This window comes from Diadema antillarum, unplaced genomic scaffold (assembly GCF_040938485.1).
Source record: "Diadema antillarum isolate AM-2024a unplaced genomic scaffold, OU_Dant_1.0 scf00000069, whole genome shotgun sequence".
NCBI classification, from domain to species: Eukaryota; Metazoa; Echinodermata; class Echinoidea; order Diadematoida; family Diadematidae; genus Diadema; species Diadema antillarum.
The window spans coordinates 1405430-1668746 of record NW_027270958.1 but is presented as its reverse complement, the minus strand read 5'-3'; the positions used below and the strand labels follow the sequence as shown (position 1 = coordinate 1668746).

Below are 263317 nucleotides of genomic sequence, written 5' to 3'. Positions count from 1 at the left end.
TTTTGTGAATATATCATTGCATCATAGGTATGAATTATATAGTACTAAAATTGATCGTTGTAGTGTTGATTGATGTAATCCCAATACTCTAAAGGGTGATATGGAATTATGATAAAATGTCTGTTTGTCGAACTGTTTGTCGTCTGCTGTACAATACAACCGTTTGTAGGTCTATTAAAAATCATCAGAATGGAAGAAGAAAAACAAGGGTCACTGCAACGGGAGATACCTCAGATAAAATGCTCGATTGCTTCATGGCGTGAGGATGCCATATTTCAGGAGGCAGCAACCGTGTCTACTCAACAATTAATCTGTGTGTATAAGGGCCCTCCTGTCCATGAAAATGGCTGAATCGGTGTACACCTGGAGCCCCAGCCATATATCAAGAAGAGAATAAAGTCGCTATCACAAAACGGAAGAGTGGACGGAGGAGGAAGACATGCATGTTCTAAGTGCTATGGGGGGGGGGGGGGACAAACTGTCAATCTCCCCTTTGGTTCTGTCTTGGAAAGCTCCGCCTCTGCCTCAGTGACGAGAAACAATGAAGCTGTATGGAAAGAGACCAGAGCAATCGTCGGTCTGCTGTCAGACAACGCTAGCCTTCTTCTTCAGTTGCGCAAGCGCATCAATGATCCTAACTACAAGAACTTAACGAGAATTCGGTATAACTTGAGGGTTCAATAGAACAACAAAAAAGTTCTAAGAAGAGTACTGAATCATTTTTGGTACGTCTTTCCTTCTGAAATAATGTTTACAAGCGTTGATGTTATTTGTGTGGTCATAAGCTCTTATCTTTTTTTTTTTTTTTAAAGCACCAGAGTGTGCCGTTCTGAATGATGGAACATCTATCGAGAGAGAGAGAGATTTTTACTGGGGGGAGTACAACGGAAAATCGATGATGTATCCTGTTGTGAAGAGTTATTTAGTTTGGAAGAAGATTGCACCCAGGAAAGACATTTAAAATGACCGGCATGACTGTGATCTTGATGGCTTGGTCATTCGACAAAAAACTCCATAAGTCTCCTCAACAGAGGGCGGGCAGCGGGCATTTTACCTCTTTCTCAGAGCCGTAATAAAGGGCTCTGCTCTTTCTCTGGTATACCCACTCAACTGGCTTTTCTATTCTCCTTTTGCTCGCGGAGGTGTGCATTACTATTCGAAATATCTTCATTCTTTCTTTCGTTAAACGATTTATACGTCTGGTGCATAACAACCCTCTGGCAACATTCAATTACAAGTATGACTTATAAAATTTCAATATTACACTCAATTGTTATTTCCATGACTATAGGTATACTTATTTTTGACACATCAATAACGATACTATTATATCGTTTGTTTCTAAGTGATTCTTTTTTTAAACTTAGGTCTAATGATTCACAAGCAATATGTGCTTATTAACGAATCGAATTGATACCAGGGCTTGACATTAGCGGTGGCCCGCTTTTCGTCTTCGTCCTTTATCTTGGGCAGGGATCGAGCTTCCCGCAACTGAAAACATCTTGACGGAGCACCGGACAGGTGGTTCTGTACGGCTTACAGCAGTTATAGACGCAATGGGTACATAGCGAGCTCCTCTACTCGTGGATCTTAAATGGTAAATCCAGTCCAAATTCAAGTTCAACTATAGTCTGATAAGAAAGAGTACAATATTACGAGTTCAACGGTAAGATTTTGATCGAAATCGGGTGAAAAATAAGAAAGTTATGACATTTTGAAGTTTCGCTAATTTTTCAGGAAACGGTTCTTGAATGGTCCATATGAATATGCAAATGGCAAAGCGAGCATGTCATACCCTCACAACCTGCCACTATAGTTTGTACATCACAGTAAAATTTTGGAATTCCCCGTTTTCATTCAAACGCAATTATGCCCGAGGCTCAAATCCTGATATATCTAACTGATCACTATTCTGAAGTTATTCAACCAGGAATAACATCATGTTTTGGACTTAAATGACAGAAACATTGAATTTTCGTCATTTTTTTTACACGATCAATGGAAAATAAATTTTGAGGTTATGACAATAGCCATGGTCAGCCCACTCATTTGCATATTCATATCCACTGTACAAGAACTATTTTTGCAGAAATAAGCAAAACTTCAAAATTTGATAACTTCCTTAAATTTCATCCGATTTCAGTAAAATTGTTACTGTTGAATTCGTAAGAGTTTACTCTTTTGTTATCAGACTAACTTATTTTTGGGCTGGATTTCCCCTTTAAATCATTTCCATCCCTAATTCTTGTGAAGTCTGGGAACTAACGTTCCGGTGCTCCTCCTGGTCGACGGCCACGCAAGCCATGACGTTGTTGATAACCATGTCGGCGAATTCTGTGCGGAGAACAACACAATTTTGTATATACACCGATTACTGGCACATGACTTTGTCACACAGCCGCTAACATTGCAGTGTCCGACCCTCAGAAGAAGTCCTATGCTATATACAAGGCACAAACTGCATAGAAAGACGAACACCCAGGCCAGTTTCCCCGCAAAAGCTGTTTTCGCAGACATCTTCTCAAAGGCCTGGGCAGAGATGAAGCCCGAGTATTCTCTCGCAGGTATACCTTTCACAGGAGAGTACACTAGAGATAAAGGTTGCAGCGTCTGTTCAAGGACGCACCTTCGGTTTAGCTCCTCGTCGACTTCAACCTCTTCTCGACCTGCTGTGACAAATTCCGCAACTTCTCCGTCAACTTCAGCTGACATTCAACTTCAAAAGAATCGTTCTTTGTGCGACTAATCGTTTATTGCTCGAATGCTCTCTACTGGTGTATGTTTTATATATACAATTTTGTATATATATATATATATATATATATATATATATATATGTTGTCCTGTTCATTTCCGCACTTGTAAAAATCAATTTCAAAAAAGGTTCACTCATATTCATCTTGAGAAGCCCACAGAATGCAAATCCTAACTTAAATTTAGTCAATAATATTGTCATTGTAATTCTTTGCCCGCACACTCGACGGGATGTTTACGACCATAAAACTATAGCGGAAGACGTACCCGGAGGCAGAAATGAGCAGAGGACCCTGGATCGCCGAACCGAGAACGCACAGTGATTCCACCAGGATGGTGTTCTCGGGTATTGCATTTACATAACCAGTAGATGAATGTGGTTTAATGTCTGGACACGACAAAGCTATATACGGTAGGGCACTGAGAGGAAAAGTTCGAAGGATGGTGAACAACCAGCGCGGTGTATGGCAACTGTAACGTCACATTCGCAATTTCTAACAAAGTCGGACTGGTCCACCATTCCGTTCAGCTGACGACGACAACGCTGGATAGTTTCCAGCGATGCCTTGATGAGACGTGCGCTATATGGCTCGCGAGATGATACCAGATGGGGAAAGGATCTGCCTCATCTATGGCAACGCCCGCCCTCACGTCAACGCCCAATTTAGTGCCAGTTGCTTTCGAAGACATTGTCATTCGCCGCACCCCTTATAACTCACCTTTCCTCAACCCGGTTAAAATGGCTCATTCCGCTTTCAAGGCTGCCGTGAAGCGTACCCCGAGTCTTCCAGAGTGGCATGCTAGAGTAGGTGATCGTGCTGCTGCCAGAGAAGCCGGCGTCAACCTTCAGGGATGGCGAGTGGGGTGTCTTCAGCAGGTTGCCGAGGCCAACGTCAATGTCATCACTCCAGACAAGACAATAGTGCGCACAGTGGTACAATCATGCTCAGACAGACTTAGCACAATACCTTGCACGACAGGAGATTGAAGGATAAAAACGGTAGTCAGAGAACACTTCTTAAAACAGTCAAGACAATCTTAAATCATGTCGTGACATTTGGAATTGAACTCTTTTTCTTGCATGATGCAAACTATATTCAACATAGAAAAGTCAAATATAGGCCTTTAGGCCTATACTTACATAATGCAAACTATATTCAACATAGAAAAGTCAAATATAGGCCTTTAGGCCTATACTTACATAATGTCTTAGGGCCTATATTTTTTTTTTCACATTAAAACAGGTTTAAACACTACACATGTAAAATTGTCTGGAAATCATGGATCACTGTTTTCGTTTGTTTGACAGTACATAATGTTTGTCTTCGTGTGTACTCTGAGTTGGGTGTGTTTGTATGTGTGTGTGTGTGTGTGTGTGTGTGTGTGTGTGTGTGTGTGTGTATTTATTTATTTATGTATTTATTCAGTCTTCTTTCAACAGGGTGGCCCCATCAGTAGGCAGGTACTGTTCTTCCAGGGGTCCCTGAACATACAAACATAACAGATGACAAAACATAAGTACGACATACTGTACGTGGACAAGTACAGTTCTTCCACTGAGTCCCATACAAACAATCACACAATAACTATACACTGACAATTATACACATACTAATCAAACAAACGATAATACCATGGTGGGCCTACGTATCTATTATAACCAAAAAATAAACCATAAATTTCATCAAAGACTAAAACTGTCACTGAACGTGATTGATACCCCCACCCAAAACGGAAAAAAAAAATCAACTCAACCAGCAACCATCTTATATATTCTTACTGATAACACAATTGTTACCATAGCAATATAATACTCAACATATATATACTGCCCACTGACAATCACATGTATATCGTATCTCAAGTCAAATGCTCAAAACCTGAGTAAAATAAATAAATCAGCAATTTCTATGATTGTCAATAGAAAATGCTGTTACCATGGCAACACAATGTTTGACAAAAGAAAAAATGAAGTCTATACACAACTATATGATATCATAGACATCACATATCCCAAATTTCAAATCAAATACTCAAAATCTGAAAAAAATAACTGAATTCACAATATAATTATATAATTTTCATTCAAGTTATATTGTTACGATGGCAACACACTTTTCAACAATAACAAAAAAATATGTATAAGTCGTATAATGGTCACATATGCCAAATTCCAAATTCCAAACCAAATGCTAAAAACTCATGCTGTGAGTTAACTAATTCCATAATTTTTGTTTATGATTTTTCATTCAAAATATGCTGTTACCCTGGCAACACATTGTTCAACAAATTGTGTGTGTGTGTGTGCGTGCATGTGTGTATGTGTTTTGTGTGCGGGATGCGGTATATAGGCCTATACGTGTGTGTATATGTTGCTCCTAAATGTGGAAAACGTGAACGGTTGCAAGAAAAATGAAATAACCAAGAAATTACAACAGGATCTGAAAGATATATGAAAGGAATTTGAAGGAAAATTTGACAAAAACGATCAATAAAAGATCAAACTGCTTTTGCTGTGGTGTGTGCAGTGAATGTGACGGACGAATTTCAATTGTTAATGACGAGAATGAGTGACAAATTACTATTAGAGTATATAGACTTTGTTCGAAAATGATCGACATATTTTAAGACGAATTTGAAACTATAAGATTGGCATATTCCAGATTTTTCGGGACGAAATAGAACCACAAATCTCTTAAATCGAATGGAAGAAAAAATAGAAATGAACGGGAAACCTAGGCCTATATGCGAGTAGAATCATAACTTTGATTTGAAACCGTCTGGGTGCATGTTTATTTGCGAATTTTTCATTGTGCCCGACAGAGAGAGGGAGTTATGAAAGTTTAGTATAAGCAAATGCACCTCATATAGTTACACGATCGCTAACAAATAAAAACTGTTTTCAAATCAATTCAGCGCAAGTTTGGGGAAAATTACAAACAGAACAATATGACCCTGCATCACACAACCAACAAAAAGTCGCCAGGTACAGTTAAGGGCAGATTCTGAAAGAACAGACTCTTAAGCTTTAAAATACTATAACTCAATTCAAATGGACTCTCTTTACCTATCTAACTATTGAAAACACACACACACACACACTGCAAAAGTGTGAACTGAGAGAAGAGGCTCTGAAGTACAGGGTCTATTCAAGCCCTTAATCTTTACCGAAACGCGCAAGCTGCTCGATGAGTGGAACAAAAGACAAGATGCAAACCATCGCAGCAACAACAATGAACTGATTATCAGATATAGCTAAAATTGAGCATGCTCTATTAACACGTTCAGTCCATGATTAATGCCAACTCTCAAAGCAGTAGCGTTATCTTTTCAAAAGCTATCACGATAGTGTTGAAAGTGAAGAGTGTGTAAAGGATTTTCAAGAAATAAAATGGGTCTTTAAGACATACCTTGTCACATCACTACTCTACAAAACAAAAGTCGCAGAAAAACTGCTGAAAACACACTTTCCCCATTCATTTTGAAGAAGAATAGGTCTTTAGAAAATATGAAAAACTCAAGATTGACCTAATTGGCCCGTTTCACTTTTTTGAGTCCTCACGTAAAATCAAGGGGTGCGAATTTTTGTTGGGTTTTGTGATGCACGGTCACAATAATACAAGAATATGTCTATTCAACGAATAAAAATGTACAATCCAAGTGACAATTTTCATAACAGCCGACATCAAATTCACAAAATTGAGCAATGAACATTCAAATACTGTATTCAAGTTAATTTTTAGAATACGGCATACATTTAGCATTCAACTGTAGGAAGCAGCTAGCCCACCTGACTTAGAAACGACGTACACTGCCCTACTACCGTGAGGCCGGCGCCAGGTTTTCAAAAGTGGGGGGGGGGGGGGGGGGGGGGGGGGGGGGGCACTTCCGGGTTTCATGAGCTAATAAGCAATCTGGGGGCATTTCATAGAACATTTTGTCCGACAAGGTTGTCGGACAAATTTGCTCTTAGCCAATGAGATGCAAGGATTTCAGTAGCTTGTAACAGTTTGTCAGAAAAATATCTGACCAAACTGCTTGATGAATGAAATGCCCTCCTGGTGCCACTTTCGGGTTTCTCCAGCGAACAAGCAAAAAAAAACAACAAACAAACAAAAAAAAAAACTGAAAAAAAGGGTCCTAAGCTCACAAAGGCCTTACTGCGCTTTCATTCCTTTTGCTAGTGCCACTTCCGGGGTAAAAAAAAAAAGGGGGGGGGGGCAATTAGGTGACACCCATGTATTCTTATGTAAGTGTACGGGTGCAAAAAATCTGGGGACCCGATTCCGCCGGCCCTGATTACATAGGGCCTATATATTATTATTATCATTATGCCGTATTATTATTATTATTATTATTATTATCATTATTATTATTATTATTATTATTATTATTATTATTATTATTATTATTATTATTATTATTATTATTATTATTATTATTATTGCTGTTCTCACCCTATCACGGTCGTTGAGCGCCTCGCGCCTCAACCAGAACACCCCTGCCGCAAATTCCAAGCCGGTATTTTTCCTACTTTGCAGCATTGGCTGCACGGGCTTTCAACCGGTACCGCAGGCCCAGAACGAAATACTATTACAAGTACATGTACTAGTTTTTAAACCCAGCTTGGCCTTCATCAGCTTAGATCTAATTGTTCGTGTTCAGATGGCCTTCCATACTTTTGTGACTGTCGTCGATCGACCGCCGACCTTTCCAGCTACAGCTCTGTACAAGCCGTACCCAACAACAGCACCGAACCGACCGCACCGACCGTACACGTACGCCGCTAACATAATGATCAATGTGCAACTACTGAATAACACTGAAATTTACATCGGAAACGAAGACTGTGGTTTATATGACTTGATGGGATGAGCAGCTGAACGAAACAATGTCTCTTCTGGATGCAAACTTGTCAAACCTCGGTAGATATTGACATCTATTTATTGAATTTGCCTTATCATAAAAATTCTGCTTCTGTTCTAGCTAAATCTATTGATTCTTGGTTTTCTGTGCATGTCAATGACAATGTAACAAGTTAGATAGTGCAGAGTCATACTCATAGTAAAACTTTAAAGGTTGCCAGTTGGACATATTCTGCCTTGTCTGAGTGATACTAGCAATCATTTGTATTTGGTACACGTAGCTACAACAGTAAATTTACACCATCCGATTGCAAGTCCTCCACTCCAGGCAGACTCCACTAGAATAGTAAGTAAACAATAGACAATTCTAAGTAAAGTAAATTTAGGTCTAGGTACCGTGGGGCGTAAACCCTCCACGGCTCCAGCAAGATTTACAGTAAAAAGTTTAGGGTCCTAGAAACCAATCTACCCCTTAAATTTACCAAGTGAAACCAACACCCCTCTAATTATGGCATTATTTATATTGATTATAGACTAGGGTCTCTAATTTACTACTGGAGTTGTCTATAGTATTGCATGTAAAGAACAAACTTTCAGGCATGCGACTACGCGCAGTGGTTTTGCATTCTTCACTGGGGATTTGAAGATGTCCAAATATTTTTACAGAAAAACCCGATAATAAACAAGATCAATGGCAAAACGATTAGATCTAGAAAATCTGTACCATAGATTAGGCCAAGTAAAAAAAGAAACCAGTTTCTCGTCCTCGCGCGCATCGATTTTGGCCGCCGCATCGATTTTTTTTACTATTTACTATTTTCAAAATGGCGCTCAAAATACCAAGAAATTCATAATTCTCGTCCCAGCCCGCTCCCCGCCCGCATCGATTTTCAGTTGCCGCATCGACTTTTTTTGATATTTTACTATTTTGTCGGCCGCCGAAAAAAAAAATCGACAATTCACCTACCAATCGTGATGTCTCATTTCTAATTACGCCTTGCGTCCTCTACTTAGCTGTAGTACAGCTGTAGCTTCTGTAGTGCGTATGTAATAACGCATGCATTTCACACTGCGAGCTCGACAAGAAGGAATGACCCACAAAGCAGTTGAACTGTAGTTGGATGGGCGCGGGCGGGCGCGGCCTGGGCTGTGATGTACAGCGCACTCGGTACGTCGTGATGTAGACAGGACGTTGAGCACCTTTTGTACGGTTTTCTTGTGCTGTTGCTCGCTCCGCGCTGCCCGCATCATGTGCTGCTACAACCGTTGCGCAATGTAACCACATAATAGAGGAGACCAGCCAGCCAGCATAGCATGCGCGCGTTCTGGAGCTGGAAAAAAAAAAATCGTGGAGTGCAGTGATGGAGAGAACCGATCTCAAGAGCACGTGTGCACAGCGAACGGCTTTAAATACCAGAGCTGCCAACCTTTGGAAGCACAAATTAGTACTCAGCAGCTCCAAAATTCGTATTTTTCGACCAGAATTCTTATTTTTCAATCCCCCTCTTTTTGCTATTTTGAATTAAACTCGTCGACTTATGAGGCCTACAGGCTCTAAACATAAGGTTATGACACATGCCGAAGCATCGAGCTTGTCACCAGCACGATAAAGATGCCAAACTACGCAATGTTCAGCGTTGATTGATTGCTTTCTCGCAATAAATGTGTACAAGTGCAAGTACACATGTTGTATGTACCTCCAAAAACTTGCTGGGCTGATTATGGAAGCTTCCACTATCTAGCAGTGGACGTGGAATGCTTTCATCTTCTCAAGAGAGCTTCTTTGTGAGCGGATGCAATGCTCTGTTCCGTGTTTCCAATTATCGTTTACTATGAAAACATAATCATGCGTTGTTTTCAGGCTGTTTTCATTTTATTGGATTTTAAACATCAGTATTTTCCGAAGTATTCCAATTCCTTTTCCCCTGACTGGAATCGGAAAGTCTGCTATAACGATGATTGCAAAATGCCGCGCTGTGTGTGGAAGCGCCGATGTGCAAACACGTGGCTTCACTTTCAAGTTTAAAGGAATGCGCCATGTGCTCCTGCCTATAAGAGGTTACTGCAAGTTCGATGAATCGAATGCGCCATAGCAGAGCTGAGCTGAATGGCTTGTTTACGGTAAACATGCAGTTTACGTTCGATACAAAGAAATCATTACGTCTTTCACGAGGGAAAAACACACAAAACAAACGAACAAACAAAATACACCCACGAACGAATGTTGATAGCCAAAACTTTGAAAAGTAATACACAGTAAGCAGTTTTGATGAGCGTGAACTGAAATTGTCATTACACGTTGTATTTTGCTGTTTATATCACTGCTGCTTCTTGGTAGCACTGTAATGATGGCCATGGGAGAAATGAAGGGAGAATGTGACTTACCAGCACAGGTACATGTTTTACTACAATTATGTAGTTTTGGTATACAATCATTCATCATCCAAATGATGAGTTATTATCAAATGTCTTTTTAGAACATGAAGAAACATCTTTAAATGTTTAATGTTATAATGCCATATCAGTATCATTTTGACATCCATCTGCAATTGTACAAGCCAGTTTCCAGTTGAATGTGCTACAATTGTACTCCATTATTATGAAGAAATGCAGATACATACCAGCTGTGTGGAGTCAAAAAGTCACAAACACAAATTATAAATAAAGCAGTGTTTTGAATATCGTGGAATTAATTTCAGTCGTACTCTCTAAAAAAAAATCGAGTGAAAATTTTCGCTCTAAAAAGAGTGAATACAAAAAAGAGTGCATTTCGAGTGAAATTGGAGTGAATTCTGAGTGAAAATGCTCATTTTCACTCATTTTGGAGTGACGTCAGGGATCACTCGAAGATTTTGGAGTGATCCCTGACGTCACTCCAAAATGAGTGAAAATGAACATTTTCACTCAAAATTCACTCCAATTTCACTCGAAATTCACTCTTTTAAGAGTGAATATTTTCACTCGATTTTTTTTTTAGAGAGTACATTTGTTGAAAGACATGCACGTTTTATACCTGTTTCAATTAATAGCACAATACATCAGAATTGCAAGTACACTGGTATCAGAAATGCCATTACAACACTAAACACCAGTATTAAGATGGTCATTTTCCCTTGACATCTGTGGTGGAAAGAAAAAGCAAATGTATTTCTGCATGCATGAAGTTTCGTTTCAAGTATGGTACATATCTATTTGTTTGAAAATGCACAGAGTGCAGACAAGACATACACTTGGGACCTGGTCTCTCATAACACAGCTACCAGAGTGATATTTCATTTCATTAATTGGATATTGAAAAAAATAGTAAAGCCCTCTCTCGTTACCTTTCTCAGAATTACCGGACGAGAAACACATATTACTTTCATTTTGACAATCCTCGAAAAAATAGTAAGATATCAAATAGTAAGGACCTCCCTCATCGCCTTGCTCAAAAAACCCGGACGAGAAACTACTTTCTTTTTTTACTTGGCCTTATATGCACATAACGTTAGATAGGAAAAACATTAACGTTAAAGTTTTTATACGTGCATTTCACACATATTGTCAATAGTTATGCACTTGTCAATGTAATGACGCACCCCACTACCCCCGGACATGGGTGCGTCATGGTCATTTTTTGACTGACCACACGGGGTTTTTGACGGACACCACAGTCACTTTTTTGACGGACAAAACGCTGCAAGTGACGACACCACAGTCACTTTTTTGACGGACAACACGTTGAAAGTGACGCACACCTCGGTCACTTTTTTGACGGACATCCCGGTACATTTGACGCACCCCCGTAAATACTGAAATGATTTTTGCATACGTTTTATTCACGCAATTTCATTTTCTTTTGGTTCGTAAACATAATTTGTAAAAGTTTCGGCAAGTTTCCCTTACCATGGCCCTGTAAGCACCGTACCGTCATTCACCGTACATCACACTGCTGCTACGATATTCCGTACAGTAGTATGTATTCTGTGCATATGCAATCCATACATGACAATCACATGTGTGCAGCTAGATGCGCTGTGTGTGCGCGGCCATTGCTAGTGCGGTGGATGCATACTGCTGCAGCGCAGGTACACACCACGCCACGGCATTCCCGCGAGTAACTACATACAGCCTAGTCGCTGTACGTAGAGATTCGCACAGCTAACAGCGTCGCGCGTCTGGTCGGGCTATCCCGCGAGCAGAAAATGGCATGCTGCAGGCAGTTTCTTCTGCTGCAGCTTCTTTTACTGTCAAGAATTCGCCTTTGTCACCACAGATTTCATGGGTTTGATGGAGGGAAAATGTAAGGAGAAAGGGTGGCTTTTAAATTATGTGCTTGCCAGATTCTGGCAAGCATTTTTCCCTCTTATTCCAAAACACTTCCCGAATTTGATTTTCACTTGCCGCGGGACAGCGCTCACTGTAATTTCACTCGCGGTACGTGTATCCGGTACTGGTAGCGTGCAAAAATGCGTGCAGTTTTCCATAGCCAAGTGACGTACCAGGACGCACCCCTCGGTTTGAAATAATGCATGTTATTTTCCATAGCCAAGTGACGTACCATGACGCACCCCTCGGTCAAAAATTTGACCGACAATGATGGGATTTTGACGCACCCCTCGGTCAAAAATTTGACGGACAAAGCTGGTAAAATGACGAACACCTGGGTCACAAATTTGACGGACTAAACGAGGAAATGACGCACCCATGTCCGGGGGTAGTGGGGTGAGTCATTACATTGACAAGTGCATTAGAGGGTAGTACTAGTAGGGGTGTTGGTTTCAAGATACGGCGGAACCGAGTGCGTCAAAATAACAACCCACGCGTTCGAATCAGATATTGTACCATAGTTATGGGTAAACTCGGCCTAGCGGGTAAACTCGGCCACTTGTGATGCGCACGATGGGGTCCAGCCGGGTTCACCCATAACTACGGTACCGCATGTGAGTTCAGAGTATTTTCTTTACGTGAGAGTTAAAATTTCAGGCAAATTGTGAGATATATAAAGTGGACCATCAATCTAGAAAAACATCAGGGTGTTGATGTGTTGGACACCCAACTAGACCCCTAAAAACGCTATACTACAATATAGTTAGGGGCCGGCTAGTGTAGACACCAACAGAGTTTAGCTATTAATTAGTGCTACATTCTACATTGTCGTTGAGCGACTTCAGGTTTCTCAGTCAAATTTTAGACTTCTACAAACATAGGTCTAGTAAAATGTAAATTTAGTAGGGCCTATCTAGTAGTAGAACCTCTTTTAGGAGATCTAGAGCCTCTACACTAGTTCTAACTAGTTAGTCTAAAGCAGTAAATTTTACATTAGAGGAGAGTGTGTAGAGTCTAGTGTCTAGGCCTAAAAGTTAATAGTGTACTAGCCCTAACAAGAACCAGTAAAATTAAAAGTTTATCCTTTCTAGAGACTTTGTTGAATTGAGTCCTGCATGACTACAAATACAGGCAACATGGTGCAGAGTATTCCTGTAGATTCTATAATGAAAAACAAAAATCATTAAAAAAAAAAACTTTGCTGTATCTTTAAGCTCTACATCTGTGCAATATGCGGAAAATGGGTCAGCTGTGATGAGTAAGTCGCAGTACAATGATTTGTGTCTCTTTTCACGTACTGCTCCTGAACAATGGACAAATGTAGGAGTTTTTCTGCGGTGGGTTTTTTGTTTTGTTTTGTTTAGTCATTATTATTACCTCATGTTCTTTTTTAGAAGATTACTGACCCGGGGAATTCCTGCACTGGTCACTCCAATAGCATACCCTGGCAACTCGCTATCAATGCCAATGTCTGATTTCTAGCAGAACATGCATTTATAAACAGTATATTGTAGTGTACAATACACAAACCTGTTGAGGACAGGCTGATTTTGTCACAAGACGCATTTATAGACACTTGCAAGCCCGAGTATACTCCAGACTCATCCTCAACGGGTTAACGAGATGAATGAGTTAGCAGTGAGCAATGTATGATTAAGTATGGGCATTATATCCAGTGTTCCTAAACAGTGTAGCAAAAGTAGAAATGTACAATTGTACTTGTAAATGATATCTGTGATTTCAAGCTGAAACAAGTAAGTGTCTTGTTGGAAACCTGCAAGATCAATCAGTATATGCTAGTAGTATTCCAGTTTAAAGTAAAAGGCAAAATTACTGTAAAATTAGGAATGTTGGCATGCATTTTAATTTCGCAATTTCGCGAGAGCCAAGACTTGTGAAATTAAAATGCATGTGAAAGTTCTTGTCTACACTATACGCATTGAATGTTAGAGGCAACTAGCAAAAATTTAATGCCGCGAAAAAGACCGTGGGCTCCCAATTCGCGAAAATTTAATGCCGCGAAAATATTGGGTTTTACAGTACAATAATATACCAGTATGGCCTTTGGATTATTGTCAAAGAAATGTAGAGGTCTACAGTACATTTTGTAGTTAGCACAAAGTTTTTCAGGCACAAAGGAAACTAAAGGGTCTTGCATACCTTCCATTGCTTGTTTCCTGATTTTTTTTGATGATAGGTGCTAATGGAAAGAATTGTTTTAACAGTACTCGGAAGCACACAATACATTTGTATGTAACTGTGCATCACAAACCCAACAAAAAGATGGACACCCTGATGCTGCATGAGGCCTCAAAATAGGTCAAATGGATGAACCTAGACGATCTTCAGTTGTTTTTTTTTTAATTTTCTGAAAGAGCAATTCTTCCTCTACATTATTCTGAAGTTTGGGACCATACAAGGAACGGGAAGTTGTGTTTTTTGGCAGTTTTTCTAGATCACTTGTGTAAAATAGTGTGATTAGGTATGTCTTAGAGGCCCCTTAAAACCCTTGACACACTCTTCACTTTCAACTCTGAAAACTTTTGAAAAGATGATGCTACTGTGCACTCTGAAAGTTGACATTAGTCATGGATAGAAGGGCGAATAGAGACGTGCTCAATTTGAGCTTAATCTGATAATCCCTTTATCGTTGTTGCTATGGAGGTGTACATCATGTTTCTGTCCCATTCATTGCACAGAGAATGGCTTGGTAAGAAAAGCCCTTGAATAGACCCTTTACATGTACTTTAGAGTCTCTTTTCTCATATACACTTTTCCAGTGTGCGTTCTTTCTTTCCAATATTTGTATTAAGTTTCAATAGGTGATCAATGAGTCCATTTGTATTGAGTTAAACCACCTTTTAAAGCTGAGAGTCTGCTCTTTCCAGAATCTGCCCTTAACAAAAATCTATGTCTGGCCACTATCTGTTGGTTTTGTGATGCAGGGTCACACGTACATGTATGATTCATTGCAAAAAATTGGATGGTTTAAATGTGAGTTTGCAGCTACACATGTTTATAAAACTACTGTTCAATTTGACACAAATGTATGCCAGTGAGACGATTTTACTCATCCGCAAGTGGGGCTTAGTACAATGTACATCGTATGTGGCAACAGTCTACTCAGGGACTATATCAGTATGAATTTACGATGTATGTAGCAACCTTCACAATTATGTGGATGTCCTCGTCCCGAATATCTCATTGTAGCAGGGATTGCATGTACTTTGTCACATACATTAGCACGGCATGAGTGCAACCTTCCTTTAATTTCTGATATTGCTTTCTGGAGCCAAATTTGATGGCTCTTCCATGCTTAGGTTTTGAAATCCCTCAAAATTCACAAGCCCCGAATGCATTCAATGCAGATGTCCAATAGAGACAGGGTGTGGCAGATGAACATGCCAAAAGTTTTCATCACGAAAAAAGAAGTTTCATAAGTACGTCATTCAAGTTCTTATGGAAATGAGTTTTTGATAATCTGATGAAGCCCCATTAAATTGCAAATCAACAATATCATAACTCAAAATTTTTACATTCTAAGGACACAAACCTATGCAATGATATTAAATTTAACCTTCTTTATTTCAGGAAATCTACATGTACTACAGTGTAGAGAAATAGAAAGTTGGCAACTACATTGTAGATAAAATGCATTACATCAGCACTGAAATTCAACACAGTCAAACATGGCGCATGCAGGAAGGAGGTGAGGCATGTTTACACAATGGGTTATTTCAAAACCACCTGGATCCAACACTTTACATTTACACTTGTACATCCAAAAGGTTTCAGTTCTCAAAACATTCATAGACCTTGAAGTTTGGATAGGAAATAGAGAAGTATTCTGAACAAATGAGATTGCAGGGAGGGAAATTTTCTGGTGCTAAATGTCTGCAACTTCATTTTTTTTTTCCAGAGCATCATGTGACAGCTTCAAAATAACATTATGTTAAAAAGAGCTACATTGTACAAGAGTTTATTTTCAAGGGATAGATTTTTGGATCTAGCCAAATATAACCAATGACTCAATCAAGAACTCAAGGAGACAATGTCTTGCTTGGCTCTTAACTTTCACATTTCATGTCCTAAAACTAGCAATTACTTGAGTGTCCCTATCCTAATTGTGGGCCATTGATAATGGAGAATGCAATTGTACAAATCATACAATGTAGAAACTGCAGATGAATTGGATGGGCACTCACAGTGCTGTGTGCCAATTTTGATACTGGTGGAAACCTTAAAGTTATCATTTTCATGGGCACTATAAAAGTTTTTGAAATGGCATATACACGCGTACGTGTCTATTTCATTTTTGTACTGGTATCACATAATTATAGTACAATTGCATATTTATGTGGAAATTTCCACATGAATGATGAAATATTCCACCTTTACAATGACTTCAAATACAGGAAGGGATGCAAACATGATTAGTAGGCCAAGACAACCCCAATCCCAGTAAACAAATTTCTTTTATTAGCAATAACATAAAACTAATGTAAAGTCTTCAAGAAACAGAAATAATAAAAACAAGCATATGATACAAACTTTTGTGTATTATTATACTCATCAATTTTATTTTTACATAATAATTTCATGTCACATGATTTTCTGCAAGTGGTGAAATCGCATTTTCATGTATTGTAACACCATTCTCAGACCAAGTGTGAGATATATTTTGAAACTTGCAAGGTGCAGTCAGCATTGAAGCTTAGCTGATACAAGGAGGTAGGGCCTACTACATATGTAGGCTCGCCTAGTATCTCCTGGGCTGATACCAGCATGAACTGTGAAATGTTTCATTCACTTGATAATAGTCTTTATTACATTGTATATAAACTGTTGATAATATCAACATCTGCCCTGACAGTCTTCAGAATTCAGTGTATATTGTAGTTTGCACACAACAGTCCCATCCTTGCAAACTGTAGCAGAGATCCAGGGTGGTCCATGAGGGGTTTCGGCATGTCGCTGCAACATGCTCCAATTCTTGTGCAACATCCTCAACTCTTGTGCAACATTCTCAAAAGCCAGCACCATGCCATGCAACATCCTCAAGAATTTGCAACAAGCTCAAAATAAAATGTACAGGGCTGTATTCAAACATGTGAAAAACATGTGCAAAACAAAAGAAATCTCGAAATACCTGGTACTTTGATATTTGTGTGCAAAACATGAGAGAGAACATTGAATGTAAGCAGCACAAAGAGAGATCAGCTGTAAAATATTGCATAATTAAGTACTACAATGTACGTGTACATACTTGTGCTGTGCACTCTGCGCACATACAATTTCTGCAATATTCTCAGATTCTGAGCTTGCAACATGCTCAAATTTCATGTTGTGGACCACCCTGAGATCCCTGGAATACAACGTAGCATTCAAGTTCAATGTGATGAGCAGCTAGAGCGCCACTTGATGAGTTGTTATCCTAGGATTATGAACTATTCTGTCTCAATTCGATGGCCCTGAATCCCAAGTCTGACAGAGCTACACGTACATGCTCTGTCAGAATTTAGAAGTCAAAATTAGCTGTGACTCATATGGCATTGATCAGCTGAAGCAGGGAATGACGGAAACACATGACAGAGATTGGGGGGGGGGGGATCAGGAAAAAGAAAGGAGCAAGACAGGTAATGATTGAATCAGTGCAAGTTTGAATATATTTCATTTCCATCAATAAAATACATACTGTAAGACACGATATTTTCGCGGCATGAAATTTTCGCGAATTGGAGCGGACGGCTTTTTCCGCAGCATTAAATTTTCGCGAGTTGCCTCTAACATTCCACGCATATAGTGTAGACAAGAACTTTCATGTGCATTTTAATTTCGCGAATCTTGGCTCTCGCGAAATTCGCGAAATTAAAATGTACGCGAACATTCCTCGTTTTACAGTAGTCTATTTTACTGGCATATAGCAAAATGATATGGATATGCAAAAGACAAACAAAATACAGTATACAGAAATATCAGTGTGAACTAAGTACAGGTTGATAATCATAATCTATGGAATTTGAGGGATCCACTTCAAAAGCTTGGCTTGTGAGGCATGGCCCCCTCAGTCATCTAACTGCTGGGCTCCATTTTGTCCAGAGTTAGATTCGATTGCACATTTAGTTGTACTGCATAGACTGCCATAGACTTTTGAGTATAAAAATCAATTGTACGCTGACTCAATTTTAACTCTTGATAAAACACGCCCCTGATGATGGGCTATCTTTTTGCTGTGCAGCATGCATCAAGTCTCTGATTAAAATGCTTATTGATACTTGTGTAAGCCATTTAAAACCTGAAACATTGCACCCAGTCCTTGCAATTGTCGATACTAAAAGTTTCAGAACAAGAAAGAAATGCAAGGCTTTCTGAAAGTGGCTGCCTCATGCTGCATTTTTATTCATTCTCACATGATTTATTAGTGTATTAGTATTAGTGTTGATGATGTAGGTAGCTGTTGCAATAGATACAGGTCTTGAATCTAGTTTGTTGCAGGAAGACTGTCTAAAGTTACTCATCCCTAGGTCTCCATAAGTTTCTGTCCAAGGGCAAGGCAGAAAAAAACAACCTTTAAAACCAAACAAAAGTTACAGTGTAATCTCAGATAATCTAGATAAGATGTGGGGGGGGGGGGAAGAGGAGGGAAGGGATGTTTTGAATAGGGTGCTGTAGATATTACACTAAATGCCCATCCACACACAAGAATTTTTATTTTTATATATAGGGTTGGTTGCAAACCAAAAATGAATTTTATTTCTTGCTGTTCACACATTGGAGAGAAAACACACTTGGCTGCCAGTGAAGCATGTAAATCTTTTCCCTGAACATGCCTGAATATGAATGAAGCATGACTCCAGACATCCTCCAGGCTCAGTGTATTGCAAATTTTATCTTTGGATTTTGAGAAAATGAATTTAATGATTTTTTGTTTGCCTGCTATGCACACACACACACATTACACAGGGCAAATTGTCTCAGAGTTTTCCTATAAACTCAGGATAGACTGATTTTCACATTGTGATGTTGTACATTGTTGAATACTGTAAAACCAGAAACTTTTGGGGGTATGAAACTTTTGGGAATCGGAGCCGACAGTCTTTTTCACGGCATGAAACTTCCCGAAGTGCCACCAGTTGGCATTCAATGCATTGTGAAGACAAACACTTTCGCAAAACATCCTTGCAAAATTCATGAAACTTTCATGCACAAAAAAAATTTTGGTTCTTCAGTAATTTGTGTGTGTGTGTGTGTGGCTACACGCTGTAAAGCTAGCGGTATATGTTTTCACATCACATTTCAAAAATTAATTTAAAAAGACTTTTTTTTTCGGGGGGGTACATGGCGAAATTTGACATTTGTGTAAATAACATGAGCAGTGTGAGGGACGGAGGAATGAAGGGCTCGTTAACTTATTCTAGGGTTCAGCATACTGACTTCCTCCTATTTCCTGTTAAAAGAGCAAGGTTCTAGACTAAAGAGGACGTGTGCAGAGTAGCACAATTGACACGAACAGGTGTCTTTATTTTTTTTCTTTCTTCTGTTTTTCGTGTTGAGTGGCAAGAGAGTGCTATAATGTATCCTATGCCATCTGACTTTTGAATGCCTGTGTAATCACAATTACATGGACTGTGGCTGGGATTCACAGTGGGTATTTGACTCCATTGTGAATCAGCATTGTATTCTGGAAGACTGTGTCCTTTTTCAGCAAGGATTTCTGTGGGTGACGAGTACTTTGATTCGTTTTGGTGCTTCACCGGTGCTCTTGTGGAGGGGCTGTGAAGGCGCCCATTTGGTCAGTATTCCTCTGTTTAGATGGCAACATCGGTGTCAATTTTAATAGCCCTTTGAATTCCCTAGATCACACAAGTTACCGATATGCCGTGTCTATTCTATAAAAGCCTTTACACTGTAAATATTAAAAATGGATGGTCTCATCACACTCTCCGAGGAGATTCAGCTGCATGCACTGGTACAATCTTGTAGGCGAGGAGCATGCAGTTCAGACTCTTCTGCAACTGTACTGTAACACGTCATATTCTCTATTGTTATCTCAACAGAGTATCATCCGGTGGACTCTGGTTGTGGGATTCCTCCTCTTCTCTCTTTTTCTCACGCTTCACGAAAGTCTCTATGCCGCTCGGTATATGAATCATGCTCCGGAAAAATTTCCACTTTCGTGATTTCACTTTTTTGACTGGATGGCCCCCACAAACATTCAATTCAATCTTTTGGGACAGCACAGCCCTACTCCTTCCTGTTGCCGGAGTTTCAGCAGTATCATATCACAAGCAGATTATTAGGCGGTGCTGTGCATATCAAGTGCCTGTTTTGTTGATGCTTGTTTTAAACGTTTGAAAGAAACTGAGGAGCAGTTGTAATGCGTGTGCATCTTCTTTGCTCATAGAAACCAATAGGAAAACCTACATGGTGTATCATCTGGACAAAGAAGGATTTCTAAGGAGTTGTGCCATATTGATGGTGTTACTTGAGACTGAACAGTTAGTGCATTGCAGACTTTTATCGGATGATGTCAATCATTGTTGAACCAGTGACTGATAATCTTTGATTGCTGTACGTACTTGTGGCCTTCTTCACGGAACTTTAATAGCTGACTGGATGTGCTCTTCCTAATTTCATTGTCTGAAAAGGGGCATCAGTTACCATGGCGACAACCAAGAAAGTTCACTTAGCTGGACTGAACATGCTTTCCTGCATGTCAAGGGATATATCAAGTGAGTACCACGTGTGTCAGTAGTGTGCAATACCTAAATGTCATCATGTCATATGATCGTGAAATGACACAAACATCTTAGAAGGATCTTGGCAAATGAAATCAAGGCACACATTTTTCTTTGAAAGTTACTCTTTGTTATTAATATCCTGGACATGTTCTCGTAACATACCCATTGTGAGAGGAAGTAAATTAGGGGTCATCCCACAAGACCGACACCCATGAGTCATACAGCCCACGAGTTCGACACTATACAAATAAAGCCCATGAGACCGACATTAGGTGAAAACAGCCCACGAGTTTGACAGATACAACACAGGGTTTGATATGTGGGTCTCGTGGGCCTTGTTGGCTTAGTGTCGAACTCATGAGCTGTATGACTCATGGGCTGTATAACTCGTAGGCTACAAGTATATAGACTCATGGGTGTTGGTCTTGTGACATGCGCTCGTAAATTATACCAATAATACAGAATGTGATGAGAAAGCTTCCAGCTCTAGGTTATATATGTTTCCTGAACCTGTCATTGCAAAGTTATGAATGTCTTGATTAGCCTGAAATATACAATTAACTCCCTTGCACACTCAAAAGCCGAATGGATATTAGATGATTTTTTTTTCCCCAAAAAATTAAACTTTTTGTTTACAGTTACGTTCTGGAGTCATTTAGTGGCAGAACACACACACTCCAAAAATGACAACAAAACTCAGGATGTGGTAAGCTTGTGTGCATATTGTGTATTTAGAAACTGCAAAAAAAAAAAAAAAAAAAAAATGTGTAGTACTTCCTTTGCATGTTTTTTTTTTTCTTTAATGAAATAGGAAGGCAACACATTTTTTTCTTCACGTCTTCATCTAGGTGAATTATTTTCTTTCTTTTTTTCTGTCATCATATTTCGTAAGGTTATGTAGAGAAAGTACACATTAAAGGACAAGTTCACCTTCATAAACATAAGGATTGAGAGATTGTAACAATATTAGTAGAACACATCATTGAAAGTTTGAGGAAAATCGGACAATCCGTTCAAAAGTTATGAATTTTTGAAGTTTTTGTGCAGTAACCGCTGGATGAGAAGACTACTGCAGTGTATGAATAACTCAGATGTCACATGCGTACAACAATATAAGGAAAATATAAAGAGAATTTCACAAAATTTCATCTTTTGAAAAAAAGTACACATTCCCTTGACTCGTTACCGACATATGCTATGGGTAATATTATTCCCCCTGCCTCTAGAAAGAGACAAGTCAAGTGGTCTTTTATTATGCGAAAAAAGTGAAAATATGTTGAATTTTCTTTACATTTTCTTTATACTGTTGTACGCATATGACTCACAAGCTGCAGTAGTCTCCTCATCCAGCGGTTCCAACACAAAAATTTTAAAAATTCATAACTTTTGCATCGATTGTCCAATTTTCCTCAAACTTTCACTGATGTGTTCTACTTATATTGCTGCATTTTCTCAATCCTTATGTTTATGAAGGTGAACCTGTCCTTTAACACACATGGTTTTATTTGCAGTATCACTGTGCTGTGTGTATATTGAATGTACACTTAATAATGATGATGATGATAATAATAATAATGATTGATAATAATAGTAATATGATTGTTATTGATACTGATGGTGATTTAACTAATCCCACACTTTTTTTTTGGGGGGGGAGGGGGGGGGGGGAAGGGATAGTAGCTAATGAATTCCACATTGTGGCATTGTAGGAGACCCTAAAAAAACAAAAACAAACAAACAAGGAAGAAACAGCAAAATCAGCCCATCCACATTGGCTTAATATGCCTTTTTTTGTATGTATAAATTATGAGTAATACATGTATTAATGTAAATTTCTCAGAGGGCTACATGCTTTAAGGCCATGTCACACCGTTCCGGGCAAGCTACGCGGGCTTGTGGCGAGGAGGTAGTTTCCCGTCGTAGAAGATTTTCAGCGGGCGAACAAGAATGTTTGCAATTTTCATTCATGCCTTGTCATACCATACGGGGGAAGTTTGCGGCTTGACTTGCGGGGAAACAAATTTACTCCCCAGAGCTCTCCGCAGTTGGTCCGCACCTGACAGTATCTAGCGCGTAGTTGCCCGGAGGTGCTCACGCAAGTCCGATTTAACCCCAGCCAAGTTTTGAGCATGACCACAACTTTTTCCGGGTGAGTCGCAGAAATGCCCGTAGAGGTCCACGCAGAGCGCCAGTAGGAGGCCCTTAGCGGCAGCACTTCCCAGGCAACTCCCACGCAGGTACTTCGCAGTCCCGTATGCAGCCAAGATAATGAAATTCTGTGGGCTTTCAGCCATTCCATTAGAGGAATTCCTTCACTGAGTTGTCAGCCCCCACGCGACTGGTACAAAGGTCACACAGTATACTCGCGAGTATAATTTAAGAACGCGTCCAGCAAGTAAGACACAAATTGCGCTGACTCGCTCAAATCCTTTTCCGCCCTCAGGAATGTCCAGTATGCTAGAAAATCCCTACACGTAACAAGCCCGAGTAGCTTGCCCGGAAAGGTGTGACAGGGCCTAAACACGGTTGCGGGTAAAAAAATATGCGTGCGCACCTCCGGGCGACTACGGTTGAGATACATGCTAGGTACTGTCATGTGCGGATCATCTACGGGGACCTCCGAGTAGTCAAAATTGTTCTTTGCAAGTTGCACGCAAGGCTTGCCCGGAAAGGTGTGACACTGCCTTTAAGTTTGAACACTTGATGATAGTGTAGTGCTCTTTATCAGCAGAGTACACCATGTATTGCTTGGGAGTGGGCTTTTATATATCAAGTGTAACTTTGGGCGAGCTAAATATAGATATGAGCACATCTTACATTAAGGGACTTCCCCTTTTGTGAGGTCATTGCCAAGTAAAGCAGGTATTGTATCATTCCCATTGATCATACTTCAGCTATGCAAAGTACATACTTATTGTGGCATTAGTGGATGAAGTTGTTGATTTGGTTTTCAATGTTTATGTCATTGTGATGATAGGTGCTTAACCCCTTTTCAAAACGTTTTAACTGGTAGTTTATGACAAGAGCGAGAGCAAAACTAATGGGGGGGGGATGTGTGCTTGCACTGCCATGGGCATCTTGCCTGGAGGTGTCAGTTTCATCTTTTGTAAACGCCTCTCGAAACTACAGAGATTTGAGGAAGTGAGCATACATAGAACTTGCTTTAAGGCAGCAGAGCGCGTGTTCAGAAAGTCTGAGGTTTTGCATGTAACAGCAGTATTAGTATGTGATGCAGACTGTGAGTGTTCGGCGTGTAGACATGATGCTCACTGTCGTGTGGGGGTCAAATTTTGGAAATTCTGTAGTGAATATTCAAAATTACTGACGGGCAAGGAAGTGGACCACGTCTCCCTTCTTCGTGGCAATGACAGCGCATCGAAGACGCAGGATACCGGTCGAAGACGATGACCGCTTCTTGGGTATGAAGTTAGGCTTGCCTTTTACTTTACTCACAGCCAGGCATTGCGTAATGAGTGCGTGTTTTCAAAACTACCAGAGCACCGATTGCTCAATCAGGTTTTGATACATGCGAGCTAAGGATGGGATATGGGCAAATATCTGTTCTTTTATGCGTATTTAGTAGTCCACAGGAATGCAAGACGTCGGTGATTATGACAAAGCGTGATCTGTGCCGTGTGCAGTCTTTCTTTATGGCCCCACAGAATCATTTCTGTATATATCGCTTTGTTGATTTAGTAACTTCCATAAAGCTGCCGAGCAGAGGGTACATGGCGTGACATGATGTCATACGTTGTTACATATGATATTTCATGATTGGTGGATAGTAGTTACCACATATTGTGCCGACTGTTAGATGGCCTGCTGGAGTCTCCTCATTGGTTAAATGTGCCCACTCGCAAAAACGGACCAGTGTCTCATCGTACACAGGACTGTCAGGGTCACAAAGCTACGAGACGCGCTCGTCGTTCTTTTTTTTAATTACTGTATTTATTTTGAACCCACACTGTAGAACAGATAGTCGCTGGCCAGCTTGAGTTTAACGAAGTTCTCGAACAAGCACATGGTGCGATACCTTACGTGTGTCAGATGAAGATGACCAAGGGTATGAGGAGACGCCATAAAGGTGGTATGTGCTTGCTACGTACCTTTGGGTTTACGCTAGGTACAGGTAAATTCTGAGACTAAATCTGTATTTGTGAAGTTAGAAACTGTGTTGAGATTAAGAAAAAAAAAAAGGAGTACGGTGTACTTAGTAATGTGCATGTCGCAAAGCCATGTGAAATACGGAATGAGGCAGACTTATCGCATGCATACGCGTACATTCATCATATCGACATGCTCATCGTCATTGCTGAAATGTATTGATACTTGATGCATTGTGGCATATCACCTGGAAATATGTTGTAGTATTGTACCAGTGTCTGTATCATATGAGATTCAATATTCTTTTTTTTTTTGTATGCTAGTTCCAAGATTGCTAGGTGTGCCGTAAAATGCTTGTAATCTTTAGAAAAAAGACGAAGAAGAAGAAAATTGTCATTGATGAATATAATACCATTCATGAGTAGTTTATTGCTGTCTGATCTCTTACTAATAATATCAACCTCATTTTCTCAGTTCATCAGACACATATGACCCTGCTCCACAAATTTTCTTCAAACTGATCAAATCAAATATCTATGCTAGAAAGAGATCCAGAGATCTATCGAGAAAGAATAGCATGTGAACTATAACAATATGAATAATGTATAGCTTGCATATAAGACACTCAAACATCCATCAAAAGTACAGTTTCTTTAATATAGAAGCTTTTCCTAGGAGGGGAGAGAGAAAGAATAGGTCTTTAAAAAACTTATTGTATCTACAGTATTCGAACATACACTTGTATGGCCATTGTGCAGCATGCTGGGGGAGGATTGGAGTCAACCTCCATTATAAACTCCCAAAGGGCTTATGTCTATTAATAAAAGAAACTAAACAGGTATATAATACGTTGTATCTGCAGATTTTATACAGTAGCAGTGAAGCAGATTCTCACCTGTCTTGTAGAAGGCCCTCATTCATGTTGCTTTTGGATGAAATCAAGCATTACAAGTTTTGGTGTGACAGTCATGCCAGATACAGAATGCCAGGGACCCATTTCATAAAAAGTTGATATGATAACAACTCTTGCTGGAATGTCAATTGTCATGGCAACAACAAGAATCCAGCTTCCTGATTGGTTGTTGGTATTGGAAGTTGCCATTCCAGCAATAGTTGCTATCCTAACATCTTTTATGAAATGGGGCCCAGGACTTTCTGCAGCTCACTTGCTGTTTGAAACTAGTTCACCTACAATTGTACAATTATGTATGTCACGATATGTTCTGTGTAAGTCACCCAATTTCCTCATCCGTTACCCACATCAGCATTGACTGTATGGAACTGAAATTTGATGTAGTTTGTACAGGGCTAATTCTTAAAAGTTTTGTTTCTACAGACTAAATCTGTTAAACTGGTCCACTATTGCATCATGCCAAAGCTGGCTATCACATGCTTGTAGATCCTTCGCCAGTGCTCTCTGTAGGCATGTCTTTTGTTTATAGAAACATGAAAATGTCCTTATTATCCGCCTTGTACAAATGGCACATATTGTTTGAACAGCTAACATTTCACATGGACTGCTCCCTGCAATACACATTCTAACCCGTTGAGGACGAGTCCCGAGTATACTCGGGCAGGGGTCTGTGGGAAATGCGTGTTGTAGCAAAATTAGCCCGTCTTCAACGGGTTATTAGATGACACATCATGGACTTTCATAATTATAGACCTGATTCTGTCTAACTTTGATTGTTGGGTCTATCTTTCTGTAACTTCACTGCTCCATACTTAAAGTGTGTGAATACCTTTTATAACTCTTTCCAACATGATGACCACTCCTTCAAATATTTGGTCTTTACCCTGCACCCTCTACATGCAATGTGTGTGTGTTTGTTTCTTTTTCTTTGCCTTTCTGGTAGTGTTTGTGTACCCTTTGTCATTTTGTTCTCAACATCTGCCTTGGTATCATTTCTGTGTTTGACTCAATGTGGAAGCATCATAGTATTACAGTTATAGTACAGTTGTATATTACTGAGATAGCAAAATGTCACTTAACTTGAAGCTGTCTGAAATATTTGCAGATCATTTACTACAATTGGAAATTCTTTAAAGAGGAATTCTAGACCAGTTAAAAGTTATTTTGAAAAGAAATAGAGTAACATTTGACAGTCACAACAGTGAAAATTTGATCAAAGTCGGATTAGAAGTCCACATGTCATCTCAATTGTTACATGGGGAAATTGTTTCTTTGTTTTAAGACTTTGCCTTTAAAGCTACAGTTTACCATTGAGAGCAGTGATTTTTAAAAAAAATTGAGATATTACATTTCAATGCATATGTGTAGATCACTTGTATCACAAAACATCCTAACATGTAAAATTTTGCAATAAAGCCTAAACTATAAGGAGATACAATATGTATCATTATTTTTCTCAATAAACCATATTAAACTGTAGATTGTTTAGTCTAGAAACATTTTTATTATAACTTTTGTTCACATTTTGTATATTTAACGATACTTCACATTAATTATGCTGATTCAATTTTTTACATTGGTTGTTTCTATCCCTAACTCACATTTTAGAACTATTTGAAGTAGTAAAGCTGGGTTTTTGTTTCATCTGCAAATGGTAAATTATAATGCCTTTAAATGTGCCTGAAAATCATGATACTCTGATGTGATGTGATGTGACTGTTCTTGTACTGTAGAGTACATTTTACCTCTCAGAAAAAAATACAAGTGCTTACATTTGTATGACTGAGACTAGACATGACATACACATGTAGACATAGACAATAGATCTAACAAAGGCCAACAATGGCTATGCACATACAGTACAGATGTACATTTGTAACTAGTAGTTGACAGAGTTTGTAGAATTAAATGCTTTTTAGCATGATTTGACCCGTCAAGCTCCTCGCATTGTATTTGCACTGCTGTTGTCAGCGCAGTTCTCATGATTTGTGCAGGATGTAATAGACACCACAAATTCTGGGACAGTCCAGATTTCGCTATTTATGAGTCACTCCTTCCCCCCCCCCCACCCCACCTTACAGCTGGCAGTGTTTACATGTTTCTGATCAGATTACTTCACAAGCTTTTTATCCTAATCACCAGCTGAAGCATTTATATGAAGTGCACTTTGACCAGGAATCAAGGTGGGAATCAAGGTGGGTTTTCATTTCGTACTCCCAAGGTGGTATTGGGGCATTGTTACCTAGCAGCATGTGACAGGATATTGAGATATTATTACTACAAGTACTTCCATCGAGCTCTCTCACTCCCCTGTTAGCCAGTTCTATACGGGGAACCTGGTGATATACGTATTAACCCTATGGGGATTTCAGAAAACAGTATGGAACGGGTTAATACCGGTAGTCAAACCCATTTTAGTCTCCTATTGTTGAGTTGCCTTCTTGTCATATCCACCACCGCCCACCCCCCCCCCCCCACCACCACCACCACCACACCACCTGTTGACTTTTCTAATGAATTCTTTCTGTGAGGAGATACACTATCAACACAAGATATCCTACTGTTATGGGGCTTGAGCCCCCGCGCTCACATGATCACATTTTGGAATGTTATTGTTTTCATAAAGGTCACGGAGCCTTGTCCTTACAGAGTGATGCGTGAGTCAGAGTATGATCACTCATTGGAATGGGAATGAATACGTCTGTGCCAGATGCATGCTGTAGATTCAACACTATACTCGCTGTTGGGGGAAAGGCACTCACCATGCATTCTCAGTGTTACAGGATATCTGTGTGCAAATTACAGGCATTTTGAGTCCAGTTCTAAGTCATTGTGCAGCTGATTATATGGCGGTTGATGCTTATTCTGCCCTGCTTTATGGCAATGGAGGTATGAGAGTCTGTTGAATTGTGCTGGTGAATTATGTGGTACGTTATGTTTACATGGAAGTATTTTACAATGTACATGTAGCATACGTTGCTTAGATCTGCAGTCTGTAGATCATTCCTGGCAAATAATGATTATTGCAGCAAACATTTAACAAGTGTGTGGGTTTCACATGTTATTTATATTGTTTGATAATTGGTTGTTATTTCTTTTCCATTTTTATTCCATTTCTTTCAAATTTATGGGCTTTACAGTGTCAACTCTGGATTTTCCCCCATTATTATTAGTTCATATCTGTATTAAACTAATAGAGAATATCACAGTATATTTTGAAGCAGAATCTGAGTAAAATGTAGTCAACATGTGAGATCTATGACTACACAATTATATCTACACTGTATAATGGTATTAAGTTAAGCCACGACACATATATGCTTGTCTCTATTATTCATATTACCGGTATGTTCTAAACCCATCATTGGGCACTGACTCAGTGCACGAAAAGATTTTCTATAATCCATGAAGGAACTCAAACTCACACACCAATAGTTGGCACATACATGTACAATAACAAGGAAATTGTGCATAAAGGTACCGGTACACTGTAAAACATAAATTCCATATGACTGTCACAGACACTATTGATTTTTGCTTTGAAACGGAGATGAATGCATTTTAAGAAGTGTGTGAAATAATTCTCTGAAAACATAATGGGTAATGACAAAAATGTGAAATAAACACTGTATAAACACAAAAAGGTATACTGAAAGTAATGCAATATCAGAGCGTACCTGATCATGGTTGCTACACACTGCACATGATGCTTCATCTTCAATTACATCAATAACAATACTTGATGTATTTTATGAATAGCAATATATAGCCATAACAATATCCATTGCACCCAAGATCATATGTGGCTTGTTAGCTGCATGCTATTCGATACTACTGCTAAGGCACGATTCAATCATCACATACTAGTACTTGTAGCGTTCCGCATGCCTACTAGAAAACAGGGAAGGCGCTTCAGGCATACCGGTGTATACCCGACTTATTTTTTCACATGTTTGAGTTCAAAATACTCCAAAACATCTCTCTCATTATCTCAGCAGATTGTGTCAGCCAGAAAAGTTTCTTGCTAGAGCTTTTCAGTACAATGTATATTGCGAGGAAATTCCAAATGATGGGACATGAATTTTGAGCTTTTTTATTACAAAGCTTTAAAGGTTTCCTTATAGACTCGCTTACAGGCCATAACTCCATGATTTGTTTGTTTCCTCTTTCTCTGTGTTAATTTTTTACCAGTGCCATGTTCTGGGATCATTCAAATGGTTCCTTTTAGCCACCAGAGATTCACTAATACTTTTAAAAGCCAACAAACCAGTGATTTTTTTTTTTTAAATATGATATGATGTGCATTGTAAGATATGGAGGGAGTGACAGCTTGTCCCTGTTAATCATACAGAATGCACTTCAACCTACATTGCTCTAATGCCAATTTTATGTTCAGACAGTAATGCAGTTATACAGAGAGACAAAACATAAACCAAAATATTGTGGTTGTTGTTGGCAAAAGTCAGTTTGCAACAATTATTATTGTATCTGTATGATGCTATACATTTTGTACCTGAAATGAAATTTAGCTTTAGCTTCAGTTCCATATCTTTGATGAATAGTAAAGGGTAGTTTGAACAGTCATTGCACAGTGATGAATGAAGAAGCCTGCCTTTGAATCTGTGTTCTTTCTCTTGAGTCTGAGATATATTCATTTGATGCAAATTACAAAATGACTTCTTTGTAAGTATGAGATTCAATGCAATATTTGATGTACAAATTGTCTGTAATACCTTCAGGCCTCAAACTTTAAACAAAAAGAGATTTTACTGTATGTAAAGTGATTCATTTTTAAATATGAAGGTGTGACTCAGATTTATGATTACTGTGATGTGTACATGTACACACATTTCTTGTTCTCCTTCTCAAGTGTAGCAACTGTTTCCAAATTATCACTTTTATTCTTAATTCCTACCAAAACTACTTGCAACACCTGTTTCACTTGAATATCAAGGTATACTAATGAAAGCACACTAAAAGTGTACATAAAAACAAAACAAAAGCATTAAACTAGAGGAAACATATTGCTCTTAAAAGAATTGAAAAGGAATATGAAATGACAAAAGAGTTGTAATGAGAAGATGTGTGACCACATATTATCCATTCTTTTTCAACATGTTCTCTGTTTTCTGTCTCTCTCTGCAGCCTGTGCCACCTACGAAAGTGGCATCGTAGCGTTTGAAGACTTCCCAACAGACCTGGGCCCAATCTGGATCCTGGGACGACAGTATGACCTAAGCCACCAGCAGCGGGAGGCGCGGGACGATGTCACATCACGCCTCTGGTTTACTTACCGAAAGGGCTTCTCTCCCATTGGTAAGAAAATTCCTGTGTACAGAGAGGCATGTCAAATTTAAAGGGATGATACAGTTTCAGTTGAGATGGAGCTTCAGGTTTCCAACGTTTCTTGAAGATGAATTTTGAGATAATGAAAAATGTACGAAATATGAAAGAGCGTAAAATTCTAAGAGAAATTCAAAGTGTATTTAAAGGGACGCAGTCCTCACGAAATTTAAAAAAATATGTTGTTGTTGGTACCTCCAATGAACTACTTTCATCAAAAACAAACTTTCAAATCACCAAATAAGCTCGTACATTTCGGTTAAAAAAGTGTGACTCTGCAAATGAGCAAGTCTTGGCGGAGAGTCATACGTCATCGATGCACAACTCTTTCCAGCGGTGTTCTGCTCGTCATCCCTAGTTATTTATAAATACATGTTTACTATTCATTTTTATATAAATTGTATATATAAATAAGCTTGAAATATTTTGTTTGAAATAATAAAACCACATATTGTCACATTTTATGAAAAAATCAGATATGATCATTTTGAACACTTAAATTGGTTTTCTGAGGCACGGCTGTCAACTTGAGAGTAGGGCATCAGTGACGTTGCACCTTATGGCAGGCTCTTACACGATCGCTTGCAGGAATTATTTTTTTTAAATCGCGTACGGAGACAATTTTTGATGTCCACGCGTATAAATTGGTGAAATGTTATATTTTTTACTCTTCTTAATTATCAATACAGTGAAAATCTCGGGACTGCTTCCCTTTAATGAAAATGGATTTTGAAATAGCTGAGATATCCAAAACAAAGCGATCCTGAGGTGGGACACACAGAATTTGGATAATAATTTATAACATACTACTTGGCAGTGAACCAGTGGAAATTTTAGGAAGATTTAAAGTTCAGAGCCCCATGTTGATTATTAAAAAGCCAGTTTTTTGTGGAAACTTGTTCAGATGTTGTGAGAGAATTGCTTGTGGGCAGAAGTGTTCCTCTCCAAGAAGACTTTGGTGTTTCTGTAGCGCTTTGTCCAAATTATCATGAGCACATTGGCTTTGACATAAAGGTGAATCCTGTTTATTTATCGTGTCAGTCCTTGTCCTTGACATGCTGTGATCTTTGTTGACATTTTGTTGGGGACAAATGTTTGTCAGAACTACAGATTGTACATGTTATGTCATCAAGCCTCACAAGGCTTGATTGCAAATAATGCAAACATTACTGTAAGTAAGTCCTTCATAGACCTGTTGGATGTCACAGATAAAATGTTTTAGTCTGCCAGCTTTTACAGTTGATTAACATGGCATGTGCATGCATTGACGACACATGTGCACACACACATTATGTGCACACACACACATTGATGACACTGCCAATATGTTAATTCATTTGTTTATTCTTCATGTTGTCAACTCTCCAGGTGGAACCGGACCAACCACAGATCAAGGCTGGGGCTGCATGTTGAGATGCGGTCAGATGATGCTGGCTCAGGCTCTCATATGCAAGCACCTAGGAAGAGGTTTGTGATTGTGTTGAAATATAGATCTTATAGTGAGCATACTGGTTTACCGATGCATATACTGTATACGCCGAATATTTTGCGAGGTTTTTATTTTCGTGAATTTCGCGAGTCAGCTGCTATTCGCGAAATTAAGAATACGCGAAGATATTGACTCTAATACCGATATGAATGTGATGTACGTGTATACACTTCTCCATTCAGTACAAGACTCGACGATCGCGAAATTAACCACTCGCGAAATTGTCGGGAAGTCCCGATTCGCAAAAATTGAGACTCGCGAAATATATGGCGTATACAGTATATGACAAATAATCCTTTGCGGATGCTTCTGGACATACAGTAATTATAGTCGGTAGCTATTTACTTTGAATGCTTGTTTAGGTCTGTATGTGTTGAAGACTTCGTTCTGTGTAGTTGCCAAATAAAGGCAATCCTCATGTAACTCTTCAGAATGTCAGAATGTATGGGTTGTTGTTTGTTTGTGTTTTAAATACTTGCAATAGCTAACCTCTGTTAAGAAATTATACATACTGTATATTATACTCTGATAAGTTTTTAAGAGAAACACATTTGTTGCAGTGCTGATGGCAAAAGAGCTAGGTAAAGGGTTGGTGAGAATTTTACAGGCTCACCTATTATGAAGTGGCCTTTTAAGCCAAGTTACGAGGAAGTAGGAAGTTCCGAGTGGAATAGCTCTCCATGTATGTTTATCAAGGAATTATGAACTCCAGATGTTTGTTTGTTCAGGGTTTTTATGGTCAGGGGTGTCTCTTTTGAATGTTTAGATTAGATTTTTTTTTCTTTTAAAATACGGATAGTCAATCTGTTGCCTATGGAAACCTGGCAAGGATGGTACAAAGTCTGCCGATCATGTAGAGATCTCATAGGGTGAAGGTTACTTCCCATATCGCCTGGCAGTGACGTTTGCTCCACTGTTTACATATATACCCTGTACTGGTTTTCCCACGTTCTACACTTCTGAAGATTACTGTATACACTATAATTTTCGCGTACATAAATTTTCGCGAATTGCCGCTGTCACACATTTTCGCGAGTGGTTAAATTCGCGATTGGGGGACCAGAGAAAATATGAAGTGGCAAAGAAAGTGTGAATTTTCAACTTACTAGCAAATAAGAATGATACTAGTTATACACTGCATGAAAAAGACTTGCCAAACTCTGCGAACTAGTAAGTTAGAATTCAACATTTTTGAAGTGGTTAAGTCCATCGCGCTAGATTTCTGACGAGTGGTCCCCTTGCGATAATGGATTGGCTCTCTACAGTATTCGTAAGTAGACGTGGACGTGCGTAAACAAGCTTAGCCAGTATGGTCTGTTCGGTAAGCCGTGACATAGTATACTAGTACTGAAATGTTCGTATCATCAAGGCGAGGGATTCATTTTGGAAGGTAATATTTTTGTGTGTTGTTAATTTCGCGAATAGCTCCCGACTCGCGAAATTCGCGAAAATAAACCCCCCGCGAAATATATAGCGTATACAGTATTGTACATACAAATTACTGTATATCTCTGGTGAGATGACAAAACCTTGCATCGCAAAAATTTTCAAATTTCCAGGAGAGCGAACAAAACATTGTAGCCAAAACACTATTACAGGCGGGATCACCTTTTCTTTTTTTGTGCCTTGGTGGTTTCATTTTGGGGGGGGCAAGACAGCTAGGATTTGGACAGGACATTTATTAACTGATTATCTGACAATTAATCCAAAAAAGGTGATTTTAACCCAAATTTGAGAAACATGTGTTTATCACCCGGCAACTATATATGTATTTCTGTAGATGTTTGTTGATATTTGTGTCTTCTGTTTCTTTTATTGTTTTCATTGTTTTGTTTGTTTGTTTATTTGTTTGTTTATTTGTTTGTTTGTTTGTTTGTTTACTTGTTTACTTGTTTACTTGTTTGCTGTCATGAATCAATTGTACAGAATGGAGATGGAAACACACCGAGGATCAGGGAGACCCTTACAAGAAGATCCTGAGTTTATTTCTAGACAGGAGAGACAGCTGCTATTCAATACACCAAATAGGTGAGGAAGGGGGAAAAATGCATGCTGTTGAGGCAACACAAACTGTCACTGTATATAAATGCCATATGCAATGTATCTAGGGAGTCTTAATTCTTTGCAAATCTGGACTTCCCAACAATTTCGCAAGTGATTAGATTTGTGATTGTGGAGCGCAGTAATGAATGGAGAAAAGTATGCTTTTATGGCGCTCTCTTGTCAAGATCAGCGTTGATAGCTTCGCATTTTGTTAAATTGGCGAATAGCACCCAACTCAGAAAAGTTGTGAAAGTAAAAACCTCACAAAATCTAAAGCATACAGTTCTTTGTTTCTGCTGCCATCAATTTTCAGTGAATTGGTAGGAATTTCTCATATATTATATCTATATATTTGTCACAACTAGACAAATAGGAAATTAATCATAGATTGGACGAGAAAACAGTGATAGCCCAAGACAGTTTTAATACATCTCCAGAAATTATGTCCTTCATCTCCGTTTTGTATTATTCCAGCAAATGCAGTAGGGAGACAATAGATTTGCTCTTGATATTGAATTCAGTAGACAATTTCCAAGAGCATATTATAAAGCTCATCTATAACACAAGCAGTAATATCTTTAATTCATATGCATGCAACAGCTAGTAATAATTGATAAACTCTCGACACATTTCCCACTATTGGGAACGTCTAATATGTCCATAATAGTATGCATAAGAACTGCCAGCAATTAGTGTAAAGTGTAGAGTATGCTTGTATGTAGATGTCTGATGAATACTGTTGGTCATTATGTTTTATGTAACACCTATTAGATCTTTGTCATTTGATTGGTTGTTTGATATTGATCATTTGTCCCCTTTTACTAATACAATTGTACATCATCATTTGTGCAATTGTGGCTCCATTTACCATGCCATCCTGGATCCATGCGATTTGCTCCAGTGGAACGTCTAATATGTCCATAATAGTATGCATAAGAACTGCCAGCAATTAGTGTAAAGTGTAGAGTATGCTTGTATGTAGATGTCTGATGAATACTGTTGGTCATTATGTTTTATGTAACACCTATTAGATCTTTGTCATTTGATTGGTTGTTTGATATTGATCATTTGTCCCCTTTTACTAATACAATTGTACATCATCATTCGTGCAGTCGTGGCTCCATTTACCATGCAATCTTGGATCCATGCGATTTGCTCCAGTGGATGCATGCATAGAGCCCGGCACACTACATACGTAAAACACTTGCGTTTGCATTGTGCATGCAATCAAGCATATTAACAGACGGCATGTTAGTGTATAGAACTCAGTGAGCACTCTCTCAATCTCAGATCTCGCACATTCTCTCTTGTTTCTAAATTCATAAAACATCAAGTGACAAGGATCTATTTTTAGGTGTTATATAAAACAAATAATAAATGTTTTTCATTTGTGCAATGGACAGAATACAGCGGACTTCCGGGACTGACAGTCTTCTTTCGTTATATCGAAATTTCATGATAACCAAACAAATAAACAATAAAGAACAAAGAGTGGATAATTTTGCGGCCTGAATTTTTACTTCGTTGTAACCAGAATTTCATAATAACAGTGTTCGTTATAATGGGAGTGTAGTGTATTTCATTTGGTGAAAGATGAAATTATTGATCCATTCAACTCGGCTGTGCCTCATAGAATATATCACTTCATCTTTCAACCCATGAAATATTCTATCCATTGCACTCATAAAAATTCATCATTTGTGAACCACATTACTCCTGTGCACACAGCTCAAATGGGAGTAGCCGAGGGGAAAAAGGTTGGAGACTGGTTTGGACCAAACACGGTAGCCCAGGTCATCCGTAAGCTGTCGGCCTTCGACACGTGGAGCGACTTGGCAGTCCATGTGGCGCTGGATAACACAGTGGTACTGGAAGATATTAGTGAGTATGTTTTTAGGACTGGATCCACAGTATCAGAGAGTCATACAAATGATACTTCGGTCTGAGTGCGTCAGTAGGAATTATTTGCATAAGGTAACTACAAGTGTGTATGGAATTGTTTACACCCACAAAGTGCAACCGAGTGAGATTAGACTAGATTCCTTATTTTAATACCGCATGCACACTATTCCTTCTGATGTACAAAAAGGCATGTACGTCATTTGTTGTGTAGAATGGTGGACAAATTTTTACCAGAAATCTGAGATAAACAGGTTGATTCTTCTGAAGGGTTAAGATCTATTTTAAGCCCCGAGGTTAGAACATTCTGTATGTCTGCAACAGCAAGTTTGCGTCTGTCATATTATCAAAGCCAGAATATGCACCTTGCAGCCTTTGCACCTCATACTTGCAGTGCAAACCCAGCTCTACCTCCAATATATGCTTTATCCATAAATGATAGATTTCTATATGCACCATGAATTATTAGTCACTTATTTTTTTTTGGTCAAAAAGCATTGGTTTGAATAATTCAGTCTATTGTTTGCACAAAAAAAAAAAAAAAAAAATCTCATTGTTCTATCATTTGGTGTTATTTGCCATTTGTTTTTATGTTTTCCAAATGGAGAACATTCCCAAAATTTTCTGCCCATAGGGAAATTATAACAAATGGTCCACAACCACATGATCAGTCATATCCAATTGCTGCCTGGTATTGGACCAACTCATATATATCATTACATACATGTATGTGTCTTCATGTCATTTTGCCCTATTTCATGACAGGGAAATTGTGCGAAACGACAGCGGAGCTGAGAGTCAGCGCCCCACAGACGAGCAGTGCAAAGAGGAAAAAGTCGCCCGAGCCGGGAGCTAGCAGCGCCCACGTCCGCCACCGGACGCAGGGGGAGCTTGGCGACGTGATGTTGCCCAATGGACTCATGGAGGGGGCTTGCATGACACGTCCGGACCAGGCGTGGCGCCCCCTGCTCCTCATCATCCCCCTCCGGCTGGGGCTGAACGAGATCAACAGCGTGTACGTGTCGCGGCTGAAGCGCTGCTTTCGGCTTCCGCAGACCATCGGTGTCATAGGAGGAAAGCCAAACCACGCCCATTACTTCATTGGTGTAGTAGGCAAGTACAGTGTACATATGGATGGGTCTGTGTGTTTGTTTATTGTGATTCATTTGGCTTCTTGTTCGGCCTTTTCTGTTGAAATACATATCGATATACTTTTTTTTAGTGTGGTATATCTATATAGGAAATTATAAAATGTATTTCCCTCTGTCATTTTTATTTGCAAGCAAAAACTTACATATACTCCTAACTTTGTTTTTTTTTGGTCAAATATTAGTTTTTGTTTTTTTTGTGAGCAGTAAGGGCATAAGGGAATGTTGAAAGGAAATGATAGAACTCTTATTTTAAAAAAAAAAATAGAAATGAAAGCATAAGCATTTACTGATAGCTTTTGTTTTTGTGTATATGTATGATATACATACAAAACAGGTTTTTGAATATACCAGTTAATCAATGGCATTGTGAAGACATGCTCTATTTCAAATGTCCAACGTAGTCAGAAACAATTTATTCGTTGTCTCAAACTCCATGACCGTAATGCTGTCTTGTGCAGGAGATGAACTGGTCTACCTGGACCCACACACAACACAGCCTGTGGTTGGCATCGACAAGTGGGCCTACATCCAGGACGACAGCTTCCACTGTGAACACGCTAGTCGTATGCCAATCAAGAACCTAGACCCATCGATTGCACTGGTAGGCAATTTCACATATATTTATGTTTGCCACGACTTAGCATAAAGTAAATTACCTGTAAGGTGAAAAAAACAACAACAAAAACCCAGGATTAGCCCAAGACAGATATACATCTCCAGAAATTATTTCCGACACTTCAGTCTACATCATCGTGTGCATGGCAGATTGTCGTTAACACGCTTCCCTGCCCATTGCAGATTGTTAATGTGTTCCTTACAGGAACATGGTGGCCTGTGTATTATGTCTATGGGGATTTCAGAATTCAGTAGGGAACAGGTTAATAATGCGCTTCCCTGCGCATTGCAGAATGTTGTTAACCCTATGCGCGCTCCCACGCCCTAACGACAATCTGCCATACGCAGGGAAGCGCTGTAACAACAATCTGCCATGCGCACGACGATATTTTCAGCAAATGCATTACGGAGACAATAGATTTGCTCTTAACATTGAAATAAATGGGCAATTAGCAAGAGCATAAATATAGCCTTTAACACCAGCAATGATATATCTAATTCATATAATATATATGCATCAAGTAGTAAAAATTGATGAATTAGTGACACATTTCTTGCTCTTGGGAAGGTTGTATGTGTATAGTATGCATAAAAATTGACAGCAATTAGTGTTGAGTGTAGAATACGTAGCTGTCTGATGAACACTGGTTGGCGATTTGTGATTGGACAACAGTAAAGTGGAAACTTAAAATAGTCTCCCAGTCATATGTTTATGAAGATATTGAAGTGACTGGATGCATATCTCTGGCTCCAAACAATTGTTTTATATTTGTGATTAAATTATCGTATATGATGTGAAAATCCCTTCACAGTGGTTACCATGGGGTTTTAAATCTGCTTATGGTTCAATAGCCTTTGACAGACATATCTCTGAAGTATGTAAAAATTCATTTTATCATTTGTTTAATATTGCACATATTAGGAAGCATTTGACACGGGAAAGTAACTGAAAAAATCATCCATGCGTTTGTCACAAGCAGATTGGATTATTGACAAGCAGATTGGATTATTGTAACAGTTTATTTTATGGCTTACCTGATAATCAATTAGGTAAACTACAAAGGGTGCAAAATGCATGTGCTAGATTAGTTTGTAATTCTCCTCATTTTTCTCATTGTAGTCCATTACTACGTGCATTACATTGGTTGCCTGTAAAGCTGAGAATCATATTTAAAACTCTGCTAATTGTATATAGAGCTATTCATGGTACAGCACCAGTGTACATACAGGAACTTGTAGAGTTAAAAACATCATTTCAAACATTTTATCATCTTCGAAGTTCACGGGATCAAACATTATTGAAATATCCATAGGGGAAATCCAAAGTTACTCTTGGTGACAGGGCATTTTTGTACGCTGCACCAAAATTATGGAATAATCTCCCTTTGTTTGTAAGACAAGCAGTTACAATTAATGAGTTTAAGGCTAGGTTAAAAAGTCATCTCTTGAAGTAATGTATTTTCTGTTTGAATTTCTTGTATGCATGTCATTTTGTAATGCGCAGTAGAGTACCAGGTATATTATTATAGTAGCTGCGCAATATAAATGTCCTTTATTAGTATTATTAATACATAACCAAGGTTTGTATACTAAGAATAGTCTGATATCTCTTTTACATCAAAGCCTAGTTGTTAAAACTAGTGTTTTCATACTTTTGATTTTTTAACGCTTAATTTTTTTTTTTTTTTTTGGGGGGGGGTGGGGGGTTTGGGTTGGGTGGTGGGTTAGGAGCATTCAGGTCGCATATGGGTCATGTATTATGCCCCAAGTTATATTGCATTGTGTACCGTGCACCATACACTCTACATTAGTACTGCTGTATATACTATGTACCGTTTAGATTGTTTTATAATTTGTCTGTGTAAACCATACCCTGTCATGTGTTCAGGACATTTTTGTTTTTGCATCAGCCACAAAGTTCCTCCTTCACTGCCTTCCTCTTCGACCGGTTTGGTAATGATTCATTGCATATCAAATTTTGCATTTCTGTTGCAGAGCTTCTACTGTCACGATGAAAACGACTTCCTTAGTTGGTGCAGGAACATCAAACACGTATGTATAACAATGAAGAGATTTTGATTGGTTGACCGTAGTCATTTTAAAAGAAAAAATACAGTACACTCCCGTTCTAACGAATACGGTTATAACGAAATTCCGGTTGCAAGGAAGTAAAATTTCAGACCGCAACATTATCTGCTCTATGTATTTCTATTGTTTATTTGTTTGGTTATAACAAATTTTCGATATAACGAAAGAAAACTACCAGTCCCGAGGACTTCGTTATAATGGGAGTCCACTGTACACTGTTTTCACTCAATTAAAATTTCCGCCTGAGGATCAATGGTTTTGCTACATTATCAGTAAAGTATGCCTTTAAATTCAAGATGGGGATGTTGTGAAGTACATAGAGGAATGACTTTAAATGAAGGATGATATCGAACAAGAACCAGTATGAATTGTACTGTGTTCGATGTATCTTACAATTCTACAGGTAATATACGAAGGTGACCTGAGTCCGATGTTCGAGGTGGCAGAAACGAGACCCAAACACTGGCCTCCGTTTGAACCGCATCATGCATCTATTGAGCCTAGCTTTGGTAAGTGACTGCTTTGAAGTTTCACTACAGCTTGATTAAACATGTGTCTTCTGGCAGTAAAAAGCTATGACTATCCTATGATGCTTTTATTTTGTATTAAGTAGTATTTGAAGTTTTTTGGCTCTTTGAAACAAGATAAGAAAAGTTTTAACACTTTATAGTCCATTGAAAGCATGTCCAGATTAAATCGTTGATTGAGATTTTCACATTTCTGGCGTAAACTATTGATAATTGATACTTCCCTAGAGTTTAGTGTGTCATGTGTACATGCCAGAGTAAGATGGGATTTCACAAACATGCTAAGGTTGAAACTGAAAAATGACCAAAGGTGGATGCCATTATACCAGATAAAATGCTGAATTTTTTTTTCTTTGTGATTTTAAAAGATACATTTTGTATCACATACATGCTGTTTTCCGTCACAAAATTGTGAAAAATAAAATCAAACCAGAGCTGGGCATCACCTCCTCTGTTGGTTCACGCCTAAGCTTTTTGTGGTTCTGTTTGGCAAACGCGAGGTCTGATTATGCGTTTATTTTATGAGTGGATTGTTTGTACGAATCTCTCTCCAGAGTTCCACAGTTGTGACTACCCAGAGGACGAGAACTCGGAGGAAGACTTTGAGTTTCTATGATGATGACCCAAACATTTGACTGGGGCAGCTAGTCAGCATTATTTGGACTGATGTGATCTCCTCGTCTCTTCGGTCGTGTCCGTGACGCATGCTGTGTGGAGAAGTGGAAGCTCCTCGATTTGGAATTCACTGTGAGATGACAGACTTTTATCTTCTGTCGGACAAGCATCGATCGGTCGATAGATGAAATGGTGCTGCGACGATTTGTGTATGTGCATTAGATTGAGGATGCTAACGATGGAATCATTTTATCGTCATCTTTATGCAGAGAGATGTGACCGCTGGAAGTATGTTTTCGCGAAATCAAGGAAGACTGGCAAAGAGAATCAAAGGATAGCAAGTGATTACAACAAGGAGATTTTGCGTCATTTTGAAAGATAGTGAAAGTACACTTCTGAATGTGCCAGTGTTAATACTTCCATGCCTCTTGTCAGAGACTCCCAACATGGCCAGGTGCATGGAATCTGTGGATAACTGATTCCCTTCAATGCCACTTCTGTGAGAAAGCCAACACATGGTCTGAGGGTTTTGTCATATCAACAACGTTTGCATTATTGCTGGCTTCACACCACAATCATTTTCTGCGTGGAATGCTCAATTAAGCTGAAGAAGTCGGAATGTACATGTATTTCCCTTCTTGTTTGGAAATGACTGCCTTTAAATGTGCAAATATATATATTAATGAAGGTGGTGCAGTGTGAATGCAACTCAGAAAATGAATGAATTTTATGGGAAGAGCTGATATTTCATCCACTGTAAAATGAACAGAGCAAGTGCTGTATTTCTGTTATCATTTCTTCAACATTCTATTTGATGAAATGTGGGCAGCTACTGGTTACTAAATACACACATGCAAACTCGCTTTGTCAGTGTGTGTGTGTATGTGTGCTTGTGTGGATGTGGAATTGGATGTGTGTGTATACATGTAGGTATACATTGTATATGTGTGTTTTAAATAACACCTCAATAGATCTTTGTCATTTGATTGGTTATTCGATATTACTTACTTGTCCCATCTTACTACTACGTCGTCATTCATGCAATTGTATCTCTATTTACCATGCAATCTTTAATGGGTCCATGCGATTTGCTCCATTTGCTCCGGCGCACTATGTACGTAGAACACTTGCCTTTGCAGTGTGCATGCCATCGAGCATATTAACAGACAGCGCTTTAGCATGTAGCGCTCAGCGCTCTCTCCACTCTCTCGATCTTAGATCTCGCACATTCTTTCTTGTTTAGAAACTCATAAACCATCGAATGACAAGGATCTGTTTTTAGGTGTTATATAAAACAAATGATAAATGTTTTAAAATTTTCATTCGTGCAATGGACAAAATATTTCATTTGATGAAAAGATGAAATTATTGAATGAATCATTTCATCTTTCACCTAAATGAAATGTGCTATCCATTGCACTCATAATTATTAATTCATATATTTAATATAGAGGTGAAGATAGAGTGTAAGATCTCTCATCGTCAGATATTCTCTGAAATCCATCGAGGAGAATAAAAAGACAGCCACAGACTGCTACCTCACTCCTTCTTTGAGTCAATAAACTTGTCATGCTGATACCAATGATTTTTCACATTGCATTTTTCTCACAGGGATAATTGTAGATGTGGCAAACACGTTTTATGGGCTTTTTGTGCAACCAAACTGATAGTGCTTCATGTTTTATGGCCTCTTATGGCTTGTTATGGCAGTGCTTAGAATGTGTGCAGACTCTGTGGTTTTCCTTCTGCATGAAATAGAATTTCGAGATCAGCAGTGAACACGTTGAACAAGCCAGTATTTCTTATAAGTACCCCCCCCCCCCCCCCCCCCCATTGGAAAAAGAAATAAGTTCATCAAAAATAACTGATTCTAGCAGATACCACGTACGGCTCCTAAGTATGTGAATTCGGTTGAACCCAATGCCCCATAGGAATACTTTTCTTTGGTATATTTGTGACTGTGGCAGTCAACTTTCTATTTTACAGCTTCACCAATGGACTTTATGATGTAGTTGTGAAATCTGATCATAGTGATCAAACAGTATATGAATGAATCTATTATGGCTGATATTTGCATACATCCGTGACAAAATTTGAGACCCCATTACACATATTTATATATACATCTTTATATACTTCTCTCTTTTTTTATGTGCCATTTCAAAAAATTAATGCCTGATCTATCACATAATCTTCTCATGATATCAAGTATGTGGACTACATGTAATACTGTAAGAGCACTGTTTGGAAATAAGCATACTAGACTCATCTCAGTAGCATACTGGGAGCTTGGATCACTGGCCTCACCAAAGCTGTTGGCTAAAGAATGATGGTATGATGGCAGGAAAGGGTTTTATTGACTGTATCTCTTCAATATTACCACAGCCCAATATATAAGTACAACATTACAAGTGTTAATTTTTGTTTTTGGGGAATACCCCCAGATAGATATCACCGCCTCATGGGTTTGGAATGCTATTGCAAGAAGTTGATCTGTTCATCTGCAGCGTCTTTGGTCTTAAACCGCTTTCCTGCGGCATTTTAAATGCTGTGGTATAGGGTACCTATTTTATCCAATGTTTATTCATTGTTTTTAAATACCATGGAGTGAGTTCGCACGCTGTCACGCCTTCACGCATGACTTTACACGTGTATGTACACATGCATGTGCGAGGTGTTATGTCAAATTGTGTTCCCTTAAAATTTGTATTTGTCAACAGAAATTTGAGTATTGTGCATCCCATCGATTGGTCAGTTACAAAGATTTTCGTTACAAAGTGTTTCGTAAAAATCACTTTACAATGTAGATGTATGATTGTATGTTGTGATGAACTGTTGCTCCATACATTTATGACATACCACGTAATATTGTCTTCATGAAACTCTCTGAATTTTTGTTGTTTAGTAATGAAACAGTGCTGCTTTTTACTTTCCAAACACCCAAGCTTTCAAGAATTGTAAAGTGTTTTCGGTTTAACTAGAGTATAATAAAGTCTCTATACTGTATATGGCAACTGTTTCATACTGGATTTATTTTTGTGAATATCTTGATTAGACTGATATTTGCCGAAATAATGACATGCCTGCATATTGCCTCTTGCACTTTACACAAATTTAGTGTGTATAGTTTCCAAGATAGGAAATGACTAACTTTACTCCTTGAGGGGCTGTAATAATTATTTTTCATTCCATTAAAATATGATTCTCTGCTGTGGATTCAATCACCCATGAAATTGTCTTGCAAGTCACATATTTGCCAAGTATGCCTGTGAAGCATGTAGTATAAGCAGTCTAGGTCCCTTTACTCTACCATTTACTGAAAGGAAGGTTTGAAAGTGGTACAGAGTTTCCATTATAAAAGGGATACTTAACAAATCTACAATGTACCTTTAGGTAAGGCTCTTCAGATTTCAAGCATTTTTTTTTTCTTTCTTTTTTTGGAGTCAAAGTTGCATCAATGAGGGTCAAATTTAAGATGAATTTAACTGCTATGAAAATATTGATTAAATAAGAAACAACCCAGTCTGAATATGTACACAGCCAGATGAAGGGAATTTAGGCAAAAAAGATTTAAGAAGACATAGGGGAATATGAATATGAATATGGTTGCTTCATTTTTTTTAACTTTAGGGATATAGCAAATCTGTTATGTGCAGCCATGGCTTGACAAAGAAATATATATACATCACTACTCACTCCACAAGCAAGGCTCTTGAAGAAGAAACCAAAAATCACCTCTAATCCGTTGTTCTTGTGAAACTATCGTAGAACCTCCATGTACACTGTATTTCTTTTATTACTATGACTGCAGTGTGTGGATGTTCTACCGGTGTGGAAATATGATGATAGTGTACGCAATGTGGAGCTTCTCTGCGGTTGTAGCTTTGTACGAGAGGGTGCTTCATGTCGTCTATCATTTTTGCAGCACATGGTCATCAGTGCTATTGTGATGTTGTACATAAGGTACTGTTTATTGTAGCTTCTTACCATGATGTACCGAAATGTATGCTTTCTTTCTTTCTGTGTGTCTTTACATACAGTGCAAAATTCCAAGAAGTTTTGAAATCCAAGTTTGATCCATTGTTGCTCACTTATCACAGTAATAATTGATGCATGCTTGGCAACCACAAAACAATTGATGAATTCTCTGTAAAAGGGTACTGTACTTGTTTTGATGATGGCATATTGCATGGAGGTGCAGTGATTTATAACAAGGGGTAGGGTCAAAATTAAAATGTTGCACAGTGACCCAAAGTTGGTAAGTCGCTCAATTTTTTTAATTCCTGATGAATGAGTTTTCCAGTGTGCCTGGTTGTTGTCCATTTTAAAACATGAACATGAACATGGATTTAACACAAATGTTTGCACAAGCAAACAAAAAAAAAAAAAAAAAAACCACACATACATGTATGGGCATTTAAAAACGGGACTCTAACCATTTATACCCATTTCAGGTAATCGCGGTTCAATTATCCGCATCCAAATAATGCGGATGAAGTAATCAAAATCGCGTTCATAAATCCCATGAAGTGCGCACTACTTTTACGAGCGCCCGTTCATATAACGGTGCGAAAGACGGGAGTATTTGTCATGGTTACTGCGCACGCCTCTGTAATGACGTAATGTTTCCGGTGATATATATACATGTACTCACGTGTATGCACAGCTCTCGCTCAAGCTCAGCAATCAGCGGTTGTGCGGGAAATCGAGTGACCTTTGACCGAACTTTTGAATGTTAGTGCGCATGAGTCGTAAAACGCGTTCATGTATTCTCGATCAACTCCTCATGCTGCAATAATGCGGATAATAGCAGCATCAAAATAATGCGCACTTTTTTACTCCTCTCCCGTTCATGTAATCAAAATTTTACGACTTAGTGCTCCTATTATCCGCATCCACGATTACCTGAAAGGGGTATTAGTCTCACCGGAACCTTTACAACCTACGGTAACACAACAATATCTTCTTCTTTTTTTTTCACAAAGAAAGTTTTTTTCACTTAAACATTCAGGTACAAAGTAAATGTCACAATATCTTACACCTAGTCTTTCAGCCACATCTTTTTGAAAAATCCCACTGTCCATTTGTCCTACGGCGTAGACCTTTTGAATATTGCTTACATGTGGCATGATGAACAACCAAATACAAAATGAGCAATCAACCTTGCCTGGCACTACACAATTATAAGTTTGAATTATAAATTCAGAATTCTATGAAAATTGGCATTCATGCCTGACCAGCTGAGAACAAACGATGTTACTCCACACAGATGAACATGTTCTTTATTGACACTTCTTGACCACTGGTCTTCCTTTTGCAACTTTTGAATTTAGACCATATCTCATTATTTTGAAATAAACATGTACTGCCCTTTTATCTATGGCATATATAATCCTATTACAAATAAGTAGGGTATAAAATATTACTAGCAGGTAAATAATCTTTCTGATCAGTGGTACCAAGCATGCACTGATTTCTCCAAAGAGAAGAGAGAAATAATCAAACTCAGATTTCCAAACTTTTTCTGAGGAGTTTATAAACATGTACATGTTGCTTTGGCATCCTCAAAAAGATCTGCAGACATGTGGTAGATCTTGTGAAATAATGCAAAGATATCAGTGAAGAACTGTGAAAAGGGGTTCTCAGATACAGTGATCAGCAATTCCAGCACTGGTGCAAGGTGTATCATGACTGGCATTTCTGCTTGACCGACAGATATGAATATCCAATATGAGAAGTTGTTATCCGTGGAAAATGAAAAGTATTTATGATAATGTGAAGGTATCCATTAAAAAAATCCTGCTATCAATTTTACAAAGGTTGTCGATCACTTTTGAGTGTAGAGTTGTTGACTGGATTTTTATGCTGAAATGTACTCGATAGGTTTCCAGTTAATCTCATCATGGTGAAGTCACCATTATATTGGGCCTGCTTAGCCACCATATTATATCTTGAAACAAAAAGCATGTTTTTTCAAAACAAATATTTTCACCCAATTTCACCTCTCGTACTGCGTTGCATTTTTAAATAAAGGATAAATGTGGATGCGCTGGATGTGCTGATTTGATTTTGAGTAAAACCTGCAAAGTTAAAAGTCGAAGGTCAGTTAGCATTGGCTGCAATAGTATTTCATCTGTAATCTGTGCTAGGAACATTCAGTGATGATATAAGTTGGTAGGGAAGGGGGAGATGTAATTGAGATTTTCTACCTTAAATGATAGCCATCAAAGTTCAAGGTCAAAGATCATTGTCCTTTGGCCAAAAATGTCTTTTTTTTAGCAATCACTGGTGCTAGAAAAGCTTCAATAGTAGGAGTGTCCACGTAGTCCACTGGCAACTACTGTATACGCCATATATTTCACGAGGTTTGTATTTCTCACGAATTTCGGGAGTTGGGCGTTATTTGCGAATTTAAAGACACACGAAAATATTAAATCTCTTTCCAACATGAATGTGACATGCATGCGTAGGCCCTGCATTTCTATGTTCATTTTCCACTCCACTATTGCAAATTTAGCCACTCGCGAATTGTCAGGAAGTCCCAACTCTCAAAAAATTAGACCCGCTATTAAAATATATGGCATATACAGTATGTGGTAAGGAAGAAACGGCAACAATCATTTCATTTCTCCCATACTTTGTTTGTTTGTTTGTTTGTTTTTTTCATCTTGAATAAAAATGGGCCATACAATTATATTATTGTCGGTACTGTGACTTTAGCAAATGTTGAGAGAGAGAGAGGGAGAGAGAGGAGGGCGAGAGAGGTTCTGAAGCTCAAGGCTGTACCTCTCTTGTAGAAGCACATCCATTTCACCAAAGTTTAGCTGGACATGGAAGTTAATGGCATACAGGATAACAAGGAGTGCAATATCCATTAAAGGAGGGGGAGGGTCATTCACCCCACATACATTGTAACTGCAGTTTTTGAAAAATCCATTGCCTGCAAATTGTAAATCTGTTTATAAGAGTTGAAAAAAACAAATACAAAGCCAAGCAGCCCATCATTACTTATACAATTTTTCTCCAACACTGCGGAACAGTAGCTTGATACTACGTGAAAGACATTGCCTGCCTGGCAGAAGGGCCCTAAGGCTTTACATGATGTAAACTTGCTAGGGCCTTTCTGCCAGGCAAGATATGATTGCGACTGTTGCAGTGGAGATGCTTTTGAAGCAAACTGGGAAATAAATGTTTTAGCCGTTCTCATTATTGATGCTAATCTTATGCCAGCTGGAATGCATGAGAAATGGATGGCATACAAGTGTATGTTATCTTATGTGTCATAGTAAATCGTTTGCCGAGTGTCAATGTTGTGCATTAATAGTAGATACAGAGAAAGCCTGTTATAATGAGCTCTAGCTTGCAACAAGACAATTTTTAACAAGGTGAATTTGGTGATCCCGATTTTTCCAATGCAGTATTTAGCTGGTCTCTTTTTGAATACATTTAAGAGGTACTGGTTATAACAAGGCAATATCATTAAATAACGCTGTTTCCCTGTACAGTACTGTATGTCCCCCCAAAAAATTACAATCGGATTTCTGCATTGGTTACACCAAATATGATTAAATCGTCTAAATTCTACTTCAGGGTCTTAAAATAGGACATCTTAGCTCTATTTTGCAGAAAACCCCATTCAATTTGGTGAAGCAGTCACAGAGAAATGTGGATTGTTGTAAAGCATGTCATGAGTCTGATTCTTCCAAGGTGGCACTTGGATGCTCTTGGAACTGCATATTAATGTGTAAACACAATAGACAGAACTTGGAGGGAAGGGATTCCCGACATGCTCTACAATGTCGAAAATCCTCATTTCTCTTTGACCACCGAAGCAAACTGAGTGGGGTTTTCTGTAAGATGTGGGCAATGAGTTATGGTTTCATACCCTGAAATTGTGTTTGGATTGAATGACTATTTTTTAAGTTATCGTTGCGGAGGGTACCGTTGTAATTTTTTGGGGGACATACACCGGTGTACGGTATATTTAAGTACTGTCAGTGGTACTTTTGGTAAGAAATCAGCTGTATGTCATTGTGAATATAATAAACTCATCCAATCACATGTAAACAAACCATCTTGAATAAGGCCAGCCATCTGCAGTGGTGCTCTTCTAATTCTAGTGACAAAAGCCATTTCCACAGACCATTCGGTTTAAAGGTGCCAAGAAGTGGCGAGGAGTTCGAGAACTCTTGGACACTTTCTTTTTCCTTTGCCTCAATGTGACTGTGCATACGATGTATACGTACAATGTACTTTAATTTACCAGATGTACATTAATGAATAATTCAGAGATGATTTGAATGAATGAAAATTATGTAAAAATTCTCTATTTTGTGTATGAGTGCATTGTTAAAGTACGTGTACATTATTTCAATGAAATAAACCTTTACGACATGAGAGAATTACCGGAATGCAGATTCTGTTTGCGAGAGCATCCATGCAGAATTGTGTGTGTGTTCTGGAGGTTTACATGTACAATTGTATGTCAGTATAGTGTACAAGGTATGTTAGACTATTAAGTCAGAAGCTATTTTTACTTGACATTACAAAAGCTGCCAAAGATTGTCACAGTGCACTTTCATATTTTTATTTTCTTTGAATCATGCACAGTAATATCAGTGATGGGCCTGTGGTCAAAATTAATTTAATGGATCAGACAATTTTTTTTGTTTCTCTTCATAAGTGCTAGAATTACATGTACACTTGTAGGCACTGAAAACTGTTGAAGGGCAAATGAGTGTACAAATGCACAAATCTTTGATAATGTTGTGATGTAATTCTCTTCACTATTTTTAAAGCTTTTTTTTTTTTTTACTGAAGCTGGCATGAAATGTACATGAGGTCTTGTCAGTATTATTTCAATCAATGATGTTTTCAGAGAGACACAAAAAAAGTAACACATGAGCCACCAAACATCTTGAGAAAATCTAGAAACAGATTTATTCCATAATTTCTGTAATAAGGGCACATCATTGCATAATTGTGAATTTCTAAAATAGATTCTTTAAAGATTAACGAAGCTACAAAATTTTGGTGAAATCTTTGCCATGCAAATACAACAATTTTCATATACAAAACTGAGTTTTTCCATTAATTTTGCACAGGATGTGTGTTATCTATTCATTAATAGCTCTAAGTTACAACTAAAGAATGCACAGTTACAGCATATATTAATTGCTGAGCCATCAGCGTTGGGTTTGATTTGAAACACACACACATTAAACTAGCCCATTGTGTTTGCTTAAAAATACAATCTACCATAGAGAAACACATCATCTGATGTGAATTAATTGCAATGTTCATACATCCAATAGTGTTCATTATGATTCTACACCAAGGATCTATAGTAACAAAAGTGAAAGGTTCACTTCCACATGTTTATGATTAAAAGGGACAAATTTCCTCTTCAATTCATTAAATTAAAGTGCCATTTTGAAAATTTATACTCTAAACATCATACAGTTCGACCTCGATTATCCGGCCATGTCGGGACCGGTGCTCATCCGGATAAGCGAATTGGCAGGATATGGGAGACACAATGTTAATGTATATAGCTGCCGTCCCAGTGCACTGGCAGCTGGGCAGGTAGCGTACCCCGCAACGGTGGTGTAATCTATGCTAGCCTGCGCAAAATTGTAGTCCCTTCTTCACAAAAATAAAGCATATCTTGTAGGTAAATCGTGTGAGTTTTGTAGAAATTTTAATTGAGTTTAAAGTCACTGTTTTTTCTCAATTTTTGGATGAAAAAAAAAGTCCTTCACTGCGTGAACGCGTCCGGATAATAGAGATTTCCGGATAAAAGGAGGCCAGATAATCGAGGTCGAATTGTACATATCGCAGGGTTTTTATTTGTGCACATTTCGCAAGTTGGGTGCTACATTTTTGTAATTGCAAATTCAATAAAATGCAGAAATATTAACTCTGATCCAGACATGAATGTGATGTGCTCAGACATATACATACATTGCTGTGCTCCACAGTAACAAATTTAACCAATCCCTGAAATGCCGGGAAGTCCCAATAAAAAAAAAAAAAAAAAAAAAAAAAAAAATCACACTAGCTAAACATATGGCCTGTGCAGTATTTGTGACAAGGGTGTAAAGCTCAAATTTTGTGACGTTTATTTCTGTACATCAAATCTTTTCTTCAGAATTTGTAACACTGCTTTTGTGGCTTGAGGCCAAATAGATACACATTAACCACATGTCTGCATCAGGTATTAAAGGATACTTTAGTAAAGAAATGAAGAGAAAATTTCTGGATTATTACAGCATATTTTAAATCTTTTTCTTTTTAAAGTGACATATCAGCAAATCACTGCCATGTTTGAAATGCACCAAACCCTTTGGATTACTGATCAGCCCATTTTAGTGATATTCTCTTCAAATTCTTTACTGAGGTAATTTTTAATTCATATCAGCATCAACAGAGTACTTTAGATCTTCTTAAATTGCTCACTAACATCTGAAAGGTCATTCTAAGTATCATGAAAATCTCATGAAATGTATCAGTCCACTATGAAAGATATGGAATTGTGGAGTTTGTTTGACACAGAAGGTTCAGTTAGCACATATGCTAAAGAATTAAGTCCATTTCTTATCAAACCATAGTTTATCCTTTTTTATTTCATTTCAACCAATTAATTAATTTTTGTTTTTTAATCGATAAGCCTGGTTAACACATACAATGTTTAATGAGATAACTGGTAAGGAATGATAATGTAGTTGATGATAACCAAAAAGAAAACACTACATGTATATGAAATCAAACACAACATAGGCCTATATGGACAGACCAATGTAATGTGCTTTCATGAATGCTTTTATACATGTTTTAAAACAATGTCACATTTGTGACCGCCCAGCTCAAAACCAACAAACAGTAGGCCAAAATGAATTTCCACTTTTCTACAAAGTTTAAATGAATACGCTCTAAGCTGTAGAAATGACACACAACTTGTTAAAAATTGGATCTTCCTCACCCATTAAAAAAGCTATTAAAATAAGATAAGGGGGTATTTTAGAAAACAGCGAGAAATGAGAATTTACAGATTATGATCACTCAGGTGTGCTGGGCAGAAATGTCAATGAAAACATGACATGTTCTATTTCCCAGTGAACACTGTGAAAGCAGTGCTTGTAAAAGAACAAAAAAATATGGTTTAGAAAAACTGCTAAAATCTTGATTTTGGTTTTGTTTTGAGTTGTCAAGTTTTGAGAGTAAGTAGAGAAAAGATTAGTTACTTTCCTACATAAGACAAACTTTAAACATTTGAGTCGGTCAACCCCAATGACGAGTTTTGGTCCCCATTACAGCAAATCCTAGTCTGTGACTTTTCTGTGGGTTTTGAGCTGGGTGGTTGACATTTAATGACAACATAAAATACATAAATTTGCTGATAGAAAGACGATGTGAGCATGGTTTCCTGTCCTACGTGATAATGGCCTTCCACTGAAGGAATGCTGTATAACATATGAAGTTTTCACTAGGAACTTGGTGTTCAGAGTCCAGTGAATATGAAGAGTTTGTTTGCAAAAACCGATAAGTCCATATTTGTCAAATGGAGATATTTGCGATTAAAGGTCAAGAAAAATAAAGAGAATAATAAGAAAATTTTTGCTTCTTTTGACCATAACTTCAAAAATATACCTTTATATGTAGTGACCAATATATCATTTGAAAGGTATTATTTTGTACTTTATGACAGAGATCGTACTTCAAAGTCTTCAAAAATGGACTTATCGGTTTTTGCAAACAAACTCTTCATATGTTTCACAAGATGAACCCTTAGATCCATCACATGCTTTGATCATTGCAACCGGCATAACTTACCGAACTTAACACATTTGAATGGATGTTAATGCACGGCATACAACTACCTAACACTGAAATACACTCCACTGGCTGCTAAAGTGTCAGGTTAAAAACAAAAAACAACAACAAAAAACAGTGTACAGTAACAAAATTTGTCAAAACAGAGTGAATTGAAACACTGATTGCCACATAATCTATGAAACTTTAAGTTGCACAAAATATAATGATTTCATTCATATATTTTTCTATTTCCAACAGAAACATAACTTTTTTAATCAATCTTAATCAATTTGCTGTTGGTAGAGGACATGACATTTTGGAGATGTTATTGGCTGCAGGAGATATCCTTTGGTGTCGAGGATGGCATTCGGGATATGGGATAGCAGAATTGACTGGTATTAATGGGAATAGTATCAAATAATGTATAAGGGTAACATTGAAGGAGAAAGCATTCATTAGGGAAAGACAATAATTGGGTGGAGGGAATAATAGCCATTGGTACAGGGAATAGGGTATGGGAAAGGGATACCATTTGGTATAGGGACAAGCACAAGGTACACCTAACGGAATGGCATTTGGTTATTAAAGGGAGTAGCTTATGGTAAAGGAATGGCAATTTGTATAGGGAAAAGGGATGGCATTTGGTATAGGGACTAGTTTAAGGTACATCTAAAGGAATGACATTTGGTTAAGGGAGTAGCTTATGGTAAAGGGATGGCAACTGATATAGGGAAAAGTGATGGCATTTGGTATAGGGAATAGGATATGGTATAAGGGATAGCAGTAGTTATAGGTAATAGTTTATGGTAAAGGGACAGCATTTGGTATAGATAGGAAGTTGTGTATGGTAAAGGGATGACATTTAAAAGGAAATAAGGTACGGTAAAGGGACGGCATTTGGTGTAGGAAATAAGGTACAGTAAATGGATGGCATTTGGTGTAGGGATATGGTATAAGGTATAGCAGTAGTCATAGTTAACAGGTTATGGCAAAGGGATAGTTTGGTATAGGAAGTAGTATATGGTAAAAGGGATGACATTTGGTATAGGAAAAGGGGGTGGCATTTGGTGTAGCAAATAGGGAATGGTATAGTAATTGCATCTGGTATAGGGAATGACATATGGGAAAGGATGGCATTCGTATTGGAAAAAGGGTTGGGATTTAAGAAGGGACAGCAGGAAATACAGGAATAAACTTTGGCATATGAGATGGCAAGCACTGAGGTGTAGGGACAATAGATCCAATTTTCTTAAATTCCTCATGAATTGATGGAGACTAGAGGCGTGGACAACCAGATGATCCAATGCTATGCATTTCCTCTCCCAAAATGCTCTGTTTGAATAAACTGCATTCGTGTCTGCATGGCTGAAGATGATGAGTACTAGATGTACAACTGTATAGCAGAAACAAAGGTCATATGTCACCGGTAACCAAGCCTGAGGACTGAAAATGCAACACACAAGGCCGCACCTCAGTTGTTGAGCTCAACTAGTGCACGGTTGACTAGACTGTGCATTACATCACGTAACACACGTACATTGAAACTGTCGTACATTTGCAATGATCCAATATAGCAAACCTATGGGTCCTGTGCTTTGCACATTTGCTTTAATTTTTGTTGTTAGTTCTTGTTGTTGTTGTTAGTTGTTGTTGTTGTTGTTGTTGTTGTTGTTGTTGTTGTTGTTGTTGTTGTTGTTGTTATATAGGAACTACACACAGAGAGCTGCACTCTTGTGTCATACAAGACACATCATCATAGAAAGACATTATTCCATTCCTGATCAGCATTTGATTCACACACAATTTGATTTGGTCTAAACAGTTGCAACGTCAAGACACTTCTAATAATTCTGTCTGGCTACAAAGATTTTTCAGATGAAGGCTAATCATAAGATGAATATAGTACAATACAGTTACACTTTGTCTGGCAATGACGGATGGCAATGAATTGTCACATTTAAAGCGTGGATATCAATATCTAATATACAGGTCTTGATGCACAAATGTACTTGGCACAATACAAATTTCCACAATGTTACAAAAATATGACTGCTGTCACACAGTATATTGGTTTATACGGTATGCCAAGCCTTTGGAATGAAACAGATAATCTTTTTTTTCTGAATGTTTTGGGTGATTGAGAATAAGACAGGCGATTTACACAAACTATTAACTCGATGAATAAAGACACTATTTGTGTTTGATACAGAATACCAGTACTTGATGCACATGTGAAAATATATTTACACACTTTTTTAGACACCACTTGAGTGACATATGTTATAGGAGGCTCCATGAAATAACGAGAGAGACTAATATTTAGGACAATATTGTGTGTTTTTTTGTTTGTACAAGAGGCATCCAAATCACAACGCCAGTTTAACTTTGGTCTGAATTGCACTGAATTTACATTAACCTTTCCGATCATCACAAAACTTACAATTTGTGTATTCAAGATGAACTTCGGCTATCTTTTTCAAGACACAGACCCTATGAGAAATTTAACCTGCATTCATCAGGAAACTAACATTGACCCCATGGTGGTGGAGATATTAGTCAGGAGGCACAAAAATGTTCGGTGAATAATTACCAAGAACTCAAAATGTATTACACCACAATGGTATTAATGGATGAGAAAAGGTGACATGTTTCATACAGGTCTTTATACATTGTCCACTCTCTCTTTACTTTGAAGGCAGCAGCATCTGGCGTGCAGCTTACAAGCCTTGCATACTTGTGGTACTGGGTACAAAAGGCCTATTTGCACTAGATATTTGTTTTCTTCTTTTTGGTTTGGTCGATGATTGAAAGACATTGCAAAATGACGTCGGTCATTCTGTGAATACAAGCTGCTCGAGTCTTGAAACAGAGAATATACAGAAGAGCTCTATGAAGGTGAAAGATCACGGATCACACAGGGTGAAAAATACATGTATGACAATTGAAAGGCAAACGGTAACTTTAATGACTAACATATCTGGATTTCAAAATGCTTGATGAGTTTCACAATGGACCCATAAACAAAACAAAACAAAACAAAACAAAACAAAGACACAATCCAGGTGTGTGTACAAACCAGAGAAGCTAACACACTGCATCTCTTTACCACTGCTACAGTAAATCAAAACATACAGTGTCAGATGTGAAGTCATGTATACAAGAAAATCATGTATACAAGGGGGAAAATAACACAAAATCGAAGACCGTCATACAGTCTTTTCAAATATGATCAATAACACAAACCAGTGGCGGATCCAGGAATTCTGTAAAGGGGGGGGGGGGGGGGGGGGAGGGTGGGCGCAACTAATGTTTCTGGTGCCACTTCCGGGTTTCATTTCATTTTTTTTCTTTTTATTTCTTTTCTTTCTAAATGGGGGCGTGCATCAATTGCGCCCCCCCCCCCTGGATCCGCCACTGCAAACAGTGCAGCTAAAGACAAACAAGATAAGGAAATTGAATGTTTAGACAATGAGGAACGATGACAATTACTATAAGAAAGACAAGAATTGTTCAGTTGTTCAATTTATCAAACAATTTGACGCACAACTAGCATATAAACATTGTAAAAAAAACAGTGATCATGTTCACAATCATGAAAATGTTCTTGCACTATTATTAAAGGTGAAGGCAGCAACAGCTGTTAAATCTCTGCCATTCAACAAAAAAAAAAGAAAAAAAAGAATATATTCTGTACTGTAGGCACTGTCAATGCATGGCACGTTCTATCTAAAAGTATAATCATATGCTCAAAATAGTCTTTCATTCGTCTTTGTCTCCTCTTTGGTATCAAAAAGGTAGTACATAATGGCAAATTCACAGGCCTACAATCATGTGATCACATCATTGTAACAATAGTACTCTCAGTGAGTTTGGGCACAAAATGGATTAAAGCTACAACACACTGCAGCAATCACTCCTGCAAGTGTTCTATATTTTACAATGTACTGAGTAAATATTCTAACATTGCAGCTCTTTAGATAGAGATGATGATGATGATGATGATGATGACAAAGTACACTGTGTGCATCTACATGCCAGACCTGTTTTACATGAATTTCATCGTACCACCTCTTTTAAGAATTGCATGCTTGGCACATTGGCTTGAGCATTTGTTAATCTCTGCACATCTTGATTCTATGAAAGACTTTCCTGGTCTGGTTTACAACTCCTGATTACCCGATGATGATGAAAGAATTGTTGACATGCCTGCAGATCATTAAATAGATGAATGATTTTCTCTCTCAAAGACTTCTGCAGATGCAAGTACTACAGACATTCATACTCTGTTGAATACATTTTATACTCGGGACATGCATGCACCCTTCCCGCTCGACGTCCTCCATTCAGTGCAGGTTGTTGTTCGTCCTCTGCAAACTGCTCGACCTCTCGTAGGTTCCCATGGCAGCTGCTTCCTCCATCTCCATGGCTGGGTTGAGGTAGGCTGTCTTACCCGACGACTGGTTTGGAAAGAGTGCAAAAAAATAGGATGTTATCAAGAGTCGAGACAGTGCAAAGTACTTGACCAAGACCTTGGCATACTTACCAACAGCTTGAATATTCAAATATAATTGGTGATATCAGCAATTAATATGGGTTTGTGGGAAGACACGTTGCAGAGATTCAACAAAACAAAAACAAAACAAAAAGAATATCAGTGCAAAAGATTACTACTGGATACAAATTGTTTTGCTTGACACACTGTAAAGCTGCTATCAGGACATTAATTTTGGATAGAGATGTGGAAAGAAATAGAACATGCACATACTGTCATTGCCATACTTGCTAGCAAATTCTTGATGCAAAATAAACCAAGCCTTGCATGCATGCACAAAGTATACCATTAAAAAAAAAGCCCATTGAGCATCAAAATTCACTGCCATAAAGTATGTTGAACTTGCATCAGTGCACAAACAGACGCATTTCCATCAAGGTCATAGTCTATGTATTCAGCTTCATGTCCCCCCCCCCTCCCCCCCCCCCCCTCCCCCCCAGATTAGTAATGTCAATCTCTTTCACACATCACTTTTTTTGTTGGCCCAAATTCAATAACAGGTACCGGTAGCTTTAAAATCAAAACAATGGTTTAAATTTGTGTCCATGGACTATACAAAAACAAGTGTGAAATAGCTAGGTGTACCTTTCACACACGATTGTCTGCCCACATTCATTATTGAATGTCTGTTGGCATACATGATATGTTACGCCCATTGACACAGTTGAGATTTGCAAACAATCCACAGACTGATAATTTAAACATCTTTGTGAATGTCAGCTGATGGGATTATAGTTTGCAAACAAGAAAAATAAGGCCAGTAAAGCCAACCAGCCTATATGTTATCTTCGATTCACCAAGGTCAGTAAAAGTTGTGTGAGAAAGTCTTCTCCTTTCAGTTCTCCACAAAATGACATTAAGTGCAGAAACACTGGTCAAAGTTATTGTAGTCTTTCTTGGTGTGTCTTCATTGCTTTTTAAATTTCATACACTGGAAATTAAGAAACCCCAAAACATAGCACACGCCATAGAACAGCATTTTCTGCACACCATAATCATTCGCTAGTGTGAGAAATATTAGGAGTTAAATGCACAGCACACATGACACAATATTGCTTAGAAGGTTAGAGATGAAAACACCTGGTGCACAGCACTTTTGAAACATTAACTCATAAAACTGTACACTGGAATTAAAAATCTTCCTAAGACATAAAGGGAATAAATTGTTGTCTGTATTAAACTGAAAATACACGATTGCACTCATGATCGATGAATGCAATGAACATAAAGCTGATGTGACTTCTTGAACATTGGTAGCCTATACTCATCCCATGCTAACAATCCTTGAATGCCTTGCAAGACATTTGCTGATAACATCAGAGGTTAAAGTACAAAACAAACCAAACAGACCAAAATAAAAAGGGGAATGACTAATAAAAAAAGAAAATAAAATGAGACACAGAGAGCCCATACAACCCTAGGACAGACCAAAAAAAAAAAAATAGAATCATATACAGTCATACACTGTCTGTAATAAAGGTTTCCTGATTTCAGTTGTTTGTTTCAGACTTGGCAGTAGAATTTCTGAGTATGCACAATAACCTATTGTATAAAAACAAAATGGGTAGGTATTGCCTCCAGAATTCAAAGAAAATGCTGCTATAATGGACGGACATCAATCACCATTCAAAATCAAAAAGGAAACACATGCACAAGGTGCAGGGTATGAATTCAGTAGGTATGAATGAATGCTCAGGGAACATTGAGAGTGGTTGCAAAGAGGGGAATATTTTGTTCTCGACACATTTTTTTTTTTCATGTCAAAATCAGTTTTCAGGATCAAGCAGCTCTTTACTCAAGAAACAGTTTACACTGCATGATACAGACATGCTGCCTGCGATGTCTTCATATCAATCTGGAATATCAATCTAGAATTGTATGCTCTTTAATATTTCATAAGTTGTTTCTAATTATCTCGCAAAAGTTAAAACCCAACCCCCCCCCCCCCCCATCTCAACCAAAACTATACCATCCCTTTAATAGTTCTGCTTTAATCTTGGTTTAATGACTGAGAATTTGAATTACATATGTAATTTTTTTTTTGTCTAATGAAACATGATCCTAACAAAAGGAACCTTGCATAAACCTGACAGCATTTCATGGTAATTTGAATATCGTGTGTAATTCAAAATCAGGAAAAATAACTCATCTAATGGTTTCAGGAATTTTACGCTGGGTATATTGTTCTTGGGCCATACTGACCCCTAAACCTTGATGACTGTGGTGAATGTTTCTGAACAGTCATGCTCAAATCGATTCTGGTGCAAATACGGCTCAAGCAAGCTCATGCAACAATTGTTCTGTTACCTCCATTCTTCTTCCAGCCAGCAATATGCTACCTGCAGGTATTGAGCACCCCACGCACACGTATCTCTCAGACATACAAACATACACACAAACATACACACAAACACACATAATATCAGTAAAAAGACATACATTGTAGACCTACTCATACAATAACAGTGGCCCAAATTGACATGTAACAGCCATTCTGTACAGCTTGAGTGCGTGGTGTGAAATAAAACATTCACATAGCCAAAAGGTAAAAAGAACCATGCATATCATACCACATTCAATTTTCTGCAAAGAAGAAAAATATACAATCTACACATTATACCAGCACTATATTCACATTTTTAAAGCAGACTATCTCATCAAATGAAGAAAAAACAACAACAACAACCCTCTAAAACAATATTGGGTCATGTTGGATTCAAATACGTAGCTCTACTCAAAACAAAACAACAAAGAAAGCCAAACAAACAAAACATGCAAACAAACAAAAGGAGCCCCAGAGGACTTGACACTCCCCAGAGATCCAACACATATCAAAACTAATTTACATGTGTAGATGCAACTTCCCTGCAGCACCCCCGTGTGGTATCTCATGGATTGTATTGTAACAGCCCCAAGTGGACTTTACCATTACTGACAATGTAGTCTTTCCATGCACAATTTACCTACAGTACAGGTCCTACTGGACAGAGACGATAAAATAAATACGGTACACACTGTTCCAGTTCTCAGTAGCCATGACCTAAACCTACTGGGATACCACCTGAAGCATATGAATAGTGTTTGTATCCCACTTCAACCCCTCCCCCCCCCCCCCTTCCCCTGCTCCTGAAAATGATTCCTACCAATTTGAAGATCTGATGAATGCACTCTACAAAGCAAGGATTTGGGGGGAAATGGCAATTTCAACATTTGGGCCTCATCTCAAATGGTTAATTACCGCCCCCCCCCCCCCCCCCCTTTATACCACTTGCCCAGTTGGGCTACCACTGCCACTGTCCTACGATACAGCCGATGTTCTTTACATGAGTATCTTCAGGAAAACTTCATGTACTAGTTCTGATCTGGAGAAGATCTTTCGAAACTTACAGCACTCACTTTTTTTCTTTTTTTTTTGGGGGGGGGGGGGGGTTGGGCATTGCCCCTGTGCCCAAAGGGGGACACCTACACTTCTCGCAGGGCTGTGTTCCCCTAAGAATAATTGCTGCCAAGTTTGGTCGCAATTGGACCACTACACTGTAGTTTCAGAGAAGATGATAAAAACGGACAACATATGTCAAACAAGTCATACCGCATAGCGATAAAAGAAAAAGAAAAGTTACTGCAAGTGCAACAGCTCACTTGAGCTCTTGGCTCAGGGAAACTGAAGAAAGTGCACCAAATCTGCCCCAATTATTAAATCTGCAATTCACCAATAAGTTATAAAGTGCAAGGTGTGTTTATTAGCAGCAGCAAATGAAAACACACATAGTTCTTAGGTATTCTCTCCCTTTCTTTTCATGCTGACACTTGAAAAAAAAATGATGCATCTGTAGACAACCTATAGGGCATTACATCACATTTTAAAAACATATTTCAAGCAAGGTAAAAAGAACAATAAAGTCAGTGCAAAACAAAAACAGGAAAGGGGGAGATCTATCATTCAATTGTAGGCACATCAATAGCATTTTAGCCCACCGTAACAGCAAAAATAGAAGTTGCAACTTAAAAGAGCGATAAAAGCCAAATATTGCATGCAGGTGCAGTATTTTACAATCACTTTGTTAGGATTTAGAACACAAATGCAAACAACATCAAAATAGAAAGACAGAAAAAAAAAGAGTTCCTAGCTGCTACAGAGTTGCCAGGATTTCTTTGTCTTTTTATTTCAATTTCTTTCTTTCTAAGTTTCGAGAGGTGACTATATTCTAAAGCATTTCAACACGGAGCACTTTGATGCACTTTGATGCAACAATGATCATATTCACAGCAATAAGTCTCGTTGAATACATCCTTAGCGCCACACAAAACAAAAAGTACTGTCTATTAGAATCATAATGCTTTTGTTGCCAGCATGACAGTTTGACATAATGCTTATGCTGCGCTTCTTTTTTTTTTCATTCAGAGCTCACTAAAAATAGTTTCTGAGCAATAATACAGTTTCACTCTGATATCTATTCTTTTGTATGGAAAAGCTGTACTGTATATCACTTGACATTTCCTAGTTTATTTACAATACAGCAATCATTTGAGTTGTTTTGAAATCATTAGCAGTCTTTTTCCTACTCACACAGACACAAGAGATACTGTTTTGAGCTAGAAATTATTGTTAGTACTCTTGATGGCATGATGAATTAGAAGCATGCAAAGATGAGGAAAATGAAAGATTTGACACACATATAGGTGAGTGTTAATGTGTTAAAAGTGTGGGGGAATCCCTCAAGAAAATGCACACATAGGACTAATAAAGTGCACAAATATAAGTGAGTGTTAATGTGTATAGTGAAAGGGAACCCTTCAAGAAAATGCACACATATGGAACTATTAAAGTGCAAGGGGTGTGAGTGCGTGTGTGTGTGGGGTGGCGGGGGAGGGGATGGCTTGAGCGAGGGGTTGGTGGGGGGAGGGGGAAGAATGGTTCACACAAATTACACAGACAAGTGCCACTGCCGCACATATGGGACACCTAACACGTGCAAATCCGATACACTCTACGTACCTCGTCCCATATCAAGTTTGAAGGAGAGGTTGAACGCTGCTGCTGTGTGCTGTCGACAACCCGGTTCGAAATTGTCTCTGTCGAGGTGAAATACAGACGGACAAACAAACAAGCAGACAGTAACAAGTGTACGATGAACCCGTAAATGTTGTCATGGGGACAATGTTGTTATGGAAACAATGTTACTGCAACAAGATGGTATGGGAGTAAAAGAGGGTGACAGGAAAAGCTGGAGGGGGGGGGGGACAGTTTTATCAACAGGTTGCAATAAAGAAATCAGTCATAAATATACCCCCATACACACTATGTGTGGGTGGGGCATAATAGGGGTCATTGTGAAATTTATTCTGACAGGACATGGTAAGATGCTGGAGAAAAAAACAACAACAACAAACAAATTGTTAGAAAAATTTATCTAAAAAAATGCATACATGAGATTTCTTCAAAATTGAATATTGGTAATTGTATGAATCACTTTTGAACTTGAAGAAAATTATTATGCTTTTTGTTTGAATATCTCTGACATACGGAGCACAAAGTATGCCCAATACTGGATATTTGATATTTTCTTCATATGTGATCTTCACAGCTAGGGTGGGCCTGGCTTTGAATTCACAAAACGTGCATGAAAATATGATATTGTCATCGGTCCAGAACCAGATGGGTTTGAGCAACTGTCTTTTACAAACAGTAGACACAAACAGGTTTCTGAGATGCTCAAGTTTTCTTCTTTTGATTGCGCATGACGTAGTTTCTGAAAAGGCTGATAGAGACTTTCTGACAGTGAAGGATAAGGGACCCACTTGAAAAGTGTACATTTCATCTGCTGAGAACAAAAAGGGCTTTATCGAAATTTTGGGGAGTACTGAGTCTATATTGGTATCATTTTGTAGAGCTAATCTCCTCTGCATTATGGCAGTATACAAGGTAAATTAGTTTCATTTTCAGTCAGATATTAGAAATTACAACCGCAAGGGGATTACATGTATTTTACCCTATATTTGGAGCAATGCTTATAAATCTATCCACTTCTGATTACATAAACTTTATATTTAATGAAAATTAATTGTTTTGTTCTTGTCTATGCTCAAATCTCAAATCACAATAGCGCCCTCGTGGTTCTCAGTTGATGATTTGAAGAATTCCACTGCTACCCAGCTGCATGAATGGTGAGAATCTAGAAATGACCAGTAATGACCACCGACAGAAGAGCAAACATGGCCCAAGGACACTTAGGCCCGAATTCACAAAGGTGGTACAATTGAAACCATGGTTCAAACCATGGACAATTTGTATGGAGCGCCAAGTGTTGCATGGCCTATTTCATTACAAAATGACAACATTTCGTCAATGACATGATCCTTTCGTTAACGAAATGGTCATTTCATTGACGAAATGACTGATTTCGTCACAAAATAGGCCATGCGACACTTGGCGCTCAATACAAATTGTCCATGGTTTAAACCATGGTTTCAATTGTACCACCTTTGTGAATTTGGGCCAAAATGTCACAAGATATATGGACACACTCACTCCCAAAGGTCAAATATGTTATTATTTTGCATTTCAAAATTCACTGCATACCATTCAGGGTGCATTGTGATACAGATCAGACTAAAAAGATATTATTATCATCCATTTCAGTTTTAAAAGCTCACAGTGTCAATGTGTTTGTTTATCAATGAAAATAATTTGTTCCCTGTAAATATATGTACATTGATCATCTCTTTAGCACTTTCAAAAGAAAAAAAATGCAACAAAACAAAAAATACATTAATTCAATTCTCTGGTCTCTTGCATTATCTGAATACCTCAGAAAGTTTTCATGTATTATTGGTTTTTTTTCATTGGCCAGATATATCTGATGCCAAGCAAGGACCAAGACAATAGGTAACACCTTGAAAATGGGCATTGATGAATATGATTGAGTTTACAGCAAATAAATATATGCATTTTTAAATTCAAGGTAGAAGAAGCATTTTTCTTTTTTTTTATCATGAGACTGTGTTGCTTCTTGATGATTTTGTTTGAACATTTGACTGGATATCATCATGTCAAATAAGAGACACAGTTTCTAGCATCAAGAAATATCAAGACATGAACAGAAATACTTTAAGTCAAACATTTCCATGGTTATAATTGTCAGATTTACAAAGAGAAAAAAACAGCAACAGCAAGTGGGAGAAAAAAAAGGATGCATTGCCAATGATTAGTGATCACACAAATGAATAATTAACAAGAAATGTTACTCATGAAGACAAACAGCACTTCACAGCGTGATGACTGATAAAATTGCTTCTGGTACTCAATACATACATAGGGCTGCCAACGATCACATATTGATGTCAGAGAGATACAAAAGTGCAAGCGGGAAGATGCTCAATTTGTGTTTATGTGCATCTCAATGGACACAAATAACTCCTCAATTGGGACGTTGTTACTAAATTTGACAGGAGTAGAAGAGACACTGAAGGGATGTGAGAGTTCAGAGTTTAAATCTTCTCACACTTTATTGCAATTCAAATACACGTACATTGAAATCTTTGCGGTTCAATGATTTTCTCTTTTTTTCAGATTTTTTTCAGATTGCTTTCTGCAAGTACTCTCACTTTCCTGATAATGTAAAACGAGAAGTCTTCACGTACACAAAACTTTTGCAAATTTCGTGAGGAGCCGAGATTCGCGAGAAATAAAATGCAAGTGGAAGTGTTTGTCACCACAATGCATGGAATGCCAGTGGCGATTAGTGAAAGTTTCATGCTGCAAAATTTTTTTTTTCTAAAAAAGCCATCAGCTCCTAATTTGTGAAAGCTTCATGTGGCGGATGTTTTCTGGTTTTACAGGACCTAATTTTTCAGGAAGTCTCCTCCAGAATTTGGGTGACTTGGCAGCTCTGCAATATACATGGCTCATGGGATGAACACATTAATCAAGACAGAACAATGCTAAAAAGAGACCAGCACTCCAAAAACCTGCCAACGAGAAACTTCAGCACAAATTATAAAGCTGAATGTTATGCGCACACAAACACACTCTTTGACACAGGAACATCAAAGTGATGATAGGGTACCCTTCTAAAGATATTCATCAGAGGTGAAAAATGGTTGCAGATTTTTGTCCTCCCACACTACATGTACCACTCCATGTGAGTTCATGGGCATCATTCACTCCTTAGAATTCATCCAACTCTTCTGTCCTGGTTCTTGCTTTCATGCAAATTCTTTCTGTGATTTTCTATCAAATATTCACAATCTGTGCTGCCATCATAGTCTAAATAGGTGAGATAAGGTGTGTTTGGGTGTGAACCATGCAAAGCTTTCAGTTATACTGTAGTATGACTGGCTCATGAACATTGGGTGTTCCTTATCCACTGCAATAAGGAATATTATAAAGCAAAGTTCTTGAAATTCAACAATTTTACTTCATTCCAAGTAATCCAAACTTAATTTCATGCTTCCAATCATTACACTTTGAGACAGAAAAAGGAATACTCCTTAAAAAGTAACAAAAGTGGGTAAAAAAAAAAACCTTGTTGATTGATCGAAACGCGCATCTTAGGCCTACTTGGTATGCATTTAAGCGACATGAACACATTGCCACCAGATCCCTACAAATTACGATGTTTTCAAAAATTGGAAGAAGGCAACACGGCAAAGAGCAATCACACTAGACATCTGATCTTCAGAGAGCTAACACTGCAAATGATAGGAGGAGACTGCAAACTAAAGAACTTTTTGAGGGGAAGAAAAAAAAACACACACACACAAAATCTCGTCATATCTATTCAACCTACTGCTGGAATTGAATAGTGATGATGAAGGAAGACGTCGGGAAGGGGCGCATTTCATAAATTTGTATCGGCATAGATCTCATATGATACTAGAAGCAGAGGGATAGGGGAAAAATGACAATGACAAAATGACAAATTAAGACTACCACAGGTATACAGACATCTCCTGCTATAACAATGTCCTTGGGACTAGCCGTTTTCTGTAGTTACAACTGTTATATTGAATTTTTGTAGTTGTCGAACAAATAAAGTATATAAAGATATAATAGATAATAATTTTGGGACCCTTATTTTTACTTTGTTGTACGAAAATTTCGTTCTACCCGCTGTGTTCAAACGTTGTAGTCATTGCTTACATTAGACCGGAGTATTGAAATGTGTGCACATTTTAGCTGGAAACAGCACACAATTGATCTGGAAAAAATTGAATGCCCCCTGATCATAAATTCTAACACGTACCGGTCAGGTTTTGTGCATGGTCTTAAATTGAAGGCTCCAAAGCTTTCAATGGATTTTAATACCTCAATCATGGACAAGTATGACCTTTAGAAATTTATGTTAGAATGTTGGCCTCCTACAAAAGTTTTTGCCCACATGTACAAAAACATAAGAATATCAGTCTTCTTTATTGTATTATGGTACTACTTGTACTTTTCTTTCCTTTTTTTAAACAGTTTGTGCTGATTCCAAGCATTACTTTAAATACTACACAAAGAAGCAATCTGTGACACAGTGCCATAGCCACAGCAACTGCAATAAGGATTTAATATCACATTAACCTGAAATGTGGCATGCCTTCTAACCTATATGTGCAAAGAGTGCTGATTGGCACAAAAACAAACAAACAAACAAGCATAGCATTGTACACCTACACACTGTCCAAAGTCTGTGGCACATAAAGAGTTAAGGTCAAATACTGTTATTTTTACTTTGAGGCTACTCTACTACATGTAACACGACTTTATGACCAGCATATCTTCAGCATATCTTTATCTTCAGCCTTGCAAGTATAACATTTAAGAGCAATTTGAATTAAAATCAATGCTAAAAGACTATTTCATGCCCACTTCTGACTCACAAATTTGCATGTGGTACACAAACATGCAGTGACTCAGAAAAATAATATCATGAACTGAAAATTGTCCCACTCTCAAGTTACCAAATCATCCTCAACAGATGTTCTTGTTAAAGCTATCGTTGTAACTTATAATTATTGGCAGTTTTATCATACCAGGTCATGTATGACTTGGTAGTAGGCATTTCCAATTCCTTTCATCCTTACCAACAGTGTAAAGTTACCAGTTTGCTTGAAAAAAACCACCCAATTACATTAAGAGAAAATAACATGATTTTCCAATTTTACATTCTGCACAATCAAATTAGTCATAAATTCAAACGAGAAAAAAAAAGTGAGTATTAGGATTAGCATACTACACTGACACAAACACTTTTTTTTTTGGGGGGGGGTTCAGACTTCTTGTTAATACATACATGTATACCCACTCAAGCACACAAATTCATCTATTCCTTTATAGTGATGGGACTTTATGATCGTACAGCTTTTTGTTAGGTTTTTTCTGCTCTTCCGGTTTTTGAGACATTTTGAGAACTACTGGTGTGCCTAGCAATAAGCTAAAGCGAGGATGATATATCAGAATTTTCAAAAGAAAACACAAATCTGGCTAAAAGGGACTTTCCTAGGCATGAATTGACAGACATGGCATATATTACTTGTACAAGTTCATTGCAATAGTCCATCATGTTACTAAACAGACTAAGTTAATGCACGCTTCCATATCTACGTTGCAAAATTTGCTTTTAATGGAATATAGATAGAAAAGAAACATATATTTGTAAATACACAAATGTCTTTGTCTGTCAAATATCAAACAAATCTATAAAAGCAGAATCATATTGCAAAGAAGAGACCACATTATATCTCAATAAACACACATAAAATGTTGAAACAGGAATGGTTTTGATGATGGCATTTTCTATCATACTGCAGTCGCAAGTGTATAGACAGATAATATTGTGGCTAGCAAACTACTGCATGCAAACAGCAGGGAAGGGAAAATATAGGGCTGCGTGATGAAAGGCTATGGAGAACCTTCATCACACATAACTATCTATAGAGAAATCAGACACTAATTCTACGACTACTCCACCATCTAGCGCATCAACCAAGAGACAACCATCTACGACACCCACATCACAAAGACAGCCGTACGAACGGTAACGGTCGGATAATACATCATACCTAGGTTGGCATTGCTGCGGGTCAGCTCTGCATCGGACTGGCTAAAGCTACTCTCCAGTTTTCCAGAATGGCGGCGGTGCCACCGCACGCACCCCATGCACGATCCGCCCGATGCGCAACACCACGTGGCATTCTTTTCCTTCACAGATGTCAACCCCATCGGAGTTTGTTTTTCCATAATGTGTCAGCATTGACATCATCCCCATTTGATATGGGGGAACGGTATGAAGCAAAAGGGGGGAGGGAGGAGCGGGAAATAGTTTTCAACGCAGAGAGGTATGGTGAAAATAGAAAGTGGGAGAGGAGCGAATGGAGCAATGCAGGAAAAAAGATGAAAACAATTCATAAATATGAATGGCATGACTATTACTGTATGAAGAATGATTAGTTGATAATATCAAAATCCTGTTAAATTCATCTGGGTGAACAGAGCATCTTTTCATGGTTACTTGTTGTTTTTTATCAATTCATAAATCTAACATACATGTGAATGGAATGTTGAGAGCACAGGTTAGAAAATTCAAAACAAGCAAAAAGCACATAGCATGATGAAGCTTAAATTCGCATTTTATGAGCAATATGTCACACTATGTATATACAATGAATATATCATATGGTTTATTTTGATATGCAAAAAAAAGAAAATAAGTTAATCCACAAATTGGTAGAATATGCAAAAATTTACAAAAAAACTATTGTTGCATTACATTTAACATACTTAGAATACATCATCATCATCATAAATCATAAGTTTGCTTCATATGAAAAGTAAAACCTAAAATCTTAAAAAATAACAATGATAATAAGATGAGAAATTCATGTCAGTATGGGTCACGAAAAAAAAGCATTAAAAGAAAGACATGGGAATGTGACATGCCCTCGAATGCCATACACATAAACAGTGGTGGCAGCATGCACGAATGAAGGTTGTCATAACCGGATAATGCAAGCCATGATGCAGGAATATCAAAGGGGGGTGGGGAGGGGTGGAACCAAAACGTGCTGTTGTTAGAGACATCGTTCGGTGGTGGGCTATTGGGGGCGCCAGTCCTTTGGCAAGAAGCAGCACTTGCTATTAACATCTAGATTTCTTCACAATTACATGTATGATGTGCAGGGAAGGATATTCCCTACTATTCTGTCTCAAAGAAGATATTTTTTTTTAATCCATTTCAGGGAACACCTTAGACTGTACTCTGACAGCATATGTAGATTACTCTTTCAAAAGTAGTTGACAGTTATGTATGGAATAGTTAACCATGCAACAAATGCATGACTAACACACAATATTATGCCAATTTCACTTTTCAAATGTACACACAGAAGAGATACTACATTCTGCCTGCAAATCACCCAAAATTAGTTTCAAAGAAGCCCAAAAGGGGAATGTAATGGAACCTCTCACACTTTGCAGTTGGGTCCTAACTTGCTAGGCTTTTACCATTTCTACATCTTTTCTTTTTTTTAATTCTGACAAAATCAAACAAACATCTTAAACATGGGAATATTTTTTCCAACTCAACTCTGCTTTCCTGTCGCTGACACACATATGAAGGTGTTAAAATATGTGACCTAGAAGGGTGAATGTGAATGCACACACAGCTAAATTATGTATGGATGTGATGATATACCCTCTAGATAAATTGTATTTTTCTCTCAAAAATTGAGCATGATTCTAAGCAATTGTCTGAAAGATATGCAGCTAAAATGACATACCCCCTAGGATAATACTGCAGCTGTGCTTTATTTTAGTTCCTTTCATTTTTTCCCCCTTCTTCTTTTGGAGGACTTTTCAAGAAAATAATCAGATCAACAAAAGCATGATGCACAGTCCCATTAATGTACCTATCATTTGCCAATTAGAGTAGGATGTTATACAGAAAATGGGAAAATATAACTCTTCTTCCATTGCAGAAATTAAAGAGATAAAAAGGGATTAAGCCAGAATGCTTGGATTAAAGGACAAGTTCACCTTCATATACATAAGGATTGAGAGAATGCAGTAATATTAGTAGAACACATCAGTGAAAGTTTGAGGAAAATTGGACAATCCGTTCAAAAGTTACGAATATTTTAAGTATCTGCGAAGTCACTGCTGGAAGAGAAGACTACGACAGTGTATGATGTCACATGCGTACAACTACAGTGTATATAAGGAAAATAAAAAGAGAATTTCACAAAACTTTACTTTTTGAATAAATTGCACATTTCTTTGACTTGCCACTGACGTATGTTAAGGGTAATATTATTCCCCCTGCCTTCTGAAAGAGAGAAGTCCAGTGTTCTTTTGTTATGCGAGAAAAATGGAAATGTGTTGAATTTTCTTTATTCTTTCTTTATATCCTTGTACTCATGTGACATCACAAGCAATAGTAGTCTTTTCATCCAGCCGTGACTGAGCAGAAACTTCAAAAATTCATAACTTTTAAACGGATTGTCCGATTTTCTTCAAACTCTCACTGATGTGTTCTACTAATATTGCTGCATTCACTCAACCCACATGTCTATGAAGGTGGACTTGTCCTTTAACATACGATGTCTCTCAAGTGAGAGGAAAGATTTCCAAAACAAAGTGCACCTGTATGTAGCAGCATATGAACATGTACAATCGTTCCTGTAGCTATCAATAAAAGAAGTTATCTTTAAAATAATAATAATAATAATAATAATATAAAAAATAGGTACAATTCTATACTTCGTTATGTGGATAATAACTGTGATACCAGTTACCCGTTTGACATAAAAGGGAAATTACAGGAATGAACTCATCTTTTACCCAGCATACTTTTCCATAAGAAAAAAGAAAATAAAGTATGAAAGGGCATAATGCGCAGATCAGATGCGCCACAATCTGTTTTCAGAGAGAGTTTTAAAGAAGGAAGGGTAGAAATGCCTATGAAGGGACACCACTAATCTATGGGATTAACAGCATGCATTTACAAGTCCCCAGGAAATTAAGTTGCACAAAATGTGCATGGATGAACCAGAAATGCCAAATAATGGGAGCCAATATATATTCCCTGGGATGTTTTAGTCAAAAAGTTGGTTATTTTCCAAAAAAAACCCACTGCTATAAAAATGAAGTTATGGGAAGTTTAATATTATCATCACTTTACCTTCATTGTGTTTGTGTATAGGCCTAGCGTATGTGAACCTGAAGTTAAGCAAAACAAAACTTGATGTCTTTACACTCTTGTTTCAGATCGTTTTAGCAACTTTCATACAAAAGACGTGACAAGTAAGAAATTTCTTAGAAATGTTCTGACTTTCCTGTGAAAAGAAATGACCAAAAAAGTGCATAAAAATAATGAAAAGACAACTGTGAAGTAATAAAGAAATCAGAATTCATACAGGCATTGCTCTTTATATTGCTGGAATAACATGACCTTCATCATCATATAAATCATGTATATATACATGTACCTAGACCAATTTTGCTGCATCCTCCCAGTCGTTGCATTCTACCAAATATATGGTCCTTCATTTACATTAAAAGGCAGTTGACTGATCTTGACCCCTGATCTTGGAAGACTGACCTTCTACTCACTTTGCTTAGAGGAAATATTTTGAAAATCACTTCTATCCAGCATTTAAAAACTCTTATTGCCCTATTGCACTTTCTCTGCAGAAGTTATGGTTAATAGAATGTGACAGTTTTGAGCTACAGTTATAGTGACATTTGACATCAACCTTTGACCTTTCACCCCTGCCATTTGACCCAAATGATGATTACACGTGTATACACGTAACTCTTCTCTTCCTACACAATTATACCATTCCTCATGGAAATTGATGGCAGGAAAATAGAAATTCTAGCCAAAGTGCAGGGACTTTGAACATGGCTACTGGCCTTCCACCCCTGTCATTTTCTCAAAAACATTCCCTGTTTAATTTCACCTGGTGTACCATATATTACCAATGGACATTACTATAACTTAAATTACTGTATGCCTGTAAGACATCTTCAGCCAAGGTACAGCGAATTATACCCTGACCTTTAATGACATCACTGCATGCAATATTTCTTTTTTATTTCTATTCTTTCTGCTAAATTATAATCACCAGTGACTATTTCTGGCTTAAAGTCAAAGCTGAAGGTTCTATTTCTAACCATTTCTGGCCTTTGACCTGGAGGGATTTCTGCCAAAAATCTCTGTTTAGCATACATCCATTCAATTAGCATATCTAGGCCACGTATCAATAAAGTTACACATCTACAAGATCTGTGGCGTCTAGACGAATAGAGGACCTGAAACAAAACACACGTAGACCTTCCAGCATCCTCATGGAACAGAGGCACAAAAGCAAGCAGGGTTCCATGCATTTCATTCATTATTCACAACACATTCTGTTTTACAGCGTGCAAGAGGTCTATCATCGTATATCCATGATGCATTCAATCTCAAATTGAGTACTCAGCGAAGTGCTGATGTGATGCATCTCAACCATGGCACTAGTATCACTCGACTTTTCTGCCCGTATCTGCATCAATTAATTTCACCTACACCAAGAGAAGCAATTTGTACGATATGAAATACTGATTAAGTACAAAAAAACAACAACAAAACATTCAAAGACCTAACTCTGGTTTCAGTACCATTACCTGATTTAAAAAAGCTTCTCTATGTTTTTTCTTGTCTTTTCGTAGCCAATCAGGGGCAGCATGCAGTGCTTATTGTAATCTTTGTGCATTATATCACGTTAAAATCATATCTGTCGATTAGAATGGGGCAGGCAGCATAATAATCACAGTCACAATCACAGATGCTGCAGCTGGGTACAGTAAGCGCTGCTGCTTGGCTAAAAGCATTATAGTGATGCCAGCGAATCCTTGCTGATTAATCACTCATCGTTAAAAGGCCATGTGTGATCTTGTTGATGAAACTAAAATTTGACAAGGACTTTGTAGTAGACACTTGTCACACAGACGCTGGTACAAAGTAATACAGAACAAATCCCTCCATTTCTTGTTCGTGTAAATTACAAAATAACTACAGCATCATTTATGTTTTTTCCTCTGGTAAATAATACCTTAGCACATGTTATGTGACATCAATTTCCGTAAAAGAAATCATCACTAAAATTTTGAGTTGCATTCACTGCAACTTTCCATGGCCTTTGGGCATCTACGCATTCATGGCAATACACTCATGCCTCATATTCAGTTATGTCAATGTGGTGCCTTATGTACATGGACAGCATTGCACAAGCAGGGAAAAGGGGGGGGGAGGACAAATTCTTAAAAGGGGATATCCTTTCAAAAATGCAATTACTGAGGTATAAAGCCATGAAGAAAAAAAAAAAACAGTGATAGTTTGAGCAAAGCCAGGAAAAAAAAATGGACTAAAAAGGATGTGATTATCTCAAAACATGTAAATATAGCTTGGAAAAATAAAACGACTTTGGAATCTCAAATGGGACAGTGTGAAAATTGGAAATACAGTGTATGTCTTGGACACTAAATGTGAACAAATTTCATATTTTCAAACATAATTATTCACTCCTTGATTCTGTTCAATCCTGCAAATAAAAGAATCACCTTCATCTTGTTCTCTATGTATGTCCTTGAAAATACACATAGTCAATAAACAAGAGCTGAAGAATCATCAGAATTTTTCCAGCGTACACCCATGTGTTTTTGGCAAAGAAGCAATATATATAATATTATCAAAGGTTCTTCCGTGATGTCACTGATATGTGGCACGGTCATGACCTTCACAAAGGCAACATAAACTGCCAATTTTACTAACACTCAGTTCTCCTGGTAATACGTTAATCACTCTCTTTAAACTAAAAATTGAATTGAGTTTGCTCAAACCATTCTGTTATTACATTATCAATGTTTCTAGCGAGTGTGCAAAATATGCAGGGGTAGGGAGGGGAGGGAGGGGGAGGGGATTTTTCCTTAAAAACAAGGAAAATATGAAGTTCCACATGAGATATATACCCTAGTTTGACAAACTGGTCCAGGAGGGTGAGAAGAAGAAGAAGAAGAAGACACTGTGGAAGACAAAATGGATATTTAGACACAAATCATACACTTTATGATGAAAAGTAAAGAAGAAAAAACAAAAAATGCAGTGGACAGATGGAACGACACTCAAATGAATGGTAAAAATGTTGATTGTTGCGCACTTAGAAACAGATCAACACAACATTCAGTATGGAAAATGAAAATCAGAGTATATAAAGCTCTACTGGAAATTCACCATCATTATATGGAAGAAGACTTTGTAGAGGAAGACTTATAGTTGACAGAGAATAAAACTCCTGGAAAACATTATGTCTACACTCAACAGGTTACTGTACAGGTGGAAATTTTCGCAGTTTGCTTTTTCTTTCGCATTTTGTGCAAACCAGAAACAAGCGGGAAAATAAAAGCACACAAATTATTTTTGCTTGCTATATGTGCCACTATGTTAGGTCTTCATTCTGCCGAATTAAAAAAAAAATGCAAATATCCACTTTTACAGTATCACATCTACACTGTATTTCTTGTCATATTTGGCATTCGGATTCGGGTCAGCACCAGCAAAATGCATGCGAGTCTCAGTGTGAAAGTTTATATGAGTGAACTACCAAAAAAAAAAAGACTATCGAAAAGAGAAATGAACCAAGAATTTGCCTAAAACTGCTCGAAATCTCTGCACAATAAAAATCAAGTATTTGAGACTGAGTCAAGTCCAGATGGCAATTTCTAATAAAGCTAACTGTCCCTGTCCCTAGTCAACAGCAGATATCAGAGAAAGAGTCCAGTGGGCTGTTATTTGTCAAAATGGAGGGGAAAAAAAAAAAACAAGCTCAGAAGATGAAGGATTAACTGTCCAAAAATTTTCACATTGTCATCATAGATAAGGCATGTAAAGAAATGCTCTATTGCAAATATTCATATTATTCATCACTGTGCGAATAATCAAGAATGGTCTCTCATCCACTTTGCATCGGCATATACACTTTAGTCATCAACAGCAATGTTCTTGGAGTCTGTTCAAAGTCGATTTACTACGTTACTTCACTTTTGTGCACATTTCATCAAAATTTGGGACTTTCAAACACAGGATTGTTAATCGCCGACTACAACGTGACACAAAAAGACACCTGGTTAATGAGTACAAGTGAAAAAAACATAATTGTATGTATACACCATGATACATTATGGTTGTTTCCGAGGCTTGGAAGGTTAAACATTGATACCCCCTGTGAACAACTGGAATTCCCTTCCATGCAAAAGGCAGTGAAATCTAGCACAAATGTCACAAACATATATCATTTTTTGTGTGTGTGTCTTTTTGTTTGTGTCATTAGAGTAATTGGGAAGATGTTGTCTACTTAAAAAGACAAAAAAATAAGTGTTCTCAACTCTACATAATTTTTTAGGCACAACACACATCTGTTGAAACGTACACCTGTCTTACAAAGGAGAAATACAACAAACCAATCTGAATTAGATGCAGATATGACATCATAGAAGTAAAGAGAAAAAAGTGAAATAAAAAAAGAAAAAAGAAAAATATCAAGTCATACACTGATTTAACGGGTTCCTTACAAAATTCTCAAAGTTCTCATCGACTCCAAACAAGACCATACAGCTCCAGAAGGCAAAGAGTTATAGCAAGCAACTGAAAGTTAATTCTAACAACCTGATGACTTGTATGACATTATGTCTTTTGCATCTGGAGTAAAGTAGAGTATACAGATACCAATAATCTCTCTCTCTCTCCTGGGCCACAGTACAATCAGATACTAGTGGCATTAAATTTAACAGGATTTGGATCACAAAAGACAGAAAAAAAGAAAATGTCCAACACATGATATGAATTTTACTTTAAAATTTTCTCTATACCCTTCATTTTAATACATATTACAGCTGCATCAATATAACCCCATAATGGTTCCTAATTGTGTGAGGGAGCAAGAAAAAAAAATATAAAAAACCCCACATCAATGCCTCAATAAAGGAGCAGCAATATATGAATTACTAATACAGGCAGCAAAAACCATAGAGTTCTATGCCATGGAATAGTAATCTCAGCCGAAGTTGTACTAGCCTTTTGTACCAAACATGATTAATGAAGTCAACACGTTGTTCATACAAATATTGTCTGAATGCTGTCCATCCTTTTCTTTTGTAACTTCTTCTCCCTCTTTCCTCAAACTGTCGATGGATCAGTATACAAATTAGGTATGTCTGTTTCCTTAAATGATCACTATACACCATGAGAGTGGCTCTTCTTGTAAATGCCAAAGATTTCTAACTAGACCAGTTTACTAAACACATTCAAATTTATGGATATTTTTTCCACCCTGTCGTACATACGAGCTATTCTATCAACCTGTACCTCAACACTTTTTCAATACTTGGAATCCAGTTTGCATAAATCAGTTGTTGCTACGGGCAAACCTCGGCAAGCTTTCAGGTTGTCAAAAGGAGCCATTGTCAGAAAAGCATGCATAAAATCTGAAATGTTTGAGTAAACCGGTCATTTAAGACAGGTACACTTGTACCATGAGAGTCGCCACATTGAATTCTTCATCACTCGCCTGCAAAGACAATGGAACCAATATCTGTACCCATTTCATCCTTTGAAACAAACCTTCGCACTACATAGTACCCCAAAGGTTCTAACATTGGTGTCTAGGTAGTATCAAAATGCACAGTTATGACAGAATAGCAACCTGCAGGTATAAAGGGCTTCTGGTACATATGGGCACATGGACATAGTGCCCCGCAAATGACTTACCCTGGCTATGACTTCTGGGCTGGGGAAGAAATAATAGGAGAAGACTCTGAGGACGAAGTCGGGCAAGAAGCTGACGATGACAACACCGAGGATCCAGAACCAAACGGTCCAACTGTTCAGGGACTGGAAGAACACCCAGTAGAGGCCGGTGGTGTTAAAGAGAGATCTATCATACACAAACACAAACACAAAGAAAAAAAAAGAAATAGAGAGTAAATCGAGGAGTTTTGTTCTGTGATCATCTGTCATGAAGCATTCTTTAAGAAACATTTTAACACCTTACTATTTCTATCACAATCTGAAACCATCAGCAGTACGTCTTTATTGCCATCTGCACCTATCATTTGTTCATATCTCCTTTATCAGTCGACCAATATTCATTTCAAGCATTAGATCTACCATCATCCTCATCCTCTTCTTCAGTCTCGTTGTCGTCATTATCGTCTTTATCATCGCTATCTTCACCATCGCAATAATCTTCACCATTATCACCATCATCCTTTATTACCTTCATCTTCTCCATCATCATCATCATCACTATCACCATCATCATCACAATTATCATCATCATCATCATCACTACTATAATCATCACCACCATCATCATCACCATCACCATCATCACCATCACCATCATCGTTACCATCGCCACCATCGCCATCATCACCACCATCATCATCACAATTATCATCATCATCATCATCACTACTATAATCATCACCACCATCATCATCACCATCACCATCATCACCATCACCATCATCGTCACCATCGCCACCATCGCCATCATCACCACCATCATCATCACAATTATCATCATCATCATCACCATCATCGTTATGAGATTAAGACTCAGAAACTCATTATGCACTTATACAATGTACCTCCATCATTTATTTTTCACCACTATTCTTTGCTGTATATTCAGACACTAAATTGCTTCTCAGCTTGAAATGCATGATAAATTAATATGAATTTTATACTGAAACATACATGTAGGTTGTCTTGATATACATTATGTACATTGTATACATTTATCATAAATCAAAGTATATCACTTCATAATTTTGGTCATCATGATCATCAACGAACACCATCAGCATCATCTCACTGCTGATAGTGAAGATCTGGGCATGTCATACCATGACCTGCATGAGTACATATTCATGTTTTAAACTTGAATGTTTGTCGAATACTTACATTGGAAAGGCATCATACCTGGAAGAAAAAATGAGACAGAAAATGAACTGGTGAATGAAAAGAGCTATTACTCACACACTTCACAGTTTGCAAAAAGTTTGTGTGTAGGGATAAAACACTGCATAACTATGTTATTAAAGGACAAGTTCACCTTCATAAACATAAGGATTGAGAGAATGCAACAATATTAGTAGAACACATCAGTGAAAGTTTGAGGAAAATTGGACAATCGATGCAAAAGTTATGAATTTTTAAAATTTTTGTGTTGGAACTGGTGGATGAGGAGACTACTACAGCTTGTGAGTCATATGCGTACAACATTATAAAGAAAATGTAAAAGAAAAGTCAACATATTTTCACTTTTTCGCATAATAAAAGAGCACTTGACTTGCCTGTTTCTAAAGGCAGGGGGAATAATATTACCCATAACATTTGTCGGTAACGAGTCAGGGGAATGTGTACTTTTTTCAAAAGATGGAATTTTGTGAAATTCTCTTTATATTTTCCTTATATTGTTGTACGCATGTGACATCTAAGTTATTCATACACTGCAGTAGTCTTCTCATCCAGCGGTTACTGCACAAAAACTTCAAAAATTCATAACTTTTGAACGGATTATCTGATTTTCCTCAAACTTTCAATGATGTGTTCTACTAATATTGCTACATTCTCTCAATCCTTATGTTTATGAAGGTGAACTTGTCCTTTAAATAAACGCTAATGCTATCCAACATACCGCACACAAGATCTGACTTTAGTGGAATGTTTGACAGAATGACATCTCACATTCTCACAGCCAAAGAAATCTTTACAGCTTTGTATCTTACCTCAAGGCCACTAAACCAAAACACTTGGATGGCAAGTGTTTTATTCTACTTCAAATAAATGCAGGGAATGTTTTTTTAGTACAATCACATGTGATATATAACGTGAAGCACTTGTCTAAGGCCCAATTCAAATCCAGATCAACAAGACAAGTAACTGTACATCTTCAAAAGACTGAAATGTGCCAGTACAGCAATACACCACGATTGGCATAGGTGGACATACACAATAATGGCCCATCTTAAAGGTTTAAAATACTATTCAGAGTTGCCACCAATGTAGACCCTAAGTCAGTAAAGAAAATATGATTAATGATCAATAATAAATTGCACAAGAAATATTCTTCCACAGTTTTGTATGGGATGTCATTTCTTGATAATACAGAAATCCTTTCCCACAGGAGAACAGCCAAAGAATGTTTTGCCAAAGAAAGAACATTAACAAATGAATGATCATGTTTAAATATCATTATTGACTGGTATTTGAGTAACCCACACAATATCTTGCAATGTGTATCTACAAGATTGAACAAAAACAGAGTATCTGACTGGTATCAGACTAGACCACATAATATCTTGCGATGTTTGAACTTCACGACTAAAGCAAAATAAAATATCTGACTGAAATTTGGATATCAAACCTACATAATATCCTACAAGGTTTGAACTTTACCACTAAACCAACCAGAGTATCTGACTAGTCTTTGACTAACCCATGGAACTTCCAGCAATGTTTGAACTGAACAAAACAGAGCATCTGACTAGTACTGTAAAAGTGGGTATTTTTGTGCGACTAATTTTTCACACTTGGCCCAATAAGAAGAGTTTCTCATGTTTTTAATTCCGCGAAATCAAGACAGTAAGAACTGGAACATATGGCATGCAAAAATATTTGCAAGCTTTTATTTTCGCGCTAGTTTCTGGTTGTGCGAAATGCGCGAAAATTTCAACACCGCAAAAATGTCCACTCTTACAGTATTTGACTAACCAACATAATATACTACAATGTTTGAACTTCACAGCTAAATAAAACAGAGTATCTGACTGGCACTCAACCAACATACATTTAAAAACTCATATGATAACAATAACTGAAAAGAAAGAAAGAAAAAACATCTAATGGGAAAAAAAAAGTCACAAAGACTCACCAGAGGAGACCGGAGTATAGCGCCACCTGCACAAAGTAACCCAGGATCTGGATGATCATCCCTGCTATTTGGATACCATCCCAGTTGCAAATCTCCACACAGAGCTGCAGATATATATTAAAGTGAGAGAGAGAGAGAGAGAGAGAGATAGAGATTATGAAGAAAGAACACAAGGAAGGTGTGGCCAGAGGGGTCAAATAGGAAAACAAAACAAAACAAAAAATGTGAAAGAGACACTGCTACCTTTACTGAGTGTATGATGTTGACTAGCAAAGAGTCATGGAACAAGAGTCATGGGATTCAAAATGCAAATACCTCTGTGACGGAGCATGTCAAATACAATGAGGGGAAGACTTTCAAAAAGCCTGAAATGATGAATTCTCCTACACCGAAAACACAGTAACAGGAATTCTCCTACACTGAAAAAACAGGAAGTGAAAATATGACTTTTTTTTTCATTTCATTCCATTTCATTTCAATACAGCCTAAAATACAAGGAGATATCACTATTTTTCTCACCAAACCACTAAACTGTTGACAGTTTAGTCTAAAAACAATTTTTTAATAACTATTGTTCATATTTTTTTATATCTAACAATACTTGCAATTGATTTTAATGATCAAAAATATTGTGGGTTTTTTTTTCCTATCTTTAACTCACATTTTAGAACTGTTTTGCAGCACTAACACTGGGTTTTTGTTTCATCTGCAAATGGTAAATTATGCCTTTAATCACCATGGGGTTTCTCTGAATCCAATCTAGACATGATTCTTTCACTTCAATGAACTCACCTTGAAGTTTACTACCAGGACACAGGCTGTTGTTACTATGGTTCCAAATGCCCACAGACCATAATTCTGTAGAAATGTACAAATTAAAGGTCAGAGCAAGGATGATCACGTATTACAAATTTGTCACGTAAGTATTCACAAACATAGAAGTCAAATAAAAAAAAAAGAAAAGAAAGGATCAAACCCACAAAACCTGAAGTCACATACTTGTGATATACGACCTTACGTCACAGAAACTGACAGGAAGTGAAAATATGACCTTTTTTCAGTCAAGTTAGACAATGAAATGAGGAAATCCATTACTTCGAAATAATATATGTGTTCCCAGCTCACTAAAATAATTGATAGCAATTCTAACTTGCAGGAACTTTACTTTCACTTTTACTTAACTAAACTGTTTGAATTACAGCTGTATGTATATCTTATAGATGTACGTAGTATCAGTGTTCTGATCAGGTCCCTGTAAAACAGAATAAGAAATAGTTATTATTATTATCATCATCATTATTATTATTACTTCACAGGAAAAGAGCTTTTAATTTGTACATGTACATGTATTTAGTATCTGTTGATGTGCACCAGCTCATTCTTTACTCTTTGACTATGTAGAACAAGATGCACATTTATAACAGTAAAACAAGAAAGAAGTGCCATTTATGACTATGAGATAGATAAACGCGGCTGTTCAGAGTCTGACTAACCTGCATATTCCGCATGAGGGAGACATCATCCTTAAATAGCCACATGGCCCCAAAGAAGAAGACTAGAGACTGGTATATACCTGGTGAAAGGCAAGGTGAATTATTTCTAAATAGCTTTCATTTGGGTTTTTATCTAATACTACTACCAGGCCTAGGAAAGTGTTACTTTTAAAGATACAAATTGTACATATAATCAGAGAAAATTCTACCGTTTTGTTCTACTTAAAAAAGAAAACACATTTCATAAATAGGAAACTCCATCCACAGTGAAACATCAACACTGTGGCTTGGCTTGAACTGATGGCATGAGGTTCTGTGATTCAGAGAGTAATTGTACCTTTATAAAATATGGCATGGTAAAACTTGTTTGCCACAACCAACTGACATGGAATAAATATGTCCTACTTCACAGAATCTACATGATATAATTACTCTTGCGTTGGGAAACTTCAGGGGTTACAATGAGCAGGTGTTCGATATAAACATGTGGCAGTCTAAAAAGATTTGGAGACTCTGAAAAAGTCTCTTGAGGAACATATTCTACATACTATTACACAGAAACTACCGTGGTCACTACACCAAGCCCTACACTCCCTCCATGTCGCATCCAGGCAGAGTACACGCTAAGACTTGCTAAAATGTCAGCTCAAATCATATCGACTTAATTCTCCCTTTTGCATATAAATGTAAACATTTTTGGCACTAGCAGTTGGGTCAGTACGCTATGTGCAAATGAATGAGGTGATCTCACACACCCACATGCAACACGCAGAGGTCAAGTGGGGTTACACTTTCAGTGTTGACCTGCGCACTTCTGATAATGCAGAGTTACTGTGCAGCAGGCACGGGCACAGCGTGTATGCAGTAATTGCATCTTACAACTTGTATATTTCACTTTTTATCATAATTAGAATATTGTCACTTCACAACAGAAATGCATTTTCAGAGCTTGTAACATGATGTTTCTGTGAATACCAACATGTTATAATTGCTGAGAAAATCACAGAAACTAAGGTAGTTTGGAGATAGAAATAGTACTCCATGTTTTTGTGTATGATCAAATAGAGCTCGTGCCGTGCATTAGCACAGTGTTGTCAATACGCTGTTACGGTAATTAGACAGCGCTACCGCTGTTGGAGTTTTGACAGTTATATGCGATAAGGAGAATTCAGCCATCATCAAATCAGAGTCAATGGAATGGAGGCTCACACAGACTACATACTACAGTGGGAACCAAAGGATGCCCTCGTACAAAAACACCCAGGATGGCTGATGATAAAGATGAGGCACAGTGAAATCACCTACCCAGCAAAACCCAGTACACATTGTGCCGCATTTTGAAATGGCCGTTGCGGAGATTACTCTTGTAGAGCTTTGGATTGGCAAGGAGAACGTGGGCTGGTAGGTGCTGCTCCACGATGCCGTAGAGTAAGATTGGTAATGCGCAGAATGTGATGTTGTACAGAGTCAGGTACATGCTGTCAAACATGGGCTGCAGGAGATGACATGTGTTCAAGAAAAACAAAAATGAAAAACAGGAAATATGAACATGTTTATTTCATTCTTAATTCTCATCACAAACAGCATCACTGTAAGTTTTAAAGAAAAACAAGAGTCGATTGGGACCATTTTCTATAAAACAATTATAAGCACGCCTTAGTCAGTAAATTTATGTTATTTATCTTATCTTTGAGTAAGGACAACTGTAATTGCCAAAATCATATCCCAAATCTATAGATTAACAAGTTTGACTTTGTGACACATACAAAAAGGGTCATATTCTCACCCGGCATTAATGATCTTATGCCAAAATCTGATATTCAATATGAATTTTGTCTGAAATTGCTTAAATGCTTGAATCCCTTTAGATAACTCCAGCATGACAGCTTTGGTCTATTGCTCAAACAATAGATTATCTCTAGTACTCTTTAAGCATCATTTTCTCCCTTTTTGAGAAATTTGCTAGTCTTTTAGGACCTAAAAATAAAATTCTTTTGAAAAATTGTCTTTTGTTTCTCAAACACTCACAAATACAAGTCTCTTTTACAAGCCAAAAGCCATCGGAAGTGAAATATTTGGGTACTGAGTCACAGACATCGTCTTTTCTGTGGGCTTAACTCACTGGAATTCAAATAGGAGGCTGTACGTTGATCGTGCGGCACTACAGTCGTCATATTTTGTACCTTCCCCACGCAGACTCTGCACAAAAACCGCACAGGCTCAGTTCAATTTCCAAGCCGAGACTACAGAGAATGCACAGCAACTACAGTAAAACTAAGGATTACTTGCACTGATTTATTTGCATTGCCCCCAGACCACTTAGAATATTTATAGCCCAGGCAAACATGAATTGATCATAAAGGGAGTTTATTTCCAACACCATGGGGATGGAGGCAGCATGCAGTAAATCATACCTGTTCTGACATTTCTGAGAAGAAGGAGAAGTAGAACTGGCAGGTGATGAAAGCAAAGTTCTGTGGAAAGCGAGAATAAATTATAAACTCAGTGAATAATATAAACATCTTGGAGGGCATGGTTAATCATTCACCTTGCAGAAACTTGTTCAACAACTCTTTAATAAACTGACGTCAAAGGAAGTTTTTACCAAATGCATGCTTTGAAGTAAAATTATTGACCTACTCTAATTGATTTAAATATTGTTTGAACAAAATATCATTTTAGTATCACAACCATGTGTTCACAGTATTGCAAATCATTATTACAAAACAAGACACAATCATCATTATGCAATAAATCTCATATCAATAGACAAGAGCAGTGACATCCATACTGCTTCCCTTATCCAGATTTTCTCACACAATTGTTAAATTCTGAACAATTATTAGACAATCTGAAAATCTTGGGAAATCTCTGCTAATTTGTGGCACCTTGTAAAAGAAGTACTGGACGGTGATGGCCATGCGATGGTAGTACCACTGGCCGTGGACCAGGAGAATACGTAGGAGGAACTTGAATCGGGAGAAGGCGTAGTCGCTGCAGCGGACAGCCTGCCTCCCCTCCTTACCCATGATTCCTGGCGTGGTGGAGATTTGGAAATAATTCAGGATTTCTGTCTCTTTCTCAGAATGCAAAGGAATAACAACACTGTGGTGGAGTTAAGGTATAGAAGTGTACGACAGCATACGACAACATTCAAAATTAGTGTTTGTTTTCAACTAAAGGAGTAGTATTTGCTCTGGACATTTTTTTTCCCTTGACTGATCTACGTAACTAAGCAACTAAAACTATTAAAGTACCTTTAAAGGGCTCGACATGAGCAGTTGCCCGGTGTAACAAAGAACAGATGTCAGGCCACCAAATGTCCAAAATGTGCACAGAGAATTTCGCAGTTTGATGCATCTAAAATTAGTTCACAGAATCCTATTCTACTAGGAAATACTGAGATTGTAATAAATCATTCAGAACAGAGTTCAGGCAATTTTTCCCCTAAAATCTCAATCACTCAAATAATACCAACTTTGAAGGCTTGAGAAGATATATCTTCTGTTTGACTATTGTGACTCACACTCAAAAAAAGTGTGATCCTTAGATGACTATGTATGTACTGTGGGCAAAACATACCGTACGCATTTACACTGAACATTCTTGCGACATCGTGACATCTTACCCAAGCCCAGATGAGCTTCTTGGATCATACTGACATCATTCGCCCCGTCGCCTATCGCCATGGTTGAAGGCTTGGATGGCGATTCTTTCACCAGCTTGACAACCTACGTTTGTATCAACACAAGGTGCACAAAATTAGTAAGCCTGGAGGGGAGAGATACATTGACATGAAGGTGAAAAGGGAGTAGGAAAACATGTGCAGTTAAAGAGTCTGGTAGGCATGGATGGATGTGCAAATATCTTTTATCAGTTTAATTCCAGGCATTACAAATCAGATGATTAATTTTTCTATAAAGTCTCACAATAGTCTAAATATTCATGGCATCATAATGGACCTGTACTGTGGAACGATTTGAATTTAAGCAATGTTTTTAACCTAGAATGTAATAATATTTTCAAAAAAAAAGAAGAAGATAAGATACTTCTAATTCTATTATACTGATGATTTGTGTGAAAGCATCGGCTTATAACGCCTGTGTGTGATATGTTTTTATTACTCTATTCTGCTAGTGCTGATAATCTCTTTTTACACCACTAGGTATGTATATGTTTATTGCCTCGCTTTCTTGAATGATGAAAGTAAATGACATTAAAAAATAGTGATCATGAGGATATCGAGCACGAAGAGTGTGCAAGTGTTTTACTTTGTTTTTTCCCCATCAACTAAACTGCCCCTATTATCACTGACATAAAAGTGGAATATCTCTGCCAAATCTATCATCATTTTGAAGTGCTTGTGCTATCATGGTAAGTAGAGTGAATAATGAGACCGAGGATTGACTTTAGCCCATTTCATACGGGAACCTGGTGGCTTGTGTACTAAAAGTCTATAGGGATTTCAGAAATCAGTATGAACAGGTTTAATAATACCTGAGCCTTTTGGAGCGGTGACATCCTACAGCAGAGCACAGCCTCACATTGCAGGCAGAGATCCCTGAGGGCAGTCGTAAAGTTTTCTAGGGCCAGCGCTAGGCTGGGGCCATCCACGACCAAGGCATACTTCTTGCTGGGTTCTAATCTCATCCTACACAAAAAAAAAGGATTAAATATCAAAGTGCAAATCATTGTGAAGTATCAAATATCCAAAGTTATTAAACAGGCACCATATAAATTATAGGGTTGGTTGTAGTTTTTCCATACTCGCATGTATCTAGATGAAAAAGACACTTTCACAGTGCTTTACCATCAAATTTCTATCAAATTCTACACACAGACATTGCTTAACTTGTAGCTCAACTTACAAAAAGAATTTTTTTGAATTGTTTAATCTCCCTCCATGTTTAAACGCCCTGTAATCATCATAAAAAAATTATAAAAACAAAAACAAGAAGCATAGCAAACAAAGTGTTTGTTAGGTCTTGTACAGGTTTTGTCACAGTTGGACACAAAATAGAAAAGTTATGGGACTGGAAAATTTCACATGCATTCACAAACTCGGCGCTAATAGGCACAATCAGATGTATGCAAATTAAGTGAGGTAATGATGTCATGGACTCACAAGCCTTTCATTGACAACTTCAATAAATTTCCTTTCTGACCTCAATATCAAAAAAAAAAAAAAATACTGTTTCACTCATAATGATACCACAAGATGGTAATAACTCTTTATGAGGAAAGGAGATAGTTGGTACAGTACTGTATCCCTTTTTTTTTTTTTACTGAAACATTCTTTTTATAATACTTTTGTCTACAAGATGACACCATTATCTCATCTAATATGCACAATTGAGTGACTAATCTCACTCTTCCTCATTAAGATCATGTGAAATTTCACAATTCGATAACTTCACTTATTATATCAAATTCATTATAGTCAAACATTCATAATTTCCCATACTGAGTTCAGAGACCCCAACTCTCCCGTTTTCGACGGGAGGTCTCCCGCCGAAAGCCTATTTTTGTAAAATCTCCTGTTCTCCCGCTTGAGATTTAATTTCTCCCTCTTGAAATGATTTCTAACTTTGTGTCATTGCATGTTGAAAAATAAGCCTTTTATAGCACGAGATAACATCTAGAACTCTAAAGCTGGACCCCGGCCACAAGGAACTTCGCGCTTCGCGCACATCAAGTTTGAGTCTCCCGTTGCTAGGGGTTTCAGGCGGGAGAATCTCCAGATAAGAAGGTGCTTGGGGTTGGAGTCTCTGTGAGTTTCCACGCTGTCTAACCTATTTGTACAAACAGTTCAGTACTGACTGTGCCTCTCATGTTATAGGTGATATCCAGTAAAAGTGGAAATTTTGCACAAGTAATTTTTTGCGCTCGGCTGAGTTAGATAAATCTGGCGTGTTTGTACTTTCATGGAATTAAACTGCAATAAATAGTATTTAATATAACAGGCTAAGAATTAGTGTGCTTTTATTTTCATCAAAGTTTTATGTCACCAGTAATGTGCGAAAATGTCCACTTCGGCAGTATGAGACTGTAAAAAATGACGGAGGCCTCACTGTTCGGCATGTCTGCTCAACGTCTGCGAACAGGTCTGCACAGACGTCCGCTTGACCAATAGGAGCTCCACTGTACCGTCCTTGAAGTGACCACAGGAGTGGCTGATGTTGACCGCTGTCTCCTGCTTGTCCCCCGTCAGCACCCAGATCTGTGAAGGAGATGATAATAATTAGCTAGTCTTTATATAGCGCATTTCGCAAGTGTTAGATATCTCATAATGCGCTTTACATGACTATTACTACCCTGGTCACTCGATACACATCACATCACATCTGTTTCAGGGCAATTACCCCCCAGCTAAATACTGGTTAGTGGTAAGGTTAGAGTAAAGATTAGGGTTAGATTTAGGGCATAGAGTTTGGGTTAGGGTTAGGATTAGGGTTAGGATTAGGTTCAGGATTAGGATTAGGGTTAGGGGAAGGGGAAGGGTCCGGGGTAATTGCCCAGGGGGTAATTGCCCTAGACCCCATCACATCACATGTCACAGTGATGCCACATCATTCAACAACATCAAGACAGTTCTTCCAAGATATACATCAAGAATCCCTGAAAAACTATTTCCAAGGCTCTTCTAAATGTGATAAGTGTGGATCATATAATATAATACAAATGGAAATATCACTCAGAAAAATAATCCTGAGATTATCAGATTAAGTTATACATTCACTAGTTGATTGTACACACACCTGTGGATGTATCTTCAGATACTGTATAAGCTCTTATTTTCGCGAAGGTTTAATTTTCGTGAGTTTCGCGAATCGCAGTTGGATCATGAATTTAACAACAAAAGAAAATGTCTTGATGCGCTTGAATGATAGTGCATTTACATTAGCATCGGGAAAATGACATCTCACACAAAATGTCTATGACCTCCTAAGTTGTGAAAACAGCGTATACAGTACCTCCTGGGGTATTGTACATGTACTTTTATGTATTATAGGAGAGGCAAAATTGAAATAAAACTAGTCAGCTTTTAAATGATTCCTGAGTCCTGTTCATTTATGTATGTGTACCTTGATACCGGCTTCGCGTAGTGCGTCCATCGTCTCGGCAACCTGATCCTGCAACCTGTCCTCTACACCAGTAGCTCCCAAAAGATGGAGGTCCCGTTCAATGGCGCTGAAAGCATCATTCATCTTCACACAAACAAATGACAAGAAAGGATTTATTTGACTCTCAAGTTTAACCCTAAAAAGACTGGGCTATTTTGGTAGCTCGAAAGACCGGGGGGGCCTAAAGGGCCCCCCCTTAAGATTTCGGCCGTGGATCGCGCGATCGCCGCGAAAATTTGCACAATGGTAGTGTGCGATGTAATCTACAAGATAGTATATTCAAATTTTCCAAAATAGTCTTCTTTTATTTTATTTTGATTAATTCTGCTAATTTATGCGAGAAATCAGACTCTTTGATCTAAATCAGTAAATAAAGCTCCAGAAGTGCTCATTTTTGGTCTAATTATTCTTTGTGGCATTCTTAACATATGCACTTGAAAAAAAATTCGGTATCAAAATTAATTTCTTATTTATTTTATTGTTTCATGAATTTCTTATGTATTTCCTTGTTTTTTTGACCTTTTGTTTTTGTTGTTTTTTAAACAAAATTTGTGGCAGACACTTTTTGAAGCATAATACTCCTAAAACAAATTGATTTTAGCCATTGAGAGTAAAAATAAGCATATTTATATGAACCATGTGAAAAAACTCAATTTGCATTGACTTTGTACACAAAATCACATTTTTGAGCCATTTTCGGCCTCACATGCATGTACAAAATGTTATGTAACTTCAGAATCGTACCCCCGGGCGTCACAAATTTGGTGTCAAAATGTGCGGGAAACTTGAAAGAAAAAAGTCATAGAGCATCGCGGCGAGAGCATTGCGTGTTGCAGAGTAATCGCGCGAAATGTCGAGGGGGGGGGGCCTTTTAGGCCCCCCCCCCCCCCCCAGTCTTTTTAGGGTTAAGGACTGTCAAATAGAATTGCACAACGCATTCATGACCTAAGATATTCATTCAATAATGTAGTTATAAGAGAAATGTCTCTCTCTCTCAAAAAAAAAATACACAATTTTGTCATCAACAAGAGAAGGAATTGATGACCGAGCACCAGATTTACGCAGGCAGCCACTTTAGACAAAAGACTGCTTCAGCAGTTTCACTGTAATGGATTCTGAATATGTGATATTTGCTACACAGCACAAGCTATCACATGGCTAATACCCTGTACTATCAAACTGACACCTGGGAGGCATTTCATCAAGTGTTTTGTCAGATTTTTTTTTTCTCTCTCTGACAAATTTGCTCTCAGCCAATCAGATGCAAGGATTTCAATAGCATATAATAATTTGTCAGAAAAAATATATCTGACAAACGCTTCAATGATGAAATGCCCCTCTGGTGGATCCAGCGCTTACTTGAGTATGACACCTTCATTCACGGACACTGCCATTGGCAGTTAGGGCTGTGATGTTGCCACCTTATACACTGTATTCAAAATTATGCCATTAGGTAGAACTACATTAATGTGCATATGCACACTATGCAAAGCAGCGCGGTTATTGGTTTGCGCTATAAAGATCTTGGAAAGATGTAGACTTATTCTTCATATCTGTCCATTGAATTTATCATTTCTGCTTTAATATGTGAGTGTGCTTTGTAAACTGCACAATACACAACACACATCAAAAGCAACTCACCACAGTGGCAGTGGTGGGATTCAAACCGACTACAACAGTTACAGTGTACCAACAAATTAACACTTTTGTCAACTGCCCCCTTTTTAAAAAATCAATTCTCCACATTCACGTCTGTTGTCAGCAGATAAAATCAAAGATGTATACATCTCACACAAATATAGTACTAATGAGGAGGTCGGGGGATCCTATACTATAAACAGCATTTACTCCTGGCTAGAAAATTGCCTCAAAGTGTGACAGCAGTTGATCCCTGACCTTTTCTTCCCGGTTGTCCAGTGCGGTGGCAGCTTCTCTCAGCTTTTCCTCGAGCATGGCATAGGTTTCCTCACTGAGCTTCCTCTGACCGTAGCATAGTGTTCGCAGTCCCAGCTGGATAATGACATTGTTTAAAAAAAAGAAAAAAATGAGATGCAATTGAGAGGTTCATCGCAAGAAACTCACTCAACGGTACTTCACTTGACAAAACTCATGTGTCTATAAATGTTTGCATTACATAAGGTTGTAAAGCAGTTCTTGAGACTACAATATACAACTCAGCACTAAAACCAGATTTGCACAAAGCATAATTATCAAACTCAGAAAGGATTTGACACACTTTGAACAGGAGCAGATTTCTGAACTAGATGAGAAATGGTGTCAAACGGGACAGTATCAAATTTACATCAGAATACCCCATTTTAAGTTTTCCTTTAGATGATAAACTCATCTCCTAGTAACTGCAAATGAAAAGGGCTTGAGTCTCCCATGATAAAGCCAAATTCTATCCATAGCTCACAAGATGTCCATTTTGCTCATGAAGATTTACCTTACATCAAACTGAAAAATAACTGTGTAATGCCTAGTTTTAACCAAAAGGGGCATTTCCAACTGAGGGACAAGGCAATATCCAGTAATTCCATGAGTACTGAGAATGCTTTAAATCTTTTTCTCACCATGGCGTAGTCGCTGACGTGTTGGTCAGTAACCTCCTTCTGCCCATTGATGCTCTTCCTTAGGATTGTTGACTCCGCCCCTTTGCAGAGGAGCAAATTCTCTCCTGTGAGCACAGTAAACAACAACAGCAACAACAATTCCACACATAAACACACACACACACACACACATAAAGACAAAGCAGTAAACTGGTAAATTAGAATAATGTACACTCAATGATGGCAGATATAATATCAATCAAATTCTCAAGACAATAACATTAAAACTAACAAAAATATCCAACGATACTATTCTTGGGGTCAGGTAAATGCCACTTTGGGTAGTTGGACAAAAAACACACAGGTTACCTCAACATATGCCGAGATTGAGCATGAATGCAAGTGCACACTAGCAGTGTATGGATCTATGCACTGATACAGTGACACAATACGATGTTCACAAACTTGGACTGTCAGCATTCAGAATTCTCAACCTACCATTGATTCCCTTCCATACTTTGTCAATTAAATTTCTTACATCCAGATAAGATAACAGCAAATGCAGATGACATATTTTAAACTTGCATCAAAATAAATGAAGGTATATGTAACTTCGACCCCTGATTACCAACTACAAAGCATACACTATTGTCTCTTGAGAAGAGGTTGAAAATCGACCACTACGATCCGGATATTTTCTCACCATTTGGGGTTTTTAAGATAATGCTCATGCACTTCCGGGTCGGGTCAAACTCCAGGACATTGAGGATCTGATACCTGAGAATGCTCCCTTTGTGCTTGACATCCAGGTATTCCTGGGTTCCTCCAAGAAACACTGTGCCGAATCTATCGATCAAGATGCAATGAGATCACAGGAGAGGAAAGGTGAAGATCTGTGGGATTTGTGATCCCCCTCAAAAGAGATTCATGCTCCAAGTTTTTTGGCTTGGTAGAATTGTAACTGAAACACATTTTATCTCAAACATACACCCAACACATTCAAATGCTAATTGTTTTGTGGTGTTTTTAAAGAGTAACACTACTATAAAAACACCATAAAACAATTAGCATTTGAATGATCATTGTCAAACAAAATGCCATTGTGTAACTTCTTCAGACTGCATGACTGAGTTGTATAGCATGGCACATGAAAAGTGTGAATCAAACTTGTAGTACAGCAAAGTATTTTCACAATTGTTACCTTAAAAACAATTTTGGTCTAGACAGTCAAAGAAAAGGAGAGATTCAAATGGGAGATTCTGACAACAAAGGGAAGGTAGGGCCAGACGAAGGACTAGAAAGCAGAAACTAACAATTTACAAACAAAATAGAAAGATAAATATTTACAGCATACGTAAGTTTAGGAAAAAGAGAAGGATATGAGGAATACAGAGAAACAATAAAAGAGATTCCGCTAATGCTACAAAAGAAACTTTAGAAAATGGTAGAGAGAAAAAAAAATTGAAGGACAAATTCACCTTGTATGGATTGAGTGAATGCAGCAATATCAGTACGATGCAGCAAAATCAGACGATCCATTCAAGAGTTATAAATCTGTGAAGTTTCAGTGCCACCATCGCTGGATGAGAAGACTACTACAGTTTGTGATGTCACATGCATAGAATGATAATTATTAAGAAAATATACTATGAAGAAAACTAAACATATTTTCACTTTTCTCGCACAATAAAAGAGCAACTGACTTGCCCATTTCAGAAGGCAAAGGGAAATAATATACCCTTAACATATCCTTAACACAAGAAGTCGAGGGAATGTGTTTAAGGGGGGAAAAAAATGTGGAATTTTCTTTATATTTTCTTTAGGTTGTTCTACGCATTTGACATCACAAACTGTAGTAGTCTTCTCATCCAGCAATGGTGGAACTGAAACTTCAAAACTTTATAACATTGAATAGATTGCTTTTTCCTCAAACTTTCACTGACGTACAGTATTCCATTCATACTGACGCATTCACTCAATCCACATTAAAGAGATGGTATACATGTAGTTTTGGTTGAGATGGGGATTGTGGTTTTAGCTTTTTGCAAGATAATAAGAAACCACTCATATCATATATTACAGAGCATACAATTCTGAGAGAAATTCAAAGTTTATTTGGTGAAAATTGATTTTAAAATGGCCGAGATACAGTATATATGCAAAAACATTGTAAAACAAAGTGGTCCTAATATAACATGACACCCACCCCCTCCCTTATCATACCACTTTGTTTTTGCATATTTTGGCCATTTCAGAGCCAATTTTCATCAAACAAACCTTGAATTCCTCTTAGAATTGTATACTCTTTAATATTTCATAACATATAAGTGGTTTTTAATTATCTATAAAAAAAAGAAGCTAAAACCTGAATCCCCATCTCAACTAAAACTACACCATCCCTTTAAAAGTAGACTTGTCCTTTCATACTGAGCACAGATAAGGTTGTAGCATAATCAGTTATTCAAGGGAGACAAAACTATCACTCACTGGCTTGCTGCTTCAACGAGTGCCTTCTCGTCAGGCGAGGAGGCCTCGTATTTGAGCACCCGGTCTTCTCCAACGTTGCCGTTCATGACCCTGCCTCCCTTTGGGGCGCCCTCATTGCTGACATGCACAGTATGACACAGCGCCATCGCCAAAAGGAACTGGTCCTTGTCAAACTGCACGCGACAAAAAAAAAACAGCAAAAGATACTAAAAAATCATACCCTTGTCATAACATAAGATGTATCCTGTAGCGTGGGAAAGCACAACAAAACAACATATGATGTATAGTATAGCTAAGGAAAGCACGGGAGAACAACACATGATATATCACGTGGCTTGGGAAAGGAAAGTAAAAACCATTTAATGGGTATACTACGGGTAAGATTTCAGTGCATACTTAAATTTCACCATAGAAACAATTCAAAATGCACGTGACTCCCAAACCAAATCTTTCTGTATAAAATACTGAAAAGAGTGTTGCTGCAACAGCTTAATTTGATGACACTACATTACCTTGCATCATAAAATATATACATACATACATAGATTATGTGACTGTGCATCACAAAACGAAAAAAAAAGTTGCACACAAGTGATTTTGTGTGAGGACTGACAATAGGTGAAATGGGTCAACCTAGCAAGTCTTGAGTTTTTCATATTTTCTGAAAGAGGAAGTCTTCTTCTACAATATGTTAAAGTTTGGGATTATAAAACAAATAGGAAACTGTGTTTTTAGCAGCTTTTCTCAAACACCTTATTGTAGAAGAGTGTGATAAGATGTTTCTAAGAGTCCCCTTTTCATTTCTTAAAAACCTTGCACACACTCTTCACTTTCAACTCTAATAACTTTTGAAAGGATAATGCTACTGCTTTGAAAGTTATCATTAATCATAGACAAGATGTGTTGATAAGGCATGCCTAATTTCACCTTAATCTGATAATCCCTTCATTATAATTACTCCAGTGGTTAACACCCCGTTATTTTGTCCCATTCATGGCACAGCTAACGTGGCCTGGAACAGATTAAGCGCTTGAATAGACTCTTTACTTCAGAGCCTCTTTTCTCAGTTCACACTTTTCAGAGTGTATGCTTTCTTTCCAACATTTAGATAGGTAAGTGGAGTCCATTTGAACTGAGTTATACATCATTTTAAAGCTTAGAGTCTGCTCTTTTAGAATTTGCCCTTAACTAAAAATCCATGTCTGGCGACTTTTTGTTTGTTTTGTGGTGCAGGGTCACATAATATGAAATATTGTGCACTTCTAACAAGTATGTGTATACATGTATCTGTACACTAGTTTGTTTGTATGATTCCTTGTTTGTGGAGGGGGAGGGGGTGGGGGGGGAGGAGCTAAAACACATACATAGACAGACCGGCTATTAGGCTAACATCTGTTCCCACACTTCTTAGTAGCCCTTAATTTCATCACAAAAAGCATGGACCACAATACATAATCCCCAAATCAACTCTCTCCATTGAAAAATACTGATTATCATTACAGTGACAGATTATCAAAATTCAATTGTGCACTTATAATATCTACAGAGATTACAGGCTAATCTGTTTGTTAGATTCCTCGTTGGAGGGGGGGGGGGGGGGGGGGAGGGCACATGGTACACAGTTTGTCCAAGACCTGTATAGCAATTCACTTGTGGTAATATTACAAATGTAAAGTTCAAAATTGGTCTGTAAAATAATGTTCCAGCAACCTGTAGTATACTGTATATTGCAACATAGTCATCTGATTGCTGACAAAATCATGGTTCAACAAATGCAGACAGATCGCTGATTGCACATATATGAATAACCATGGATATAAGCTAAAATGGAAGTAAATGTGTGTGGAGGCAAAGAAGTGTTGGCTAAGAAGTCATTACAAGTACATATATATGTGGAATTACATGAATAACAGTTTGTGTAGAGTCTCTTCTTCATTTACAATTGTATGTGTCATGGTATGACTTTTTGTTGTTGTTTTGGATATTGAACAATGAAAGTAGAACCAGGGTAAAGAAGTTTTATGCATATTGTTACATTCGTGCAGGAGTGTTGCTCTCTTGTGCAGAAATACATACCACTAAAATAGTCCTTCGCTGCTGCCCCACCCCCACCCCCTTGTGACACACTGATCAAAGCTAAAGGACAAGTTCACCTTCATAGACATGTGGGTTGAGTGAATGCAACAATATTTCTAGAACACATCATTCAGAGTTTGAGGAAAATCGGACAATCCGTACAAAAGCTATGAAATTTTGAAGTTTCTGCTCAGTCACGGCTGGATGAAAAGACTACTAAAGCTTGTGATGTCACATGAGTACAATGGTATAAAGAAAGAATAAAGAAAATTCAACATATTTCCATTTTTCTCGCATAACAAAAGAACACTCGACTTCTCTCTTTCAGAAGGCAGGGGGAATCCTTAACATATGTCAGTAGCAAGTCGAAGAAATGTGTACTTTATTCAAAAAGTAAAGTTTTGTGAAATTCTCTTTTTATTTTCCTTACATAGTTGTACGCATGTGACATCATACACTGTAGTAGTCTTCTCTTCCAGCAGTGACTGCGCAGATACTTAAAATATTCGTAACTTTTAAACGGATTGTCCAATTTTCCTCAAACTTTCACTGATGTGTTCTACTAATATTGCTGCATTCTCTCACTCCTTATGTATATGAAGGTGGACTTGTCCTTTAAGGCTCTATTTACTAGGCATGTTAGTCGTTTTAATTGAGCATTCATGAATGTTCAAGATGACAAAGCTAAAACATGTTGCTAGTTTACATACTATTATTCTTTACATTTTTATTTCCTAGGTGCTCAAACTTTGTACATATACAGCTTCATACAGTGTGGACTGCTCTTAGCCTAGCTGAGATTACAAATGCAGCCATTTCAGAGGAAGTTGTAACTTTCAGAACATTTCCTGTAAGATCTGCAATATCTTCACACTTTCTGACCTTTAATAGCTATCATTGAACTGTCATCCATCCCTCTGCTCTGTGTGTTTACACTTCACTTCCAGGAGATACAATCTCAACTGATTGACAGATTCAATATAACTGGCATGTACAAATATATTGAAAGAAGACCAGAATTTAATAGATGTCTACTGTATGATGGACAACCATTTAACACATCGTGCTATGATAGTTTGAAATCTTTCTTTTCTTTAACCGAACTCATACACATTTTATGATTGAAATAATACCCTGCACTTTTTTTTAACCTTTCAGTTTACTACAAGCAAGAATGTAATTTCACTAATTCCATGCCATGAATCCAGACATCCCCACAATAGTAGACATGGCAACTGTAGCAGAGGAATCATGTTAGCTCTCTGTGGGCAACGTTCACATGCCCGATTCAGTTGACGGCTTTCCAACTTCACATATTTTGCTTAAACGTGCAACCCGCAGACAAAATGATATATGACTTTGAATATACCACATTTCGTTGAAAGTGTCATAGGCATAGCTTTTCAATGAAATTTTACACCAAAGCAACATTTTGCGGGGACCGTTTTGACAGGCAGGGTAAAAAAAGATTCCCTGGACGTTACCCAGATATTGTTACAGTAACTCCTTTCTAGCTTGAAAGGCTCTGTTAAAATGGGGCTTCAGTGTCTAGTACATACCTCATCATAGGACTCACTGTCTGCCGGTTCGAGGGAGCCGTCCTTCTTCTCGACATACTTGACGCCGTTGATAGAGCACTGCCTGAACTTCATCTCGTTTTCCGTCAGCGTGCCCGTCTTGTCGGTGAACATGTACTCCACCTGGCCCAGCTCCTCGTTCAGGTCCGAAGTGTTGGCCTTGGCGACCTCGTTGGCTGCCTGTGAGAGGGCGCCAGAGTTCAAAGAAATTCAGGAGGTGAACAATTCTCTGTTTTGTTTCTTTTGAAGGTATGCTTAATTTCTTTCTGATTAAAGCCATATGATACATAATATTATTATAGATTTCTCCTGCACACATATATTACGACCACAGACTCTTTCCCCCCAGTTGGTTCACTTGTCTGGTCTGTCTGGGCTTATATCTGTAAATCTAGCAAATTTGGGGTTCTGATAAAAAGGGCCTTTATTAATTTTGAGTGTGTGTGCAGGGGCGGATCCAAGAATTCCATAAAGGGGAGGCGCCTTTACAAAATTAAAGGGGAGCGCATGCCTCCCCCCCCCCCCCCATTTTTTCTCTTTTTATTTGTTTTGTTGAAAAAAAAAAATCCTCTGGATCTGCCACTGGTGTGTATTGGTTAGTGGTCAAGGTTCATGTTCAGTTCCTATCACAAAGTACACTGTAAGGAGCGAAACTGCAGAAAGTCATGGATGTTGTAATTTTTTGGGGATCCCCCTTTTTTTTTTAGAACTATACAAGCCCCCCATTCCACAGCCCATGACCGGGTATGCATGTAAAAAGCAGTCTACAGTGATACTGCATGGTACTGTATATGCCATACATGTATATCTAACAAGTCTAATTTTTCTCAAATTTCATGAGTGACAGGGGAAAACAAAAAAAAATCGAAATTTGAAGAGATAACATGAGATCCTCACAGCATACTGCATATGCCCTAGAGTAAAATACTTCCTTGGTCTTCTGCCAATTCCCATCAAGACATAAAAACAAAAGTGAAAATAAGGGAATGGAAGAATGTCACATGAGGGCTGATATCTAGAGAGGAATCCTTTTCCTCTGTTATTTATAAAGTAATACATCACACAAACTTTAATCCCAAGAGGATTATTTTCGAACAGATAATCTCATGTCGTCTTTGCATAGATGACAATACCAAGTGATACAAGTTTGTGTATTTGTTGTTGTTTGTTTCATTTTCCATCCGAAAAGATGACTGGATAGCTTACATTCAGCTGCACTAGCTGGTCTTCAATGGAGTTTTGACAAGCTAACTTTAACCACAAGAGAAGGGATTACTGTACTAAAAAAAAAAAAGTAAACTTCTCTTGGATATCTTATAAAGGACAAATCAAATATCGAATCACTTGCATCCTTGATGAAAAGTGCTGAGTAGGGTGTGCACACAGGATTTTTTTTTTCATTTGATTTTTCTGAAGGACCACCTAAATGAAACAGAAAATTTCAAAACTGATAGTATTTGTAAACTTGTCCTAACAAAGTTTGTTGACATCATCACACGGAGCAGGTACGGAAACAACAAGGAAGGATGTGGGTTGCTATATTGTCAATAGAGAGAAGTTGGTCAACCAGAAGAGAAGTGATCACAGCATGTATGATTTTTTTTTTTTTATCATTTTTCTGAAGGACCATCTAAATGAAACAGAAAATTTCAAAACTGATAGTATTTGTAAACTTGTCCTAACAAAGTTTGTTGACATCATCACACAGAGCAGGTACGGAAACAACAAGGAAGGAAGTGGGTTACTTTATTGTCAATAGAGAGAAATTGGTCAAGGCCATTGTCTAAAGTAAAAAAAATCCATAGTCAAGGCACTGTACATCTCACATGCTGTGAAACTTGGTCACATGTACTGTTGGCTGCTAAATACCCCGCCCTCACATGGCATACAAGTCTATTTGTGGACTGCATCATCACATTCTGTTTTTCCATAATAACATTAGCATAGCAACTACACAGCATGTCCCCTTCCACACAAAAACTCACTGAGTGGAATTTATAATCAGACAAGACAACTCAAAATCAAAAATAAAAAAAGAAATGTTTCCATTACACTTCAGAGTAGAGGTGTAATACAACACATACAAATATCAGCTATAATCAACCCTTGCATTACCAAAGGAATTTTGCTGCTGTTTCTGAGATGGTGATTCATATCACTTATTGTCAATGAAAATTGTAATCATTTTCTTTTCATTTGTACAGCTGATCTTGAACAGGTACAGACAATTTTCAAGTAAGCCTAACCATAGTCATGACATATAAAATCTTCTTTTTGAGATGCAGGTCCAAACAGGCTTGAATCTCACGTGACTTTGAAGATAAATTTGACCTTGATGCATGGACCACAAGCACCCTTTGAATGGCTTTACAATTCTGTACCCCAATGAACGATTTGTATTGATTTTAATCAGAACGCATTTTGATAAACAGTCGATGATGAAAGAGGCCAAATATGACCATCCTTGGAACTGCCATGAACTGCTTTTTTCCCCACTATGTAGGTATCTATCAATAAACACCTCAGTGCTTGTACAACTTGATCAAGCAAAGACATTTTCTGTATTCGCGCATTAAGTGTATTTTGGCATTGCTTAGGAGTGGCGTTTCTGGGGCCTGTTTGGGTCATCTGTGTCCAGTGTGTCCACCTGTGTCAATCAACTTTGAATAGAAATGGGCCACTTGTGGTAAAATCATCACAAACAGCCTGTTGAATGGTCACTCTAGCTTAATATCATGAATGTAAACAGATTTTGTATGAATTTTTACAAAGTGACCATGAATTTGGGGCTCTGGTAAACCGTCATGGGTTGTCATTGTCATCAACGATGAAATATTTATCTTTAAGATCTTTCAGATGATATTTTGCATCAAAATGTGTGAGAGTTGACATAATAGTAATATTCTCACCTCATCATACATTTCTATGTCCCAGCCAAGATAGATGGAACCCAAAAACTTCTGCATTTCTGCAAGGATGGACATCAAACAAACAAAATATTTACTCACAGATTATATATATAAAATTCTGATACAATTTGCCATTAAGAATCATCCATTCTAAATCACTCTCCACAATCATAGACATGACTGTGTCAAATTAACAACATGGGTCAAAGCATTAACACTGAAATAATTCAAGTGAACGATTCAATATTTCAACAAAATAAAGTATAGGAACCGTTGGAAAGAGATCATAACATTATCTTACAACTTGGCACACTCAAAAGGTACAAGATATTCTATTCATGATCAATGTAAAGCATCAATGCCACAAATGCCTGCTTTGCTACGTTTTGCTAGAGAGTTACCCACACCTTCAAGCACAATATGGGTAGAAAATTGAGGAAAACAATTAAACCTTCAAATATGATTTTACAAACAATGTGGAAACAGATCTTCTTCACTATTTTGTGATGCCAAGCTTTAGAAATAGGGTAGTTCTTTCAGAAAATACCATAAATCACTGAAGGACTTTGCTTACCAAAATATACATTTCTGGCCTACTAGTAAACTTTTACCAACCTGTGACTTTTGGATGGGCATTATTATGTACTATTACATATCAAAGATTAAATTATACTTGACATCTCTGCTATTCTATTGTAGAACAATTATCTGACAATTTTCAGCAAAATAAACAAAACTAGCAAGAGTTAACAGATTAATTCTTAATAAAAAAAAAAAAAAAATGTCAGTTTGAAATGAGCTTAATTGTAACACGTCATAAAGCTACTCAATGTACAGGCTGACTTCATATCTTCCAAAGATATGACTATACAAAATGAACAACAACACAAATATGAGGTATTTCTCACTGGTTGCAAATACTACAAGTTGTAGCATGAGTCTTGTCCATGATAAACACTAATTGTTCATCTTAGCAGAGCTGTGCCTTACATTGTGGGACCCTGTGGACGAACAGTCATATTTAGCAAATATGGCTGAACGGGCAATCCCCCATTTCTTCGTACTGTATATGTATTTTTCGTACAGACTGTATATATTTTATCTGAATACAGAAATATAAACAACAGCAACATAAAAACTTGGCAAGCACTGTGGTGATTGCTCGCAGGGGTTGAGTGATAATTTTTTACTGGTTGTTAAATGTTTCTTAGGGGCAACATGTGTGGGTTCACATGCCTACGGGCAATAGTAAATGTATTTACTTTTGTGTGCCCTGACCCTCATGTAGTCTCCATTCTTTTCATTTTCATTTTGTGTAACATGTACAGTACAGTGTATCCTTTGAACAAGTGTAATGTTCATTCTGGTTTTTGTGTCATGTTTGTAATGTTTATGATATGTATCCTATATTCTTTACCTGGTCGAATAGATAATAATAATAATGATAATAATAATAATAATAATGATAATAATAATAATGATAATAATAATAATAATAATAATAATAATAATAATAATAATAATAATAATAATAATAATAATAATAATAATAATAATAATAATAATAATCATCATCATCATAATCATAATAATAATAATAATAATAATAATAATAATAATGATAATAATAATAATGATAATAATTATAAAAATAATAACTTTTGCTTACCAATGGTGACGTATAATGAGATTGGAATGATGTAGTTGTAGAGGACAAGGAAAGACAAAAAATCCTCCATAACCTGCAGGAACTGCAATCAAAGACAGAAAAAGCGAGAGAGTAAAGTCAAGACAATTCATACATTTCCCTAATCCAGTTTGGTGATGACTATTCACTCGACAATCACAATGTTATCTTGATCTCGTTAACCCATTGAGGACGGGCTGATTTTGCCACAACATGCATTTTTCCCATAGACCCCTGCCCGAGTATACTCGGGACTTATCCTCAACGGGTTAAAGTTTGGGACGTTTTTAAACAGACCCCTGCCCGAGTATACTCGGGACTTATCCTCAACGGGTTAAAGTTTGGGACATTTTTAAACAGACCCCTGCCCGAGTATACTCGGGACTTATCCTAAACGGGTTAAAGTTTGGGACATTTTTAAACATCATTACATGAAGCTGCCATCACAGTTTTTCCCAAGACTCTCTCTGCTGAGTTCCTTGAGGAAACCTTTAGATCCTCTACAGAGCCTAAAATTATAACTCGTTTAATTCTTAACAAATGCAAAACAAAGGGAAACTGACCAGAAAGATAAATCATTTGAGTGAAAAATAAGCAAGTACAACGGGTATTCCATCAGGACTTGAATCAGAGACCTCCGGATTGCTAGACCGCCGCTCTTACCGACTGAGCTATGGAAAGCCCTTTTACGGTGTTCATTCTAGAAACTCTTTAATTCTCAATGTTTGTATGGTCACAAGCTTACATAAACTTGACTAAATCCCAATAGAATCGCATTCCCTTTGCTCATTTTTCGTTCACTTAATTTGCATGAACTTTTGATGACTCAAAAGTATTCCTTTCTAAAATGCAACATCTGGAAGTTCATAGAATGATTAGTTAAATACAAGTGTTTGTGTGCCCTCCAAGGAAACATCGCATTGCATCGGCATTGCATGCAGTGAGAAAGGTAGGCGTAAGTCTACATCATCTCAGTACCTGCTTAACACAGCAGTGTAGCAGGCATTATAGTGTTAGAGGTTTGTGTTGATGTTCATGCTTAGCACATTTCGCACGCAATAATTGCATTTGTTGTGTTTTTGTTTTTTGACACCTCCAGTTTTCACGTAATGCAGACCTTCTAAAGGAATGTAATAAATTATAGTGAATGAAACAGAGAGAGGAGAAAGGGCTTATGTGAGATATTATGATCGCTATAAAGTATGACACCTGTAAAAAAAACCTTTGTCTTGATTGATTACGTGCGTGTGACCACAACTACAACCAAACTACCACTTGAAGAGGAACAAAGCACAGTAATAACAACATTGTCCCTTGTCACAAAATTTGATTGTCGCTTTGCACGTAACACAAATTCCATGAACTTGAAATTAAAGAATGATTGTACAAAGGACCTACCGTGACATTATAGTCCGCCTTTGCTACTTCATAGAAGTACCATGAGTGTGGAACATAAGGCCTTGCGTTGTAGTAGTACTTTAGACCCGTACAGAGAGAAATCTGAAAAACTAGTACTGCTAACATGAAGAGAAGATAGTAGTTCATAATTCTGCAAAGAAAGAAATGGAAAGAAAAATATAATGCATCACATACATGCAGTACACGGATGCACTGCAAATTTTGCTAGCTTGAAATCATATTATCTAGCTACTGAATCAATATAAATTCTATCAATTGATTTGAAGTTATTCATATAATTAGCTGAGCTTAAAAAAAAAATGAAAAGCCATTGAACATATTTCTTCTTATTGTGAAGACATAGGTCCAACAGGTTCAATACATATTATGCATTAATATAATCATGTATACATACAACTGTATGTATTAATGAATCAATTCATGACTATACCTCAGAGTATACTACAGCTTATAAAATTTCAATTTATACAAAATGATATGTTTCTCCTTGTGAAAATACTGGAGAAATATGGTTAAGGGGTAAATAAGCAAGCAACATATTTTGTGGAATAGATTAACAATTTGTTTAGGGGTTTTTTTCACCCAGATATTTGATAGCATTTGGAAGATATCTGAAGCTATTAAAAGCAAAGCAGAGAATTCTAAGGAGTACAGTTTGTTTCAAATTCAGAATATACATCTTTGAACAATGGTGTAACAATGGATTCAATAAATGACTGCATACAGGACTACCTAGAATAAACTATAGATTAATTAACAATAAAGTAATGGACTTCATAATTAACATATGACACAATGAATATTGTTTTCACCACATTTACTATTATCATACACAATCCTGTCATCAGTATGACATTTATTTCTGAATCTTACTTGTAGCAAATATCATGGTACTACACATTGCATAGCGATAAGCACAGAGGATGAAAGTATTAGAGAAAGATCATCATTACTACCTATTTTGGTACTTTCACAAATGTGAACAGACATGTTTGGTGGTGAAATATTTACGTTTCTACGCAGGAAAACTTCTGTCCCTTTGTCTTTGAGTTTAAGGCCATTTTGGTTTCTTCGCCTGTGTACACAGCACAGCCTGTTGAAAAAAGAAAATACAAACAAGAAATCAAAAAAAGGTATCTCATCCCAACTTGTATTAATGTCAGTACTGCTGTCTTCAATCAAGTTACTAAAGAGGCACACGAACAAGACATCCAAAAAAAGAAAATAAACAATTATAATGATATATAAATACATCAATAAACACACAATTAAATTTACATAAAAAGATAGATAGAAAGATAATAAATAGATAAATAAATAAATGATTATATAAATAAATAAATAAATTAATTAATTAATAGAAAGATAAATTAAAAAAGAAAACACATACAGTGCAAAAGTGTTTTTGTAACTCTTGTTTGGGGCTGGTTATCCCATGATGTGCCGTTATTTGTAGAGTTTCAAAGGAGCTGTATCAAGTGCTTTTCCCCCAACACTCTGCTTTTAATTGATGATGCCGAGAAAAACAGGATGTCATGAACTGTTTAAACTGGAGGGTTTGGTCAAGATTTTTGCAAATCTCTAGGGGAAATAACATTTTGGCAATCAAACCATTGGCACAGCATTTTTTCTTTTTTTTTCTTTTCAAGGAAATGATTGACATGTGATTTGATTGTTGGTATTGTATATATCCAGTTCTGTGTTGGCACTCTTGAGAATAAATTAGACCCTGCATCACAGAAACACTAAAAGTCCCCACAAATGGATTTCTAGTTAAGTGCAGATTTGAAATAACAAACTCTAAGCTTAAAAATGATTTATAACTCGATACAAATGGGTTTTCTTAACCTATGTAAATAATGGAAAGAAAGTCAACACTCTGGAAATGTGTTTACTGAGAAAAGAGCTCTGAAATATTGGGTCAATTCAAGTGTTTATCAAATCTCACCGTGCTGTGCCCTCTGCTAAAAAAAAAATGGGACAAAAAACAGGATGTAAAACTTCATAGCAACCACAGTGAAGGGATTAACACATTTGGCTGAATTTTTGCAAACTGCATTAGCACATTCAATTCATGACTAGTACTAACTTTTAAGGCAGTAGCATCATTCTTTCAAAAGTTATGCGAGTTAAAAGTGAAGTGTGTGCAAAAGGTTGTTAAGGAAGGAGAAGGACCTCCAACACGTTCTGTTTTTTTTTTCAGAATTGTAGGAAAGCTTCCAAAATATAACTTTTCATAAAGAAATGAAAAAAAAGTACTAAAGATTGACTACATTAACCAATTTCACCAATTTCGAGTCTTCACATTCACAATATCGGGCTGTGCAACTTGAATGTTGGTTTTGTGATGCTCTGTCACATATTATAATTATAGTAATTACCAAGTTTTCAACTTCATAAGAATTAGCTAGCATATCAAAGGAACAAAAAGAATAACAGAATCATTCACTATTCAACCACTTGGAAAAGAAAAGAAAAAGGTAGCTCTGTCAGAGTACTTTCTTTCCTGCATACAAACACTATCCTTGAGCTTCATGTCATGTTTTGGCTGACAACTTTTGAAACAGTTTGAAACTTTTCTGACAGTTATCAAGAATCAATCATGGAGGCTACAAAAGGACTACTTACAACCAATGTTTACTACAAGGCATGAAGAAAGCCTCCAGATTTCTATTTATTCCCTTGACACATACTTACCGTACACATATTCTGTATTTTTAAGGCGGCATCCACGTAGTAAGACATTTTCTGCATTTAAAGGCCTGTTGAGCAGAGAAAGAAAAGTTATGTGATCTCACAGAAAGATGAGCCCAGAGGATAACTCGAAGTACAAAGGCACTGTTTGTGGCATTAATCAGAAATACATTTCAGAGCTTAGGTCAACACTGTAAATTTTATTAGTCCTCTTCTAAAGTATATGTCAAAATCCCTACTATGCATATATGAGCAGAAGTTATGACCTACTTTTCGGGTCAAAACTTTTTGAGGAATTCTCCAAAGAGGTTTCAATTCAATATGCTTCCAGTCATTACAAAACAATATCTGTCCTGTCTATCTACTGAAATTCACTTAGGCATGTGACTCTGAATAGATTTCTAAACCTTGACCTGACACAATACCATTGTACAGATATTGTAGGTCTGATAACAACTTATTTTGAATCTAGCACAAATCAGGTGTCACTGTGTGTGTTGACATATATACACTGAGGCCTCACTGTTTAAACTGCTACAAATATACATTGTATGTTGATTCAGTAGATCCATGCCCTGTGAGAGCAGGCAAAGTGAAGAGGTCACTAGTACACTGACCACAGAGTAAAGAAGTCTGTACACTACCCAGTGTATTGATACTTTTCCAAACCCATCACAAATTCTTAGTCTTTTCAACAAATGAAAAAGGTGTTTTGTTGTTTGATAGTCAATAAGTCAGTGTATTCGTCTTGATCAAGTGATCTTTCCATGCATAGTCTACCAAGCCTGGTGTGAAACCCCCATAGTCCAATGTACAAGCTTATGTACGTGTGTACCTTCTGTTTGTAACAAGACTATGTCAGTATACACACCAAGCATTATCTTTGATTATCTACAATCTTCCTAGATGGGTGAAAATTCTGAATTACTGGCAAAGCGTTGAAATCTCTCAAATGCTTACTTTGTAACAGGCACATTGGTATGTTGGTAAAACGTTATCCTTCCCACAAACCGGTAGAGGTCTGTGATCGGCTGCTGGCACTCGATCTTGGCCGACAGAGCGTTCAGACTCTCCTCGTTCTGCAAGATGGCTGTGTCGGGCAGTGAGCGAAATATCTGCAGAAGGAAATGTGGAGGGCAAATACACAGTTTCTATTCTGAACACAGAGCAACTAGATTAAACATCAAAGAGAGTTTGACCATACACTGCACATGGGATAGGTCAAGTAAGTATGCGACTGTGCTGACATGGCTACAAATAATCAGCTATAGAAGACCTGTGGGGGGCGTTTCATCAACGAGTTCGTCGGAGGTTTTCACTGACAAATTTGCTATCAGCTAGACGCAAGGATTTCAGTAGCTTTTAACAGTTGTCAGTGTAAATCACTGACAAAAAGTTTCATGAAACAGTCCCCTGGGGATACCATGAAGTGGGAAGGCTGGCCAGGCTCGGATATACAATGCATTCAAGAATACCCATATTTGATTGTGTACAGCTTTATCACCAATCTTTATGAAAGCACACACACAGCCCAAGAATCTCAACTGGGACTGATCATTACAGATGATCGTACATTCGATTGCACATATTCGCTGACCGGGGCTCTTCATAGTTTTCGAATGTACCTGAGTGGGCAGTAAATTAATCAGGCCACCTATAAATCCTCAAGCTATCAGGTCATTAACCGTTGAGGATGAGCCCCGATTATACCAGAGACTCCAACTCTCCCGCTTTCGACGGGAGATTTCCCGCCGAAAGCCCACTTTTGCAAAATCTCCCGTTCTCCCGCTTGAGATTTAATTTCTCCCGCCCTGGCTCTGTGTCTCCCGTTTGAAATGATTTCTTACTTTTTGTCTTCGTATGTTGAAAAATAAGCCTTAGATAGCACGAGAGAGCATCAAAAACCCTAATCATTAGAGCTTCTGCAGGGCCCAAGTGGGCCCTGGACCCTGGCCGCAAGGAACTTTGCGCTCGTGATATGCGCTTCGCGCACATCAAGTTGGAGTCTCCCGTTTGCTAGGGGTTTCAGGCGGGAGTATCTCCAGATCAGAAGGTGCTTAGGGTTGGAGTCTCTGTTATACTCAAGCAGGTGTCTATGGGAAATGCATGTTATAGCAAAATTAGCCCATCCTCAACAGGTTAACTGTGCCCTGTGTTCTTTTGTTGGGGGCATGGTATGCCTAGCCTAGGTGATACCATTCACTGACTTGCGCTTGTCACCCGATGATGAACCAAAAGAGGTACATCATATCTCTCAAAGTAGATGCAAAATTATCCACATCAAGCTAAAGTAGACAGACACAACGGTTTTTTATGTAACCAGATAGATCTGAGACCTACACACCGTGCAGAGTGAGTGCACCATGTTGTTGATTATATTGTACTCTTGCACGAAAATGCGACAAGGCTATTAAAATCCAGTAACTCCTATACACAGACTGGTTGTCATGACAACCAATCATGCAGAGCTTTCCACCTTCTTTCCAGGACTGGTAATTTCCTACCTTTGACAAACCTTCAATAACCATTTATGTCCATCTGATTTGAATCAATCTTTGATACTGAAATCAATGTGAGCTGGAAACACACTCGACTAATTTGGCTGTTTCACAGCTCAGAATGAAGAAATAATGCATTCATCATCTTTGCCTTCTCTTTGTGAAGGACTTTTACAATGGGAGGGTTTAAATATGCAATAATCAGCACTCAGGGATAGAATACCACTTGAATACTGGAGATTAGCTTAGTAGATACTCTATCAGATAAGCATCACACCACAGTGAAGTGATGGGAGGAGGGCCGACACCAAGGCCACGCCTTCCACGCTAGGATGATAGACTACAACACTGACCTTCAGGTTAGTTTCTCCGTCGAGATTGGCCGTGGTCACGTGACAGTCGCCATCTTCCCGCACCGACGACAGCAGCATCATATCACAGGGTATCTCGTCATTATTGTTTACCTTCACGATATCACCAACCTGATGGCATTTATCATTGAGAACAAAGGGGAAACAAATACAGCCACTAGAAATATACACGCACATGTGAGGAAATGTATGTAATTGTACACATTTGTAGCATTCATCATCAAAACAATTGACAGTCGTTCAAATTTTACAAACTTTCCCTTGTATCTCACACTGGTCCTCAAGAAGCTATAGTAAAACAGTAAGGAGTTTAGTGCAACAGGGGTGTGGGAGTCCTTGTAGGAAAGGAAAAAGTCTGACAAATCTGAAACTTACGGGGGGAATGAAGTGCATTGAACTGTGAATATTTAGCATGCATTTGAATTGCAAAAAAAGGTATGAAAAGTGGATTTGGGCAGAGTAAAAATATCTGAAATCAGATTAGACTCATAACTCTCTCACCCCTGGCACAAAGAAAGATTGCCTCTGGACAAAATGTCGTTCATGAACAATTGAAGATTGCATATTGTAAGTATAAGAAATTATTACTTAAATTCAAACCTACTGTCGCTCATTTGGAGTGTATAAAGTTTTACAAATCGTCATACATGATAATTAAGTTTAGAAGAGTTTTGATGTCTTTGTAACTTTTATACACTTGTATACTTTAAAGGGATGGTACAGTATTGGTGGAGATGAGAATTGGGCTTTTAACTTTTGCGAGATACCAGGAAAACACTAATGAAATAGTACAGAGCATACCATTTTAAGAGGAATTCAAAATTTACTCGACGAAAATGAGGTTTGGAATGACTGAAACATCCAAAAACAATGTAAAACAAAGTGATTGTAATAGAATGTGGGTCCCACACTTTATTTTAGAATCGCTCTGATTTGGATATCTCAGCCATTTCAAAACCAATTTTCATCAAATAAATGTTGAATTTCTCATGGAATTACATGCTCTTTCATATTTCATAAGAGGTTTCTCATTATCTCACCAAAAAATGTTAGAAACCTGATATTAAGTCTCCACCAAAACTATACAATCCCTTTAAAGCCTCTTTGGAGTTGGCACAATGTCTTAAACTCATATCTCATCATGCATTACGAATAAGTCCATAGGTTCCACGATATTTGTGTCTGCGGCAACTGCTCCCATGAAATATCTGCACGCTAGGCCAAACATGAATTTCACCTACAAAATAACTCCAACTCTAATCCAAATCCTCACGTAAAACTAAACCTAAAACCCTATTACAACTCTAACCCTAACCGTAAGTCCTAAGAGAAAATAAGACCAGATAAATTGTCACAGGAGCAAATATTGTCTCACCAATTTAAATTTATATCAAATTCATAATCTCTATAGGAAACTCTTCTGCGATTGATCTCCATATAAACATCCCAATACACAATGATATACAGAATGTACTATACTGTAACATATAAACCAATCCTAACCGTGCATTTCAATACCATCACATTTTTCATGGTGTAACTGGAGTTGGCATGCCTTGAACTCATTTTTCATGACACATTAAGAATTAGGCTCCATTTTCTTCAGAAAGCTCTTCTCGAATAAATGTCCATTGAACAAGATATGACACGTCCCAATTCATACTGACACAGGATGTAACGTGCAAACCTTTAAAGGGATGGTACAGTATTGGTGGAGATGAGAATTGGGCTTTTAAAGATTTAGCGAGATACCAAGAAAGCACTTATGAAATAGTACAGAGTGTACCATTTTAAGGGGAATTCAAAGTTTATTTGATGAAAATCGGGTCTGGAATGACTGAAACATCAAAAAAAAAAAAAAGTAAAACAAAGCGATCGTAATAAAATGTGGGTCCCATACTTTATTAGAATTGCTCTATTTTGCATATCTCAGCCATTTTAAAACCAATTTTCATCAAATAAACATTGAATTCCTCATGGAATTACATGCTCTTTCATATTTTATAATAGGTTTCTCATTATCTCACACCCACAAAAATGCTAGACAACTGTAATTAGGTCTCAACCAAAACTATATGATCCCTTTTATGCCTTTACCATCATCTTTCTTCATGGTGTAACCGCATAATGCACACAGGGAATTTAATATCGATAAACGCATAAAAATGAACAAAACATAAAAAAGGAGCTGGTAGGCAGACGAGTTCATCGCCTTTCACTCACCCTGACATCCCTCGATTTCACTTTCTCTGGCATGCCATCACGTACGACGATTGTCGCCCGCTTGTTCACTTCGTTGTCCGCCTTGTGTCGTAACCAGTCTTCGTAGCCCTGCAAATGATACCAACAGAGATGATGGGTGATATTGGAACAGTATAGGTTTGAATCAAAATTACCATGCAATCAAAATTACCATGGAATCACACAAGGTCATCATATGTAACATTAAACTCATACAGTTGCACTTATATGGTTAAAAGGGGTACAAAAAGTAAGCAGTACTCACATCTGCATTTTCAAAACCCCAATATTAAATGTATTTCGTTGTTCTTCATTCATGCATCTTTCCCAACAATGCCTTATCCTGCATGAGAACCAAATTAACACTGGATATCATGGTCGGATCATTACTTGACTTCAAAATGTAATGTACACAAAATGTTACACGAAAGTGTGTGTATGCCTGTAATGTATGTACTTGCTGCATTCAACCTGTTTACATTCTGCCAGTACTGTGGCTGTGTTTACACATCAACAAAACCCTGCATTGGCTTGATAATTGTCAAAGCTTTACAGTACATCACATGCCATATTTGATTCAAAATCCTCCAGTGTCATTAACTATGAAACTGTAACTAGCTCCTGTGGGGCCGTATCAAAAATAAACATTACTCGGTTCTTATCTCCCTTTTATTGCCTAAATAGTACTATCTATTTTAACTGAGTACTACTGGTTACACATGCTGAGAGGCTTAATATTATAGATGTTTGTTTTATTTTGGCATTCTAAGACTCCTGCAATATAAAGCCCACAAATCGGGACCATACATACAAGTGTATCCCTTTTAACTTTTAATTTTTTATCCATAAGGGTGACGTTGCCAAGTGGCATTTCATATAAATTATTAAAGAACTGCGTAAAGCGAATTATGCACATTGTACTACTAGTATTAGATGACATTTCATACACGAAAACATGCAAGTTATGCCCGACCAAGGGGAAGTTGCATTCCAATGTTGTTTGGTTGGTTTTTGGTTGGTGTTTTTTTTTGTCAATCATAATAGAATTTTAGCAATGATTGACAGATGATGTCACTGGTACAATGTTGGTCTAGAGGTGTTTTTTTTTTTGTGGGCATATCCAAGTAAATGAATTGAATTTATTTCTACATCATGGGATGGAACACCCTGAGCTACAAAGGTAGTTTCTGGTAATAAGAACAAAAATAGTAGAATTATCAGCTGAGAAGCAGAAGGGCTTTATCGCAATTTGGGGAAAGGGGGGTATTGAGTTTTTGGTATCATGTTGTAGAGCTTGATCTCCTCTACATTACGGTGTCAATTTTAAATTATGTTCATTTTCAGTAAAATGTTAAAAATTTAAATTACAAGGGCACTATATTTCACCCTACATTTGGAATATTGCTTACAAATCTACTCTCTTTGATTATATACACCTTTCATTTCATGAAAATCGATTGTTTTGTTTTTATTTATGCTCAAATCTCAGAACACGATAACGCCTTTCTGTTTCTCAGCTGACAAAGGAAAAAATCTATAGCTCTACTTTTTTGCCACATAAGTGATGATCAGGGTATTATGAATCAATACAAGTCAACATGCAAATTTTGCACGGCATAGTCCCTTTCAAGAAAAACGTGGAACTTTCCTTTGGGCTGTGGGGGGGGGGGGGGGGGAGGTAATGCAGCCATCCTTGGAGCTGCTAATAACAATGTTGCTATTTCACCTCGAAAAGTTATCGTATCCAAGCACAACACAAAGCCTGCAGGTGTCGCCTTCTAGTCAATGCAGACTTACCTTGCACTTGAACTAATGAATCCCAACCTCCCATTAACTACAAACAATACACTGTGATTCTTCCATCAAAGGGCATGCTCTTATGGTCACTGTCAGTTAGAGCATTCAGCGTCAACTGAACAGAAATTTAAAGGCAACTCAGCAAATCAGTGGTAATCACTAAGGTCATAATCTTCAAATCTTAATTAACTTTAAGGGTTCATTTCTAAAGTATGTACATTTTATGCAATAAATTCCCTATAATCAGCACTTCCATTTACATTTGGTGTCCTTTAATTTTTTTCCATAGTAATCTTAACATCGCACAAAAGTCTTTAAGGATCATCGATACACGTGTGTGCTTACTTCACTGAAGGAATTAAATCAAAGTGCATATCCACTCTATGTTGGATTTAGTTCACCTTTAACAATGGATTGTAATTCAAGAAATAATTCACAAACATATAGTTTCGGACAATTTGGACGGTTCAAAAATTGTCTATGATCAACGAGATTGAAATGACCTCGAGATCCAACAAGGTCACCACAATTACTCCACAATTCAAACCACAATTTCAATCAGGGCGCAAGGTGTGATAGACATAAATAAAAATTCCATGATCAGCTACTAATGGCCAGTTGTGGCATGCACAGCGGATCACACACACAACAGTGGGAATTTCCCAGCATGATATAAACCACATCCTGTATTGGTACAGGGAGGTGCCATCTCCCTGACTGGAAGGTGCCTTTCCCTAACTAGAGAAGCACTCTGAGAGCGCAGACCTCCGCCAAGCATGCTGCCCATTTCCACCCGCACTGATCTTGTTCTTCAGTGATTTCCACCCATACGTACTGCATTGTGTGCTGAAAGCCGCCCAATTTCCCAATATATATAGAAGCCTTTGTTACACCATAAACCCTCAGCTGCACAGCGCGCCTCGCCCTAGCAGAAACTAGAGCACGCGCTTTAGTGCGCGCATGCAAACCTCAAATACGCGCAGCCTGAACTCCCAAGTTCATTGACCCTACCTGCCAAAATATCAAAAATCCTTCATAAATTCCCCCAAAATTCTTGGATCACTACCAAAAGTTAATCGTTTGTTACTTGTGTCATTCTCAACCTTTCCTGCAAGTTTCATCCCAATCCGTTCACTACTTTTTGAGTTATTTTGCACACGGACAAACGAACTAACTAACGAACAAACCAACGGTAACGAAAACATAACCTCCTCCCTTGGCGGAGGTAATAATCCACTACAATTGGTATGATAGTATACATGTACAAAGTATTGATAGTAGTGTCTTGTATAAATTCTATATATTCTGAATACTATAAACAAGTACACCCACACACCTACTGAAATTTTAAGCAGCTTTCAGGCAAGATAACCTTCGAGGGCCCGCCCAGTTGGACAGTACATCTGCCCCCCCCCCCCCCCATAGTCTAAAAGCAATTATGACAAATGTGTGATGTCATTGAGCCACTGCTACATAATATCTTTTAAAAATGCATAAATCTGTGCAGATAATCATACAGTCTGTTAAACATCAATATTTGGAGAAGGAAGTGTCTTTGAATCAGCACAATTGGCCGAATGGAAAATTTACATAAAAGTACATTTTGTGGCACCGTGACGAAAAACCTTTTGGATGAATTGCATACATGTGTGCTGTTGGAAAGCATGCCTCGAGGCTATTGTATATCCTGTAAACAAGACAGAACAGGTTGTTTGGATATTGTCTTAAACTCCATTACATCATGACTTGACTCGTGGCTCCACATAGCAGACTTCGTACCTAGGTGACGGTGCACCAAGGAGTAATTCTCCTCAAAAATAAGACCACACCCTCAGGAAATTCTACCATACTGCTCAGTGGCTAGAGTAACATTCAATGAGTCAGGGGACAGTCAAGATATCCTCACTTCATCCATTAGCACTGTTTGCACAAGCAATTACGCCAGGTTAACCATCAACATAGTGCGCACCAAGGCTGTCATAACTCAGAAATCTACGTTGAATGTACGATCAGGATCCCATAACGTCGTCACAATCACGCCAGCATATTATCTTTCATCACAAACTGGAGCAATTTGTGGCATACAGTCAATTAGGACGCCTCTGCTTCTTATGAAGTCGTATTCTGGTACATAATCCATCATTTACATTTTGATAACGTTCATTGATCTTGACCAGTGACCTTGAGGGTTGACCTCTAACCCATTGAGGACGGGCTGATTTTGCTACAACATGTTTCCATAGACACTTGCCCGAGCATACTCGGGACTCATTCTCAACGGGTTAACCCTCCCTGCAAAAGAACTACTTCTCAATCTATTTTTTTTCCAATACACCATGCACATATCATCACTGGACTTTTCTAGTTAAGTTAGAGCCAGATAATGACATTATTGACTAACTAAATGTGTGGTGATCTTTTACCTATCACCCCTATCATTTCAGGCAATCTTACGTTAATTCATTTCCTATCCTTCTTGCAAAATACTTTACTATCCATTGGACTTTAAGAAATAATGCACAGTAAAAGAAAAAGAAATATTGCATATATATATATATATATATCATTATATTGAATTCAAAAATCATATTTTGTTTAAAAATAGGGAAGGTGTACTGGCATACTTTACATGTTACATCACACAAAATACTTTTTTGGGGGAGAGGGCTGAATTACAAAAAAAAAAAAAAATAATAAACAGGGTATTAACTTAAAGACATTCTAGGTTTTCCTCCAGATCGACTTCTTAGGAATTTTGTGTAGCCACAAGTATGTCTGTGGGCAGAAGGCGTCTGAGATAATGGCATTGGTGCATCTTGTTCTAAGATCACTGTTTTGAGAAACGATATGAAACTGAAAATTTCAAATCTTTGTCTTCTGTTTCACTGTAAAGTAAATACAATGTACTTTGAATGGTCTACTTCTCTGACAGTGCTCTTTTAATCAAAGTCAACTTGGTATTAAAATTGATGGTCCATTCTGTAATTCTACATGTTACCTATCAGGAAGGAATAAAGCAATCATGGACTGTGCAATGTAATTTTTCGCTTACCTGTTTGATCATAGACACACCGACAACAAATATAAGAGGCAGTATACTCGTCCATGGGCTGACAGGTGAATCAATGACAAGCTGAGATAAAAAGATATGAAAATGGACAAGTTAAATAAATATATGTATGGAATGAGTGAATACAGCAATATTAGTAGAACACACTGGTGACAGTTTTAGGAAAATTGAACAATCCGTTCAAAAGTTCCGAATCTTTAAAATTTCAGTACCACCATCACTGGTTGAGAAGACTAATGTGTTACACTTTGTAATGTTTGCATAGAACGATATAAAGAAAATACACAGAAAATTCAACAGATTTTAATTCTTCTAGCATAATAAAAGAGTACTTGACTTGCATTTTTCGGAAGGCAGGGAAAATATTACCCTCACTGTACATCAGTAACAAGTCAAGGAAATGTGTATTTTCATAAAAGATACAACTGTGGAATTTCTTTCTTTCTTTCTGGGCTATACATACACATAATCATATATGGTGAGTTCGCTTCCACAACACCAGAACAGAACTGATTTTCACTCTACTCCTTTCCTGCATTGCTCTGGTGGTTGACTTACTGAATTTGGGCAGCTAAAGCTTGGTTTGATATTCCCTCTACCTCAGTGAGCATAATTCCCCACCCCACCCCTAAAACAAAATGAAAAGGAAAACTCCAAAAGACAAATTCCAGTCTCAGTATGCAAAACATATGCTTCATGCACAGTTCCGAGATTTTAATATGAGCATCACGCTTGCATTCAAGTAATTTTTTGTAAGCCAGTGTATGAATGGCAGCAAATCTGATCAATTCTTGCACTGCGATACAAAAATAAAAATAAAGACATTCCTTGGGTGCAAATGGGCTTTGTCTTGACTGTGTTTATACACACAACATATGATGTATACTGTACACTACATTGACTGTATAAGATGGATCTTCAATAAATTGCAGTATTTTGCCAACCGCTTATCATGCATGCAAGAAAAAAACAGTCCATCCAGAGAAGGTACTTTCATACACATTATGCAGATACTACCACCATGCCCATCCCCCACACTGTTCTGTCTTTGTTTTGTTTTGGTGTCTGTGTTTTCACCATAATATTTTGCATGAAGTAAAATGGTCACAGCTTAGTGCCATCATACTAAAGATAGATTTTACACAATGCCACATGCAATTAACTAATGGCTTTTGGAGAAAAAAAAGTCCCTGAAAATATCAGACGGGGAGAGCGAAAAGATTAGCGCACTAGTTTTCAACATGATCCTCAAGAGTAATCAGACTTCTTGTAGGAGGGTTTGGAATTTCATTGTCACAGTGTTTACACAGAGATATTTCGGATGTAGCTTATGGTTCACAGATTAAAAAACATCTACATGCAGTAAATGTACAAATTTTTGCAGTGCACTAATTTTCACACATTTCGCTGTTCATTTGGCTAGCGCGAATTCTGAAACCCGCAAAAATATCTTCACAATTTTCACAGCACATTTTGAATAAGTTGACAATCATGAAAAATTCAAGAACCTCAAAAGAAGCTCAAAAATATGGTCATTTACAGTATCTTAAACAGACTGATTAGGGTTGAAATGGTTACTGAATCAACTGATTCAATGCCAAGTATGATAAAGTCACATGTTGCTGCATGAAGTGTCAGTAACAAATGTCATATGTACATGTTCGTGCCAGGTTCGATGGGAACAGATGAATATAGTACAGTACATCACCAATAACAAAAAACAAACGAACCAACATAAGGTCTATTCAAGGCTCTATGACAGTCAGCATGTTAAATTCTCATGGTATTTTAAAACTGCCAGTCCATCTTCTTTGTACTGGTACAATACAATATTTAATGCAATATTTCTTACACTGTATGTCTGTTCTTGAAATAGTATTTAACTCATAAATCAAATTGATAAAAGTAGAAATGTGTTTACAGTCGATTGTCTAAAACTAACATGCAATCTAAGAGAGCACTTAACTTGTACGTACATTGTATACCAGCACAGTTCAAGAATAATGAATGGATGCTAAAGATAGAAATGATGCATTTACATTTGTAAGCCAGCTTATTGTTTTCCTTGGCATGCAATACATTTTTGAAACACAAAATCAATAAATAATAGTGCAATTTGTTGTTTGATTTATTGTTGTGTTATGTATTCCTCTGCACCTCAGAATAGAAATGTACATGTACATTGTAAGAGTGATATTGCATATTGAGTGCTGTGTAGTATCATTTTTATCTTTATATCATGAAAGCATAATGCTTTTGTTGTATGAGAGGAAAGTATATTATAAAAGTGGAAATTTTTGCAGTATGGAATTTTCATGCATTTCACACGACCAGAAACGAGCACAAAAATAACAATATGCAAATATTTTTGCACGTCATATGTTCCACTTACAAATGTCTTGACTCTGTGGAACTTCATCTCACCCAGCCGAGCACAGAATATCGCGTGCGCGAAAATGAACACGTTTACAGTACTTTATTTTTTAAACCTAATCTCTTGAGTTTTTGTTTGCTTGGGGATATTTTTTTTTTTTTTTGCACGTCGCTTTACAAACATTCTTTCAGGGTTTCCACAAAAAAAGAAAAAAAAAGTGGACTGACTTAATTGCATCTCCATGCAGATTATGATGGTTGTCAAATTTTTGTGTCTTCACACAGGAATTATCAGTTTCTGAAAACCGTCAATTTCAGCAGGTGTAGTGGTCGAAAGCGAAATGCACTGGATATAAAAGCAGGCCTCAAAAAAAGAAAAAATTCTTCCCATTCAAGTTGAACTTTGGTGAGTGCCAAAAACCTTGGGAACAGTTGCAGCCTTCAAGGTCCCAATCAAAAGTAAAATGGATTCGATATCCAGACAGTGTCCAGGCACTGAAGGTCAAAAACTTGCTATTAATCAGAGAGCGGCTAAAAAAATGTCTACAATCCCGTTCAAAAAACACCCAAAACTAGGTATTTAAATTGATTTTTGCATTGCGAGACCAAGACCATTAATTCTTGAGTGAACACACACACACGAAAAGATTACTAATTCTCACGATACACATCTCAATGCTGAAATTTTTCAATCTTGCTTGCTTTCTTTTTTTAATCTAGCGATAATTTGCCCCATGTGGCATGTGTGAATGGCTTGAAAAGAAACGACAGATTTTTTAATCCCGTAGAGCAACTCGCCACACGACAGATAGGTCCACACACTCAGGTGCTCGAGGTAATTTTCAGAGCATTGTTAGCTTCATTTGCAGTCAAATACAGGGGACTCCTGTTTAAGCTCTTGTCACCTACAGTTTTCTTTAATTTGTTATATCAAAATTTTTTTTGTACCCGAACAGTAGAGTACTGCAAATTTAGAAATCGTTACATGCCATTAAATTTTCGTGAATTACTCATGGAGCCAACATTCTTTAATACCTGAATTATATGCACTGATTGCCAGTGGCAATTTCGCAAAAAAAAATTCATACTGAAAAAAGAAAAATTACTTTGTTTTACACTGTTTTTGGCTTTCTCAGCCATTTTCATCAAATAAACTTTGAAGTCCTCTTAGAATTATATGCTCTTTAACATTCATTTAGTGGCTTCTAAGTATCTAGCAAAAAGTTAAAAGCTGATTCCTAACCTCAACCAATTAGTCTATCCCTTTAAAACCTCCTCCTTCCTTATATAATACAATACATCCTGTACATATGGTGTACATACATAATAAAAATGAATATAACCTAATTGGGTCATCACTTTTTCCGACTAAACATTATGCCGCAAATCAATTGCTTACTGGGAATTCTTACTGGTAAATTTGAGGATGTCTCCGAGTCCTGCAGAACTTAAAAGTGCCAATGAGAAGACAAATTCCTCATCTTCTCGACTTCTTGGGGTCAAAGAGGGGGAGATGACTTTTCGAACCCAAGAAGACGAGATCTCTGAACTTGTCCTCTTGCCTTCTTGCAACAAAAAAGGTCAATGAGACAAGAGATTAGCCGGGTTCACACGTACATCAATTAGCGGGATACAAATCTCGAGATGTGCATCGCGATCGTCATCCCGAGTTTTTTGCACGTGTGGACAGAAAAAACCCGAAAATTAGCGGGATAAGCATCGCGATGCTAATCCCAAGAAATTTTGCGCTGGTTCGCCAATTAGTGGGATAATTGGCCCCGCGCTGGTACGTGTGAACGGTCGGGATTAGAATCTCAAGTTTTTATATCCCACCATGCAATGCGCACATCACAACAGCGAGGCCTCTGCGAAGAGGTCCTTCATCTCTTTGGAGCACAACAACAACAGCGCGCGAACCACACCACTGACGCGTAAAAGACAATGGACAAAGGTAAGTGCGCGCAGGCAGTGATAGAGAAGGGCGCTGTGTGACCCAGATTGCAGGCTTTGCTGTTATCTCTATCGGCAATTAGCGGGATAATTCGGTACGTGTGGACGCTCGCCGAATTAGCGGGATACCGATCGCGATCGCTATCTCGCTAATTTGGTACGTGTGGACGCTCGCAAAAAAACTCGGGATGTGCATCGCGATCATCATCGCGCAATTTTGTACGTGTGAACCCGGCTATTATCTCATTTTCTTGGTGGCACTTACAAGCTTCCTTAGATTCCCATAAAATGCTACCAGTTTGAAACATTTGCTTCCTGTCTTCATACTGTCTTTGGTTTCTATGGGCAAGCTATTGTGACAATTGATGTACAGTCAGACAATTAAGTTATGATACCCTTGTTGATGACACCGTGCTCTTTTAAAGGCACTCAGTCGTGGCGAGTGGTTTGTGCGGCACGGAGACGAACGCAACACGCTGCCTCCCCCATTCTGTATCAAATGTAGTGACCCCGAATGAGAATAGCGCTAGCTCAATGGGTCAGCGAACAAAACGCTAGGCTACAAGAGAGCTCTCTGTGCTAATCTCCTATAACCCAAAATGGCTGTCCGAGCGAGCCATGAGAGCTTCCGAATGGACGCACACTCTCAGTGCGCATGCGCATGAAGAGAGGCCAAAATAGCCACTCGTCTTCTGGCCTCTCTCCTCCAATCACCGCAGCTTGCAGTGACAATATATGTGTATGATGCGAATACACACACACACACACACACACACACGCGTCTTCTGGCCTCTCTCCTCCAATCACCGCAGCTCGCGGTAACAATGTTTGTGTATGATGCGTACACACACACGCACACACACACACATGTGTCTCAGTGGCAGCATTGTCCCATACGTTTATGGATATAGCACCGAGTCTGGCATTGCGCAATTACATGCGCAAACTTCGGTCGTTCGGAGTTTACGTACCATTAGGGATGGCGATCGGCTGCCTTTAATACTGGCTGTTTTACGCCATCTGCCAATGACTTATCTCATACTGTAAGCCTTTCAACATGGCTGGACAAGATAGTTGACCCCTACATGATAACAAACCAAAGAATTCCCTTGCTCTTAAAGGGATGGTATAGTTTTGGTTGAGATGGGGATTCAGATTTTAACTTTTTGCAAGATAATTGGCAACCACTTATGAAACATGAACGAGCATACACTTCTATGAAGAATTCATTACAAAGTTTATTTCATGAAAATTGGTTTTGAAATAGCTGAGATATAAAAAAACTAGAAATGTCGCTATGGCGACTGATGCCTCCGCCATAATGCATGATTCTCCCAATAAGCGTATAGTACAATGTCTTCACAATGTGTGATCCATGACAGTTTCACATAACTGGCAAAATATTGAAATGGCAGGTTTGTCAGAAATGTCTTGAACTGGGTTTGCTATATTTTTCTAGGAGTGTAGGTACACATATTTGGGGAATTGAGAATTTTTACTTGCATTCTGACGGACCTTTTTGTAAGTTTATGCAATGAGTAATTTCCAAGGTATGAAGAAAGAGTGTAATGACGGTACAAAACATTTTTTTTTTCCTTTGGGGGGTGGGGAGGCATTGAAACCTAGCCATTGACCCTTAACCTTTGACCTTTGACCTTCTGGCTGGAAATTTCCCAGAGAATCTCCATCAGGTAATGCATGTATTAAGTTTTGAAAGTAATAATGCAAACATTGCATATATACTAGTATATGAGGGAAATAGTAAAATTTTGAGGAGTTGACCTTGACCTTTGACCCCCTGACTATTGACTCATGACCCCTAAATTCCCTAGATAATCCCTGCCCGTCAGTACATGCGTATGTACCAAGTTCCACAAATATACATTGAACCATTTGCGAGAAAAGTGATATTGCAACATTTTCACCTAACCTTAGACCTTTGACCTTATGACGTGAAACCCTCTCTGGAGAATCTCTACGCAGTAGTACATGTCCACACCAAGTTTCAAGAAAATACCTTTGGGCATTGCATGGATATGGGGGAAATTGTAACATTTATAGCATTTGACCTTGACCTTTTGACCTTTAACCTCTTGCCAATGTCACTAAAGTCTACTCAACTTATTGTCACATCATACATCATCCTTGGACCAAGTTTGGTGAAAGCTGCTTCATCCAGTTTTGAGTTATCACATAAACAGATGAATTTCAGGATTTGACCTTGATCTTTGACCTTTGACCTCTGTCCGATTTCACTGAAAAACTAATCAAGTAATTGTCCTATCATACATTATCCTCCAACAAAGTTTGGTGAAATTTGCTTGATCCAGTCTTGAGTTATCGCGTAAACAGATACAATTTCATGATTTGACCTTGACCTTTGACCTTTGACCTTCAGCCGATTTCACCCAAAATCTAATCAAATAATTGCCCCATCATACTTCATACTTGGACCAAGTTTGGTAAAATTCCAGTCAATATTACTCAAGTTATCGCGTAAACGAAAGCGGACGTACGTACGGACGTACGGACGGACGGACGGACGGACGGACGGACAACCCGAAAACATAATGCCTCCGGCACCACTTCGTGGCGGAGGCATAAAAAGGTAAAATAAAGTGGTCCTAATAGAAGGTGGGTCCCATCTTTTCTTAGGACCTCTTTATCTCTGGATATCTCAGCCATTTCAAAACCAATTTTCATCAAATAGACTTTGAATTCCTCTTAGAATTGTATGCTCTTTCATGTTTCCTAAGAAGTTTCTCATTATCTCACAAAAAAATTGGAAACCTGAAGCCTTATCTCAACCAAAGCTATACCATCACTTTAAGTTGTGCGTTGAGACAGAAATGTCACCCACAAAATGTACCTCAATCATGAATGCCGCTTGTCATTTTACAGTGTAAATACACATATTTGTGATGGGGCAATTTTAGGAGCAATATAAAAAATGTCCTTTGGTGTGTAGGTCTATATGCATGGTGTTTGAGAGGGAGCGATACGTGCATTCAATGCATAGAATTAGTACTAAAAACAATGGTTTTTTTTTTTTGTCACCTTTCTCTCCGGCGAAACAGTGCAGTAATAGATACATGTATGTATCACGGGTACTTCAGTAGGCAACATTCTCATTCACAAAATACTGTGGTATTTCTGGCCTCAAAAAAACACCTCTCCGAAGTAAGCACTGCGCTTTTAACATCCCATGCATATCTTTGACTAGGAGAAGACAGGGAGTAAGTCAGTTCACGTGAGAATATACCGCAGTGCGGTTGGTATTTCACGACATGATTCACACTCAAAGCTCACATTGTGTATTTTGTTTGAAGTTTGATTTATCATCCTTAATACCATGGTTCTTTGTGAGGTACTTCACAAGACACTTAGCGAGGTATTTGCATTCACATTACGAAATACTGCACGAGATAAAGCGGTATTTTCCCATCGGTGTGAATGGGCCTACAGTCTACTCACTGGCAGTATCTGTCACATCATATGACTCTCTCTCTCTCTCTCTCTTTCTTCTATCCTGTAATTAGTTCTCTACAGGAATTGGTAAAAAGGCCAGAAAAAATAAACACAGTCATTATCACAGGAAATTGTGTCTGTTAACTGGTCTGCTTCAATCTTATTGCCCGAAGCAGAATACACTTCACCGACTGACTGAATGATCATCTCGCAGACCATCTGACCTCAAGTTCATAGGTGCATTCACACTGGAATTACAGAGGCATAGAATACATTTGTACCACGGTGATTTGATAGCATCATTCTTATTGGCAATTAAAATACTGTAAAAGTGGAAATTTTTGCAGTGTGGAAATTTCGCATGGCCAGAATCTTGCGCGAAAATAAAAGCACGTGAATATTTTTGCTTGCATTATATACCACTACGCGATGTCTTGATTCTGCAGAATTTAAAACAAGTGAAATTCATCTTACTCAGTAGAGCGTGAAATATTGCTCACGCAAAAATATCAACTTTTCCAGTAGCACCATAGCAGACAACACGATAATTCACTTAGTACCATTATCATTCAGGAAATACCATGGTACATGTATTTCTGTACAAGCACTGTGCATGCGCATATCTCCAACGAGAAAAGTCACAAAGTAAGTCAGATCATGCAAGAAATACACCCCTGTATGGTTGGTGTATTTTGTGGCACGATTCACACTCAAATCTTACATGCTTATCACATGAGAAGTTTAATGCTACCCTAAATACCACAGTCTTTGGCAACGTATTTCAGGTACATGTACATAAATATAATGCGTTCACATTGTGAAATAGAGTCGTATTTCACCGTCAATGTGAACGCATTTCGTATTAAAGTAACCAGGATGTAGTCTCAAGCTGCGCAGGGTACTCAAGAAAACCATGACAGTTTCGGCTTTAACAATGACTGACTTTAAAGGGATGATATACTATTGGTGGAGATGAAAATTGGGCTTTTAACTTTTTGCGAGATACCAAGAAACCACTTATGAAATAGTACAGAGTATACCATTTTAAGAGAAATTCAAAGTTTATTTGATGAAAATCGAATGAAAAATGGCTGAGACATCCATAAACAGAGCAAAACAGAGTGATTGTACTGAAAGATGGGTCCCACCTTTTATAAGGATTACTCTGTTTTGGATATCTCAGCCATTTCAAAACCAATTTTCATCAAATAAACATTGAATTCCTCTTGGAATTAACATGCTCTTTCATACAGAAGAGGTTTCTCATTATCTCACCAAAAATGTTTAAACCTGAATCCTCACCTCAACCAGTACTGTACAGTCCCTTTAATAATGACGGACTTCACGCAAGATGGCCTTTGACATACTTCACATCTCCAGTAGTTAGCCACTTCCATTTTGATGGCAAAGCGGAAACTATCTGTGTGTGAGACGAGACCACTTTCCTGTTTTTGTTTACTCAATTGCACCTGGCTGGATATTTAAAGATCGGTGACACAAGAAATTAGTGTTGATAAATCAATAGTGAGGCAATAAATCTTTACCTAAAGCAGAAAAAAAAAACTAGAAGAAGTAGAAGAGGAAAAGCTAGAAAAGCCAGAAGTAAGGGCAGTAGAAAAATCTAGAAGCACTTGAGGAATGCTAAACTCCAACATGCCATTTTTAAAATATCATTAATGCCATAAAACTGGGATGCATCTTTTCAAGGTCCCCTGGCATCCCATTCTCTGTTGATTTTCCTGATATGAATAGGTTTACAAGTCACAAATTTTGAAACTGCTTGATCAAAGTACATGTCAAATTCTTTTAAATCTTGTGATATTTCTTTCTTTTTTTTTCTTTTTTTCTTTTTTGCTGCTGCAACTGAGCCCCAACTCCCCACCCCCATCCCCCCCCCAAAAAAAAAAACTTTCTTGTTTTTTATGATGCCATACACAGTAGATGTGAGCTGAAATAAATACCATAATACCACAGGTTATCACATTAGGGGTAATTACCTTGACTGAATGCTACTAGTATCCCCCTCACCATAAGACAGATCTGATTCCTGTAGTGTAACACCTTCTTACAGAACCCTTCAGTTATGATATTCATCGCTGTATTATCGTGGAAAATATTTCAAATCAAGTGCATCTTTGGCAAGAAAAATAAGTATTTTAAAAAGTTATAAGGGTCACCTGCTGTACCTGGTAAAGATGGCGAGGTGTAAACCACCATTTTATTGAGTTGTGCTCATTTCAGTTCACTTTACAGGGAGTGACACCAAAAACAGTGAGAAAATTGCATTTTTTTTCTCTTTCTCTTCTTTCAAAGGAATAATTTGTAAGAGCATAATGGGTACAGAAGAATTGTAAAATGAAATGATTTTTTAAAATTCATACATATTTGGATGCATTTTCTTGGGAAATCCCCAGCACTTGCCCTCTGATTCTTCTGCACAGCATGCTGTAGTACCACACAGGTGAAAACTGTGCATCTTTGTGGCAGAAAAATAATGATAGTACACAAAAACTGTGTTGTGTCGTTACACAAGCTTGAAGGCAAACTCCAGTTGCATTGCGCCTACTGTATGTGCATTGCCACCATAAAGCTAGTCTATGATTTAGACAGCTTGTTTCGCTACAGCAATTAGAGTATTGAATGTATCTACTGTACATGCTGTATAATATATTTTGTGTGAAGTTTTTATTTTTGTGAATTGCATGAGTCGGGTGCTATTCATAAATTTAACAACATGCAAAATTATCGACTCTGATCTAGATATGAATGCCACATGCCCACACACGTTTGTTTATACTGTACTCTGGACACAATCGCAAATTAATCACTCACGAAATTGGTGGGAAGTCCTATTTCGCAAAAAAATTAGACTGGCTATGGCATATATACAGTATTCATTCGAAGCATGCTCGTTGGCCACAACTTTGTCCCTTGTGTAATCCAAAGTTTCACATGTCACATGTAAACATATGATAACCAGGAAACAAATGGGTACAAATCAATACAGATCATGTGGTACATGTTATATTTATGTAATATTACCAGGCCAGAAGTTATTTCCTTGTCCTATTGTATCATCCTATGTAATGTATCATGGCGCCAAATCTTACCCTATACACGACAAATATATTATCATACTGCAATGCACACAACTCGATCGAGTTGAGTGCACTTACATGTCTTATGTAATAACACCATATGTGTGCATCGTCACAGGTCTAAGTGTATTCATGCATGCGCCATGCAAGCATCACATGCTGGGCAAAAGTCTCGAAAAGAGTATCTTCTATACTCCTATCTCCTATCTCCAGAAACATCTGGTGTGCTGGACGAATCGGTCAAATTCAGACAGCGTTTTGACACGTGAATTCAAGGCTGGATGATTGGGCAGCTCTTTTCAAGGAGACATATCTACCTTATGATTTTATGTCTATTAAATTGTCATTTATGATACCGGTTTAAAACAAACAGACTGTCAAATTTGGATACTACAGATAGGCAAAAGGACTTCAGAGTTAAATACATTTTCTCACTCAACACTGTTACATTGTATGTACATGCCTTTGTCAAACAATTTAATGAGTTGTTGAATTCACTATCACAAAATACAGTCAAAACCATAAAAAAATAGTTAATTTCTTCTTCTTTTCTAGAGAAAATAAGTAATTTTAGCCTTGTACATTGGTACAATACATTTGCACAACACAAGACAATATTATTTCCACAGTTATCAATTTTGAAAATATAAGTTGACTCACATAATCTGCAACCAAATAGCATTGCGAATATACCACATAGTCACAACCACAAACTCAAATTAATGGAATAACCTGGAAACTCTTCTCTTGATCTCCTCACAAATCTTTACTATTAAAAGTTTTCTTGTTGGAAATGAAATCATTGTTGTACCCCTCAAATCAGCTCAGTGTTGTGTAGTAATCATCATGCAGTATGATTTCTATCAGTAGAGAAATCTGTCTAGTTTTATATCACTGATAGAGTCATATTTTTTTTACAATAATTCTACCATATCAAATCTGCATTATGTATTCTCATGGTTGTGACCAGCATCACAATTCCCTAGCTGAAAATGCGTGAATCCATAAAATTCTGTACAGACACTTTGTGGTATAATGCAGCTATGCAAAGACATGAGAGGCAGTGCATTTCACAAGACACTCTGTTACTTGACGGTGTGATATATTTTGAAGAGTTCCCACTTGCACTGTCAAATGAGATATTGACAGGCAGGCAAAAATTAGCTCTGTGTGTGTGTGTGTGTGTGTGTGTGTGTGTGTGCATGTGTGTGTGTGTGTGCATTTATTCTGGTCACTATTTGACCAATTCACTCAAAAATTAACTGGTCTGCTCTTTAAAATGGAAAGATGGCATGTTGACACAGTTTAGAGGGCCCCTTTTTGTATTGCTGTAATACCAAATGTGACTACCAGTGGACAGTGGAATAGATTCTTTTTTTTTTTTTGGTGGGGGGGGGGGGGGGGGGGGCAAATCAATAATTTTCTGGCAAACTCACAGCAGTCACCCTGCCAGGCTTCTACCCAGACGACAATGTGCAACACAATGTACTATTTTAATGCACAGACCATTGACTGTTCAGAAGTACAATAAATTACATTTTACACCATGCAGACACACTCCACTTGAGCTGCGTGCATTGCTTTATTAATACACAGTGCTTATGCTTTGCTGCTTTGACCGTAATCTGTTCATTAGTCGTCCAACTTCTGTTTGTATGTACCATTTGTTAAGTGTTATTTTGCATCGTTATAAATGCAACACACAGTTCATGTGACAAGCAATGTGATGACATAATGACATTTTGACAAAGCATTGCTTCACAACATTCCATATACCCATGTTTGTGTTAGCTCTTTGAATTCCAGAAGTCCTCTGTATTTTCCTGGAATACATTTACTGTACAATAAACTACAATAAAACAAATATGGCATCTTCATTCAATGCTGATACAACAAAGTCCCGCCATATTAAGGATATGATGGGATAATTTCATGTGAATTTTACACACACACACAAAAGAAAGAATGTGAAAAACAAAAACAAAAATGCCCGGGATTATGTGTGGCTCGCCTCTGTGCAGTCATTGAACAGATGAATATTTCACGTCAGGCACCAAATGTTATTTTTCTAGTTTTCTTTTTCTTAACTGACACTGAGCTCTGTGATGATTTGTGGTCCAAAGATCAAGTTTACAGCAGTACCACCAAATGCAAACATGATAGCAAAATCAAACACCGATGCCACTGATTATTACAATAAAAACACACAACATTGCTTTAAAGTTAAAAAGGCAAGTCTGCCGGCAAATTTTGCAGTCTGACACCATTAATCATTAAACGAAATGGGATGATCCACAAAGCAATCTTGTATCTTGTAAAGGAACAGATTTTTATCCACCCAAACACATTATTTTAGCAGTGTAACACTGCATATGTACATATGCATCTTTGTATGGTACAAAAGTGAGAATTTGTCCACGCTTTCGTGCAACTGGCTAACACATGTACCATGTACACATCAAGTACATTGTCAGAAGCACAGCAGCCACGATCAAATATTGGTGGTATTAAACTCCCATACAAAAATAACTAGAGCACTATAGATTATTGCACTTCTCACAAGTGCAATTGATAAATTATTTTGGCGGTCTACCAATGCCTAATTGATATCAAATTTTCACAGTTTGAATTAAATGGAAACACCAATTAGAGTTTGAGTTACATTTCGTAAAAAGAGTAAGGTCAGACAAACAGTATGTTCAGATTAATTGAACAACAACAAAAAAAGCAGCCTTGCCTTCCATGATTACTCACAGGGATATAAAAAGAGAATACATCACTCATGAATATACATGTATGTCACACAGTCGACTCGAGAACTACATGCTTTATTCTGACTTACCTGTAGTACGGCAACAGTAAGAAAATAAAAGTTGGCAATTCTTCTGAACTGTTCAAACAGGTTCTTTGGGAAGAAGTTCAGAGCGGTATACTGTTGAGATGAATGACAGATAAAAATGGGGAAAATCAATGATGCATGCACATGAAGCTTTCATAATCGCTAATGATCTATTGGTAAAATAATGAATTTTACTATAAGTGTTCATATTGTACAATGTGAAATGCAATAGCTTTTCATCCTGCATGTAAGGGCATCATTGCTTATTAATTTGGTAAAGATCAGAAACAAAGCTTCTTGTGAAAAAAAAAAATATATATATATATATATATTCATTCATATATATATATATATGAATGATATCACAATAGGACAATATTCTTGCACATCATTGTTTCGACCATTATAGAGGAAACAAATAACAGTCATGTTGATGTCAAAGATCCAACTAAAGCAAACAGGCATGGTAACTGTATTATCACCAGCTGACAAATAAACTTTTTCTCAGTGAAAGAGTATGAAAATATCAGTATAAAATCAAGTGCTAACGGCAAGCACACATCTATGACTTATAGGGATCGTACAGTTTTGGTTGAGACCTAATTTCAGGTTTCTAACATTTTGGGGTGAGATAATGAGAAACCTCTTATGAAGTATGAAAGAGCATGCAATTCTATGAGGAATTCAATGTTTATTTGATGAAAATTGGTTTTGAAATAGCTGAGATATCCAAAAAAGAGCAATTCTAATAAAGTGTGGGACCCACACTTTATTACGATCGCTTTGTTTTACTTTGTTTTTGGATGTTTCAGTCATTCCAAACCCGATCTTCATCAAATAAACTTTGAATTCCTCTTAAAATGGTATGTTCTGTACTACATCATAAGTGTTTTCTTGGTATCTCACAAAAAGTTAAAAGCCCAATTCTCATCTTCACCGATACTGTACTATCCCTAAACTGCACAATATTAGTCCAGCGGATATAGAGCACATATAGGGTGAATCATGCACATAATGGTAAAAGCACCATACTTGGTACACATGTACATGATGCCAATACAAGTCATTTCTGATATGGAAGCCACTCTGATTCTGCCTGTGGCGGCCGTGGCGGCCATTTTTCAAAATGGCCGCCATGTGATATAGCAATGATGTGTATTTTGGAAACTTCAAGTCCGATTGTCGTGATTCTTGTACCAATGTATAGGTTTTGAGGGTCAAGGATTCCAATAAAATAATTTTTGAGAGGATAAAACCATGGTAACCTACTTATTAGCGGACATTTTGAAAAAAAGCATGGCTGCCGCTCTACATTCTATTCATATATCTTTAAAACCAATGGATGCATCTTCATGATTCTGGTACAAAAATATGTTTTTGAGGTTCAATTATTTATATGGAAACATCTTTTCGTGTATACAACCATCACATCCTATATGTTTTGGCTGCCATTTTAAAACATGGCCACCGCAATGCTACAGTTGTATACTGTATGTCTTTGAAACTAATTGGGTCAATGATTTTAAACAAGCATTTGCTGATGAATAGAAGTAACACATCTCGTTTTCAGGTCCATTTTGATAAATATGACTGCGACACTACATAGAGTATACACACACACACACACACACACACACACACGCACACACACACACACACATTATATACAGTGTGGCATAGAATTAATGGAAACGCGAGTTTTCGCAAATGATTTGCACATTTGCATTACTTTATGCAAAAAATGAATGACATAAAATTATAGAGAATTTATCTAGAAGAAGAATGACACCAAAATCATCAGATTTGGTTGAGTAGTTTTTATTCTACAGATGTTTTTGTAAAGACGGGTTGAGCGTAAATTTCTTCGCTCAATTCAACAAATTTCAGCATCGAACAAAAGCCACTGCCTTGGGAGACTAACAAAGAATTGAGGCCGCACATCACAATGTGGAATGCTTGAATAGGATTATTGTCGAAAATTCACCTTCAATTGTTGGGTAGTCTCCGTTGCTGAGCTTTGATAAAATAAAGTAAAAAATTAATGATCAACAAAAACATGTCTAGAAAGAAAAGAACTCAACCAAATTGGACAATTTCGTTTTGGTTTCGAAAAAAATATTCCTTTCCGTTTGCTGAGGGGCCACCATATATAATTATTATTATTATATATATATATATACACCCTAATTTGCCATATGTATTGTCCCATTGACAAGAATCGTTCACCTTTTATTGGTAAATGAACCTCCTTTGTTGTTGCGGCGTTTAGTTCTGTATTGTTCATTGATTGTTGATTGATCATACCTCTATCACATTCACTATTCAAGTATAGGTATTGAACATCACATAAGTACAATACAATGTTACATAACTGGAATACTATAAAGATAATTATGTTGAATATCAGGTAGGTAGAGTAAAATGGTGAGAATGGAATAGAAGACTTTCCCCCAATTTTGGATGCATAGACAGGAGAGCACAATAAGTGTAATGTCATGTAGTTTCCAGTCACAAAAGACATGATTATTGCAGTCTTATAAGACCTATTGATTTCTAAAGTTCTCAGTTCTTTTTCATTATTTCATAGTATGACCTTGTCAAAACTGTTACACAAAATTATAAGGAATCATATAAAGGAATCGAATGAGCTCTGACAATCCAAAACAATTATTGTTCGTGATCATCCATTGATGAGCAGTGATGAACGTTAATGCATAATTATGTAGATGCAGGTGCGCTTTGGAGAATGTCTTCAGTATTTCTACTGGTGCTGATGGTAAGTAGAAAGATCGATATACTGAATATTTCATTCTGAAATTTTATCTTCCAATAATTATGAACCCCAACATTTGTATTTCTTTGAGGTTTTCCTTAAATTCATAAATTAGCATAATTTTTCTTGTAGTTTATATTTTGGATGGGTGCTGTTATGTTATAAAATTGCGTTGAAACGCCCACTGTCCATTTACCTGTAGAAGTTGCTTTTGAATTATGAAACCTTAAAGGGGAAGGCTAGTAACTGATCAGTGGGAATCAGTGGAAATGCTGGGAGATGATTGTTCCAATCCTTATGGGATTCATTCAAGAGTTCATTGTATATCTATTGTTGTGTGAAAATGATTTGCTTCAGAATGGTCTCATATTCAAGTAATGTGCAGTTTAATGCTTCCAGGTTAGCGTCCCTGGTCAGTGACGGAGCATTAATCTGCACATTACTTGAATATGAGACCGTTCTGAAGCAAATCATTTTCACACAACAATAGATATACAATGAACTCTTGAATGAATCCCATAAGGATTGGAACAATCATCTCCCAGCATTTCCACTGATTCCCACTGATCAGTTACTAGCCTTCCCCTTTAATCCTTATTCCATATGAGAATGGCAAATGCATGAAATATATATTTGTATAGTTTCTTTGGGGTTAGGGTAGGGTGAAATTCAGTTCAAGAGGCTAAAACCATTGATAAAAATTAATGCATATAAATCAACTATAACAAGTAATGTATTCAGAGTAGAACAACTACACACAGAAACAGATGATTTGATTTTTCCTTGTTCTTGTTCTTTACAAATTACTGTACATCAAAAGGTAAAATTCACAACCACAGATCCATTTAACGAAAATGTTTGTCACATTTCGAGAAAAAATGTACGCATAATTTTTTTGCTTTACCTCTGTGAAGCATATTTACATAAAATGTTATCTTTTTAAGTAATTGGTAATTGGGTTTATTTGTAGGATAACATGGCTTCAAAAGCAAAACTCATTTCAACCGAGACAAACCAGCTCCCAGGAAAGAAACAGATTGGACCAAGTACATCATATTCATATGTCAAGATGATGACACAAAAAAACCTATCATGTCCAGCTTTGTCTAAAAGAAATTATGTTGGTATAGGATACAAAACTTTGGCAGAAGATCTGATTTCTTTTCATGAGGCTGATTCTTTACCCACTACGCTGCAAATTACAATTAGATGTAAACCTATAAAGATGTATTGTATACTACCTATTGTATTTACTTTATCGTTTGATGTATAAGATTCAGTGCAGTTGTAAGTATCAGAACAGCCTGGTCAATCATGAATTTTACAGGCATACATAATTGTAGTGTGTTTACATTTTATGTAAGTGACCCAATAAGCTTTAGAAGTTTTCTCACACTTAGTGTCATATTTCCAAAGGAAACAGATGTACTATGGTTGGAAACTATGATTTTCATTCCATGGTCCAGGGACCAGAGAAAGCGAGAGTCTATATTTCTAGAAATTGTATAATCGTGAGAAATATGTACTTCAGACGTGAAATTGTGAAGATCACAGGCATACATAATTGCAGTGTGTTTACATTTTATGTAAGTGACCCAATAAGCTTTAGAAGTTTTCTCACACTTAGTGTCATATTTCCAAAGGAAACAGATGTACTATATTGGTTGGAAACTATGATTTTCATTCCATGGTCCAGGGACCAGAGAAAGCCAGAGTCTATTATTTCTAGAAACTTTATAATCGTGAGAAATATACTTCAGACATGAAATTGTGAAGATCATGTTTTTCACATACACTGTACACACATAAATCCTATAAAGGAAGTTGAGCATATTTTCCAAAATGCTTCCAAAGTTAACTATGCCCAGATGTTCCACATTAGAATACTAAAAATGAGTGAATAAGTAATTGTTGAACTCTAAAACAAACGTTTACACCAGAATCAATCCACAATGGGCATCCCGATTTCATAACACTCGTACGCTATATAACTGGAGAGAGGCCATATTTATCAAATGGCCGCCAAAACAAAGGATGTGATGAACCTATTCACTTTGCTAAAACATCATTAAATTGAAAACCTTCACCCCAAAACTATACTTTTATAGTTCGAAGGTATACAATATTCATTTTCGGTTGTATGGCAGCCATATGCATTACAATGGCCGCCAAAACGTAGGATGAAGCGATTCATATTCACTTACAGTTGAATTTATGGGAGTCCTTGACCCCAAAACATACTGAAAGTTGGTACCAGAGTCATGACCCTTTGTCCATACGTTTTAAGGATATGTTTTTATCTAACATGGTGGCCATATTTTTTTCAAAATGGCCGCCAATAAGTAGGTTGCCAAGGCTTTATCCTCTCAAAAATTATTTTATTGGAATCCTTGACCCTCAAAACCTATACTTTGGTACAAGAATCACGACAATCGGACTTATAGTTTCCAAAATACACACCATTGCTATATCACATGGCGGCCATTTTGAAAAATGGCCGCCACGGCCGCCAAAGGGAGAATCGGAGTGGCTTCCATATCAGAAATGACTTATATTGGCATCATGTACATGTGTACCAAGTATGGTGCTTTTACCATAAAGTGCATGATTTTTTCTATATCCGCTGGACTATATGTGGTTGTTCACACTGGATGCATGGAGGGCCAGTGATATATCACTCTAAAGCCACTGCATGGAGTAATGTGTTACAGAGCATCAACCCCGCAAAAGATTACACAAACGTTGCCCTTTTAATAAAATGAAGTCAGCATAAATTTTTTTAGATCAAAAAAGAAGGTGATAGATCTGTTTATGAGTGGCATATCTGTCATACATAAAAAACAAAGATCTTGCCTAATGGTACCGTTTATTAAATGACTTTGGCATTATTTTATGAACAGCTGAGAGACTGAAACCAACTTTACTCAGCATTCTAAAAAATTCTCATTACAGGCTGGAATTCCATCACCTTGAACTTTTACTTACCTTGGATGAAATAACTGTATTGTCTGGAAACTTTTGCGGGATGTACACTTCATCCTGGTTGGGGGGTGGATGGTTCCCTACAAAGATGGTTCTGTTTTCTGGTACATACGCTTGAGTTATGCCCTGTTGAAGAAAAAAAAAGAAGGAACAAATATATACGTACAGGTACATGTATATTTACACAGGGAATCATTTTCCTGCTTTTGCGTAGCAATTTGCCATGCATTTTCAATGTGACTGCACAAAATTCTTTGGTGTAGCCATTTGAGAACATAGAATTGTATACCTTTTTTTTTCCTTCAAAGTATCATTCATCCACTAAAATTGCTATCCAATTGAGGAGGTAAAGTATTCCCAAACAAATGCAACATAATGAACATTATAGACTTAATTAGAAAGATCATCATGGAAATAGTAATTATCAGGCACTCAAATTAAGTGCACTATGATTTATATTCATACCATACACCTCTTATTTTATCATGACAACTCTAATCACTGTACATATTTCTGTACCCATTTTTCACATACAGCAATTTGAGAACTTGCACATTACTAGTATTCAATATCAAATGCAACAAAATGAACATTAAAGACTTGATTAGAAAGACCATCATGGAAACAGTGGGCCTACTTAATTATCAGGCCCTCGATTGATGTGCACTTATGCTATATATATTTATACCATATACCTCATACATCACAACTCATTATCACTATATATTTCTGTACCCATTTTTCACACACACTGCAATATAGCCCTTATTCATACCATATAACTTTAAATATTTACAACAACTCGTTATCACTACATATTTCTATACCCATTTTTCGCACACAGTACAATATAGCGCTTACACATTAATCAATATCAATCTATATTACACCCTTTGTGTGTCCAATATACTTCCCGGTAATGGGCCGCAACCATGGCTGGGAATGTACGCTCTAATTAACTTTTCCCAAAGTACCATGCTTCAGCGATAAATCACTGCCCTCTTCACTCTTTTCCTTTCCTGTTTCTACTCCCCAACAGATCTTATTACAGACAGTATTTCCCTTCAAAACAGTGGAATTCACACTGACAGGAATTAGCAGGATACAAATCTTGAGATTTGCACTGTGATTCAAATTTGTATGATATTCGCCTGTGTGTGTGTGTGTGTGAGGGGGGCGGGTGGTGTAGGGGGGATTGCAGTTTGTAAACTGTTGACTATTAAAAAGCATGCTTGTCACAATATCACATCCACAAGGTTAGAGGATTACAAACTGTATGAAACTAAAGCAGTATGTTTACACAACACAGGAATCCATGAAGCTTGCTAAAGTGTAATCATGACCTCAGAGCTGGGGCTGTATGTAAATGTGATGAAGGACTCCTGTGAGCTCGCTAAATCTGACTCAGAGCTACACTAGTTACATTCAGACGACAAGCCCTAACCTCAAGGTTAGGAAACCTCAAGGGTAAGCTCTTGCCCCCTAACTTCGACGTGCGTCCACATGACGAATCTTAACCTCAAGGTTAAACTCCTGTCCCTTTGAGGACGTTGATTTTTGTGTCCACACGGTGCTTAACTATGAGTGGGGACCCCACGCAGCTCGTGGTTAGAGCGCTAACCATAAGATATCTCATGGCTCTTAACATGGAGCTAACCTCATAACCTTGAGGTTAGCTAACTACGAGTGCGTCTACACGGTCCCCAACTACAAGCTTAACCTCGAGGTTTCCTAACCTCGAGGTTAAGGCTTGTCGTCTGAACGTAACTACTGTAAGAGCTGTGTGTGTTATGCAACATAATGAGCCCCCAGTGAGTTGGGTCTGACACTAGGCTAGCCAGATCCTGAGAGCCGAAGCTGGTACATGTATAACGCACTATGATGGAAGAATAACAAAATAATAAACAGTTTGATCCACGCCCTTCTTCTGAATGCACCATCCTGATAACATGCATCCATTTCACTTTTTCATGATGTGTTAAAGGAATTGTACAGTTTCCGATGGATAAGACTTCAGCTGTTTAACATTTTTTGAAGATCATTTTTGGGGATGAGGAAGCCTCCTAGAGAGCATGTAATTGTCAGGGGAATTGAAAGCTTAGGTGATGAAAATTGGTTTTCAAATGGCTGAGATATTCAAAACGAAGTGATCCTAATATAAGTTGGGACCCACCTTTTATTAGGATTGCTTTGTTTTAACTTGTTTTTGGATATCTCAGCCATTTCAAATCTGATTTTCATCAAATAAGATTTGAATTCCTCATCTAGAATTGTATGTTCTTCAACATTTCATACAGTAGTTTCTAAGTATCTTGCATCTCAATCAATAGCTGTACCATCCCTTTAAAGCAGAAGGTAGGCTAGTTGGTTCAAGCAGTATCTTGTAAATTTCCTGACATCTGCTGCCTCTTTGTCAGAGTTTGTTCTAGACTAAAGCTACAGTATCTGTATGTTCACATTTCAACCGAAAGGATGACAGCTACCATCACCGACAGGTGAAACTGCTATTTCACAAAGTAATTTAATAGATAAAGTCTGAGCATACTGGTAGTTTTTATTACTAACTACTATCTGATGATAAAATCAGACAAGTGTAGTGCTCGATTGCAATAATTCCTTTTTCATGCATATAATACAATGTAAGCTGGCATTGGTGCAAGATTTAGAAGTGAGAAGCTGAAGGTGTGCACAGCTACTACCAGTGAAGATACCAATCTGTGTGCATGGGTGGACCAAGGACACAGAAGAAGGGATATGTATTTGTGAGATTCTTGTTAGGTAATGCTGCACAAATAATCATTGCTAGGTGTCCATCTACTGTGAGTGAATTGATGTGTGCAAAGGTCAATTACTGCTGTTCACATGCACCCTGCTGACTACAACCCTGCTAGCTCTTATCACCGAATTATCCATTACTTAACTGCAAGATATCTTGTGTTGATAATGATACAAAGTTGTAGCTTGATATCAATGCAGAGTGTGAGCCTAACTAATAACAGCTAATTCTATTACATATGTGAGGAAATATTGAGAGAAAACACACACAAACATACTTTTTTCCCATAATTTCTATTATGAATTTTTGATTCCTAATGAATATCTAGTCACTTTGAATGTGCAAAACAAATCAAGCTAATAAAAAATATACATACAAATCAACTCATTATATGATTAAAGAAAAAGATAACTGAACACATACATGTACATGCTCACTTTTTTTGTCAATCTTTTATTTTTCTTTCTTTTTCATATGAACAATATACATGTAGGCCCTACAATGTGTACAAATGATAGTTTATTACAAAATGATACAAGTTTCACTATGATAACATAAATTCCACATTGTCAATATTACAAATGAAAAAGAATTTAGTATATAAAAAAAAATATGGGTGGGTGTAACACACACACACACACACACACACACACACACACACACACAAACTGAATGTGCAGCATATTTGATGACTTATCTGCAACAGAAATCCCTGTGCACTTGAGGTTACTGGGCGATCTGTCTGAAGCAAGTCACACAAATTGTATTCCGAAATACTCGTACGTCCTCATGTGTATTCAAAATGGCATGGGGCACTTGGTTGTCAAAGTCAATTTTACAGAGTTTGACAGCCACCACAATAACATCTGGGGAAATGTTAAAAGTTAACAGAACGAGACCTAGGGGGATTAAAATGTACAGCATTTTGGGTGGTGCGACCTTCACAGAAATCTCTGTGCACTTGGGGTTAAACAACGATCTGTCATGTGAAAAGAAAGCAGACAAATATCATCTCATTGTACAGGTAGGCCTATCGATGTCTTTAGTGACATGGATCACTTGATTGACAATGTCTACTTCTACTGCATGTGAATTATAATTGTTCAGCAGTAATACTGAAATACAGTAGTACCAGTCTACACCTGTGTAGTAAAGTAAAAATTTTGTCTACTTATCAACATGTACACTATCTCATCTAGGACGGCAACATTATCAACTTCCTTCAATACATTTTACATTGTAAAGCAGACTGTGACAGAGTAATATCTACAATTCATCACCATACAAATGTTCAATCTGACCTTTATAAACGATGTATTGAATGCAAATTTTACTCTTTTTTTCACATCTAAGTGCATGATGGTGGCATAAACACATAGACAAAAGAATCTCCAGTAATCAATTGCATCTAATATTATATATATCTATACAGTGTACGTGAATAAAACATACATGTATGTGGGTATAAAATGTTATAATTTCCTCTCTTTCGATATGAATGCTCAATATTAGGTTTTTACACAACTTTGCAGGGATGAACAAGGTATGCCACAGTGCAAAAGTACCTCAAAAGGCATGCTTCAATATCAAAAAGAGATTATTAAATTAAAACTCCCTGAACCACACCAGAGCTTTTTGATGTGGCTGGAAATGGGTTTGGCACACTCTGGCACAGTACGTATAATCCAGCACAGTTCACTTTGTTTGCGAATGAAGACGGCCTTTGATCGTAGTGTCCACAGTTCTTTTTTTAAATGAATTTCAAGTACAGACGGTGATGAGCACGCTCCCAGCTACAATGAGCACCAATTACGACGCATACATTCTGGTAACAATAGGCAGAAGGCTACGCACATCCCTACCAGGCATGGTAGTCGCATGGCTGTGAGATTAATACTGCAGTACATAGAAGGACTATAATATCACCAACATGCGTCAGTCTGGGCTCATATCCAATGCAAACCTTTATTCACAGGAAAAGCATGGCAATTTATCATCAGATCAAATAATAACCCATTTAACATAATTTTTGGAGAAAACAAAAAATTACACGGTCTGTAGAAAGAATGACATGACATATATTCATCTTGGGATTTGAAATGCTCTTGCTTGAACAAACAAGTATGCATACGTACAATGTACATGTATGTCCCCCTGGTTTGTTGCTACAGACTATATGTTTCTAGGACTTGTAGCCTTTGTTCACAAGCATAATTTACAGAGACTCCAACTCTCCCGTTTTTGACGGGAGATCTCCCACCGAAATCCCTTTTTTGCAAAATCTCCCGTTCTCCCGCTTGAGATTTAATTTCTCCCGCCCTGGCTCTGCGTCTCCCGCTTGAAATGAATTCTTACTTAATACCATTGTATATGTTGAAAAAATAAGCCGTAGATAAAACGAGAGAGCATCTATAAGAACCTATAGAGCAAGGAACTTCGCGCACATCAAATTGGAGTCTCCCGTTTGCTAGGGGTTTCAGGCGGGAGAATCTCCCGATCAGAAGGTGCTTGGGGTTGGAGTCTCTGAATTTACAAGCTCATAATGGTGGTAATACAATAATGCACTCTCAGATATAGGCCTATTCTTTCTACTTGCTTTAATGGTCATGTGGTCACCATTCAACAAAGAAACAATTTTTGAAAAAGGTTGTATATGACTGGCAGGTGAACAGGAACGTGGCCTTGAATATAACAGCAAAACTGCACATTACGTACATCCCATTGCAATACATGAAGACTAGATACTGGTCCTTAGCCACAGAATTTTACCTCAGTGAATAGCTGAGGACTGATACACATGTTGCCCCTGGCAACAAGGTGATGTACATTCAGCAGCCTCTTGACTGTAAGCAACAACCTTCCTCTTGCCATTCCGATAGCTGCACTGAGGAAATATACTCTGAATTGCTGATCTCAAGCAATGCAACACACACACACACACACACACACAAAAGAAAAAAAAAACATTTACAAATGCAGCAACATTGTACAACGTACACTGTAGTTTTATATCAAATTCTAGTTAAAAAAAAGAAGACATTTTTAGCAGGGAATGACAGACCTTTCTACAAACACTAAATGTACCCGAACAACCTTCTATATCTTGCTATCCAATATTAAAGGACAAGTTCACCTTCATAAACATAAGGATTGAGAGAATGTAGCAATATTAGTAGAACACATCAGTGAAAGTTTGAGGAAAATCAGACAATCCGTTCAAAAGTTATGAATTTTTGAAGTTTTTGTGCAGTACCCGCTGGATGAGAAGACTACTGCAGTGTATGAATAACTTAGATGTCACATGCGTACAACAATATAAGGAAAATATAAAGAGAATTTCACAAAATTCCATCTTTTGAAAAAAGTACACATTCCCCTGACTTGTTACCGACAAATGTTATGGGTAATATTATTCCCCCTGCCTTTAGAAAGAGGCAAGTCAAGTGCTCTTTAATTATGCGAAAAAAGTGAAAATATGTTGAATTTTCTTTTACATTTTCTTTATACTGTTGTACGCATATGACTCACAAGCTGTAGTAGTCTCCTCATCCAGCGGTTCCAACACAAAACTTTAAAAAATTCATAACTTTTGAATCGATTGTCCAATTTTCCTCAAACTTTCACTGATGTGTTCTACTAATATTGTTGCATTTTCTCAATCCTTATGTTTATGAAGGTGAACTTGTCCTTTAATAGCTACACTGTGGAAATACATTGTATACAAATGTACTCTGACAAGCAATGCAATACACACACACTAGAGAAAGAAAACATTTTAAAATGCAGCAACATACACTGTAGTTTTACATTGAATTAGAACTCATAAAAATGTACATTTTTAGCAGGGAATGATGTATACAACTGTAGACCTTTCTACATTCACTAAATGTACTTGAACACAAAATTCCCTCTGTTGTACGTTGTATGTGTTTTCATAATGTACAGAAAAAAAAAACTCATCTTGAGCAACATGATGTAGATATCCACACTAATTGTTTCACCACAGGTTAACATTCTCACTACTGATATAACATAATATAATTTCAGTCAATGCTAAAGGGAAAAAAAAAATCACATTAATCTTTTGCATTTTTTCTTTGCAGCAAAGTGCTGTGCTCTGGGGGGCGTTTCATCAACGAGTTCGTCGGAGTTTTCACCGACGAATTTGCTATCAGCCAATCAGACGCAAGGATTTACACTGACAACTGTCAAAAGCTAATGAAATCCTTGGTCTGATTGGCTGATAGCAAATTTGTCGGTGAAAACTCCGACGAACTCGTTGATGAAACGCCCCCCAGAACAACCCTTAACTAAAATCACTAGTTTAGAGGTAAAGTTTGCAGTTGAGGAATTACTGAACAAGAATGTGAGACTTGACAATTACACTAGCAAATAATGTCTATAGTTCATGATGTCAAATACACAATATTTACAAGGGTTTATATGTTTTCCTAAAAAGTAAAGAATGTACCAGTATGTATATATCACCCTAATACAAATCACAAGTTGTTTTACAACTTTTATTCATGATTGAAGACTGAATCTTCCTTAAAACTATATACCATGTAAAATTGCGATTATATGAAGTTTGTTTTCAATATATATACATTGTACATTGTATTTTGAAGGTTAAATGAGTCTAAAGCCTTACAAAGGTCAATTACGCAGTATACCTTCCTATGACTGCCTGCCCTATGACGTCAGAGATACAAAGTAGGGTAGGCATTGATAGATCTGTTTATTGATTAACTAGGGAGGCACACCTCTTGGATATTTTTTCCCCTTGTGGAAAGCTCATACTTATGCTTCACACACACACACACATTTAATTACTACAAAGTGTGACTTTTGAATACTTAACCTTTTCATAACTAGTACTTGTAAATGTAGACAAATAGTGAGTTTTAAAAGAACACACAGCAATGACAGTCACATTCCCCAATTCTACCACTTTCTTCTCTGAACTGAGCAAAGTTATGTACAATGCAGCTCAGACTAATGATAATAAGCTTATGCTGGAAATGAGTGACATCAGTTACTGTATACGCCATATATTTCGCAAGCCTAAATTTTCGCGAATCGGGACTTCCCGAAAATTTTGGGAGTGGTTAATTTGCGATCACGGAGTCCTGTCCTGAACAGAGTATGTGAATCACACTCATATCGGCATCAGAGTCAATATTTTCCGCGTTTTAATTTTGCGAATACAGTAGCAGCTGACTCGCAAAATTCGCGAAAATAAAAACCTCGCGATATATTTGCCGTATACAGTAGTTAGCTTCCCACTATGTTTCTGTCATTGAATCCATGCATGTGTACACCAAAATATAGGAATAAGATGTTGTTACTGCAAGTTCAGACAATGTGGGGCTTGAAGGCCCTGTAATAAATCAATGGCAGCGTGACTTCATTATGTTCCATAACAGGCGTACAGTATAATAACGCAAGTTTAGTTTTGATTGTACAGAAAATTACGAGTGTGATGTACTGTAGGCCTACATTGTATTCATTCCCCCAGAAAAGCTTTGGACTGTTTACTTTTAATACTGAGCAATTCATTCACCATAAACGTTCTGCTTGAATACATTTCAACAGTTGCCACCATGTACACTAATAATCAGGGCAACACAGGAATATGAACTTTGCCCTCCTTGTGTAAAGATTACTATCCCAATCTCAAGAGATCCAACGTTAGAATCATCCCTATAAATTTCACGAAACTCAATTTTACAAGGCCTATGGTATAAGACAACATTTACATGCATTGGAATATAATTTTAAGCTCATACTACAATGTATGTAATTCCTGATGCATGAATTCATGAAGGACTATCTTTAAGAGCATATACAAATGTTTCGGTTCAAACAGCAAAAATTTCCTCTTGATAAAATTATGAACTTAAAACAAGGATTGACACATCATGTACACAAATGTCTGAACAAACAAGCAGCATAATCATATTGTCAGCCTTTTGAAACAACTGATTGTATCAAGATATATGTAGGACCACACGAAGCTTCGTGACTATGGATTACAGGTACTGTAAAACGAGGAATTTTCGCGTGCATTTTAATTTCGCGAATTTCGCGAGCGCCAAATTCGCGAAATTAAAATGCACGCGAAAGTTTTTGTCTGCACTACATACATTGAACGTCAGTCGGTGGCAATTCGCGAAAATTTCATGTCACCAAAAAGGCTGTCAGCTCCAATTCGCGAAAATGTCATGCCGCAAATATATCATGTTTTACAGTAGTCCTTCTGTCAGGCTCAGTGTAAAATACATGAGACAATACACTTAGTACACTACATTGTGGCTGGCCAGATTTGGGGCTATGGTGGCCCTTTGTGCTGTGGTGGATTACCAGGGTACTAGTGCATGATGCACTGTCCAACAATAAATCCTATCAAGGTACAGTTTTATACATTCCTTTCGTATTCTTGCAGCTTTCCTGACTGAGGAAAGAAAAAAAAATAGTCCCCATAGCTACAATTGCTCCTACACTGATAGAGTTTTCTCTTCCATTAGATAGGCACCCTGCGTATTCCCCCCCCCCCCCCCGCCAAAAAAAAAAAAGAAAAAAAAAAGTTTATATTTGCCCAAAATATCTCATGAGAAATGTGTCCAATTTAACAGATCATGTTTCATCATGGAGGTAAAAATAATATGCCTTGGAAATGTTTCCATGATTTGGTCCACTATTTAAAAAAGCGATGCTCTCATTCATGAAAATTCCAAGCTCAGAAACTGTACGGGTAGTGACAGGTTGGAATTCACTTGACAATTCATCATTGCCCTTTCTGACAATCCTAGCATATATACATGTAAGCTTTCTAATTGCCAGGAACAACCTTTCTGTTTTTGTAAACATAAACAGTATTAGATAAGATTCGAATGTGACAATATCTAAACCAGTCTATGGAGAGGTGACATTTTTATGACATACAAATGCAGTTAATGCATTGCTTTGGGGATCCAACAGGTGAATGTATTGAAGTGGAGTGGAAAGTACCAGTAGTGATCCCATCATTGCTTGGATTTTAGTTTCTATTGTCAATTACTGTAATTGGACTCAATGAGATTTCAAGAGATGGGTACTTGATGATGACTGTTACTTTCAAAAAGAAAAAGGCACAGTGGGTGCAAAATTACAAATTTTTGATTTTTCTAAATATCCACAAAGATTTCAGGACTATTAAACCATCAGTGAGGTACAGGAATATGAACTTGGGAGTGGCCCACTGCTGCAAAATAGTCCTAGATTTACTTTGCAAGTTTGTTTTCTCACTAGGTAGTTGGAAAATCACTATTGTCATGGACTGCAAAATAAGGTTCAAGCTTGCTATTAAAGGGACATTCCAGACGATTTTCATAATTTCACATCATGTAGTACATACACTAAATCAACAACCCCATGTATAGATTTGTGGAATTTATTGTGGTTATTGAGCAGAGAAACAATGCTTTGAAAAACCTTAAACAAATTACACTGAACAAGGATGATGACATAGGAGGTTCACATATTTCAGAAATGTAGCAGTGTAATTCCATTACAATACCGCTTGCTTGCGAGTTCACCTGTGTATAATCTAGCATGCCTTCCTCTTTTGTTCTGCTTCCTTGAGCCCCAACTCATGAATTCTTATGGTGACTCTGCCATGTCATCATCCTTGTTCATTTCAATTTGTTATACATTTTGAAAATGTTCTTATTCTTCATCCCAATCATCATGAATTCTGAAACTCTGTCCTCAGTATAACTAATTTATAGTTGTTCAAATATAAAAATCTGAAAATCATTCGGAGGTCTCCTTTAACTGACATGCCCAAATTGTATCCTGACTAGAACAAGTTTAGTGTGTACTACTGTATGTGGGATGATTCTATGATAGTAATGGGATTGGGGAAAGACTTCCTTTATAGCAGATTGCTTTTTTGCTAGCAAGAAATTTATTTGCCATGATATAATTGTATAAAGTATCTCAGAATTACAATTGTATCTTTCAAGATCAATTAAACTAAAGTCACATATTGTTGGTTCAGATAATTAAACAATCTGTAATATCACAAATATGAGTTTTCTAGCACAGATTTGAATTTACCAAAATCCGTAATATGTCAAACATGTTTAGTGGGAGATTGTTCCATAATGCTGGTGCTATTTCTCCAAGAGCCCCATCAGAAAACTGTTCCCAAAAAAATCAAATAATGAGTTTTTAATAAATAAATAACTATAAACGTGTGTGCCCATTGTCATACTCATTAGTGACAGGAGGAGGTACTGCAGAGCTACGTGTAATAAAGAAATAACACTACTCTGATAAACAGTACGCACTGAAAAGTCTAATCTTTTGATTAATCTACATGTATGGGGTTTTTTTTTAAGTTAAAGGGGCATTCCGGATGATTTTCATAATTTCACATCATGTAGTACATAAATCAACAGCTCCATGTATAGATCCGTGGAATTTATTGTGGTCCTTGAGCAGAGAAACCAATAAATTGAAAATCTTAGACAAATTACACTGAACAGTGATGATGACATCAGAGCCTCATATATTTCAGAAATGTAGGAGTGTAATCCATTACAATACCGCTTGCTCAACAAGTTCACCTGTGAAAAATCCATGCATACCTTCTTCTTTTGTTCTGCTTCCTTGAGCCCCAACTCATGCATTCTTATGGTGAGGCTGCCATGTCATCATCCTTGTTCATTGCAATTCATAATAAATTTTGAAAACATTCTCATTACTTATCCCAATCACTATAGATTCTGAAACTCTGTACTCAGTTTGACTAATTTATGGTTGTTCAAATGTAAAAGTCTGAAAATCATCTGGAGGTCCCCTTTAATGCCGACATGAAAATAAATGAAAGAAAGGGGAAATTTATGAGACTAGTTACATTGTAAAAAGCTATTGACAGCCCAGTAGAGCAACCAATGTGAATGTTGGTTTACTTTAATACTTATTTGACTGGTTTGTTTCTATTTCATATCATTTGCCAAGGAGGTACTTCTGTTTTAAAAACCTTAGTTCAACCAAGGAGGTACTAGGGTACCTCCTTGGTTCAACACTCTGGAACAGGCAACACCTTCATAGAGCTGATCCCGATTACATCACTGCATAGCAGACTGCAACAAAACAGTGACCCAGGATGCCTAGCAACGTAGTAGTTCAGATGACGTGTACTGATCAATCAGATACTACATGTAACATTATGTGAATTACATCAGCAATATGGCCATGAAACATTTACAACCAGCAATGTCCTATCCACGTAATCATGGCTACTTCTTTGAATGTGTCAAAATGACATAGGAACAGAAGATTACTGGCATTAAAAGTCTTCACTACATTTGGACATGGATGTTGTAACATTTCTTTCTCTATACCTTTCATGACAACTCTGAAGCAATGCTTCTGTTTTGTGGTTCCATGTTGTTTGCTCCTGAGACAATTGCTCTGTAGACAGTGAAATATCTGCACACAAAGAAAAGCATAAATTCTACCTACAAACAAAACCCTAACCCTTATCCTAATCCTCACATCAAACTACAAATCTTAAAACCCTATCACAACCCTTACCCTATTTAAAGTCCTTGGATAAAATAAGACCAGAGCAATTGTCGCAGGAGCAAATGTTGTGTCACCCTGTTTTGCATTCTCACTCAAGAAAAAAAACAACAACTTTTCTTTTGGTTGTTCCTTCTTTGACTGTCATCTACACCATTAGTAAGGCCCACAACATTATTCTTTCACAGTAATCTAAGCATTTAAACAATTTTTTTTTAAAATCTTGCAGGAAGCTGAAAACTCTGCATTTTGTAGTTCATCTAGATCTCTCCTGTGAAGCTTAGCAATACCAGTACTTGATGCCCTATAAGATGCCCTTCCACCTAAAAATGATAATAATAATAATCTAATAAAAATGATAGATAATAATAATCATAAAATAAAATTATGAATTCTAATTATAAAAATAAAAATAAGCCTTGAACCTTGAAGATGTAATCCCGATAGCAGCTTGTCTATGAAGCAAAACTAGGATGGATATGTGCGACAGCAGGTGACAGTCATAGAAGTACAACAAGAGTAGGTAACAGTGAAAAAGTTGTATTGTAAGTACAGTATTAAAGTGTACAGTGAAAAATGTCTGAAAAGCAATCAATTATGGAAGTACTAAGCCTGTAGCTTTGTTTAGGAAAGCATCAAAACTTAAGGTATCCAATTTTTTTTTATAATAGTGACAACTTGCTACATTTAGAATTGTGTAGAGTAGCTACATTGTAACATTTACAAATTTATTCATCTGGAATATGCATAATGTACTAATGATTACAAAAAAAGATTGGTACACATCAACAAAGTTGATAAAAAACTCAGCATGTTTCAGTTTTGTTTTTGTTTTTGTTTTTCCTTCTGGTGTCTTTTTGCTGAGTAAAAAGTTTAGGGATCAAGGGATTCTCCATAGGATGCAAATTAACTTTTTATGCACTGACAAAATTATCAGGTAGATCTAGTGAATAGAATTAGAGTGGTGACATGAACCTGATGTGTACCCATAATGCCAATCTGTCACCATAGCAAACATGAATAGTTACATTCAGAAGACTATTATCAGTGGCTGGTTCATTAGCTCCAAGATTCTGCAGGCACCTCACCATGGAAAATTAATGGAAATCCACCCTATACAAATTCAACACGAACTAATTTCTTTTGCCTTCTCTAGTACCGGTGTCTTACAGTATCTAGACCTGACTCAAATGTCACTAAATTCAAATTTTCATTGTGATTCAATGATTTGATATTGAAGGAAATGGATGTTACAAGTGTACTTTGAAATCAACTTGAACTGAACTTCACCATGCAGTCATGCTATCTATAAAGTATTAAAGATGAAAATGGTGGCACAATCTATGAAAGGACAAAACTCTTCTTGATCATTGACATTGATGAGGACATGCAACTATTAAAGTTTATTGAAATTGAGTCCTTTATTTGCAATCATCAACTATCATCAAAGTAAATTATTAAAGATTTAGGCAAAGTGCACTGCCGACCTTTCTACTACAGTGACAGAATCATAATCAGCTTGTTGATTGTGGTTACTAACCTGGAAGAAGAACTAGTATCATGAATGTGGAAAACAAAATCTCTTTGGCCCAATTCTCTTATGGCATGCATTTCCTAGCAACGAAGGTGATCTATAGTACAGATTCAATTTCTATGCATCTTTGAATGGTTTTGAAATGTTCTGCTAATCAGTGCTACATGTATGATCTGCAGACGTGCAGTAGATTCTAGAATTTCTATCCTTCGTTGCCACATATTGTGGTAATTTCTTCAAAATGTTGTCATTAATTTTGCCGCGACCGAAACTGATCCTCCCTCAGAAGACTCAATATTGAAAGTCATATCAAATGAATACAGGAACAGCGCACTAGTAGTAGTACGATAATGTAGGTAGCAGTTTATTAGATTTAATAATAATAGCTCTCATCACATTTTCATGAATATTTTACACGTAAAGGCAACGCTTCAGGGAATTTGTATGATGACAATTAGACCCCAGTAATTATTTAGGGGAACTTACCACGAAATCAGTTGCCGCTCTCAGCAAATTCGACATGTTTATGTTAAGTTCCGGATGATCTTTCAGTGAATATGTTTCGTTTTGTGTAGTACAGTCTTCAGTTAACCGGCCGGCCGTCAATTACCTGGGCAACATTATCAAAAGTGGGCTAAATCCTCGTTCCAAGGGCGGAAAGCTTTCGTGTGTGATCTGCGTGTGTGGTGTCAAATTACTGGTTACGACGTAAACTGAGAGCATTACACCAACCACCTCCCATACCACCAGTCGGCTGCCAAGCTCCTTACACCATTAAATTCACTGATACGCCGTGTGCCTGCAGCTGATGCATAGGAATTGTATTGAACCACTCGAAATGGCGTGTATTGTCTCTCCCAGCTCTATGACGATCGTTATGTTTTTTCACGGTGCAGCGCAGGGGGAGAGAGCTCGAGGGAGTAGCCGCCAGGCGCTAGGCGGCCTGATGAGACCTTATCATACCATTGTTGTTATGCAACAAGTGCACAAAAGGGGGCGCGAGACCATTATCAACGATGTCTACGTCTGAAACATACTTAGTAATCTCCGCGCACAGAAAAGAAAAAAAAATCAAAGATAATACTAATCACTTCCTATCATTCAACCCCTCTCCCCCCCCCCCCCCAAAAAAATGCATTTCGACACGAACTGCACCATACCTCTGAGATACAGTTTGTAGAGAAAACGAAAGAGGCCTATACCTAACTACCTCTGGCATTTTTGTTGTTCGTGTAATAATTGTGCTTTTGTTGCATGATAACGACAACCATTCAGTCATTAAAATGGCAAAATCATCAAGTTCTATCATACTGGGCCAAACTGCGTGGCTACAAAATTATGAACCAAATTAATCAACGAGAAATACTGTCACGTTTGCAGGAGAGTATATTCTACTACAAAACTTTAGAAGAAGTCTTATTGATTAGAATATCCCCTTTCTTGCGATCTACATTACCGTTTCTGTATAGTATTTTCTATTTCATTGCACTTTCATTTACAGTACTTATTTTCATTTTCAACAAAGAATGTAAGGGTACAAAACATATCATGCAAAAAAAACGAATTATTCTACTTTAGTCGCTGTTTTCACAATTGCTTTTTATTAGTCACTGTCTCTATGATCAACCATCCTAAAAGAATTTGAGCGTAATCAAAGTATAAATGGACTTCAATTTCAATTGATTATCCTTTCTAATCTTTCCAGCTTCGACATAGATATTCTACAAAATTCAAATTAAATGAAAAGGTATTTCAACAAAATTTCTAAGCTATTTCTTCTTTTAAGTCTTTACATTCTTTACAACAAAGTGAATTGTTCAAATTAGAGCCTTGTTATATCAGATTTATATTCTCTTATCAGCAAAAGAAAGTAGATACATGTTAACACTCTCTAAACGTTCGGTGGTCCAGATCTAGAGGCAAACGCCATCTTATTTGAATTCAATTCAATTCATTTATTTTCATTCTCATTCTTCTTCCAACAAAACATAACACAGAATATAATCAGGAATTATATCATACGTATAATACAGTACATTAGAATGTACGAATCGATAATTAACAAACATAAACATACACACCTGCAAAATACTAAGTTATGTTAGAGGGGGGAAAAAAGAACTGACAGGTTCACTAAAAAGCAATGCTTGTACAGAGTGTATCAAAAAAGTTACACTTTTGAAAAAATTGTCTAAATTACATTTCAAAATATTTTGAAGATATTTTTCACACGTATGGATGCTCAATAGTCTCATCTATCAAGTGCAATCAACAAAGCAAACTTTTATTCACGCTTGGCTGAACACTGACGCTCTTTGTCCAGAGTGTGAAAAATGACTTGCGCCAAATTGAAAGAAGATGGGAAATTCAGTCAGCGGTCCAAATAAGTGCTCCTATTCAAATAAATTGCTCTTTTGTTTAAAGCTTTGATTATGTTATGATAGTCTGAGATTTTGTTGTCAGTTTTATCGTAATTTTAATGATTTCATTTCTAAATTAATTGGTGAGAATTAGAGTGTGTAATTACTTCAAGATCTTTAAAGCACAGTTTTCACAATATACACGGACATATCAATACCATATGCCAGTTATTCATTAATGTGGTAATGGTACCAAATTCATCAACATTCAAATCATTCATCCTATCAATCAATCAACCAATCAATCAATCAATCAACCCATCAATACACCAACCGATATAACATAGTCATTGAGTCGTTCAATTAGTGAATCAACTCAATAATCAATAATTAATCATTTTTCAATCATTGAAATAATTAATCGCCTGATTGAATGAATAAATCAAAATATAAATCAGTTTTTCAACATTGATTAGCCTTTAAGCCACGGGGGGGGGGGGAGGGGGAGGGCAGGTGATATTCCCTATGTTGATCTGCTACTTTTCATAAAACATATTGTGACTGACTGATTGTTTGATTGATTGATTAAATGAATGATTGATTAATTAATTGATTGATTGATTGATTCATTCATTCATTCATTCATTCATTGAATGCTAGATTAATTGGATTGATTGGATTTATTGTATTGATTGAATTATCTGAGGATGCATTAATTTTGTACTTTTCTTCTTGACTGAGTGACTGGCATGTAGGTTCGATACAATGTCTGTGCATGATTTGTGATAACCGTGCGTAAAAGATCTTGATGTTGTTAATCAACCTTCCGTAACACAATGGAATCATTTAAAACGTGACAGAAAATTGCCAGAAAATTCCTAAACTATCATAACATAATCAAAACTGTGAGCCAAAGAGCAATTTGTTTGAATGAGAACACCTATTGGGGCTTCTGGCTGAATTTCCCATCTTCTTTCAATTTGGCGCAAGTCATTTTTCACTCTGATGGACAAAGAGTGTCAGTATTCAGCCAAGCGTGAACAAAAATTTGTTTTGTTGATTGCACTTGATAGATTAGACTATTGGGCATCCACTAATATGAAAAAATCTTCCAAATATTTTGAAATGGAATTTAGACAATTTTTTTAAAAGTGTAATTTTTTTTGATACACCCTGTACATCGTGAACCACTCAGGTGTTTCTCTAAAAATACATGTACTTACTGTATGTAATTACAAGTACTTAACACAGAAATAAAAATATAGTAATACCTTTTTCTGCGCAGGGGCCTCAAAAGATTGTACAAAGCAATGTCTACATCATCTTAAAATATTGATTATAAAATATTTCATTTGTTCATAGTTTTCTTTGGAGCCGTACATTTTCAAGAAGTGGTCCTATCATTTATATACCGTAATTACAACGGGACCCATAGCAACGATCCCTTTAGAAGTGAATCAATCCATTTTAGGGTATGAAGCTATACTTACTATACTATCCGCATCTTACGGAAACCCCATGCAGCCGATTTGCTTCAGTGGTCAAAGAAAAATGAGGATCTTTGAAGAGCATGCTAGGAATCCCTTCCCTCCGCAAGTTCTTCGATGTCCATTGTGTTAACACATTACTATGCAGTTTGGAAGAAACAGACCCATGATGCTTTACAATGATCCACATTTCTCTGTTACCACTTAACCAAATTGAATGGGGTTTTCTGCAAAATACAGATAAGACGTTATATTTCTATACCCTGACTTAGTATTTAGACAGCTTAATCATTTCAAAAGTTATCAGTGCAGAAATTCAGTTGTACTTTGTTGTTGTTGTTGTTTGTTTGTTTGTTGTTGTTGTTGTTGTTTTTTTTTTTTTTGAGGGGGAGGGGGGAGGACATACTGATGTGTACAGTTCTGCTTGAGAAATCGATTACAACGGTGTATAGACATTTTTATGCCTCCGCCACGAAGTGGTGCCGGAGGCATTATGTTTTCGGGTTGTCCGTACGTAAGTCCGTCCGCATTCGTTTACGCGATAACTTGAGTAATATTGACTGGAATTTTACCAAACTTGGTGTGATGGGGCAATTACTTCATTAGATTTTGGGTGAAATCGGCCGAAGGCCAAAGGTCAAAGGTCAAGGTCAAATCATGAAATTGTATCTGTTTAAGCGATAACTCAAGACTGGATCAAGCAAATTTCACCAAACTTTGTCCGAGGATGATGTATGGTGGAACAATTATACTTGATCAATTTTTGAGTGAAATCGGACAGAGGTCAAAGGTTAAAGATCAAGGTCAAATCCTGAAATTTATCTGTTTACGTGATAACTCAAAACTGGATGAAGCAGCTTTCACCAAACTTGGTCCAAGGATGGTGTATGATGGGGCAATTAGTTGAGTGATTTTAGTGACATTGGCAAGAGGTCAAAGGTCAAAAGGTCAAGGTCAAATGCTAAAAATGTTGCTATTTCCCCCATATCCATGCAATGCCCGAAGGTATTTTCTTGAAACTATAGTGTAGATATGTACTGCATAAAGATTCTCCAGAAAGAGAGTTTCATGTCATAAGGTCAAAGGTCAAAAGGTCAAAGGTTAGGTGAAAATGTTACAATTTCACTTTTCTCACAAATGGTTCAATGTATCTTCATGGAATTTGGTACATACGCATGTACTGACTGGCAGGGATTATCTAGGGAATGTAGGGTCATGGGTCAATAGTCAGGGGTCAAAGGTCAACGTCAACTCTTCAAAATTTTACTATTTCCCTCATTTACTAGTATATGCAATGCTTGCATTATTATTTTTAAAACTTTATATACATGTATTACCTAATGGAGATTCTCTTGGAAATTTCCTGCCAGAAGGTCAAAGGTCAAAGGTTAAGGGTCGACGCCAGGTTTAAATGCAAAAAAAATCTATTTTATACTGTAATTACACTTTCTTCATACCTTGAAAATTACTCAATGCATAAATTTATAAAAGGGTCAGTCAGAAGTCAAGTAAAAATCCTCAATTCCCGAATATATACCTCCACTCTTTAATAGACAATTATTAAAGCAAACCTAGTTCAAGGAAAGTGAACATTCAAGATATTTCTGACAAACCTGTCATTTCAATGTTTTGCCAGTTATGTGAAACTGTCATCACACATTGTGAAGACATTGCACTGTACACCTATTGGGAGAATTATGCATTATTGCGGAGGCATCAGTCGCCATAGCGACATTTCTAGTTTTATCATTACATCTCGGTGTATGGAACATAGTCTCAGCACCTCACTAACTACTTGTATATTTTGATTGGTGTATATGACTCTGCTGCGTTGCGTGTGATCAGATTTGTGATATTATCTATTAAGTTGACGCCATCAAATTCAGCTCGTATCCATTGTCGGCTCCTCCTTTTCACTATCGTTGTATTTTGCCAATTTTCTCAATATTTCTGATAATGATTTGAACAGAAACAATAAAATTGGAAGGATTTATAGTCATATCGGCAATCAATACAAACTGGCAGAAGCAAAATCGTTATATCTACTTGCCCGAGAATTAGGTATGTAAAAGAATGACCTATTCCATACTTGTATATTTTATTGTTTGTTGAACAAACTAAGAGACGCTGCTTTCATTCACTCAGCAGATCCTGATTATGTTTTGGGAACACAGATTATTTGCAAAAGTATTATTCTGGGTTAGCCCTTCGAAAGTCTATATTTGAAACATGTTACATAATTTATACAAGAAATCAACGACGTGCCGGACACATTTTGAGGATGCTTTTGTTCAGGTGAATAATATACACCGAACATGAGATTATAATAGTTCGGGAAATTCATCGACAGCTAAACTCAAGTCCTTCAAATTTAGAATTCCTTGACGGGTCTTATGCTTTGGCGTGTCTTGTCTTGAGAAACCAAAATATCATAGAAGCATTTTAAATCAATGTGGAAATCTGTCATCTCAATCTAAAACTTTCGTAAACAATATGTCTGAAACACTCATTCCCGTTTATCATGTAGGAGATTATGCAGAATGAGATGCCGTCATCTCTTAGAGTATAATTCACACATATTACAAGCTATAGATGCTTTTCTTGTAAATTCCTCTTTTCCATTGTACAATAGTATATAAAGTTACAAAATAAGATTGTGTTATTTACTTGTTTATCAATAAAAAAAAACTGATATCATTATAGGCCATAATATTGTATCAATGTTTTGTATATCGTCGCTGGGGTGACTACTAAGACCTTGTATCTGCAATTTTGGTGAAAATGACTTTTTTTGGATTAATGGTCAAATTATGGGTTAAGTGATGCCCTGTCCAAATCCCAACTGTATTACTCCAAAAATGAAGCCACCACGGCATGTCAAAGGAAAGGCTTTCCCATTCACTGTAGTGCTTTGGCCGCCATGTTTTTTGGCTCTCCTGAACATTTGACATTTTGTAGATACGAGGTCTTGTCGCCCCAGCGAAAGTTCCCTATGTACTCATGTAAACGTTATGTTGAAGATCAATCACAAGAAAGCAGAAGTAACGACACTCAATGTTCAAAACCCTCAGAGTATATGCAGGCTAATAGAGAAGATCTTCCCACAATAGATGAATTTACTTATCTTGGAAGTATAGATACGATAACACACGGTGGCGGTGCAGGAGTAGACATTTAAAACCGCATGAATAAAGCAACGACTGCATTCTCTATGCTGAATCCCATTTGGAAATCTCTGCAGTTCAGCACCAAAACCAAGTAAATGATTTATCAAAGCTGTGTTCTCTCAAATTTCTGTATGGGCCAGAAGGTGCCAGGTAAAAATGGCAGAGGTAAAAATGTTAGAGGTAAAAATGGCAGAGGTAAAAATGGCAGAGGTAAAAATGGCAGGGGTAAAAATGGCAGGGGTAAAAATGGCAGAGGTAAAAATGGCAGAGGTAAAAATGGCAGAGGTAAAAATGGCAGAGGTAAAAATGGCAGGGGTAAAAATGGCAGAGGTAAAAATGGCAGAGGTAAAAATGGCAGGGGTAAATATGGCAGAGGTAAAAATGGCAGAGGTAAAAATGGCAGGGGTAAAAATGGCAGAGGTAAAAATGGCAGGGGTAAAAATGGCAGAGGTAAAAATGGCAGAGGTAAAAATGGCAAAGGTAATAATGGCAGAGGTAAAAATAGCAGAAGTAAAATGTCTGAAGTAATGAGAGCGATTTCGTCAGATATAAACTTATGAAGAGGTCTTGAATGGTATCCTAGTCAGAGCAAACTGTATTTATCGAATTAACAAATCCAAATTGCAGATTTTAAGAATACTTAGTATTGATTTAATTATGTTTTAAAAAGATTAGAGCACTCTCATTATTCTGAGTTTGATTCAAGTGCAGTGGCGTAATCTGTCTGTGTGCAGAGAAATAATAAACCAGCTAAGAGCCTAGTAGGCCTATGAGAAATTATCAATATTATTCATTATTATTATTATTATTATTATTATTATTATTATCATAATCATTACTTATCATTATAAGGGGGTTCCAACAATGCTGCAAAGCCCTTAAACAGTATAATCCTACGCTGTTTCGCCCAATGAAGTTATCACACACACACACACACACACACACACACACACACACACACGAACCCACTTTTGGTATAAACATATACGCAGATATACATACTCTCACATACACACTCTTACACAAACGAATTCCGCTCACGTCCAGGCTAGTATATTGTCATTACTTTTTATTTTTTGAACTGTTTAGTATAAAGAAGTGAAGGAGACATAGTCGGAGCAAACCGCTAATTTTTCGCCTGTTCAATATCATTTTCTCATATTCAGGTTTCGTAATAGGAGCCTATTTATCTCACAAGGCCTGATCACGACATAATGTAGAAGTAAAGATACAAAACGCAAAAAAAAAAACTACAGCAGATGTATCGGCAGACATAAGTAAGCTCTTGCAAATGATATCTTATTACATTGTTCAAGTATCACATGGCGCAAAAACAAATATCTCGAAGTTTAATGAACACTTTGTGGTCACTTTACAAACTTATGCCTATCAAAACTGGAGACGAACTTTAGCAATTAACTGTTCTAGTGAGAGTAAAAACTGATAGTTTGCCATGGGATTTCTTTCAATCATTATTGAACGAATCCGCTTGCGAAAAAAATGTGAATGTTTGATGCCTTTCAAACTTAGCTGTTGCTCCAAAGTCAGATTCCATTATGTTATCAACATGGTGTGTTGCTAAAGATTGGTAGATTCAGCCACCGAAAATGACGTTGTTCCCTCGTTATGCAACAACAGTAAGAAAATCCAATCCAATCCCATCCAGGTAGATTGAAATCACCGCCTATGACTACCATATTATGATCGCGATTCAATTTACACAGGGATCGCTGAAGCTCTGCAAGACTCTCTTTACATGTGCCGCGGGGAGAAATGTAACACTGCCCTTTTAAATTTCTCCCAGTGGTAACAAAAACAGTAAAAGATCCCTGTCAATTTTTCATACCTGCATGTCTGTTATCAAGCAATTTTATTTTCAGAAGTTTGCACACTTTTAGAAATACTTATGAACATACATGTGTATTATAGGACCTACCAGATCTAAAGTAAGTTTGATATTTTACTGACAAGATACCTGTAGAGCTGTATAGTGGTTAATAATATGTCCATTTTCAGGTGTACCGAGGCTCATCTTTTTACTGATATAATTGGATGGTTGACTGGCCGAGCATTTTTTAAGTTATGAGTGTCCCATATTTCTCCCCGTGTCCCATTTCTCCCCGGTCTCCCCCGTGCTTTATTTCAGGAGAAGGCACGAAAAGCGCGTATTGCGAGAAAGGTGTCAGAAACATGAAGGAAAAAAAATCTCTGTCACTTTTACCTCGTCCTCTTGCATTTTAACGACTAAATTTTTATCAATGGCATTTGTTTATCTCTAGCATTTTGACCACTGACATTTCGACCACTGACAACTTTACCTCTGACATTTTTACCACATAATTATTTACCTCTGCCATTTTTACCGCTGCCATTTTTACCTCTGCCATTTTTACCTCTGCCGTTTTTACCTCTGCCATTTTTACCTCTGCCGTTTTTACCTCTGCCATTTTTACCTCTGCCATTTTTACCTCTGCCATTTTTACCTCTGCCATTTTTACCTCTGCCATTTTTACCCCTGCCATTTTTACCTCTGCCATTTTTACCTCTGCCATTTTTACCCCTGCCATTTTTACCTCTGCCATTTTTACACCGAACCGGGTCAGAATGCTGGAGGATGACGAAGAGCGACATTCAGAAACTGTCAGTTTTTCACAACAAATCACTGAGGAAAAATTTTCGCATATTTTGGCCAAATGCAATACCAAATGAAGAGATTTATGACAAATGGCAGTTGGAATGCATGGACACAATCATCCAAAGAAGACGCTGGAGATGGATTGTTCATGTGTGCTCAGGAAGGAACAGGACAACATTACCAAGACAGCACTCCACTGGACTCCAGAAGGGCGGAGGAAGAGGGGGAGACCCCAAAACACATGGAGAAGAACTGTGGAGAGAGAGAGAGAGATGAGGGACCTGAACCACACCTGGTGCTGGAGGACACTACAGCGCCTGGCCATGGACAGAGCCAAATTAATGGCTGACTCTTGTTGCTGCCCTACGTGCCTGTGGCATAACGGGCAGTAAGTAAGTAAGCAAGTAAGTAAGTAAGCGTTATGTTTATTGCTTTGTATCACTTTATATGGAAATAAAATCATTTGACTTGAATTTGAATTGAACTGAATCGAATCTGGTACAAAATCAGGGAGAGAATCGCTAAAGGCCTTTGTTGCTTGTTTGATTTACTTCAATTACGCTTCCAAATACACCTGAATCATTACAACATGCACCCATATTATTTCTATCTTATCATAATTATTGAATGTCAATATGAACATGGTCCGTTATATTCCATTAAAGGACAAGTTCACCTTCATAAACATAAGGATTGAGAGAATGTAGCAATATTAGTAGAACACATCATTGAAAGTTTGAGGAAAATCAGACAATCCGTTCAAGAGTTATGAATTTTTGAAGTTTTTGTGCAGTACCCGCTGGATGAGAAGACTACTACAGTGTATGAATAACTTAGATGTCACATGCGTACAACAATATTAGGAAAATATAAAGAGAATTTCACAAAATTCCATCTTTTGAAAAAAGTACACATTCCCCTGACTCGTTACCGATAAATGTTATGGGTAATATTATTCCCCCTGCCTTTAGAAAGAGGCAAGTCAATTGCTCTTTTATTATGCGAAAAAAGTGAAAATATGTTGAATTTTCTTTTATATTTTCTTTATACTGTTGTACGCATATGACTCACAAGCTGTAGTAGTCTCCTCATCCAGCGGTTGCAACACAAAAATTTAAAAAATTCATAACTTTTGCATCGATTGTCCAATTTTCCTCAAACTTTCACTGATGTGTTCTACTAATATTGTTGCATTTTCTCAATCCTTATGTTTATGAAGGTGAACTTGTCCTTTAAGGTTTGAAGTGCTCGTTAAAAGGTTCGGGCTGCTATGTATTTTTTTTTTTAAGGAATTATCACGAGCAGAATGCCCCACGCATGGCAATTAACCCCGGCAATCAATAGATTTAGGTCAATTGGGTTTGGCCCAGGGTTTGGATTACAAGTCATGTGCATTCATTTATACACTAACATATCCAGTAACTTAATGTTTGCAAGTAACCAATGACAATCCAATGTCCATGTTCATACTTAAACAATAATCTTTGACCTCGAGAACTTTGCATGAACTCAAGGCAGCATCTTTACATTGTGCTACCATATCGCATTCTCTTGGACTTCAGACCTGACTCCAAGGCTAGAAATATCTATATTATAATATTAAATGGACAGTTTAGTGATTCTCAAACTTTTGTGTTTTGTTTTGTTTTGTTTTGTCTTGGTTAGAAGTACCAAAGTCCAATATATCTTCATCTCATGTATAGCATCCCCAAGTATAAATAGATACGTGTACGTAAAACCTACGTACAAAAAACAACCAAACAAACAACCAAACACCTTCTTAATTACTAGTATCATCCTGAGGAATATTATTACATCATCCAGAGCGCTTATGCGACGACGAATAAGAATCATTCAAACCTCTTCTTGGTTCTCTAGCTGTGTATATAAACTCATTTTCTTCACTACAGGCATCCAATCATTTTCATGCAATAATGTGTCAAAGACAAAAATTTTTCCACAAACACATGCATACATACACCTGTATAATACACACACATGCAATACACACTTTTTTTGATAATTCTTTATTCGAATTCCATTCAAATTCACATCACAGAAACAACTAGAAATGTCGCTATAGCGACTGGTAGGGCCTATGCCTCCGCCTTAATGCACTGTTCTCCAAATAGTTCTATAGCACAATGTCTTGACAATGTGTGATGACAGTTTCACATAACTGGCAAAATATCAAAATGACAGGTTTGTCACAAATGCCTTGAATTAAACTTTCCTTGAAGTAGGTTTATTTGGATGAATGGCTATACGCTGTCTAATAAGAGTGCAGGTATTTGGGGGTTTGTACCAAACTTTTGAAATAAGTTTAAAGAAGAAGTGAAATTTAGCACTTTCACTTGACCTTTGACCTTTTGACAAGAAACTTCCAAGAGAATCTGTATTGGGTAATAGATGCATACACCAAGTTTCAAGAAAAAAAATCCTGCAGGCATTGCACAGATAAGAGGGAAATAATGACATTTTGATGAGTTGACCTCTACCTTTGACCCCTGACCTTTGACCCATGATCCCTTAATTCCCTAAACCATAACTGCCAGTCAGTAAATGTATATATACTAAGTTCCATGAAGATACCTCCAAATATTTGTGAGATATGGAGAAAAAAGTGCAATTGTAACATTTTCACTTGACCTTTGATCCTTGACCTTTGACCTCATGACCCAAAACTCTCTCTGGGGAATCTTTATTTGGTAGTTCATGTATACACCAAGTTTCAAGAAAATACCCCAAGGCATTGCAGAGATATAGGGGAAATAGTGAAAGTTTGAGCATTTGACCTTGACCTTTGACCTTGAGCATGTGCATCTAAAAGTTGATAGGCACAACTTCGCCCACTCATACATACATGCCAAGTTTCATTAGGATACCTCTGACGGTTTTTTTGATACGCTGTCCACAAAATTGATTACGGACGGAAGGACGGATGGATGGACGGACGGACGGACGGACAGATGGACAACCCGAAAACATAATGTCTCCGGCGACACTTCGTGGCGGAGGTACAAGTATAAAAACAAAACATCATACAAAGACAAACTGCATTATTGTTTGTATCCACACACAGTACACATACATACAAACACACACACACACACACACACACACAAATAAATTCAGCAAAGTTTAACATCATGTAACGACAGAGCAAGTAATGTAAAGAACAGAAGTTTATTGTAGGCCCAATACAGTAGTCAAAGCAGAGTTCTCGTACAGGAGGAAGCCTCTGTATTAACATGGATACAAACAGTACTTTCACTGCATGCAAGAGTGCAGTGGTTTCAACAGATCTGTTGTTAATGCCATAAAATACAGATTGCTGAAAGAGTTGACCTATCAAACGTTGATAGACTAGTACAATCAAGGGAGCTTGAAAAGAAAATGACTCCCTTGGTGAAAACTCAGTCGGCATAGTTTTAATAAGACAGGTCTGATATGCTAAAAAAAAAATTCAAGAAGGCATCTCATGTGGTGTAATGAAAGAATCAAAAGTCAATCAAATGGTACACTGTATGCCTATCACTTTACAAGTACCACAGACCATGTGTATAATCCAGCTACATGTTTTTCTTTTTGTACTGTGCCTCAATAATAATCTGCAATGATTCACAGTGACACGCAGAACTGTATTATATAGGACAGGTCAGAAAGTTCATAATATACACAAGTGTGTACATTGTACATGTACGATGTCTATCCAAAGAAAATATACAGCACACAATGTACACGTACATGTAGGCCTACCTACAAACACTCACCACATGATATACAAATGACCCTTTGAATACTGTATTTGGGTCTGACATTATAAAAACAGAACTTAGGAATGGAAGCTGTACATCAACATAAAGAATCCATTCTCCGAAAGACAATTGGTCTGGTTTTCGATGGTATTGTGAATACATCTTGATATAAAAAATGGAATGATAATAAAGAGAAAGAAATTTGAGAGATAGTGCATAGTAGTCTGTGAAAAATATAAGCTTTGGTAAAGTTGATACTATCAAAAAATAATATAACCTGGAACATGACGTTTATTATATTATATTGAAACACTTCAAGTCCAGGTCACTGCTATGTATCAGAAAGTCTCATTATATGATATATATGCATCAAAAGATATATAAAGCAACATGAGTTTATCAAGCAAAATAACAGACAAAAGCTTTTAACACTTTTTTTGGTTCAAAATGATACTTTTGTGTGTTTTTTTTTTCAAAAAAATCCTAACACATGTCAAAAAATCTTTCTGGAAAGCATTTTCATTTCATCCATGAAGTAAACGGTACAACACATGGTATGTCAATGCAGGTGTACATAATGTATGTGTACCTTGGGTTCCAATTTGTACACTTGTTTAAAGGAGCTCACTAATCTTATGCTGAACTTTCAGTATGATATGCAATGTACCTAAGTTTGTCAGAACACATGGTACTATACAATATTGATATACAAGTACATTGTACATGCATTTTTAGCTATGTTAAATGCTACTGTCTTCTCAATTGCAGAAAGAGAGATATTTATACCCTTGCCTTCAACATATTGACAGATGTGCACTGAAAAATGGCAGGGTGACGAGAACAATTCAAAACAAAATTTGAAGTGTCCAACAATCTGACCATTATTTGAAGTTCCTTCAAAAGCTGGATGAAACGAAAAGCCCTGCATCAATGCATGTGATGCATTCAGCTTTGCAGATATATATTGCCATTATGCATAAAAACAATGTATTCAATACCCTGAACCAATAGATCCACTCACAAGTTTATCCTGATTCCATATTGTGTGCACAGCTCGAACAACACCTAAAATCTCAACTGATTACACTTCCCATACTATATTCTACAAGCACTGCATTACTGTAATGGTTTAACATCATTCCGTAAAGCTCAGTTCATAATACAACAGCAACCAAATGATATTTATACTACTGACCAGAGCAATGACATATTTACAAAGTACAATGTACATCTTTTTTTTTTTTCAAAAGATAAAAACACCACTTGCACGTGTGTAGGTTCTCATACACTTGCTCTTCCAAATCCAACCTCTGAAGAGGCCTGTCGACAAAATTTTGAATCCTGTTAATTCTAAAAATGAATTGCATTGTTGTTAAACATAGATAATCAAACAATGGAATACAATCAATTGCCAATATTTGAAGATCCACACTCAGTCACAGATTTAAAGTTCAGTGCTCTCCCATCAGTACATGAGACTTTTTTTAATACTTTTGATCAACATCTTTATCTATTTTGTTCAACTTTCAAAAGATCAACACAAACTGATTCAGGGCCCCGTCTTATAAAGCCTTCAAATCAATCACAAGACCCCAAATCAATCGCAACTTGCATTGCAGCACACACAAAACTTGTGATTGATTTCTATCACAAGTCTTTATAAGACAGGCCCCAGAATGCGACTTCTAAACAAAAGCAAATGATTTTTTCCCATCAGACTTGACAGTGAGGAAACTTGATTGTCCCATGACATCAGTAAAATGTAAAAAACACACAAAAAAAGAACATAAAAACCTTGCACTTCATGTCAACACATTAGGATTTTTTTCATTTGGATCAGTTCTCACTAGGAATCAATGATTGACATAATAAAAATACATTCCACAAAGTAAAATACTACGGTTTACATTGATTTTCGTGTACAGATTGTGATATTTACAAGTTTATTACATAGCAGATGCTATCTATCAATTACTTGAAAATACAAACGTTGAACAAGAAGTTCTCAATATTCTTGACAATATTACTGATAACATACAAATATGTACCTGAAAGTCTAAACCATAGAATGCTTAGAATGCATTAATACAGTATTCAAAATCAATGTACATGTATCAATGCAAATAAAGACCATACCCAGGACACAAGTTTTTCACACAGTGTGGACTACAACACTATACTTGTAGTGCATTTTACAATCTGATTTTCAGCGTCTTTTACCTTTGAGAACATATATTGTAAATTGGATCTCTGTCTACTGAAATATTGCAAGTTTAAACTTAAATGTGTACGAATGTGTAACAGACATAGTTCAGCATTCCGCCTTTAGTTTTGGGTGGACAAATTTGTATAATTTACAACCCAATTTGGGACATGAGAAGCAAAATATGTACGCATACAAGTTTCCTTTTAATCACTAATACTAGTGCTATGTATGCACGTTCATTGAAACTCCTTTTCTATGACTTTCAGTCCCTTCACAAACTATGTGACACAATTTTAGTACTGGCAATTAATGCTGGTTCCCCACTACAGTTTAACATGACACCATCCATTTCAGTATCGGATGAGTGACATAGTTATCCATGGTCAAATTTTAGTGTGGACGGTTTCTTGACAGACTCGTAGGGAACATTAAGAATTATACATGAATGTAGCATTTTAGCTCACTTTGAAATAAAGACTGGACTGTCTTTCTTTAGAGGGAGGAAAAAGCAGCACACAAATAATACTTGAAAACAAAACTTCAATTTTTCTGGTACATGGTTGCCAGTTAAAAACATGGTTTACCTCCAGACTGGAGACCCACTCCCCCCCCCCCCCCCCCCCCCCCCCCCCCCATTTTCAGCCTTGCAAAAAACATGCAAACACAGTAGAAGACCAAGGGCTGTTATGATTATTTGCTGCGGGCTAACCGCAGCAGCGACCCCATACGGACAAATACGTACCGTAAAGGGGTCGCACAGCAAGGCCTATCCTGTCACGGAAGCACCTGATATGGCTTAGCATTTACGTGACCAGAGACCAAAATACAGGGTTTTATACTGAAATTAGTAGCCTTACTCTTAGATAAGATACTTACAATCACAGCAGGCGAAGTCGATTTACAATATGATCTGTTTTGAGAGCCCTGTGAAAGAGTTTATCCGAGGGTTTTAAAGTCCTACCGCATTTCGTATTGTGGTACGACTTACACAGCGCATGCGCGAATATGGATAAAACGTAGCACATACTATAATACGCAATGTATGCGTGTGGAAAATAACCCGGACGGCTCGCTGAGATCTGAAATGAATATTCATGAGATGTAACAAAAAAGAACGCATGCTGGGCGCTGATTTACTATCGGGCCTACCGGCACTTATTAATTTCGTTTTTAAAGCACATTTTGAATGTGTGGTTCATTATTTATTTGCAATAAAGGAAGTGCACACATAATGAACATCTGGAGATATGACGGATTAAGAAAATAACAGGTGATTTTCATGATAGAGGGTATGTTTGTTTCTTTGTTTGTTTCTTTATTTGTTTGTTTTTTAACAGTCTGCAGGGGCAATGTCCCAGATGTCTCATCTATAAATCAAGTTTCCTTTCACACTGTAAAATGTTGTACATTCACAATGGGCTCCACTCACAAGCTCTGCTTCTTGGGGACTCATATTCATTTTTGCTTCATGTTTATTATCTGCTGTGATTTGATTTGAATACACTTCTGTTACATACATGTCTTGTCTATTTTCAATGTTTCAGGATTGTTTGATTATTTATTAAAGAGACCTTTCTTTTTTCAAAGAATTCCACCGTATGGGAATCCTTTCCTGTCTTTTTCTTTCGGGCATGTCACTTGCTGTTTGATTGTGTGTGTGTGTCTGCACGCATGTGTGTTTAATGATTATTTGTGTGTAACAAGTTGGATGAACTGGAAGCTAAATTTCTATGTACTGTGATATACAGATCAATAAAGTTGACTCTGAGTAGTCCTTCATTTTCTTCATTCATTCATTCATTCATTCATAGCAATGGGACAAGAAGTGTCTTCCGAAATTTTTATATCAGAATGTCATTATTTCCTTTTTTTTAAAATCTGATTTTATCATTTTTGCAGTGTTCTCCTGGATTTTTTTTTTCATTCTCATGAAATATAGATAAAGTTTTAGACTGGCTTTCATCTTAAAGGTATGATGGATTGGTTAATGAAAAACTAGAAAGTAACCCTTTCAGATCCATCCATATGGTCATGGGGATTGTATTCCACTGCTCCCTATGTCATTTTCAAAACATTTAGTGTCTTTTTTTTTGCACTATTATCGACACTATATCTAATAACACTATACACTCAATTATAGCTTCATATTGATATTGTTATTTATACATACGAGTGTGTGATACACCTTTTATGTATTGGTGATGGTAATGTACAAGCATATTCATACACTTATTCTCTTCCTTCTCATTCGCATTAGGAATAAAATAAGCACTAAATTATTATGTCATGTCCCTAGTACTCATTCTCATGATCGTGATACTATATACCTGGGGAGGGAAGGTGACAATAATGCAAGCCTTTCTATTCGTGTTCAATCAATAATCATTTTTCCTTATCTCATAACCATGCTTGCTTTAATTGATCGATATTTTAATATTATTAATATGTCATCAGAACCTGCCTTGCTTGATAAATTATATAAGATTATGATAGTGATATAATGATTATCATTATCATGATTTGAAATATCTAATCATAACTAGTACCCTGTATGGCTTCAGTTTGCTACTTTCACTGTACTTATTGATGCCATTGCATACTCACTTTATCCAAGATTTGGTGATGGAAACCAAAACAAACGCTCTTGCCAAACCCTGTTGGCAATATCATTAAGGTGTCCTTCTGTTTCACTGTGCTTTCCATTATTTCTACCTGCTCCTCTTTAAACTTAATTCCAGCCTCCTCCTCTAATTCCTTGATAGCATCTTTGAACTCCATGATGATGATACTGATAGCTATGAATGGTCCGAGAACTACGAGCAACATTGTACATATGTACATATATGGCAGATGACGTAAACATGAATATTCATTTGCGCATGCCCAGATCAATTTACTTACGTGATATTTTCAAAATGGCGAGCGGCAGTGTCGATAGTGTCGAGTGGGGTTCCAGCAAAGATGATGGCGATTTCTCTTGTTTTCGGAGGTAATGGTGAGTAATACATAGTCGGCTAAAATATTCAACATTATGGTATTACAACATGTGGCTTTTTGTTGCGAATCCATGTGTCGTTTTGAACGGTGAGTTTGTGACAGAATTGTACGCGTCGCAGTACTTCCTAAAAATCGCATGGGATGCTTCGGGGCGCTGTTACTGTGTTACAGCGCCCCGCGACGGGGTTAGCTGCGGGCCTACTTTTTCGCCAAACCCTGGAGGAGATCAACGGGAAGGGGAAAGATAATGGTAGAATTCTTTTCTGCAGCGATGGAATTCAGGGTCTGGAGATAGCGCAGTTGAAGGGCGGTGGGGGACTCAGAGATGGTGTCAGCAGCTTCCTTCAGGGCACGCGAAGCATTCTGCTCTCCTTCCGCTGCGATGATCTTAGCCCTGGCATCCCTTGTAGCCTCAGCTTCGGCAGCCATGGCCCTCTGCAGTTGCACTGGGAGGCGGACATCTTTAATCTCGACACGCTCAACCTTGACACCCCAGGGGTCAGTGGCCTCATCAAGAGTGGACTGCATGAAGTGGCTGATTCCTTCCCGATCAGCAAGAATCTCGGCCAGGGTCTTCATTCCGAGCACATTTCGCAGTGTGGTCTGAGCCAGGAATTGCGTGGACTTGTTGGCATCCTCGACCATGGCAATGCTGATGGAAGCGTTGCTGACGCGGTAAAACATAACCGCATCGACCGATATGGTCAAGCTATCTCTAGTGAGGATTTCTTGAGGGGGAACATCATAGGAGACTGTGCGGATATCAACCTTGTGGTAGTCTTCAACACAAGGCAGCACACAGAAGATGCCAGGCCCTTTGGCACCTCCAGACACCAGACGCCCCAGTCTAAAGATGACCGCTCTTTCATATTGCTGCACAACTCTGAAGATGACAAAGAGGGAAAAGGGCAGGGTGCAGATGACGAGAAAGATGGAACAAATTGCCAAGATGATGTAGCAGCAAGTTATTCCATTGCCGTTATCGTCAGTTATAATTTGGGGTTCATTTTGCTGTTGACTCGATGGGCCTGCGCCGCCTTGCTTGTCAGAATATGATGCCATTTCTACGAGACCTTGCTGCTCTTGGTCGGGTGTAACTCGATTGCTCATGTGCATGGATACCAGTCAGACAGAAGAGTGAACTGTAAACAGCCGACACAGAAATGCAGAGGTTAATGTTCTTGTTGCTTGTATGCGAATTACAGCTCAGAGCCGAGGGACAACTTCTTTACAAGTCCTATCGTCCGGGAGTGACAACAACCCTGGAAAGAGAGTGGCGCAGCTCAGTTGGTGCAAACGTACAGTACAGTCCAACACCTGTTGTAGGTCATCAATAGCCACACGGCATGCACGACGAGGCCGAGGCGACTGCGCACATCAGAGTATCTGGGTCCAGGCAGCTAGAGACCGTCAACCTCGAAAGAATGGTGCCCTGCTGACGACCGCAGTCTGGAAATTATAAGTTCGACAGCTGTAGGTCGAGTTCACAATTAAAAGTACATGTACTTAACGTTCCAAATCAGTTGTTTTAGAACACCGGGATCCGATGCTATGGGTGTGGCCAAGGGCGCCGGGCGCTTCCGTCCGTTGTTGCTCGGCAACCTGTCGATGTCGCTGGTTGTACTACTGTGTGCATACGTACACACTACCACGTCAACCGACAATCAATGCAACCTAAACGTGCCAGGCAGCACCAATGCTTAGCTTTTAATACGCATGCAAATGCAGCCATAGTAAAGCAGCCTGTACAAACATCGAGTAGCTCCATGGTACAAACAACGCGTCTCGCGTCAATGGTTTCCGGAGCTATTGTGGCGCCCCAACACAATTAAAATAGAATTGACGGCACCGAGTTACATAATTGGTATGGAAGGTGAAAAAAGCTCCATAACCATAAGACCTCACACCTATTAATAGAACGGACCATTTAAAATCGCACACACCTTGTTTTATCAAACAGACTATCTATTAACAGGTCCTAAGGAATTGAGGGTAAATTATCAGTGATATATTAAAAAAATAGCAATACTGGCCTGATAATTAGGCCTACCTGCTGTTGATGATGGGGGGGGGGGGGGGGGGGGTTAACCTCTGCATAATAACAGTCCAAAGCACCTTATAGGGCCTACATGGGGAAAAAGTGAGTGTGTAAGAACCCTAGCCTTCACTGAACACACCTACATGATTGAGTATTCAACATTTCTTGGGAATTTGTGGACATGCATCTTAGGTGGGTTATGCAATATATCAATTCTTTCCTTTTTGTTTTTTATTATGAATCTCGTATTAAATATTTGAACATTGTAATTTTCTATCAGGGCATCGTAAAACAGTTTATGTGTCCTGTGAATCTGCACAGTGCAAAATCTCTGAACATGCTATCCTTCTCATATTACATAAGCCGCGTACTGGAACGCATCGTAACTATAAGGCCAAGTAAAAAAAGAAACCAGTTTCTCGTCCTCGCGCGCATCGATTTTGGCCGCCGCATCGATTTTTTTACTATTTACTATTTTCAAAATGGCGCTGAAAATACCAAGAAATTCATAATTCTCGTCCCAGCCCGCTCCCCGCCCGCATCGATTTTCAGTTGCCGCATCGACTTTTTTGATATTTACTATTTTTTCGGCCGCCGAAAAAAAAAAAAAAGATCGACAATTCACCTACCAATCGTGACGTCTCATTTCTAATTTTTACGCCTTGCGTCCTCTACTTAGCTGTAGACTGTATATAGTACAGCTGTAGCTTCTGTAGTGCGTATGTAATAACGCATGCATTTCACACTGCGAGCTCGGCCGATCGGCAAGAAGGAATGACCCACAAAGCAGTCGAAATGTAGTTGGATGGGCGGCGGGCCGGCCTGGGCTGTGATGTACAGCGCACTCGGTACGTCGTGAACGCGATAGCGGCAACTTTTTTGCGAACAATCGCTGATATTCCACGCATATTTCGCGCATTGTTCGTATTTTTCCCCGTTTCTCATATTTTAAGCGGATGAATTGTACTGAACAAATGCTTGTGAGGATTGTACGGTATCGAGTTTGTATACATTTTCATGTCATTGTGACTATGTGCATGTGTGTGCAGTGTCGGAAGGTACGGTGCCAGTGCAGTGGCCGTGCCGCACCGTATATCGGCAAAGTGTGCGTGTTTGTAGCTGTCCAGGGTCCCCATCCCCTGGTCTGTCACGGCGATGTATTCTATTTTGAAGAGAAAATGAATGCGCTTTTCCAGCAAATGTAGAATTATTAAATGGGTGTATCTACAAAATGAATAACTTTTCCACGGATTCTGGTTTGTCTCGTATTTCTGCGGGATACTTTTCTTCACGATGTAAATTCATGGACACAGCCGTGAGTGGTATCATCTGTCTGTAGTGTCCGTCATACAATCATTCATCATCCAAATAATGAGTGATTATCAAATGTCTTTTTAGAACATGAAGAAACATCTTAAAATGTTTAATGCTAGAATGCCATATCAGCATCATTTTGACATCCATCTGCAATTGTATATACAAGCCAGTTTCCAGTTGAATGTGCTACAATTGTACTGTGAAGAACTGCATATACATACCAGCTGTGTGGACACAAAAAGTCACAAACACCAATAAATAAAGCAGTGTTTTGAATATCATGGAATTTATTTCAATCGTACATTTGTTGAAATACATGTTTTATATCTGTTTCAATTAATCATAATGATTATGTTGAATGCCTTTTGGATACTTGCAGATAATGTGATTGTAAATATGCGAAGATATGTGGAAAAATAAAGTACCTCGGATAAGGAAAATAGAAAAAAAAATCTGTTTCAATTAATAGCACAATACATCAGAATTGCAAGTACACTGGTATGAGAAAAGCCATTAGGCCTACAACACTAAATACCAGTATTAAGATGGTCATTTTCCCTTGACATCTGTAGTGGAAAGAAAAAGCAAATGTATTTCTGCATGCATGAAGTTTCATTTCAAGTATGGCAAATATATCTATTTGTTTGAAAATGCACAGAGTGCAGGCAAGACGTACACTTGGGACCTGGTCTCATAACACAGCTACCAGAGTGATATTTCATTTCATAAATTGAATATAGAAAATTGTAAAGCCCTCTCTCGTTACCTTTCTCAGAATTACCGGACGAGAAACACATATTACTTTCATTTTGACGATACTCGAAAAAATAGTAAGATATCAAATAGTAAGGACCTCCCTCATCGCCTTGCTCAAAAAACCCGGACGAGAAACTACTTTCTTTTTTTACTTGGCCTAACTGCCATGATACAGTATTGTAAATGCACCCCTGTATTTTAACAGACAGTCTGGGAGTAACAATAGGCCCATCTTAAAACTAAATTAATGAACACGCCTTCAATGTTTATACATTCTTTTTAGATATCCAAACAACCTGTAGACATATGTCATGTATAATTATCACAAAAACGAAATAATAATCCATCTCATTTCATATAACATACTAACAGGCATAATGAACACACGTTGTTTCATAAGAGCTTAGAAATGAAAAATGGAATGGTTGTTAAAAATGAACTTGTATATTATGATGAGGTCCCATTCAAAACTTAGGAAGAATATATATATATGTATAATATATATATATATATATATATATATATATGTATATATATATATATGTATAATATACATATATATATGTATAATATATATATATATATATATATATATATATATATAATATATAATATATATATATATATTATATCTGCACAGTGCAAAATCTCTGAACATGCTATCCTTCTCAGATTACCGTAAGCTGCTGAACATGTTCTTTTATATTCTCATATATAATATATATATATATATATATATATATATATATATATTTATAAGTATTAGTAAACGTATAAAGCAAATTAAAATGTGCAAAAATATGCATTATCAATAGCCATAATAATAAATAGACTTGAAACATGACAACCCACACAGTAAAGAGCGCACGAAATGAAGGAAATGAAGCAAATTTAGTGGGACAGAGGGAGAGAGAGAGAGAGAGAGAAGAAGAAGAAAGATAAGCGAAAAGCAGGTCAGCACATCAGCAATGCAGGGTGAAATACAACGCAAAATTTCAATTCGGATTGACTGACAAAGGGTTGAGAAAACATAAGTTATGGAGAAATCCCATTAAGTTTGTACATGCAGCCAAATCTTTCATAGTTTTTTTTTTCAAGATAATTTTATCATTTAGCACGACTTTCGAGTAAAAAAAGGACTATAGATCAAAATACTGGCGCTATTCTCATCGCAGTCTTGCTTAGCACACACGCTTGTTCAAGATGTAGATAAATGAAGATTTTGGGTTGTTTTCACATTGCCTCTCACCCCCCGCCTTCAAGCAGGATAAGAGCGAGAAATTTTTCTCTATCTAAGAGATGGCGCTATCACACGGCTTACTACGAGGTTCTATCGGAACTCTAGACTTGTTTGACGCAGTGGCGTTTATGGAGTATTCGATACCTGCTCTTGTTGATAGCGCCTGGTCGGCCATTATATTGTCTCCATGTCTCACACCTGTTGTTGTTTTTTTTTTTCAATGAGAAACATGTGAAATACATGTCTCACACCTATTGTTGTTGTTTTTTTTCAATGAGAAACATGTGAAATACAAAACAAAGTGTACAAATATTCGTTTTCATTTCATTCCATATCATTGTTCCGTCGAGCAAGCTTACGCTTTATGCTCCTTGGAAGCGCCTAACCGACTGAGAAAAAAAAAGGTCATTAACCCTTTCTGTGCCAGGGGTTTTGGATAATGTGTACTATGCTATGGGGTTTTCTTTGCCAATCAGAGAGCAAAGCACACAAAGGGTTACTGTACCATGTGTACAATTGAGTCAATACATACATGTATACGAACTGGCTTATTCTCTAAATACACAAACTGAAATCACAATCATACACTTTTACCCTCAAACAACCTTTTCAGTGTGTAACTGTATGATAGTTATAGGCCCTATTATGTTCGATTGAAAAGCCAACTTCACCGAAGATTAACGATTTTTTTTTTTTCTGTTAACTTCGTTACTGCAAATCCAAATTCAATGCGGTCTAAACATACGCATAAAATTAACGTATATCATTATTGTATCTCTCTAAAAAAAAAATCGAGTGAAAATTTTCACTCTAAAAAGAGTGAATACAAAAAAAGAGTGAATTTCGAGTGAAATTGGAGTGAATTTTGAGTGAAAATGCTCAACTGTTTTGGAGTGACGTCAGGGATCACTCGAAGATTTTGGAGTGATCCCTGACGTCACTCCTAAATGAGTGAAAATGAACATTTTCACTCAAAATTCACTCCAATTTCACTCGAAATTCACTCTTTTTTGTATTCACTCTTTTAAGAGTGATTATTTTCACTCGATTTTTTTTAGAGAGTATAGTGCTGAACGTGTTTGATTTCACCAGCCCTGACTTATCTCACTATCATGATGACATCGATGATTTCACTGTCGTTTTCAGCATAATATTATGTCTATTTTACAATCAGATTGACAGAATATAGGCCTACCGACATCTTTTTCCTTTGCTATATTTTTGTCTGCTCTTCGGACCAGACTGGACAGGTATACTGGAGGCTGATGGAAGAAGAGCGACGTGTCGCTTCCCTCAATCAAAATATTCCGAAAAATTGAGTCTATTATATTACAGTCGTGTCACCCCAGATAACTATACTGACGATAATTCTTATAGATTTAAATTTGTAGGTATTTTGATGATCTCAAATTCATAAATTGCTTTATGATCCTTCTTCATAATTTCTCTTTTAGTAAAAACATATTATTAATCTCAAAATCTTCCCCGCGACATTTAAATTCCCATTCAAAGTAAGTGTCTAGAGTATAAATGCCATTCAATATACGAAGATGCAAATGTTTTATTCAAATGTTTTCTCAGATTCGTTGATCGCTTTGATGATCCTATAATAGTTCATAATTTCTCCTTCATCAAAACGGTGTCGTCTCAAGATTCTCCCTGCGACATCAACTTCTCATTCAAAGCGAAGTGTTATGACCCACATGTCACTCAGATGTAATACGAACAAAATATCTGTGCCCCATTATTTGACATAGATTTATTTGTCTACGATCCTTGTTCAATCTATACTTTACCAAAAACTATTTTAACCTCAAGATTATCACTGCTACATTAATTTCTCATTCAAAGCAAAGCAACCTACGTACGCTGCTCAACACAATAAGAAGACTCAAACTTGGATTCAGTGTATAAAGGAAAGTTCTACTACTTTATTACATCATCTCATTAAATAAATCGTACAAACAGTGCGGAAGCTGTACAAAGACAACTAGTACATCGTTGAAGAATTCAAGAAAGGAATTGCACATCATAGAAGTAGAATCGTTTACGCATGCTTTTATGAGACAGTGACAATACTATTAAAACACATCAGATGGTAAAACGTTATGTGTAAAATAAATCGAAGTGACGATGTCAGAGTCTCAATATGCTAGGATTAGCACCAGGTGTGAGCATGGTAAGCAACTTCGCAGAATAATAGCAATAACAATCACAATAATAATAATAATAATAATAACAATAATGAAATAATAATAATAATAAGTCTTATTTACCCAGGGTAGCCTCTGAAGTGTTGCCACTGCTCTACCAGAGGGCCCTGCTATTATTATTACCCTAGCGTTTCCAGGTATACCCATTTAAAGGACAAGTTCAACTTCACAGACATGTGGGTTGAGTGAATGCAGCAATATTAGTAGAACACATCAGTAAGAGTTTGAGGAAAATCCGACAATCCGTTCAAAAGTTATGAATTTTTAAAGTTTCTACTCAGTCATGGCTGGACGAGAAGACTACTATAGCTTGTGATGTCACATGAGTACAACAGTATAAAGAAAGTATAAGAAAATTCACCTTATTTTCACTTTTCTCGCATAACAAAAGAGCACTCGACTTCTCTCTTTCAGAAGGCAAGGGGAATAATATTATCCTTAACATACATCAGTAACAAGTCCAAGACATGTGCACTTTATTCAAAAAGTAAAATTTTGTGAAATTCTCTTTTTATTTTCATTATCGTTGTACGCATGTGACATCACACACTGTAGTAGTCTTCTCATCCAGCAGCAATTGCGCAGATACTTAAAAAATTCATAACTTTTGAACGGATTGTCGGATTTTCCTCAAACTTTCACTGATGTGTTCTACTAATATTGTTGCATTCACTCAATCCATATGTACATGAAGGTGAACTTGTCCTTTAAACATCTGGGTCGAGAGGGACATAGTGGGTAAAACATCTTGTCCAAGGACGTGAGCATGCCACTGGGCGGGATTCGAACTCGGGTCCTCCGATCAGGATTCGGGAGTCTTATCCACTATGCCACAGCGCTCCATGAGCAGGTGGTTTGTTTTTTTTCATAACCAGTTTCCATGGCAATGAATAACTTGTTGCCATCCCACTTTGGCATTCTATTAAGGTAATCATTACAGTAGTGACATACGTTTTGTTTCAAAACAAGAGAAATTCTCCTGTAATGCGCTTACGACTGGAATGCCTCCGCGCCTTCGCACGTAATCACTCTAATAATCCCTGCGGGCGCAGGATCTTTCAAAACTTTTGAACTGTAATCTTGAGGGTATATAATTATAATCCCTAAAGCCCCTTTGAAACAAGGGAATATAATTCTGGCTTATGAAATACCCTTCTTAGCAGATGACAATCCAAATTAAACTTGCTCTTCCTTAGATCTATACAGCTAGACATGGCATTTAACCAAATTTCAGTGACCTTTTACTTTTATCTATTCGTTATCCTTCCTATAAGAAGGAAATGACATGAATTATAGTCACAAAATAATAGATGGAACAGAACTATAATCTGATTGTCATGTGATGAAATTATACAAATTAATGAAGAAGTCAGTCTAAGATATGCATCTTCTTTATACAAGAAGAACTCTTATATATTTTAAAGAATAAAGTGCAAATATATAAACCTTACATTGCATGATAATAATTATGCGTGACATGACTATGTAGATATGCAAATATTTTATATATACAATTACGATTTTGAAACTTCATAACTATTCGTACTGTATCACTTCAAATGCCCATGGATAATATACAAACCCATACACATTTTCACAAAGGAATGGCTGGGTCATTAATCACACAGTGGTCATGTTTAAAGGAGCTTGTAAAAAGAATTAATCATAATAATTGGGAATCGGGTAATAGTACATGCACTGACGCAGCTGAATTTCTACGCCCACTTCTGCATCGGGACTTGCGTATAATTATGGGCTGAGCAGAAATGATCAAGACTGCTTGGAATCGGATCCCTTGTTTTATGTCATGCTGACTGCTTCTCTTTTTTTTTTCCCTGTTTATTTCTCTGACCATAAACAGTATTTGAACAATCTGGACTGCAACATTTATTTACGCGAAAAGAAATATATATTGTAAATTACAGTAAATAGTGCACACAAACCATGCAATGCATGTAACTAATCTATAGAATATAATTTATATACAATACTTTTGTCAGTACATGTATAGAGTGCGAACATTCCGGTACATAATGTATAGGTGATTTTAGTCACCTCCAGTTGTATATACTGAGGCCTTCATCTATAAGTCTAATTATACGAAGCAAACAACACATCACATCATAACTTGAAGACCCTATAAGACAATGCTAGATAGTTTGGGAATACACAAGACATTATCTGGGGACATTGTCACAATCAACATGTACAAGTCTACCCTATTCGTGTTCTGCGTCTATAAAACTGATATGATATCAAATCATCACTGTGTTTCGTTACTTTAACTGAGAAACGTTATAAAAAGTATATTATAAACACCCAATTGAAGGTCAAAGATCAAAGAATAGAAGGCTAGCTTGGCATCATTTTGCATGCGCAAAAGTGTAAAATCACGCAAACACGATATACAAACGCACCCATTTTAGATTTCAAAAATCGGTGTCAGTTCAGTGTAAGACAAGAGCATTTTTGAAAATACTTTTTCATTATGTTTTCATATTACAGATACTGTTAGCGGCTCGCAACCACACAATATCTTTATTGTGCACATCGGACATGGTGATGGTGCTATCCCTCCCTCCCATTGACCTGCAGGTATCTTCACCAAATTTCCTCATTTTGTTTTCATAATGTCCTGTAGGCCCTACTATTCATATCCAGTCATTATATTGCAAAGTAAAAATGACTTAGAGGGGTCATGCTTGATTATAGTTAATAGATCGTCCAGTAGAAACAAGATTTACATCGTAAAGTTTACAAATTTACATTATTATTTTATGGTGTGTGTTGTGAGATGATGACGTAAATCACAACCCTAATTTGCATAATTTATCATGTGCTTGCAAACAATATCAATACAGTGAAAACATGGTGAGATAAAGAAATGGCATAACTTTCTTATGACAATAATTATGCCGGACTTTAAAGTAAAACTTAATAATTTTTTCCCATCACAATAACCTAGACATGGAGCTCTTATCGTAATTCATTCTGTCGAGGTATCTGGAATGTGCAAAAGCGCGTACACATCAGAAGATTAAGAGGTAATTAGTGGCATATTATGTTACTTTTTGGATCAGTTTCCCCTTGCCACAAGAACGTGCAGGACTTTATAATCGATTTTGTTATCTTTATACAGTTAAACTTTTCACTTTTGCCGTTAGTTCAAAAATATTGAAAATGGGACGGCATGCAAAACAGGGTTACGGCATTTGGAATTTAAAACTTACAGAGTTTTGCTCTTATTTGCGCTCTGTAACAGATCAATGGGCAGGGGAAAGATAATGGTAGAGTTCTTTTCTGCGGCGATGGAATTCAGGGTCTGGAGATAGCGCAGTTGAAGAGCGGTTGGGGAGTCGGAGATCGTTTCAGCAGCCTCTCTCAGAGCACGCGAGGCATTTTGCTCTCCTTCCGCTGCGATGATCTTAGCCCTGGCATCTCTTGTAGCCTCAGCTTCGGCAGCCATGGCCCTCTGCAGCTGCACAGGGAGGCGGACATCTTTAATCTCAACACGCTCGACCTTGATACCCCAGGGATCGGTGGCTTCATCGAGACTGGACTGCATGAAGTGGCTGATTCCCTCACGATCGGAGAGAATCTCGGAGAGGTTCTTTGTTCCCAGCACATTTCGCAGTGTCGTCTGAGCTAGAAAGCGCGTCGACATGTTGGCATTCTCCACGTTAGCGATGCTGATAGTCGCATTATTCACGCGGAAAAATACGACCGCATCCACTGAGACGGTCAAGCTATCACGGGTGAGGATCTCCTGTGGGGGGACGTCGAAGGAAATGGTGCGAAGGTCTACCTTCGTATAGTCTTCAATGCAAGGCAAAACAAAGAAGATGCCAGGCCCCCTTGCTCCGCCAGATATTAAACGCCCGAGACGAAAGATGACAGCCCTTTCGTATTCCTGCACCACTTTCAAGCAAACAAAGAGGGAAAATGGCAGCGTGCAGATGACCAAGAGGATGGAAATGCAAGTGAGGATTAATCCACAGCAACCAAGTCCTCCTTCCGGCTCACCCGCGCCAATGATGAGATCTTGATTTCCGATGTCGTTGTTGGCGTTGTCAGTGCTGGGGAATTGTTTCTTTTGCCTGGAATCAGCCATCAGTCTGATATCTGCGTCGTTCTCTGGTGCAACTTGAGTGTTCATGAGAGATGATGGTTTCACGGACGTCTCCATCCAGGGTCTCTTCAAGGATGTGTCGATATCTACCGACGATAATGATGCTGTGTTGGGGTTTCTATAATAACCAGCTTCTGCTCCTATAATTACGTATTTTCAAACGTTTGCAGGAAACGTGAATTTGGCCCGATAATGCTCGTCTTCTGCAGGCTCAAATTTATTATGCATGTGGAAGAATTTGTAAATCACGTACGATAAAACATTGGCGACGTTTGTGCACAAAACGGCGGAGATGCGAGCTAATGATGTACGAGCGCAGGGTAATGAAGATGATGATTCGCGTCATATCAAGCCACTCCCTCTCCGTAGCTCCGATCCTCCGCAGCAAACCTCTTAGCTGCTGCAAGTCGATTTCATCCGAAGAGCCGTTCGTCCATTACACGTCGGTGATGGATTCGACGACTATAGCTTGAGGGGACAAAGACATTTTAATATGATGTGCGTTCAATACAAGTGCTGTGTTTGAATATCAGGAAAATACCACTAAACAAACTTATCGTTTCCACACCAAAATTTTTTTTTATCATTGCATTAATAAGCCACATATTGCTGCTTAAAGTATTATTAAGTGCACCCACGTTCCTGTATTTTGTTCAAATAGACGTGTCCAAATATGTTGATATGCTAACATGGCGACACACGATACAGGGGGAGAATAAATTAGCTTGAGCTATCGTAAACAATACGAGCCGACTCGACTTCTTCACGTAAGTATGATGATGCTTGAAAGTAATCTTTTCTTGTTGGTCAATTAGATCTACTATATGTCGGTGACAAACCTCATTTTGTTGTAAACATCAGTCGAAACATTAATTCTACCACGAATTTACTGTGTCTGTAACCAGAGTTTGTGTATGTCGCAGCGCAGGCATACCGTGAGATCAGCACGCTCTCCGCCTGCGCCACGCGCCAGCGGGGCCGCGATGCGATGCGATGCGAATGCCTTGCCAGTGCAGCGGCTTTCGTTCGCTGCTCGATAGCCACAGGATGCGGTAGTCGCGTGTTTATACTGTAGACACTAGTCAAAGTTTATAAACGCAAGTCTTCTCACTTAGTTTCAAGGCTGAAGTTTTGTTCACGGATGCGGTGCCAACAGTTGATGATATACTTGTAATCCATTATCATGTACAGGCTGTGATGTTTTTACGTCAAGGGCAAATTTGGGTACAAACGAAAGTCTCCCCAGATCTGAATCAATGTGACAATGAATGTAGATCTACACAATGACTATTAATTATAGTATTAATGTAAGTTATAAACTACAAGTGGAGAGCGAGCAAGTTAAAGATTCAAATGTCCTGGACATTTCCTCCTATTCCTCCAGGATATGTAGATAGTTTCTTGGCATCTTGCTCTCTTTTTTTTTTTTCATTTTGCAGAGGAGATATGATCTTTTCTCCAACCCTCTGAATGTTTGGTGGCATTGGTGCTGCTAAATCATGAAATAGCTGTACATCATGTAACCCTAACTGCGACCAGCCCGAACGCGAAGCGTCCCACCGTATTACTTTGTACAAGGAGTGCCCCGGGGTTAATGTAACCCCAACCCAGGGGGCTCCGTTGTACACAGTTACTGTACATGTTAACTGCGACCAGCCTGAACTGTACAATGGAGCACCCATTATTACCCATTGACGTGATTGATATGGCAGATCTGGATTTCCATATTATGGATTCTATCCCACGTTCAAATGACCAAAGCTGCTACAATTTTTCTACTAATGCCACCATGAGTACAAGTTCACCATCTCTTTTGACCAATTAACAGATTACTAACATATACACAACCTCTCACTTAAATGACAGATCTATGACTCTCATCTTGTTTACAGATATCTGTCTGGGTCAACAGATAGATGCACACGCCGCCATGCCTTCCAACATGGAATTCTTCACCTTCCCGAGGCTGAAGTCGGCCAGGAAGGAGCAGGACAGCAACCATATGGACTACAAAAGTGGCGCCACCTTCTCGGGCCAACTCGACGGTCGGAAGCGGGAGGGGCACGGCGTCTTCGTGTGGCCCAGCGGCGACAGATACACCGGCGACTACGTGAACAACGACAGGTTTGGCAAGGGGGAGCAACTGTGGTCAGATGGGTCCAGGTTTACGGGTGACTTTGTCCGGGACACCAGGCATGGGAATGGGGAGCATGTTTGGAGCAATGGTGAGGTAAGCTGATGTACATAGTGGCTAGTGTACTTCCAATCAAGTTAGTGGCCCACATCTCTACTAGCTTACTGCTACAAGCTCGTCTCAGTAATATTTACGTTGTTTTCTCTTTACCAACAACAAAGCAATTTTGTTTAGTTTCACAGGGCATGCACTTGATTATTTTTTTATTTTTTTATGTTTGCTTTCAAGTATTCCAGTATGTTCATAACTTGTATTACATTGATTTCTTGTAGAAAATATATGTACAATGTAATATTTGAAGGAGAATTTGATATGAATTGAATTGATACATATAAATGTACATACATATGTACATATATGCATACATATATACATAGATACATCACGTATACATACATTTATACTGTACCATACATCTAGATATAGAGTATATTGAGCATACGATCAAACATATGTTGCAATTATAATGCAAGTGTCCTTTTGCAATGCAATTTGAACTCAAATTGCTCTTATTTGCCAGTCGACTTTCCAGCAACTTGTCCTTAAGCTGGCGATGGTAGTCTTTGGATGATGAAGATTTTGAATATTTGCCATTTTGGAGAAATGATCCCAGCTCTTCTCAAACTGTCATGTGTTTTTTACCATACGAGCATATATTGTGTGATGAATATATGTAAATATTTCCCCTCTGATTTCCTTGTGGGATTCTGTTGTTTTTTATTTTCCAAATAGACCTTCAAGGGATCCTATTTCAAGGACCATCGGCATGGCAAGGGAACCTACACATGGCCTAATAAGTCAAAATTTGTGGGCACCTTTTACAAGAACAGAAAAGAAGGCTATGGTGTCTTTGAGTTCAGCAAAGGCAATAAGTTTCAGGTGCGTAGTATGATGATCTTCCCTGTTTGCTTACATGCATTCTTTTGGTGCTTTGCTCTGTCTCAAAGTGTGTCCATGTCAAGAAGAATATTGGATGTTAACACTCTCTTTGCATTCTGCTCATTCTTCTTCAGGGGAAATGACACAAAAATATTGATGTGATGAAAACATGACATGAAATTATTAACAAGGTCAATATTTGTGTCTTACAATCTTCATATAATCATTGGCAAATGTTAAATGTATAAGTAAAGGTAACTGATTGACAAATTGCCCTATTAATGAATTTGAATAAGTAAAGGTAGCTCGTAGATAGAATATTTGATACTGAACATACCTATCAATATAATCATTGAAAACCAGTGTACTTGCCTATAACTTTTCATGTACAAGTGTCTAGTCTTGATTGACAGTGCTCTTATTACAATTTGATTCAGCAATACTCAATGAGGAAAGACACTTGTAAATGACTTATAAAGGGATAGTACAGTATTGGTGGAGGTGAGAATTGGGCTTTTAACTTTTTGTGAGATACCAAGAAAACACTTATGAAATTAGTACAGAGCATACCATTTAAAGAGGAATTCAAAGTTTATTTGATGAAAATCGGGTTTGGAATGACTGAAACATCCAAAAACAAAGTAAAACAAAGCGATTGTAATAAAAGGTGGGTCCCACACTTTATTAGGATCGCTCTGTTTTGGATATCTCTGCCATTTCAAAACCAATTTTCATCAAATGAACGTTGAATTCCTCATGGAATTACATGCTCTTTCATATTTCATAAGAGGTTTCTCATTATCTTACCAAAAAATGTTAGAAACCTGAATGAAATTAGGTCTCAACCAAAACTATACGATCCCTTTAAGGTACTGAAGCAGATTTCATATAGACTGTCTTGATGTTAACTTGCAGGGTTTGTACATAAATGATGAGAGAGAAGGGCCAGGCGTTTTGTCCTACCAGGATGGAACACACGACGTGGGACTGTGGCGAAAGGAGCGCCTCGTCAAACTTTGCAGCTGCATTGATGGTGCCTTCACCATGGCTTCCCACAAGGACTTTGACTACAACCCCACGGAGCACGTCCTTTCACTACCCATGGTGGATCCACGATACACCAGCTTGTCCCAGATGCTCAAAATGTCGCGTAGTGAGGGGCAGAGCGAAGCAGACAGCTCTCTCAGGAACGCCATGGAGCGGCTGGCACAGATCAACTTTAAGACGACCTTTGATGTCTTCCAGTCGAGTACGCCAGACAGCGTGGACATGAATACGCTCACTTATGATAAGGAGGAGTACGACCGCGCATTCTTCGGCGAGGCAGTCAAGGGCGACAACAACAGTCAGAATTCGCAGCAAACTCTCGTGGCGCTGAACAACACGCCTTCTCTCATAGAGATGCAGCTCAATGTCATGAAGCATAAGAACACGGAGAACACAATGGGGTTTTCTGTGGATGATCTCATGAAAGGTATGAAAGGTCACTCAATATGCACTGTAGGAATATAGCCAGAGGTACAGTACCTTGTGATCTACTCTGAAGGTGATGAAACATTTTCACTGCAGAGTTGATGCTGTCAATTAGATGCAATGAATCTGAAAGTATGAATACTGTATAAGCTGTTATTTTCACTACAGATATTTTCGCGAATGAGCAGGTCAAGGACATTTCCGCGAGATGTTGTTTTCTTGAAATGGCACCAAGGCTATTGTTAGTTGCACTATTAGCCTAGCACAGGGCCTCACTTTTGTGTGTTGTTAAATTCATGGTTTAAGAGTCATTTGCAAAATTCACAAAAATTAAACCTTCGTGAAAATAACAGCTTATACCTTAGAATACAAATAGTGAATGGTCACGAGTGCAATGGTACGAGATTTCGCACGAGGTGAAAGATACGAGGCGAAGCCGAGTTGAATAGTGCACCTCATCTTTCACCGAGTGCGAAATCTCGTTCCATTGCACAAGTAAAGACCATACACTATTTGATTTATACAACGTCCAAGTAGATCTTTTTGGTCTAAGTAGACCTAGAAGTCTATATATGTATGAAAAATGTAGCCATACTTACATGTGAATCCACTGCGATTCTCTTTCTGGCTTGTGCAATCAGTGTAGATACAGGTCACAGCTATACTAGCGCTCTGTGCTCATACACGTACACTAGCACTACGTAGGCCTACGTACGTGCATGCATGTACCGCACACGTACACTGCGCTAGCTGCATGCGATCCTCAATATGCAACACACAGTACACACAGTATCGTACAATTTCTCGAACCGTGGAATAGAACGAAAAAATTGAACCAAGTTGCACGCAAGAATAGAACCAAAATTGCACGGCGCGTTGAATGGAGTACTTATTGAATATCACGTCACCAACAATCCTCCAATCAAATTACAAGGATCTACTTGGACGTTGTATAATGTGTTCTTAAATGAATGAAAACTAGACACGAATCAGAAGTTCAGAACTATGTAAGAATTTTTGTACAGTCAAACTTTTGCAGCTAAGAGCCAGAAGTGAGCAGCAATGCAGCCAATTGTACTGGCCCAGTGAGGAGGCTAAAAGTCTTACTTTGCACAGTCTTAAAAGGTCTGTGCAATCCAAATGTACAATGTGTTGACTTCTATTGATGCCTATTGGTCTGTATGTAACCATATTACTGAATAATTCGTGAAAATATGCATTGCTATTATTACCAGCAGTCCCTTGCAACAACATCACATGTCCTTTTTCATTCAAATGGTTCAGACAACTTTTTAACCAAGCAATGAATGGTAAGGTACTGCATTCTGTTTTGATTGTTCAGCTCAAGTGTGACCGTAGTATGATGTCACAGCTGGAATATGAATAAAGATGATCTGAAAGATTTTTGTGGAGGTGGGTCTTATAGGGTGCAGAAAAAACGTTAAGAAAAAAATGTTTGAAGATATAATATTATGTATATTTTTATTAAGTATTTAGTGATATGGTTATGTACAGACCCAAGGGCAACAATACTGTAAAAATTGAAATTTTCGCGGTGTGGAAATTTCCTTGCAGTTCGCGTGACCAGAAACCAGTGTGAAAATAAAGATCGTGCGAATATTTTTGCACGTCGTATAGTCAATTGATAACTGTCTTTATTCCGCGGAATTAAAAACACGCCAAGTTCATCTTACCCAGCTGAGCATGAAAAATCACTCGCGCGAAAATAAACACTTTGACAGTAGAGGTCAACATACCCTTATATTGCAGGGAACTTTTAATCGTTTCATGCTTGCTCCCACTCCACCAGGTGACAGGGGCGCGTTCCTAGAGAAGGGTCCCATCGAGGTGATGTCCGAGGAGCTGATCAAGGCCTCTGCAGCTGGTGATTACACCACAGTCCACTGCCTGCTGTCTCAAGGGGCTGTCAATGTCAATGTAGGAGACAAGAATGGCCACATCTCTCTCATCGGAGCTGCTGTAAGTCCCACGACCTCTTGTTTCGTTGGCTGAGAACCAGAAGGGTGTTATTGTAATTTTTTTTTTTGGGGGGGGGGGGGTGTACTCATGAGTTATTGGTATCACGTTGTAGAGCTTGATCTCTTCTACATTATTGTGTGAATTTTCAATTATTTTCATTTTCAGTGAAATGTTAAAAATTGAAACCACAAAGGCACTAGTTATTTTACTCAATATTTCGAACAATGCTTATAAATCTACCCATTTTTAATGAAGTAAACTTTTTATGCCTCCGCCACTAAGTGGTGCCGGAGGCATTATGTTTTCGGGTTGTCCGTCCGTCCGTCCGTCCGTCTGTCCGTCCGTCCGTCCGTCTTTCCGTCCGTCCGTAATGAATTTTGTGGACAGGGTAACTACCAAAACCTTTTGAGGTATCCTAATGAAACTTGGCATGTATGTGTATTAGGGGGTGAAGTTGTGCCTATCAATTTTTGGGTGCACATGCTCAAGGTCAAGGTCAAATGCTTAAAATTTTACTATTTCCCCCATATCTATGCAATGCCTGAAGATATTTTCTTGAAACTTAGTGTATACATGAACTACCCAATTAAGATTCTCTGGTGAAAGTTTGGGGTCGTGAGGTCAAAAGGTCAAAGGTCAAAAGGTCAAGTAAAATGTTTAAATTTCACTTTTTTCTCTGTATCTTGGAAATTGTTCAAGGTATCTTCATGGAACATAGTATATATGCATCTACTGACTGGCAGTGGTTATCTAGGGAATTTAGGGTTCATGGGGTCAAAGGTCAGGGGTCAAAGGTCAAGGGCAATACTTCAAAATTTTACTATTTTCCTTATATTTATGCAATGCCAACAGGATTTTTTTTTAAATTGATGTATGCATGTATAACCCAATAGAGATTCTCTGGGATTTTTTTTTTTGCCAAGAAGGTCAAAGGTCAAAAGGTCAAAGATCAAGTGAAAGTGCTGAATTTACTTCTTTCTCCATATCTCGGAAGTGGCTCAAGTTATCTTGAAACTTAGTACATGCTGAATTTATGTATGTTCTGCCTGACAGTGATTCTCTTATAAATCAAAGGCCAGATGAAAATGATAACAATTTGCTGTTCAATACAGAAGTTGTGCTTTTTCTCCATACCTTGAAAATTACTCAGTGCATAAACTTATGAAATGGTCAAAGTCAAGTTAAAGTTCTTAAATCCCCAAATACATGCTCTCCTAGTCATCCAATTAAACATAGGTCAAGGAAGGTAAACATTCAATACATTTGTGACAAACATGTCATTTTAATATTTTGCCAATTTTGTGAAAATGTAATCACACATTGTCCACATGTACTATAGACCTATTAGGAGAATTATGCATTATGGCGGAGGTATACCAGTCGCCATAGCGACATTTCTAGTTATTTCATGAAAATTGATTGTTTCATTTTCATTTATGCTCAAATCTTAGAATGCGATAGAGCCCTTCTGGTACTCAGCTGATGATTTAATCTTTTCACCCATTTTTCAAATTTTAGAGAAATTTAGACTTAAAGGATATCTCTCACTTATTTTGTTTTTCTTACTCTAATCAAAAAGAAAGAACATCCAGTAGAGAAAATGACAATGACTGGTCAGCAAAGAGGCTCCCTAAAATTGTAGATTGCCCTTGCTTGATTTCAGGTAAACATGCACCGCGACATCATCAACTGTCTCCTCGACAACGGAGCTGACGTCAACAAGCTCAACGACGAAGGTCTCTCGGCATTGGCTGCCTGTCATGTGCTCTTCTACCCCATCGCCTCCTTCCAGTTCAACATTGCCGAGCGCTACCTTCCCGTGCCACGGGGAGAGGAGCGGATCGAACTCCAGCTTCCCACGGAGGGTTCTCCGGATGACGCCAGTGAAGAAGGATGCCCCAATGGTTCATCCCCTGCTAAACACCCTGACGACGGCTCGGAACGAAGCTCTCGTGCTGGCGAGAGGGCACGGTCGGTCATTGGCGACGACGGCGATTTCTACGATGTGGACACCAACAGTCACAGGGACGAGAATCAGGACGCTGGGACGTTGGACGGCACTATTCCCGAGTGGGACCCAGACAATGAATCAGTCGAGGAAAGAGTCAGCGTTAAGAAGCAAGGGAGCCTCGGCCACAGAAGGGTGTGTGTTATGTCTAGTTTGTGGATACGTGTATGGATGCCTGCTTTCGCACAGATGAAGTATCAACCTGTCCGTTCTCTGTCAACCTGCAAAAAGAATCTTATTTGGGGGGATTGAAGGCTCTCATAGAATTGTGGGAAGAATGGGTTAAGTTTTCCACAAATTATATTCATGACATACATTTGCAGATCAAACAGTCGTAATCAGTAGCAATTTTTTTTTTATTCTTGGAAATAGAAAAGTAATTTGGGAATATTTCTTATTGCAGAGATGGCTAATGTCTGTTTTCAAGGCCAAAAATCAAGCTCAATGATGCTCATGAAAAGAAAAGGTAAATGTAAGACAGTGTGATAATGGCCAAGTAGAGATTGCATGAGAAAGGAAGGCATCCCAGTCAAATGTACGACTGTTTAGATTTAATTTCAATCTTTCAAATTTCTCAGGTACAATTACTCCATAACACTTGTAGTCAAAGAATAATTTGTGCCTCATGAAAGAAATAAAAAGGATTTCAGATTTTAAAACTGTTCCAATCCTAATAGTCCTGTTTGCTCTTAATCTGTGCAGCTGTCATCGAAACTCTACGGCGTGTCCTCCGAGGTCGCCGACACCCACGATTTTGAGACGAATGACAGCCTCGTCGGAGTCGGTGTGAAAGTCACGGAGGACATGATCGAGCGATGCGCCACGGTGATGAGCAACAATCCGAGGATCGTTAGCAGAGGCATCTCACAGCAGGAAGATAATCTGGATGAAGCCCGGCGTCGAGCTCTGGCAAAAGCTGAGTAAGTGCTCTCGTTTATGATCTAAAAGAAACAGGAAACAATGGCATTCCTTGCAGCCATACAATTTGACCTCTTATCTGAAGTTTCTCGCTTTTTGCACACTGTGGATTGTGGGATTTTATCACAGTATGCTGTGTTGAAATGCATGTAGTCACTCGATTGGTATAGAGCCTCTGAGTGTATGTGTGATGTATGAATGTGTGGTCACACAGAGCAATGTGAAATGAAAAAAAAAAAGAGCTAAGAAAGGGGTAATGGCATTGTTATCATTACATGAGGTGTATGTTAGTTATGTAATATGAAGAGAATTTTGAGTTTTATCTGTAGTTTGAGGCAGCATTTTATGCTTCAATAGGCCAGAACTGTTGAAGAGCCACCCCTTTCTGCAAAGGGCTTGCATCTGATCTTTATTAACCTGGTAGTGATTAAATCATGTCTTGTAAAGAGTGCCATTGAGAATTGTTCAAATTATTTTTCATTTTGTCACTGTGATGGCAAGGAGTTTTGTTCTGTTTTTTTTTTTTTCTGTGTGTGTTTGTGTCTTTATTTTTTTTTTCCATTATTGTGATTGTGACCTCAATTTCTCATTTCCAGACATGCAAATATGGAGGCTACCATACGACTCCTGCTGCGCCGAGGTGCTGATCCGAATGCCTCCAGTGTGCCCATGCCGGTTCTTTTCTTTGCCATAAAGGCTGCAGATGTTGAGGCTGTTTCCATTCTTCTAGAGAAAGGGGCGGCTACCGAAGCGAGGCTGTCACCTGATGTAAGTGTGTCAACTTAATACAAAAATGTATGCAAATGATGCAAGGGTCTGAGTGCGTCAGTAGGAATTGTTTGCATAAGGTGACTGTGGAATGTGTAACCCACGAGACCGAGTGGCCTCAAGCCGAGCTGTTCAAACATTCCATAGGTACTGTTAGTTACCGATGCACACTGTTCCTACTGATGCATGACAAGACATGTGCATCATTTGTTTACAGAAAGGGGGACAATTTTTTTTTCTTGCCTAGAATCCATTCTTGATCATGTAACCTGATGGTAACTTTACTGGATGCATTTCCTTTTGGCTTGCAATTGATGCAAACCATGCATCCAGTAACTATTTGATACACAGTAAATTTACTGGATGCACGATTAGCTAGCCAATAGGTGTTTCTTTATACTGAGTGTGTAAAAGTTTGCCTCTAGTGTGTGAACTATTGCTATAAATATGCAATTGATAACATGTTTACAGTGGCTGGCTCTTGTCAATGAGGCAACATGCAGCTAGTACAAAATCAACACACAGCTCTTGACCAATGAGATTGCACAATTTTCTTGACGCGTTTTATAATAAATTCTTTGTGTACTTGTCATGATAGGATATTCATGGCACTGCTGAAATTATAAATTTGTGGGTTTCTTTGCAACATATTACTTTGGCATTGTGTATTCTCCCATGTGTTAAGAGTCATAATCTGTAGGATTCTTGACTGCAATTGTGATTTCAAATCTGAATGTCTTAAATATTGCATCTATCTTGCAAGCAGCGTTCTTGCCATTCATGCAGAATTAAGAGTAATTCTGCAAGAGTGGAAAATTACATATAAGTGTAAAGCTTAGAGTTTTGAGCTGATAATTACAAAGAAATTTGAAACAAAAGTGTAGGTGATTTCATCAGGTTGTCAGAGAGACAGGTCAGAAATACTTTTAGTACGGAGGATCAGCATAGCCAGTCCCACACTAGTTACAACTACAACTCTACACTGCAGTTGTACTACACTGCCAGATTTTCGATTCCTCACTGCATATATGAAATTTGGTCCCATTTACAGAAGGAAGGGCTGAATCCCCTCCATATTTCCTGTGCAATCAGAGGACCCGAGGGGGTAGAGATCACAAAGCTCCTGCTGAATGCTGGTGCCCACCCAAACTCCAGAGCCCTGGACAAAGATCTTCATGAGCACCTTGTGAGTTGGTCAATCTGTGCACCATACTCGTGTTGAGAATTCATTGTCTCCTACTTCGCGATCTCTTTGCATTTTGTTGTCTCTTTTGTTGCATTTTTCATCTCGCCGCGGCCAAGAGTGCTAGTGAGCTTCTGATGTACGTCCATCATTTGTCATCCATTGCATGTTATCCACCATAGCCTAAGAGAGTTCTTAGGTCATCACGGGAGGATCTATATTTCATTAAACCACTATGGTAAACGTAGTTTCAGACATGCCACTCCAGAACTCTGGAACAGCATCCCAGATGATATAAAACATGCAAGTTCCGTCAATAAGTTCAAAACGTCTTTTTAAAACTTATCTGTTCAAAAAGTAACATAATGATTGTTAGATGATGATTTATGCAGCATTTTATTGTTTCTGTAATTATCTTTTCCTGTTTATCTTTCTTTTTTTCCTCTATTAAAAGCGCATAGAGACCATGCCAAAGGTATTATGCGCTATTATACAAATGATGCACAGGATAGAGCATCATTTGTTTTATAAAATGGGTCGAAAACTAACAGCATTATTCACGTACCTTTGTGGGTCAATACCAGTCAGCTACATGTAGCACTCGCTCAAAAGTCAAGATGTCCGAAGATGTTCGTCCCAAACATTTACGCACGTCGCACTCGGAAATCCCGCACATAAGTACTGTACGTACGTATAAGAGTATACGTACGCCACGTGTTATGCACAAGAAAGGCCGCCGGCTGTTGTGGCAGCCCGAACTAAAAGTTGTTTACAGAATTGACAGCGCGTATAGTAGCGCGTGACGCACTTGTAACAACTGATTGAGTGCGCACTGCTAGTGTAAACATTGTGACGTACGTCAGGCCCCGGCCGTGCATTTACTAAGAAATTAATGCACGCACACGTGACTCATTTCAGCGCTTCCAATTGGCTACATTCTTGAACCCATTTTATAAATAAGAACGGTAATAATAATAACGATCATAGTGTCAGGAATCATCCACAAACTTTTATCATATTTATTGTCTTTTATGCCTGAGATTGTAACCAAAGTTGGCAGAAGTCATTTTTTTTTTGGGGGGGGGGGGGAGGGGGATGGGGTAGGTGGGTGGGGAGGGGGAAGGGGATGTTAATCTGTTCAGATAGTGGAGATGGAACCATAGGGTCTCCATCCCCTTGGACGAAAACTGTGTTAACATCTTCTTGGGATCAAAGATAATAAACTCATTAACTCAACTACATTTCGTTTGGAGTGGTAATTGCGTCTGTTCTTGATCTGGCAACTTACTGTTAATCAGAAGTATTGAAACATGCAACAGACATCTTACCATCAAAGGTTTTATCACGTTGGATCAGTTAAGTTCTTTGATATGACTCTTACAGACCTACATCATAGTTCTTAACCCGTTGAGGACGAGTCCCGAGTATACTCTGGCAAGTGTCTATGGGAAATGCGTCTTGTAGCAAAATCAGACCGTCCTCAACAGGTTAATCCTCTTCACTTTTCTCTTACAGGAGGATTTGACCCCGCTTGATCCTTCCATCAAACTGAAACCAGGACTCGACGGCACCGTCTTCCATTACCTTCAGGAGCTGGAGGCAAAGGGTGATCATAGCGGTGGTCGCACCCCTCTGCACATTGCTTGTGACAGGGATGATGACTATGAGGTAATGTTATACAGTTAACCTCGCTTAATAAGTCGACCTCGCATAATTCGAATAATCACCAAAATCGAAGGTCTTGTCAAGTCTTCTTCTCTTTATATTCTTTTGTTTTAAATCCCTCATAAGTCGAATTTTCTCTGAATTTTTTCTAAGTCGAAGTGATTTCTCCATTCCAAATAGATTTAACTGAAGCAAGGTTGACTGTATATTTACAAACAAAAAGAAAACTGTTGAGTACATCCAATCATGCAGTAAGATTTCATCTGAATGTCATGGCACTTACCATGAGCTTGGTGGTATGACCCATTCCTCAACTGTGTCTTAAACAAGCGTTTATCAGACATTAGATACAAGAGGAGACTGTTTAAAAAAGAATAATGGTTGCAGGTATCGTAGCTGTTTGTGTGTTTGTTTTTTATATTATGTTATGCCCTGAACTTATTCAAGTCTGAAACATTTGAGAATTAACATCTTTTTCCATTCTCTGTATGATCAAATGCACAGCTTGCCCGTCAGGTCGTTCACCTTCTCTTGGAGCACGGAGCCAATCCCAATGTCCTCTGCAAAGGGCAGTCGCCCCTGTCATTGGCGATAGCAAGTGGCAATGACCTTGTGAGTACACACAATCATCTTAACCCATTGAGGACGGTTTGATTTTGCTACAACACGCATTTCCCAATAGACACTTGCCCGAGTATACTCGGGACTTGTCCCCAACGGGTTAAACATGTGCCTACTTCAAATGATACACAAATTCTGATTTGCGAGAGCTGAAGAGGGACATTGACGAACTATTCTATTCATTATGGACCGAGTTTTATGATTATACGAGCATTGCTCAGTAGAGGGCGCTGTTGATTAAGTGTGCGGCACAGCGCATTATTCAATTCGCTTCCATGGGCTCTACGAGCATGTGCATATTATTGGTAGAACCATAGACATCATTGCAGTGGCGGATCCAGACGGGGTGCAGCCGGCACACGCCCCCCTTTAATGAAACCCAGAAGTGACGCCAGAAATATTAGTTACGCCCCCCCCCCCCCCCCCCCCCCCCCCCCTTTACAGAATTCCTGGATCCGCCCCTGCATTGCCAACACAATCATTATAAAGAGACTTGTAGAACATGCACACAAGTATTGACCCGTTGAGGACGGGCTGATTTTGCTACAACACACATTTTCCATAGACACTTGCCCAAGTATATTCGGGACTCATCCTCAATGGATTAAGGTTTAGACAATATTAATAAAAGACACAAAAGACACATTTTCATTTTACAAAATGTTCTTACTGATGTATAGCATTTATGATGCATGTGTTAGCATAATATCAATACCATACACACTTGATATCACCTGCATGCTATTTTGTGATGTTTTGTCCAGTAGTATGTAAATCCTCAGCTACTGTTGAATATTACTTAACTCAAACAAACTCTGTCTTCAAAATACACCTTTAGATTTTGAAGAGAAAGTTGAACAGAATTTTTATCTTGATTTTGTTGCAAGATCTGTGTCCACATCTTTTTTTTTTTAATATTGATAGTGTTGTACTGATAAACTGATAAAGATCTGCGAGCTTCACATGAGAAGGGAGTGAAATGTACAAAAATGAAGAAGGAATAGAAACAGAACAATGAAAGAAAACTTCTGTTTCTATTATTTTGTACACATCCACGTGCTCAATCACACAACAAAGCTGACTTGCCCTCCAATGGCATCAACCCCACAATCGATGTTATGAGACTTTGTATATGAAATTATGGGATTGAGTAGTAAAGTCAAACCTGTCTATAGCGACCACCATCTATAGCGGCTACCTGTTGTATGCAGCCACTAAACGCAATTCCCCCCAAGAGAAAAGCCATGTTAGGGACCCTGTCTGTAGCGACCACCTGTCTACAATGGCCACTTTTTCATCTCCCTTGGGTGGCAGCTAAAGACAGGTTTGACTGTGTATGATATAATATCATGTCATAACATTTGTACTGCTGATGGAAAGCAAAATTCAACAATTGGCTGGTTTACAAATCATCAATATCACCATAAAAATAGAATTTGTGCCATAACAGCTTAGTGTTCCTTTTTTCTTGATCGTCTTGTTTTGAAAGAAAAGATTGTATAGACTTAGCAAATAAGAAATTAGCACTTTGGTACCTGATGACCAATCTTGGGACATTACGTGTCTACTGGTATGTTTTGAATCAACACCAGGCGATTGATGAGCTTCTCAGCTTCGATGCCAACCCGAGCCTTCCCCTAGGGCAAGCCATAGGGAGTGCCCTGTGTGTGACTGCCAACACCCAGTTTGAGTTCAGACGTATGCCTCTCCAAAGGATAGCCCTTGTGAGTATCCTGACATCCCCCCCAAACTCTTGACATTGTTTACTACTTCAGCCTGAAGGGGATTTAAATTTGGGGCTAAAGGCTACACTCAACCAGAATCTGCATCAGAAAATTACGAATACTTACTAATTTTCATGTACATAAATTAGGGCGCAAAATGAACTGATGAATCTGTTAAAAATGATGGTATCTGTAGTGTATTTCATGACTTTGAACATGTGTGGCAGTTTTGTGGGCAATTGAAATTTTGACTGAGAGCCAAATTGATGGAATAAGAAATAAGCAATATCTTTCTTCCAGAGAAAAGGTAGCAATTTCCCACTTTGGAGACCATAAACAATGCCTTTCTGTTACGGGAGACAACAGATATTTGTGACTTATTGATTGTGCAATATCGGTTGACTTGCAGAATTTTCGGAAAATGGAAAATAACAGGGAATTATACCACCGATACAGTACACAGTATGATTTCGTTTGCTTTACTGTAAAACACAAAGTTTTTCTTGTGCATGAAACTTTCTGGAATTTCGTGATGAGCCAAGAATCACGAAAGTAAAATGCACATGAAAGTGTTTGTCTATACACAGTGAATTCTCAAAACTTTCATGCCAAAATGAAGGCTGTTTACTGCTCCAATTTGTGAAAAAATGCTTCTGGTTTTACAGATAGAAATACTACTGATTAACAATCAGTTAATCAGTTGCAATAAAAACAACTTGACAGAAGAATTTCATGAATTTTGATAAGTACTTTATCTTATTTTTTTCTTGTCCATAGATTGACAAGCTAGTGGAAGCAGGGGCTAACATTCTCGCTCCCATAGCTGTAGGGACAAAAAGACAGATGGGTACAGCGGTGGACTATGCCTACTGGATGTTTAATCAGGTGAGACAGTCATGAATATTCATATCCATCTCGCTTGTTTCCCAGGTTTAATAGAAATAGACTTATAAAAACTGCCATTTGCCTACTGGATGTTTAATCAGGTGATACAGTCATGCATATTCATTTCTATCTTGCTTGTTTCAAGGGTTTGATAGAAATGGAAAATATATAAACTGCCATTTGCCTACTGGATGTTTAATCAGGTGAGGCAGGCATGAATATTCATTTCTATCTAGCTTGTTTCACAGGTTTAATAGAAATAGAAAATATGAAAACTGCTGTTATCCTATTGGATGTTTAATCATGTGAGTGACGCTCCATTCACGCATCACTTGGCAGTCATGAGTTGTCATTTCTATCTCACTTTTTTCACAGGTCTGATAAAAATAGAAAACATAAAAACTGCTATTTGCTTTTCAGAAGTATGTTACAGAGATAGATCCCCATGTCAAATTTCTGTGTATAGTTCAAAGGTAACTTTAACCTGTCATATTCAGCATTTTTTATGAAATACCTACTAATTTGTCTGTAGGCATTTATAAGCGAGACATGTTTGTATTTGTTACACCAGGCATTACCATGGTAACTGTTAAAAACAAGTATCTTGTAGAGCAAATCACTCTTTCAGTAAGAAGATGTTGTCACTGAACTATACACATATCATTACCCATGGATGTTTTCTTTGAAAAATATGTTTTTAGGATGGGCTAGGAAGCAAATTGTCATCACTAACTCATATGTAATATTTTTTCCCACTTTTTTGTTTGTTTGATTGCAGTGTGAACTCTTAATTATTGCCACAAACTTTGAGCAGTTTCCTTGGACTTGACACATGTTTTGACTCTGATGGTTATTTGCGCAATGAACCATTGCCATGGCAACTGCATAATTTGTGAAAACAAACTCTTTGTAGAGTGAACTATTACCACTGGAACATGTGCCTCTGTTTGACCTTGTGTATTCTCTCAGGAATCGGAGGGGTATTTATTGTTATGTTAATTAACATGAGACTTCTTTGACAATTCTTTTGTGTTTGTCTAGACAAATGCAAACCACATAAGTGTCTGCTAGATTCTATGTTATTGTTCAAGTGTTGATCTGTTGACGCTGTAGTGACAATAAGCAAAATGAAGATACAAAGCTATTGAAGTATCTGTGTTTTATCAGGATCGACGCATAGCGCACATGCCCTACCACGCCCTGACTCATGCGGAGCGCGACACGTACAATGCACGCCGGAAGCTGCTCAGTCACCTGGGAGAGATTCTCCGTGAGGCGGCTGTCAGACGAGAGAGAGAGAGACTGGATAAGGAAGACAGGGAAGGCATACGAAGTAAGCACGCTGCTCTTCTCTTTCAGTGGATTGTGAGTTAAAGGGATGGTATAGTATTGGTGGAGATGAGAATTGGGCTTTTGACTTTTTGCAAGATACCAAGAAAACACTTATGATATAGTACAGAACATACCATTTTAAGAGGAATTCAAAGTTTAGTTGATGAAAATCGGGTTTGGAAAGACTGAAACATCCAAAAACAAAGTAAAACAGAGCGATGGTAGTAAAGTGTGGGTCCCACACTTTACTAGAATCGCTCTTTTTTGGACATCTCAGCCATTTCAAAACCAATTTTTATCAAATAAACATTTAATTCCTCATAGAATTACATGCTCTTTCATATTTCAAAAGAGGTTTCTCATTATCTCACCAAAAAATGTTAGAAACCTGAAATTAGGTCTCAACCAAAAACTGTACGATCCCTTTAACCCCTACTGTGCTTTGTTCAACGATTGCCAGGTCCACATCCATGGGAGTACCTTCTTTGCTGACTGACACATATGATTGGAAACTAATTGCCAATGAATACTGTTAGGCATTCCTAATTCCCTTATTCCCTATTTTGTCACTGTGGCCTTCCTGTTGGACTGAGGCACACTGTTACACCATATTATTGATCTGGCTAACTATTAAGGTCAAGTTTGTAGGATTTATCTGAATGCTGACAGCTAAGTGCCACAGAGTTGTCAAAATGCTCTAATTTCTTTTTTTTTTTTTCTTGGCACTGTGTGTTGAAATGTATTTGTAACATATTTAAAGACCCAGCTTTGAAATCTATCAATATTTCTTCCCCCTTTTTTTTCCATAGACATGGTCAGCAATTGCTACACAATCAAAGTTATCAACATAACAAGAACTGTTGAATTACATCTTGTAGCATGTCATATTACAGAAAAAATTACAGAAAAAAAATAAAGTATATGTAGAGGCCTAAATAATAATAAATAAGAGGCCTAAATAATTTACAGAATGCATTGATATGTAGAGGCCTAAATAATTTACAGAATGCATTGATAGACAATGTATTCTTGTCATACTGTACATGTATTTCTTCTCAGATTCGTGTTCCTACATATTTTTCCTTTCAATAAATTTCAAACATAAGATTTACCACATGATGAGAATACCTCGTCTAAACCTGAACTTACCATTTTGAATGTTTACACAAGAAACAGGAGTTATGCTGATGCATAACAGCAGCAAAATGCTACCGTTTATCAGTTTATAACTATGCTACCAGGCAGTGGTTGCTCAGAATATTTATAAAAGGGATTAACTGTGGAGATAAGAAGATTGTCTAGTAAAGCGGTGTTTTACTCACGTTTGTCCAGGGCAAACTGAATTCCAAATGATCCCGATTTTTTCATGACATATTCAGTAATGTGAGCATATTCTTGACACAGAGGAAGCATATGTATTTTTTCATCCCACAGTGGTAATGCCCAGTAGCAGTCAGCATATTGTAGTATGTATACCAGCCATTGATATTCTCCAGTGGCAAATGTTGGGAAATGTGTACAGTTTTTCATGGTGAAACCCTAAGTAATTCAATCGTTGGTTATTTTCGTATTCTCACCTTTCTCATACATCTCTTATTTTTGCATTCATTTGTTCACCTCTGTGCCCCTTTCTATCCATCTTTCTCAAGGTCTAAGTCCCAGTCAAGGGTTTCTGTATACAGGGGCAGGAGCCAACGCCTCGGACACCAGCATGGCAAACGCCAAGAATTCCTCCAAGGTCTTGTTGTCGGGCGGGGTAGCGGAGGGTTCCAAACAGGTGGCCTTCCATACCACCATCAAGGACAGCACAGGGGCAGTACAGCCCCTGGTCGACCGGGACGAAGAAGTTGCAGTGAGGTGAGTTCAGGGAAGGGGTGGGGTGGGGGATGGGGAGGAGGTTGGAGGGGGGAGGGAGGTAGGGGGAAGGGAGGGGTAATGGATGATGAAGGGAAAGTGGGGGGGGGGAGGGGGAGAGGGGAGCAGAGGAAAGATTCAGTGTTTCTGGTGCATTTTGATAACCACACCTTCTTTTTTCACCAAGGGGAAACCATCAAGAGGGGCGGGGCAGTGAGACGCAGGGGTGACAGGTGTAATAGAAAGATGCATGTTCGGAAAGTTTAGAGATCCAAGGGTCAAAAGGGATGTTTCTGCTTTGATGCTCAGTGTTTGCAAAATGTTATCTGAGATATCTTCTAAAACACATATAATTGCTGAGTAGGACATGATTCAATGACTGTATAGTTTCAGAAATCACAAATCCAGTTCCATTCCTCCCCAAATGCCTGCACCGCAAACCATATATACCTGCTCCCATGGCAATTCGGGGTAGACCTAGAGTTCTCTAAAGCTTACAAGTGGAGGTATGTGGAAAGACAACCCCTACACTACACTATAATCTCACGTTAGTGTTCATTCGCTATACCTGGACAGGTGGCTCTTCATGTTGGATTACTAGCATCAAATTATGGTATTTTCTCATCATATAGACAACATTTGAGTCAATATTAATCACGCTTTGCTTCTTGGCTACCATTTACCCAATGTGCCTGCAAATATAATCATGGCTTTCCACGCATGCATTCTATCCCCCAAACACAACTTCTGTCAACTGCTTGTTATTCATCATGCCTGTTGCTTTGTAAAACTCTGACATGATTGTGGTTTGTCACTCTGCCATTTGTGATAGAATGAGCAGCTTCAGATTAAAGTTTAGTGCTCTGTCTTCGTATCTCACACCATATTACTCCAAAGTGATGCTTTGCTGCTACCAATAAACTGTGATGCGTACCCATCTTCAATTAAATGATTCTGCCACTGTTGCCTTTCATCATTGAAAAAAAACCAAAATCGTTTTCTTCATGTATGCCTTGTAAATTTCTCACTTGGAATAACAACAAGATGCTCTAGGGAAGTTGAACCTCAGGCATGTTTTGACAACCAATACTTGAATACTGACCTTCTTCTTTTGTTTTCAAAATACCTGTTTTGAAAATGAGTCATATCTATTTGCGTGAACATAGATGACTGTAAATCTGCAGTAATGTGGCAGTCCGTAGGCTGTACAAGTAGAAAGCAACGTGCAAGAAAGGACAGATACATTTCAGATCAGATATAGACATAAATGTATGAATAATGTGACATATGTTTGAAATTGCGTTCTTCTCGTGTCTTTCGTCTTGAAGTGAAGTAAGGCAAATGTTGATGCTGCACATGACATAGGTGGTTGGAATTGGCTGCAGGCTGTGTTTAGGACTCCGAGCTATATTTGTGTCTGTTTATAAATTCAATTAAAAATGGGCATGTGTAAATCTGACTGATCGCAGATAGATATTTTTTTGTCAAGAAATGATATTCATAGTTGTTGTTTTTTTTGGGGGGTCAGTTTTGTGTTATTTTGTGTACTCAAAGGAAGTGAGTAATGTTATCCTGCAAGTATGAAGGAAAGAAAGGACAAAAGAAGAAGAAAAACAAACACCCGAGGTTAGTAGTGAATCCATTAAGAATGGCACATGTAATATTGAACATACCTTTCTGTATATAATCTTTTTTTGCATGTATTTCCATATATCAAAGACTTCCATTGCCATATAGGTCCAGGTAAATATGATGCAGTCATTTAGAGGCTGCATTAAAAACAGTGTGGGTTTATGTTATCGAATTGTTTGTGTAACTGGGGACCAGGCTGATATCTGGCTGTGATTGTGGTTGACAAACTTTGGAACAACTTCTGTGGTACTCACAAAAGTTGTAACATTAATATCTCCATACATGCATGTTTGTGTATGTGTGTGTGTGTATGTTCAAGGACTTTATACTTCACCACAATAACATTGGTTGCCATTGCGTTTTGCATTTGACAGCGAGAGAACAATAAGTGTAAGGAGGGGGTTCAAGTTCATGATATCCATAGCTAGTCATCAGTGAATGCATGCGACTATTGGCATTGCACTGTTAGAGGATAGCAGTACCTTGCTATGTAACGCCATAAGTGAGGATTAAAAAAACAAAACAAAAACAGTGGTGAACTCGAACAGTTGGTCATACTTGCACCCATAGCTGCAATTATGGGTAGCACATTACACTCTGTTCACAAGTCTGTAGCTGATCAAAAATGTTTGTCAATCTACAGGTTAATTTTCAATTAGTGTGATAGCATAGTTACGGAACGAGAGTGACTGTGAATCAAAGATGTTCATTATCAAGGTGTTTGCTTACAGTGCTGCAAAATGGTAAAAGCCAGGACCATCCCCTGATTTCAATCTGCTATTTATACCTGTTACAGTAGGTGATAAAATCAATTTTGGATCCTGGTATCCTAAAGCTGTGTACTTTAGACATTTAGCACTAAACTAGACTCAGATAGCTGTGGTCATTTTACCATGGACTCTTTTTGATGTTAATTGCAATAAGAGAGTTAGAAGAGTTCAAATTGTGACATGGGGTGTGTAACGTCCATCTTTATTCAACACTTGCATTTCAAAGCAATTGAGAATACACTGAAAAATATTTCACAGAAAATGAAATACATCTAAAATAGCAAAATGAAATCTTTCAAAGAAGTCTCCAACACACATGTCTTGCAGAGAGAAGTTGTCATCATGTTTTCTAAAACTCTTTATGTGCATGTTTACAACAAACCTGATTTAATCTTGGTGATTGTTTGTGCCATAAAAATTTTTTGTCAAGTTAAATTAACAATATATAATCATATACTAATGTGGATGATGCTCTTTGAAAAGAAGGTATTGTTAACCGAGATGGGTTTCTTGTTTCATTGGACCTACCAAATACCAGTTAATGTTAATACAGATGTGTTGTGTTCAGTCTGCCTAATGATCAAACATAATCTTTAATCCTACAATAACAATGACTGTAATTTTGTCTCTATTTGAAGCCTGATGTAAACAAAAACATTTGACATGAATTTGTTAACCAGTCATCTTTTCTCTTTCACCTCTCTACCCAACTTTAATCCCCCCTTTTTCCTGTTACATGCATGTTGCTCATTACCCTTTGTGGTGGGATGGTTTTCGAAATTTGCCGTCCGTCTGTCTGTCCGTCTGTCTAGTGGTGAAGGGGCAGTCTTAATGGTGGTGGATATGGCAGAAGGTAGTATGGATGCCTCGCATTCTCAGCGGCTGATCAAGCACGCGAGCAGATCGCATATCAGGTTGGAAACCAGTGTGTATGGCCAGTTTGATCACTGAGAAGCACGGGGTGCATTTATTTGCTATCACGGAAAAATGAAGACATAAAATCTATTGGTTTAATGCTTGTGTGCTTCACACTTTATGAAATTTCCTCACATATCACTTGCCATTTAGTTCCACAGAGTGCATCCAGACACTAACACCAAGCTTACAAAGCTTGTCTTAGTAATGTGTGATTATATTATAATGTCATTAGTGTGCACACCTCTTCCTTTCAATGAAGTCTTCACATCTTTTTTTTTTTATCTATCGTCACTGATAATACAGTACCATTTCCATTTTGCAGTTGTTTAGTAAAAAGAGTTAGATCTTACAAAACAGAGCAGTTGAAGTTTCATTCAGACATTTAAACATGACAAAATATTATGGAATTGTAAAGTTTCATATGTTTCACAAGCAATTGATATTATGTTATCATTAAATATTAATATGCAAATTACATAAGACGGTGATGTCAGCACCTCACAACTCTCCCCTGGGTTTACACAGAAGAATGTAAAAAAAAATTATGTTCATGGTTGATAAATTAATTTTTTGCCATTTTTTTTTTAGATTTTTTTTTCTTTAAAGAATAGTGTGATTTAGCATGGTTCAGATGCCTCTCTTCATTTCTGAAAAACACTCTACACACTTTTCACTTTCAACTCTTGAAAAGATGGTGCTACTGCTTTGAAAGTTAGTATTAGTCATGATTGTATAGAATGTGCTAATCAATGGAGTTTGCAAAATTTCAACTTAATCTGATAATCCCTTTTTTGTGGTTGCTATATAGTTTTACATTCTGTTTTATATCACTTGTAGAGTGCACAGCTTGGTGAAATTAACTACTTAAAATAGACCTCAGACTTCAAAAGCTCTTTTCTCAGTAAAAACTTTTCCAGAGTGTGTACTTCCTTTCCATTATCTAAATAGGTTTGGAAAGTTCTATTGTGTTGAGTTGTACATCATTTTAAAGCTTAGAGTCTGCTCTTTCATAATGTGCACTTCTTGAAAATCCATTATGGAAGACTTTTTGTTGGTTGTGTGATGCATGGTCACTTATGAATTATCACAACATTGTGATTTTCTTATTTTTATATCTTCATGAGCTCCCACACATTTTTGTTTTTTTATATAGTTATATAAATCAACTTGAACATTTATAGTGGCTTTGTGTATTTCAACTCAGAAATGATAATGGCAGTACAGCATTTGTTTTCAGTAAGTTCCTGAGATCAGTTTCTTGATAGACACGTAGCAGTGAAATCTGAAAACTTTTTATCTGTTCAAGACAATTTGGTGCGACAACACACTTTGCTTTGATTTTCTGATCAGAATTATTCTGAATAGCTTAGCTAGAAGTGTGGTGCAATACTCAGAGAATCACAGTGGTATAGGAAGATAATCATAGTGAGTGGTACTGTACAAAATAAATGTCTGTATAGCATATATCCGTTTGTACCATCCATTACGAGCTTAACCAATTTGGATCGGCATGTACATACAGGATATTGCTGGTACCTGCTTTCAAAATTATGGCAGTTCGTGGTCATAAATGAAAAAATAGTGTGTGCATGCAGAGACTATGGCATTGTAATTTTACCTCACTCAAAGAAGAATCATAAAACAACATGATGTGATATTATCTCTCTTGCATCGTATATCAACCATGCTATATTGCAATATATATTTTGTACATGTAGGCTACATTCTGTTCACCGATTAGCCCCCCCCCCCCCCTCCTTCCCCAACACAGACACACACGTAGTACAGCACCCTTGACCAATATATTCTTGTATTGTTGAATAGACAAAATCACATTTCTTCAATGCACTCTTATTTAGATACACCTCTGTGTGCACTGTGTTTCCACTCAACTCAATTAGATGTGTCACTTGCATGTCCAATCCATTTCACATCATCTTCTGTTCCTACCACCTAATGTACCATTCCAACATTTAAACACTGCTGAAAAATAAATAAACAAGACTGTCACATGCTTCTATACACAAGCTCCAATTGTAGAGATTAAAATAAAACAAAATGAAACAAAACAAAAATGAAACAAAATGGAATATTATTTCTGGTAACCCACCAAGTTCTGGTCAAATTGTGCTGCATTTTGTCGCTAACTTTCAATACACTTCTGAATTTCATGGAATATTTGATGTTACTGGTAGACGAAACTAGTTGAATTCATTAAATGTGCACAGAATCATAGAAGTATTACAGAGTTTGCTCATTCAAGAATCAGTTATAGATTAGAGATTATTTTCTAAGCTTACCTTGTGAATCATAAGGCATAGAAAAAAAAATGGATTGAAAACAAGATACAGCACTGAAAACTATAAAGATATAATGGTTGTGCAGACGTGACAGATGATTATCAGTGAAATATGAATGACAGTTTCTTGGAAAGGGTGCTTACCCAGTGCTGGTCTTGTTAGCGCCATAATCACATAGAAGTGTGCATCATACATTCTCTTCAGAGATTCGTAACCCTTTTAATGTGCCCAGGCATTTAATATCTATGCATGTACTTGCCATGCTTTTTCATCAGTATTCAGACATCCATCGAAACTTGACCTCGTAAATTTAGCAAGCCCACTCAGGTGTAGTGATGTGCCTCGGTCCAACTGGTAGGCCCTGGTAACACAGTTGGGATTATAGGGGGATTAGGTAATCTCTTTCAGTTGACAATCAATTTCCTTATACATCTGTGCTTGTCAGCAAAGAAAACACTCCAGGATGTGTGTCAATTGGAGAACAGAAAATACAGTAATGGACAAGCATGGTTTGCTTTCTACAAGTAATTAATTTTGAACTAAATAATTTTGTCCAAATAGTGTCAATTGGTGGACAAAGCTTATTTAAGGGTCAAACATAGCTGCTTGCCACAAGTAAATTTGGGCAAAATAAGTCAATTTCTCTCTCTATGAATCCTGCAGGTGAACTCATGCTCTTGAAGGAAGAAACTGTAAAGTCTAATGTCAATGTGTACTTTATAAAGTGAAGCAATTGAGAAAATGACATGGTTCTTTGACAGCTCATAATTCACTTTTCCATGTATTGATAAAAAGATTGCCTCATATGCATCATACAATATGCAGGGCTCGGCATTAGCAGTGGCTCAGTGGCCCCGGGCCACTAAAAACTGATGTTGGGCCACCAATTTCCAAAAAGGGTTATCTTTTGGGGGTGGCCCGATGGGGCTCCTAAGATTCAGAATGGATTGTTATGTTTCTTTTTATTATGGACTGATATATTTGTTTTCAGGCAACAAATATTTGATGTTTAAAGATATCGGTGGCCTGAATTTGGGTCACTAGAGGAAAAAAAAAAGTTAGTGCTACTTGAGAAAAGGTTAGTGCCTAGTCCTGCCATATGACACATTTTTTCTGTTTTCCTTTTTTTTTTAAACTCCATGTAACTGCATTTAAACCTAATGTTGCCTGTACAGGGACTGAAGTGTAGTCCCATGCATTGATTGTTGATCAATACTCATTGTTCTCACAACTCTTAAATTACATTAACATAACACCTTTAGATTGAGAAATAACACAAGTATCTTATCTAATCTACTGTAGAATCTTGATTCTAGTCGCATTTTCTAACACGTTTACCCATTTTAAGTCAGAGAGAATTTATAACTGTCTAGTGAAATGTGAAAAAAAAGTTCATATTCATATGAATGACAATTCCAAAACTATTATGCAGCCATTAGTGAATAGTCCTTTTCATTGAGCCCCTGTAAATAAGCCTTTTTCAATACTTTAACCACAGTTTGGTGCAGTTATTACTGCATCAATCTGAAGATGACTGAAAATGGATATGTTTGCAAAGTACTGCAACACAGCAGTGACTAAAATGCTAACTACTGACTCTATGATATCATTTTCATTGTGTTTTGCTCGTAAGAATTCAGGAAACCAAAAAGCCAATCGATTTTCACATATATTTCTCAAGAAATCTTGTTGAAACAAATTCATTGTAGAAATTGATGCCTCCGTGAAAGTTTGAATATGAAAGCTCAACTTTTATTCTGTGGGCAACTGTTGAAAATTGTTCATGCAGAATGAAATCAAATTTTACATTAGTAATTTGAAATGCTGAATATTCTGCAAATGCAAGCCGGTTTTGTGAGGTTTTGTCAGTTGGAAGTTTGTAGCATTGTTATTCATCTCCAGACAGGCCATCATAATTTCTCGCTTCCCTAAGTTTTATCACCATAACAGATAACAAGACTTAACCCCTTCCTTTGCAGTAAGAGTTCTTGTGAGTGTGTGAGAGCTGATAATGATTCTTAACAAGCTAACATCTCATTAACATTGTCCTATTTTAATGTGACTGCAGACAGTTTTCATAGATTAAGACAATTTGTATCAATGTGTCCAATGCATTTTTTTTTTCATAAATGTTTTATTTGTACACCTTACTGAGCTCATTGTGAGCAAAATTATAATTCTTATTGGGGGGTTTTTCTGTGTATGACAGCATGTTTGTTGTTTGAGTTTATTTAAGTTATACTTGGAATCATAATTGCCATTTTGTTGTTGTGCTGACAGAACAGTGTAATTGTTTTCCTTAAAATTTCATGGAAAGTGCGTATAAATGCCTTGTAATTTAGCTACTGGTAGTAATTTGTATGGCACCCTACAGCCACATACAACGAGAAAACTCTACATTAGATTTGAGCTTGTCAAATTAGACCATTTGAAATGCCCCATCCTTATACCTACTCATGTATTGTGATATGTAGGAGTAAAGAGATATCTTTTTTAAAAGCACAAACTAAAAGTTGGAGATATTCATTCATGAATTTATTGGGTTTAAATCTTTTTTAAACCCACCAACAAACAAGCAAACAAACAAAATCTTTGTTCATGGTGGCCCTCATATCTTTTTTGGTCAGAGTATATGTCCACATCACAGACAATACATCTGTAAACTGTTCTAGCATTGCAAATGCATCATTTGACCATGGAACTACATGCTCTTTGAATAAGCAATGGTGCCTACTGTATTCAAATGATTTTTTTTTTTTTTTTGGGGGGGGGGTGGGGTGGAGGGTGTTATATGTATCTTTTAACTAGCATATCATCAGGGACCAGAAATGTTGAAATTGATCCAAGAGAGTTACCTCACAGTATGCTCTTGGAATTGTCAGTCACAATTTGTAATGTCTGTCATATTTCATACTCAGAAAACCGCTGTTTCGGTACTGTTACGAGTGCGGCCGCTCCATCGGAGTACGTCTCTCGGCCTGCACACGATGCAAAGAAGTCTACTACTGCAGCAAAGCCTGTAAAATCAAAGCCTGGAACGCAAGGCACAAGGAGGAGTGTCTACGGCTTGGTGGTAATGTCTCGTTTGCCTTTTTTGTCAAAAAATTATCTTTTATCCCAATACGTAGGATTTGCATTCATTTATTTTTTTAACACATGCAAAAGTTTCATGAATCTATATATGTCTCCATGCTCAAATTCAAGTAGAATGTTATTTATCAACATGACGATTCAAGGGTCACTATCACGGTGGACTCAGAAAATGAAAAGTTATGGAATCTCTGTAAATTTTGTTTTGTTTTGTTCTGTTTTTTTCAAGAGGGTACTAGGTATCAGTCATGGTCTCGTGTGTAATTCATCCATGATAATGCTGTTTTAGATTCACTGGATTCCCTTTCAGTCACACAGATTTTTACCAAATTTCCTCTTTTGAATGAAGTTGAGGAGAAAGCAAAGCAAATATATCCCTTGAATACTATCATTCATTTGCATACAATTAATTAAATGATTCGACCAGCACTTGCTTCAGACTGCAGTAAAACAAACATATTCTTGTGCATGGTGTATGAAATTTTCACGAATTTCACGAGGAGCCAAGATTTGCAAAAGTGAAATGCTCAAACATTGAAAAATGAAAAGTGTTTGTGTACTCATTGGCAATGCATTGAATGACAGTGGTGATATGCAAATGTTTCATGCTGCAAAAAAAACCAAACTGTCAGCTCAAATTCGGGAATTTTTCATGCTGCAAATGTTTTTGGGTTTATGCAGTAGTTTTGCTGAAGGTGCTGTAATGAGTGATGTTGTGTTCATCTGTCTCCGCAGGACGCAGCCGAAGTCCGAGTCCAACGAATCCCGCCGCTGGAGGAGGCTACAATGCCGCCTATTCTCTGCAGAATAACACTGGGGGTAGAGGTCAGGGGCCTCATGGCAAGGTCAAAGGTGAAGAGAGCACATCAAAGATGAAGACTGTGGTTGGGTCAAGTGTCAGAGGTCAAACGGGAGCAAGAGGTCAGCAGGGAGCCGGCTTTGGAAACTCCAAAGGAGGTCTGGGCTTCGGGAAAGCTGGTGCTGCTGGAAAAAGTGGACAGAGTCCCGGTGACAAGGGGTCAAAGGCCAAAGGTCAAGGTCAGCAAGGAGGCGGCGGCGGTGATGGGAGAACGGTAACTGGATTCTTGAACAGTCATGTGAATTCTGGAGGAAGGGACGGACTGACTGGGGTCAAAGCAGACTGTACGGAGAACTATAGCTTTGTGTGAGCCACGTCGGCGTTGTCATACCCTGTAGAAATGTTTGCTGATATTACGATCGAGACTGCCTCTACTGTGGGCTCATCAGACAGCTTGGGGCTCAACTCATGTAGCTTCTTGGTTGGTTTAGCCTCCATGAAGGACAATTTTCCATCCATTTGTCCTACGACACTGCTGAATATGCAAGAAAATGATTCTGCCCTCCCCCCTTTTCTTTTTGATCAAGGTGTTATTACGACAGACTGAATTGTCGTCCTACAGGGCTTCTTGGGGGCGAAATATGTTCTGGCTGGTTTAAGTGTACAAACTTATCATTTCCATCTATCTTCTTAAAGCTGTATCATGCTGTAGAAATGATGCTTTAGAGGATGAAGTTTGATAGTACTCTGCAGGAACGGTTCTCAGGAATGGAGATCCCAGATGCTCTACTTGTGTCCTTTATGGGATCAAAGAAAATGGATTGCATGGCCCAAGAAATAGCGAAATGTGATCTGTAGATCAGGATGTAGTGCGTCCAAGTTGTTTTTATGTGTAGATACTGTTGGAGCTTGAAAGATGATGTAGTTGTTCACAGTAATTTCAGAGATTTTCACACAAGATCCCTTTGTGGTAACCATAGGAGAAATCAATGATTTATCATTTTCTTGAAATGCATGACCTGATTTTAACCAAACTTCACTGGAGGCAATACAGAGTTCATGTAGAATGGAATGCAATATGGCTGTTTCAGCCATCAGGTGCTTTAGGACATGACTCCCATGGGCTTCAACACTGTGTTTGATTTGGATTATCATCTTTTCAATATCCAAAAGTGGTATAGGGAAGCTGTGCCGTATGTACCAGCTCTTTGTAAGAAAGTGTGATGAATATTCATGGACCCTTAGTGGTCAGAGGTTGTCACGATGCTACAGACAAAGGTATGTCAATGGCAATGTATTTATACAATGTACCTTCCATAACACGTCAGTTGTTCGTACATGGGAAGCTCAATTTGCAAAAGCCGTACTACATTGCTTTGAAACGAGAAAGATGCTGCCATAATTCGCTACCCCTCATTTCATGTGCCTTCAATTTAAAAGCCTTCTTTTTACTTCAAGTGAATGGGTGAATGATTCATATCTTATCTTTGTCTGTCACATTTAAGATTTTTTATATTTGCTTAATACATTATACCTACATTTGGCATGACAAAACTTCTGTAATATAACGATATGCAAGGAAATGTTCTGATCAGCGATCGGGGTCTGTGAGGCGTGACTATCACACCAGTACTTCAATCGCTTCTCAACACTGTTGTCGGCTATTCCAGGTAGGGGAGAACCTGTCGTTATAATGAGCAGCTTGGGCCCACTAAAATTTCCTCTTTATGTTGGCATCTCGTTATATCAGGGATGAAAACAAAGGACTACAAAAGGAATGAGACCTGCAGGATTACTTTGTCATATCAGTTTAGTATCTCACTATATATCCAACCTCATTATACAGTGCTATCCCGTTATAACGAACATGGTTATAACAAAATTCAGGTTATAACAAAGTAAAAATTTAGGCCGCAACATTATCCACTCTATGTATTTCATTGTTTATTTGTTCGCTTATGAAGAAATTTCGATATAACGAAAGAAAACTGCCAGTACCGAGAACTTCATTATAACGGGAGTCCACTGTAGTGAGGTTCCACCAGGAAAGTCTCTCCCACCTCCCTGGTTTCACCTGAACTACAGTGCACCCCCATTATACTAAACATGGTTATCGTGAAATTCTTGTCACAATGAAGTAAAAGTGCAGGTCCAAAAATTATCTATATATCTTTCTGTTATTAACTGTTTTTGGCTAGAAGGAAATTTCGATTTCACGAAAGAAAACCACCAGTTCCGAGAAGTTTGATATAACGGGATTGCACTGTATTCAAACGAGACTCACTGATGAGTTTAACTGTGGGAGGCAGCACATGTGTGAGGGTATTTCCCTTGGTTTGAGACAATTGCAATTTCACCTGTACCATTAGGAGCTGGATCTAAGTGAAAGACTCCATTCTTTCAGGTTTTCAATGTATACCGTGCATAATTCTTGCCTGCCTGGCAGAAGGGCCCTAAGGCTTGCGCGATGTAAACATGCTCGGGCCCTTCTGCCATGCAAGCGACAAATTTCTCTCACAAGAAGGGTCTACAGTACTGACATTTTTCTTCTAACCCATAAACTGAAGCAATTGAATAGTTTTTTCCTAAATTACCCCACATCAAGTTTCATATCACTTGAGCTCCACATGATGCATATATGAGGGCCGTGTGTTGACTGTCTATGCATAAACAGAGAGTAACATATTGCAAATCGCAGTAAGTCGGACAGTGGAACATGGCACTGTAACATGTACATACTATACATTATCAAATGCTGTGATACAATCATGCCTTGCCGTCACAAGTGTGCTGTGTGACCCCCGAGTGCCGACTGCACAAAATTAATGCACGAACTCATTGCGTGAATGCTTGTTAATCCGTCCGGTATATTTTTGAAGCCATCGTAGTGCGCCATTTATGATTAATGCAAATTTTTTATCCGTCTTTCATTGAATTATATCTATTGTCTTATATACATGATATTCATATAGTTTTTCTGATGTGTTTGAAGTGTCTTTCATGTAATTGTTGTGCTTGCACGAAATTCAACAAGTGACAATACAGAACTGTCACAATTGTAACTCCTGAATTATTATTCATTCTGTATGCATTGATCTATGCAGCTCAGTATTCTGTGGAGACGCCAGTTATTGTGAGTTCTTCCAAGTTGTACACCTTGAGATTTTTACCTTATTTCCTTTCAGCTATTGGAAAAAAAAATTGTGTTTTAATTCAACTTTGGATAATTTGTTTGGCAGGTGAAAGAGAAAGAAAAGGGCAGGTTGTTGTTCTTTTTGTTTTTACAGTTTTGATTGGTGAGAGAAGATAGCATGATTCTAAAAAAGAACAAAAACAAATGCAACAACAACCCATATTAAAAGAAAGTTCTCCTTGAGTGCTGAAAGTCATGAAAATTATATTGTATGGAGGTCTTACAGAGGGAAACCTTTTCATTGTAATATGCACCATATTCACCAATAGCTTTTTTTTCTTTGGATTCTGTTTTAATTCTATTCTCTATTCAGTGGACCAATCCCACCAAGACATTTCCTATTTAATGCGATGCCAGGCAACTCGACAAAATGAGTACATTTAGACACCCAGCTTCAACAAGGACACGCTCTAAAATTGATGGCTTGTCTAGAGGAGGAGAAAAAGGAAAAGACCCTAATGGTCTTCGTCGAGTGGACTGTAAGATTCTCTTAAAATGAAATGCCTGGGGCGCTAGTCCGTCACCTCCTGTTTGAAATAATCGTGATATGTTGGCTCAATTATATTTGTTTCTCATCGAGAGCTGTCTTTTCACTGTTGATTGTGTAGCTATGAATCCATATGGTGTTAAACTATCAGATTCCATGTAAAATTTTCATGTGTTTTCTGTAGTTGCCGTCGTTTTCAGCAACAATGCGCAGGGCAGGCAAATTATTGATGCCCAAGTGGATATAAGGCACTCCAAAAATCTTTGGGTAATGTTCATTATTCTGAAGGTTTGTTAATCCGAAAATGAAATAAGATTCATTATTCTAAAGGTTTGTTATAGGGTGCATTAATCAGAAAATGTAAAGACGATACGTACTTATGGACCATTGGAATCATTACGAACCTTATTTCGTTTTCTGAATATGGAATCTTTGGAACAACCTCTTTTCATTTTTGGATTATACAATCTTTAGAATAACAAAATGTAACCAAATCTGAACACTCCACACTGTTTTAGAAAAGAAATTTTGCTAGTATTTGTACTGCTATCACACCTCGTAGTGTTCCAACGTCAAACATAGCTCTAAACAGTGTTGTATAAAATAGAATGAGTGTTTTGTTATAATTTTTTCTTTGAGTAAACCAGAATAATTGTGAATGTTTAGTGGGAGCAACTATCTATCTCTGTGGAACATCACAAAATTCATGGCTGCTGAGTAGATATCAGAACTTTCTGTGATATAGAAGTATGTATTTGTATATATGTATTATGTCAGGAGAATATTTATCAGAGGGGGAAAGGTGAGGTGTGTATTATCTTCAATTTGTCTCCCTCTGCATATATATATATATATATATATATATATATATATATATATATATGTATATATATATATATATATATATATATATATATATATATATATGTATATATATATGCATATATATATACATGTATGTATAAATGTTGTAAATGTATACACTTACATATATGTATATAATACTGTGATTGAACGACAAATAAGAGACATTCCAATATTCTGTGCTGCCGTCCATTCCATACAGAAAAAAAAAAATTACCAAGATTTAATTGTTCCTGAATATGTTTCATGCATCATCAAAGTTGCATTAATTGTACAATGTACAGGCTGTAGTACAAACAGTGTATTGCCAAACTTGTAAACTATTATCGCTTGTACAAATATAGTACATGTACATGTATAGATGCTCAATTTCCACATGCTTATTGTTCATGTAGTATGAGGACTATATAGAGTAAATGCAATTTGCTGTTCAGTGCAAAATAAAAGTGCACCTTGTGAATCGAACGAATGTGCCTAATTATTTATTTATTTTTTGGATGTAGCATAATATTTCATTTCACTTGAAATAAAGTCTGTATGAAACTACAGTGTAGTAATAAACATTTCTTAAATTGCTGTTATGAATATATGTATATATATATATATATATACACACTCAGCAAAAAAAAAGTAAACACTTTTTTAAGTTTACATTTCTCATAGAATTTTTGGCAAAATGTTAATTTATTACACGTATATACTACATGTATATGAAAGGTAATTTTATAATTGGCTATCAACTTGGTATGTCAATAAAAACGAAAACTTTATGCATGAGTGACCACCTTTGTTTTCCTCTTCCAACGCGCAAAAGTAAAAATTGTATAAGTTGTAATTCATGCGTAAATGCTCTTCCATGTAACAATAAGAACATTAAAGACATTTAACACAATAAAAAACATGAATTCAGAGGCAAAGTATACCTATGATCTTTATGATATTTTTGAAGACCAAAAAGATCAAAACGACAAAACTCAAACACATCACTTTTAATACCTCCTCCTGTCAACACACAATCTTATGGTTCACAATCTTTTCAGTCAGCATCGCCTCGACTCTGGAACAGTTTACCTGAATGCTTGAAACAAACAAACTCTATACACAAAATTAAATCCATGTCAAAAACTTGTTTGTTTATTGAATAGTCTTATGTCTCATGTCTAACCATCTCTGAAACTATGCCCTCTTTCTTTCTTTCTTTCTTTCTTTCTTTCTTTCTTTTTTCTTTCTTTCTTTCTTTCTTTCTTTCTTTCTTTCTTTCTTTCTTTCTTTCTTCTTCTTCCTTTTCTATTCTTCCCCGTAGCGCTTAGAGACATTTCATGTGATAATGCGCTGTATAAATATTGTGAATTATTTTTTTTTTCTGAATATTTCATCACGATTAACATGAACATGTGAAACTGCACTTATGGCCAATCAAAGTCAGACGCCAGTCTAAAATTTCAGTGATATCCTATTGATGTTAGTTGATCTCATCTGTGATATTGTATATTGCAGACGAGAAAATATTTTCTGCCCTTGATGTGCTAGCAGCGAACAAGTAAGAAAGAACCATGCAAGCTATAGGCCTTTGTGATTACTACCATGTCTTACGAGATTTAACATAAATATATGTCTGGGTGAATCTTCTATCAAGGGGTATGATGTCTATAATTATGATTAAAGATAAGAACCACGGGATTTTGTGAGAAGAATCTTAACGAAACGGCAATGTGACAACACTTCGAGAAGCCAGAGAGTTCCAGTTTGCGCATGCGCGGAAAATTTAGGGTAAGACCATTGTACTGACAGGCAATGGATTCAATGAACATTTGTAATGTAATGATTATTTATGTGATCCTTATACCGTATTACTGGTTCGTGCTTGTCTGCACGTACACCTGACAGCAAGGCTGTGCCAGGTTGTCACTAGGTGGTTGGTTATTCCTCGTCTTTAACCTCCTTCACAACTATCTCCCCCCCCCCCCCTTTGAGCCCATGTCCTAAGCTGCCACTCAAAAGTAATTGAAGTATGTGCAAAACTGGAGGTGCCCCACAGTGTAGGAAGACAATTGATCCATGTGTCGTTGCACAATAACTACCGTAACTGCACTCTCTTTAAGAAGATTCTGTCTTTTTCACGGTAATAGCATGTCGCCGCTCCTGCTCAAGAAGACCTGCACATTCTTTTAAAGACAAGGGGATGCGCGAATAGAAATGGCGCAAAGACTTATGAAATGAGAGTCCAGATTACTCGACTTCACATGTCTGTACACTTATCTGACATTAAATTGATAAGAAACCACACTTGATGACTACAACATATCAGTGTCATTTGCCGCAAGTGATCGGAAAAGGATAAATCGGTTTTGTTCCAAGGGTACAGTTTCAAATCCTTTCATCACGTGCAGCTCAGATCCATTATTTTGCCCACATTTATGAACGGGATCTACTATTGTTTGATAAGCTTCATCGTTAGATGAACTTTCATTTCCTTAATGAATAAAGAAGAAAAACATGGTTGACATTATGTTATGGATATCTATTCAAAACGAATCATTAGACTCCTTAAAAGGACCGCGGCATCGACCCCACATCATCAATGAAGTCTTTTTTTGCATCCCTAGAAAACTGAAAGCTGCTTAGATTTATCGTATAGCCACTTCGAATTCCAGTTCAACCTCCTTGGTTTATCGAGATACATGTTGGAAATAAAGGTTGAACAGATTCAGGACGACGCAAAAGTTTGTTCACTCTTAAATTGCTGCAGGGATTTTTCATCAAGAGATTGATTGGAAATGTATGTTCCATTTTACCTCTGGTTAGGGTATTAAGTCCCCATCTAATCAGCATATAGCATCAATTGATTAGATAATAAACCCAAACAGAAGTACAAATAATCATTTTTCGAGAGTGTTTACGTTCTTCTAAGAAATCAATAAGGCCTATGATAGCAATATCTATATCCGAAAGCACACACAGGGGAGCGAGATTTGATTTTTGATTGAATGATGACTTTATCACTAAATTGACACCTATTTACATGTCAACAAAATGTTCAAGAGGTAGATAAGAGTAATCTGAGGTAGACTGATATCTTAACACTTTGATAAACTTGTTGAAGGCGTGAAGGGTAGCCTAACCAGTAACAGAGGATAGCGTTCTTACCCTATCAAAAAACACAACATAATAGTGTAAATGCAAACTGAGTCACTGAATATATATTATATCCCCTGTCATGTTTTGGATGTTGTCTTATTTATTCATTCGTTTATACATACATGTATTTATAAATATATATATAGTGAGATGATGCCGATACTCGTACCGTACGCCTCTGTCATTTAAGGGAAGAATTATAATCGAGACAATAATGAGGACAGAATGAGGACAATATCTTCTGTCCTCATTATTGTCTCGATTATATATATATATATATATATATATATATATATATATACATATATATTCCACAAATTCATTGAGTACATAACGTAAAATCATAATTATTATTACCAAAACATCTCCAATAGGCGATGAAAGGGAATGATTGGTTCATACTGAGTCCATTTGAAGGCTATCCATTAAAGTCTGTCATTTTGTATGTTAGCTAAAATGATGAATGAGCGACAATTACCAAGTTAACTTCAAAAGTAGATATGTTTCTATCATTCTAGTATTAACGTGATTAAGGGCTATCTAGGGCACAAAGGGTTAATTTGTACATAATCATTGTATGTGAGAGCTTAACCGCTGTGCGCATTTTCATCTGGGGGAAATGCAAAACGAGATTTCCCTGAGAAACGGTGGACAGTCAATGTTCGAATGCGTTCACAACTTTTTGAGTTGGGAAAGGGGTGGTATAGTATTGGTGGAGATAAAGACTGGGCTGTTAACTTTTTGCAAGACACCAAGAAACCACTTATGGAATAGTACAGAGCATACTATTCTAAGAGGAATTAAAAAAAAATTTGATGAAAATCTGTTTTGGAATCGCTGAGACATCCAAAAATGAAGTAAGACAAAGCGATCGTATTAAAAGGTGGGTCCCATCTTTCATTAGGGTCGCTCTGTTTTAGATATATCTCGCCCTTTTCAAAACCAGTATCCGTTACATAAACTTAGAATTTCTCTTGAAAGTTCATGCTCTTTCACATTTCACGAGGTTTCTTATTATGTCACCAAAAAATAAGAAACCTGAAGTTAGGTCTCAACCAAAACTATATACGGTCCCTTTAAACAATACAGTTTGAGTATATAGCATGACAATCACACTATTCAGCCAACATGGCCAAGATGACGAGCAGATCACGTGATACATACACTTGACATAGATTATCATGACCCCCTTGCTTGACATGTCCTTATCACGTGAAATGGGAAAGCATTAAGTTTAATTAAGTTTAATCATTTACTCTTTTGAGTTCTCTTATCATGCTGACAGCAAATAACATTATTTCATTATTTTTTTTTTTCGATGCGAGTATCAGGTGTATAGTTTTGGCGGTCGATGTTTTCTGGTTAAATAGATCGAGACTGTCACTTCTGCAGTCAGAACAACGTCGATTGCTGCTTGGAGAATCAAAGTCATCAGATCAGAATTGTGTGTTTTTTATCTGCATGGTTGCCGACGCTGATAGAAATAGAAAATTTTGATCCGTATATCCTGTTAAACAGTGTGAAATACCTATAACTCTCCTTTAAAACAAAATAGACAGACTAGGTGCAGTGAAGGCGGTCCAAGACCTACGGAGGAGGGCAATTTAATAGCAAAGTGTGTTTTTACAAAGTCGTTGTTGCAACTTTCACAATGATTCGCCTGAATGTGTGTAGAGTTCTGATAATCTGTGTTACGCTGCGTGTTTGCATGGACGTAACGGAGGGTAAGTACTTTTCTTCTATAATAAAGAATAAAAGAGCGCACACTTAAGTGTTTCACCCTGCCAGTCAACCCCGCGTACAGAGCTATCGCGACATTATAATCAGGGTATAGTCGTGCCCCAAGTAGAGCAACAGTTCGCTCAATTTATATTTAACAATTCTAAGATACAATTGTGTACATTCGCTTATTTATATCAAGATTGAGTGCTTTGTAAATAGCACCACATCATCATATGTAATCTAAAAACTATGATTGCTGTGTAATTGTCAATGTTATATCACTCAAGCTGTCCTAGACAACCACGTACAGAGGCGGCGGAACGTTGTTATTATCATAATCAATATTGTTATTATTATCATTATTATTATTATTATTATTATTATTATTATTATTATTATTATTGTTGTTGTTATTATTATTATTATTATTATTATTATATTATTATTATTATTGTTATTACTATTATTATTATTATTATTATTATTATTATTATCATTATTATTATCATTATTATTATTATTATCATTATTATTGTTACTATTACCATTGTTGCAAAGTATTGGATGACCACCATCAGATGGCTAAATACTTGCGAAAAAAAGACATACGTTGGACCAGACAGGCCTAACAATGCCTAAAGGTCCTGATATCATTCAGGAAATAATGCTCTGTTTTAATAATGTAGTTTAGAAATGAAATCAAAATACCAAATGTTTTCAAGTAGGTCCTATACGCTTCCTTTTAGTCACTGGTAATGGTTAGTCGAAAGGGAATAGGCCCTAAAATGGTGGTTTGTTTATCCCTGTAAACTCGGTTGTTGAGTTCGAAATGACGCTTTTCGGTAGACAACAAACACCTGCTACGGTATCATTTAGTTAACATTTTTTCGCCATCACAATTATCATTGTGGATGTAAAGTTATTTCTTATTTGAAGCGACGGAAACAAATAAATGGGAGACCTTTACATTATACATATGACCATATGTAGGGGCAAGCGCGCCGGAACATTTTTTTTTTTCGGGGGGGGGGGGGGGGGGGGCAAAATCTTAACGGGGGCACATTACTAGTATGTGGCGGTGTGAAACCCTCGGCGAGGGAGCGAAGCGAACGAGCGGGGCCGGGGTACCACGGGAGGGACTTTTTGTAAAAACAGAGTACAAAAGTCGCGTTTAAAGAGCATTTAAAAGCAAATTTGTAGGAAATTAAACATAGTGAAAAAATAATGCGAAGGATTATGATTATAACATTATGGGGGTACATTCATATGTGACGATGTGAGATCATCGGCGCCCTTGAAAGTGGGGAGAAGTGGGACAAAAATTGTGATTTGATGAATTTTCTCATATAACTTTTCTGTTATTTGGAATGGGGTACTCATGTCTCGGATTCAAAGGCTATTGATGCTCGGCAACATGATGGGTTGTTACTTCATATTCCTAACAGCAGTGTCATATTTGTGTTGCTATTGATTAAAACGCTTCTGAATGGGGTGAATTGGGCCACCCCGCAGTGGGAGAAGTGAGACATATTGGTTGGGGTAAAGTGGGACAAACAGAGACTATGGGGTAGAGAGTATTACAAGCATATATCATAAAATAATGTGTGTGTTTGTGTGTCTGCGTGCTTAGACCCTATGTGTGCGAGTGTGTGAATATTTACACATGGAGAGTATTATCGCAAAAACGTGATGTATCCATTATGGTCCGTCAGAGCATGGAGGATAGCTCCATGGTCAGAGAAAGTTACATTTAAAGCATCTGAAATTTAAAGAAAATGAGAAGAATATCTTGGATATTATTCATCATAACTTTGAATGAAGGGAGAAGTGGAACATTGATGGGGTCCCAGTTTACCACAGCATCCCCCCCCCCTCAATTCAAAATTGCGGCTAACATCACAGTAACTTGAGCTAATATTTGCAAAATATCTTAATGCATATTATTGGAACTTACAAGTTCCAACTAATAGCGTGCTAAGTACCTACTAAAGCTATACGATGTTTTCAGAAAGGACTTCACACTGAATGAAAAAAAAAAACCTACAAAAAAAAGTGTCGGAAAAAAAAATCATTCAAAATTAAACTTTCCATCAGAGTTGTTGCAAAGCAGTTACTATGTGCTTTTACTCTGATGCCAAATGCCTAAAAGGCGATAAGTCTCGAAATCTGATTAGTTCTAAACTTTTTTTGAGATATGAGAGGCGTCCCACTTCTCCCACGTCCCAGTTCACTCCACTCTCCCCTAAGCGTAATCTGATTCTCCACTTTTTGTATTTAAGCAATTAATGTAGTTACTTAGTAAGATTTCAGTTGCACGTACTTCCCTATCTACTCTTAGCATGACCATTTCAAAGCAAGGCCACAGAAGCAATGCCAATGGTTTAACACCAGCCCAGCTTTAAGAGGAGACCACACCAACTGGTGTTACTGTGCTGTAAATGTGTTAATTCCATTTTTTTTTCAAAAATTATTTACTATATAGGAAAGTCCTTGATCGTCATGTTGAAGGTCAAAATCAACAAGAATAACAGTAACTAATAAATACCTATTCTGAAAAATATATTTGTTTTGAAGTGACATCCGGAGGTCTTAATCTAACACTACAAATGAGCCCAGAAAATTTAACACCAGCTCGGCATTTCATATCTAATACCAGAATTTTGCAGTGTATAGTTTCTCAAGGGATTAGCTTACTACCGAGCTCAACAAGTAGCTAAAAGCTTTAAATTGAAAACCATTACACATAGCACTGCTTAGTGTGAGATTTCACCCCCTGTCTTTAATAGGTATAAATTTGTGTGTGTGTGTGTGTGTGTGTGTGTGTGTGTGTGTGTGTGTGTGTGTGTGTGTGTGTGTGTGTGTTTTTTAAATCACGACAGGCCAAGTCAGCTTCCTGTTTGATCTGACAATATTTTTCAAAATGTACAAAATTTCTGACAATGAATCATCATGAAATAACTCTATGAAGTTTTGGATAAAGTCGTGTGAACATTCGACAGTTCTAATGATTTTTTTTTTTCAACTGCGATTGACATAATGTAGAACGGTGGGCCTCACTGGATTTCGCTGAAGATAAGTCAAGTCCCGGACGGACATTAAGAAAATCATTTCGAGAGCTGCACATAAATTCCACTGAAGCAATAGCTGTTTGGTTGTTTATTTGTTTGTGTGTGTGTGGTTTTTTTTAAGGAAAACAGAATATGGTCTCTTGGAGACACACGGAACCAAATGGAATTAGGGCCTATTATACTTAAGGGGCTCTGTAAGGATGATTTCACATTTCACTCCATTGTACTTTTTGTTTGTTTGTGAGTGTGTGTGTATGTGTGTGTGTGTGTGTTCATGCTGGCAATTGTTCAGGTGTTAGTCAACCTTCTATATACATGTATTATAACATACTGAAACAGCGATCAATTAACTAATTGGTCTGTATGGTGCAAGAACAGAGGTCTTATAGAGGTGTCATTGGTATCTATGACGGAAGAGTCAAGGTCTTTAAAGATAGATATGAAAGATACGAGAAGAGCACGGACAAATAAGCATCGCATCATATTGTTTGACTGTACTTTGTGCATAGATATGTGGAGATTAAGCACATCTTACCATGGCACTGACAGGTACCGACATCAAAGTCGCTTACAATGATATATTATTATGTAAATAATGGATAAGCCATGTAATGTAAAGTCATTTATTGTATCACAATCAAATACAAACATAACAAATTTTGTTTGTGTGTTCATCCAATGTGTGTGTGCGTGTGCGAGTAAAACTGATATAAAAAATTATACATGCATTTATTTATTATGCACGTATAAAAGGTTGAAGAATTGCAGTCCGCTGGGTATAACCAAGACCGGGGAAAAAAAGGGGGGGGGGGGGTAGGGGTTGATTCAATCCTCCCCAGGCCACAGAACAACCATAGAACCCTGGCCTGGTTGCGTTTTTTTTTTTTTTTTTTTTTTTTGGGGGGGGGGGAGCGTGCGGGTGAGGAAAAGTGCTGCCGTTCTATGCCAAAGACCCGGGTTCAATTCCCGGCGGGGACCAATTTTTCAAATCGTGGTCTCTTACCGAAATAGAGGAATAGTACAAGAGGAATAATTATTACAAAGTAGGTACCGTTTTTCTCTTTCCAGTGGCGGATCAAGAGGGGGGGGGGGGGGCGCGCAAGAGGCGCACGCCCCCTTTATTTATCGTTAAAAACAAAAGAAATAAAAAGAAAAAATGAAATGAAACCCGGAAGTGGGACCAGAAATATTAGTTGCGCCCCCCCTCCCCTTACAGAATTCCTGGATCCACCCCTGCTTTCGTCATGTACATATACATATATATTTTTATATATGTATATATGTATATATATATATATATATATATATGTATATATATATATATATATATACATACAAATGTATATATATGAATACATACATATATATGTATATATATATATATATATATATATATATATATACTTATATATATGTTGACCAATTCAATACCAGGCTTAAGCTTACATAGTTTAGTCCATGGCTCACTCCGCCGGGACTTTACCTGTTATGCTCACATGACGAACTATCATTATCATTGGCCTTAGATGTGTCAAATGTTTGATTTTTATCTTTAGGTATAAAAAAAAACAACTTTGTCTTCATCCCCTTATTTCGTGCCACTTTGTCCCACTATTACCACCAGTACGGTGCTGATATTGCAGAACAGTACTAACGTCAAGAGAGAATCATATGGACTCTAACCCTGCAATGATTTGTACAGTGTGAAAGTGACTCTGTCTAAGCTGGTTGAAAACTGCTCTTGCAGGACACCTTAGTACCCCAATTTTTGTACCCCCCCCCCCCCCAAAAAAAAAAAAAAAAAAAAAAAAGATCTGCCCTGAACTGTACATTTGGTAATGTCCAAAATTCAAACTTGTAAATAACTATGTATATTTGTTGATAGGTCACTGGCTTATAAATGATCTGAACCACCCATGTGTTCGGGACTGCGATACCAACCCTGCACCGATGACCTGCCGGTACAACTGGACCATCGAGAGTTACTTCTCCGTGTCTCGAGCGTGCTACCAGTGCCCGTTTGATTCCTTTGACTGCTCCCGAACAGACTGCGTGCCGATGGCGGGTTACGCGCGACCAGTATACTCTGTCAATCGGAAAGTGCCCGGACCGTCAATTCAGGTACTGGTGTGGAACACCAGGGGTGGATCCAGCTTTATGCTAAGGGTGGGGACCTACTGACGATGGGTAAAGACAAGACAAAACAAACAAAACAAAACAAAACAACACAAAACAACACAAAAAAGGAATACAAACAAACACAAAACAAACAAAAAAAAAACATTCCGAGCGAGGAGGGGAGGGGATAAACCTTAAGCCCCCTACACCCCTTAACCTCCCCCTCGTTGATTCGCAACTTAACACCAACTAACACAATGAATACAGATAGGAAAGATCTACCGTAGATGTTGACTGACACAATGACCCTTGTCTGTATGGAAAAGAGGTGGAATCAGATTAGGGATCGAGGTGCGGGTTGGGAGGGGTAAAGAGAAGGGAGGATGGAATAACTATTGCTCGAAAATGTTCAATATGTAGAGATGTTTATTCCGATTTAGGGGTACGCTTTTATGTTTTTTATGGTGTTTTATGTTGTCTTTATGTATATTTCTCGGAAGCTACATTTTTTGCTACTCATTTATAATCCATTTCATTTATTCCAAGCATACATTTTAAATCTTCTTATTACATTTTACATATTTCCCTTAATGTGACAATGTTATTCATTCATTTCTTATTCATACCTATTCAAATACAATAATCGATAACATATAAAGAATTTTTCGTGGGTGTTAGAATGTTTTAGAAGTGTAGAATTGACGGAATGTAATAATTTTGTATGATGTATGAAAATATTACGTTACGTTAGTTCTACAGTCAGTGAAAAGTTTAGACCTAATTTGTCTTAATTTCAGTTATCAATGTATCGATTAATTATCGATACAGTGTATGTGCATTCCAGTAATTTTATTTATCACGTCTCTTTGAAGTTCACTTTTGAGAACTAATTGAGTACATCGCAACATTGAATTTCAATTGTTTTTCTTCCGATCACGTAATCCTTCAAGGTCTGCCAAAATGACATCATTGAGGTGCGCGTGAGTAATAACCTGCAGAACGAGGAGGGGACGTCTATACACTGGCATGGGTTTCATCAACGTGAGACACCATACATGGATGGCGTGTCAAAGGTCACCCAGTGTTCAATCCCCTCCGGTCAGGAATTCACCTATCGCTTTCACGCCACCGAGGCAGGTTAGTGATCCACTCGAAATTATACCCTCGTTTTACAGAGATTTTCTCTCATCGGCCACTCATCGGAAGCTAAAGTTCATCGCTTCCGGACACCCATCGAAGAGTATCGAATCGCCGTCCGATGGATTGCCTTGTGTTGGTCGACAATCAGGTCAGTGTCAGACATGTCGGGCGGTGGTCCGATGAGGCAAGATCGTCCGATAAGGATGGCGCGCGACATGTCTGATATGTACTCATCTAATACTCGACCAACCAAGTCGGATTAATCAGAGTGTGACCCGATACACTTCCTAGGGTGGCCGGAAGCAACGATCTTGTGGAGGTGTCGTAGCTGAGTGGATAATGGCGCTCGTCTGTGAACGACATGAGCGTGGTGTGGTTCGCGAGTTCGAGCCTATGCCCAGCCCGACACGTTTGCCCTTCAGCAAGGCACTTTGTCCACATTGCTGCTCTCCACCCAGGAGTATAAGTGGGTACCCGGTAGGATGAAAAAGTTTATGTTGGTTGACCAGCATAGTGCGCCTCTGTATAAAATGGCTGCGACTGGCTGGAATGCTCTCCAGGGAGTGGAGAGTGAGAACTGTCAGTACTGGTTGGAAATAACGTATCCAGTGACCGGGGTAATAATAGTCTGTAAAGCGCATTGGGACATTATAACAAGTGGGAAATGCGCTTTATAGAAACCAGATATTATCATTATTATTATCTGTGCTTCCAATGAGTGACCGATGAGGAAAAATATCTTTGGAATGGGTGTATTACATAATCATTATCTGGTATTACAAGCTTTCATCTTTTCAGCGATGATCCAAACAACTTTGACTGACGTTGACATACCCTGGTGACAGATTACACATCTATATCTTACAAGTTATCATAGGCGGCGATAGGGAAGGGGGGGGGGGTATCCCCATTATTTTTTGTTCCCGGATTTTAAAGCTTTTTAAAGCATCTTTTTATATATAATTAGTATTTTTAATAGATTTGGATATCTGAACACATTTGCTGGCAAAAGGTAGAAGATAAGGTTACCCGATCACCTTCAAGATATGAAATTATGATGAGCCAGATTTTAATTCAAGTGACAATTTTTATTTAGTTTTCTGCTATTCATCTAATTGTGCGATTGGGGATTCTAGAAGCAAAATCTTAAATTGAGACATGATACAATTGTATATTCTTCTGGCCACAGAAACGATGATCAAGACTTTAAGAATCAACTGAATATTAATATCTTTAATATGCATTGCATAGTCCCTTTAATGTGTTTTTATGTATGTAGGTACGCACTGGTGGCATTCACACAGTGGCGTTCAACGGGCCGATGGTATATACGGCTCCCTCATTGTTCGACAGACTTCATCCTCCGATCCCCATCGACATCTTTACGACGTCGATGATCCTGGCCATGTCCTCGTAATCGCTGACTGGTCGAAGGAGCCCGCAACAACGATCGCCGCGGGACTGTTCCATGGCGTGGAGGTAACGGACGTCGATGGTATTCTCATCAACGGCCGTGGTGAGTTCATCTCTAAAAACTGCATGATAGTGATGATGGAGAACGACATTAAGATAGCGCTATTTATCTGCAAAGATAGGTTTTATTTTTATCTATCTTTGTTTAATTTAGAAAGACAGGTCTTTAGTTCAGATTAGAAGGTTTCATGGCTGCAACAATTACTATACGTTTATACATTATGATTTTATACATTATACATCATAAGCCTACATTCACATTAGACATTATAAGTTATACACCTACATAAATAGGCCTACATTATACATTATACCTTGTAAATTATAACACGTTATGCTATAGGTGCTATACACACGTTACCACTTTTGATCCGTTATAGTTTAAAAAGTGTATAATATTATGAGAATCACTGTATATGATATGAATAATAACTGAATTGTGCACAATTTAGTTGGAGGTGATTTTTTAATACGAAAACATAAATCTGTTAAATCTAAAATTAATTTTAAAGTTAGGTTCCAGATTTTGGTCAAATTCCCTCTGTACAAAACTCGAACTTTACACAGGAACCAGTAATGTGTATGTGAGGGTGTGCTTACAGTGACCCTGAATAATGGACACGAATACCACCTGTTCAGAGCTCTGCTGACTAGGCTTCTGGTCTCTTGCTCCAAGGATCCAATGAATATTTAATCGATAGTTCATGACGGATTGCCCTATACAGACACCGCTAAAATCTATTTCGTGGCAGAATATTGTGAAATGCATGTACATGAAAAAAGCAAGCATAATTTGTTTCCATGTGCTTGCATAGAATTCCTCATGAATAAATGATAAAGCATTCAAATCCTGGCCATTGTCTAGGATCATTTTCTGGGTGTTAACATACACTCCTAAACACTCCAATAAAATTGACCCTATGATGATAGCTCTGCAAAGTTCGTTTTGTATACAGAGGGTTGAAAATGCAGCAAAATCTGAACCCTAAAAATGTAATATTAATCTTGAATTTGATTTTAAACTGATGATTTATGCTTTAAAATTCAAACTACCTCAAAGTTTTACACTATTCATCTATATTGCTCATGTCAATGCCAGTGTTATATGATAACCATTGAACCAGTTTTTGACATATTAAGGATAACAAAATGGGATTTTTTTTTGTAACTTGTAGTACTTCCCTATACATTTTTCATCCATACGTCATTCATCCAATATTTTTGACTTTTTAAGTTGGACCTGCGGACCCTACCCTCTTCAGTCTTCAGGGCTAATATGGGCTTTTCGCGTTTCTGTATTTTTCTGTATTTTTTTATTTTTCGTTTCGAAATGAAAACTTAAACGACTGCTCGCGTATTTACCGCAAACACTTTTATACCTAATTTTGATCTTAGGGGTTTTTCAAAACAGCCAAATAACCAAATTAGATTTCCTTTTTTTTTTCATGTCTGACTGATGGGAAAAGTCGATAAGTTTTCCTAAAAGTGACATGTTATTGAATACTATAGTGTTTAAAAAGTACACTCGGATATTGTGATATGTCCGGAGAGAAAAATCACCCACAAGATCATTTTGTGCAGGGACCAACCAGGTGTTTGACAACGAAGACAAAGCAAACGTCACGGTAGAGCATCACGAAGTGTACGTCAATTCCGGTTTGAGATATCGCTTCCGGGTCATCGGGGCTATGAGTGACACCTGCGTCTTGACGGTTTCGGTGGACTACCACGAACTCATCGTCATCGCCGCTGATGGTGCACCGATCGACCCCCTAGTCGTTGACCGCATCACCATCTACTCCGGAGAGCGTTACGACTTTGTACTCGACGCAAACCAGGAGAAGGACAGTTATTGGATTCGCGTGGAGGGTGGAGTGGCATGCGCCTCCTTTCAGGTGAGATTAGCATTTCAGACAAGTATGCTATACTTCAAAGGTTCAGGATTCTCATCGTACATGATAAGAATCATATATCATTATGTAAGGCATGATCATTATTATTATGTTATTAAACTAATCATTCCAGAATTTAATACAAGGCTTCATACAGGGGCGGATCCAGGAATTCCGTAAAGAGGGGCGCCCTTACAAAAATTAAAAGGGGGCGCACGAATCCTTCCCCCATTTTTTCTTTTTATTTCTTTTGTTTTTATAAAAAAATTAACAAAGGAGGCACCCGGTTCGCTCCCCCTGGATCCGCCACTGCTTCGTGTAAGTGACGGATAGCTGTTGTGTTTCTACTTGTGAAAAAAGGGGGAGTGTTAAGTAAGCACATCCAACGTCAACTGATGTTTCTTTCTTTCTTTCTTTTTAAAAAAAAACTCTAACACTGTAGGGTGAAGGAAGCCTATCAAGAATCGTTATGTAAACATCTTTGGTAATTTCCCTCAATTTCTGAGTTTTCCTTTTCTTCCTTCACTTTGAAGATAAATATACAAATACGCATTTTGAACTTAAAATGAGCTGACTCTAAATCAAATTCCTTCTATTTGACTGTGGAAAAGGACTATCATCGATGTGTTCTGTGGTCAAAGTGTGTCGCTTTTCTTGAAAAATTGAAACTTTTCTCACCAGTCAATAAAAGTTGGTAAGCCGACCCTTCCCTGATCATCTCTTGTCTTGAGTCCAGCACTTGATTACTTGTGATTCAATAAGATGTGTATATGTTAGGGTTACAGCTTGTTATTCCGAAGGTTCGTTATTCCGAAGGTTCTTTGGTCCTGAGGGTCGTTATTCCGAAGGTTCGTTTATTTTAATCCAAAAATGTGATGAGGTTTGTTATTCCGAAGGTTCATTAATCTGAAAAAGAAATAAGATTCGTTATTCCTAAGGTTCGTTAATTCGAAAATGAAACAAAGCTCGTTGTTCCGAAGGTTCGTTACGGACCCTATATCACTTCGGATCAACGAACTTTCGGAATAACGAACCCCACTTCATTTTCGGATTAACGAACCTTCGGAATAACGAACCCTATTTCATTTTCGGATGAACGAGCCTTCGGAATAGCGAACCCTATTTCATTTTCGGAATAACGAACCTTCGCGATAACGGACAGCACCCATATGTTAGAAGTAGTTTCAAATCAGTATGTGATGAAATTGTTTGAAGTGAGTTCTCCTGTCTACTTGATTATTGTATATTCCTGAAGGAGTTTGCGATCCTCCGATATGACGTGACACCGCTTGATGTTGAACCTGACGAAGACAAATCAATAAGGAGTGAGGGCGTGACGTTAAACCCCATGGATGGCACAGACGGCATTCTTATTTCCAACTTGGGGGATGCAGGTTAGTAAAAATCGTGATTGCGCTTCAACTCAGCGTCTACCATAAAAGAAAATTATGTATGTTATTATGTATATTATCATATGTATTACATGTTGACATTTTACGACGTTAGCATATTATACACTAGTATAATGGCTTATGTGCTTACAAAATCTGGAAAGACATTAAATATTTGTATTCTTTTACTAAATAGAATATCATTTAAACCCGTTGATATCGATTTGCTAGAGAAACACACACACACACACACACACACATCCATCTGTTCATTTTGGAAGCGCCATGAGCAATGAAAGGTGGACCTGTGCGGTACACAAGTAGCCACCATTTTATCATTATTATTATTATTTCAATATTGTTCTTGTTGTTGTTTTTGTTGTTGTTAAATTCAGCTGTAGGGTGATAGTTGTATGTTATGATATGTTGAGGGACACATTTTCTGTAATTACCTTAATTTATAGTTCGATTTCTTAAATGACGCTGAATTGTCACAGTATTTTGTACTTGTACTTGTATCACAAGTATTTTTTCGGGAATAAAAATGATTCCCGCGGCTTTCGGCTATTTACAATAAATATATCCAAATCTATAGTGCACTATTTCCATAATCAATACTTTTTGTTAAGATGATGATGGGGACTTAGGGACAGCAATGTTTCTGTAAATTCAGATCAGTTTCTCGGTATAAACAGATTTCTGCATCTTTTATTTTGCATAATGTTCGCTTTGCATCCTCTTGTATTTATTTTGTGTGTGTGTGTGTGTGTGTGTGTGTGTGTGTGTGTGTGTGTGTGTTTGGCTCTCAGAAGAGACACTGGACGACCTAAGCCAAGTTGACGTCACTGAATACATAGAAATCGGTGCTATAGGGCGCAACGACGCCAAGGGGCTTCACGACCATCTCTTTTACCCGTTCGAGAACGCGGGAGAGGATACGTACGAAGCAAGCCGTCTGTTCGTCCTAAATAACATCGCCCTGACCCTGCCCGGTGTTCCCCTTCTGACGCACGCAGAAGAGGTGGCTAACTCGATGTTCTGCAATCCTGAATCTCTTTTGGCGGATGGAGTAGATTGTTCCACAGTAGGCTGCGAGTGCATACATACCCTCAGTTTTAGACAGGATCAGGTGAGATTTTTTTTTTTAAGGTAGACGCATTATGCAGTATATTTCTCGCGAAATGTGAATGATAGTACAGTATATAAGAATTTGATGTTTGATTTAAAGAATGCTATAACACGCTTGGAAATACAATGCAAGGGACCGTTCACGTATGGGTATACAGTGTATTTAAGCAGAAGTAGTCTGTAATTTGAGCTTTGATTAATTTGTCTGAAGACTCTTCAGATCATAAATGGAAAGTCTCTAGTCCTATCCGGCCCTCCTTTATCCGGGTCGCTCTATTATCCGAATGCGATCTCGGCGTATTTCCATTTTTCTTCAATCTGATAATTACGGAGAAAGGGGGGATTTCAAACTCAAACGAAATTCCTGCACAAACTCACATGAATTACATATTATTCCCAACATAATTAGCATACACTCACATCTTATTTTCATTCAAATAAAATGCATTCAGACATTCGCTACCTCCTAATTTTGGGCTGAGAGCAAAGAAAGAGTTTCAGTGTTCGCTGCCTACAATAAGTTCCATGTAGGCTACATGTGCAGTGTGCTATGTACAGTGTAGCTATACCATTGGGTAGGCAGCTGCGAGTCTCCCATATTCGGCCAAATCCCTTATCCGGATCAGCGCCGGTCCCAACATGTTCGGATAGCAGAGGTCGGACTGTATTTGGGGTTTTCATTTACGGCTTCCCGTTATCATCTTGGATTTCTTTGTTATTGATCAAGGTTGTTGAGTTGGTGTTTATCAATACGGGAAGGGCTGTGGCACATCCTATGCACCTCCATGGGTATTACTTCACCGTGCTGGGAATGCAGTCTTTCTCGGTACCAATCACGGCGGAAGAGTTCAAAGCTCTTGACGAAGAAGGTTGGGTTATATCATACACTACTATATTTGCTTTTTGCTTCTGGTTAGAAATCAGTTAATTCTATAAACATTGTGTGACTGTGTTTTTTACTTATCATATATGAATACATATACGTATATTATGAATATATCATACTTATATACACATATATATGTGGGCCTATATTCACTAATATATTGGCATTTTTGTTTCTGGTTAGAATCAGTTGATTCTATATGTGTGACTGTGTAATATCTATCATATATATCATATATGAATATGTATACATGAATATATAGATATACCTGTATATGTATATATTTCATAATATCATATAATGATAATAATAATAATAATAATAATAATAATAATAATAATACATAACATTTATAAAGCGCTTAATATCATATTTGTAAGCGCTGGGGAAAAACAAAGATAGAGAACAAGTGAAGAAGAAAACAATGAATAAGAACATCTACAAGATATAAATATTTTTATACATAACGTACATGGTATTATATATATATATATATATATATATACAGTATATATGTATATATATATATATATATATATATATAAACAATTATACAGGTATTTCTTGTTATTTGGTGATTTTATTCCATACCAAGCATTCCAACTATAATTTTTAGTCTTTATTAACAACGATTTTTACAACCACCACTCTGGCAACACTAAATATAACTTATGGGATATACGCGATGTGCAGTTGCCGTCGGAGAAACAATATTATCATATACAGCAATCGTCTTTGCGAATGGATCTTGCGTATAAGCGAGATACAAGTAACAAAGGGAGTAGACAGAAAGATTCGTCTGTCCGGAGGAGTTTTTATCACTTTTATTTACTTTTACCGCCATCCTCACTCCGCGGAACATAATATCTCCGACAGAGATACATACCGATCTTTCGGTGAACCAGGGGAGGAAATTAAGCACAAATGTTTTAAGTGTCCAGATATACACCAACGAAGGAACCATTAGTCTATATAGTTATATTTAGGCTCAAATTCAAAAGGGACACTTATAGGAATACACACAATGTCTGCATCTTCACATGAAAATGGGGGCAAATGTGATTTCTGTTTTGTTGTTGTTGTTTTTTGCGTTGTGTTCTCTGATTCACGATATAAACAAAAATATCACAGCCGGTAAACTTTGTAATGGCCATGATAATTTGACAACACAATACAATACAATCCTGAACTGATTTTAAAATACTTAACAATTGAATATTCCTGTTAAGTATTTTGGTTGCCAATGTCATTTTCCATCATCAACAAATTTTTACATTATTGATTACGTATTATATAAGTTGTCTAATAATATTGGATGAGTTTAATTGGGCTAAACATAATTGAATTTGTCGGCTGACAGTTATTAGATGTTCATTTCAAACACCTCTGATTATATTGGTCAATAATGAATGCAGGAAATATAAGTCGCAATCTAAACAACCCCCCGCGGAAGGATACCCTGATGGTTCCTCCTGCAGGTTATGCGGTGGTGAGGCTTCGAGCAAGTAATCCCGGATGGTGGCTGATGCATTGTCACTTCGACACACATTTATTGGTGAGAGTAATGACTTCCTTCAGTATTGTAACTTTATATCAACAGTTCAGTTCCATTCAATTCAATTCAATTCAATTCTTGTTTCGTTTTGCTACAAGAACATTATATTTCACTTTCTTTTGTAACAGAGATAAGGTTTCATAAGAAAAACAATTCAAACTGAGAAGAGTATAAGATAATTGTGGAACCTTTAGTAATAATACATTGTCACGACAACTTAGGTGATGGAAGCTATAAATAGGTAGACAATACGCAAAGTGCAATAAATGGAGGGACCCACTATTACTCACTAAAAAGGCAAAACTTGTAGAATGTGGTAAAGAACATCAATATTCGTAATGTCTGGTTTCAATTAAATTTGATCCGCTGGTCCAGTGTCATTGTGAAAACAGTCTTAGGCATCTCCCTTAGTTTTTGATGTCTTCAAGTTTTTATTTCATTGATACAATATGATCAAAGTCGAGTCAATACATATCATCTCCCAATTCCAGTTTAAATAATTAAAAGTTTGAAGTATACAGGGGCAAGCCTTATTTCTCTCTTGATCACACTGAATGTATTTTATGGAGTTTATGCATTCAACTTCAACAGGAACAGTGTGAAGAGGATCACTCACCACTTTGATTTGAGATCAAACGTTGAGGCGAAATCGTCTTTTTAAATTAATTTGAAATGACCAGCTTAATGGGAGACACTAGGATATGTTTGAAGAGGTTGGTCCAGAAAGACGAGTGGACAATTCTTGTCTTTCCCCACCTCCCGATAGTGGCTTGACAATACCATTACATTTCTTGATTTATTCTCCATAATGTCGCTTAATTTTTCTTCGTTTATCAATTTTTATTAGTATTCTAAAAGTTATTTTTTACAAAAAGGTTACATCTGATATATCATATTACGCTTTAATTAATCTACTTTGGGAACACACACCTTTAATTTCACCTGATCAATCGACTGATTCTGAAGTAGATATTTTCGAAGACATGCTAATTCAGTACTTTGTTTTGTTTCATTTATTCCGTTTTGCAATATTTCCATAAATACTGCAGCAAAGCTTTGTATCATCTTGCTACATTTCTGAAATATATGTGAGCATTCGCTCCATTGTCATGCATCATTTTTGTTCGAGTAATTTGTTTCGGGGGAGTATTGGTTTCTCTGTTCAAGGACCACAATAAATTCCTCAAATCTATATACATAGAGCTGGCGATTTATGTACTATGCATGACGTGAAATCATGAACATCGTCTTGACTTCCCATTTAATGTCATTTTACCACTGTTTCCGCCATTTATGTTCTTCTGTGATACTTATTATCGTAACTTTAATTGCCATCGTCGTTTTTATTTTGTTCACAGCTTGGTATGGGACTGCTAGTACACGTTGACGGCCCGCTGTCGTCACCACCCGACGATTTACCCGTATGCACTAAAAATGCTAGACCGCCTCGGGACTGAGAAGAAAGGAAAACAAAAACAAAAACAAAGCATTTCTTATGTCCGTAAATTTGTGAAAAAAAAAGCGGTGATACATTTTCGAGTGCAGGCAATGATAAATCTATACAACTTTGAGAGTGACTGTTTGCCAATTGCCAATGCGGTGGCATATTTTTGTCTGAAATACTGTTAGATCTTGTTGATTGATTATGTTCATATACCTAAAAAAAAATCCACCATAGAAAAGTTCAGAGAAGTATGCTGTCATTATCATGCTTTATGAACAATTATAGTCATGAAATTGATAAACCGTTTAATGAATCGTATTGTCCATTCGTATTCAGGAGAAAACTGTCACTCTTGTCTTATAGATGTTCACTTTTTTAGCATTTAGAGTTTATTTTCAATCCCAAGACTACTGATACTACCACTACTGTAATATACTCTGTATAGCTTCACCCTATGCTACCTCGGGTTCTATAAACGAAGTTGCACCTTCAACACTGTCTACCTAGCAGGTGAATGCCTGTCCTCAGTTCATTAATGGAACCATCAACCCCAATATTTTTGGTTACTTTTCGTTGTTTCGAAGATTCGTTTATCCGAGAATGAAATAAAGCTTGTTATTTCGAAAGTTCGTTAATTTGAAACGAAATAATGTTAATAATTCTAAGGTTCGTTAGAACGCACTTTTTTTTTTCATTTTTCGGATAAACGAATCCTATCTATTATTGTCGAATGAACAGGCATATAGCATGGCTCGACACTAACTTTTTTGTTTGGTGGCCCGATGGGGCCACCAAAATCCTAAATTTCAAATTTTTGGTGGCCCGAGAGAAAAATTTGGTGTCCCGAAAAAAAAACCGATAAAAAACATTAAAAGTCCCTTTTTTTAATGAGTCAAATATCTAAGATTTATGATAGTAAGAATTAGAAGTTGGACATATCTACTCATAAATAAACTTCAACAAACTTGCAACACTCACTCTCAGGCACTTATTCAATCCTTTTCATCCATCCTTTGAACAAAAAGTTACGAATTTATTGACATACTTTTCAAAAAAACTTGGTGGTCCGAGGCCGGCCACCAAATTTGCCCTTTTTTGAAATTTGGTGGCCCGACTTTCATTTTTGATGGCCCCGGGCCACCGGGCCACCGTTAGTGTCGAGCCCTGCATATAGGTTTACTGAATAACAAACATTAATTTCATTTTCGGAATAATGAGGGCTCGGAATAACTAACATCGCGTAGATTTTCATGGCTTGATATTACTCAATGATTATGTATACATTATAATCTTATTATCAAATACTTTGTAGCATTTACGACCATGTAGGTCGAATCCCTAACTGGAAATGCTGTTATCTCAAACAGTGCTTTGAAGTGACAGGTCTTAATTTCTGAGTCGAGTCATTCCATTGAAGTTGTTTGTAAATGATCCTATCATGAGATATCTATAGACCTCAAATCAAACACATATTAAATATTTGTCACGTTTGTGATAAGCTCGTGAGTACGACAAAGTGACCTTCTTAGTTAAAGATAACCAAGGTAATGTGTATCATCTACTCCACCTCACTTCATTTTTACTACATCATTTTATCTATGTACAGATATGCAATCTTTTCAGAATACGATATCCCAAATCAACGGAAAGAGCAGACAACATGTGTACACACAATAAATACTAGTAGATACCTCTAATGTTTGTTCGCGTTATCTTTAATCTCTGCACCATGTATCTATCTACATGAATTCAGTCTGTCGATGGTGCTTGAATTGATTGGTTTCAAATATTTTCAGTCTGCCGAACAGGCAATCGTAAGTGTGGGTAAAGGTAGATTATCCTTCTTCTTCAACAGACAGGCACTATAGTGTGACGGTGTTGAATTGCTAATCCCATCGAGTACTATGTCACATAATGTGTGATGATTAGCCAGAGGAATACCTTTTTGATTAAAGAAGAATACGGATAAAATAGTGCGTATATGCTTCAGATCTGATGTACCTCTTGTAAGAAATTCACATCATGTGTTTTGTATATTTTGGTAAGGTGTGACATTTTCAATTCTATTGAAGCATTAATAAAACTTATATGCACACGTAATGTGTTGTGTACTGCAGGAATATGCTGACGTGTTATTTGTTTTGTTTGATTTGTTTTTCTGTTGTCTGATAAAATGAGATACATTGCATGGCTGACAGTGCGAGATTTAAGTTCCATTAAAGTTCCCCTGCGGTATTTTTCCATAAAGTAAAGATGTATGTTCAGGGTTTTAGCAACGACTGTCAGTGGATTCATTCTACCCTATTTGGGTCATCTCGTGAGCCGGACACCCATGACTCGTATAGAGGCTCAAAATTGAAAAAAAAAGGTCCATGAGTCATACAGCCCATAAGCTCGACATTACGCAAAATAGGCCCACAAGCTAGATACAATAGTATATAAGACCGATGAGTGTCGGCCTCGACGTGGCCTTGTTTGCCGTATATATGTCGGACTCAAGGGCTTTTTGTTTTTTTGTTTTTTTGCCTATACAGTGCCGGATTCATGGGCCTTATTGCTTATAGAGTAAAACTCGTGGGCTGTATGATTCGTGCGTGACGGACTGGTGACTTGCACTCATGAGAATTGCCTTTACCCGATAGTGAGAGGTCGTTCACGTAAACATTAGAAAGAGATGGTATAGTGTTTTTGACGTCCAAAAACTGCCGCATTGCCCTCCCGGGCTTACGCGAACCTACACGGACCTCCAAAGACCTACACGGATGCCCAAGGCGTCTACACGGATCTCTCCCCTGATCACCTGGATCAGATCCTGGGTGATCCAGCATGTAGGGCCTATATTTGACTAGGGCTTTTGATACTGCGAGCGGTCCCCCTATTGACATGTTAAACATTATGTATAAATTAAATAAATAATTGTTTCCAAATTCTTTGCAAGTGGAGAAAAGCGTCTGTCAATGGAAAAAGGAAGGGTTCCCCTTTCCTCACAATCAACATTACGCTCTCCATAGCTGACAATTATGAAATAGTCGCCCTCCAAAGTTAGATTACCTTTTTTTTGGGGGGGGGGGAGGATAAGTTGATATCAAACTGAAACTGATGTCAAATATAATAAAGAATGTTCCACTATACTCTCCTACAGAATGAATGAAACACAACTTACAATATGAACGAGAACAATCGAATGAACAATCAAACTAATGAAGAAACTGAGACGACAAATTTTTCATTTAAATGTCGATCCTCTGTTGTTCATGTAATCAATCTTCCGCCAATCTAACAAAAAATCATTTCCAAGAAACAGCTTGTTTAGCACCAGCACCAGCTCCACCTTTGCTGACTTCTCTAGTGCATTTAACACTATTGTAACTCACCTTTTGATACAAAAATTGATTTCTTTTCATGTGCCCCCTCAAATCATCCTTTGGATCCAAGATTTCCTCAGTAACCGACCTCAGAAGGTTATGATGGGTAATGTTCAATCTAGTATGAAAATTTTGAACACAGGAGCACCGCAAGGATGCGTCCTGTCCCCAGTACTTTTTTCATTGTACACCAGTGACTGTCGATGTTCCTCAAACCAGTGTAGCATCATAAAATACGCAGATGATACTGTCATCACAGGTTATCTTGCATCTGATGATATTGAAGCATACACCAGCACAGTTGAAAGTTTTGTAAAACGGTGTGATGATCATTTCCTACTGTTAAATGTGTCGAAAACAAAGGAGTTGATCATAGATCACAGACGTAATGCCACTGAGCATAGGGCAGTTACAATTCACGGGGTAGTAGTGGAACAAGTCCAGGAATACAAGTACTTGGGTACGACCATAAGCAACTCACTAAACTGGTCAAAAAATATCGAATCATTGCAGAAAAAAGCAAATCAGAGGCTTTACTTTGTTAGGACCCTGAAAAAGCTCCATGTGGAAGACAGACTCGTTGCTCTATTCTACAACTCCATCATTGAGAGTGTTCTAACTTATAATATTGTGTGTTATTTTGCCCAAGCAACAAAATGTGATTTGAAGAAGCTAAATCGTCCCAGAAAAATAGTCCAACGCTTATTAGGGCAAGACTTCCCATCCCTCGATGATGTCTATCAAGAGAGAGTTGCTTCCATACTGCGGAAGATTATGCAGGACCCCACCCACCCACTCAACGAAAACTTTACCTTCAACCGTTCAGGTATTCGCTTGTGTGTTCCACGTACTCAGAAAACCCGTTTCAGGCAATCGTTCATCCCTAACGCCATACATCTCTCTAATGCGCAAGTCCGAAGGTCTGTGTCACACCCGTCATGAATACCTTACCCAGATATCAATTGATTGTAATAATTATGGATAATCTCATTTTTCTTTTGGTGTATCAGATGTAACATTGATGTAACATTACATTGATGACGTAATTCTGAAATATTTGTGTGTAAGAAGAATTTACTCACACACACACACACACACACACACACGCGCACCCATACACACGCTCACACATACAAAATACATACCACCCTTACTCACACTTTATCTCATATTACTCTCAAATGCTTTTGCACACACATACATCTCACCATGTATATATATATTTTCGTAACTTAAACTCATATGTTGTAATTAAAGATCATATTATATTGTTTTTTTTTCTTTAAACGAAAACATTATATGAGCAATTATTGAAAGTTTTCTTTTTATGACTTATATGATACAGAACTTTTTGCCAAAATTGATTTACAAGACAGTTGTATATTATCCATACTTGGTCTATTTCATATGCTATCCTTATGTATACATTGGGCAAGCAGAATTATATGTTATGCAATATGTACCTTTGAACTATGATGAATTTGTCAATTTGTAATATGTAATTGTATTTTTTTGTCTTGTTCACTATATGTGGACTACATGTAAAAAAACCAGTGAAAAGAGAATTTCCTTTATGGACAATAAAGCAATTCATTCATTCATTCATTCAGCAAGTCGAGAAAAATCGCCTTCATTCATGTGATCGTGCATGGTAAAGTGTGGATTTCAAGTTAAATTTTAATCCAAAGCGATCAAAAGTACCCGCATGATTAGAGATCTCGTGACTTTGACCCTGATGAATATCCACTCACTGCAGCGTTCAATACGCTTCTAGAGAAATAGACCAAAAAAAAAAAAAATGAAAGAAAGGAAGCGAGTATTCTGAAGTTCACCTAGGGCTACAAACAACTCTGCAACAGAGAATCATTATGTTTTACTGCTTTAATAAAAACGTTTATGAGTACCATCGTTTCTTTTGCTACTGCCAATAATTATGTTGCTATAAAAGCATGCTTAGACGCATATCAAAATATATGAGGGCATCACGAATGTATTTTGCAGAGAGTTGCAAGATACAATTGGCATCTCCCCCCCCCCCCTCCCGCGTCTATTCATTCTCTTTTTGTGTGCTGATTTTATGTTCTACAATGGAATAAAAATAATGCTTACATGAGACAAGGTTCTGGAGAGCATAGTGAGGTGGTTTTTTTTTTTCTTCTATGTATGTGTGTGTGTGTGTGTGTGTGTGTGTGTGTGTGTGTGTGAACCATTATGGCACAATCATGGGGGAAAACATTTCAGTCGCGTACCCAATGTGCATAGTACACCGCAAAAGCATCAGTGTTAGATTAACACCATGGGTGTTAAATCTAACATCGATCAAGTGTCAATAGAGGACCACACCCACAGGTGTATAAACTATGTTGCGATGATGTGGAAAAATGTTTACCTGGCACTTCGTGGTGTTAATTGGACACTGTAGCTGGTGATATTTTTAACACTGCGCTGGTGTTGATGTCAATGGTGTAACACCCGTCCAGCTTCAATAGGAAACACACCAACTGGTGTTACTGTGGTGTAAATGTGTTTTCACTTTTTTTTTTACAAAAATGAAGTAGCCTACTTCAGCGGAAAATTCTTGATCGTCTTGTTGAGGTTCAAAATCAACAAGAAGAACAGTAACCAAGACACTATTAAAAAAAAAAAATCAATTTTATATTTTGAAATGACACCCGGAGGTGTTAATCTAACACCATAAATGAGCGCCGGAAATTTAACACCGGACTTTTTGCAGTGATAACAAATTCCTTCTGTGAGAGGTCACGGTTTCTTCGTTGTAAGCTTCACATAATTCATTTGTGTGTGTGTGTGTGTGTGTGCTATGAATATTGAATCGAAAATTGCAATGTTTGTTGTAGCCAATTTGGAAAGGACTCTTACACGTTTCCCATCTTTCAAAATGAGAAACTTCTTTCGTTGATTGCACTCAAACGATTGTTCCTTTTTTATCATTATCATCATTCTGATATCAGGCAACATTTATTGAGGTATTAGTATTAACGGTATCATTATACTAGCTAAGTAAGTACCAGTATGCGCTTGTATTTTCTTAGCTATTAGCCACAATAACTTTTGCAATCATAAGCTTACCCCAGCAAGGATCAGTGAGTTTTTAAAAACCTGGAAGATCGTGTATAAAAAAAACCACACAGCAATTACTAACGGTTGAATTCTGTAGAAATTCTAATAAAAAGTGATAATGACACATATTGAAAAGAACGTTGTACCTATTAATTTTATAAGAAACCATACACAATCAATTCCTTATCAATCAGCTTTTCACATTTAATTTTTTTTTCACAGCACCTCCGACTTTTCATTATTTATTTTCATAGCATATTAACTGTCGACATTTTTTTTAAAACTGTCACACCATGATATCAGTTTGGCTTTTTTTCCCTCTCATCCTCCCTTCTATCCTCATGTTAGCGATCTATAGTGATGGGGTTTAATTTATTTATTTATTTATTTATTTATTTATTTATTTATTTATTTATTTATTTATTTATTTATTTATTTATTTATTCATTCATTTATTTTTGTATTTATTCATTCATTTATTTATTTATTTATTAATCTTGTTTTCACAGGTTGGCTCCATCAGTGAGTTGAACACTGTTGTTCGGTGAGGCCCTGCACAGTATGGACAATACACAGACATGTATTCATAAACATCAAAACATCACAATATCAACAAAAACAATTATAGAATAGGCCTATATAGCATATACATAACATAATCATGTCCGGGGTATATAATTGTTTAGAGATATTAGCCCTATAGTTATCATATACGAAAATCATCATTCTTATTTATAGTTCGTGTGACTGCGTTTTGCAATTCAGTACACGCCTAGGAGGAAAAGTGAAAATTCGACACTGTTTTGGCGTAGATCCCTATCCCCTAAGTGATAAGTCGTTGTACACCATCAAAATTATGTTGTTGCTTATTGTCCGTAGTCTGTAGGATCGTTCAAGGATGAAGCCCTAACCAAAGCTGTTATAGAATTTTGTATGTCAATTACATCATTCAGCTAAAAAACATGACAAATAGGTCACGTGATTTATACGCTAATTTGCATTACGCGAACACAGATGATAGATTACGAACATACATCAGAAATGCATGTCCCCATGACGTGAAAGGAGAATACATCAAGTTTAATGGTTTACTTTTTATGAGTTCTTCTTTGATACTGACAACCAATCAAATTTTTAACGGTAAACATTTTTTTTTTTTTTGATGCGGATATCGGGCGTATAGGTTGGATGGTCGATGTATCTCATTGACTAGATCGAGACTGTCATTTCTGCAGTCGGAACAGCGTCGATCGCTGCTTGGAGAATCGAAGTCAGAATTGTGTGTTTCATCTGCGTCGTTGTTGCCGCTAATAGAAATAGAAATGTTTCCCCGTCTACGGTGTCAAGTTTTGTAAATGCCACAATTTTCCTTTAAAACAAAATAGACAGATGTCCCGGGTGTGAAAGCAGTCCAAGACCAGCAAGACTAGCAAAGTGCGTTTTACAAGGTCGTCGTCCGCAACTTTCACGATGAATCACCTGAATATTCGTGGATTTGTGATAATCTGTGTTACGCTGCACGTTTACACGGACTTATCGGAGGGTAAGTACGCTGTTGAGGTCTTTGATTTTCTAATCAGGATAACGAAGTGCACAAAAAAAAAAAATTCACCCTGTCAGTCAACCCCGTAGCGGTAGCGAGATTATCACACCAGAATAATCAGGACAGTCGTACCCGAAGTAGAGCTTTAGTTCGTTCCCCTATCCTTATTAAATAATTATGAAAAATATTATGCTTATTTACATCAGATTGTCGGAGATTGAGTGTTTTGTCAATAGCACCACATCAAGTGCAATCTAAAAACTATGATTGCTGTGTAATCATCAATGTTATATCACTCAACCTGCCTTTGTCAACCATTCACAGAGGCAGTGAATGTCTTTGATTACTATATCATTATTGAACAAAGTATTGGATGATTAATTCATATGATGGTTATTAAAAAACAAAAACAAAAAAGAAAACGTTGCACCCATCACAGCTAGGTCTTGATGTCATACGGCAAATACTGCCCATGGTAAAAAGTGATTAACATTGATATCAGATTCCCTTTAGATACCAGAAGAAACCGTTTAAAGCGTTTGACATACTATAACATACTATAAACCGTTTAACATACTATAATATACATGCGCCTAATCTGAATAACCAGCTTCGATCCACATAGTTTGTCACCACCATTCCTGCATTTCGACGAGGTTCATGTCGCAGTACTTGCTGGTTTAGAAATGACATCACAACACCACATGTTTTCCACTATATAGGCCTATACACTTCCTTTCTGTCACCGAAAGTGCTCAGACGAAAGGAGGTTATATTTTTATACACTCAGCAAAAAAAGAAAGTAAACACTTTTTTGAGGTCATATTTTTCATAGAAGATTTTTATGAAAATCAATGTATTATATACCATAGTGAAGGGAATTTAATTGGCTATTAAGCTAATAGGTTAATTAAAAATAAAAATTTGCGCATGAGTGAGCACATTCGGTTTTGCGTAAAACCTCCAAGGCACAAAATTAAAAATTGCGAAAATTGACATGTTCTCTTTCATTTGCAAGTGCCCTTCACGACAACATTGACAACAGAAGATCAATTTAACACGAGAGACATGAATTAAATAGGAAAAATAAGTTTTTGTTCTCTTTATCTCTTTATAACCTCTAAGAAAAACAAAATAGGAAACCAAATGGGAAAAATAAGAATGTTCTGTCAAGTCAAATTTCAAATGACATGGGGAATAATAAGCATAAAGGTGATTAAATGAGCAGAATTTCTTTATTTATTTCTTTTAATCTAGTGATTTAAGAATCCATGTGACAATTTCAAGAACCAAACATTATCTACAATTTCCTAAATTGAAAAAAAAACTCAAATTTGTACCATTTTTGTCAATTATTACTTCTTCTCTTATTTCATTTGAATTTTGATTTGACATAAGATGTTTTATTTTCCTCCATTATTTTTAGCCTTCATTGATCTTTTGGGCTTTAAAGATATCATAGAGATCAAAGGTTTAGTTTTTCAACTTAATTCATGTTTCTTTTTGTGTGAAATTTGTTGTTTCTTCTTATTTTTCTATGGAAGAGCACATATGAATGACATCTTGTTCAGTTTTGCAATTTTTACTTTTGTGTCCTGGAAGAGATAAACAATGGTGTTCACTCATGCGTAAAGTTTCCCTTTATGTTGACCTACCAGGTTGATAGCCAATTAAATTACCTTCAATATGGTATATAATACATTAGCTTTCAGCCAAATATTCTATGAGAAATCTAAACTTGAAAAAGCGTTTACTTTCTTTTTTTGCTGAGTGTATATATATATATATATATATATATATATATATATGCTGGACAGCAAAAGAAAGTACCTACTTCTGTCAAAGGCCGCACACAAAAATTCACCCCCTATATAAATAAACAATTTTTGTACACAGGTATGCTGCAATATCCATTAGTACAATCACATACCCAATAGCAAGTGATTATCTTTATAACAAAGAAAAATAACATGCACGTCATCTTGGTCACTGAATCAAAAGTCATAAAATGTAACAGAATGAGCCTTACAAGCCTTACAAGACGTGGCATAATTTTCCTGATGAAAGCTTGCTTAGACCAGAGTAAAGTAATGTCCAGTCTAAAGAGCTAACTGATTTTATTCTGAGAATTAGCATAATCAGGAAGGATAGCATCCCTAAATACAGAATACACTCATTGACATCATTTTGACAAAACAGGTGTTCACTTTGACATATTGGTTGTTTCAAAATGTTGTCCAGTCAGCGGCCATTTTTGCGTGGTGGAAAGTGCTTTTGTGTGGGACTTTTGATTTAGTGACCAAGATGCTGGGCATGTCAAGTTCTTCTTTGTTACGAAGACATTCACTTGCTTATGTGCATGTGACTAGTAAGGGGCATTGTAGCACACCTGTGTACAAAAAATTTTCATTTCTAGGGGGTGAATTTTTGTGTACGGCCGTTGACAGAAGTGGGTACTTTCTTTTGCTGCCCAGTGTGTGTATATATATATATATATATATATATATATATATACGTATATATATATATATATATATATATATATATATACATACATATAGGCCCAAATGTCAGGGTTTGACACTATGAACTTTTTTTCTGGAGGCCACTTTATTAATGTCTAAATCCGAAAATTTGGTGTCCCGAAATAAACGGAAAAATATCAATCCATTTTGAAACTTAAATGGCTGAATCAGGCCACCAACAGATTGTCTTTATATATATATATATATATATATATATATATATATATATGTGTGTGTGTGTGTGTGTGTGTGTGTGTGTGCGTGTGTATGTGTGTACGTTCTAATGTGCACGTTAGGATATCACGCATGCATGTAAACGTTCTGTTGTAGGCCCCTTACAATAATTGTACTGCAAATCAAATTCTAGATATAAAATGAAACTATAGTGAGACAGAGTCGTATAATACGAGGTTGTTATTGTGTCTGTACGAGAAGTTTTATGTCTATATGGTGTAGCAGTGAACAGCATGTTTCATTCATTCCATAGTCATCCATTTCACAGCCACCCACTGATCTCCCCTCCTCAGTCAAGTTCTAATCGTTCTCCGGTTTCTTTCTCTCATCAAGATCTTATGACATGCTGACAGCCACTTTCTATTCCCACTTCCTTTCCGCTCCTCCTGCCATTAATCTTCACCTCATCTCACGATATCAGTGATGTAACTGTAAACAACACCGAATAGCCACCGGGACATGTTTTGTAAACATGATGTACAATGATGATCAAATGTAAATGCGTTTGAATAATATACTGGAGAACAGTGAATAAAGAACACTTTCATTCTGACTCCAGAGCCAAGCAGTCATGCCTCCATCATTCTCCTGAGTCCATAAGCATCTAACTAACCCCACAGAACATAAAAGTTGTATTACTATCTACACACAGTCTGCAGGTAGTATAGTTGCCACTTGTTGAAACCTATTAACAGCCAATAGAATACCAGGCTTACATAACTTACATAAGTCTAATGATTAGTACACACATCACTTCTTCGGGATTTTACTTGTGATGCTCACATACTCATTATCAGTATGTACCAAAATGAATGTTGATTTTTATCTTTAGATATTGAAAGGAAAAGAAGATCTTTTCCTTCTATTTATTTTCATGTTTGATTTAACAACAACTAAGCAGGTTGGTACTTTGTACCGCTACCGCCAGTACGCTGTTAATATCGTAGCGCAGTATCAACGTCAAAGTTCACAGTTCAAATGTATTTCTTTCTTTTTTTCATTTCCATCAAATAAACAGAGAAAATTATATACAATGTTTAAGCAGAACATAATATGTGTAATAGCTGCAAAAACGCAAGTTAACAAAAAGCATGTGATAATGAATAATTATGAAGAAAAGTGACTGTATTTTTTTTAATATGTACATACACGTATACATTATAGGACGAATTGAATAAGGATGGGAATGGAAATGGAGGGTCCCACTTAAAAGCAAAGATTGTACGATATGGTACCCTCAGAAAATACATAAGAAAACGACATAAAACAAAATCAAAGGAACCAATGCCAACTGAGATGAAACCAAATTAGGAAAGAAAAAAAAAGAAGGAAAAATAGAACTGCAATACGTGTCATCGTGGACGCAAGCAAACTGGATTCCATGATGTGATAGAAATGACAAAATACAACCTGGATTGAATATATTGCAAAAAATTGTGTACATACCGGTTAGAATGGAGAAGAGCAAACATAAAAAAGGAGAGAATAGACACAATGGTACTTACGGAACAACAACAGGAACATTTGAGGAGGACTTGTGTTTGACATATTATTTTCTCTTATTAAAAATGATTTATATATTTGATTAAATTTTTTATTTTATTTCTGCATTTTCACAATGTATATACAACGTAAGAAACAATTTTCCAATACTTATTATTATATCATATGTAACCAAAAATGAATACAAATATAATCATATACAATAAATGTACCAATGATTAAATATTGTATAGGTCAGTTATAATCATACAAAAACAATTGGAAAGTCATTGATTATTCAACTGAATTATTACAAACAAAATGGAGGAGACCGTCATGTTAAGCTGAAGCTTGAATTTGATGACGGCCTCTGAAAATGCATATGGCTTATACTTCATTGCAAGTCATTCAATACATACTAAATAAACTGATAACGGAATGCGGGACGCACAGAATGCATCAGTGCAAAGGTGAGTTAGGGTGCTAGTGTATATGTGTAGTTTTGTTAATTGCTTAATGTTTTACAATGATGACTTGACTGAGATGATAAAGCGAACCTAATTCGGTTGTATATTATAAGATGTCAATAAAAATAATCACGTCAGGTGATTTGGAAGAGTTAAACGTTACTTCGCGTGAGCTAGAAAACTACATTTCCAGCACTTTTCATGCATGTTTGTTTCCCCAAATCTGCCTCTTGAACTATGCATTCTGTGTAACGTCCGAAATTCAAACTTGTAAATGTGTCTGTTTGTAGGGCACTGGCTTATAAATGACCTAGACCACCCTTGCGTTCGGAACTGCGATGCCAACCCTGCACCAATGACCTGCCGATACAACTGGACCATCGAGAGTTACTTCTCCGTATCTCGTGCGTGCTACCAGTGCCCGTTTAATTCCTATGACTGCTCCCGAACAGACTGCGTGCCGATGGCGGGTTACGCGCGACCAGTATACTCTGTCAATCGGAAAGTGCCCGGACCGTCAATTCAGGTACTGGTGATGGAGAACACCAACTTTGCCTACCATGACAACACGATGAAAGCAGAGAGAAAAGATCTAAAGTAGATATGGAATAACAATGATGGGCCTCGTGTTTACATGGAAAAGAGGTGGAATCAGGTTTGGAAATATCTATTTCAAAATATAATGTATTTGATTTTGACAGCATTCGAAATTATCTTTCCTGCGTTTTAGGGCGTGTCCGGGTGTGTATAGAAGTGACGTCAGGTGAATAAATTATGTTTAAACTTTAGTTATTAGTGCGTATACTAGATAATAATCCGTTTCAAATGCAATTTAGACAACTGAACGAGTACATTTGTATTTCACCCAACGTTGAATTTCATTTGTTTCGTTTTCCAACCACGTCATGATTATGCTTCAAGGTCTGCGAAAATGACGTCATCGAGGTGCGCGTTCGTAACATCATGATGAACGAGGAGGGGACGTCTATACATTGGCACGGATTTCATCAACGTGATACGCCTCACATGGATGGCGTGTCAAAGGTCACCCAGTGTCCAATCCAAGCAGGCCATGAGTTCACCTATCGCGTTCCCGCCATCAACACAGGTTAGCAATGTACTCTTACATAATCAGTACAGTGAACTCCCGTGATTTATTCTTTGAAAGCTTCACTTAAGTATTTATTCTTTGAAAGCTTCACTAAAACGACATTTGATACAATCATATTCTCCAAACCAATCAAGATAACAAATGTTTATGGTAAATGATTGTAATCTATTGTCAATCTCTATTTTCTTCCTTCAACTGCATCTTGCACTCACACCTGCAACTGCACTGCACCCACCTGATCACTTTCCTCCAAGAGAGTTGTGTCGTTGGATAGTCCTTTTATGAGGCCTCCATCCATTTCAAGCTTAATCGCTTACGATGGTGGTCTCCTGCATTCAATGATCTCTGTTGTTTACTGAAGAATACTGTATATTTTATTTTATGTTCCTGTGTATCTACATTGCTCAATGCAATCACCTATGTGTATCTATTTGTGTACTGTTATCGATTTATTTCACTGCACTTGCTATTCTTTGTCTTTGTTCTTTTTGAAAATTTGTATTCAAATTGTATCTGATTGAAAACAAACAAACAAACAAACTCCCGTTACAACGCTGCAGTTTTCTTTTGTTATACCGAAATTTCATTATAACCGAACCAATAAACCATGAAAAGACAAAGAGCAGATGATGTTGAGGTTTGAATTTTACTTCGTTGTAACCGAAAGTTCGTTATGACCGTGTTCGCTCTCACGCGAATGAACCGAGTGTATCCGGCATTATAAGCTGCAGTCTGTTCTGATGATCCTAACAAACTTTGACTCTACTGGCAAGTTAATACGTATATCTAATCATCATAGGCGGCAAGGGGGGGGGGGTTGTATCCCTCTTAATTTTCCTGGAATTAAAATCTTATTATAACATATCTTATCTTAGTTCATGATTAACATTTTTAATTCCATAGATTTTGTATTTGTTAACAAATTTGCCTGCAGAAGGCTTATGAAGATAATTCGACCCAATTCCCATTAGAATATGAAATAATTAAGTCAGATTTTATTCCAAGTGACACATTTTGTTTGATTTTCTGCGATCCATCAAAGAGCCCCGTTATAGTTCGTTGAATTTTATTTGTAAAAATACAAAAGATCACTTGTGGGGGAAGAGGATAACCCCTCTCCCACCCACTCCCGCAAGGTGTTTCAGTCCCCCCCCCCCCACCCCTCCTCGTTCCATGAAATCGCCGTCACTGGTGATAAAAATTATGACACGCGTTAAGATTCCATTGGTAACACATTATATGAATCCAGCACGTTAATGAACAGGAGTGGGTAAAAAAGTGGTCACAGCTCGTTTTTCCGAAGGCTCTTCAATCCGAAGATTCGTTATTCCGAAGGTTCGATATTCCGAATTTCATTTTCGGATTAATAAATTTTCGGATTAACGAACCCTTTTTCATTTTCGGATTAACGAACCTTCGGAATAACGAACGTTCGGAATAGCGAATCTTCGGAATAACGAACAGCACCCAAAATAGTACAGTGTGTATGGTGGTTGTTTAAACCCAGTTTCTACAATGGAGGGGGGATGGCAAAATTACATGAATATCCAGGATTTTAGTAACGTCACAAGCAGAAAATCATGAAAGATTCGGAATTGAATTGAGTGGAAACAGCTATTATACACCCTCCTTCTCAAGTATCATTGTTTCATTGTATGCTTAAAGGGGCATTCCAGACGATTTTCATAATTTGACATCATCATGTACATTAATAGACAGCTCCATGTACAGATTTGTCGAATTTAATTTTGTCCTTGAGCAGAGGAACAATACACTGAAAAATTTTGAACAAATCAAACTTACAGTGCTAATGACATAGGAGCCTCATATCATTCAGAAATGTAGAAATGTAACTTCCATTACATCACCACTTGCTTAAAGGAGCATTCCGGACGATTTTCATGATTTCACATCATGTAGTACATAAATCGACAGCTCCATGTACAGATTTGTGAAATCTATTATGGTTCTTAAACAGAGAAACAATACACTGAATAATCTTAAACAAATCGCACTTAACAGTGCTGATGACATAGGAGCCTCGCGTAATTCATAAATGTAGCAGTGTAAATTCTATTACAATACCACTTGCTTAACAAGTTCACCTGTGTAGAATTTATGCATGCCATCTTCTGCTTCCTTGAGCCCCAACGTATGTATTTTTGTGGTGAGGCTGCCATGTCATCATCCTTGTCCATTGCAATCTGTTCTAAATTTCTTATTCCTCAAGCCAATCACTATAAATTCTGGAACTATGTATTCAGTATAACTAAGCTGTTCAAATATAAACATTTGAAAATCATCCGGAGGTCTCCTTTAAAGTAAGCCGGAGCTGGCCTCCGCTCTTTACAACACTTGGGTTTGATGCGATAAAAAAAATGCAACGAGTCCGTTTCCGGTGCGCATCAATACCTACCTACCACATACCTATTAGATACCAGCATTATAATAGTATACCAGCATTTGGTGCTTGATAAGTACCCCATTAAACGTTCCCCTTTATCTTACTTTGAACCAGTGCTCTTTGGAATATATGTATAATTATAGGTATGCATATATAGGTTTTCGTTGTTGTTGTTGTTCCTTTTTTTCAGCCTGTAGTTCATGTTGATTACAGAACAATTTACATTTTTTATGTGGAGTCACAAAGTTCAATATTAATTGTGAGTTGTTTTTTTTTTCCATTTTAAAACAGTGACTCTTTTATTTTTGCATTCTTCATTTTGCCTATTTGGCATAGAATTAGTGCTTTCAATTTCTCATCACTGCTCATAGTGCATCTGTTACTCAGTAACTCTCAGCAATCCGTGACCATGTACAAAGTAACACTGCGTATCAACTTATGTCTACTTTTAAAAACAATGTTTTAATTCCATCAGAATAATCAAAATAATACAGCCCTAGACATTGGAAGAAATGACTCGCAGGAATGACTCAATGACTCAGCATTAGTTATGGATACTCTTTCATTTGCTGCATTGCTGTAACGTTAATCGCAGGGAGAATGTAACTCGCGTGACGGTTTTAAACGGTTTTGACCAGAAGAACCGACTAGCAAATAAATATTCCTTTAAATGACGTCGTTGACAACTAAGCATCATTTGTTGTAGCATGGTTCAGCCTTGATGTTTTCATTTTATTTCTTTACCCTAAAACTTGACGCGATGTACATAACGGACCTGTACTTTTCAGGAAATAAAAACTTGATTAACTGAAAAAAAGAAAATAACATCACTTTTGATGACATCAACTTTTCTTTTCATCTTTATTATATCGTAGCTCACATGAAATGACTGTGATAACCTTTATTATATGCCACTTCGGTATTCTTGCGTTTGGTTGTATAGATGGTATAGTGACACATGTGTATAATCTTGTCAACTCGGAGTTGCACGCGAAGTATACACCTGCTCGAACACCTTAACCCTTTAAAGGTCGTTTGGAAATCAAAACACACAAAGGGTTAAAGTCTTATCTAAATCACTTCACAAGGTTGAAAAAGAAACCAGGGGGGCATTTCATGAAGCGTTTTGTCAGATATTTCATCTGACAAAATGTTAAAAGCTACTGAAATCCTTGCATCTGATTAGCTGAGAGCAAATTTGTCCGACAAGTTGTCGGACAAAAATGCTTCATGAAATGCCCCCCAGGAGTTACTTTCTCATATCATGGACAATTCAAAGATGCACATATTAGTAATTCCACTCTTCACGCCACCATCACAGTCAGACATAATAATCACTACCATTCACCCGTCGATATCAAGACCATTGAGACGCGTTTGGAAGTCAAATAAAACAGAAAATTATTCACGAATGAGCATAACAACTCGTTTCAGTTCACCGGTAACTTTCTTCACAGTTTGAACTAAGTATCATAAAGCCTCTATATACAAACGCTAAATTTAGTCCTCGCGATTTGTAAGACGGATTTGTGACATTGGGATTCGTGAACAGAAAAGATGGTAGAATGTATTAAACTAAAAGTACGATCATTTCAGCGAAAAAAAAAACCCACATGTACTAAATATTCTTTTGGCCACAGAAGCGATGAACAAGGTATAATGACTCAATAAAGTCAAGAAGGATTTGCCGTGCATATAGTCCCTTTCATGTATTTTTATGTATATAGGTACGCACTGGTGGCACTCGCACAGTGGCATTCAACGGGCCGATGGTATATACGGCTCCCTCATTGTTCGACAGACTTCATCCTCCGACCCCCATCGACATCTTTACGATGTCGATGATCCTCGCCACGTCCTCGTGATCATTGAGTGGTCAAGGCAGCCAGCAACAACGACTGCCGCGGGACTCTTCCATGGCGCGGGAGTGATCGAAGTCGATGGTATTCTCATCAACGGCCGCGGTGAGTTGATCTTCCGAAATTGCATGGTGATGATGATAATGATGGACAGCATTTATACAGCGCTATTAATATATTTGCAAATACTTATAGGACTTTAGTTTAAACAGGCGGACAGACGGTTTTTGTTAAGATTGGGAGGTTTCAAGGTTGTTACAAATTACACTCTTATACATTTATTCTTTTATACGTTATACATATAATATGTATCATATATATATAGTTATCACTGTTCCTACATTATGCATGATACGTACATGACACTACATTTTACATTACATCACGAGAGTATATGTTACAGTATTATATATCAAACTTCTACACGCTATTATGCACTGTACATTTGACTGTAAATGTACATTGAACGTAATGATACTACATAGTATACATTTTATACATTATACATTAAACATCATACATATTTTTTTTTTCATCTATACGTGATCCATCCATTGTTTTCGATTTTTAAGTTGGACTTGTGGACTCTGCCCTTTATAGTCTTCAGGGCGTCCGTCCGTCCTTCCATCCCTAATCAATTTTGTGGACAGCGTAACAAAATAACCCTTTGAGGTATCCTATTGAAACGTGACATGTATGTGTATGAGTGGACAAAGTTGTGACTATAGCTTTTGGGTGCACATGTTCAAGGTCAAAGGTGAAAGATCAAGGTCAAATTTTCAAAATGTAATTATTTCCCCCATATCTATGCAATGTCTGAAGGTATTTTCTTAGCATATACATGTATTACCCAACCAAGATTCTCTAGAGAAAGTTTTGGAACATGACGTCAAAGGTCAAAGGTTAAAAGTTAAGTGAAAATGCTAAAATTTCACTTTTTTTTCTCCATATCTCAGAAATTGTTCAAGTTGTTTTCATGGAACTGAATACATATGTACGTACAGCCTTGATTCCTTTTTACTCCCTTGTACCGTCGTGATTCTCTTGGGAATTTGGGGGTCAAGAGTCAAAGTTTAAGGGTCAAAGTTCAAGGTCAACTCCTCAAATTTTCACCATTTTCTTCATATCACTGCAATAACTGAAATTATTCTATTGAAACTTAGTATATACACATATCATCCAATGGAGATTCTCTCAGGAAGTCTTTGGCCAAAAGGTCAAAGGTCAGGTGAAAACGTTGTTTTGTTTTGTTTTTACTTTTTCCTACATATCTCGCATGTGGCTCAAGGTATCGTCATGAAACTTGGTACATACGTATGCACGTACTGCCTGACAGTCATTCTCTTGGTAATTTTAGGGTCATGGGGGCAAAGGTCAAGAGTATTAAAAAGACAAGGTTAAAATGCTAGAATTTTACTATCTAATGCTGGACCTTTTCTCCAAACCTTGGAGATTACTAAATGTATAAACATATTATAAAAGGGTCAAATGTCAAGTAAAAATTCTCAAATCCCCAAATACAGGCTCTCTAAAACGATGATAATAACCATATATCCAATCAAACCTATAGTTCAAGGAAAGTTAACACTCAATACATTTATTTGTGATAAACATGTCATTTCATTTTTTTGCCAAATATATTATGTGAATTTGTAGTGATACATTGTCAAGACTTACTGTAGAACTTTTGGGAAAACCATGTATTATGGTGGAGGCCTACCAGTCACATATCGACATTTCTAGTAGTACGATCTATTCGGATTTTTTTTTAAATGAAATGAAAACTTAGACAACAGCTTGCGTATTATCTGCACACTTTTTATACTTAATTTCGATCATTGAGATGGTCAAAATATCGAAATATCCAAATTATTTTGTCTTGTTTGACTGATGGGAAAAGAGAAAAAAAGTCTTCAACAACGACATAATTTATCATTGAATATTGTTGGAATAGATACTCACATATTATTGTGATAATTATACATGTCAATAGAGAGAGAGAGAGAAATCACCTATGCGAGATCATTTGTGCAGGGACCAACTTGGTGTTTGACAGCGAAGACAAGGCGAACGTCACGGTAGATCATCACGTAGTGTACGTCAAATCCGGTTTGAGATATCGCTTCCGGGTCATCGGGGCGATGGGTGACGTTTGCCCTGTGACAGTCTCGGTGGACCACCACGAACTCACCGTCATCGCCACTGATGGTGCACCGATCGACCCTCTAGTCGTTGACCGCATCACCATCTTCTCCGGAGAGCGTTACGACTTTGTACTCGACGCAAACCAGGAGAAGGACAGTTATTGGATTCGCGTGGCGGGCGATTTGGCGTGCGCTTCATTCCAGGTTCGATTAGCATTTCAGTCAAGGATGCCTACTGTACTTAATTCAAGGGTTTAGGATTCTCATCATGCATGATAAGAATGATAATACCCTTATTTAACGTTTAAGGCATAGAATATGCTATATATAATCCAACTAATCATCCTTGGTAGTGTTTCTCAAATTCTGAGTTTTCCTTTCATCGATTTACTTTGAAGATAAAGATGCAAATGCGCATTTTTAGATAAAACAACAACAACTGAATCCAAGTGAAATTCCGTCTATTCGATTATTGAAAAGGACCAATCCACAGTGTTCTCACCATTATTCTTTTCCCGTGGTTAAATGTATCGCTTTCCTTAAAAGATGGAACTTGTCTCCCCAATCGATAAAAGTTGGTATAGGCTTGCTATACTCTTCCCCTATCTTCCGTTTTTTCTTCAGTCCAGTATCTTATATTATTTGTGATTCGACAATTATTATTATATGATATGTTATAGGAGTAGTATCCATGATACTGGGCCATGATATCGGTATTGTATGTGATGAAATGGTTTGATTTATAATGTTATATTTTTTCATTATCATATATTCCCAAAGGAGTTTGCAATCCTCCGATATGACATGACTCCGCGTGGTATTGAACCTGACGAGGACAAATCCATTAGACGTGAGGGCGTGACGTTAAACCCCATAGCAGGAACTGACGGCAAACTTATCTCTGACTTGCGGGATGCAGGTAGTATAATAGCGATTGACAATCAACTCAGCGTCTACTTGAAAGAAATTTAAGCACATGAATTTACAAGTTGACATTTTACGTCGTTAGCAAAGTCTACTATAATGGTTACGGTGCTTGGCTCCGTTACAAAACTTGGGAATAGTATAAGACATCAAATATTTGCACTCTTTGTACTCAAAGGTTTTTACACATTTTGAAATAAAACAAATATTCTCTAAAATTACCCGTAATAACGGTTAGATTTTTAAAATCACGCTAAAATGTTTCAAATCACGTGTGGTATTTTTTTTTTTAAATCAAAATGGTTCCCGCCATTTCAGTGGCTTCGGCTATTACATCGGATTGTAAGGTGTGTAGTTTACATGATCATTCTTCTAATGTCAAACGCTTGCTTGTTAAAGGATGGTGATGATGATGATGACGAGGAGGATTTTGGGACATCAATGTTTCTGTAAACTGAGCTGCGATGTTTTGTTGGATCAATTATTTCTGGATATAAATAGATGTTCTTCGTCTATTTGTAAATGTTCGCCTTACATCCTCCTAAGCTTGTGTCATTGTTTGTTTGGTGTTTTTTGTGTGTGTATGTTTTTGGATCTTAGAGGAGACTGTGGATGATCTAAGCCAAGTTGACGTCACCAGCTACATAGAGCTCAATGTTATAGGGCGCAACAGAATCAAAGGGCTTCATGATCCTATCTTTTACCCGGTCGAGAACGCCGGGAATGACACGTACCTGGCAACCTTTCTAACCGTCCTAGACAACATCACGCTGACACTGCCCGGCGTTCCCCTCCTGACACACGCACAAGAACTGGATAGCTCGATGTTCTGCAACCGCCGATCTCTTCTGAACGATGGAATAGATTGTTCCACGCTAGGCTGCGCGTGTGTACATACCCTCAGTTTTAAACAAGATCAGGTGAGGTATTCTTTTTTGTAGTCGTATTAAGCGTAGACGCAATATACAGTATACAATCTATTAGGAAATGTGAATGGCAGTCAAAGTTTGTCTGATATTTGACGTTTAGAAATGTAAACAATAATTATTAAGGAAAATGTACATTAAAGGCATATATTTACCATTTGCAGATGAAACAAAATTCCAGCTTTTGTGCCATGATAGTTCTAAAATGTGAGTTAGAGATAAAAACAACCAATGTAAAAATTTGAAACAGTATGATTAATCTTAAGTATTGTAAAATCTAAAAACATGTGAACAATAGTTGTAATAAAGTCTTTCTAGACTAAACAATCTATCCAGTTATGACTTATTGAGAAAATTAATGATATCTCCTTATATCTTAGGCTTTATTGCAAAATTTCTACATTGTAGGATGTTTTGTGATGCAACTGACCTAAACATATGCATCAAAATGTGATATCTCAAACATGTCTGTTTACATCACTGCTCCCAATGGTAAACAGTGGTATCTTTGAATCAGGAGGAGTCAGTACCTGAAGTGTGAGCTTTGATTTGTCTCAGGCTTTTCCTTTGACACCTTGGCTCTTCAGATTTAAAGGGAAAGTCTCTTGTATTTGGGATCTTATCCTCGGCTTCGCACTTCCTTGGATTTCTTTGTTATTGATCAAGGTTGTTGAGTTGGTGATGATCAACACGGGAGTAATCGCGGCACATCCTATGCACCTCCATGGGTATTACTTCACCGTACTGGGAATGCGGTCACTCTCGATACCATTTTCGACGGAAGACTTTAAGAATCTTGACGAAGAAGGTTGGATTGTCTACATCATTTGCTTTTTGTTTAGGGTTTAACATCGATTAATTTGGGCATTTGTGATTGCATTTGGCAGTTTTTTTTTCAAGTAATTTGGTGATTTTCTTTTGTACAAAGCATTCTTAATATAATTTGCTGCATTATTACAACGATGCTTACAACTTACGCTGCCAACACTGGATATCCTATGGGTTTACGATGTGTAACTTTGCAGTTGGAGAATAAATGATATCATCAAAAAAATCAATCTTTGCAAATACTGGTTAGGCGAAGCACAAGGAACCAAGGGAGGAAATTAAGTATGTTATAACTAAATTTTTAGATACACAGTAACGAAGGAAACTTTATTCGTTATGTAGGCCTACTTGAAAAGGGTGACTCATGGAAATACACGTGCACACAACGCCTGCATGTATCTCCACATGAAAATCAGGGCAAATGTGATTTCTGATAATTTTTGTGTTGTGTTCTCCAATTCACGATGTAAACAAATATTAAAACAGGTAAACTTTGTAAATGGCCATGGTTTCGAAAATGCTCAAACATTAGCTTTACTCGCTATAGTGTGATTTTCCATCATCAATACATTTTTGTATTGAATACGTATAGTGTGCCTGCTATTACATGAGCTTTATAGGGCAAATAATTCACTTGGTTAGTAGATGTTCATTTCAAACGCGTCTGATTCATTATTAATGCAGGAAATGTCAGTCGCAATCTAAACAACCCCCCGCGGAAGGATAGCGTGATGGTACCGCCTGGAGGCTATGTAGTGGTGAGGTTTCGCGCCAGTAATCCTGGATGGTGGCTGATGCATTGTCACTTCGATACACATTTATTGGTGAGAGTAATGATTTCCTTCTGCATTGCAACTTTGTATTAACAACGTTCATAATTTCTAGTTTCAATGAAACTCGATTTGGTCATCCAGTGTCATATAGAAAATAGGTACATGTATATCGCCTTTTTTTATGTTTCCAAGTTTTGATTTCATTGATACGGTACGATTAAAGTGGGGTCAATACGTATCTCCCGATTCCAGTTTAAAGTAGGGCCTATACATATAATATTAAAAGTTTGGAGTGTACAGGGGCAGGCCTTGTTTCTCTCCTGATAAAACTGATGAAAAGACCGTGATAGCGTGAAGGGGCTGTCACCACAGTGATTTGAGATGAAACGCTGAGGAAGTCGCCTTCTTGAATTAATTTGATATGGCTAGCTTAACGGGGTACACCAGGGGGCATTTCATGAAGCGTTTTGTCCGACAAACTTGTCGCACAAATTTGCTCTCAGCCAATCAGAAACAAGAATTTCAGTAGCTTGTAACAGTTTGTTGTGAGAAAAAAAAAATCTGACAAAACGCTTCATGAAATGCCCCCCAGGATGTGTTGGAAGGGGTTGGACCAGTAAGACGAGGGGACAATTCTTGTCCCCCGCGATAATGGTTGGACGATACCATGATAAACATTTCTTGACTTATTCCCCAGAATGTCGTCATATTTTACGTCATGTACAAGTGAAAAACCAAGTGTTATTTGAGTTTTTCAAGCCGCCGTGCGTTGCTAATAAATAGATAAGACAAAAAGTTGTAGGTTTTACTTTGACACCCATGGTCAGACACTGTCCAAACATAACATTAATCATTCTCAGGGGTAGAGGATATAGAATAGTTCGAAAAATATGGGTGATCAGCATGAGAAGAGGGGTGTGGGAGCGTCACCAAACTGTACATTTCTAAGATTTTTCCCCCTCAAAATCCAGAGGTAATGCAACCAATTTTGTTGTAGTAAAGATCAAGGGAGCACAACCCTTTTCTAAGGGACAAAAGTCAAAGAATAATACCAAAGACGAAGGACGGTGTGTATATCATTTAGAAACTCAGCATGCAGTTAGTGACCAGTGGAACTCAGAATATGAGGTATTCCGAGGGCTACCTCGGACAGGCCCTTTGTAGCTGTAACTTTGTGCTGCGGCAATCTTTGAAAAAACATTGTCATTTTCATCTGTATCAATGCTGTCGGTGTTCCCATTAACAGTATAGTTCAACGATGAATACTGTCATTTACCCACTGTTTATTTTTTCCCCCCGCAATTAGCGTTCTCCCAATCATGTATATATAATCATCATGACAGTTACTGTCATGATCGTTGTCGCTTTAATTTCCTTTACAGCTTGGTATGGGACTGCTGGTACACGTTGACGGTCCGCTGCCGGCGCCACCCGACGATTTACCCGTATGCACTAAACTGCCGCGGGTCTGACTAGCAAGGGAGGAAAAACGCTTCATAGTATCTTTGGATTTGTGAAAAAGAGCCGGGATATTTGCGAATGCAGGCAAAAATAAGTCTATGTATGCTCTGAGATATATTGTTTACTTGCATTTGCCATTGTGATGGCACAATATTCTTGTAAGATGTATTGTCAGATTTCGCTAACTGTTTATGTTCGTATGCCTGAAAAAACAACAACATAGAAATGTTTAAAGAAGTAAAACAATGCATGTTAAAACTTTGTACCATTTTAGGACCATAAAGTTTGAATTCGTAAACTGGAAACGCTGATAAACAGTGCGTTAAGTGACCGGTCTAAAACAATTCTGAATCGAGTCATTCACATATCAAAAGTTGTTTGTAAATGATCCGATAATGAGATACCAAGCACCTCAAATCAAATCAAACACATATATTTGTTATATAAACTCGTGAGTACGACAGGGTGGCATTCTTAGACGAAGATAACCACACACACCAAGGCAAAGTGTATAATCTACACCGGCTCACTTCATTATTAGTATATCATCGTTTATCTGTGTAGACATGCAATCTTCTCAGAATGCGATATCCCGAATCAACGGGCACAGCAGACAACATGTGTGCACACAACACATAACACCTCTAATATTTGTTCGCGTTATCTTTTATCTCCCTGTACCATGTACGTACCGACACGAATTCAATCTGTGGATGATTATTTAATAGATTGATTTCAAATATTTTCAGTCTGCTAAACAGGCAGTCGTAATGCTCCTCTACTGTGGCAAGATTACTATCCTATTTCCTCTTCTACAAAATCGCTATATATTGCCGCATGCTATTCTTAAACAATTACTAGTATGACGACATTAAGTTGGTGAATTCATTCTTAATCATTCTCAATCTTTCCGTTCGATTTTTAACTTTGACCTACGCGTGGCAAGCTTGCTTCTACGCAGATTCCATCATATGTTTATTTCTGTAGCATTCATTTTCAGATTCCAACTTTCATAGAGCGACCACTATGTTTTATATGTTTGCAATATTTTATAATGCCTCCATCCGGATATTTTGTATAATTTCATTTTGTAATGTTATGCCTCCCAGCTTGATATCATGTATTATTTAACTTTGTTTTGATGTATTTTTTCATCGAGAAATATCAAAAAATAGAATGAAATTCAGTATCGTGTAACGTAATACGTGGAAATTATAGCCGTACGAATACCTTTTTCGTTACAGAAGAATACGGATAAGATTAAACTAGACATAATTTTTGTGCGTATATTAAGATCCGGCGTACTTTTGGTAAGATATTCGCATTATGCGGTGTTTTGTATATTTTAGTAAGCTGTGGCTTTATGAATATAGTGTCTCTTGAAGCACTATTAAACCTTAAATGCTGATTCCATATGTTCTATAGGTCTACTGCAGGAATAGGCTGACGTGTTATTGGGTTTTTTCTGTCGTCTTATGACGTGAGATGTGGCTGACAGTGCGAGAATGAAAATGTGTTCATTAACAAAGATGAAATTGCGGTCAGATTGGACAGATTATAATGGCTCTAAAATCCTCTCTAGAAACATTTGATCTCCAATGTTCTTTACTCCCTCCCCAAAAACAACAACAACAACAACAACAACAACAACAACAACAACAACAACAACAACCGGGGATCCAATTATATATAGACCGAAAACTTCTATTTACCATTAAAGTTTCAATGCGATATCTTTTCGATGACATAAAGGTTCAGGGTTTTTGCAGCACGGTCAATGGATTCATTGTTCCTTTGTTTATTATTCATCTCGAGGCTGTCTTATTGTAATACGATGCCGAAATTTCCTTTCAGCCTTGTGTCATGTGAAATTTGACACAATTTCATTACATTTTCATTCATTTTCATTTCACTCATTTTCATTTTCATTTCACTTCCAACAAAAGTTTGAAGTACAGATCAATATTTACATAATCATATTCCATTCCATTAAAATTAGTTCGCAGGGTGCAGTTTTTCACTTTAAGTATAGTGGGATGGGTGCTTTAATAGGACTCATGTATACACGACATAGTGCAGTCAACTTTTGCTTGTGCGATTTATTTTCACCGAAGTGATAGGTCGTTGGTTTTAATGCTCACGCTAAAATCGAGGGATCAAAGGAAATTTACGCTAAAACTTTCTATACGTGTCATGAAAACACTGGCATTTCCAAGTCACGCGCTCGTAACTCATAAGGCCACTTCATTAGAAAGACAGTACATTGTCGTAAAACGTAAGCTTTCGAGGGCTTTCACTCCATGCATCTTTCTCCAGGAGATGATAAAATCAACATATCATTATGCGGAAACTCTTTAGTACTTACTTTCAAACTCGTGTTTAAAATGATCCAAGTGTAGAATAACACAAAAAGTGATCTCATCCGTTGACATGCCAAACTGATGATTTGTCACGTACGCCATGGACTGACAGCGTGCAAGCGTGCACGTCTCGACACATGAGGAAGGAAGTAAATATACACAATTAGTATGGTAGAAGTATTCTTGTTTTTTAAGTTCACACCGTATAATAGATCAAAATGTAGAACCAGAATCGAGCGAGAATTGTTTGGAAAGCACCTTTGGACAATGATAAAACTTCGCTTATTTGAGTTGACGATAAAATGGTAAAAACCCATGAGTTCTCATAAACATATTTCATAACATAACTTAATCATTATCGTTTAATTTTACATGACAACATCGGTGGAACTGCACACACATTAAACAGCAGGGTGCGGAATATCAATTTGGGAATTTGGGGGGTGGGGGTGTGGAAACACGAAAGCACCTGTTCCTCAAAATTTTAACGTGCAAAAAAGAAAGAAAGTAATAAAAAAGAACAGAAAGAAAAAGAACAACTCTGAGTTAGACGTGTCATTTTCTGTAATGTCCTTGCGAATCAGTTCTGTTTCATATGACATTATTGTATGTATTCAGGGCCCGGCACAATTTTTTTTTCTTTGGTGGCCCGTTTGGGCTATCAAAATTTTAAAATCTGAAATTTTGGTGTCCTGAAATAGAAATGTATTGCCCCGATATAAGAGGAAACACAACAATCAATTTTAAGTCTTAGTTGCCCAATCGAGCCACCAAGAGATAACCTATTTGACAATTTGGTGGCCCAACACCAATCATTTTAGTGGCCCAATGGCCAGGGCCACTGCTGGTGTCGAGCCCTTATGTATGTTTGTATGTCTATGTGTGTTTTTAATA

General features: G+C 37.5%; 7 protein-coding genes across 7 annotated transcripts; 4 read left to right on the top strand and 3 right to left on the bottom strand.

The window, feature by feature from the left end:
- Positions 1–20493: 20493 nt before the first annotated feature.
- On the top strand, positions 20494–43259 carry LOC139716741 (cysteine protease ATG4B-like). The gene is made up of 10 exons (XM_071628272.1): positions 20494–20659; positions 30831–31001; positions 32397–32495; positions 34444–34545; positions 36289–36441; positions 37225–37572; positions 38069–38211; positions 40221–40277; positions 40717–40822; positions 41395–43259. The coding sequence occupies exons 1-10, from the start codon at positions 20590–20592 to the stop codon at positions 41454–41456; spliced, it is 1311 nt and encodes a 436-aa protein (XP_071484373.1). The 5' UTR covers positions 20494–20589; the 3' UTR covers positions 41457–43259.
- A 14179-nt stretch (positions 43260–57438) lies between these two features.
- LOC139716740 (phospholipid-transporting ATPase IF-like) lies at positions 57439–150740 on the bottom strand. The gene is made up of 32 exons (XM_071628271.1): positions 150628–150740; positions 136262–136384; positions 130507–130596; positions 116758–116838; positions 111891–111998; positions 109650–109778; positions 107759–107913; positions 106802–106866; positions 105116–105197; positions 104084–104234; positions 102668–102749; positions 100999–101057; positions 98072–98269; positions 94437–94609; positions 92653–92795; positions 91971–92074; positions 91294–91407; positions 89359–89481; positions 88345–88493; positions 86771–86924; positions 85902–86004; positions 85162–85307; positions 84688–84747; positions 83579–83765; positions 82274–82353; positions 81573–81638; positions 80781–80884; positions 78809–78826; positions 77609–77774; positions 68868–69006; positions 62818–62894; positions 57439–57726 (listed from the first exon to the last, which is right to left on the bottom strand). Exons 1-32 carry the CDS (start codon positions 150661–150663, stop codon positions 57613–57615), a joined length of 3579 nt encoding a protein of 1192 aa, XP_071484372.1. The 5' UTR covers positions 150664–150740; the 3' UTR covers positions 57439–57612.
- An 18209-nt stretch (positions 150741–168949) lies between these two features.
- Positions 168950–170202, bottom strand: LOC139716739 (band 7 protein AGAP004871-like). The gene has a single exon (XM_071628270.1). The coding sequence runs from the start codon at positions 169865–169867 to the stop codon at positions 168950–168952; it is 918 nt and encodes a 305-aa protein (XP_071484371.1). The 5' UTR covers positions 169868–170202.
- Positions 170203–179541: 9339 nt separating this feature from the next.
- LOC139716691 (band 7 protein AGAP004871-like) lies at positions 179542–180616 on the bottom strand. The gene has a single exon (XM_071628220.1). The coding sequence runs from the start codon at positions 180499–180501 to the stop codon at positions 179542–179544; it is 960 nt and encodes a 319-aa protein (XP_071484321.1). The 5' UTR covers positions 180502–180616.
- A 532-nt stretch (positions 180617–181148) lies between these two features.
- LOC139716690 (ankyrin repeat and MYND domain-containing protein 1-like) lies at positions 181149–209807 on the top strand. The gene is made up of 18 exons (XM_071628219.1): positions 181149–181211; positions 182337–182674; positions 183371–183517; positions 184433–184991; positions 186801–186970; positions 188634–189113; positions 189681–189898; positions 190493–190664; positions 191716–191850; positions 193363–193515; positions 194017–194124; positions 195726–195857; positions 196635–196742; positions 197910–198075; positions 199724–199931; positions 203143–203244; positions 208467–208621; positions 209374–209807. The coding sequence occupies exons 2-18, from the start codon at positions 182375–182377 to the stop codon at positions 209805–209807; spliced, it is 3747 nt and encodes a 1248-aa protein (XP_071484320.1). The 5' UTR covers positions 181149–181211; positions 182337–182374.
- Positions 209808–223790: 13983 nt separating this feature from the next.
- Positions 223791–234949, top strand: LOC139716688 (uncharacterized; the record flags this gene model as incomplete). Its single annotated transcript, XM_071628218.1, has 9 exons — positions 223791–224030; positions 224978–225164; positions 226447–226683; positions 228222–228535; positions 229788–229926; positions 230733–231052; positions 231779–231920; positions 233353–233492; positions 234851–234949. Coding segments are annotated over 9 exons (1818 nt in total), but the record flags the coding sequence as incomplete, so codon positions are not given.
- A 12671-nt stretch (positions 234950–247620) lies between these two features.
- On the top strand, positions 247621–260074 carry LOC139716687 (uncharacterized). The gene is made up of 10 exons (XM_071628217.1): positions 247621–247636; positions 247924–248159; positions 248555–248741; positions 252876–253112; positions 255042–255355; positions 255932–256070; positions 256676–256995; positions 257668–257809; positions 258514–258653; positions 259985–260074. Exons 1-10 carry the CDS (start codon positions 247621–247623, stop codon positions 260072–260074), a joined length of 1821 nt encoding a protein of 606 aa, XP_071484318.1.
- Positions 260075–263317: the final 3243 nt, after the last annotated feature.

Bases quoted from the DNA above. Each gene is read 5' to 3' on its own strand.
- LOC139716741 (XM_071628272.1), top strand. From the start codon at position 20,590: ATGGCGACAACCAAGAAAGTTCACTTAGCTGGACTGAACATGCTTTCC. The intron at 36,442-37,224 runs GTGAGTATGTTT...ATTTCATGACAG, and splicing joins AGTGGTACTGGAAGATATTA to GGAAATTGTGCGAAACGACA. The intron at 37,573-38,068 runs GCAAGTACAGTG...TGTCTTGTGCAG, and splicing joins TTACTTCATTGGTGTAGTAG to GAGATGAACTGGTCTACCTG.
- LOC139716740 (XM_071628271.1), bottom strand. From the start codon at position 150,663: ATGTCGAATTTGCTGAGAGCGGCAACTGATTTCGTG. The intron at 106,867-107,758 runs GTAAGCATTTGA...TCTGCTCAACAG, and splicing joins ACCAATGTGCCTGTTACAAA to GCCTTTAAATGCAGAAAATG. The intron at 85,308-85,901 runs GTAAGATGTCAC...CCACCACGCCAG, and splicing joins AGAAGCTCATCTGGGCTTGG to GAATCATGGGTAAGGAGGGG.
- LOC139716739 (XM_071628270.1), bottom strand. From the start codon at position 169,867: ATGCACATGAGCAATCGAGTTACACCCGACCAAGAGCAGCAAGGTCTC.
- LOC139716691 (XM_071628220.1), bottom strand. From the start codon at position 180,501: ATGGAGACGTCCGTGAAACCATCATCTCTCATGAACACTCAAGTTGCA.
- LOC139716690 (XM_071628219.1), top strand. From the start codon at position 182,375: ATGCCTTCCAACATGGAATTCTTCACCTTCCCGAGGCTGAAGTCGGCC. The intron at 182,675-183,370 runs GTAAGCTGATGT...TTTTCCAAATAG, and splicing joins ATGTTTGGAGCAATGGTGAG to ACCTTCAAGGGATCCTATTT. The intron at 195,858-196,634 runs GTGAGTATCCTG...TCTTGTCCATAG, and splicing joins CTCTCCAAAGGATAGCCCTT to ATTGACAAGCTAGTGGAAGC.
- LOC139716687 (XM_071628217.1), top strand. The intron at 256,996-257,667 runs GTGAGGTATTCT...TTATTGATCAAG, and splicing joins TCAGTTTTAAACAAGATCAG to GTTGTTGAGTTGGTGATGAT. The intron at 258,654-259,984 runs GTGAGAGTAATG...TTTCCTTTACAG, and splicing joins ACTTCGATACACATTTATTG to CTTGGTATGGGACTGCTGGT.